This window comes from Mobula hypostoma, chromosome 14, assembly GCF_963921235.1.
Source record: "Mobula hypostoma chromosome 14, sMobHyp1.1, whole genome shotgun sequence".
Taxonomy (NCBI): domain Eukaryota; kingdom Metazoa; phylum Chordata; class Chondrichthyes; order Myliobatiformes; family Myliobatidae; genus Mobula; species Mobula hypostoma.
In genome coordinates this window covers 10,905,126-11,108,717 of record NC_086110.1, presented here as the reverse complement: position 1 = coordinate 11,108,717, position 203,592 = coordinate 10,905,126, and the positions used below count along the sequence as shown (strand labels likewise).

Genomic DNA, 203,592 nt, shown 5'->3' with positions numbered 1-203,592 from the left:
GGGTGTTGAGGTGCTGTGCGTCTAGCCTACCTGGCAAGGTATCTGCAGATAGAAATGAGTTATTAATTGAAATTTTTGGCTTAAGAAGTAGAGTTTCTTTCTCCTCCGCCGTTAAATTAGCGAGCTGTTAAGTTTAAATTTGTAGTTGAAAGCCCTGTAACGAGAGAATAGTGTTCGAAAAGGCCTAGGTCTCTAGTCAGAGCGCTGAAAGGGCGGATGGTTCCGATCTTTCAACCTCTGGCAAGTTTTACTGTACAGACTATGTTCATGATTGGGGATTTAGGATTGTTTCAAGCCACCAGATGCAGTGAATTGCCAACATACTTTAGTTATAAGAACAGCATACCCTTCAACTGGGAGGAATTGTCCAACTGGCCTTTAACACCCGAAGGTCCTGTTTCAAATGAGTGGATGAGAGATTCAGTTAGATGACAGGGCTATTACCATTGTACTTCAAGTTGTCAATTTGACCTAATTTGGAACAATTCGGACTGAAAAAATTATTATCATTTAGTATTTATATTGTTTACATTATTTTGGCAATAACTTATTAAAATGAATAAAATTTCTGTTGCTATTTTAAGGAAATGAGTGTGAAACTGGGGGAGTGACCATAGAAATCCAGTCTTCACTTTAGAGCAGGAGTTCCCAACTTGGGGTCCACTGACTTCTTGCTTAATGGCATTGGTAATGGCATAAAGAGGATATTGGTAATATGCTTTGCTGCAGGATTTCAAAGAAAGAATTTCAGAAAAAGTATTTGTGATCCAATTGTTGGAACTAGGTCCTAATGGACATAATTTCAGGGTCTCATGGGTAGTGGCCAGTGAGATGGTTGGTGAATTGGCTTAAGGTTTCCAAAACTGCCTGGATTTGGGGAAGATTCCATTTGATTGCCAACTAGCAGGGGTAACTTCATTGTTCAAAAATGGAGGGAGACAGAAGAAATTACTGGAAATATTAGAAATTCTATTTAAAATATTACGGTAGGGTGCTTAAGAATTCAATGAAATCATGCAAAGCCAACATTGCATTCTGAAAGAGAAGTCGTGTCTGACCTGTTTGACCAGTTTATTGTATTTGCATGAGAAATGCCATCTACTGGGGACCAGCTGATGTACTATAAATAGATTTCAAGAAGGCATTTGATAGAGAGGCACATCAAATGTTATATGGCAAAAATGTAGAAATAGAGTTAAACATAGAGAAATGTGAAAATTGCCACTTTGGCAGGATTTCTTTCTAACAATGTAGGTTAACTATATAGTAGAGATTGCAGACCCTAGTGCATTGTTTGCAAACGACTTGTATTCAGATACAGAAGGTAATTAAGAAGGCTAACAGAATGTTTAGTGCTGGAGAATTAAATGCAAAAGTAGGCAGATTATGCTTCAGTTATATGTGGGATTTTTGAGGCCACACCTAGAATACCATGTGTAAATTGGTCTCCTTCAGGGAAGGACGTAAATGCTTTGGAAGTGGTCAGATTAGGTTGGCTAGACCAATACCTAGAATGGAGTGTTGTGAAGAAAGGCTTGCTGATAACTGTGGTGCCTTGGCAGGGTTGATGGAAAGAATGTTTCCTTTTATGGAAGAATATAAAACTTGGAGTTACTGTTTAAAAATAAGTGTATGCCCATTTAAGCACAAGATGAGGTGATACCTTTGCTGTAGAGCAGGGGTTCCTAACCTTTTATTGCCATGGACCCCTATCATTAACTGAGGGGTTCAAGGACCCAGCTTGAGAAACCTTGCTCTAGAGTGGTGTGACTTTCCAGAACTCCCTCAAAATAAAACCAGAGTCTTTGACTATTTTTAAGGAAGAAATAAGTAGGTACCTGATAGACAAGTGGGTGAGAGATTATCTGACATTGACACAGAGTTAGTATAACAATCAGATCAGCTGTGATTTTTCTAAATGGTATAACATTTTTGAAGAGTAAGTGGGTTATTTCTATCTAAATTTATACGTTTATGTGTTTTGTAGAATAATCAATTGTGGATAGCATACAACTGATCAAGCCTCAATTTTTTTTTCTTAAGTTATGGATTGATTATGATACAATACACAGCTGTTGCAGCATTCAGTATCCACAAATAGCATTTTGTGAATGTTGGTGCATTATTCCATTTTAAATATCACAGTATAATATGTTGTCGCATGAATGAAGTCACGGGAGAGAAGTACTGGTAGATATGAAACATTCTCTTTATTCAACAAAATGAGACAAAGCAAGCTTCATATTGAGACCCCTTTCAGAGGAAGGTAGCTTGCCTAACCCAAGGCTACACGACATTTTATATACTACAGACCAAAAGACAATTCAGACTAAAGATCAAAGCACAATTCCATATTTACAATGCTTCCTTTGACTGCACACCACCCTCATACCTCTTTCTTTGCACGCACACGACAGACACCCAAATAACAAATTTAATCAGCATTGTCTAGTCTTCCAATTCTGTGGTTCAGTCTTAGAAGCCCATTGTTCAGAGCTGCATTTTAGATTTAATCCACAGTTTATATTTTTATCTGAAAACTGGTGGCTGAAGTTATTTGAAGTTGTTGAAGTTATTTGCTATATGTGCTAACCCCCAAAAGCACTCTAATAGTCCCTCCTTTTGGCCCTCCTGGACAAAAATATATTTGTACCAGGAAAGGCCAACTTTGAGGAGGATCTACTCAAATAAGGCAGCAGAAATGCCCTGCCTCAGAGGTCCCCCCAATTACTTTATGTGCACCTACAGCTACCCTATCATCCCTAAAGGCTTCCTACAAAACACCAAGCAGAGAGATTGTTCTAGAGATTTGAACAACAGTCTTTAAAGAATGCAGCTTCATTCATATGCCTTCCCGGATGGCCAGTGGCAGTTTAATCGCATTCCTTGTCTTCACCCTTTCATTCTCTGATAGCTGAAACTTCTGCTTTCCAGGGGTATCAGCAAGGTAAAAGTATTAGGCTCAGAAGCCCTCTCATTGATATACAGAAAGGGGTTGAGGTAGTCTCTATTTGAGTGACTGCAAGGATCTCTCCCCAGAGGCACCCCTTTCTGAATCGTCCAGTCAATCACTGGCCCAGCTGCTGAAAAGGCCTAGCTCATTTGTATTCGCTCTGCATTCAGGCTGTGGTGACTGACTTCAGATGCCGTGTGCAATTTCTTCTTTTTCTCGGTCTGCCGTGCCATTGAAGTTACAGAACCTGATGACTCTGCTATAACTTAAATCCCTTCCTATCTATTTCCCCAGTATCTTTTCTATTCTATGCTATACAACTAATCAGCAATCAGCCTTCATTACAGAGTACCATTACCATTGCACTTTAACATTCTATTCTCAGCTTTCTGTTGCACACTCTGGATATCCTCTGCCTTCGCATTAGCTGTGGGTCTGCTTCCATCACCTATGGTCAGGTCTAGTGTGGCTGGCTGGTGTTCATCTCTTAGGTTTTCTGTAATTACACAGTTACTGGGTACGCTTGATCTCCTGCTCTGTCTGTGGGGGCAACAAGAAGGTGAGTCGTACAGTTTAACCTGAGTCCAGTGTTTCCACTGGCTGCCTCGCCGAGTCTACACACAGATATGAGTGTCATATGTTAAAAATACCATCTGTGATCCTATCCAGCTGAGAGCAAACCCTGCCCTTTCAGGAAGTACCCTCACCATGACTTGGTCATCCGCCTATGGGACAACCATCTCCTTTCCCTCCGGCTCTCTCTGATTAGCAATATGCTGTTGATGTTTTGCTCAGTGCTTTGGTTACAGTTGTCCCTCACATCTCCATGTAATCTTGTTAAATTGGCAATTGTAGTTTCTTTCTGTACACTTATAATTTCTGTTGCTGCTTGTTCTTCCACTGCCTTCCTCACACTGATTCCCTTTCTGCCCCCTTCTGGTGAGCCTTTACTGTAATCACCTCAGGCTGCTGCACTACTTTGAGCAGCTCCTGACTGTGCTTGGCCCCTCCCTTTGGGACCACCTGACATGACTCCTGCACATCACCCTGTCTCTCCTCACTGTTTGGGGCTGCAGTCTCTCTGTGGGCCATGTTAGCTGCTTTGTGACTCACATATGACCACTGTCCATGTCCAGTCCTTGTTATTTCTCCTTTTCCTGAGTCTCAGTCTTGTCTTATTTACTCAGTGTGTGTATTTCCAGGATAGTACCTTCATTGTTTGAGCACACCCAGAAATCAACAGGAAGCTGCACTCCCTCAGTCTGAAGTATCTGGGGTTGACTTCTCTATGCCCTCATTGTTTCACCTCCTGCTCTGGTAATGTAAATCACCTCTCTGGTCGTGGGCAAGGGTGGATCAGTTAGCGATACTGATGATCATGTGTCCATGAATGTTTTGCATTGCTAGACCCCTAATAAACTTCTTGTGTACATCTGTGGATGACCACCACTGACAACAGAGGCTGCCATTTGTCGTTTGTCCAACCTCTCCAGCTCTATAATTTGGTCAGTAGCCAAATTGGAAAAAGAAGGTGCTCCTGTGGATTCTGCTTGCTTTGGTAGGTGATATTTACATTTTGCTTGTTTTTCAGAGCACTGCCTCCAAACATCGCCTGAGAAACCACAGCTGTAACAAATCATCTTTACACTCCCATGTCTATTCCAGCAGGTCCTTGCTTTGTGCCCCAGCTGCCAGCACACAAAGTAAGTCCTCTGTGACATCACAGTAGCTCCGTTCACTGCAGCCACTGTACAACTTCTCTTGCCTTTCCTCTGTCTATCTCACTGGCCCATGAAACTATTGCAGAGTAGGTCAAATCCCACCACTATTCCCAAATCTAAAACTTTGTAGTGGGCTAAGCTCAGGCCTTCCTTCAGCATTTTCAGGAAGTCCTTTCCTGGATTATCCAACCTGATTACTCATAATATGTTCAATATTTACGTTCTGAGTATTCCATGGCTGGCTTACTGGCTCTTTGAATCACTGGCATTCTCATTATCCAATTGCTCTCACCTCCCCCGAGTCGCTACCTCATTTTCCCTTTAAAGAAGTGATATCTCTCTTCATTGCTGGTGTTCCCAGTAGTTGCTTGCCCATGTACCATCCTGCACCCCATGGGCCATACTATCCTACATGTTCCTTGGGCACTTTTCTAACGTGTATATCTTTAAGGTGCATCTCGTGAATTTCAACCATTTCCTCAAGCTTGCACCCAATTCTGAATTCCCACATGTAACTTTAAGTGAGGGCAATTCCGACAAAATGTTCTGTTTTTCCCCAGGGCTTATGAATAGTTGCATTCAGGGTCAAGGGCTGACTTGGATCTTCAGGGTTTATCAGTCTGACGTTGCCTGAATTAAACAGGTGCCATCCTGACAGATGTATGTGGGGAAAGCCTCTCCCGAAATATCCACAGCATATGCAAAATATAAATGATAGGGACCAGTTGAACAGTACCATACTTAAATCTGCAGAGTATGTACTCTGCAATCTGCTACTTATGTGCGTCTAAACACATGATGACTGACGTGTTCCTTTGCATATGACTGTTACACCAAGGCACACACTCACATAAGTGCTTGCTAAAGTACAGTTCCTGGATTGAGTTTACACTGGTTTCTTGAACCTTCAGTTGGTTCAGTTGCTTCGCACATTCGTGATACCTAGCGATCCCATGGCCACTGACCCAAACAGATCCAAGTGTGGGTGCTAATTTTGAAAATATGCACCCATTTAGACTGCTGAGATCGCCAGCCACAAAATAGGTCACAAAGGCATCCCAGACGAACCCTCAAATGTTGTCGCGTGAATGAAGTTACTGGAGAGAAGTACTGGTAGATATGAAGCAGTTTCTTTATTCGACAAAATGAGACAGAGTAGGTTTCATATTGAGACCCCTTTCAGGGGAAAAAGACCTGCCTGCCCCAACAATGCACAATATTTTATATGCTAAAATTAAAGTACAATTCAGGCTAAAGATCAAAGGACAATTCCATATTTACAATGCTTCCTTTGAACTTCACACCTCCCTCGTTGCACCCACATGACAGACACCCAAATAACGAATTTATCAGCATTGTCTAGTCTTCCAATTAACTGTAGTTCACGGTCCTAGGGGCCCATTGTTCAGAGCTGCATTTAATCTACAGTTCATATTCAAGCTTGAGGACTGGTGGCTGAAGTCAGTTGCTGAAGTTATTTGCTATGTGTGCTAACCCCCCCCCGCCAAAAAAAGCTCTAACATAATGTATCATATGTATTGAGCATTGACATTTTGGAGAGCAATCCCCAGTTATCTCCTTAGCCTTAAGATGTTGACCAATTGAACCATCTTAATCAAGTGAGATTCAGCTAATACAACACATAATGACCAAGGATATTTTCTGGTCTGTGCTTGACCAGTGCTCAGGTATGACACACTATTATGGTGGGACAAAGAATTCTTCTGTATTCCAAGCAGTTGGGATAGTGTAAAGTTTAGGAAAATATTTATAGGAGTGTTTTTGATGTTTCTTTCTCTAGGTTTCACTGTCCCTTCATTTGAAATTGTATTTACCTTTGTATGATTAGAAAATAATCAGAAAGAACTTTGTTTTTACACAATTCAGATTTACTTTAAATTTAAAAAGGATTACAGATATGAAAGAACATGGAACTAGCCAGTCTTCAGCTAAAACATAATGAAGTCAGGGATATACCACTCTTTTATCAATCTACTATCTCTCCCGTTTTCCTGGGTACTCAAGTTTCCTCACACAGTCCAAAGATCTGTAGCTTAAATGTAGAGGATACTGCCCCGTCCATCATGGGAAAAGCCCTCTCCACCACTGAACACATCTAAAAGGAGTGCTGCCACAAGACACCTGTGAATTGCTTCTTGTAGATAGGTGAATGTGGAACCTATAGGTGAGTTGATGGGAATATTGGGAGAATAAAATAGAATAGGTGTGGGATTAGTGGAAATGGTTGATGTCCAGTTTGGACATAGCTGGCCAAAGGGCCAATTTCTGCTCTGTATCTATCAATGAGTCTATGACTTATTTGGTGCCTTTCATGACTCAGTTCATTATATCCATTCACTGTGTCATATTTATCACATTCCCATTATTGTCATGAATTCATTATTGGATGTGTGAGTGGTTATCTTGGAGGATCATGTTAAGAACATACAGTTACATGCAATGAGAAATAAATGGGTTATAGTGGGATTAGTTTAAATGGGTCAGCAAGACTCTGGGGTTGAATGGCCTGTTTCTGTACTGTATCTCTCTATGATGCTCAAATGGTCTGAATTTTACCCATATAACAAAGATATATATCAAAGATTGTGTGTCAGGGTAGAAGATACAATCATTAATTCTTGATAGGAAAATTACTCGTTGCTGTACTTATGAGTAACAATCAACCAGTTTTTAAAGTGACAAGTAGTCATGAACACTAAAATTCAGGCCACTATGGGAATGAAGTCCACATTAAAACTCTAATCCAACATTCTATCATCTGGGATCTCACATAGCCTAGCATTTTAACTGTATAGCTGCTTTCAATACACATCAATTCAAGACTGTTTTGATCCGTATATCTTCATAGTTGAACATCCATTTTGTTTCTAAATAAATCCAAATGTGATTAAGAACAAAGTCTTAAGATTATTTTTCAACCTTAAAAATCTAAGCTATTAAAGAATGGTGCAAAAGCATGCACAAAACAATATATAATAATCAAAAATACTCCAGTTGTTTTTTTTCTGTCTTTTTAGGTAGCTGCTTCCCAAGTAACAATTCATACTTCAATATGGACAAGCAACATGTTGGTTTTCAGCCAGTTACAGACAACAGTTTTATCCCAGGCTCCGATTCACCTCACACTCCCAATCGCAAGCTTAGAGTACAAACTGGCCACGTTCTCAAAAATGTGTTAGTAAAACTAAAAGCAGAGATTTCCTTAAGGAATAGTGTCTCTCTTATAGTTGGAAGCATGATTGGATCGGGGATTTTTGTTTCTCCAGGCAGAGCCTTACTGCAAAATGGCTCCTATGGTCTATCCCTGATTATTTGGGCTTTGGGGGGTATTTTTTCAATTATTGGAGGCCTCTGCTATGCTGAATTGGGTACAACCATTAGAAAATCTGGTGCAAATTATGCCTATATTTTGGAAGTATATGGAGGATTTGTTGCTTTTCTTGATCTCTGGATGTCAATACTTATTATTAGGCCTTCTGCACAAGCTGTTGTTGCCATAACATTTGGCAACTACCTGGTGCAGCCTATCTTTGGAAACTGTCCTACACCATATTTAGCACAACAACTAATTGGAGCTGCTTGCATCAGTAAGTGTCACAATATACTATCCATTGACTGTTTTGTATTTAGATAAATAACAATTTAAATAGTAATAAGCACCAAGAATGTTTCTTGTTATTCACTTTAATTAAAATTAAATTAATTTATTTTTGAGTAATTACATTGAGCAACGAAAAATTGGTAGGATAATTGGAAATTGGATTAAAAAATGTATTTACAGTAATATGTTTAAAATATGGGTTATATTCAGCAGAAATGTCACCAGTTCAGATATGATGCATCATAGATTATTGAAGAAAGTAAATACTGTATGCAGGTAAAAATGTTTCAGTCACAATCTTGCAAACTTCTTTGGGTTTGACAATAATGCCAAAAGACTGGAAGACAGCATATTTTTAAATCTCTGGTCATAAAAATAAATAGAGGTAAATTTTGATTGTGGTTCTGCCAAAGGACTGTGAATCATGGAAAACATTTAAGGACAATAATCGAAGAAAAAAATAATTTTCACTTGAAAATCCAGTAGTTTAAATAGAACTAGCATAGATTTTTAAAAAAGATAATCTGGTGTATGTTATTTGCTAGAATGAATAGGATTGATGAAAGCAGGGATGCATTTTTTGGACTTTTAAAAGGTGCTTGCAATATATTGCATTATAGACATGGTAATATGAATATAGTAAATTAGTAGTGAGTAATTGTTTTCCTGATGAGAGGGAAAAAATGTTTGCCTGAGGTCAATACAGTGGTGAAGGCATGAACATTGAACAGTGGTGCTAATTTATTGGTATGATCTGAGCTTGGGTATCCAGACCCTTTACCAACCTTTAAATAAACTTTACAAAGACGATAATGGATTTCAGGAGAATTGCTGCTGTTGTGGTGTGGTGAACTGACCTTTACCTGGCTGAAGCCAGGCAGCCATTCTCAGACACCTCCACTTACAAAGGACCCCACTCCTGACCATCAGAAAATTGTTTCCAACACCATCACTAATTTCATTAACTCTGGAGAACTCCCATCCATTGCCACAAACTCATAGTTGCCTTGTCCCACACTACTCATTTTTACCCTTTATCCAAGATCCACAAACCTGACTGTCTAAGTAGACCCACTGTCACTGCCTGTTCCTTGCCCTCTGAACTCATGTCCACATACCTTGTCTTACCCGCCCCCCCCCCCTTGGTTCAGTACCGTCCCATCTACATCTGCAACACTTCACACACTCTCGATCTCTTCAACAAATTTCAATTCCCGCCCTGACTGCCCCATTTTCCAGTCCCTATACACTTGTGTCCCCCATCAAGAAGGCCTTAAAGCTCTCCGCTTCTTTCACAACAAAAGACCCAAACAGTTCCCCTTCACTACCACCTTCCTCCACCTGGCAGAACCTGTCCTTGCCATCAACAATTTCTTCTCGGCTCCTCCCATTTTCTCCAAACTCAAGGGGCAGCCAAGAGCCCCAGCTATGCCTGCCTTTTTGTTGGCTGCATACAATAGTTCATGTTCCGAGCCATCCCTGGTAATGATCCTCAACTCTTCCTATGCTACATTGACGACTACAGTTCAGCGAATTTATCAACTTTGCCTCCAACTTCTACCCTGCTTTTAAATTCATTATGTCTATTTATAACACCTCTCTCTTCTTTCTCAATATCTGTCTCCATTTCTGGAGACAAACTGTCTACCGATGTCTTTTATAAACCTACCAATTCCCACAGCTATCTTCACAATACTTCTTCCCACCGTGCCATGTCTCCTTACTATTACTTTTTGTCATTTCTTTCATCTCCACAATATCTGTTCTGAGGAAGAGGCTTTCCTTTCCAGGACATCAGAGATACCTCTTTCTTCAAAGAATAAGGTTTCCCCTCCTCCACCACCATTTCCCTGATATCCACGCTCACAACATCTTCCCACTGCCTTAACAGGGGTAGAGTTCCTCTTGTCCTCACTTACCATCCCATAAGCCTCTGCATCCAAGACATCATCATTCTCTGCAACTTCTGCCAGCTTCAATAGGATCCTGTCACCAAACACATCTTTCACTCCGCTTTCCACAGCAGCCACTCCCTCTGATTCCCTTGTCTATTCATCCCTCCTCACTAATCTCCCTCCTGGCAAATATCCCTGCAAGCAACAGAAATGCTACAACTGCCTATTCACCTCCTCCATTCAGGGTCCCAAACTGTCCTTGCAGGTGAGGCAGCACTAAAACTGTGAATCTGCTGGGGCCATCTTTTGTATCCGGTGTTCCTAATGTGGCCTCCTGTACATTGGTGAGACCTTATATATAGGGAGACTGGTTTGTCGAACACTTCTGCTCTATCTGCCACCAAAAGTGGAATTTCCCAATGTCCAACCATTTTAATACATTTTCCCATTCCTGTTTTGACATATTGGTCCATGGCCTCCTCTTTTGATGAGGCCGCTCTCCGGGTGGAGGAGCAACACCTCATATTCCATCGAGGTAAACTTCAACCTGAAGGCATGAACATTGATTTTTCCTTCAGGTAATTTTACTTCCCCTTCCCTCTTTTTCTATTCCTCTCTCTGGCCTCTTACCTCTTCTCCTCACATGTCCCTGGTTCTCCTCCTCCTTTCCTTTCTCCCATTCTCCACATTCCTCTCCTATCAGACTCCTTCTCATCCAGCCCTTTACCTTTCCTACACACCTGGCTTCACCTATCACCTTCTAGTTAATCTTCCCTCCACTTTTTTATTCTGGCATCTTCCCCCTTCCTTTCCAGTCTTGAAGAAGGATCTCGGCTCAAAACATCAACTGATAATTCATTTCTAGAGATGTCTCCTAACCTGCTGAATTCCTCCCATATTTTGTGTATGTTTTTCAGGATAATATGAATGAATAAAAGGTAGATTAGGTTAACATTCATAGAACACAAAATAGTACAGCACAGCACAGGCCCTTCGGCCCACAATGTTGTGCCAACCTTCAAACCCTGCCTCCCATATAACCCCCACCTTAAATTCCTCCATATACCTGTCTAGTAGTCTCTTAAACTTCACTAGTGTATCTGCCTCCACCACTGACTCAGGCAGTGCATTCCACGCATCAACCACTCTCTGAGTGAAAAACCTTCCTCTAATATCCCCCTTGAACTTCCCACCCCTTACCTTAAAGCCATGTCCTCTTTTATTGAGCAGTGGTGCCCTGGCTATCCACTCTATCTATTCCTCTTAATATCTTGTACACCTCTATCATGTCTCCTCTCATCATCCTCCTCTCCAAAGAGTAAAGCCTGAATCTCTGATCATAATCCATACTCTCTAAACCAGGCAGCATCCTGGTAAATCTCCTCTGTACCCTTTCCAATGCTTCCACATCCTTCCTATAGTGAAGCGACCAGAACTGGGCACAGTACTCCAAGTGTGGCCCAACCGGAGTTTTATAAAGCTGCATCATTACATCGCGACTCTTAAACTCTATCCCTCGACTTATGAAAGCTAACACCCCATAAGCTTTCTTAACTACCCTATCTACCTGTGAGGTAACTTTCAGGGATCTGTGGACATGTACCCCCAGATCCCTCTGCTTCTCCACACTACCAAATATCCTGCCATTTACTTTGTACTCTGCCTTGGAGTTTGTCCTTCCAAAGTGTACCACCTCACACTTCTCCAGGTTGAACTCCATCTGCCACTTCTCAACCCACTTCTGCATCCTATCAATGTCTCTGCAATCTTCTACAGTCCTCTACACTATCTACAACACCACCAACCTTTTGTGTCGCCTGCAAACTTTCCAACCCACCCTTCTACCACCACATCTAGGTCATTAATAAAAATCACAAAAAGTAGAGGTCCCAGAGCAGATCCTTGTGGGACACCAATAGTCACAACCCTCCAATCCGAATGTACTCCCTCCACCACGACCCCCTGCTTTCTTCAGGCAAGCCAATTCTGAATCCACCTGGCCAAAGTTCCCTGAATCTCGTGCTTTCTGACTTTCTGAATAAGCCCACCATGTGGAACCTTGTCAAATGCCTTACTAAAATCCATGTAGATCACATCCACTACACTACCCTCATCTATATGCCTGGTCACCTCCTCAAAGAACTCTATCAGGTTTGTTAGACATGATCTGCCCTTCACAAAGCCATGCTGACTGTCCCTGATCAGACCATGATTCTCTAAATGCCCATAGATCCTATCTCTAAGAATCTTTTCCAACAGCTTTCCCACCACAGACGTAAGGCTCACTGGTCTATATTTACCCGGACTATCCCTACTACTTTTTTTGAATGAGGAGACAACATTCACCTCCCTCCAATCCTCCGGTACCATTCCCGTGGACAACGAGGACATAAAGATCCTAGCCAGAGGCTCAGCAATTTCTTCCCTCGCCTCGTGGAGTAGCCTGGGGAATATTTTGTCAGGCCCCAGGGAATTATCCGTTCTAATGTATTTTAAGAACTCCAACACCTTCTCTCCGTTAATATCAACATGCTCCAGAACATCAACCTCACTCATATTGTCCTCACCATCTTCAAGTTGGTGAATACCGAAGAGAAGTATTCATTGAGGACCTCACTCACTTCCAAGGCCTCCAGGCAGATTTTCTCACCTTTATCTCTAATCGGTTCTACCTTCACTCCTGTCGTCCTTTTATTCTTCACATAATTGAAGAATGCCTTGGGGTTTTCTCAGCCCCTTCTTAAACTCCTTTCCTGCTACCCTATATTCCTCAATAGACCCAGCTGATCCTTGCTTCAGAATCCTCATGTATGTTGCCTTCTTCCACCTGGCTAGATTTTCCACCTTACTTGTCACCCATGGTTTCTTCACCCTACCATTCTTTATCTTTCTCACCGGGACTAATTTATCCCTAACATCCTGCAAGAGATCCCTAAATATCAACCACATGGTCATTGTACATTCCCCTGCAAAAACATCATCCCAATTCACACCCGCAAGTTCTAGCCTTATAGCCTCATAATTTGCCCTTCCCTAATTAAAAATGTTCCTGTCCTCTCTGATTCTGTCCTTTTCCATGATAATGCTAAAGGCCAGGGAGTGGTGGTCACTGTCCCCCAGATGCTCACCCACTGAGAGATCTGTGACCTGCCCTGGTTCGTTACCTAATACTAGATCTAATATGGCATTCCCCCTCGTCAGCCTGTCAACATACTGTGACAGAAATCCGTCCTGGACACACTTAACAAACTCTGCCCCGTCTAAACCCTTGGAACTAATCAGGTGCCAATCAATATTAGGGAATTTAAAGTCACCCATGATAACAACCCTGTTACTTTTACACCTTTCCAAAATCTGCCTCCCAATCTGCTCCTCGGTATCTCTGCTGCTACCAAGGGGCCAATAGAATACTCCCAATAGAGTAACTACTCCCTTCCTGTTCCTGACTTCTATCCATACTGACTCAAAGGCAGATCCTGCTACATTACCCACCCTTCCTGTAGCTGTAATAGTATCCCTGACCAGTAATGCCACCCCTCCTCCCCTTCCTGCCCCCCCCACTCTATCCCTTTTAAAGCACTGAAATCCAGGAATATCGAGAATCCATTCCTGCCCTGGTGCCAGCCAAGTCTCTGTAATGGCCACTACATCATAATTCTATGTATGTAACCAAGCTCTCAGTTCATCACCTTTGTTCCTGATGCTTCTTGCATTGAAGTACACACACTTTAGCCCTTCTACCTTACTACCTTTACACCCTTTATTCTGCTTCTCTTTCCTCAAAGCCTCTCTATATGTTAGATCTGGCTTTACTCCATGCACTTCTTTCACTGCTCTATCGCTCTGGGTCCCATCCCCCTTGCAAATTAGTTTAAACCCTCCCGAACCATGCTAGCAAACCTACCTGCAAGGATATTGCTCCCCCTCGAGTTCAGGTGCAACCCATCCAATCTGTACAGGTCCCACCTTCCCCAGAAGAGATCCCAATGATCCAAAAATCTAAAACCCTGCCCCTTGCACCAACTCCTCAGCCACGCATTCAACTGCCATGTCCTCCAATTCTTACCATCACTATCACGTAGCACTGGCAGCAATCCTGAGAACGCCACCCTTGAGATCCTGTTCTTCAGCCTTCTGCCTGGTTCCAGAAACTCACACTTCAGGACCTCATCCCTCTTCCTGCCTATGTCGTTAGTACCAACATGGATCACGACTTCTGGTTGCTTTCCCTCTCGTACCAGGATGTTCTGCACCCGGTCAGAGACATCCCGGACCCTGGCACCCGTGCAAAATGTTGGTAGGAGGAATACTGTACAAATTTAAAGGAGTTCAGGAACATTGACTTGTAAACGTGCATACATAAATCTTTGAAGATAAGATATAATCATTTGGTATCCTTGTAGATTTGTATTCTCACAAATAGAGAAAGCTTGGAGATAGTGTGTGAGGGAGGATAGGCAGGTGATAGAGAAGGGACACACTCAGACCGACGGTTTGAGATGTGTTTATTTTAATGCAAGGAGTATTGTAAACAAAGTGGATGAGCTTAGAGTGTGGATCAGTACTTGGAGCTATGATGTGGTGGCCATTACAGAGACTTGCATGGCTCAGGGACAGGAATGGTTACTTCATGTGCCGGGTTTTAGATGTTTCAGAAAGGACAGGGAGGGAGGCAAAAGAGGTGGGGGCGTGGCACTGTTCATCAGAGATAGTGTCACGGCTGCAGAAAAGGTGGACGCCATGGAGGGATTGTCTGCGGAGTCACTGTGGGTGGAGGTTAGGAACAGGAAGGGGTCAATAACTCTTCTGGGTGTTTTTTATAGGCCGCCCAATAGTAACAGGGATATCGAGGAACACACATCAAAGTTACTGGTGAACGCAGCAGGCCAGGCAGCGTCTCTAGGAAGAGGTACAGTCGACGTTTCGGGCCGAGACCCTTCGTCAGGACTAACTGAAGGAAGAGCTAGTAAGGGATTTGAAAGGGGGAGGGGGAGATCCAAAATGATAGGAGAAGACGGGAGGGGGAGGGATGGAGCCAAGAGCTGGACAGGTGATTGGCAAAGGGGTACGAGAGGATCATGGGACAGGAGGCCCAGGGAGAAGGAAAAGGGGGGGGGGGGAAAACCCGGAGGATGGGCAAGGGGTATAGTGAGAGGGACAGAGGGAGAAAAAGGGGAGAGAGAGAGATGTTATTTATTTATATACACACATTCTTTCTCTCTCTCCTTTTTCTCCCTCTGTCCCTCTCACTATACCCCTTGCCCATCCTCTGGGTTTTTCCCCCCCTCCCCCTTTTCCTTCTCCCTGGGCCTCCTGTCCCATGATCCTCTCGTACCCCTTTGCCAATCACCTGTCCAGCTCTTGGCTCCATCCCTCCCCCTCCCGTCTTCTCCTATCATTTTGGATCTCCCCCTCCCCCTCCCACTTTCAAATCCCTTACTAGCTCTTCCTTCAGTTAGTCCTGACGAAGGGTCTCGGCCCGAAACGTCGACTGTACCTCTTCCTAGAGACGCTGCCTGGCCTGCTGCGTTCACCAGCAACTTTGATGTGTGTTGCTTGAATTTCCAGCATCTGCAGAATTCCTCGTGTTTAGGGATATTGAGGAGCAGATAGGGGAACATCCTGGAAAGGTGTAATAATAACAGAGTTGTCATGATGGGAGATTTAATTTCCAAAATATCGATTGGCATCTCCCTGGTTTAGATGGGGTGGAGTTTGTTAGGTGTGTTCAGGAAGGTTTCTTGACACAATATGTAGATAAGCCTACAAGAGGAGAGACTGTACTTGATTTGGTATTGGGGAGTTAACCTGGTCAGGTGTCAGATCTGACAGTGGGAGAGCATTTTGGAGATCGTGATCATAATTCTATCTCCTTTACAATAGCATTGGAGAGAGATAGGAACAGACAAGTTAGATAAGCGTTTAATTGGAGTAAGGGGAATTATGAGGCTATCAGGCAGGAAATTGGATGCTTTTAAGTTGGGAACAGATGTTCTCAGGGAAAAGTACAGAAGAAATGTGATAAACGTTCAGGGGATATTTGTGTGGAGTTCTACATAGGTACGTTCCAATGAGACAGGAAAGTTATGGTAGGGTACAGGAACCGTGGTGTACAAAGGCTGTGATAAATCTAGTCAAGAAGAAAAGAAAAGCTTACAAAAGGTTCAGAGAGTTAGGTAATATTAGGGATCTAGAAGGTTATAAGGCTAACAGGAAGGAGATTAAAAAGGAAATTAGGAGAGCCAGAAGGGGCCATGAGAAGGAAACCCCCAAGGCATTCTACAAGTATGTGAAGAGCAAGAGGATAAAACGTGAAAGAATAGGACCTATCAAGTGTGACAGTGGGAAAGTGTGTATGGAACCGGAGGAAATAGCAGGGGTATTTAATGAATACTTTACTTCAGTATTCACTATGGAAAAGGATCTTGGTAATTGTAGTGCAGACTTGCAGCAGACTGAAAAGTTTGAGCATGTAGATATTAAGAAAGAGGATGTGCTGGAGCTTTTGGAAAGCATCAAGTTGGATAAGTCGCCGGGACCAGATGAGATGTACCCCAGGCTACTGTGGGAGGTGAGAGAGGAGATTGCTGAACCTCTGGCGATGATCTTTGAATAATCAATGGGGACGGGAGAGGTTCCGGAGGATTGGAGGGTTGCGGATGTTGTTCCTTTATTCAAGAAAGGGAGTAGAGATCGCCAAGGAAATTATAGACCAGTGAGTCATACTTCAGTGGTTGGTAAGCTGATGGAGAAGATCCTGAGAGGCAGGACTTATGAACATTTGGAGAGGTAAAATATGATTAGGAATAGTCAGCATGGCTTTGTCAAGGGCAGGTCGTGCCTTATGAGCCTAATTGAATTTTTTTAGGATGTGACTAAACACATTGATGAAGGAAGAACAGTAGATGTAGTGGATATGGATTTCAGCAAGGCATTTGATAAGGTACCCCATGCAAGGCTTATTGAGAAAAGAAGGAGGCATGGGATCCAAGGGGACATTGCTTTGTGGATCCAAAACTGGCTTGCCCACAGAAGTGGTTGTAGACGGGTCATATTCTGCATGGAGGTTGGTGACCAGTGGTGTGCCTCAGGGATTTGTTTTGGGACCCTTACTCTTCATGATTTTTATAAATGACTTGGATGAGGACATGGAGGGATGGGTTAGTAAGTTTGCTGATGATAGAAAGGTTGGAGGTGTTGTGGATAGTGTGGAGGGCTCTTAGAGGTTCCAGCAGGACATTGATAGGATGCAAAACTGGGCTGAGAAGTGGCAGATGGAGTTCAACCCAGATAAGTGTGAAGTGGTTCATTTTGGTAAGTCAAATATGATGGCAGAATATAGTATTAATGGTAAGACTCTTGGCAGTGTGGAGGATCAGAAGGATCTTGGGGTCCAAGTCCATAGGACGCTCGAAGCAGCTGCGCAGGTTGACGCTGTGGTAAAGAAGGCATACGGTGTATTGGCCTTCATTAATCGTGGAATTGAATTTAGGAGCCGAGAGGTAATGTTGCAGCTATATAGGACCCTGGTCAGACCCCACTTGGAGTACTGTGCTTAGTTTTGGTCGCCTCACCACAGGAAGGATGTAGAAGCTATAGAAAGGGTGCAGAGGAGATTTACAATGATGTTGCCTGGATTGGGGAGCATGCCTTATGAAAACAGGTTGAGTGAACTCGGCCTTTTTCTCCTTGGAGCGACAGAGGATGAGAGGTGACCTGATAGAGGTGTATAAGATGATGAGAGGCATTGATTGTGTGGATAGTCAGAGGCTTTTTCCCACGGCTGAAATAGTTGCCACAAGAGGACACAGGTTTAAGATGCTGGGGAGCAGGTACAGAGGTGATGTCAGGGGTGAGTTTTTTAAGCAGAGAGTGGTGAGTGCGTGGAATGGGCTGCCGGTAATGGTGGTGGAGGCGGATATGATAGTGTCTTTTAAGACACTTTTGGATAAGTATTTGGAGCTTAAAAAAATGGAGGGCTATGGGGAAGTCATATGAGGTCTAGTAATTTCTAAGGTAGGGACATGTTCAGCACAACTTTGTGGGCCGAAGGTCCTGTATTGTGCTGCAGGTTTTCTATGTTTCTAAGTAGACATCAAATATATTATGTTAATTCTTTGTAAACCAGCTTTGACCCCAGGTAGATAATTTGTTTTTAATATTGGAGTTCTGGATACTACATTTCACAAAGCAAGTCAAAGCTTGTGGCTTAGAGTAAATTTACTGGAATGGTAACAGAGATGTAAGATTTTAGTTATGGAAAAAGACTGAGCAGAAACTGGGATTCTGCTCCTTAATGCAGAGAAAATTTAAGGCAGTTTCGGCAGAAATGTTCAAAACTGTGGAGATTTTAATAGGGTTTGAAAAATAATAAGCTGCTTCCATTATTAGTAAGTTTGGCAACCAGAGAGCACAAATTCAAAAGATTTAACAAAATCAAAGATGAAGTGTATCCATTTAAACTGGATAGTTTGTTCAAAGAGCTAGCACAAGAACAATGGATGAAATGGTACCACTTATTTTATAGCATGCTATGTTTTAGACTAACCCAATGAATGGTTCATTGAATTATTATACCATGACTGTGTAGTCAATGCTTAATGTAATAACTATTGAGCCAGAATGCAATTCAAATAAGGAGGTAAAAGTGTATATCAGGGTTAGGCAACCTACCTGGCCCACGGGCCAGATCTGGCCTGTGAGGGTATTTTGATTGGCCCGCGAGCAAATATTGAGATACTATGCTTATCCAGCCCATGAGCGATTTTCCTTATTCTGAGTGCTTCACGCAACCACACTGATGGACATGCATGGCGTCTTGTTACACTGGCCCCAGGTTCCGTTTTGTTTCAAACCAAACACTGGTATATATGAATGACGGGAAAGAGACTACCTTATTAATATGTATTAGATACTGTCTGTGCACGCGCAGGTTTTCAGATGGGATCATTCAAATTTGTAAACAGAAGCAGAGTCACTGTGTTTTAACAAGAAATCCATGCTAAATATCCAGATATTTACATGTGCTATGATACTTGTTGAATAACTCGTGTTTCTAAATAAAACCGAAGAAAAAAATTCCAATGGCAATGAATGCAAAACGCAGGAAGGTAGACACTGAGTGCCGAAATTTCCAAGATACTTGGACACTAGATTACTACTCCATCGAGCAAGCTAGGAAACAAGTTTGTCTCATTTGCCTAGAAAATGTTGCTGTGAAGAAGGTGGCAAATGTCAGGCGACATTATGAGACCCTAACTTAGTGGACCATACAAAAAAGATGTTTGGCAGCACTTATCTGTGTGAGCAATTATTTCAAAAATGAAGCACACCAAGAACCATTTGAGAAAAAGATTGACTGATGCCCATCTGGATAATGTCTTGCTCTTGGCATCAACAAGTCTGACACCCAAAATTGAGAAGCTTTCAAGCAACAAGCAGCATCAAGTTTCACATTGATTTATCGACTGTTTGCATTAAAATTTTCTTTTTTAATATACTTAATTTACCACCATTGAATGCATCATGTTCATACGTTTTATGTTTAAAGAATCTTTGCGTCCTTTTAATAGATTCAAAAATGCCTTGATTGAAACAAATTGCAACTAAACTGAGTTCTTTGATTACTAATTGGCATCCTCGGTTAAGCACAAATGATCTAGTATGCATTATTCATTTTGTGGTAAAACATAACCAAATGTACTTAAATGGGTAATTCCCATATTTCAAGTTTCTTATGGCATTTATCGGGCCACCATCCGCTCATTAATACGTGAACCAGCCCACAGAGGTAAAAAGGTTGCCAACCCCTGGTGTATATTAAAAAAGCAGTTGTTCTATTGTTATCTGCTTGTACTTTTTCATATACAGGCACGCTTACTTTTATAAACTGTGCCAGCGTAAAATGGGGAACCAGAGTCCAGGATGTGTTCACATTTGCCAAAATTGTCGGTCTAGTCATTATTATTATTACAGGGATTGTTAGACTAGCCCAAGGTAAGAGAACTGTGTACTATAATGCAGATATTTAAGCCATTTATCCCATTTTCTCCATGTCAGCTAATGTTCTGCAAATCTCTTCCCATCCCTCTTTATTTAACCTTATTGATATATAACTGTTATTCCTTTCTGCTTCGTATACAGCGAATTCTGGTTAATTGTGGCACATCGTGCTCACTTCTGTCCCCTGACACTCTCAAAGTTTTGGCATACTGCTTGCGTCTTCCACAATGAAGACTGATGCAAGATACTTATTAAGTTCATCTGCCATTTCTTTGTCCCTCATTGCTACCTCTCCAGCATAATGATATCCACTCTTACCTCTCTTTTTACTCTTTATATATCTGAAAAAAATACGTTTGGTAAACTGTTTTATATTATGGCTAGTTTACTGTATTATTTAATCTTTTCTCTCCTTATGGCTTTAATTTTTGTTTCCTTCTGTTGGTTTTTAAAAATGTCACAATCTTCTAATTTACACTATTATATGCCCTCTCTGTTCTTTTTCTTTGTGAATGTAATGCTGGCCTCAGTGACTGCTGGTCCAAAGGCATGAAGACTGTACTTGCAATCCAAGGATGTTAAAGAAGATTGAATTCATTCAGGATGATATAATAATCTCCAGTGCCAGTCTAATCTCGCAACTTCAAAATTTGTTGCTGTTCCCTTTGAAAGATTGACCACAGTGTGCACTACCTAATAGATTCAAGGAATTTATTAAGGGTTCATTGGCAGCAGATGCAAAGTTTCAAGTTTTACTACGAACCGGGTCAGGTCACAGATCTCTCAGGGGGTGAGCATGTGGGGGACAGTGACCACCGCTCCTTGGCCTTTAGCATTATCATGGAAAAGGATAGAATCAGAGAGGACAGGAAAATTTTTAATTGGGGAAGGGCAAATTATGAGGCTATAAGGCTAGAACTTGCGGGTGTGAATTGGGATGATGTTTTTGCAGGGAAATGTACTATGGACATGTGGTCTATGTTTAGGGATCTCTTGCAGGATGTTAGGGATAAATTAGTCCCGGTGAGGAAGATAAAGAATGGTAGGGTGAATGAACCATGGGTGACAAGTGAGGTGGAAAATCTAGTCAGGTGGAAGAAGGCAGCATACATGAGGTTTAGGAAGCAAGGATCAGATGGATCTATTGAGGAACATAGGGTAGCAAGAAAGGAGCTTAAGAAGGGGCTGAGGAGAGCAAGAAGGGTGCATGAGAAGGCCTTGGCGAGTAGGGTAAAGGAAAACCCCAAGGCATTCTTCAATTATGTGAAGAAAAAAAGGATGACAGGAGTGAAGGTAGGACCGATTAGTGATAAAGGTGGGAAGATGTGCCTGGAGGCTGTGGAAGTGAGCGAGATCCTAAATGAATACTTCTCTTCGGTATTCATCAATGAGAGGGAACTTGATGACGGTGAGGAGAATATGAGTGAGGTTGATGTTCTGGAGCATGTTGATATTAAGGGAGAGAAGGTGTTGGAGTTGTTAAAATACATTAGGACGGATAAGTCCCCGGGGCCTGACGGAATATTCCCCAGTCTGCTCCACGAGGCAAAGGAAGAGATTGCTGAGCCTCTGGCTAGGATCTTTATGTCTTTGTTGTCTACGGGAATGGTACCGGAGGCTGGAGGGAGGCGAATGTTGTCTTCTTGTTCAAAAAAGGTAGTAGGGATAGTCCGGGTAATTATAGACTAGTGAGTGGGAAAGCTGTTGGAAAAGACTCTTAGAGATAGGATCTCTGGGCATTTAGAGAATCATGGTCTGATCAGGGACAGTCAGCATGGCTTTGTGAAGGGCAAATCATGTCTAACAAGCCTGATAGAGTTCTTTGAGGAGGTGACCAGGCATATAGATGAGGGTAGTGCAGTGGATGTGATCTACATGGATTTGACAAGGTTCCACACGGTGGGCTTATTCAGAAAGTCAGAAGGCATGGGATCCAGGGAAATTTGGCCAGATGGATTCAGAATTGGCTTGCCTGCAGAAAGCAGAGGGTCATGGTGGAGGGAGTATATTTGGATTGGAGGGTTGTAACTACTGGTGTCTCACAAGGATCGGTTCTGGGACCTCTACTTTTCATGATTTTTATTAATGACCTGGATGTGGGGGTAGAAGGGTGGGTTGGCAAGTTTGCAGACGACACAAAGGTTTTGTGGTGTTGTGGATGGTGTAGAGAATTGTCGAAGATTGCAGAGAGACATTGATAGGATGCAGAAGTGGGCTGAGAAGTGGCAGATGGAGTTCAACCCGGACAAGTGTGAGGTGGTACACTTTGGAAGGACAAATTCTAAGGCAGAGTACAAAGCAAATGGCAGGATACTTGGTGGTGTGGAGGAGCAGAGGGATCTGGGGGTACATGTCCATAGATCCCTGAAAGTTGCCTCACAGGTAGATAGGGTAGTTAAGAAAGCTTATGGGGTGTTAGTTTTCATAAATCGATGGATAGAGTTTGAGAGTCGCGATGTAATGATGCAGCTCTATAAAACTCTGGTTAGGCCACACTTGGAGTACTGTGCCCAGTTCTGATCACCTCACTATAGGAAGGATGTGGAAGCATTGGAAAGGGTACAGAGGAGATTTACCAGAATGCTGCCTGGTTTAGAGAGTGTGGATTATGATCAGAGATTCAGGGAGCTAGGGCTTTACTCTTTGGAGAGAAGGAGGATGAGAGGAGACATGATAGAAGTGTACAAGATATTAAGAGGAATAGATAGAGTGGACAGCCAGCGCCTCTTCCCCAGGGTACCACTGCTCAATACAGGAGGACATGGCTTTAAGGTAAGGGGTGGGAAGTTCAAGGGGGATATTAGAGGAAGGTTTTTCACTCAGAGTGGTTGGTGCGTGGAATGCACTGCCTGAGTCAGTGGTGGAGGCAGATACACTAGTGAAGTTTAAAAGACTACTAGACAGGTATATGGAGGAATTTATGGTGGGGGGGGGTATATGGGAGGCAGGGTTGAGGGGTCAGCACAATATTGTGGGCTGAGGGGCCTGTACTGTGCTGTACTATATTCTATGAAAGGGCTAGAAATGTTTCAACAGGGGTATTGTAACACCTGCAATGTGTTCTCAAAAGTCACACGTTATCCTTGAAAATATTTGATTATGAATAAAGGGAATCCACAAATGTTACCATTTACTTTGTTGTTAAGTATTGCAGTGACTGCTTAAACGGAAGCTATCAATTGGGCAAACACTTTTTTGTGCCTTAACAAATCAGAAATATACTTATTAGTCAAGTTATAATAACTGCAGTCAAACTGGCACTCCTTGCCTTGGGGGAGGCTTCAAGTGGAATACATACTTAATGTTACAAAAATAGTAGATTTTTCCATACTCTTTCATGGCGTGTTAAACGAAATATGTGATTTTCTTCTCCCATGTTCCTCCTTCCTTTCTTTCAGATCGAAGTCATTTCAGTTCTGCATTCAGTGGCTCATTGTGGGATCCTGGGAAGATCATTCTATCATTTTATTTGGTACTATTCTCCTACTCTGGTTGGGACACACTTAACTTTGTAACAGAGGAAGTTAGAAATTCTGAAAGGTAGGACTGTATATACCTTATCTGTTTTACATGTGGAACTACATTGTTATGCATATTGTTGAACCATACTGATCGACTACACCCTGAAGACTGAATTATCTCTGATGATTTACGAAACAACAAATTTTAAAGCATATTTCTACATCAGCTTATTGGGAGAATATCAATGTAGTGCCTTTTTCTCATTATGTTCAATAGATCCCTCTGTACCACACATATTGCCAGGTTTTTGACAATCTAGTTATAAAATATGTAACAGCATCTGTCACTTCCACAACTCCGGGATTCCCTCTCTGCCGCCTGTAATGGACCTGTACGCTTCTTTGTCCATCGCCGGATCCACGGTTTCAATCACCGGTTCTTTGACTGTCTCATGTCTTGCAGGAGTTGGAAGATCGCCCATCTACAGACCACCGAACTTGCTGATTCTAAAGCCGGCAGGCCTTGATGTCTCCAGACTGCGATCCCTGCTGCTGACCTCAACGGCTCTAACGATCCTGACCAGACTCACAATCAGAGTGCTGATTGTGCAACCTCCAACTCTGACCTTGACCTACAAACTGGTCTTCATGCGCAGCTGCTGGAACCCCCGTCTCCCCTTTCCCTCTCTGAGGTCCCACTGCCAGCCCTTGGACACTCGGAGACTCCATCTTCCTTTCATCCCACCATCCCTGAACACTCCAAACCTCCTTTCCCCCAAACACTACCAACCCCCTTCCTCCCTCCGATCCTAGCTCTTATCCATGCCGAGTCTTCACCATTTTCTCTAACCTTCCCCTCTCTGAGGCAGAAGGTTCAGTCGTCAGTAAGGGCCTCATCACCAGACCTAACCAGTTTCCCTCCACCACCACTTTCCTCCGCCTAGTGGAACTTGTTCTCACTCTCGATAATTTCTCCATTGGCTCTTCCTACTTCCTTTAAACAAAAGGGCTAGCAATGGGCATTCGCATGGGCTCCCAGCTATACTGTTTGTTGGTTATTTGGAATAGTCTATGTTCCATGCCTACACTGGTGACCACCCTGCACTTTTCCAACGCTACATTGACAACTGCATTGTTGCTGCTTCCTGCACCTGCTGAACTCGTCGACTTCATCCACTTTGCCTCCAACTTCCACTCTGCCCTCAAATTCACCTGGTCCATTTCCGACACCTCTCTCCCCTTTCTCGATCTCACTGTCTCTATCTCCGGAGACAGCTTATCCACCGATGTCTATTACAAACCCACGGACTCTCACAGCTACCTGGACTACACCTTGTCCCACTCTGTTACTTGTAAAAACACCATCCCCTTCTCTCAATTCTTCTGTCTCTGCCACATTTGCTCTCAGGATGAGACTTCTCATTCTAGAACGCAGGAGATGTCCTTTTTCAAAGAAAGGGGCTTCCCTTCCTACACCCGCGTCTGCTCTTACCCCATCTTCCTGCCACCCTACGATAGATACGGTTCCTCATCCTCACCTACCCCCCACCAGCTTCCGCGTCCAGCACATAATTCTCTGAAACTTCCACCACCTCCAACGGAATCCCACCACCAAGCCTGAAACATCAACTGTACTTTTTTCCATAGACGCTGCCTGGCCTGCTGAGTTCCTCCTGCATTTTGAGCGTGTTGCCCTAAATGGTCCTGCCAGGTGAGGCGACACTTCACCTGTGAGTCTGTTGGGGTCATTTACTGTTGTTGGTGCTCCTGGTGTAGCCTCCTGTACATCGGTGAGACCTGATGTAGATTGGGAGACTGCTTCTCCAAGCTCCATCCACCAAAACAAATGGGATTTCCCAGTGCCCACTTATTTTAATTCCACTTTTCATTCCCATGCCGATATGTCCATCCATGGCCTCCTCCACTGTTGTGATGAAGCCACACTTAGGTTGGAGAACAACACCTTTAATTCCTCCATCAGGTTGGTTAGCCTCCAACCTGATGGCGTTACCATCGATTTCTCAAACTTCGGATAATCCCCCCCACTCTCCATTTCCCATCCCCTTTTCCCTCTCTTACCTTATCTCTTTGCCTGCCCATTGCGTCTCTCTGATGCTCCTCCCCCTCACCCTTTTTCTTTTTTCCATGGCCTTCCACCTCTTTCACCAATCAACTCTTTACTTCACCCCTCCAAGTTTTGCCTATCACACGGTGGATCTCTGTCCCCTCCTCACCTTTTAAATCTACTCCTCAGTTTTTTTTTCTCCAGTTCAGCTGAAGGGTTTTGGCCTGAAATGGCAACTGTACTTTTTTTCCATAGAAGCTGCCTGGCTTACTGAGTCCCTCCAGCATTTTGTGTGTGTTGCTTGGATTTCCAGCAAATGTAGATTTTCCCTTGTTAAGAGCATCTGTATCTACTTGTTTTTTTTTCTATTCCACTTTTCAGGAACCTTTTCCTTTTTTTGGTTTAGCAACATACACGAAATGTGCGTGTTGCTTTGGATTTCCAGTATCTGCAGATTTTCTCATGCTTGTGTTTTTTGGTTTAGCCTATTTATAGTTTTTCTTGTTCTCTTACAGATGTTTAATTACTACATCTGGTAAATGTTCAGCATAATTCATAGCTTCAAAGTATAAACTACTGTGACTTTGACAAGTTATTCACTAGTCTTGAACATACCTGTTTAAAATGTTGCAATACTAAGCTACCTATACCAAATTAACATGGCATTTGTATAAAATGCGGTGTTATCTCCAATGTCACAGATTTGACAGTCTTGCTAGCATTCTACAAAAACTAACTCAAGAATTCTGAGTGTTCTTTCACCTATTAAATAGTATGTTTTAGTTTTTAAAAAACCTAATTTACATTCATCTCCTAACGCTTCATGTCTTAATTCAGGCTTACACACCACTAAAACTCCCAGCAATGACGATTGTTAACCATGCTCTTTTGTCATGAAGCAATGAAATTAAAGCCCTTACATGTGTCCTGGTGGTTCCAATATAGAGAATGTTAAAGATTCAAGGATATTATTTACAGAGTGGTAAGATTCTGTGAAATTTTTGTTTTCCCTCAACTACATGGACAAAAGCTTTGATGGAATGGATGTGGAGAGGATGTTTCCTATGGTGAGAGAGTCTACGACCAGAGGGGACACACTCAAAATAGAGGAGTGTCTTTTTAGAATGGAAATGAAGAGGGATTTCTTTAGCCAGAGAATGTTATTTTTTTGCTGATTATTTTTATCAAACTCTATAACCTAGAACATAAAGCATGATCATATCAACCATTTTGCTGTGGATAAAGAGCCAGGTTTGTACCAATAAATATGGTAGCTTTCTGTACCTACAGGATATTAATGAACTGGATGGCTTTTACAACAAACCAATTATATCAAGGTTACCTTAAGTGATGCTAGCCCTTTATGTGAAATCTATATAATTAATTGAAATTACATTCCCCATGGTGAGACTTAAATCAGCCTCCTAATAGCTATTTTACATAAATGTGATGATATAACTTTGAATCATTGATGCTTTTCCACATTTAAAAATGAAATATTGGCAATGCTAAGAAACAGGAGTACACAAAGTGGTCTTTCAAGTCTGCTTTGGTATTCAAGATTCAAGCTCTATCACGTGTGCTTCAGGGTGGTGGGGTGGAGATACGATTCTACCAAAGGTGGTGTTAGACACTTCTTCCCTCCGCTAGCCTGCAGGTTACCATTGGGCAAGGTGTAGCACCTGCTTAGTGCCCCCCCCCCCCGCCCTGCCACTGATCAGGGTCATGTGAAACTATATGAGCAGATAGTGTTTGGTTGTATGAGCAATTGGTGCGTATTATAAGTCCTGGTTATGTGACCACTGATGCCAGACAGACAATCTCTGAAATGTGTTGATAATGGCTGGGTCACCCGTCTTGTAAAGACACTCCCCAGAAGAAGGCAATAGTAAACCACTTCTTTAGAGAAAGTTGCCAAGAACAATCATGGTTATGGAAAGAACCAGTGTAAAATCACCTGAGGTACAGTATTTCAGGTAAATAACATAATTTCAGGTAAATATTTATTTTAATTTAATCATTAGTGGCGTGTCTCTTGCATTTTCTTAATTGTTTCCTTTAATTACATATCTTACATCATAAAATAAGCATTGACTTTGTGTGATTGTGTTTAAAAAGGAACAGGGATTTACCAGCCTGCTTTTATCTTTCTTAATTTCTATTTACATTGGTTTCATACATTTCTGATGCAAGATCAAATAAATCTGCCCTAAAGCAGGAAATAATGAATGGACAATATGCAACATAAAATATTATAACAGTTATACTTTTCTGATACATTTATTTGCTGATGTGTTGAGTAAACAGCATTATTTATGCATCTTACAACACAACTGTTCTACCTCTGAAGTTAATGAGCTATTGCACATACATTTCATAGTAAATAGATATTTATGAAAACAAACACAGCACAAACATGCCTTATTAACACTTGTGGCTGATGTTAAACACAATTTACAAATGATTGATTCATGAATAGATTTGGTGGCATATTTTACAAAATTAATTTGACACTGAATTGTATTGAGGGAATGATCATTGCTCACTATTATCTTTCCTTGTTCTTCAGGAATCTACCCCTAGCTATTCTTATTTCAGTGCCACTGGTCACCATCTTATATGTACTGACAATTCTGAGTTATTACATAGTGTTGGAACCAGGTATCATCATCTCTAGCAAAACTGTAGCTATGGTAAGTACATTCATCATAATGCTCTGAGCTGCTTTAAGTATTTTTTTTCAGACTATATATTCTTTGGTTACTTGAGTTTAATGTGGATGTTGAATTTCAAATTAAGATGGCTGCGTGGAGAAGTATTTTTTGCTGGGTTAAGATGATAAAATATAAAGTGTAAATGGTTAACAAGTACTGTGGGTATTTAATGTAATTAAATTAGATTAGCTTTATTTGTCACACGTACATTCAAATATACAGTGAAATGCGTTGTTTGCATCAATGACCAACACATCTGAGATGTGTTGGAGACAGCCAGCAGGTGTCGACATACTTCTAGTACCAACATAACATTACCACAACTTACTTAACCCTAAGTTGTATGTCTTTGAAATGCGGTGAGAGGAAACTGGAGCACCAGAAGTACACGCGGCCACGGGGAGAAAGTACAAAGTCCCTACAGACAAATGCAGAAACTGAACTCTGATCTTACAGCTGGGACTTAAAGCATTGCACCAGCCGCTACACTACTGTGTCACCTAATGGAAGTAGGGACAGTGATAATGAGTCAGAGTATAGGAAGAATATAGATAGCCAGGTGACGTGGTGTCAGGACAACAATCTTTCTCACAATGTCAGAAAAACTAACGAGCTGGTCATTGACCTAAGGAAGGAGATGATACACATGTCCCTCTTTACATCAACATACAAAGGTTGAGAGCTTCAAGTTCCTAGGAGTAAACATCACTAATAGCTGTCCCGTCCAACAACATTGACACCATCGCCAAGAAAGCTCACCAGTGCTTCTACTTCCTCAGAAGGCAAAATAAATTTAGCATATCCCCTTTGATCCTCATCAATTTTATCCATCACAATTTGGATAAAAAAATGGTATAACTACAGAGGGTTGTGGACACAGCTCAGCACATCACGGAAACCAGCTTCTCCACCATGGACTCTGTCTACACTTCTCACTGCTGTGGTAAAGCAGCCAGCATAATCAAAGACCCCACCCACCCTGACAATCTCTCTTTTCTCCCCTCCCATTAGGCAGAAGGGACAAAGGCCTGAGTACATGTATCATCATGCTCAATGGAAACTTTTATCCAGCTGTTATAAGACTATTGAATAGTTCCCTAGTATGCTAAAATGCACTCTTAACCTCACAGTCTATCTCTTCATGATCTTGCTGCCTGAACTGCACATTTTCTGTACATTAAAAGGTCAGCCGTAAAAACTGAATCTTAACTAACATCTATGGGAATAGATTATTGCAGTAATTAAAATATACCTTTATTGCTTTTTTGTTTGTTCTGTCTTTCTGCCTTTGGTTTCACATACGACCATGCATCCTGACCTTCTCTTTGCTCCTGATTTCCTCTGTTTTAAAACAAATTTTAGCAGTGATGTGAATCAACTAGTTTGAGTAGAATGACAGAAATGGAGAAATAAAAAAGTAGAGTACATATAACTCAAAGATCAAGCTAAGGGTTCCAGAATAATAACTATCAGGCAACATGAAGGTAGAAGATTTGAGAAGATTTTTAAATTGCATCTTTTAAAATGGTATATTTCTAGAAATGAGACCCAAGCAAAAACCGACAGTGGACAGTCAAGTAGAGTCAAATTTCTTTCACACATAATGAATTTCATATAATTAATTAGACTTTATAAAAAGAAAATTATGGAATCAGTTTGCTACTCTAAATATACAGTGTGGAATGTAATATTTCTATCCCTTTCAGGCATTTGCAGAAGATACACTAGGAATAATGGACTGGGCTATCTCAATAGCAGTAGCTCTGTCTTGTTATAGTGCCCTTAATGCATCAATTATATTAAGCTCAAGGTAGGTTTTTAGCCAAAGACTTATTTCATGCTAAAATAATATTCATTAGTCTTGTTATATTTAATGTTATCCATTAAAACCTATTTGCCTTTGAAGCAATTGGCAACTTCCAACTGTAATAATGTACTTATACTAGTTGGTTAATTTAACAATTGGTAAGATTACTGTGGTATTGAAATTATTTTACTTCATATGATGTATACATTTGCATAGCTTTGGTTCATCTTACAGTTCTACAGGATTACTGTACACAGAAACTGTACTTTTTTTAACATATCTGTATATACTTTTAATAGTTGTGTTATTCAAAGTTTTAAGGTTTAAGTAAAGAGAAAAATCATCTCCATATAATCAAACCAGAAATATTCACAACATTGCATCCCATTGAGGTACCAACAGCGATCTTTGCCATCAGTTGTTAACTGTTAATTCCCTCTTGTCAATTAGAAACCATAGAAAAAAACTACAGCACAGAATCAGGCCTTTTGGCCCTTCTTGGCTGTGCCAAACCATTTTCTGCCTAGTCCCACTGACCTGCACAGGGACCATATCGCTCCATACACCTCCCATCCATGTATCTGTCCAATTTATTCTCATATGTTAAAAAAGAAACCGCATTTACCACCTCGTCTGGCAGCTCATTCCACACTCCCACCGTTCTCTGTGTGAAGAAGGCCCCCCCCCATGTTCCCTTTAAACTTTTCCCCCCTCACCCTTAACCCATGTCCTCTGGTTTTTTTCTCCCCCCCCCAGTGGAAAAAGCCTGCTTACATTCACTCTGTCTATACCCAACATAATTTTATATACCTCTAGCAAATCTCCCCTCATTCTTCTACGCTCCAGGGAATAAAGTCCTAACCTATTCAACCTTTCTCTGTAACTGAGTTTCTCAAATCCCGGCAACATCCTTGTAAACCTTCCCTGCACCCTTTCAACGTTATTAATATCCTTCCTCTAATTTGGTGACCAAAACTGAACACAATATTCCAGATTCGGCCTCACCAATGCCTTATACAATCTCATCATAACATTCCAACTATTATACTCAATACTTTGATTAATAAAGGCCAATGTACCAAAAGCTCTCTTTACCACCCTATCTACCTGTGACGCCACTTTTAGGGAATTTTGTATCTGTATTCCCAGATCCCTCTGTTCTACTGCACTCCTCAGTGCCTTACCATTTGCCTTGTATGTTCTACCTTGGTTTGTCCTTCCAAAGTGCAATACCTCACACTTGTCTGTATTAAACTCCATTTGCCATTTTCAACCCATTTTTCCAGCTGGTCCAAGTCCCTCTGCAAGCTTTGAAAACCATCTTTACTGTCCACTACACCTCCAATCTTTGTATCATCAGCAAATTTGCTGATCCAATTTGCCACATTATCATCCAGATCATTGATATAGATGATAAATAACAATGGGCCCAGCACTGATCCCTGTGGCACACCACTATTCACAGGCCTCCACTCTGAGAAGCAATTCTCTACTACCACTCTTTGGCTTCTTCCATTGAGCCAATGTCTAATCCAATTTATCACCTCTCCATGTATACCTAGCGACTGAATTTTCCTAACTAACCTCCCATGCGGAACCTTGTCAAAGGCCTTACTGAAGTCCATGTAGACAACATCCACTGCCTTTCCTTCATCCACTTTCCTGGTAACCTCCTCAAAAAACTCCAATAGATTGGTCAAACATGACCTACCATGCACAAAACCATGTTGACTCTCCCTAATAAGTCCCTGCCTATCCAAATGCTTGTAAATTCTGTCTCTTAGTACTCCCTCCAATAACTTACCCACGACTGACATCAAACTTACCGGCCTATAATTTCCCAGATTACTTTTCAATCCTTTTTTAAACAACGGAACAACATGAGCCATTCTCCAGTCCTCCGGCACCTCACCCGTAGACACCGACATTTTAAATATATCTGCCAGGGCCCTTGCAGTTTCAACACTAGTCTCCTTCAAGGTTCGAGGGAATACCCTGTCAGGTCCTGGGGATTTATCCACTTTATTTTGCCTCAAGATTGCAAGCACCTCCTCCTTTTCAATCTGTACAGTTTCCATGATCTCACTACTTGTTTCCCTAAATTCCATAGACTTCATGCAAGTTTCCTTAGTAAATACAGACGCAAAAAACTCATTTAAGATCTCCCCCATTTCTTTTGGTTCCGCGCATAGCCGACCACTCTAAATCCTCAAGAGGACCAATTTTATCCCTTACAATCCTTTTACTCTTAATATAACTGTAAAATCTCTTTGGATTATCCTTCACTTTGACTGCCAAGGCAACCTCATGTCTTCTTTTAGCCCTCCTGATTTCCTTCTTAAGTATTTTCTTGCACTTTTTATATTCCTCAAGCACCTTATTTACTCCCTGTTTCCTATACATGTCATACAACTCTCTCTTCTTTTTTATCAGAGTTGCAGTATCCCTTGAGAACCAAGGTTCTTTATTCCTATTCATTTTGCCTTTAATCCTGACAGGAACATACAAGCTCTGCACTCTCAAAATTTCTCCTTTGAAGGCTTCCCACTTACTGATCACATCCTTGCCAGAGGACAACCTGTCCCAATCCATGCTTTTTAGATCTTTCTCATTTCTTCAAATTTGGCCTTCCTCCAGTTCAGAACCTCAACCTAGGACCAGATCTATCCTTGTCCATGATCAAGTTGAAATTAATAGTGTTATGATTATTGGAACCAAAGTGCTTCACACACACTTCCGTCACTTGTCCTAGCTCGTTTCCTAACAGGAGATCCAATATTGCATCCCCTCTAGTTGGTACCTCTATATATTGATTTAGAAAACTTTCCTGAACACATTTTACAAACTCTAACCCATCTAGACCCCTAACAGTATGGGAGTCCCAATCAATATGTGGAAAATTAAAATCCCCTACCACCACAACTTTGTTTCCTACAGTTGCCTGCTATCTCTCTGCAGATTTGCTCCTCCAATTCTCGCTGACTATTGGGTGGTCTATAATACAACCCCACTACTGTGGCCATACCTTTCCTGTTTCTCAGCTCCACCCATAAGGACACAGTTGACAAGCCTTCTAATCTGTCCTGCCTGAGCACTGCTGTAATATTTTCCCTGACAAGCAACGCTACCACCCCCCCCGCCCCACTTTTCATTCCTCTGCCTCTATCACATCTGAAACATCGGAACCCTGGAATATTAAGCTGCCAGTCCTGCCCCTCCTGTAGCCAAGTTTCACTAATTGCTATAATGTCATAATTCCACGTGTCAATCTGCACCCTCAACTCATCTGCCTTCCCCGCAATACTCCTAGCATTGAAATATATACACCTCAGAAGATTTTTACCACCACTCACAACCTTTCTATTTGCACCAATCAATCTTGCATTCCAAAACCTAGCAAAAATTAAATCAGTTGGCAACCTCAATAGTATATCTTTCCAGTTTCTGTGTCATTTTAATCTCTTTGCTATTCTGGATTGGTAATAACATTTCCTCTTTGCTGACAATCAACATAGATGCACCTCAATGATGCATGCTTAGCCCATTGCTCTAGTCTTTCTATGCTCATAAGCATGCGGGATTCTGCAGTAGTACACACAAAATATTGGAGGAACACAGCAAGTCACGCAACATTCATGGAGAAGAGTAGATAGTCGATGTTTTGGGCCAAGGCCATTCATCATGTCTGTGTGGTTAGGCACAGTTGAAATGCCATCTGTCAATTTACCAATGTCACTAGTGCTGTTGGAATCTCAGTTGGCAATGAGGAGGCATACAACAGTGACATAGATTGGCTGGTTGACTGGTGTTACAACAACCTTGGACTCCACGCCAGCAAGGTCAAGGAACTGATTGTGGACTTCAGGAAGGGTAAGCCTGGAGAACGCACACCACTCTTCATTAAGGGGTCGGCAGTGGAAAGGGTAAGCAGCTTCAAGTTCCTGGGACATCAACATCTTAAAGGATCAGTCCTGGGCTTAACACATTGATGTAATCACAAAGAAGGTATGCTAGCAGCTATACTTCATTCGGATTATGAGGAAATTTGGTTGGTAATCAAAGACTCCTGCAAATTTCTACGGATGTACAGTGCAGAGTATTCTTACTGGTTGCATCACAGCCTGGTATGGTATCCAACACACAGGATTGCAAAAGGCTGAAGGAAGTTGTAGATACGGCCATTTCTATCACAGGCACAACCTTTCCACAACTGAGAATTTCTTCAAGAGGTGATGCCCCAAAAAGACCCTCACCATCTTCAAATTACTATCGTTGGGGAGGAAGTACAGAAGCATAAAGACCCACACTCAATGGTCTAAGATTCGCTTCTTTCCCTTCGCCATCCAATTTCTGAATCATCCATAACCGTTGTTATTTGTCTTTTATACTATTTATTTACTTTTGTAACTCACAGTAATTTTTATGTCTGGTATTGTACTGCTGCCACGGAGCAATAAATTGCATGATGTTTGTCAGTGACAGTAAACCTGATAGGCTTGTACGTCTTTGCCATGGAACTTAAAAGTATCTCCTGAGAACTCAAAAGATCAAGTTCTTTTGGTGGACTACTTTAAAGGATATTAAACGTAGAATCGCAGATACTATTTAATGTATTGTTGGCCAACCAACTAGTCTAACCAATATAAACAATTGGTTATTTTCATTTGTTTAATTCCATTGCATTGTATCCCATGTTTATATTTCACTGGATTTTCTTTTTTGACTTTCTACATCCTGCAGTTTGTTTCAAGACAGCAGTCAAATAATCTGCAATAAAATATTTAAAACTAGTACTAGTGACCATGCCTCTATGCCCTAATCATTTCTGACCACACAATCCCATTTTCCTGCCTTCCTCCCTATAACCTTTGACATCCTTTCTAATCAAGAACATATCAACCTCTGCTTCAAATATACACAATGACCTGGCCTTGACAACCTTCAGTGGCAATGAATTCTACAGATTCACCACCCTTTGGTTATTGAATTTCCTCCTCAACTCTGTTCTAAAGGGACATCCTTCTATTCTGAGGCACTGCCTTCTAGTCTTCACACAATAGGAAACATCCTCTCCACATCCACTCTATCTTTTGATATTTGGCAGGTTTCAGTGAGATTCAACATCCACCCCCCCCCACCCCATTCTTCTGAACTCCAGCAAATACAGACCCAGAGCCATCAAAAATTCCACATACATTAATGCTTTCATTCCCAAGATCAATCTCATGAAGTTACTCTGGACCCACTCCAATGCCAGCGCATCCTTCTTAGATTAGAGACCCAAAAGTACTTACAATATTCTAAATGTGGCCTGACCAATACCATATAAAGCCTTAGCAGTAGCCTTAGCCTCTCTTCCTTCAGTTAGTCCTGACGAAGGGTCTCGGCCTGAAACGTCGACTGCGCCTCTTCCTACAGATGCTGCCTGGCCTGCTGCGTTCACCAGCAACTTTGATGTGTGTTGCTTGAATTTCCAGCATCTGCAGAATTCCTGTTCTTAGCAGTATATTGTTGTTTTTATAAGACCATAAGACATAGGAGCAGAATTGGGCCATTTATCTCATCGAGTCTGCTCCGCCATTCCATCATGGCTGATCCTAGATCCCACTCAACCCCATACACCTGCGTTGTCACCATATCCTTTGATGCCTTGACCGATCAGAAACTATCAGCTTCCACCTTAAATATACCCACGGACTTGGCCTCCACTGCGGACTGTGGTCGAGTATTCCACATATTCTTACCTTTCTTCCTTACCTTTGTTCTAAAAGGTTGCCCCTCTAGTTCTGGATACCCCTACCATAGGAAACACCCTCCCATATCCACCCTATCTAGTCCTTTCAACATTCGGTAGCTTTCAATGAGATCACCCCACATTCTTCTAAATTCCAGAGAGTACAGGCCCAAAGCTGCTAAACACTCCTCATATGTCAACCCCTTCACTCCTGGACTCTCTCCAATCACAACAAATCTTTTCTGAGATATGGGGCGCAAATCAGTGGCAGCCTGACTAGTGTCTTATAAAGCCTCAACATTAACTCCTTGGTTTTATATTCTGTTTCCCTTGAAATAAATGCCAATATTGCATTTGCCTTCTTCCCCACAGACTCAACCTGTAAATTAACCAAGTCCGTCTGCACCTCTGATGTTTGAACATTCTCCCCATTTAGATAATAGTCTGCACTATCAGTCCTTTTACCAAAATTCATTATCATACATTGCCCAACACTGTATTCCATCTGCCACATTTTTGCATATTCTTCCAACTAATCTTAAATCCTGCTGCAATCGCATTGCTTCCTCAGCTCTACCTTCCACTCCATCCTTCTTTGCAACAAAGGCATAAATCCCATTATCTAAATCGTTGACTAACAATGTGAAAAATAGTGGTCCCAGTACTGAGCCCTGAGGAACACCACTAGTCACTAGGAGCCAACCAGAAAAGGTCCCCTTTATTCCCACTCAGTGCCTCCTGGCTGTCAACTATTCCTCTATCCATGCCAGTATCTTTCCTGTAAACCCATAGGATTTTATCTTGTTAAGCAGCTCCTTGTGTGGCACCTTATCAAATGCCTTCTGAAAATCTAAGTAAACAACATTCACTGCCTCTCCTTTGTCCATCCTGCTTGTTACTTCCACAAAGAACTCTTAACAGATTGTCAGCCACGGTTGCCTCATTCTTCCTTTACCATTCCTCTTCATCTTTGGGATGTATTTATCCTGTGCTTTCTGAATTGCTCCCTGAAACTCCAGTCATTGCTGTCCTGCTGTCATTCCTGCTAATGTCCTTGTCCAATCAACTTTGGTCAGCTCCTCTCTCATGCCTCTAGGATAGGGGAGAACCAGTGGATGTGGTATATTTGGATTTTCAAAAGGCTTTTGACAAGGTCCCACACAGGAGATTAGTGTGCAAACTTAAAGCACACTTATTGGGGGTAAGGTATTGATGTGGATAGAGAATTGGTTGGCAGACAGGAAGCAAAGAGTGGGAATAAACGGGGCCTTTTCAGAATGGCAGCCAGTGACTAGTGGGGTACTGCAAGGCTCAGTGCTGGGACCCCAGCTGTTTACAAACTATATATTAATGATCTTAGATGAGGGAATTAAATGCAGCATCTCCAAGTTTGCTGATGACACGAAGCTGGGCGGCAGTGTTAGCTGTGAGGAGGATGCTAAGAGGATGCAGGGTGACTTGGATAGGTTAGGTGAGTGGGCAAATTCATGACAGATGCAATTTAATGCGGATAAATGTGAGGTTATCCACTTCGGTGGCAAAAACAGGAAAACATTATTATCTGAATGGTGGCAGATTAGGAAAAGGGGAGGTGCAACGAGACCTGGGTGTCATTATACACCAGTCATTGAAAGTGGGCGTGCAGGTACAGCAGGCGGTGAAAGAGGCGAATGGTATGCTGGCATTCATAGCAAGAGGATTCGAGTACAGGAGCAGGGAGATACTACTGCAGTTGTACAAGGCCTTGGTGAGACCACATCTGGAGTATTGTGTGCAATTTTGGTCCCCTAATCTGAGGAAAGACATTCTTGCCATAGAGGGAGTACAAAGAAGGTTCACCAGATTGATTCCTGGGATGGCTGGACTTTCATATGATGAAAGACTGGATCAACTAGGCTTATACTCGTTGGAATTTAGAAGATTGATGGGGGGATCTTATTGAAACATATAAAATCCTAAAGGGATTGGACAGGCTAGATGCAGGAAGATTGTTCCCGATGTTGGGGAAGTCCAGAACGAGGGGTCACAGTTTGAGGATAAAGGGGAAGCCTTTTAGGACCGAGATTAGGAAAAACTTCTTCACACAGCGAGTGGTGAATCTGTGGAATTCTCTGCCACAGGAAACAGTTGAGGCCAGTTCATTGGCTATATTTAAGAGAGAGTTAGATATGACCCTTGTGGCTAAAGGGATCGGGGGTATGGGGGGAAGGCTGGTACAGGGTTCTGATTTGGATGATCAGCCATGATCGTACTGAATGGCGGTGCAGGCTCGAAGGGCCTACTCCTGCACCTATTTTCTATGTTTCTATGTTTCTATCATGCCCTTTAACTCCATTGTAAAATGATACATCTGAATTTACTTTCTCTCTCTCTCAAGTGGTTTGAATTCGATCAGATTATGATTACTGTCTTCGAAGGGTTCCTTTACCTTAAACTCCCTATAGTCAAATCTGGTTCATTACATACGAGGGGTGATTGATAAGTCCGTGGCCTAAGGTAGAAGGAGTCGGTTCTAGAAAACCTAGCACATTTATTTTTCAACATAGTCCCTTCCTACATTTACACACTTCGTCCAGCGGTCTTGGAGCATACGGATCTTGGACTTCCAGAAAGTGTCCACAGCAGGAGTGTTTGACAAGTTCGTGGCTTAAGGTAGAAGGAGATGAGTTATACAGCTCTTGTTACATGCACATGCAGTTCAACTCTTTCAGTGATTATACAGAAAGTTTGAAATTAATAACATCTCCTTCTACCTTAGGCCATGAACTTGTCAATCACCCCTGATGAGTTATTAACTATTAATCTATATAGGTTAACTATATTAACCTATATAGGAGGAGACTATATAGAAAAATAAATGTAACACACATCAAAGTTGCTGGTGAACGCAGCAGGCCAAGCAGCATCTGTAGGAAGAGGTGCAGTCGATGTTTCAGGCCGAGACCCTTCGTCAGGACTAACTGAAGGAAGAGTGAGTAAGGGATTTGAAAGTTGGAGGGGGAGGGGGAGATCCAAAATGATAGGAGAAGACAGGAGGGGGAGGGATAGAGCCAAGAGCTGGACAGGTGATAGGCAAAAGGGGATATGAGAGGATCATGGGACAGGAGGTCCGGGAGGAAAGACAAGGGGGCGGGGGACCCAGAGGATGGGCAAGAGGTATATTCAGAGGGACAGAGGGAGAAAAAGGAGAGTGAGAGAAAGAATGTGCGCATAAAAATAAGTAACAGATGGGGTACGAGGGGGAGGTGGGGCCTAGCGGAAGTTAGAGAAGTCGATGTTCATGTCATCAGGTTGGAGGCTACCCAGATGGAATATAAGGTGTTGTTCCTCCAACCTGAGTGTGGCCTCATCTTTACAGTAGAGGAGGCCGTGGATAGACATGTCAGAACGGGAATGGGATGTGGAATTAAAATGTGTGGCCACTGGGAGATCCTGCTTTCTCTGGCGGACAGAGCGTAGATGTTCAGCAAAGCGGTCTCCCAGTCTGCGTCGGGTCTCGCCAATATATAAAAGGCCACATCGGGAGCACCGGACGCAGTATATCACCCCAGTCGACTCGCAGGTGAAGTGTTGCCTCACCTGGAAGGACTGTTTGGGGCCCATCTCGCATCTCCCCCATTTCACGTACATCTGCTCTCACTCCATACTCCTGCCACTCCACTAGGAATAGGGTTCCCCTGATCCTCACCTACCACCCCACCAGCCTCCGGGTCCAACATATTATTCTCCGTAACTTCTGCCACCTCCAACGGGATCCCACCACTAAGCACATCTTTCCCTCACCCCCTCTCTCTGCATTCCGCAGGGATCGCTCCCTACACAACTCCCTTGTCCATTCGTCACCCCCATCCCTCCCCACTGATCTCCCTCCTGGCACTTATCCGTGTAAGCGGAACAAGTGCTACACACGCCCTTACACTTCCTCCCTTAACCACCATTCAGGGCCCCAAACAGTCCTTCCAGGTGAGGCAACACTTCACCTGTGAGTCGACTGGGGTGATATACTGCGTCCGGTGCTCCCGATGTGGCCTTTTATATATTGGCGAGACCCGATGCAGACTGGGAGACCGCTTTGCTGAACATCTACGCTCTGTCCGCCAGAGAAAGCAGGATCTCCCAGTGGCCACACATTTTAATTCCACATCCCATTCCCATTCTGACATGTCTATCCACGGCCTCTTCTACTGTAAAGATGAAGCCACATTCAGGTTGGAGGAACAACACCTTATATTCCGTCTGGGTAGCCTCCAACCTGATGGCATGAACATCGACTTCTCTAACTTCCGCTAGGCCCCACCTCCCCCCCCCCCGTACCCCATCTGTTACTTATTTTCATGCACATATTCTTTCTCTCACTCTCCTTTTTCTCCCTCTGTCCCTCCGAATATACCTCTTGCCCAGCCTCTGGGTCCCCCCTTGTCTTTCCTCCCGGACCTCCTGTCCCATGATCCTCTCATATCCCCTTTTGCCTATCACCTGTCCAGCTCTTGGCTCTATCCCTCCTCCTCCTGTCTTCTATCATTTTGGATCTCCCCCTCCCCCTCCAACTTTCAAATCCCTTACTCACTCTTCCTTCAGTTAGTCCTGATGAAGGGTCTCGGCCTGAAACGTCGACTGCACCTCTTCCTACAGATGCTGCTTGGCCTGCTGCGTTCACCAGCAACTTTGATGTGTGTTGCTTGAATTTCCAGCATCTGCAGAATTCCTGTTGTTTGCAGAAAAATAAATGTGCTTGGTTTTTAAAAATTGACTCCTTCTACCTTAGGCCACGAACTTATCAATCACTCCTTGTAACACCCAATCCAGAATTGCTTTTTCCCTCATGGGCTCAACCACAAGCTGCTCTAAAAATCCATCTTGACAAATTCCTTCTCTTGAGATCCAGCACCAACCTGATTTTTCCAAACTACCTTCATATTGAAATCCCCCATGACTACTGTAACATTGTCCTTTTTACATGCCTTTTCTATCACCCATTGTAATTTGTAGTCCACATCCAGGCTACTGTTCGGAAACTGTACGTAACCACCATCAGGGTATTTTTACCTTTGCAGTTTCTTAACTTTATCCAAAAGAATTCTACACTTTCCAATCTTATGTCACCTCCTTCTCAGGATTTGATTTCACCACACACCCTCTGCCTACCTGCCTGTCCTTTTGATTTAATGTGCATCCTTGGATGTTAATTTCTCAACTATGACCTTTCAGCTACAATTCAGTGATGCTCACAATGTCATACCTGACAACTTCTAACTGTGCTATAAGATCATCTACTTTATTGCATGCATTCAAATATAACACCTTCAGTCCTGTATTCATCACCTTTTTCAATTTTGCCCCCATGTTACTGTAAGTTTAATTCCTATCCATTTTAACTTTTGTATTTTAATTTATTCTGGAGATTTTGTCATCTCCCCACACTCTCTTTCCCTTTTACTGCATCTTCACTTTTGAAAACTGTTGAACTATTGAACATACTATTTAGTTTAAAGACATACTTCAACCCATCCCACTAACTGCAATCTTGCCCTATCACCTGCCTGTCCTTCTTCAGAGTCTCACGACACACTGCATCTACTTGTTTACTAATTGCCCCATCCTCTGCCCTATTACTCCAGTTCCCATTTTCCTGCCAAATTAGTTTTAACCTTCCCCATCAATTCCAGCTAACCTACCCACAAGGATATTGATCACCCTCAGGTTCAGGTGTAACCTGTCCTTCTTGTACAGGTCATACCTTCTCCAGAAGAGATCCCAATTATCCAGACATCTAAAATCCTGCCCACTGTACCAATTCCTTAGCCACACATTCATCTGACACATCATACCAATTCTACCTTTACTGGCACATGGCACAAACAGCAATCCAGAGATTACTATCCTTGAGGTCCAGCTTTACAGCTTTCTACCTAACTCCCTATACTCTTTCTTCAGGACCTCATCCCTTTTCCTATGTTCTTTGTACCAATATGCACCGTGACTTCTGGATGTTCACCTTCCCCCTTTAGAATGTGGTGGACTCAATCCAAGAAGTCCCTGACCATGGCACTTTCATGTCCATGGGATTTCTTGTCTGTTCCTCTAACTATGGAATCCCCTAACACTAGTGAACTTCTGTTCTCTCCTTTCCCTCCTGAGTCACCGAGCCAAACTCAGTGCCAGAAACCTGGTCGCTGTGGCTTTCCCTTGGTAGGTCACTCCCTCCATCTAAACTGGTATACTTATTATTGAGGGGAACAGCAACAGCAGTATTCTGTATTACTTGCTTATTCCCTTTCCCTCTGTTGACAGTCACCTAGCTACCCGCCTCCTGCAGTTTATCATTCCTGAAATCAACTTGGTGAATGTCTGTCACAAGTATAATCCTTTTTACACAATATTCCAGGTGCAGTCAACATATTCAAGACATCTTGCAGTAAAGGCTAACATACTATTTGCCCTCCTAATTTATTGCTATACCTATGTGTTATCTTTTAGAACTTGTGCACAATCGCATCCAGATGCCTGTGAATTCTTGCACATTTCAATCTCTATTTTAAAATACTCACATACTTTTCTACCAAAACAATGATTTAAGATTTTCCATACTATTTCTTCTTTGCCATATCCCTCATTGTCCTCGCTGAAGCTTCTCTGCATCCTTCACGCAACCCACACTGCCACACATCTTTGTAATATCAGCACACATAGATACATTACAGCTCCTTTAAACTTTCTCTCCCTCACCTGAAAGCTAGGCTCCCCTGTATTTGATCCCTATGATCCAACATGAAAATTCAGACTAACTACAGTAGGACAGACTGGGGCAGCTCCCTGTCCAGTGCCATTTTAGTGTAGCTTACACTACTGGCAATATATAAATCACTGTTTCATTCTTTCTTACTCACTTGAGAGTCCTCTCAAATCTATTTTTGACAGCCATGCTTTTTTTCTGTTACTTTTTCTATCCATTTTCGAAATATTTATTAAAACAAAGATACAATAAACTTTATTGCCTGGATTTCTCTAGGAAATGCCAACTTTTGAAAAGTAGCTGTTTTGTACAAATATGAAAGTTCCAAACCTCCCAAAGGTTCTTTGCTGCCAATTTACCTATTGTAGTCTGTCGTAAATTCCTCATGAAGGTCAAAAGCATCTTCGCCTCACTGGGTATCAACTTAAGGTAAAAGTAGATTTATCTTACAAGCAGCAGCTCACAGACCTCATGAAGTTCTGGGCTGTTGTATATATTAACTGAAAATAATGTAATTTATTCACATATCAAAGATAAATTATCTTGTAGTTGACTTTCGATATGAAATTCCCTCCAATAAGTTTTGCTTAATTAAATTAATTGGATAATTCCAATTACTTAGTGTGGCATCAACTCTATCAGTAAGTCACTTTTTGAAGGAAGTCATTACCCTAGTAGATTCCTTAGCTTAACTATGTTTTCTGCTTCGTTATGGCAGGTTATATTTCGTTGCAGCCCATGAAGGATACCTGCCTCAAATACTGGCAATGATCCATGTAACACGATTCACACCAATCCCAGCACTACTCATAAATGTAAGAATTATTTTTGCTGTTGTCACCACATATTCTTTTTCTCCAACTACAATCGTAATAAAGTTGTGGATGTTTAGGTAGTTATAGAATGTAAATCCATACAGGGCAATATAATGTATAATTATATTGCCTCAGGATCAATAAAGTATGACTATGATGGCAAATTTCTATTTTATGTATAATAACACAGGGCATAAGTTTAATTCCATTATGGTTGGGCAGCATAAAAATATGTCAGTCATAAACCTGACATTGCAGGAGGAAAATTTCTTCATGTAAAGGACTGAAATTTGTGAGTGGTATGAAAAATTGATCTGAACAATCAAATTTTGGATATATTTGTTCGAAGTCTTGGACAAAATATGAAAATGGCATAACTATAAGGTAGGAATGGTGACTAAATAATTTTTTTGTGATTTCACATGCCTGACAGTAAAAGCTGTTCTCCGCAGTGTTTAATCTTCACTGAGTACTAAACAATTTAGACAGTCTTCAGAAAGGAAAGTGGATAACTTCCATGACCCTTAGTACCTGGCAAAATACTTTTGGAGTTTAGTTAATGTTGTAATGTAAAGTATTGTTTAAAAGAAGATAGTATTGAAAATAAATAGTAGAAGAAGGTCATATGGAATATCAAACCTGTTTAATTTTCAGTAAGATCCTGCCTGATTCACAAATTCATTTTCACTTTTCTACCAGATTCCAACACAGAATCTTAGAGTCCCTTGAATATACTCTGTTACTGAACATCCACAGCACTCTGACATTCTAAAAATTCACAATCCTCTGAGTGGAAACGATCTCTTCATCTCAGTCACCCAAGACATGCTGCTCTCTTCTCAATGTTACCATCAGGAAGGAGTTACAGGAGCCTGAAGGCACACATTCAGCGATTCAGGAACAGCTTCTTCCCCTCTGCTATCCGATTCCTAAATGGACATTGAACCCATGAACGCTACCTCACTACTTTTTAAATTTCCTTTTTTTGCTCAACGGATCTTAATTAAACTATTTAATATACATACTCTAATTCAGATTTTTTATTTATCATGTATTGCATTGTACTACTGCCGCAAAGTTAACAAATTTCAGGACATATGCTGTTGATATTAAACCTGATTCTGATGATCATACACTTATCCCTCATTCTTGACTCTCCGCCTAGAAAAAACGCTTCTCATTATTATGTATCTCATACATTTCAGTGAGTTTACCTTTCCTTCTACACTCCATGTACCGATGAGCCATTATAATCAATCCATCCTGACACGATACCCTTACCCAATATCAGAGTTCAATATAGAAACTACTTCTTGTAGTCCCTCTAAATATATTCTTCCACAGATACACTCCAAAACTATGCACATTCTTTAGTCAGATTCAAGAAAGATACTTATGCTGGAATGGAACAAGACACAAAAAGTGCCAGAGGAAGGTGACAGGTTGGGCAGTGTCTATGTTGGAAAATTAGCAGTCAATATGTCACACAGTACTGATGGAGAGGGAGAGATCAAGAAAGAGAAAAGAAGTGTCAGAGATCAATTAAATGAATCTGAGGGCAGGGTGGGAATTGGTAACAAAGTTGATAAAATTGGTGAGATCCATGTGGGTGCATGAAGCACCACCAATGCAGTGGGTAGTGTAGCTGATAAAGAGTTTGGGAGCATTACTGGTGTAGGATTGGAATGCAAAGGCAGATCAGTTGGGTCTTTTAAAGGGAGAGAAGGAGGGTATTCTTCATGATTAACTCATCATGGTGCACTGGCTTGACGGTTCTGTCTCAGTCCTGCTCACCCAACCTGGAACACCTAGTGGTCAAGTGTCATTCATTTTATTTGCTGAGAGAGTTTTTCACCATTATCCTGGTAGCAGTGTGCATTCCACCTTAGGCCAATGTTAGGCTGGCACTGGAGGAGCTGAGCACTGTAATCAGCAGACACAAAACAGTGCACCCTGATGCCTTCCCTATCATTGTGGGGGAATTCAAGCAAGTCAGCTTGAAGAAGTCTCTGAACAACAACATGAGCATATCAGAGGAGCCAACACACTTGAGCACTATTATACCACAATCAAAAGCACTTACCATGCCATCCCACATCTGTATCAAGTCCAATCACTTGGCTGTACTTTTAATCTCAGTGTAGAGGCAGAGACTAAAGACCACAGCGCCAGTGGTGAGAACCAAAAATTATGCTCAGGGGAGGCAGAGGAATGTTTACTGGACTGCTTTGAGTTGGTGGATTGGACAATATTCATGTACTCATCTTCTAACCTGAATGAATATGCCACAGTTGACATCGACTTCATCAAAACCTGTACGGGTGTACCTTTGAGAACGTACTAAATTTACCCATACCAAAAGCCATAGATAAAAGTATAAAGTATAGGGGAAACAGGAGATTTAAATTCTACTGAGGGGTAGATCAGTGGCAATTAAGACCAGTCATCCGGAACTATTCAAAAAGTCCAGGTATGATCTACAGAAGGATATCTTAAGAGTGAGAAAACAATTCTGATTGAGGTTAGAGATAAAATCAGATTCATTTCAGCTCTGGCAAGGTTTGCAGGCCATTACTTCCTTCAAAGTGAAAACTAGCATCATTAATGGCTGTGATGCTTCACTCCCAGATCAGCTCAACGCCTTTTATGCATACTTTGAAAGGGAGACTAAAACTACACCTGTGCAAATCCCTGCAGCATCTCATGACCCTATGATCTCTGTATCATAGGCTGATGTCAGAACATTTTTCAAGAGGGTGAACCCTCACGAGACAGCAGATCCTGATGGTGTACTTGGTAGGGCTCTGAAAACCTGTGCCAAACAATTGGCGGGAGTGTTCATGGATACAGTATCTTCAATCTCTCACTTCTGTAGTTGGCTCCCACCTGTTTCAAAAGGGCAACAAATATACTAGTGTCCAAGAAGTGCAGGGTGAGCTGCCTCAATGACTATCTTCTAGTGGCACTCACATATACAAGTGATTAAGTACTTTTAGAGGTTGGTCATGGCCAAAATAAACTCCTGCCTAAGCAAGGACTGGAACCTATTGCATTTGCCTATTGCCACAATTTCCAAGTGCTCCTGCCACGTTTTGTCACTCTGCAACCTGATCCTTCAATCTCTTTGAATTATGTAGGACAGCATGTGTATAAATGTCTCTCTCCAGCAAACTTCATCTTGATCATCATGACTGCAGTATTTCTACTATTTTTTAATGTTTCTTAAGTGTACATGATTTTTTTGTGTTCTACTGCTGAGCAGCAGTGAACCATCTGATTGGCCTATCAGAGTTCTCTTTGGGAACTAGTTGACTTGATCAGCATTTCTGATCTGGCTATTGTTCACGATTGCAATTAATAAAAAAAACAAGTCTACAGTGAATGCAATCTCACGGGCTCTCCACTCGGCCTTGGATCACCTGGACAATAGTATTACGTACATCAGACTGCTGTTTATTGATTACACCTCAGCGTTCAACACAATCATAACCTCAGTTCAAACCCTGGGCCTCTGTACATCCCTCTGTAACTGGATCCTTGACATCCTCACTGGGGGACCACAGTCTGTGTGGATTGGTGATAACATCTACTCCTTGTTGACAATCAACACTGGCACACACAAGGATGCATGCTTAGCGCATTGCACTACTGTCTCTACACCCTCGATTGTGTGGCTAGGCACAGCTCAAATGCCTTCTATAAAATTGCCAACAACACAACTATTGTTGGCAGAATTTCAAATGATAACAAGGAAGTATACAGGAGTAAGATAGATCAGCTGGTTGAGAGAGGTCCCAACAACAACCTTGCACTCAATATCAGTAAGACCAAGGAAGTAACTGGACTTCAGGAAGGGGAAGTCGAAGGAACACACACCAGTCCTCATCGAGGGATCGGCAGTGGAAAAGATGAGCAGTTTCAAGTTCCTGGGTTGTCAATGTCTCTGGAGATCTATCCTGGGCCCAACATATTGATGCAATTACAAAGAAGTCACTGGTATTTTTGCTAACTCCAAAACATAAAACTAACTGGACGGAGGTGCAGAGCAAGGCACATACGCAAGACGTAGTGATGTGTTGAGGTATACCATTCATATTCATTTACATTATTTAAAAATGCTTAATCAAGCAATATATTTACAATATTTTTCAAATATTACTGAAGTATTAAATACATGACACTCTTCATGCTTAGCTACGTACTCCAACTCAATATAGAATGCATATCAACAGTATAATACAACTACTATATACACATCCTCAACACAGTAAGTTTTAAATTGTTCTTTTTAGGCCTAAATAGAACAATTTTTTCTTTGAATCTAGATGAGTATACTACAGTTGTTATCGACTTCATTAACACCTCTGTGGATGAGTATGTGCCTACAAAGACTTACTGCACATTCCCAAACCAAAAGCTGTGGATGAACCAGGAGGTACGTCGTCTGCTGAAGGCTGAATCTGTGGCATTCAAATCTGGTGACCCAGGCCTGTACTAGAAAACCAGGTATGATTTGCGGAGGGCTATTTCAAGGGTGAAGAGATAATTTTGAACGAGGTTGGAGGTGACATCAGATGCACGACAACTCTGGCAGGGCTTTCAAGACATTACTTTCTACAAAGCAAAACCCAATAGCTTGAATGGCAGTGATGGTTCATTACCAGATGAACTCAATGCCTTCTATGCCGGCTTTGAAAGGGAGAATACAGATGCAGCTGTGAATATCCGTGATTTCTGTCTCAGAGGCCAAAGTTAGTTGTCTTTAAAGAGAGTGAACCCTCACAAGGCAGAGGGTCCCAATGGAGTACCTGGTAAGGCTCTGAAAGCCTGTGCCAACTAACTGGCGGGAGCATTCAAGGACATTTTCAACCTCTCACTGCTACAGGCGGAAGTTCCCACTTGCTTCAAAAAGGCAACAATTACACTAGTGCCTAAGAAGAATAATGTGAGCTGCCTTAATGACGATTGCCCGCCAGCACTCACATCTACAGTGATGAAATACTTTGAGAGGTTGGTCATGACTGGACTGAACACCTGCCTCAGCAACGGCCTGGGCCTGTTGCAATTTGCCTATCGCCACAATAGGTCAATGACAGATGCAATCTCAATGGCTCTCCACACAGCTTTAGACCACCTGGACAACACAAACATCAGAATGCTGTTCATTGACTATTGCTCAGCATTTAATACTATCATTCTCACAATCCTGATTGAGAAGTTGCAGAATGTGGGCCTCTGTAACTCCCTCTGCAATTGGATCCTTGATTTCCTAACCGGAAGATCACAGTCTGTAGGGGTTGGTGATAACATCTCCTCCTTGCTGACGATCAATACTGGTGCACCGCAGAGGTGTGTGCTTAGCCCACTGCTCTACTCTATATATACCCATGACTGTGTGGCTAGGCATAGTTCAAATACTATCAATAAATTTGCTGATGACACAACCATTGTTGGTAGAATCTCAGGTGGTGATGAGAGGGCGTACAGGAGTAAGATATTGCATTTAGTAGAGTGGTGCTGCAGCAACAACCTGGCACTCAATGTCAAGGAAGTCAAAAGAGCTGATTCTGGACTTCAGAAAGGGTACTATGAAGGAACACATACCAATCTTCATAGAGGGATCAGAAGTGGAAAGAGTGAGCAGTTTCAAGTTCCTGGGTGTGAAGATCTCTGAGGATCTCACCTGGTCCCAACCATATTGATGCAGTTATAAAGAAGACAAGACGGTGGCTGCACTGTACTTTATTAGGAGTTTGAAGAGATTTGGTATCTCAACAAATACAATCAAAAACTTCTATAGTTGTACCTTGGAGAGCATTCTGACAGGCTGCATCACCGTCTGGTATGGGGGGGGGGGGTGGGTGGCTACTGCACAGGACTGAAAGAAGCTCCAGAGGGTTGTAAATTTAGTTGGCTCCATCTTGGATACTAGCCTAAAAAAAAGTACCCAGGACATCTTCAAGGAGTGGTGTCTCAGAAAGGCAGCGTCCATTAAGGACCTCCAGCACCCAGGGTATGCCCTTTTCTTACTGTTACCATCAGGTATGAGGTACTGAAGCCTGAAGGCACACACTCAGCGATTCAGGAACAGCTCCTTCCTCTCTGGCATCTGATTCCTAAATGGATATTGAAGCCTTGGACACTACCTCACTTTTTTTTAATATATAGTATTTCTGTTTTTTGCACAATTTTAATCTATTTGATATATGTATACTGTATAAGTGTACTGAATAAGATTTACTTATTATTATTAATTTTTTCTTCTATATTATATATTGCATTGAACTGCTGCTGCTGAGTTAACAAATTTCACGTCACATGCGGGTGATAATAAACCTGATTCTGATAAAGATGTAATCACTGTGGAGGATTTCTTACTCTTGTGGGATAGCGTCTTTCCTGACAGGGATGTCGGGGTGGTGTCACTCTGCTTGGCAGTTGAGACTCGTGGCTGTGAAACAATTTTGGGTTCTGGGGCCTCCTCCATGATTGTAGGAGTTGACTCTGGTACTGCAGGAAGTGGTTCTGACAGCTCTGGACACCTTTCTTCTGGACATGTTGGCATCCCTAACAGTGCATGGCAAGCTTCACTGGACAATGTATTTCATAATATGTGAGTACAGAGTCTGAAGTCACTATTTCTTTTACCTTTTTGAAAGCCACTTCTCACTGCTTTGTCCATTGCCATTTCTTCCTGATCTGTAGTAATGAGTTCAAGGAGTGGAGAACAGTAGCCAGGTTTAGCAGGAATCTACATAGTAGTTCACTGATCCTAAAAAAGGACTGCAGCTGTGACATGTTCTTAGGTCTCAGGGTAACCACCACTTCTTGAATATTCTCAGCACACTTGTGTAATGCTTGTGCATCGATGGTGTGACCACAGTAAGTGATGCTTGGTTTAATGAATTCACAGTTGTTACGTTGTGCTCTGATCTTCTATCCTATTTAACAGTCTTGAGATTTTGGAGATGTTCCTTGTCATCCTGACTGGTTACAATGATGTCATCCAAGTAACACTGAATGCCTGGACAGCCATGCAGCACCTGGTCCATAGCTTTCTGCCAGAGTGTGGGTGTAGATACTACTCTAAAAATAACCCTATAATAATGATAAAGCTTTTTATTAGTGTTTATGATGAGAAACACTTTGGACTCTTCCACATTGCTTAAATGTTTTTCTCCAGAAAGGTTCGCAAAGATATCCTCTATCCTGGGCAGAGGGTATTGATCTACTTTCAGTACTGGGTTGATGGTGACCTTAAAACCACCATAGATCCTGATGGACCCATTCTTCTTGGCTACTGAGACCATGGGTTCCACTCAACATTGGAAAGAATTCCTTCAGCCTCCATGTGATCTAGTTCACTGATAATTTTATCACCAATAGTATAAGGAACCAGAAATGTTTTGTAAAACTTGGCTATGGCATTTTCATTTATATGATTTTATCCTTGATATGTTTCAGTTTTCCAATTCAATTCTTAAATACCGTTGTGGCCTTATCCAGTATCTTGCTTAATTTGCTTTCGGTTGACCCTATTGTAGCAGGATGTGGCATGCAAGTGGTGGATGGATCACCAATCAAATTGTAATCTCTGCCAGTCACAACCCCACAATGCTGGCCCATTTTGTTTTTACCACATTAAAGCTGAATGTGGCTTGTTGGTTGTTGTATTTCACTGTTACAAATGTTATTCCACGGGAAATATCTTTTCTCCATTGTAAGTTCTTAGCCAGAGACCTGCAGGCTTCAGTTCAGTACCTTTGAAATGCAGTTCAAACTCATTTCACGGAATGACTGAAACAGTTGAGCTAGTGTCCAATTCCATCTTAATTAATTTGCTGTTCACTTCTGGTGTAAGCCATAATGTTTGTCTACTGTTAGTTTTCACATGCTAAATGTACAGTGCCTATATAAAGTATTCACTCCCCTTGGAAGTTTTCATGTTCTATTGTTTTACAACATTGAGTCACAGTGGATTTAGTTTGGCTTTTTTGACACTGATTAACAGAAAAAGGCTCATTCGTATAAAAGAGAAGACAGATCTCCTCAACTGATCTAAATTAATTACAAATATTAAACACAAAATAATTGCATAAGTGTTCTCTCCCCCCACCCCCTTTAATATGGCAGATCAAATCATCACTGGTTTTAGAAGTCACAGAATTAGTTAAATGGAGATCTGTTTTTGGAGACCTGTGTGCAGTCAAGGTGGTTCAATTGATTGTAGTAAAATTATACCTGCATCTGGAAGGTCCAACTGCTGGTGAGTCAGTATCCTGGCAAAAACTACTCAATGAAGAAAAAGAAAAAAAGACTGCTCGGGGAGAAGGGTCTGCACTGCGCAGGCATGTGACGTAGCGCGCCAAGGTTTAAAAAGAGAAAATTTCAACGGTTCTTGTTTCAGTCGAAGCAAGCAGCTGAAGAAGGGAGTGGAAGAATTTGGGTAGAAAAAGTAATTTTTTTTTCTTAAACACTGCTCGGGGAGAAGGGTCTGCACTGCCAAGGTTTAAAAGCAGACCACCATATACAGCGGCTATCGTAGCGGCCATCGTCGGAGTGGACTGAGGCAGAATGGGACGGCTTTGGCTCAACAGGCTTCGGTGAGAACAGTCAGAGGCCAGGGTAGGTTCCGGTAAGTTTTTTATTCAGATTGTCTAGCGTAGAGAGAATGCCAGGCAGGATGTTGGAATGCTCCTCTTGCAGGATGTGGGAAGTCAGGGAGCCCTCCGGTGTCCCTGACAACGACACCTGCAAGAAGTACATCCAGCTGCAGCTCCTAACAAACTGCATTAGGGAACTGGAGCAGGAGCTGGATGACCTGCGGATCATTCGGGAGAATGAAGAGATTATAGATAGTAGCTACAGGGAGGTAGTTACGCCAAAGGAGCAGAGGACAGGAAATTGGGTTACTGTCAGGCGAGGGAAGAGGAAAGGGCAGGCAGAGCAGGGTCCCCTGTGGCCACTCCCCTCAACAACAAGTATACCGCATTGGATACTGTTGGGGGGGATGACTTACCTGGGACAAGCTGCAGTAGCTGGATCTCTGGCACTGAGTCTGGCTCTGCAGTGCAGAAGGGAGGGGGGGAGAAAGAGGAGAGCGGTAGTGATAGGGACTCAATAGTTAGAGGTGCAGATAGGAGGTTCTGTGGTTGTGACAGAGAATCCAGGATGGTTTGTTGCCTCCCGGGTGCCAGGGTCAAGGATGTCTCCAATCGATTGCATGACATTCTTAAGTGGGAAGGTGACCAGCCAGATGTCGTGGTGCACATCGGTACCAATGACATAGCAAGGAAGAGTGAGGAGGTCCTGGAGAGTGAGTATAGAGAGCTTGATAGGAAGTTGAAAAGCAGGACCTCGAGGGTGGTAATCTCAGGATTGCTACCTGTGCTACATGCCAGTGAGGGTAGGAATAGGATGCTCTGGAGGATGAACAAGTGACTGAGGAACTGGTGTAGGGGGCAGGGTTTCAGATTTCAGGATAATTGGGGCCTCTTCTGGGGCAGGTGGGACCTGTACAAGAGAGACGGGTTACACTTGAACTACAGGGGGACCAATATCCTTTCAGGGAGGTTTGTTAATGCTATTGGGGAGGCTTTAAACTACATTTGCAGGGGGATGGGAACCAGAGTGCCAGAGCTGACAGTGTGGCTGGGGTGAAAATAAATGATGTTAAAAGTTCAAGCAAATCTGCTAATAGAAAGGTTGTGAGTGGTGGTAAAAATCTTCTGAGGTGTATATATTTCAATGCTAGGAGTATTGTGGGGAAGGCGGATGAGTTGAGGGCGTGGATTGACACGTGGAATTATGACGTTATAGCAATTAGTGAAACTTGGCTACAGGAAGGGCAGGACTGGCAGCTTAATATTCCAGGGTTCCGATGTTTCAGATGTGATCGAGGCAGAGGAATGAAAGGTGGGGGAGTAGCATTGCTTGTTAGGGAAAATATTACAGCAGTGCTCAGGCAGGACAGATTAGATCCTGACGAAGGGTCTCGGCCTGAAACGTCGACTGCACCTCTTCCTAGAGATGCTGCCTGGCCTGCTGCGTTCACCAGCAACTTTTATGTGTGTTGCTTGAATTTCCAGCATCTGCAGAATTCCTGTTGTTTACAGATTAGAGGGCTTGTCTACTGAGTCCTTATGGGTGGAGCTGAGAAACAGGAAAGGTATGGCCACATTAGTGGGATTGTATTACAGACCACCCAATAGTCAACGAGAATTGGAAGAGCAAATCTGCAGAGAGATAGCAGGCAACTGCAGGAAACATAAAGTTGTGGTGGTAGGGGATTTTAATTTTCCATATATTGATTGGGACTCCTATACTGTTACGGGTCTAGGTGGTTGAGAGTTTGTAAAATGTGTTCAGGAAAGTTTTCTAAATCAATATATAGAGGGACCAACTAGAGGGGATGCAATATTGGATCTCCTGTTAGGAAACGAGTTAGGACAAGTGACGGAAGTCTGTGTAGGGGAGCACTTTGGTTCCAGTGATCATAGTTTCAGCTTGATCATGGACAAGGATAGATCTGGTCCTAGGGTTGAGGTTCTTAACTGGAAGAAGGCCAAATTTGAAGAAATGAGAAAGGATCTAAAAAGCGTGGATTGGGACAGGTTGCTCTCTGGCATGGATGTGGTCGGTAGGTGGGAAGCCTTCAAAGGAGAAATTTTGAGAGTGCAGAATTTGTATGTTCCTGTCAGGATTAAAGGCAAAGTGAATAGGAATAAGGAACCTTGGTTCTCAAGGGATATTGCAACTCTGATAAAGAAGAAGAGGGAGTTGTATGACATGTATAGGAAGCAGGGAGTAAGTAAGGTGCTTGAGGAATATAAGAAGTGCAAGAAAATACTTAAGAAAGAAATCAGGAGGGCTAAAAGAAAACATGAGGTTGCTTTGGCAGTCAAAGTGAAGGATAATCCAAAGAGCTTTTACAGGTATATTAAGAGCAAAAGGATTGTAAGGGATAAAATTGGTCCTCTTGAAGATCAGAGTGGTCGGCTGTGTGCGGAACCAAAGGAAATGGGGGAGATCTTAAATAGGTTTTTTGCGTCTGTATTTACTAAGGAAACTGGCATGAAGTCTATGGAATTAGGGGAAACAAGTAGTGAGATCATGGAAACTGTACAGATCGAAAAGGAGGAGGTCCTTGCTGTCTTGAGGCAAATTAAAGTGGATAAATCCCCGGGACCTGACAGGGTGTTCCCTCGGACCTTGAAAGAGACTAGTGTTGAAATTGCAGGGGCCCTGGCAGAAATATTTAAAATGTCGCTGTCTACAGGTGAGGTGCCGGAGGATTGGAGAGTGGCTCATGTTGTTCCGTTGTTTAAAAAAGGATCGAAAAGTAATCCAGGAAATTATAGGCCAGTAAATTTAACGTTGGTAGTAGGGAAGTTATTGGAGGGAGTACTAAGAGACAGAATCTACAAGCATTTGGATAGACTGGGACTTATTAGGGAGAGTCAACATGGCTTTGTGCGTGGTAGGTCATATTTGACCAATCTATTGGAGTTTTTCGAGGAGGTTACCAGGAAAGTGGATGAAGGGAAGGCAGTGGATATTGTCTACATGGACTTCAGTAAGGCCATTGACAAGGTCCTGCATGGGAGGTTAGTTAGGAAAATTCAGTTGCTAGGTATACATGGAGAGGTGGTAAATTGGATTAGACATTGGCTCAATGGAAGAAGCCAAAGAGTGGTAGTAGAGAATTGCTTCTCCGAGTGGAGGCCTGTGACTAGTGGTGTGCCACAGGGATCAGTGCTGGGTCCATTGTTATTTGTCATCTATATCAATCATCTGGATGATAATGTGGTAAATTGGATCAGCAAATTTGCTGATGATATAAAGATTGGAGGTGTAGTAGATGGTGAGGAAGGTTTTCAGAGCCTGCAGAGGGACTTGGACCAGCTGGAAAAATGGGCTGAAAAATGGCAGATGGAGTTTAATACAGAGTGTCAGGTATTGCACGTTGGAAGGACAAACCAAGGTAGAACATACAGGATTAATGGTAAGGCACTGAGGAGTGCAGTGGAACAGAGGGATCTGAGAATACAGATACAAAATTCCCTAAAAGTGGCGTCACAGGTAGATAGGGTCATAAAGACAGCTTTTGGTACATTGGCCTTCATTAATCAAAGTATTGAGTATAAGAGCTGGAATGTTATGATGATGTTGTATAAGGCATTGGTGAGTCTGAATCTGGAGTATTGTGTTCAGTTTTGGTCGCCAAATTACAGGAAGGATATAAATAAGGTTGTAAGAGTGCAGAGAAGGTTTACAAGGATGTTGCCGGGATTTGAGAAACTCAGTTACAGAGAAAGGTTGAATAGGTTAGGACTTTATTCCCTGGAGCATAGAAGAATGAGGGGAGATTTGATAGAGGTATATAAAATTATGATGGGTATAGATAGAGTGAATGCAAGCAGGCTTTTTCCACTGAGCCAAGGGGAGAAAAAAAACAGAGCACATGGGTTAAGGGTGAGGGGGAAGAGTTTAAAGGGAACATTAGGAGGGGCTTCTTCACACAGAGAGTGGTGGGAGTATGGAATGAGCTGCCAGACGAGGTGTTAAATGTGGGTTCTTTTTTAACATTTCAGAATAAATTGGACAGATACATGTATGGGAGGTGTATGGAGGGATATGGTCCATGTGCAGGTCAGTGGGACTAGGCAGAAAATGGTTCGGCACAGCCAAGAAGGGCCAGAAGGCCTGTTTCTGTACCGTAGTTTCTATGCTTCTATGGTTCTATGGTAAGAATACTTCAAGCAACTCGGCAAAAAGGTTATTGAAAAGTGCAAGTCAGGAGATGGATACGAGAAAACTTCCTAGTCACTGAATATCCCTTGGAGTAGTTAAGTCAATCATCAAGAAATGAAAAGAATATGGCACAGCTGTAAATCTGCCTAGAGCAGGCCATCCACAAAAACTGAGTGACTGTGCAAGAAGGGGACTAGTGAGGGAGGCCATCAAGAGACCTATGACAACTCCGTAGGAGCTACAAGCTTCAGTGGCTGAGATGGGAGAGACTGCACATACAACTGATGCCCAGGTGCTTCACCAGTTGCAGTTTTATGGGAGAGTGGCAAAGAGGAAGCCGCTGTTGAAAGAAACTCACATTAAGTCTTGGCTAGAGTGTGCCAGAAGGCATGTGGGAGACTCTGAAGTTCACTGGAAGAAGGTTCTATGGTCTAATAAAACCAAAATTAAGCTTTTTGGCCATCAGACTACATAATATGTTTGGCGTAAGCAAAACACCGCATATCATCAACAACACACCATCCCTACCGTGAAGCATGGTGGTGACTGCATCATACTGTGGGGATGCTTCACTGCTACAGGCTTGTGAAGGTAGAGGTAACGTGAATGCAGGAAAATACAAGGAAATCCTGGAGGAAAACTCGATGCAGTCTGCAAGAGAACTGCAACTTGGGAGAAGATCTGTTTTCCAGCAAGACAATGACCCCAAGCATAAAGCTAAAGCTGCAGAAAAATAACTTAAAAACAAACTTAATGTCCTGGAGTGGGCAAGTCAAAGTCCAGACCGCAATCCAATTGAGAATTTGTGACTGGACCCTCGTAAGGCGGGAGTATTGCCCCGGGCAATATGACAGAACTTGAGCAGTTTTGTAAAGAATGGGAAAAAAATTCCAGTGTCCAGTTGTGCAAAGCTGATAGAATCCTATCCACACAGACTCAAGGCTGTAATTGCTGCCAAAGGGGCATCTACTAAATACTGACTTGAAGGGGGAGAGTACTTATGCAATCAATTATTTTGTGTTTTATATTTGTAATTAATCTAGATCACTTTGTAGAGATCTGTTTTCACTTTGACACGGAAAAGTTTTTTTCTGTTGATTAGTGTCTAAAAAGCTGAATTAAATCCACTGTGATTCAATATTGTAAAACAATAAAACATGAAAACTTCCAAGCCGGGGTTGGGGTGGGGGTGTATATTCTTTATAGGCACTGTTAAGTAGTGCTTCATTTAAGTGCTGTTTTTGAATGCTTTCTTGTCAGATTCCACAATCTGAACTATCTCTCAATGCATCATTAAACCCATTGCCAAACTGAGAATGCCATATACATTGAAATGGATGGCCCTTTTGAGTCCGCTTATGAAACCTAAAGCATTCTGCAATCATCAATGGCTTCGGTTTTAAATGTTCCTACATTACTTTCACAATATTAACAAAGATCATTTTGGCTGGTTTTGTTAGAGCAGCTGGACTTCTAAGCAAACTGTATGACTTTAAATCCAATACACTCAGGAAAATTGGCACCATTTCTCATCGCCGATTTCATTGGCTTTAAAATACTGCCCAATCAATTTAGTATACAAAATCCAGTTATCCCTTGAGCAATTCAACACATCTATCTTTCTGATGTAGCCAGGCATTTCTGCTTCTTTTAATTTCTGCCTTTTTTTAACTTGACATTTTTGTCCCCTTATAAAGAAGCACTTGCTTTGCTGCTTTTTTAAAACTTGGACATCTTGCTGTGTTTTTTTTTATAACTGGAACATCTTGCTGCACTTCAACAGGTTGGGAGTCGACTCAGGTTCATTTAAAACTTACTCCTCACTATTGTTATGTTTTGTAACTCCAAAACATAAAACTAATTGGATGAAGATACAGAACTGGGTTAACTCATGTGCATTAGTTTTTTTTATTTGAAGCGAGGCATCCATGTATGATATAGTGGCATGATGATATAGGCCATTCACATACTTCTACATAATGAATTATTTAAAATTTTAAAAAGGCAGCATCCATCATTAAGGACCCTCCTCACCCAGGACATGTCCTGTTCTCATTGCTATCAAAGAGGAGGTACAGGAGCCTGAAAACACACACCTGATATTTCAGGAACAGCTTCTTCACCTCAGCCATAGATTTCAGAAAGAACATTTTGACCTGCAATTATATTTCTCAATACCTTATCTGTTTATTCAGAAGTATGAAATATTATTTTGAATGTTTTGTTTGTACTGTAGATTGTCATATCTTTTAATCTGATTCCCCATCAATCACACTTGATATAAACTTGCTCTGTACATAGATTATAAATTAATCAACACACTTATCCTGATTACTTCACTGTAAAAATGTGCAAATTTATAAAATAGGTATTTTTGATTGGGAAATCAGGTTAAAACATGCTAGGAAAGTTTAGGAGAATAATTTTAATTTCATATTATTATAAACTAAAAAGAACAATTAAATGCCCTGAAATTTTTATTAGGCCAAACATAACATGATAACAGTATTTCAAAATAATTTCTTTCTTCAGGTATTCTGATGTCATGAAAAATGCCAAATAAAAAGTAAATCTTCCTTTTAGGCCAACCTTTTACATTCCATGCGTCAATTTTTTCACGCACGAGTTCAGATGCGCCATACAACTCTTGTACCCCCATTCAATTCTTGTAAAAATATGTTAATATAGACATATTTAGCATTTTTATATGATATATTGATTTAATATAAAAACAAGATAAACATTACTTACCTTAATGAGACTTTTAACGAATATATTTAGTCTTCTTTTGATTTCTTCCTTTTTCTTAATCACATATTCTTTCCGTAACTCAGACCCAAGCACTAGCTTCAGCTTTCCTTCTATTTCAGTCTGATGTTATGTTTTATAGTGTCTACTAAAATCATGTCTTCTATTATGTGAGAAAGTGTTTTCACAAACAATGCACAATGGTTTTCCTGATGGACCCGCTATAAATAAGAACTCATTTCCCACTGTCCATTGAATTCACGCTTACTATCACTTTCTGTTTTTCTATTGCTCATTTTCTTTTGCACTGTGATGGGTAAATGAATGTAAAAACAAGGCTTAATTTTTGAAAAAGTACAAAACTGCAAATGTTCACAAGGATGAACAAAGCACAACTCCGTAGCGCACGAGTATCAATTGAAAACTGACTGGCAAAAACCTGCGACGCACTGCTGGCGCAGATGTCCGGCACCTCACGATCAAACAAGTATCAAACGTGTATTGAACAGTTATGGAACAACTGCAGAACAAAAGTCCTTCTTTCCTACTTTGACTCATTGAACATTTTTTAAAATTGAAGACAGATTAATGTGAAAGAAGATAACATTAGCCAAAAGATGTGCACGAAATAATAAAATCGCTAAGTTTTAGATTTATTCTCAGTAAAACCCATTTCTAGCTCTAAGCTACTTGAATTCCTGTTATAGATTTTTTTTCTACAAATCGGTTTTTGGTTAATACTTTTTGCATGAGTAGGCTTACTTTTTTATTATTATCACCGGGGTGCAATGTGCCACTTCTAATTATCCAATGTGCCATTTTTGGCGCATGCACCATAGATTGGCTATCCCTGTTTTGGAGACATGAGTAAATACATTAGATAGTACTTTAAAATAAAACCTCAGTATCCATTCAGACTTCTGCAGGCACCATTCAAACTTTATGCTACTGGCTCATTAATATAATTAAAATGTTTAGCCAGTGTTAAGTTAATTAGGTCTTCACAAGGGAGTCTAAAGTTTAGGAGCAGCTAATTCAGTTGACCTTAGCCTTAAAGGAAATGCACATCTCTTAAAAGGTTAATGCTTTGTGGCTTATGAACTGTTGGGTCTAAGTATAATGATGAATGTGACTTGTTGAAACAGACATGGTACAACAAACTTGAGTATGATAGCTATGCTTTTCCAATGCTGTACTCGATCGCTTTATTATTTCCATTTTATTTTCCTTCGCAATTGTTTTCCTTTTCTTTGATGCATCACCAGCACTTGCATTGGATTTAGGCTTTGGAGGCATGGTTACAAGGGTAAATAAGAGAAAAATTTAAGCCAAATACAAAGTTACACACTCAACACAGTGTTAATGGCAACGTGATCGGACTTATTTTTAACACAGTATATTAGGCTTTATGGCAGTCCATTCATAAGTACAAGTTGTCTGTAAGTCAGACGTTCGTAACCTGGGGGCTGCCTGTAGTGCAACGAAGGGAATAACAAGGAGGCATTCGTGGACAATTCAGAAATCTGATGGTGGAGGGGGGAAAGCTGTTCCTAGTTGTTCAGTAATAATTCAGGCTCTTGTACTTCCTTCCTATTGGTATTAGTGAGAAGAGGGCATATGCCAAATGGTGAGAGTCCTTGATGATGGATGCTGCCTTTTTGAGGCACTGCCTCTTAAAGGTAGCCTTGATGGTGGGATGGGTTATGCAATAATGGACCTGCTGAGTCTACAACATTTTGCAGCCTCTTGCAATCCCTTGCATTGGAGGTTCCATACCAGGCTACGATACAACCAGCAGAATGCTCTCCACTGTATATCTACAGAAATTTGTAAGATCCTTTCTTGACATACAGCCAGGTAATTAGATTTGCCAAAGCATAGGCATGGGATAGCATGCTAAGTGTTCTTGATGGTGGTGTAACAGTGATAGAGTTTTTTTGCTCCTCTGATTCTGCGACTAACGTTTTGGTGGTAGTTGATCAGGGACTTCTTCAAGCTAGCAGACCTGAAGCCCCCCGAGATGATTGGGAAGGCATTAAGGTGTATTGTTTCATGACTGTTGATCATGGTGCTCAGCTCCTCCAGTGCCAGCTTTATGTCTGCCAGGATGGAATTACACTACAAACAGGATGATGGCAGAGAAGTACCATGATGGATGGAGTAGACAGTATTTGATCACCAGATGTTCCAGATCAAGAGAACAGAACTGAGACAGAAGCACTCTGTGTGCAACATGAAGAGTTAATCATAAAGCAGACACCTCTGCCTTCACCTGATGCCACCACCATCAGGTCTATGTGGGGACGGTGAAACCCTCAGACTGGAGTATTCTATCCAGAATGCTGGGGGTGATCCACGTCTTTATGAAGCAGAACACACAGCATAATGTACTATTTTAATACAGTACCATCCATTTACAGTGCAGAATCAAACAAAACTCTTCCATCCTTTTTAATAATGTAATATTCTGATTTCTATAATTGATGATGATGTTCAATGTTGACAGGGTCTATTAGCAATTATCTATCTAAGTGTTGAGGACATATATAGACTCATTTACTACTTCAGCTTCAGTCATTGGTTCTTTATTGGATTGACCATTACTGGGCAATTATACCTACGCTGGAAGGAGCCAAATCGACCCAGGCCTTTCAAGGTAAGATGTAGTACTAAAGGCTTAAGTAAAAACCAAGAGTCAACATTTTAAGGCAGGCAGACAATGTTCTTGAACTGTTGTCTGCCACAATCACAGCAAATGCATTTATTCTGAAGATTGAGGGAGGAAAGAAGTCAGCTGGTGTTCCTGACATCATTCTAACCTATTAAGATCTGCTGCAAAGTACATGTGTAAATATGAGATGAGAACAGCATCAGCCATGACCATAATGACTTGGTGGTATCACACATGGATCTTCAATGCCGAGTTCACATTCCCGTAGTCAGTTCTACTACAGCAAAAGAAATACAGATGCTGGAAATATGAAATAGAAAAAAAACTCAGGAAAAAGTGGAAAAAGAAAAAGAGTTCATGATTAACTCATCTCAGGCTTCCAGCCAGGTACAATTATCAATTTTAACTGACGTTTCAATGACAAACTCTGCCAGCCATCTTCATCAGGGATGATGCCTGGGCATGTCCAGTCTGGTAGTGTATATGCTTCCGTCATCTGTCCCTCCTGATTGATTAGACTTTGTTTACAATCAAATGCCAGTTCACACTTGAGCGAGAGCTTCATCCTTCTTAAAATTCTTTTTCTCTAGTTTTATTTCAATGGTTTTTTTCACCAGGCAGTCCCATAAGCTGTTGGCATGGCACAGCAGTTTTGTGCCATCAAAGTCAAATGCTTTGAATGCTTACACCCCAAATGCTCCTTAAGATATGTTGATGACACCTTCGTGGTGTGGCCTCATGGACTCCTGGCACTCCAACAAATCCACGACCATCTGAACAGCATACATCCGAACATTAAATTTACAATGGGGATGAAGAAGGGTTGCCTCCCATTCCTGGACATTCTAATACAACAGAAACTGGACAGTAGCCTCAGGCATGTCGTCTTTTGGAAACTTATTCAGATGGACCTGTAGCTCAACAATCACAGTCACCATCACACCTCCAAACATAGAGCGGTTCTTTCTACTTTGATTAACTGTGCAAAAACTATCTTGGATCTGGAGAGTCTTCCCAAGGAAATAAGATGATTACACATGACATTTCTACAGAATGACAACAAGGTGAAGGAAATCAATTGGAGCCCTTAAAAGGGCCGACAGAAAAACCAGGAAACCTACAATGAGGATACCGCCTGTCTCTCCTATACTTCCATGGTTTTTGGAAGGATCATCAGGATCCTGAAGAAGTACTAAATTAAAACTATTCACAAACCTGTAAGGAGGCTCAAATCACAGCTTATGCAGGTCAAAGATGACCTGGGATTCAGGACAGCTGGTGTTTACAGGATTCCCTGTGAATGCAGAGCAGAGTATATCAGCCAGATGGGGAAACCTGCATCGAGAAGCACAAGAGGTGTATCCATTTGGGTTACCTAGAGAAATTGGCAGTAGCAGAACATTGCATTCGCAATGGCTATAGGATTGACTTCAACTGCACAAAACTACTGTGCCACGTCAATGGTTTTTGGGACTACCTGGTTAAGGAAGCCATTGAAATAAATCTAGAGAAAAAGAATCTTAACAAAGATGAAGGTCTGGCTCTAAGAAAGAACTGGAATTGAATTGTAAACAAGGCGAGAAGAAACCTGATTGGATGAGGGCTAACCAATCAGGAGGGACAGTTGATAGGGTATATATACCACTAAACTAGACATGCCTAGGCATCATCCCTGATGAAGATGGTAGAATTTGTCATTGAAGCATTGGTTAAAATCAACATCTCTACTCGGCTAGAAGCCCAAGAAGATTTTATTCGTCATACAGTACCTACAAAAAGTATTCACTCCCCCCTTGGAATTTTTCATGTTTTATTGTTTACAGCATTGAATCACATTGGATTTAATTTGGCTTTTTTTAAAAACACTAATCAACAAAAAAGGACTCTTTCATGTCAAAGTGAAAACATCTCTACAAAGTAACGTAAATTAATTACAAATATAAAACACAAAATAATTGATTGCATAAGTATTCACCCCCTTCAGGTCAGTATTTAGTAGATGCACATTTGGCAGCAATTACAGTCTTGAGTCTGTGTGGATAGGTCTCTATCAGCTTTGCACATCTGGACACTGCAATTTTTCCCCAGTCTTCTTTACAAAACTGATCAAGCTCTGTTCAATTGCATGGGGATCGTGAGGCCCTTTTCAAATCCAGCCACAAATTCTCAATTGGATTAACGTTTGAACTCTGATTTGGCTACTCCAGGACATTAGCTTTGTTGTTTTTAAGTTATGCCTGTGTAACTTTGGCTTTATGCATGGGGTTATTGTCATTGTCAGAGTCATAGTTATACTTTATTGATCCCGGGGGAAATTGGTCTTCATTACAGTTGCACCATAAACATAAATAGTAATAAAACTATAAATAGTTAAATAGTAATATGTAAATTATGCCAGGAAATAAGTCCAGGACCAGCCTATTGGCTCAGGGTGTCTGACCCTCCAAGGGAGGAGTTGTAAAGTTTGATGGCCACAGGCAGGAATGACTTCCTATGACACTCTGTGTTGCATCTCGGTGGAATAAGTCTCTGGCTGAATGTACTCCTGTACCCAACCAGTACATTATGTAGTGGATGGGAGACATTGTCCAAGATGGCATGCAACTTGGATAGCATCCTCTTTTCAGACACCACGGTCAGAGAGTCCAGTTCCATCCCCACAACATCACTGGCCTTACGAATGAGTTTGTTGATTCTGTTGGTGTCTGCTACCCTCAGCCTGCTGCCCCAGCACACAACAGCAAACATGATAGCACTGACCACCACAGACTCGTAGAACATCCTCAGCATCGTCCGACAGATGTTAAAGGACCTCGGTCTCCTCAGGAAATAGAGACGGCTCTGACCCTTCTTGTAGACAGCCTCAGTGTTCTTTGACCAGTCCAGTTTATTGTCAATTCGTATCCCCAGGTATTTGTAATCCTCCACCATGTCCACACTGACCCCCTGGATGGAAACAGGGGTTACCGGTACCTTAGCTCTCCTCAGGTCTACCACCAGCTCCTTAGTCTTTTTCACATTAAGCTGCAGTTAATTCTGCTCACCCCATGTGACAAAGTTTCCTACCGTAGCCCTGTACTCAGCCTCATCTCCCTTGCTGATGCATCCAACTATGGCGGAGTCATCTGTAAACTTCTGAAGATGACTCGACTCTGTGCAGTAGTTGAAGTCCGAGGTGTAAATGGTGAAGAGAAAGGGAGACAAGACAGTCCCCTGTGGAGCCCCAGTGCTGCTGATCACTCTGTTGGACACACAGTGTTGCAAGCACACGTATTGTGGTCTGCCAGTCAGGTAATCAAGAATCCATGACACCAGGAAGGCATCCACCTGCATCGCTGTCAGCTTCTCCCCCAGCAGAGCAGGACGGATGGTGTTGAACGCACTGGAGAAGTCAAAAAACATGACCCTCACAGTGCTCGCTGGCTTGTCCACGTGGGCGTAGACATGGTTCAGCAGGTAGACGATGGCATCCTCAACTCCTAGTCTTGCTGGAAAACAAATCATCTAAGTCGCAGTTCCCTTGCAGACTCGGGGTTTCCTCCTGGATTTCCCTGTATTGTGCTGCATTCATTTTACCCTCTATCTTCACAAGCCTTCTAGGGCCTGCTGCAGTGAAGCATTCCCACAACATGATGCAGCCGCCACCATGTTTCACAGTAGGAATGGTGTGATTTTGATGTTGCGTGGTGTTTGGTTTACGCCAAAGATAGCGTTTAGTCTGATGGCCAAAAAACTCAATTTTGGTTTCATCAGACCATAGAACCTTCTTCCAGTTGACTTCAGAGTCTCCCACATGCCTTCTTGTAAACTCTAGCCAAGATTTAATGTGAGTTTTTTTCAACAGTGGCTTTTTCTTTGCCACTCTCCCAGCTATGACTGGAAAGCACCCAGGCAAAAGTTATGCGCACTCTCTCCCTCACTAGTCCCCTTCTTGCATGGTCAATCAGTTTTTGAGGATGGCCTGCTCTAGGCAGATTTACAGCTGTGCCATATTTTTTCTATTTCTTGATGATTGACTTAACTGTACTTAGACTTAGAAATTTTCTTGTATCCATCTCCTGACTTGTGCCCCCTCCAGCTTTCAAATCCCTTACTCACTCTTCCTTCAGTTCGTCCTGACGAAGGGTCTCGGCCTGAAATGTCGACTGCGCCTCTTCCTATAGATGCTGCTTGGCCTGCTGTGTTCACCAGTAACTTTGATGTATGTTGCTTGAATTTCCAGCATCTGCAGAATTCCTGTTGTTTGCGTTTAAATTCACTACTGCGAAGCCTCTTCCGGTGATGCCTACACCGAAGAAGTTTAGATCCTCTCTTCGACGGGAGTTCAGTGAAACCATCTCTCACTGCTCCCCATCTGTAATTTCTTCGGCTCTTCAACTTTTCGACCACACTTTGACTCAAACTCGCTATCACAGCCATATATCCTTTCTTGGAACGTGCCTCCGTCGCCAACTTACTCCAGTTGGCTTTAGGATTCGTTTCCAAGCCTCTCAATTTGGACCTTCTGAGGATCCCAGGTACTCACATTTTATTGACTCTGCCTCTCGCCGCTTCTCCCGTCAAGCTCTGAAGGCGACGTTCTCCGCCATGAGGAGGTACTTGGTGTCCCTATCCCAGACCCTTCCACACCTTCGGGACACTTTCTTCGCCGTCTGTAATGGTCCTACCCGTTATTTCATCCCCCCTCCAGCTTTCAAATCCCTTACTCACTCTTCCTTCAGTTAGTCCTGACGAAAGGTCTCGGCCTGAAATGTCGACTGCGCCTCTTCCTATAGATGCTGCTTGGCCTGCTGCGTTCACCAGCAACTTTGATGTATGTTGCTTGAATTTCCAGCATCTGCAGAATTCCTGTTGTTTGCTTTTCAATAACCTCTTTGCAGAGTTGCTTGGAATGTTCTTTTGTCATTGTGGTGTATTTTTTGCCAGGATACTGACTCACCAGCAATTTGACCTTCCAGATACAATTGTATCTCCAAAAACAGATCTCCACTTAATTAATTATGTGACTTCTAAAACCAATTGGCTGCACCAGTGATGAACTGGTATGTCATATTAAAGAAGGGTGAATACTTATGCAATCAGTTATTTTGTGTTTAATACTTGTAATTAATTTTGATCACTTTGTAGAGATCTGTTTTCACTTTTACACAAAGAATTTTTTTTTCTGTTGATCAGTGTCAACAAAGCCAAATTAAATCCACCTTGATGCAATGTTACAAGACAATAAAACATGAAAACTTTTTATAGGCACTGTATATGTCATGAAAGCACAAGATCCTTTTTCAAACAGGGTTTATGTTTAAATGGTCTTGTGTCCATAGGCCATAAACCAGAGATACAAGTTAAAATTGTAGATTGCAGGTGATTAATTTAGGTAATAACATGCAGTAAATCTGAAATAAATGGTTAACTTAATTGTGATCATAAAAGCTATCAGAATATCCTAATAACTCATCTGGTGTATTAATGTTTTCAGGAAATTAGTCTTTCATGCCCAATTTGATCTATTCACCTTATTAACTCCTCACTGCCTTCTGGAATACCATTTCATTCAGGGGACATTTAAAAATAATCTGATTGTAGTTTATGCCATCTACAAAAGGTAACACAACTTGCTTGACCTTTGGTCCCACCTCCCAAACTCACAACTTTTTCTGTCTATTAAATGGTAAAGTTAGTCATAGAGTCTATGCTAATCCCATCTTCCTGCATTTGGCCCACAATCCTGTATTCCTTTCCTATCTATCTACCTGTCCAAATGTTTTTGAAACACTTAAATGTATCCACCTCTTTTGACAGCTTGTTCTATAACTCAGCACCACCCATATGGAAAAGCTTGCCCTCTCAGATCTCCTTTAAACATTTTCCCTCGTAGCTTAAACTTATGTCCTCTGGGTTTAGACTTGCCTTCTCCTCAGTCTCCTGCACTCCAGTAAGCACAATCCCAACCTATCCAATCTCTCTTTCTAATTAAAGCCTTCCACTCCAAATTAAATAATGAGCATGTTACATTTTTCTGTGCTAGAGAAGTCAAGGCATTCATAGATTGGAAAATATGAATTCCCAGTTCTACCATTACCTTTCGGAACTGTGGGCAATGAACTATGAACATAGGGCAAACTCTTTTTGTAACCTGATCTTATTTGTTTTTGTATGTCAGTGCTCAGAATATTTCATTGTGAATAATTTACATACTGTAACTTCTCCAACTAATTTCATCTAGTCTGTCCCCCAGGGTCCTTCAAAGAATGCAGATGTTGTAATGCACAAATTATTGAAATTGGCTGGGCAGATTGAAGGTACATTTTATAGCTTCAACAAATAATCTGCTGGAAGAACACAGAGGACCAAGTAGCATCTATGGGAGGAAATGAATTGTCAGAAACCCTAAAACAGGGTTTCAACCTGAAACAACAACTGTGCCTTTGATAGCTGGATGTGATAGTAAGAATGTAAGGGTTTTTGAATCTGGAAGAATTAATAAGAATGGTTCCTGGAATTCTTGACTACAGTTACAAGTTAGTGAGGCTGGAGCTGTTTACTTTAGAGCAGAGAAGTCTGAGATGAATTTTGATATTATTATATAAAATGATAAAATGAATCATGACAAGCTGTTGTATTTGATGCAGGGATCAAAGACTAAAGGACAGAAGTATAAAATAATGGGAAGAGAAATAGGAGAAACTTGAGGAAAAACTAGCCAGAATACAGAATACACTATCTGCAAATATGAAGGAAGCAGATTCCATTGTGGCTATAAAGTGTGAATTGAATAAATACAGTGGATTCTGGTTAATTGGGTCATTGGTTAATGGGGCAGATGCTTATTTGGGACAACTCTAAAAGAACAAAATCTAATTGAAAAAATAGCCGGGATTCTCTTTGTTTATTTGGGACACTATCCTGCTTAATTGGACAGGAGAGATTGTTGTCAAACAGTTTCTAACTAGAGCCAGTCGTGTTCGCTTGTGTAGCTGTTAGACACAATGTGCTTGCAGCAAACAGTTTTTAAATAGTGTCAGTTGCATGTGTTTGTGTTCAAAAAACAGTGATTTTTGTCACTGATAGTTCCTGACAAATTAGTAGTAAGACAATTCAGAACTGTGTTCCTCACTGCAATTTCAAGCATTCATATTTGGAAATATTAGAAACCGCCCAGAATGAAAATGAAACAATCTCACTACTTCAACAAGTTAGGAACTATGAAGATTTTGAAGATATTGACTATCATTTTGAATGTTACCTTTGGTTCCTCACCAGACACTCATCTCTCACCTCTGGCTCCAAGTAGCTGTTTGCATGTGACAGTGGTCACACCCTAGTACACCACTTCGACAGGCAGGATACACCCAGTGAAAATAGCCATCAGGTCTCATACCTTGGCGAGATAGGGACATGTCTCTCCTAACTTACGAAGTCAGCTCTGTGGTGGTCTGGGCAGATGAGATCTACAGTCAGATCCAACGGTGATTCTGCAACATTACATGAAGACTGAAGGGCATGACGAGGTCCTAATCATCCACTGAAACCAGAGAATGGTACCACTGGACACAGACTTTCGAAGTTGAGAGAGTGGAACTGCCCCAGTGTAATGCCTTTTTCCACTTTAAAGACTCTCCTGCACAGGCTTTCTGTCATCATCAGATAAGATGGACTTATAAGATCTTATTGGAAATATTATAATTAGTTTTGTATTTTATTTAAATACATTTGTTACTCAATTAAATAGTAGGTTGTCTTTTTTTTTTATAACCCTTTTACCATTTCCATGAAACTTCAGCTAAATGGAACAGCCATTTAATTGGGCCAATATGTCCCAATTTGAATCAATTAACTGGAATCCATTTATACGACGGGCAAAAGTTTTCAAAACTACAGAGAAGATAAGTAGGTGAACTGAATTTGTTCTGGTAGAGAGCTATCGTAGATACAGTGTGCTTCTTTTTGAGTTGAATCCATTCTTTAATAACATCAGGTCTGCCAATGTAAGTTTCTGAAGTAATGTATATTTGAGAGTAGTAAAATGGGCTGTTCAAACTCCGTGTACTGCTCTGCCATTCTAGTAGGCTGCGGTTGTATATTAACAACTTTTCCTCACTTTGGTTTCATATGCTTTAATATCCTTGCCTAACAAAAAATTGCATATTTGATGTCCAAACATCAATTATTTTTGAAGTAGAAATTCCAGATTTTTGCTATACATTTGTAAAAAAAAAATGCTTCCTAACAGCCCCTGAATGATTGGTTTTAATATTTAGGTTATTTCTCCTCTGTTGGACTCTCCCCACCGGCAGTGAATGGCATATCCTTTATTCTTAAGCTCTTCAAACAGATGATCCTTAATTTTCTACAGGAAGTGAATTCCTTGATTCATATTTAAACTTTAAATATGTACATTCTTCTGTCTGGGTGGTCTATGGCCAACCAATCCTTCTGGGGTGTGTAGCCTAGAACTTGATACTTTTTACCAGCAGCTTGAAATTGCCTTGATTTATCCTTGTTTAGGAATTTGATCACTTTTCTCATTCTTAATTTCAGATCCACATAATTTTTCCAGCCTTCTTCTGTGTATGCATAGTGGGCTTAATAGCAGTGCCTGCATACACCGACACTATTAATTCCCTAATTGGGGTTGCAATTGGACTGACAGGAGTCCCCGTGTATATTGTAGGACGAATGGCGTCAAAGCTGAGATACCCTGCTTTCTTACAGATAATTTCAGGTAAGATGCTTAATAAATAATAAGTACATAAAAGCCTCATTATATTTTTTTCTTTAAATTTGTGCACAACATAAAATTTGCTACCTCCATACTATTAAAAATATATTAAATATTTCTGGAATAGTGAATTTGAAGTGAAACAGAATTTGCATTCTAGTTTTGTGACTAGTCTCTCATTTCTGCCATGAGAAAAGTAATTAGGTGATGAACTGAAGAGCAGTTCCCTAATCCCCAACCCTGCCATACTACTGTCCTCTTCCTGCCCAAAGATCCATGCCAACTTACGGAGACAATGTCTTTTTCTAAACATAAAGGGCAAACTATCAAACAAAAAAGATTAACTGTTGTCAATTGATATGGTGGTAAATATGTCTTTCAGTGAAATGTAATTCATCAATTGAACCAAAACAAAAAGAAAATGTAATTGCAATGAAATCCTTAACTAATTCGCTACTGCTTGATAAAAGGTAGAATTAGGCCTTGAAGTAGTGTTTTCTTTAAAAACAGAAAGGGTGTATTTCCTGAATAAAGAGAGGTTTAGTATCACCTATGCAAATTCTGCAAATGCACACTTAGCATTTGCTTTAGGCTCCCTTTCTTGCCACTATTTTATATTTCCCCTTTATTTTAGGGCATTTGCTCTGTACTGGGCTAGAATTTCACAAGAATCATATACACTCCTGGTGTCAATCAAGATCATTGCAACAGAAGGTTTTGTTCTGTTTTGCTGTGCATAGAAGTATAACAACTTGTATCCATATAGAATGGTTTAAAGAACACTCGTTAAGATCCTTATGTCTGGAAAGAAAAAAAGAAAAGCAATATTAGGAGGTGATCCTAAGCAAAATCAGAAGACAAGACCTGGAGGAAGTATATTTTAATTCATTGGCTAGATTATCTAAAGGTCACTAATGGCAGGGGATGGAGGAGAAAAAGAATATTTTAAATGGAGATGAAAGATTGGGGGAAGTGAAGCTATGAATTGAACTGAATTGACTGTATTACTTACATCCTTCATATACATGAGTAAAAATCTTTACGTTCTGTCTCCATCTAAATGTGCAATGTACAATTTATAGTAACATAATAAATAGTATGTACAACAGGATTGTCAATATAACATAGAAATACAGTTTCATCAGCATGAGTTAAGTAGTCTGATGGCCTGCTGGAAGGAGCTGTCCCAGAGCCTGTTGGTCTTGGCTTTTATGTTGCAGTACCATTTCCCGGATGGTAACAGCTAGAACAGTTTGTGGTTGGGGTGACTTGGGTCCCCTATGATCCTTCAGGCCCTTTTTACACACTTGGCTTTGTAAATGTCCTGAATAGTGGGATGTTCACATCTACAAATGCGCTGGACTGTCTGCACCACTCTCTGCAGAGCAGAACAAGGAAGCTGAACAGCCCATATTACACTCTGAAATGTACATTACTTCAGAAATTTACAATAGCAGACCTGATATTATCAAAAAATGGATTCATCTCACAAAGAGACACACTGCATCTACAATGGCTCTCTACCAGAACAAAGTCAGTTCACCTACTCATCCTCTCTCTCTAGTTTTGAGGGAAGTATGGTTCCCATCTCAGGCAGTGATGCAAACGGTCAGGATGCTCCCAATTGTGCCCCTATAGAAAGTTATTAGGATTTGGGGACCCATACCAAACTTCTTAAAACCATATAAGGTGAAAGAGGCGCTGTTACGCCTTTTTCACCACACAGACAGTATGTACAGACCACGTGAGATCCTGAGATCCTTGGTGATGTGTATGCCGAGGGACTTAACGCTGTTCACCCTCCCAACCTCAGATCCATTGGTGTGGTGTCAATAGGGGCTAGCTTGTCTCTATTCCTCCTGTAGTCCACAAACAGCTCCTTTGTTAAGAGGAGAGAATTTTTAAATTTTAGTAAGTCATTTTTGTCTTTTCCCATTTTTGAGTCCTAAATTGCTCTATTTTTCTCCACAGCTAAATTCATTAGATGCACCCAGCTGCTCTTTTTCAGTGTGCTGATTGAGAAAGATATCACAGAACAGGAAAATGAAACTAATAAGAAACAAATAACTGAAAATCAATAAAACCATCTCATAAAAACACCTGCGCTCAATAATGTCCAGAGCTCAATAATGTCAAACTGAATGAATTTCTACTCTGCCATTTAGTCTTCACTTCAAGTTAAATCTTAATTTTAAGTAATTTATTCAACATTGAAAAAACAAGAATTCAATATTCTGTAAAACCTAATGTTAAAGTTTGTGAGGCTTATCTGCTGCAGGATTAATTGGGGAGGCAGAGAGCAATGTAGACAATGGATAATGGTATTTAGCTTTATTGTTCTAGGAGTCAGTAGCTTATCCAAAACACCTATAAAGGAATGAGTTAATTTTAAAAAAAATTGCCTCCAGCAGAGGATATTATTGAGCCCTATAAACTGAAATTTGGATTAAAATATTTTAATCTGCAGTTTTGTTGTAATTGCCCTATTCTAAATTTTATTCTTTCATTATTTGTATGTACAGTAATTTTTCTGGGTTCTCTTTGCTCAGTAATGTTGCATTTACCATACGACTGACAATGGTACGTGAGAGGAAATACCTGCTGTATAAGTACAAGTGCAATAAAGAAACTATTGCTGAAATATTTCTTTTTATCCTCAAATTCCAAAGAATTGATTTGCAGCTTGCTAGTCAAGTTAGGTCTTTCCGAGTAATTGGTGAAAATGTAGATCCTAAAAAATTAAGCCTCACAACATTAAACATGGGGCTGTGCTTTTCAGGTGAGGTGAGTATATGCGTGTTTTGATATAATCTATTCAGCCTGCATGCTACAAGCACTTATTAACATGAAGAATTGATTCCAGGCAGAAATACCTTGGTACAAGTCAACTACTCAAATGAGTATTTTGGTATGTTTGTTACTTTAGAAATACATTAAATTCACACTTGTAGACTCTTCCAAATTGTATAGCACAAAACTACAAATTGACCATATAAAGGTGTAATTTCCCATACTGATCTTTAATACTAGATAAATTAATTCAAACAAATAGTACATTACAAGTTTAGCAAGGAATATTTGTAATGCTCTTTTTGTTGCATATTAATTTTAGAATTGTGTCTGCATTTCTTTCTAAAACTGTTTTCTTCTGTAATAGAGAAGCAAACAAAATGAAAATTCCATATTTATTCTTTGGGTTTTCCAGCTAAATCAGAAGTACAGACATGTTTCTAAATATACCTTGATTGACTAACTTTATTAAATTGTGCAATAAATACTTTCCAAGATAAACCTCATTAAAAATCTGATTGTCCAAGAGAAATTGTCAATGTAGATGCTGAGAAGTTGTTTCTTACACCTGGATTAGAAATAATAGAGAACTTTACCATCAGGTGGTCATTTAGTCCAACCTGTCAATGCTAGTCCAGAAAGATCTACCTAACCGGAAACAAATCTTCCAGCCATTTGTTTTTAGCCATCCAAGTAAACTCGATGAAGATTTCACCTCTTATCACTTTTTCAGGCAGAGTTCCAGACCTCTATGCATGAAAAATATTATTCTAACCCTTTGCCAATCTATGTCCTCTGGTTTTTGTCCCCTTTAAGAGAAATGAGTCCTTCCTACTTTCTCATTTAAGTCTCACTCCCCTTCAAATCCAGTGGATAGAATTCCTCATAGTTCTTGTTCTCCTATGCTGGACACATCCTCTCACTCTGATCACACCTTTCTGGTAACGTGTCCCAAACCATAGTTTACTTCATAGGATGATTTGTTGTAACTCGAGTTCTATGAATGCTAAGGAGATTATTAGGCCTACAAACATTTGTTGGGTGAGCATGTTGATAGCTGGGAGCTCATGCTTCTTCAATCATTTAGGCCTTACAATGAACGGATGAAATGGTCAATAACATCCCAAATTTTCCTCCAATTTCACCAGCCATTGTCCCTTAGGTCAGTAGGGTTATTACATTTTTATTTTGAAAGAGGCTTTAAGAACATGTTTTCCTTGTAATTTCTTGCTGTCACAGCACTTGCTATCGAATCTATGCAGGACATACAAATAACTAAGATGTCAATGCTGTGAATATTGTTCTGGAAACAAATGCTCATGATAGCTCACTTATCCTGCCGAAGAATCTGGAAGCAGTGTTGGTGATACTCTTCGAAATAATCAGAGGTATACAAATAGCAGGGATCACTGCTGCCTTGCAGATCATGAGCCTTGTACTGGATGAGGTCATAATCTCTTCCTCAGCCATGCAAAGTCATTGCTAGTACACTGAAGGCAAGGGTGAAATTTGTGCCTGCCTTCAGAGGTAGCTTTTAAGATGCAGGAAGTAATTCATGTTTTAAAGAATCTCTTTATGGACCTTTATTTTCAAAACAATGTTGTATAATTGGGAAAATGTTTCTTGGAAAGTAACTGCCCAAAGTCCATGCGTCAAATGGATCAAACAGTTCTCTAAAAGAAGAAACATACATCAAAGTTGCTGGTGAACGCAGCAGGCCAAGCAGCATCTATAGGAAGAGGTGCAGTCGACGTTTCAGGCCGAGAAAAAGCAGTAACTAGTTTAAAAAACCTAAGTGTTCTCTGATTTATAATGAAGAGCTGAACATCTGAAATTGCTTACAGCTCAATGTAAAATGTTCTGAATCTACTATAATGCAGCTGATGTACATGTAATAACTACTAATTTATTAAACAGTCTTCAATTCAAGCAAATTTTGATTTTTATTATGAATCCAAAAGTAATATTTACAGAAACTGCCCTCCAATTTTGATCCAATATCCATTTTTCATTGAGAGAGAACTGATGTCAGAATTTAAATGAATCCTCTTCTTCACTGGAGAAGTGGCCTGGAATATTATTATAAACTTGGTTTCAACATAATTTAGCAATTAGTGGAACAATACATTTTCTATATTTTTTTTAATACTTCAAGTCATAAAGTTAATTCCTAATATGACTCTGCAAATTAGTACAAATAAAATGTAATCATGATATTGACAGAAGCCAGTAAAGTTAGTTCAAGCTACCTACAATGATGAGAGAATGTCATATGGAAGGTGGACACCAGTAACTTGATGGTAAAAGAGAGTGTACAGCAATAAAATATAATGTCACTGTTAGGTTCATTACTTTTCAATATGTAAAGAGTTACTACATGGACAAGATACAGCAGGGCTTTCAGCGTCCCTAGTAATGTATCCCAGCAATTGTTAATACTTTCATTGAGGACAAAAATATTTAGTATTCTCACAGTACACTTACAAGGAATCCTTTGGCAACCTAATCGTTATTTCTGTGGACTAGGTTCACTCAACTTCTAACCAAGCTCCAAAAAAAAAAGCTATAAAATATAAACAGGGTACCACCTTCCACTCCACTCTCCCCCCCCCCGCTTGTAGTTGTTCACAGTACTTTCTCTTTCAAAAGATATATATAAAAAAGCATATACAATTGCTTTAGAACCATTTTCACTTGTAATACACAAGTAATTGAACCAAATGTAGCTTTATGTCAGCTGTATTACAACTAAAATAGTTATACATGTTGCCAAACTTTACCATATTCTCCATCTGTATTCTCTTCTCGATTCCAGTCATCCTCATCAGGATAATCATTCCGCCAATTATTTTCTTCATTCTCATCATCTTCATCCTCATATGTTTCATCCGCGGTCACCTCATCACTAATCTAATAGGAACAGTATCACACTGAGTACCAGAAACAGCTGTGGGTTTATGCCAACATAGCACTGCCAAAATTTTCAGTCTCACAATGTTTTATCATTTTCTGCTGAAGATGTTCTTTACCTTGCTACACCTGGTTGTGTATCATACAAATTTCTAATCCATGTTTACCTGGTACAGATATGTGGGTGGAATTTTGTTGGAATCTTGTCTTTAAGAGACTCTTAGGGAAAAAAAATCTAAAGTGATGTACTTTACAGCTGCAGTGCTGTCGACAAAAAAGCCTTGCAGAGGGTGGTTAGGGGAGCAGAGAAGGTTATTGGGGTCTCCCTACCTTCTGTCCAAGACCTCTTTCAGAGTCAATGCCTCCAGAAGACACGGTACATCATTAAAGACCCCTCACACCCTCTCCATGAACTGTTTGTTCTTCTGCCATCAGGCAAACGTTACAGGAGCATCAAAACTAAAACCACAAAGGCTACTAAACAGCTTCCTCCCACAGGCAGTCAGACTGCTAAATAGCTGCTCTACCTGACTCTGCTTTGGGCACTTCTAACTTGCACTGGACACTTATAACTTGATTTTAACTGGCATGTGGCTGTTGTGTTTTACTATTTATTGTTATGTTTATTATTGTGTTGTGTTTGTTATGCACTGCTCCTGAGAAACGCTGTCTCATTCTGCCCTGCAGAGCTGATGTACGGTTAGAATGACAATAGAGTTTTTTGAATCTTTGAATCTTGAATCTTCTAAAATTAACAAAACAAGGAAAATATTAAACTAAAGTAAATTTAACAGAAAAGTACTATTCCACATGAACGAGTCCCATTGAATATGGCTGCCCATTCTATGCTAGCTTTGGCTTGGCTGAAGAGACTCAACAAGACTTGAGTTCTGAAGAGGATATGGCTAAAGACTGACCACAGACCACAGCCAGTATATCTTGTCCCTGGTCTCCAAGGGCTATCAATTGTAATGGGCAACCAGAAATCACACTACCAGTAACTTCAAAGTCATTGATTCTGGTATCTGTAGGCAAGTGTGACAACCTACAATCTGGCCTCGCTTTGAAACAAATATGCTACTTTACTAAACAAAGAATTAACTTTTACTGAATTTACAGAATTCAACATGCAACAAATTGCTAACTCACCAGTTCATTCTCTTCATAATATGGTACCACTGAGAGAATGTCTTGGATTCCACCTCCGTTAATGCAGCCATCAGTATAATATATGTCATAAACGTACTCCTCCATATTCTCTCGGTGCTCTGCCCCAAGTCCACTCTCTGACACAGCAAGTTTCTCCCGGATCATCTTAACAGAATTACACAGAATTGTCTGTGTCTCATCCTCTCCTGGACCAGAATCCTAAATAGTGAACACCCAACAAATAAAATAGTGGAATAAAAACTAAGAATGCTGGAAAATGTCAGCAAGTTAAGGAGCATCTCTGGGAAGAAAATTTCAGATTGGACGCCCTTTTATTTTTTGGGAAAGAGAAAGGTTTTCAAGTGCCAAAAAGGTGGGAAAGAAATCGAGAATATAAGGGCAATATCTTTGGCAGAGAAATGACCAGGTCAGTGTTACAGTTACTATATGTGTTACAGGTCTATATTTCCTTCCCATTAATCTTATCCCTCAAAAATGAGATCCCCTTTTCTTACCAATCTGGTACAAAACCTATGGTTCTGGCATCACTCTTAAATTCTACTCTTGCTTCCTTGCCATTGACCCTACATCATGTTTAAATGATCGAGTGGAGCAAGTTAAGATTTGATATATTTAGTGACTACTCTGCTTTCTACTTTTATTCCTTCTAGGAGTACATATTGCAGTTATTTTTAAATATATGCCTAATTAATTAATATATTCACTTTTCATGACTTACATATTTGTACTCTCAGGACTCTCCTTCCCTACCCCAATTAGATTCTTACTTTCCAGATTGTGATGATCTTACTTTTCTTACTAATATGTTATACCTCATACATTTTCACACTGAAATTAATTTACAAAGAATTTGATGAAGTTTGTTACAGAACATTCCCTAATTTGTATTTTATACTTTGGTATCTAGTCAAGTTTTTATATTTTCTCAAGTGATTCCACAATTTTCCCTCCCATCAATTTTAAGATGATTCTACACAGGTTCCAGGATTCATTCTATTTTCCTTCCTGAAGACAATTATAACAGCTTTCTGACATTCCCACCTCTTTTAACCAATTACTAAATATATGCAATATACATACCTGCCTTCTTGCTTTGACTGCTTCAATTTTATTTAAATGAAGATACATCAAACCCAGTCAGAGCTGCCTAATCATTCTGCCTGCTACATTTGAAAATAAGATTAATATTCAGTAATTCTGCCAGTGATATTGTACTGCCTATCGCTGAACTATCCTGTTATTAAATTGCCTTTATTTAAATACCTGTAGGATTTTTTTTTACGTAAAATTAAAACAAATTGTTGAAACCACATCAGGCAGCATCTCTGGATAGAAAAAACAGGTGAAGTTTCAGATTGAAAACTTTCTCAAAGCTGGAAAACAAAACTTAGAACATAGAAGAGTACAGCACAGGTACAGGCCCTTTAGCCCATGATGTGTCTGCCAAGCCCATTACTTGAAAAAGTAACTAATACTTTATGTCTGTACATGATCCATATCCCCCAATTCCCCACATACACATGTGTCTAAGAGCCTTTCAACACCACGATTGTATCTGCATGGAAAATTCATGAGGGTTTTAGGAAGAGTATATAGCATTAGATCATGCCAGTGACAGAAGTAGGTTACAAAAGGGCACTGAATGAAAATAATTGTCCTAATAACCAAAGGGGAAGAGATTTCATTTTAATTTGATGGCAATAGTTACTTTCCAAAGGGAACTGAACACAAGTTGAAGACAGACCAGAGGGGATCTAATTGGATAGCTCTTCAGTGAGTGAGTACAGGCAGGATGAACTTCAAGGCCTCTTTCTGTGATGTGCCATCCAAAAATTCTGGGTACATACTGGTCAATTTCATGGGCATCACAGCCTGGTATCGAAAAATAAATGCTCTTGAACCGAAAATCTTGCAAAAAGTAGTGACTATGACCCAAGTCCATCATGGGTAAGGCCCTCCTTATCACTGAGCACATCTATACAGAGCATAGTGATCAGAACCCCCCACCCCCCAAAGCATGCTCTCTTCTTACTGCTGCTATCAGGAAGATGCTACACGAGGCTCAGGATTCACAGCATCAGGTTCCAGAAGAGTTATTACTCCTCAACCATCAGGCCTTTGAACCAGACAGGATAACTTCACTTGCCCCATCACTGAACTGTTCCCATAACCTATTGACTCACTTTCAAGAACTCTTCATCTCATGTTCTCAATATTTATTATTTATTTATTATTACTTTTTTTCTTTCTTTTTGTATTTGCAGAGTTTGTTTGCTTTTGCACACAGATTGTCCACCCTGTTGGTGCGGTCTTTCATTGATTCTATTATGGTTGTTGGATTTATTGAGCATGTATGCCTGCAAGAAAATTAATCTTTGAGTTATATATGGTGACATATATGTACTTTGAACTCTGAATCCTGACCTTACCTCACAAAGTCTGTGCTTTGAGTCAGTTCTGTCCTCTTCATGCTGGACAACGTCAAACACTTCAATTTCCTCTGAAGGCCCATTGATACCTCGGCTTCTTCCAGAAGCTGTATTGCTTTTCTTAAAAAAGTCACCAGAAATATATGATTCAGAAAAACTCAGAACATTGTAAAAAGCAATAGTAGAGTACTTGGCCTGTAAATACTACCCAATCATTTAAAGACATTATAGTCTGTCTGTGCCTCAAGTCATTTATTCTCTGATTTTCTTAATTTCCAGAAATCTATTAACCTCAGTTCCAAGTATACTCAACAATGAGGCAACCACAGGTCTCTGATCTATGATAAGATTATTTATGCCCTGCATAAATATATTGTCTCAGTCCTAAATGACAAAATGGCCCTATTTTAGGCTTTCTATACTGAGTAAATAGCTCTCAAGGCCTCCTTATCAATACCTGAGTTTTGTTCTTTGTCCAGCACATGATATTCTCTGCCCCCCCCCCCCCAGAATTCTACTGAATTAGGCCAGTCTTCCTCATTTTCTCTTTAATGGACAACCCCCCTCAAACCACGAATGAGCTTATCAAACCTGTGTTACAGTGACTCCAAAACAAGTTTATCCTCCTCAGGATGTAGAAACTAAGCTACACAAAGTCTTGAATCATATTTAAAAACAAATGCTATCCGAATCAGGAAGAAGTCCAAGTTCAGTCTGTAACTATTTCTTCAATACAGTCCAGGAACACTCAGCACTACAACACCTATCCGAGTATCTGGACATCAGACTTTATTCGTTTCCTCCCACCTGCGCTCCTAGTAAGCAAACTCTTCCCTCTGATGAGTACAATCATAAGGATCCTCTCATTTCTACTTTATCCAGAAGGGTATTTTACAGACAGGAAACTCTTGTAAGATGACTTTCCCCAAGATCTTTGTCTCATTTTATTAAAATCGCAAATTTTAATCTGATTCAAGTTTATTGGCAAGTTTTAAAAATAATCCCTCATCACTCTTCCTACTTTCACATGATCCCCTCTCAATGATCTCTCCCCAAAGGTGAAGACATGATGCCACACAATCACACACAGGTTAAAAGCCCTGTGTCCCTTCACTGTAACACCAACGTTGCTCAAATATGTTACATCACCTGCTGCAGACTTGGTCAAGACTCCTGACGTTCTGGGGAATGAAGCTTAATGTCAGTGAAGATATTCCAGGACCAACAACAGAAATAGTAAACTATTGTCACAGTTGAAAAGGGATATAGTGCTTAAAAAAGTATTTATTGCCATAGTTATTTTGCTTGTTCAATTAAATCCTGAATAAAAAAGATGTCTCTTAAAAATCCACACTGCTGCAGCTACAACTGTGTTAGAGATATTTTCCCATGGATTAAAGTTTGACTAGGTGGTATAGTGTAGTTTGAGCCCTACTTTCAGTAGTTACAGTGCCTATAAAAAGTATTCACCCCCCTGCCCCCCCCAGAAGTTTCCATGTTTTATTGTTTTACAATGTTGACTCCCAATGGATGCAATTTGGCTTTTTTAAAAATCAACAGAAAAAGACTCCTTCATGTCAAAGTGAAAACAGATCTCTACAAAGTGATCTAAATTAATTACAAATGTACAACACAAAATAATTGATTGTATAAGTATTCATCCCCTTTAATATGACAAAACAAATTGTCACTGGTGCAGCCAATTGATTTTAGAAGTCACATAAATGGAGATCACTGTGTGCAGTCAAGGTATTTCAATTGATTGTTGTAAAAGTACATCGATATCTGGAAGGTCCAACTGCCGTTGAGTCAGTACCCTGGTAAAAACCACACCATGAAGACAAAAGAACAATCCAAGCAACTCTGCAAAAAGGTTATTGAAAAGCACAACTGAGAAATGGAAAGAATATGGCACAGCTGTACATCTGCCTAGAGCAGACTGTCCACAAAAACTGAGTGACCGTGCAAGGGGACTAATAAAGGAGGCCACCAAGAGACCTAGGACAGCTCTGGAGGAGTTGCAAGTTTCAGCAGTAGAGATGGGGAAACTGTGCATACAACTGTCATCTGGGTGCTTCACTAGTCAGAACTTTATGGGATAGTGGCAAAGAGAAAACCACTGTTGAAAAAAAAACCCATGAAATCTCGGCTAGAGTTTGCCAGAAGGCATGTGGGAGACTCTGAAGTCAGCTGTGAAGATGGTTCTTTGGTCTGATTAAATCTAAATTGTGCTTTTCGTCCTTCAGACTAAACGCTATGTTTCGTGTAAACCAAACTTCGCACATCATCAAAAACACACCATCCCTACCATGAAGCATGTTGGTGGCTGCATTATGCTATGGGAATGCTTCACCGCAGCAGGCCCTGGAAGGCTTGTGAAGGGTAAAATGAATGCAGCAAAGTACAGAGAAATCTTGGAGGAAACCTCAATGCAGTCTGCAAGAGAATTGCAACTTGGGAGAAGATTTGTTTTCCAGCAAGACAATAACCCTAAGCATAAAGCCAAAGCTACACAGGAATGGATTAAAAACAACAAAGTTATTGCCCTCACGTGGTCAAGACAGAGTCCAGACCTCAATCCAATTGAGAATTTGTGGCTAGACTTGAAAAGGGCTGTTCACTCATGATCCTCATGTAATCTAACAGAGCTTCAGCAGTTTTGTAAAGAAGAATGGGGAAAAATTGCAGTGTCCAGATGTGTAAAGCTGATAGAGTGTGTGGATAGGACTCTAAGGCTGTAATTGCTGCCAAAGGTGCATCGACTAAATACTGACTTAAAGTGGATGAATACTCATTCAATCAATTATCTTGTGCCTTATATTTGTAATTAATTTAGATCATGTTGTAGAAATCTGTTTCCAATTAGACATGAGAGTCTTTTTTTGTTGATTATGTAAAAAAAAAGCACCAAATTAAATCAACTGTGATTCAGTGTTGTAAAACAATAAAACATGAGAACTTCCAAGGGGGGTGAACGCTGAGGGTAGGGACACAACAGGTTTGATCAAGTCTAGGAATGTGAACATAAAAATAACGTGCATTTCCAATTCTTGGTTTCAGAGTTACTCTCCTGTTATGAAAGGCTTCCTGGCATCTCTAAATACTTTCACTGACAAGTGAAGAAATGCTTATTATTCAGAATTAGGAATGGAAAATGCCTGTTTGTGGAAGGCACAAAAAGCTATTGCCACTCTCATAAAGAAATCTGCTCCTGCAGCTTTAAGTGTAGACTGGTGGAATCATAGTGAGTGCAGCTATCGGGCTCCTGCACGAACTCAACGGTTACGGCGTGCAGCTATCGGGCTCCTGGACCGACTCCACGGTTACAACGTGCAGCTATCGGGCTCCTGGACCGACTCCACGGTTACAACGTGCAGCTATCAGCTCCTGGACCGACTCCACGGTTACAACGTGCAGCTATCAGCTCCTGGACTGGCTGCAAAGCTGAACTTGCTCTGTGGCTGTGGACTCACCTTCAGGACTCAGCAGTTTACGTTCTGTGTTATTTGTTTACTTTTTAAAAAATTGTTTGCACGATTTGCACGTTAGTGTTGGGCACGTGGCCAAGTGGATAAGGTGTTCGTCTAGTGATCTGAAGGTCGCTAGTTTGAGCCTCAGCTGTGGCAGCGTGTTTGTGTCCTTGAGCAAGGCACTAAATCACACATTGCTCTCGTGTCTGTGCGAGCAGTGGCGCCCCACACAGACTTCCAATCTGTGCCTTGTAAGGCGGACGTTCCCCCCCTTGCACGATTTGTTCTTTTTCACTCATGTTTGATGGTCTGTTTCTGTGGATTCTATTGTGTTTCATTGTTTTGTGGCTGCCTGCAAGAAGACAAATCTCATGGTTGTATATGATATCTCAAACACGAGGAAATCTGCAGATGCTGGAAATTCAAGCAACACACACAAAATGCTGGTGAATGCAGCAGGCCAGGCAGCATCTCTAGGAAGAGGTACAGTCGACGTTTCGGGCCAAGACCCTTCGTCAGGACTAACTGAAAGAAGAAATAGTAAGAGATTTGAAAGTGGGAGGGGGAGGGGGAGATCCGAAATGATAGGAGAAGACAGGAGGGGGAGGGATGGAGCCAAGAGCTGGACAGGTGATTGGCAAAAGGGATACAAGGCTGGAGAAGAGAGAGGATCATGGGACGGGAGGCCTAGGGGGAAAGGAAGAGGGAGGGGAGCACCAGAGGAAGATATAGTGAGGGGGACAGAGGGAGAAAAGAAAGGGGAAAAAATAATAAATAAGGGATGGGGTAAGAAGGGGAGGAGGGACATTAACGTAAGTTAGAAAAGTCAATGTTCATGCCGTTAGGTTGGAGGCTACCCAGATGGAATACAAGGTGTTGATCCTCCAACCTGAGTGTGGCTTCATCTTTACAGTAGAGGAGGCCCTGGATAGACATATCAGAATGGGAATGGGGCGTGGAATTAAAATGTCTGGCCACTGGGAGATCCTGCTTTCTCTGGCGGACAGAGCGTAGGTGTTCAGCGAAACGGTCTCCCAGTCTGTGTCGGGTCTCGCCAATATATAGAAGGCCACATCGGGAGCACCGGACACAGTATTTCACCACAGCCAACTCACAGGTGAAATGTGCCTCACTTAGGAGGACTGTCTGGGGCCCTGAATCGGTGGGAAGGGATGGGGGGGGGAGGGGGGGGCGAATGGACAAGGGAGTCGCGTAGGGAGCGACCCCTTCCCTCCCCCTCCTTTCTGCTTTCCGCAGGGATTGCTCCCAACACAACTCCCTTGTTCATTAATTCCCCCCCCTCCCATCCCTTCCCACCGATCTCCCTCCTGGCAGTTATCCTTGTAAGCGGAACAAGTGCTACACATGCCCTTACACTTCCTCCCTTACCACCATTCAGGGCCCCAGACAGTCCTTCCAGGTGAGGTGACACTTCACCTGTGAGTCGGCTGGGGTGATATACTGCGTCCGGTCCTCCCGGTGCGGCCTTCTATATATTGGTGAGACCCGACGCAGACTGGGAGACCGCTTTGCTGAAAACCTACGCTCTGTCCACCAGAGAAAACAGGATCTCCCAGTGGCCACACATTTTAGTTCCACGTCCCATTCCCATTCTGATATGTCCATCCATGGCCTCCTCTATTGTCAAGATGAAGCCACACTCAGGTTGGAGGAACACCACCTTATATTCCGTCTGGGTAGCCTCCAACCTGACGGCATGAACACTGACTTCCCTAACTTCCGTTAGTGCCCCTCCTCCCCTTCTTACCCCATCACTCATTTATTTATCATTATTTTTTCCCCTTTCTTTGTCTTTTTTCCTCGCTCCGTCCCTTTCACTATATAGAACATAGAATAGTACAGCACGGTACAGCCCTTCAGCCCACAATGTTGTGCCAACCCTTAAACCCTGCCTCCCATTCCTCCATATACCTGTCCAGTAGTCTCTTAAATTTCACGAGTGTATCTGCCTCCACCACTGACTCAGGCAGTGCATTCCACACACCAACCACTCTCTGAGTAAAAACCTTCCTCTAATACCCCCCTTGAACTTCCCACCCCTTACCTTAAAGCCATATCCCCCTGTACTGAGCAGTGGTGCCCTGGGGAAGAGACACTGGCTGTCCACTCTATCTATTCCTCTTAATATCTTGTATACCTCTATCATGTCTCCTCTCATCCTCCTTCTCTCCAAAGAGTAAAGCCCCAACTCCCTTGATCTCGGATCATAATCCATACTCTCTAAGCATCCTGGCAAATCTCCTCTGTACCCTTTCCAATGCTTCCACATCCTTCCTATAATGAGGCGACCAGAACTGGACACAGTATTCCAAGTGTGGCCTAACCAGAGTTTTATAGAGCTGCATCATTACTTTGCATTAAACTCATCATTAAACTCTATCCCTCGACTTATGAAAGCTAACACCCCATAAGCTTTCTTAACTACCCTATCCACCTGTGAGGCAACTTTCAGGGATCTGTGGACATGTACCCCGAGATCCACACTACCAAGTATCCTGCCATTTACTTTGTACTCTGCCTTGGAGTTTGTCCTTCCAAAGTGTACCACCACACACTTGTCCGGGTTGAACTCCATCTACCACTTCTCAGCCCACTTCTGCATCCTATCAATGTCTCTCTGCAATCTTTGACAATCTTCTACACTATCCACAACACCACCAATGTCGTCTGCAAACTTCCAACCCACCCTTCTACCCCCACATCCAGGTCATTAATAAAAATCACAAAAAGTAGAGGTCCCATAACAGATCCTTGTAGGACACCACTAGTTACAACCCTCCAATCCGAATGTACTCCCTCCACCATGACCCTCTGCTTTCTGCTGGCAAGCCAATTCTGAATCCACCTGGCCAAATTTCCCTGGATCCCATGCCTTCTGACTTTCTAAATAAGCCTACTGTGTAGACCCTTGTCAAATGCCTTACTAAAATCCATGTACATCACATCCACTGCACTACCCTCATCTATATACCTGGTCACCTCCTCAAAGAACTCTATCAGACACGATCTGCCCTTCACAAAGCCATGCTGACTGTCCCTGATCAGACCATGATTCTCTTAATGCCCAAGGATCCCATCTCTAAGAATCTTTTCCAACAGCTTTCCCACCACAGACATAAGGCTCACTGGTCTATAATTACCCAGACTATCCCTACTATCTTTTTTTGAACAAGGGGACAATATTTGTCTCCCTCCAATCCTCCGGTACCATTCCTGTAGACAACGAGGACATAAAGATCCTAGCCAGAGGCTCAGCAATTTCTTCCCTCGCCTCGTGTAGTAGACTGAGGAATATTTTGTCAGGCCCCGGGGACTTATCCGTCCTAATGTATTTTAAGAACTCCAACACCTTCTCTCCCTTAATATCAACATGCTCCAGAACATCAACCTCACTCATATTGTCCTCACCATCTTCAAGTTGGTGAATACCGAAGAGAAGTATTCATTGAAGACCTCACTCACTTCCAAGGCCTCCAGGCAGATTTTCTCACCTTTATCTCTAATCGGTCCTACCTTCACTCCTGTCGTCCTTTTATTCTTCACATAATTGAAGAATGCCTTGGGGTTTTCTCAGCCCCTTCTTAAACTCCTTTCTTGCTACCCTATATTCCTCAATAGACCCATCTGATCCTTGCTTCGGAATCCTTATGTATGTTGCCTTCTTCCACCTGGATAGATTTTCCACCTCACTTGTTACCCATGGTTTCTTCACCCTACCATTCTTTATCTTTCTCACCGGGACTAATTTATCCCTAACATCCTGCAAGAGATCCCTAAATATCAACCACATGGTCATTGTACATTCCCCTGCAAAAACATCATCTCAATTCACACCCGCAAGTTCTAGCCTTATAGCCTCATAATTTGCCCTTCCCTAATTAAAAATGTTCCTGTCCTCTCTGATTCTGTCCTTTTCCATGATAATGCTAAAGGCCAGGGAATGGTGGTCACTGTCCCCCAGATGCTCACCCACTGAGAGATCTGTGACCTGCCCCGGTTCGTTACCTAATACTAGATCTAATATGGCATTCCCCCTCGTCAGCCTGTCAACATACTGTGACAGAAATCCGTCCTGGACACACTTAAACTCTGCCCCGTCTAAACCCTTGGAACTAATCAGGTGCCAATCAATATTAGGGAATTTAAAGTCACCCATGATAACAACCCTGTTACTTTTGCACCTTTCCAAAGTCTGCCTCCCAATCTGCTCCTTGGTATCGCTGCTGCTGCCAAGGGGCCAATAGAATACTCCCAATAGAGTAACTACTCCCTTCCTGTTCCTGACTTCTATCCATACTGACTCAAAGGCAGATCCTGCTACATTACCCACCCTTCCTGTAGCTGCAATAGTATCCCTGACCAGTAATGCCACCCCTCCTCCCCTTCCCACCGCCCCCCCACTCTATCCCTTTTAAAGCACTGAAATCCAGGAATATCGAGAATCCATTCCTGCCCTGGTGCCAGCCAAGTCTCTGTAATGGCCACTACATCATAATTCTATGTATGTAACCAAGCTCTCAGTTTATCACCTTTGTTCCTGATGCTTCTTGCATTGAAATACATGCATTTTAGCCCTTCTAACTGACTACCTTTACACCCTTTATTCTGCTTCTCTTTCCTCAAAGCCTCTCTGTGTGTTAGATCTGGCTTTACTCCATGCACTATACTTGCAGTTCTTCTCTATATCTTCCTCTGGTGCTCCCCTCCCCCCTTCTTTCCCTCAGGCCTCCCATCCCATGATCCTCTCTCCCTTCTCCAGCCTTTTATCCCTTTTGCCAATCAACTTTCCAGCTCTTAGCTCCATCCCTTCCACTCCTGTCTTCTTCTATCATTTCGGATCTCCCCCTCCCCCTTTCAAATCTCTTACCATTTCTTCTTTCAGTTAGTCCTGACGAAGGGCCTCAGCCTGAATCGTCGACTGTACCTCTTTCTATAGATGCTGCCTGGCCTTCTGCGTTCCACCTGCATTTTGTGTGTGTTGTATATGATATACATACTTGGATAATAAACCTACTTTGAACATCGATAAATAAATCCTGTCCTGTATTGAGCTATGGTCACCATGTCCACATCACTTCCTCAAAACCTCACTTGAGAAACATCAACGTTTAACAGTAATTTGCCTTTGGCACAGGTCTTTACATCACCTATACAGATAACCAAAACTTAAAACAGATGCATCTTTAGTAGAGACAGTCAGTTACCTTCTGGTTATCTCTTTCTTCAACCTGACCTCCAAAGGTTTCTGTTCCAGATTCATGATCAGTCTCATCGCCCAGATGAGATTTCAAAATATTTCTTCTATGGCTGGCAACGACTTTGTAGCGGCCCACTTGGCTGGCCGCCTGACAAGAGGCTCGCACGCTGCGCTGGACACGCTGGGCACTCGTTTTAGTGGGGTGAAAAGCCAACAGTGCCTTGTCCTTGGCGATAGCTTCTTTGAAATGCCTCTGTACAGTGTCATCCTACAGACAGTGCCACAGTAAATTTCCATGGTAACAGTGTACAGCTTGTCAATTTGCTTGTGTGTACAGTATTCACTTTGTAAGGGTAAGTTAATAACTATTCTTAAGAGACCTCTCTTCCCACATTTCAGTCAGAATAACAAGAATGTTGATTTCACATTAAAGAAATGAAAAAAAATCACTGAAAATATTGCAGCATAGCAAATTAAAAGAATAGTGCTGAAAATATGTATTACAACAGATTGTTTTCCAGTCAGACTTGCTCCAAAGCTGACACAAAGCTTTCTTAGCTGAGAAACAACACGAGGAAATTCATGTCATCAACTCTTTTTTAAAAAACTCGGGCAGGTAGACGGTCTCAGGAAGTCATTATAGGCACAAAGTCAGATGCGCCTGAGATGGGTGAGGACGGTTCCGCAGAACGGCTATGTGCAGTTGGGCTGGCGAACAAGGGTGAGCACTAGCGCGGTGGACGGGCACCGGCTGAGAGGGGGTCCCACCACCTGTTCGAGACGCTGTGGCAGTGGCCACCAGGCTCGGTCCACTGAGCCGCAGGGATCCGGCAAACGGGCCCGGCCCAGCGGAACAAAACGCCAGCCGGCTCCAGCGTACAACTCTTACCTGGGAGCCGACAGTAGCTGCGAGCCTGAAGAGGGTCCGCACGACGTGCTCTCCCGGGGCGGGCTCACCACCAGCCCGGGGTCGCTTACAGGCCAGAAGCAGGGCCTCCGCAGCCTCGGCGCCGCGCTTCCGCTTCACCCGTAGCACGACGGCCGCCATGGCCGGGGAGGCACGCCGATTGCGGCAGGATTCGACAACAGCAACGCCTTCCACGCTCCTGCCGACAGGCGACCCCAAACCGCTGTTCCTTGCTCCGGTTAAATGGACTCGATCCTTGCCCCTCCCACACAGCGAATCCTGAGCATCAGCTGGCCGGATAACGCCTCCCTTCTACTCAACCCCCGCCCCACATAAACTCGACACTGGATCCGTACCTGCACCTCAATTCTAGATACACTGCTTCAACCTCTCCTACGTATTCTATTGGACGCAGAGTACTCTGCCACTCCCGGCACCGGATCCATAACATCAACTGCACCCCAACCCCTCACCTACACCTTGCACTCCATCTCCACAGGTCATTCACCGCACCGAATCTAGTCTTACCCATAACCTGCATTAGATCCATTGACCCCCCCCCCCCACACACACACACACACACACACACACTGTACAGGATCCAGAGCATCCTTCCATCTGCCACAACTTCCCCACACTACACTGGATCCAGAGCATCAATTTACTCCCTGAATATGTACTTTGCATTGGTTCCAGGTTTTGCCCTGAAGTAAGCACTACACTCAAAGCCAGCTCCTCTCCCCTTTCCCCTCCTCCCCCCACAACATATGCACAATTTGCGCTGATCTAGAGCATCATCAAGAGGACACCTTATGCTCCTTATGGACTACCCTAACATTCTGCTAGGAGCACATAAAGAGCCTGCAAACGGATATAGATAGGTTAAGTGGCAGATGGAGAGTAATGAGGGAAAATATGAAGTCATCCACTTTGGAAGGAAGAATGAAAAGGAAGACATTTTTCTAATGTCTTGAGCCTACATAACATTGCTACTCAAAGAGATGGGGGGGGGGGGTAACGAGAAGAATCCTAAAGCACAGAGGGTTCACATGCTGGTCAAAGTACTGTAATAGAATTTGGTATTAATTACAAGAGATATGGACTATAAAAGTGGATAGGTTTTGTCAAGACTGCGGGACACTGGTGGGGCCACACCTAGAGCTCTGAGAGAGAACAGCCCCGTTTACAGTATTAAAGATTGGACATACCTGCACTGAAGGCAATGCAGAAAAAGCTCACTAAGTTGATTCTCGGCACAAAGGAGTTGGTTTATGAAGGGAGGCTCTGAGAAGGTGACTGGAGATTGGACAGATGAGTGGGAATTGTATTAAAACATACAAGCCTGAAGGTACTTACAAAGTGAGTGCTGAGATGGTGCCTAGATACAGTTGATTCAGGTTAATTGGGATCAATACATTTTGGCCCAATTAAGCAGCTGCCCTAAAGTATTAAAAAGACAAAACTTCAATTTAACTGAGTAACAAATTATGTATTTAAATGAAATACAAAATGAATTATACACTACCAATGCTACTACAGTACTATAAAATTATGTATTAGTTCCTAATAGTTATCAACAGAGGAATTTATCCAGTGTACATTTCAATGTATGGGGTATCCAGAAAGGGGTAGCACCTCTGGTGAAGGAGATTGTCATGTCCACTTTGAGGCAGCTCACTCACCTTTGGTCCCCACCGAACACTAAGTTCTCATTTGTGGCTCTAAGTAGCTGTTTGCATACGACAGCAGCCACAACCCAGTACACCATTTTGACAGGCAGCTAAACCAGGTGAAGGTAGCCAGCAAGCCTCACACCCCAGTGAAATAGGAACATGTCTGTCCACACATGTGAAGTCAGCTCCAGCGGACTGTGTGGATGAGATCAATGGCAAAGAAGGCGATTCGGCAACGCTCTGTGGAGAGCAAAGGGCATGATAAGGGACAGAAGTCATAGTATTCACTGCAATCAAGTTTGTCACAACTACTTGTACCACTGGACCCAGGCTTCTGAGGTTGAGAGTGGCAATGTCCCAGTGCAATGGCTTGTCTACTATAAAACTTTCCCTCGCGTGCTTCACTGTCATTGTCAGATATGATAGAAACTAACATGCTGCCATGTTCTTCTGATTGACTAAATGAACAAAATTAGCACAGACACCAAGTGCCTTCATACAATGCTTTTGATGATTACATCCTCCAAATCTTTATTTTCATTGTAACATTCAAGATGATTGCCAATACCTTCAAATTCTTTGTGTTGCCTAAACTAGTTGAAGTAGTGAAATCATTTCATTTTCACTCCTGGGCATTTCTGGCATCTCCAAGCCTGAATGCTTATTTCTTACTGCTTATTTTTCACTAACTATCAGTGACAAAAATCATTGCCTTCTTGAACACAAACATATGTAACTGACACTGTTTAAAAACTGTTTGTTCCAAGCACGGTATAGTCTCTAACGGCCAAACAAGTTCATGTGACTGACACTAATTAGAAACTGTTCGACAACTGTCTCCTGTCCCAAATAGGTGGCATATTGTCCCAAGTAAGCAAAGGGAAACCTGGCTATTTTCTTGATTAGTTTTTGTTCTTTAAGACTTGTCCCAAATAAGCATCTGCCCCAATTAACCAATGAACTGGAATCCACTGTATGTGGAACATTGAAACATAGCTTCACAATACTACTACTACTTCACAATACTACTACTACTTCACAATAAATGGCTGCATATTAATACAGATTAGGATGACAGATCACAGAGGGTCATAAATCTTTGGAATACTCTGCCTCAAGGAGTTGTGAAGCTGAATCATTGGCATTCTTTTCCCAAAAAGGTCAACGTGGCTCAGTCATTTGAGCATATTTAGGGCAGTGGCCAACTGGATTTTAGATATTAAGCTTAGTAAAAGTTAAAAAAAATCAGTTATGATCTAACTGAGCCTGGAGCAGACATAAAAGGTTGAATGGGAACTCTTGCTTTGAGTTGCTGCATTCTTATGTCACCTTTTACATCCTGCCCTCTGCTTGCAGTAGATCCAGTGATTTACCATCAAACTAATTTAAAAGCCACTGTTTGTGCTGGATCCTGAGCATCCTGCCCCCCTCCAGCACAAGATCCAGGAGTTTTATTCCACCCTTCCCACCACTACCTGCAATTCCAAATCTTACCTCTTGCCCATCTAGCAGAACCCTCTAACCTCACTTTTAATTCCATTCCACCATGCGAATTGGATCTGGAGATTCACCTAACACTCCACTAATTTATTCACCTCCATGCTCTACCATGAATCCAGAGCTTCACCCTGCACGATAACCGCATTAGCTCTGGACTCCACTGCCCATGACTGGTATATTGACTGTCTTCTTCTATCTTGGAATTGTGGGGAACTTACAAGTTCCTAAACTTGTTGATGCCCACAGATTATCCAAGAATGAAGTATTGTGAGAATCCGTTAAGTCATTTATTCCCGATATAGAACTCAGAATGAAGTGTCTGGTGTATAGTATAGCTTTTCTGAGTGTAACTAAAGCCTTAAAACTAGACTTGTTGGTAAAGGAGAGAATACCGACTTTTGTGGCCGGTCTGAGTTTTTGATCATCAAATACTGTTTTCCTCAATAGACCAATCATGACATTCACTTTGTATTTGATCTCTTCTTTTCTCATCTAAATGAATCAGACGTTTTCAGTTCATAATTCTTGACAGGTCCAAGTTAATACATAGCTTTTTTTTGAAGCAGAACCCTTTCTGGATGGGAGACAGAAGGGCAGTTGACAACAAATCATAGCAGAGTCATTTATTTTCAACAATACTGTATTTACAGTGTCTACTTTGTACATAATTTACATCTTAGTTACAAAATTTGGTAACTTAGCACAAATTTTGCACCAGAAATGGAGCAATATTAACAGTTAAACAGTAGACTAGTTAATGATGTTATCATGATGAGGATTTGCACTAACTGACACACAGCCCAATACATTGAATGGGAATCAACCTTGACTGTGAATGTAATCCTCAGGTGCACTCAGGTCTACAAATAAAACATTGCAGATAAATAATCAAAGTTGCATAGCTTTTATGGTTTCTAATTCTTCACAGCTGCCCTAGAATCTGAAAAGATTAATCTCTAGTTGCAGCACAATGGGAAATCATATCAAAATGGATCGTTTTATTTTGCTTAAGTGCTTTTATTAACTATCAAAATATTAGTGATGGGGAAATGGCTGTTTGACTGATGGACAAGAATCATTGAACAGGGAGAGGATGAATCAGGGTTCCATTTCATGGAGGGACAGTATTATGTCAGTGACCATCAAGTACTGTATTGAAACCTCTAGAGCTACATAGACCCAGACCGGCCAACTATAACAATTACGGAATGACCAACATATGACGAAAGTAGAACCCTCATCCTCAAAACTTCACCGGATGATAACTCACCTTTCCTAGAGATAAAACTAGTCAACAGTGTTGTAAACTTATTTACGACCAACAAATTGACTGGTTATTGAAGAAACTGTCCTTATAGACTATGTTCTCCTCTCCAGTTCCTTTACCAGCCTTTAGAATCAGAGTGGGCAATCAGAATTGCCTTGATGGGTAAATGATAAGGGAAAAAAAAACAAGCTTTGTAAGGTCAAACTAATTAAGTATTCTTAATACTAAATATTTCCATTCCAACTAAGATGGATTTCTTCCTTCTCTTTCTTCCCAAAGGGCTCTTCCCTTTATAATAGTCAGTGCAAAACCAGCATGGCCTTCATTTCTCAGTTGTTAATTGAAGGATTATGCATAAGCAACTTCCTAAAGACACAACTGTTAACACTTCTACAGAACTATCCTCTCTGTGTCATGGATTTTTCTGAACTTGCACTATCTGCAGCCTGGTCAGTGTTTACCATCTGGATCCCTATATGGTTAAAATGGGTAACTTTAGTAACAGCACAACGTGCAATTCCCTTCATACAATACAATACATATTGGGTTTCAATTCTGGGCTGCAGCTGACTCGACCACAAGGTACTAAAACAGGAAGCAGGTCATCAATTGTTCAGAAAACGAACTAATTGACCCACATAAATAAAAAGCCATCATGGCCATGCAGCAGTGATATTAGGCTACTACATACATTGCTTTCAGCTGATGACTTGTGCTTTGAACTTAAGCATTATTGAAAAAGCTGGGGGGGGGAGGGATATTTTAGCGAATATAAATTATAAGAAAACTTATTGATTTTACAATAAATGGAGTTTAGTTCCAGTATCTCTCAAACTTTCGACACAGCTGGAAATCTGTTGACCTGCTCAGTTAAAGGCTCAGCACTTCCTAGAAATACAAGAACTTGAGTCTATATAGAGGATGACCACATTAAACTGCAACTGAGGGTAAAGTGCGTGCTGCATCTTCCCCAAGATTCACTGCTTCTGTGGACAAAATGCTCTGATTGGAGTCCCACATTCTTGATTTTAAAGTGCCCAGTGAAAATGATAGCAATGGAGCTCTGCCTTGCTTGCACAAATCAGCAGCTCCTGTCCCACTAACAATGGCAATTAATTGCCTGCCAGCACAGCATTTAATCTGTTCAAGAACTGCCCTTCTACACTTCATAATTGCTGGAAATAGTCCGTCAAGTGTCAGACCCAAGTATTGCACAATTAGAAAAAGCCACCTCTATCCTGGCACATTCCGTACCTGAATATTTCCATAATGAAGTTGTTTTGCCAATTTCCCACATATTGAATGACATTTTCAAATTAGTGCCAAGTTCAAGGAAGCTGTAACCTGGTCTCATGCTCAATGGACAATCAACACTGCACATTCTCTGGTCTGATATTTTGAATAAGTGGATGGAGTGCCAATTTGTGCTGGACTTTTATCTTGCTTCTAGAAATGAAGTCAGCACCTCTGCCCAATTTAATATGCCTCTTCAACTTGTGAAAATTGTCAAACACTGCACCAACAGCATGAAAATAAATCCACAGCAAGGATGTGAGAGATTATCTACATGAGCCACTTTTGTTGAAATGGGTCTCTCCAAATGTGATCATTTCAGTTCTGCACATTTTTCATGGTCAGTGTACATAAATAATTGTACATTAACCATTACCAGCAAGGAAACAAATACCCACATTAGTTCATGTTTCTTACAAAATATTGCTTCTATAAATAAGTTTTGCTTTTAAATTTGGCCATTTGTTGTTGCAAGACACTGTGCAATCAATGTCACCTCATCCACTGAAAGCAGACCAGATGATTTGAAATGCTGAAGACTTTGTCTTCAAAGTTCAAAACCTCGATCAAGAAAACTCCAATCTAGGTCTCCCACTGGTTTGCGTCTCCATATCTTGGTTCAACTGCCTGACACAGCTTCAGTGAAGAGCAAAAGATGGAATACTTTGGAATGCCATTCAAGGTCACCTACTACCAATAGTGGCAGCAGACAATTTTCAAAATGTGCTTTCAAGCAAACAATGGCAGCCACAGCCTGTGGGGCACACTTCCTGGGTCCGAAACCAGTCCATCATGTGACTTGTATGGCCACCATGCCCACAGGTGAGACAGAAGTTTGCAGATCCTCGGACAGCAACGTGGCAGATGGCACATTGAAAGGTGAAGCCTTTGCAAATGTCACACTGTGTTCCTCGTCCCTCACTGCGGCAGTGACTGCAGTACACTCCAAATTCTGAAAGAGAAAGTAGGGAAAAGTTAAACTGAATCAAAAGAGTTTAATGCAATGCCAAAAGGTCCAGTAATGTCCAAATATCTCTGTGATTAATGCTCTTTGTCCAGCATCACTCTATTTTAAGAAGCATCCTCCTTACTCTGGCACATCCTTGTGCAAACTTTCCCCAATGTCTTTGCCCCAAGCACAACATTGACAACTTCCTCCGTGTGTATCCCAGTGGGAAACCATCCCTCTCATCAGCACCAACAATTGTTCTCAATTACAACAGTAACAGGCAGAAACCATCGAGGACTTCCACCACCTTTCCTATAAATATCACAAGATCAGACCATTCTTCTCTGACCACACTTAGTACAGTTGCAAGAAACAGTTTGTGAACCCTTTGCAATTACCTGGTTTTCTGCGTTAATTATACATAAAATGTGGTCTGATCTTCATCTAAGTCACCATAATAGACAAACGCAAGTTGCCTAAACTAATAAAACACACAACAATTGCACTTCTTGTCAATTCTGAGTACACCATTTAAACAATCATAGTCTAGGTTCAAAAAAGTATTTGAACCTCAGGGGTAATGCCTTCTACAAAATCTGTTTGGAGTCTAATGTTCCAATCAATGAGATGAGATTGAAGATGTGGATTGTAGAGGTGCCCTGCCCTATAAAAAGACACACAAAGTCAGGTTCCTGACAGGGCCTATTCTTCTCAAGAAAGATTTGTTTATGTGCACCAAGCCTTGACCAAAACAACTTCTAGAGGCCCCAAGAATTGTAGACTTGCATGAAGCTGGAAAAGGCTACAAAAGCATTTCTAAAGACCTGAGTGTTCATCAGTCCACAGTAAGAGAAACTGTCTACAACTGGAGGAAATTCAGTACTGTTGCTACTCTCCCTAGGAGTGGATGTCTTGCAAAGATCACACCAAGAGCACAACGTGCAATGCTGAAGGAAATGAAAAAGAATCCTAGGGTAACAGCAAAAGATCTGCAGAAATTCCCAGAACTTGCTAAAGACTCCGTTCATGTGTTCACTATAAGAAAAAAACCCTGAACAAGAAAAGTGTTCATAGAAGGACACCAGTGCTGTCCAAAAATAAAATTGCTCCATGTCTCAAGTTCGCAAAAGACCATCTGGACATGCCACCAAACTTCTGGGACAATGTTCTGTGGACAAATGAGACAAAAGTTGAACTTTTTGGAGAAATACAAACCGCTATATTTGAAGGAAAAAGGGTACTGCACACCAACACCAAAATTTCATCCCAACTGTGAAGCATGGTGGAAGGAGCATCATGGTTTGGGGCTGTTTTGCAGCCTCAAGTTCTGGACAGCATGCAATCATTGAGAAAACAATGAATTCAAATTGTATCAAGGCATTTTACAGGAGAATGTCAGAGTAGCGGTCTGTCACCTGAAGCTTAAAACAAGTTGGATGATGCAACAAGACGATGATCTGAAACATAAGAATAAATCAACAACAGAATGTTTTAAAAAGAAGAAAATTTGTGTTTTGGAATGACCAAGTCAGAGTCCAGACTTTAACCTAACTGAGATGCTGTTGCATGACCTGAAGAGGGCTGTTCATGCAAGGTATCCCAGAAACATTTATGAACTGAAACAATTTTGTATGGAGGAATGGTCTAAAATTTCTCCTCACCGTTGTGCAAGTCTGATCAGCAGCTACAGCAGCAGTTATTAAATACAAGGGTTCACATACTTTTTCCAGCATGGACTGTGAATGATTAAACAATGTGTTTAATAAAGACATGAAAAGTACAATTGTTTGTATGTTATTAGTTTAGGCAGATTTTGTTTGTCTATTATTGTGCCTCAGATGGAGATCAGACCACATTTTATGAGTAATTAATGCAGAATGCCAGGTAATTGCAAAAAGTTCAAAAACCTTTTCTTGCAACTGTACATTTAGTATACTTGCTTGTAAGTTAAGATAATCGCACAGATAGTATAAAACAAAATACATAATGATTGATATACAATACATAAACCTTTTCAAAACAAAACTGAAGCTTGAACTTTACTATTTTCACCACCTTTGAACCAAGTTTCTAAGAGGTGTTGAAGAGAACAAGTATTCTGCAAGCTTTGAGCAATGTAATTATTTCTGACACTTAAACATAGTCGTGTGAGCTGCCAGCTCTCTGATGATATATTTATTTTTGATTTCACTTTGAAGAAAGCTCCAGTGATAGTTCCAAGTTCAAGATATTAATAAGAAAGTTTGAGATGATTCTTTTTCTCTACGCCTCACCCTCCAGGCCCTGACTTTGTTTCAAATGGAAGAGAGAATGACCCTGCCACCATCATAGTTTAATCACATTCCTCATGAGTATAGGAAGTGACGATGAGAGCTAAACCTGTCAGATTGTTACTGAAATTTACTGTTATTACCTCTAAAGTGAGATATTAAATCTTCCCTGTTTGAAGAAACTTGAAAACTCATCTCACTAAACTCATATATTTGATGTTCTTAGTAAAAGAGCATTTACCCAAAATGGTGAATATTAAACTCAACTCTCCAAATCACTGCCATAATCTGGAGATGTAGCACACAATAAAAAACCTTTGTTTACAGACTTTACATGTAAGGAGGAGTAATTTATTCATGTTCTTAGCTGCTTCCTCCATGACTATCTGTATCTGAGAGGATATCTGTGTCTCAGTACTACTTAACAGCCTTTGCTTTCTGTCCCGAGCAGCCCTAATCTTTAAGGGTCTAGCTAATTAGGAATTACTTTTGGGGGTGCAAATCAAATGCTTAGACTCAAAAAAAGTTTCATTCCCATGCTCAGATCTGTCATATCCTGTTTAAATTTCTGATTGAAGTATGAACAAATGCCCATCATTTAGCATATAAAATTGAGGAGGGACAAACACACCCCATATACCTTTTTTGTGTAATAAATTTCATGGACATTAAACAAAATAGAATAGAAATTTGTTAATGCAGATCATAATTTTAATGCAGCCATGTCCCCATTTACAGTGCCTATAAAAAGTATTCACCCTCCCTCTTGGAAGTTTTCATGTTCTATTATTTTACAACATTGAATCACAGTGGATTTAATTTGGGTTTTTTGACACTGATCAACAGAAAAAGAGTCATCCATGTCAAAGTGAAAACAGATCTCTACAAAGTGATCTAAATTAATTGCAAATATAAAACACGAAATAATTGATTGCATAAGTATTCACCCCCCCCCCCTCCCTTTAACAGGACACACCAAATCATCACTGATGCAGCCAATTGGTTTTAGAAGTCACATAATTAGCTAAATGTTGAGATCTGTTTCTGGAGACCTGTGTGCAGTCAAGGTGTTTCAATTGATTGTAGTAAAAATACACCTGTATCTGGAAGGTCCAACTGCTGGTGAGTCAGTATTCTAGCAAAAACTACAAGATAAAGACAAAAGTACGTTCCAAGCAACTCCGCAAAAAGGTTATTGAGAAGCAGAAGTTAGGAGATGGATACAAGAAAATTTCCTAGACACTGAATATCCCTTAGAGTACAGTTAAGTCAATCATCAAGAAATGGAAAGAATATGGCACAGCTGTAAATTTGCCTAGAGCAGGCCGTCCTCAAAAACTGAGTGACCGTGTAAGAAGGGGATTAAAGAAGGAGGCCACCAAGAAACCAATGACAACTCTGGAGGAGTTACAAGCTTCAGTGGCTGAGATGGAAGAGAACCAGTCACAGTCACAGCTTTATGAGAAAGTGGCAAAGAAAAAGCCACTGTTGGGAAAAAACCCACATGAAATCTCGGCTAGTTTGCCAGAAGCATGTGAGAGACTCTGAAGTCAGCTGGAAGAAGGTTCTATGGTCTGATTAAATGAAATTTGAGCTTTTTGGCCATCAGACTAAATGTTACGCAGATCATCAAAAACACCATCCCTACCGTGAAGCATGCTGGTGGCTGCCTCATGCTGTGAGAACACTTCACTGCAGCAGGCTTGTGAAGGTAGAGGATAAAATGAATGCAGCACAATACAGGAAATTCCCGGAGGAAAACCTTATGCGGTCCGCAAGAGAACCGCGACTTAGCAGAAGATTTGTTTTCCACCAAGACAATGACACCAAGCATAAAGCCAAAAGCTACACAGGAATGACTTAAAAACAACAAAGTTAATGTCCTGGAGTGGCCAAGTCTGAGTCCAGACCTCAATTCAATTGAGAATTTGTAGCTGGACTTGGAAAAAGGCTGTTCACTCACAATTCCCATGCAATCTGATAGAACTTGAGCAATTCGGTAAAGAAAAATGGGGAAAAATTGCAGTGTCCAGATGTGCAAAGCTGATATAGAGGCCTATCTGCACAGACTCAAGGCTGTAAATGCTGCCAAAGGTGCATTGATTAAAAACTAACTTGAAGAGGGTGATACTTATGCAATCGATTATTTTATATTTGTAATTAATTTAGATCACTTTGTAGAGATCTGTTAACACTTTAACACAAGTCTTTTTCTGTTAATCAGTGTCAAAACAGTCAAATTAAATCCACTGTGATTCAATGTTGTAAAACAATAAAACATGAAATCTTCCAAGGGAAGGTGAATACTTCATACAGGCACTAAATGTCGATTTCCAAATGTAGTTTGTGATGCATCATTAATGTAAAATTTGCAAACTTATGACGTTGACTAGTAGGGTTTCATGCTGAAGAATGAAGTTACTCCTTGTACGACACTCATTGAATGCCTGCACTGCCACCTTGATTCACACTTTATGTACACAATTCAATGCAGGAGATGCATGGTAAGCAGGTCTGCCTAACAATCTCAGTGAGCTTGCAGAGCACATGGAAGGCATGTTTTCAATACTTTTAATGATAGATATTAACACACTCTCAGCTCCCAGTAATGCCCACCAGCAGTTTGAGATTAAATGGCCGAAGTTTCAGCTTCCATGAAATGCTAGATTTCTATCTGTATTATCACAGAAGCTGACATGGGGATGACCTTGATTCCGAGCTGAAACAGGAATATTTCCAGCTTCACGGAAACCCGTGAGCAAAGTTAAAGCTGTAATTGCCCCATGCTCAAAGGCATTTTGTGCAGATCTGAATGGCCTGAGCATTTCTATACGCACACACAAAAATCTTTGGCTGAGTCATCATGGTCCTTGTTGTAGGACCAGAGAACAGAGTCTCAGAATATAAGGATGTTCTTTTAGAACACAAATAAGGAGGAATCTCTTTAGCCAGAGGGTGGTGAATCTGTGGAATTTATTGCCATAGATGACTGTGGGGGCCACGTCATTGAGTATATTTAGAGCAGTTCTTGATTAGTAAAGGCATCAAAGGTTACACGGAGAAGGCAGGAGAATAGAATTGAGAGGGATAATAAAGTACGCATGATCAAATGGCATAACAGATTCAACCGAATTCTGCTCCTATGTCTTATGGTTAAACTGCTTTTTCAGATTTGTACTTACCAATTCCCTTATGAGAATCTGGAGGGCAAGAGACAAACTTTAAGACCTCTGCTCGTTTCTCTCGCAGACCCCAGCGGTACAGAATCTCGCCATAACATTTCTTGAAATCATCATATTGTAACATGTTGGCCGGATCGAGTAGCCTGAAAATTGAGGGAAGGCAGGGTGAATCTCTGGTTCAGAAACTACGGAAGCAATGTAGAAAAGATATGTACATATTTTACATCTGCAAAGCTGTTTTGTTAAGTTTCCTCAGTTATTCTTTTCTCTACAAACAAATCTCCCAAAGTCTCAGGATATTGAATAGAAAGGAGGGACTAAGAGTCGGGTTAATTTTCACTGGAGCAGAGGAAGCCAAGACGACACCTAATCAATATCATGAGGGGGAATAATTGGGTAGATAGTCATTCCATAATGTCGCATATTTTTACTAGCACTAAAATGATACTCCATTTCAAAGACCACTGGTTCACTCTTATCATTAAGTTGATATAGTCAATGCAAATTTTTGTATGTTACTAACATTGTATCCACAGAGGAAGCCCAATTTTCTCTTTGGCTGAGAAATGGCAAAAGTGGTATCTTTGTTCAAGAAAGGTTGCAAGGATATTTACACTATTTCCTGCAGTTGATCAGATTAACATCAGAGATGGGTCTGTCCTAAGTCACTGATTGGATACAATGTTAGTATCACTGAAATCAATGAACACTTAAAAGTTTGCATCAATTAAGGAACGTTCGTAAAAATCAGACTGCATTTGGCACATGTAACTACAATTTCAGATTACGCATCAAAGAAGTACAATAAAGGGAATGCAGTGGACATTGTTTAGGCAGGAAATATTGAGATTGCTCTCTGAAAGAAACTTTTACTGCAAGGATCATGAAATGTTTCGAGAGGCTCATCATGAGGCACATAAAGTCCCTGCTGCCCCCCTCACTGGACCCCCTGCAGTTCGTGTATCGTCCCAACCGTTCAACAGACGACACCATCGCCACCACCCTCCACCTGGCCCTCACCCACCTAGACAAAAAAGACACATACATTTGAATGCTGTTTATAGACTTCAGTTCAGCATTCAACACAATCATTTCTCAGCACCTGGATTGGAAAGCTGAAACTGCTGGGCCTGAACACCTCCCTCTGCAACTGGTTCCTAGACTTCCTGACTGGGAGACCTCAGTCAGTCCGGATCGGGAGCAGCACCTCCAACACCATCACACTGAGCACGGGGGCCCCCCAGGGCTGTGTGCTCAGTCCACTGCTGTTCACTCTGCTACTCTGCTGACCCACGACTGTGCAGCAACACACAGCTCGAATCACATCGTCAAGTTTGCCGATGACACGACCGTGCACGTCTCATCAGCAAGAACGACGAGTCAGCATACAGAGAGGAGGTGCAGCGGCTAACAAACTGGTGCAGAGCCAACAACCTGTCTCTGAATGTGAACAAAACAAAAGACATGGTTGTTGACTTCAGGAGAGCACGGAGCGACCACTCTCCGCTGAACATTGACGGCTCCTCCATTGAGATCGTTAAGAGCACCAAATTTCTTGGTGTTCGCCTGGCGGAGAATCTCACCTGGTCCCTCAACACCAGCTCCATAACCAAGAAAGCCCAGCAGCGTCTCTACTTTCTGCGAAGGCTGAGGAAAGTCCATCTCCCACCCCTCATCCTCACCACATTCTACAGAGGATGTATCGAGAGCATCCTGAGCAGCTGCATCACTGCCTGGTTCAGGAATTGCACCGTCTCGGATCGCAAGACCCTGCAGTGGATAGTGAGGTCAGCTGAGAAGATTATCGGGGTCTCTCTTTCCGCTATTACAGACATTTACACCACACACTGCACCCGCAAAGGATCCCACGCACCCCTCACACAAACTCTTCTCCCTCCCGCCATCTGGCAAAAGGTACCGAAACATCTGGGCTCTCATGACCAGACTGTGCAACGGTTTCTTCCCCCAAGCCATCAGACTCCTCAATACTCAGTCTAGATTGACATCTACATCATTTATTATTATATTGTAATTTGTCCTGTACTGTGCCTATTGTCTTATTAATTACTGTACTGCCCTGCACTGTTTTGTGCACTTTATGTAGTCCTGTGCAGTTCTGTAGTCTAGTGCAGTTTTTATGTTGTTTTACGCAGTCTAGTGTAGCCTTGTGCTGTCTCACATAGTCTAATGTAGTTTTGTGTTGTTTCATGTAGCACCATGGTCCTGGAGGAACGTTCTTTTGTTTTTACTGTGAACTGTACCAGCAGCTTATGGTCGAAATGACAATAAACTTGACTTGACTTGATGGGGGGGGGGGGGCGAGTTGGAGGAGGAATACAAGATTTGATGCTCAGACTCCAGCTCATGAACTCTGAGCTGAACACAATTTCCGAAGCCGTAGGTTCTCAGCTATTTAGCTGGCCTCCAGCAAAGTTCATGTGCTCCAGCAAAAAAACCCATTGCTTAAAATACATTTTCATTTTACATTATTAGTTTTAAAGTTTTGAAATTTTATTTGCAGCTTTTTTTAATATTCGTTTGTTATTAAACTTTTAGCTCTAGCTCTACAGCAATTAAGCCCATAGCCCAAAATAAACAAAAAATCCTAAATATACATGAGCTAATGACCTACATTTTTAAACACTGGCCCGCTCTAATATTGCTTTGAAAACTTTAACCACTTTCCCTCGGCTCACAGCAACTCCTATTGAAAGCACATCTATAAACGTAGCTATGAGGGAGGGAATGGGCATTCCTAGCATGTCTTGAAAGGCAAAATAATTTGCATTCAAAACTGAAATATAAACAATAACCACTTGGATGCGATACTGAGTGATAATGCTAGTGCTACTGAAACAATTCTAATAATTAAAAAAGTCTGAAACAAATCTTAATTGATTGGTTATCAGTTTTCCTGACTTGTTTCTACATTGTAACAGGTAATGTGTGCACAACCATGGAGCAGGTAGTGCTGTTGCCTCAGCTGCAGAGACCCAGGTTCAATCTGGAGCTGTTTGCAGTTTATGTGTTCTTTTAGATACCGTATGGATTTTCCCAGTGCTCTGGTTTCCTCTCACACCCCAAAACTGGATTGGAAGGCAGATTAGCTACTGTAAATTAAACCCTGTGTAGGTGGGTGTCAAGATAAATAGTTAATGGTGAAGTAAAAGTGAATAGGTTACAAGGAAAGGAGAAGTGGGATGAGATTGCTTAGAGACCTGAAGAGAAAACCCCTATCCCCTCCCTGCTTCCCCTCCCCCACCCCTTTATCTTTCCCCTTACTGGTTTTTCACCTGGTACCTACCAGCCTTCTCCTTCCCACCCTCCCTCTACCTTCTTTATAGGGCCTCTGCCCCTTCCCTCTCCAGTCCTGACAAAGGGTTCCAGCCTGAAACGTTGACTGATATTTTCCACAGATGCTGCCCGACCTGCTGAGTTCCTCCAGTGTGTTGTGAGTGTTGAAGAGAAAACTTACTTTTTGTTCTTTTCATGTTGCTCCTTCTCCCGCTCTTTCGGATCAGCATAGATGTGGTTTCCATAACGGTAGTCATCCGGTGATTCATAGCACCAAGAGCTGAACTGTTCTGGTTCCCGACCCACTGAAATACAGTGTTAGCATTATTGAAAATAAGATCATAAGATAAAGAGCAGAATTAGGCCATTTAGCCCACCAAGACTGCTGCTCCATTTGATCTTAGCTGATTTATTTTGCCTTTCAATCCCAACTCCTGCCTTCTCCAAATAACCTTGGACACCCTTACTGATCAAAAACCCTTCAACCTTTACTTTAAATATACCTAATGACTTGGCCTCCACAACCATCTGTGCCAATGAATTCCACAGATTCACCACCCTCTAGCTAAAGAAATTCCTCCTCATCTTTGTTCTATTTTAAGGCTGTGCACTCTGGTTCTAGACTCTTGCATAATTGGAAACATTCTCTCCATGTCCACTCAATCGTCACCTTTCAATATTCAGTATGTTTCAATAAGATCCCCCTTCATTCTTCTACAATCCAGTGAGAATAGGCCCAGAGCCAATGATCGCAGGATCATTCTCATAAACTTCCTTTCGACGCTCTCCAATGCTAAAACATCCTTTCTTAGATATGGGGCTCAAAACATCTCACAAAACTTCACATGCAGTATTCATTACATTACATCCTTGTTTTAATATTCTCTTGAAATGAATGCTAACGCTGCATTTGCCTTCCTACGACTGACTCAATCTGCAAGTTAACCTTGAGGGAATCCTACACTAGAAATACCAAGTCCTTTACACCTCTGATTTCTGAATTTATCCCATTTAGAAAATAGTCTAGGCCTTTATTCCTTCTATTAAAATGCATGGCTATCCACTTCCCTAAATGTATTCCATCTGCAACTTATTTTCCCAATCACTTAATCATTACCTGCTTCCTCAACACTACCTGCCCTTCTGCCTATCTTTATGCAGTCAACAAACTTCGTCGCAAATCCATCAATTCTGTCATCCAGGTCATTAACATGAAAAGTAATGGGCCCAATACTGACCCTATGAAACACCACTAGTCACTGATAGGCAACTGGAGAAAGCTCCCTTTATTCTCACTTTTGCCTCCTGCCAGTTATCCAATTTTCTGTCCATGTTAATATCTTTCTTGTAATACCATGGACTCTGGTATTACAATTAATAGATTAACTGGAGGAAACTGATCAATCACTAACTGGTTAATATTTTAATATCTAATATCATTGCCTGAACATCTAATATATCTCACTGACGTAGAAAAACAAGGTCTTCAGGATCATACTGTGGTCTTTCATGACACTATTTTGTTGTGCTTAGACATTCAGATTCAGCTCAGAAAGAAGATGAAACTGACATCGAGTTAGAAGAATAACCTCTGACCTAAGACACAAATGTGAAATGCTGGAATAGACTGCACAATCACAAATGATTTGCTCATGGCATTTGAGACCTATTCAGTTGTTGCTGAAGCAGATGATGACATTCGGACAGCACTTCCCGTATAGCCCAATGGCTTGTCTGTTCATTCTTTTGTTAAGAACTGCAAAATAGTGTAGTGACTGCAAATGACAACTCACGAACAACAACAATGAGCTTTATAACAATTTGAAGTCATTCAGATAATGAAGAATTGTCAAATAAATCTTATTCCAGCAATCGTGAGATTATAGCCTGGGCTTCCAACAGCCTTTATCTTTAATTTTCTATATCCCACTTCCACTGGCCTTTACTTTTTGTACTTCCTCCTCAAGAGGTTCAATAGTTCTCATCCTCCTCCGGACATATCAGCTGTAATTCACAAGCCTTTAGTACCCTCTCTCAACCACTTGTGCTACTTAGTCCCTCATGGCCTTCATCCTATTCGAAGATTCAAAGTACATTTATTATCAAAGTGTATAAATTATACAACCTTGAAACTAGTCTGCTTACAGGCAGATGAAAAGCAAGAAACGTGAAAGAACCCAATTTTAAAAATTAAGACCAGTTCCCAATGTGCACAGAAAGGGAAAAGAAAAACACAAATAACACAAACATTAAAAGCAAGCAGCAACAACAGCACTCTGACCTAAATCGAGTCCTTAGGTCCAAGTCCCCAGCGCAGCCCAGGGTACACCCAAAACCTCAGTTCATCATATTAGTGGGGCAAATTGTCGCAAAGTTCACAGACATGAAGCACAGCAGCCGGGACAGTCTCACAGCCTCAATGTCGCGCCATATTAAACCAAAAGGATATTTCCTCTGCCCCATGCCTTCTCTGCAACTGAAAACCTATTTGTTTTCTAACTTTTCCCAGTTCTGAAGAAACCTCAGTGACCTGAAATGTTAACTGTTTCTTAACCCATAATGAATTATGTAATGTTACGAGAATACACATAAAATTAAGATGTTTGCTGGCCTGGGCTAGCATCAGTGGCATCAGCAGTTGGTCTGCCACCTGCCCTCAGGGGAAGGAGAGATAAGGAACAATGGAGCAGCGTCTGGAGATGTGTAATGAAGGGATGTGGGAGGGAGAGCTGTCTGGAGCGGCTCCCCCCTTTGAACCCTGAACTGTTTGAAGTGATGGACAGGCGATACCCCAGCAGGGGGATAAAAAGGGACAGGTTCGCTAAGACAGACACACGCCACCCGAGGTAACGAGACCCTGGAAGCGGTGCGTTTCTCACGAGTGGGTGAGAAGTACCAGACAACGACAAGGGTGGAAAGGTACGATCAGCGGGAACCCGGTGTGTGTCCGCCCTTGCCTGGGTGCCGGGTTCACTGCAGAGGATCGACCGCATCTGGAGGAGGGGTCACCGTCGGTGACCTCAGGTGACATCACCAAGGACCCGCCCAAAAGTTGCTCGTGAGCAATCTCGCTGGTCTGTGAGTGAAGCTGTGCTGAATGATGAGTTGTTCTCTCTGTCTCTCTTCCCCCACCTTGTCCATCGCCATGGCAACGATTACTGCGAACTGAACTTTGAGTCATTTTGAAATTGGTCATTTACCCCTAGACAACGATAGAGCTTGATTGATGCTGTTATCTTAATTCTGTGCACATGTGTGGTTATCATTGTTGAATTGTTGCATTTATTATCCTTTCGATTACTGTGTTGCTTGTTTCTTTAATAAAACTTTCTTAGTTCTAGTACTCCAGACTCCAACTGAGTGATCCATTTCTGCTGGTTTGGCAACCCAGTTACGGGGTACGTAACAGTAAATAAACCCATAATGAATTGGAGGGTGGCTAATGTAACCCCACTTTTTAAAAAAGGAGGGAGAGAGAAACCGGGGAATTATACATCGGTTAGCCTAATGTCGGTGGTGGGGAAACTGCTGGAGTCAGTTATCAAAGATGTGATAACAGCACATTTGGAAAGCGGTGAAATCATCGGACAAAGTCAGCATGGATTTGTGAAAGGAAAATCATGTCTGACAAATCTCATAGCATTTTTTGAGGATGTAACTAGTAGAGTGGATAGGGGAGAACCAGTGGATGTGGTATATTTGGATTTTCAAAAGGCTTTTGACAAGGTCCCACACAGGAGATTAGTGTGCAAACTTAAAGCACACAGTATTGGGGGTAAGGTATTGATGTGGATGGAGAATTGGTTAGCAGACAGGAAGGAAAGAGTGGGAATAAACGGAACCTTTTCAGAATGGCAGGCGGTGACTAGTGGGGTACCGCAAGGCTCAGTGCTGGGACCCCAGTTGTTTACAATATATATTAATGACTTGGATGAGGGAATTAAATGCAGCATCTCCAAGTTTGCGGATCACACGAAGCTGGGTGGCAGTGTTAGCTGTGAGGAGGATGCTAAGAGGATGCAGAGTGACTTGGATAGGTTGGGTAAGTGGGCAAATTCATGGCAGATGCAATTTAATGTGGATAAATGTGAAGTTATTCACTTTGGTGGCAAAAATAGGAAAACAGATTATTATCTGAATGGTGGCCGATTAGGAAAAGGGAAGGTGCAACGAGACCTAGGTGTCATTATACACCAGTCTTTGAAAGTGGGCATGCAGGTACAGCAGGCGGTGAAAAAGGCAAATGGTATGCTGGCATTTATAGCGAGAGGATTCGAGTACAGGAGCAGGGAGGTACTACTGCAGTTGTACAAGGCCTTGGTGAGACCACACCTGGAGTATTGTGTGCAGTTTTGGTCCCCTAATCTGAGGAAAGACATCCTTGCCATAGAGGGAGTACAAAGAAGGTTCACCAGATTGATTCCTGGGATGGCAGGACTTTCATATGAAGAAAGACTGGATGAACTGGGCTTGTACTCGTTGGAATTTAGAAGATTGAGGGGGGATCTGATTGAAAGGTGTAAAATCCTAAAGGGATTGGACAGGCTAGATGCAGGAAGATTGTCTCCGATGTTGGGGAAGTCCAGAACAAGGGGTCACAGTTTGAGGATAAAGGGGAAGCCTTTTAGGACCAAGATTAGGAAAAACTTCTTCACACAAAGAGTGGTGAATCTGTGGAATTCTCTGCCACAGGAAACCGTTGAGGCCAGTTCATTGGCTATATTTAAGAGGGAGTTAGATAAGGCCCTTGTGGCTACGGGGATCAGGGGGTATGGAGGGAAGGCTGGGGCGGGGTTCTGAGTTGGATGATCAGCCATGATCATAATAAATAGCGGTGCAGGCTTGAAGGGCCGACTGGCCTACTCTTGCACCTATTTTCTATGTTTCTAAGTAAACAAAGAATGCTTAATCAAACAATATATTTATAATTTTACCCAAATATTAGTGAAATATTAAACACACTGCACTCCTCCCTGCTTAGCTATAAACTCCAACTCAATAAAGAATGCATCTGAACTCAAATATGTAGCGGATCGCTCTCTGGTCATCTTGTAGACACAGTATACTACATAATACAATTATTACATAGACATCCACAGCCAGTAAAATTTTAAATTATCCCATTCAGGCCTAAAGATTTAATCACTATGGAGGATTTCTTATTCTTGTAGGATAACATCTTTTCTGACGGGCAGGTTAAGATTTATGGCTGTAAAACACTTCCAGTTCTGGGGCCTCCTCTGTGGTGGTTGTAGTTGACTCTGGGACAGTAAGTGGTGCTGACAGCTCTGGACACCTTTCTTCCCTAACAATTGATTCTGCTCTCCTCAACTGATCAATGTGATATCACACGCAATCCGTACTGTGTTGGTGAGTGGTCCAGTTCTGTCCTTAATCTTTCCTAGTACCCACTTATGATCACCACTGTAGTCCCTTGCAAGGACTACTGCTCTAGCAGTGAACCATCAAACCTCCTTGTTTGAGAAACCCTGAATTTGTCTCAGCTGTTTGTTCTGCATACTCCTTTTGACATTATGTTTGAGGAGATCCAAGCGTGAGAGCAAGGGACAACCCAGCAACAGCAAAGCTGGTAATTTGTTAGTTGTGAAGTGTGCGGCATTGCGATGTGCAAGGAGGAAGTTGGTGAGCTTCTGATTCAGTGTCAGTGTAGTGTGTTCTACTAACATTGCTCTAGCGCATCCTTTAGACTCTGGACAAACCTTTCTCCCAAGACATTTGTAGCTGGGTGGTACAGTGCAGATGTTATAGGTCTTATTCCATTCCTTTTCAGGAATAACTAAAACTGTTCCGTAACAAACTGTGGTCTATTGTCACCAACTAAGTGTTCTAGAACAGCTGTCCTTGAGAAGAGACATTAACAGTGTGCGAGGCTGTAGTAGAGGCTATTGGGACCACTTCTGGCCACTTTGTACCAGTATCAACCATTACCGAGAAATTTGTGCCCATGAATGGTCCAGCAAAATTCACATGAATCCTCTGCCAGGGCAATGAAGGCCATTCCCAGGCATGCTTTTGGCATCTTCTGAATGTGCTGGCATCCTGAACAGTGCATGGCGAGGTGTTCGATTTGCTGATCTATCTGAGGCCACCAGGCAAAGCTTCAAGCCAACACATTCACTTTGACCACACCTAGACGACCGGCATGAAGCTCCTCCAACACTTTAGCTCTCAGCTTGGATGATATAACAACTTAACAACTTTCAATCCCCATATAAGGCAACCACCATCAAGGGCAAATTTATCCCAGCACTGGTAAAAATGGGGAAGCTGGACCTACTGCTAAATGTTCCAGCCATTGTGGGTTGCCATGTACACCCAAAGTATAGTGTAGGGTCTTTAGTGGCTTCCCTTTGGAACATCTCTGCTGTAATAGTGAGACTTCGATTTGCATTGGGGAGAACACATTATAAGGAGTGTCCTCTTTTGTAAATTTTTCAGGGATTTCCTTTTCCAAGGGTTAATGCAACAATCTATCAGCATTTCCATGATTAGGTATCCTCTTAAATTTGATCTTATAATTATGTCCTCCAAGAAACAGTCCATTTCTGGATTTGTGCTGCTGCTGTTAGTGAAACACTCTTCTGTAGATTGGAAATGGACACTATAGGTTGATAATCAGTAATGAGGGTAAACTCTCTCCCATACAGGTACTGATTGAACTGTTTTACGCGCCAATCCAGACTTAAGGCTTCTCTGTCAATCTATGCATAAATTTTCTCGGCAGCGGTAAAGGAATATCATGCAAAGGCTATGGGATCACTCATATCATATCACGTGTCATTTAAGGTTAAATTGGATAGATATATGGACAGGAAAGGAATGGAGGGTTATGGGCTGGGTGCAGGTCGGTGGGACTAGGTGAGAGTAAGAGTTCGGCACGGACTAGAAGGGCCGAGATGGCCTGTTTCCGTGCTGTAATTGTTATATGGTTATATATCTGTACTTATACGATAAGATGAGACATCACAGGCAAGCTTCAATGAACGACATGTGTGAGTACAGTGTCGGGCGTCACCATTCCCTTTGCATTTAGGAAAGCCACCTCACACTGCTTTATCCATTGCCATTTCCTCCCAATCAACAGTAATCAGTTTAAGGGACGGAGCACTGTACCCAGGTTTGGCAGGAACCTGTTAGAGTAATTGACAAATTGTGTGACATGTTCTTTGGCCTTGAGGCATCCACCACTGCTTGATTTTTTTCAGCAGACCTGTGTAATGCTTGTGCATCAATGATGTGACCACCATTTGCACTGGCCACATCATGCTCTGAGCCCATAATCTTCTAATCTTTTTAATTCTGCCTTGAGATTTTGGAGATGTTCTTTGTCATCCCGACTGGTAACAATGATACCGTGCAGTAACAGAGTGCTTTGGTAGCCTCACAGCACCTGGTCCACAGCTTTCTGCCAGAGTGCAGGTGCAGGTGCTACTCTGAAAATAAGCCTATTATGGCAATAAAGCCCTTTGTGAGTGAACTCTTCTTTCACCTCCATCTGTAAGTAGACCTCAGCTAAGTCCACTTTGCTGAAGTGTTTCTCTCCAGAAAGTTTGCAAAGATATCCTCTATCCTAGCAGAGAGCATTGATCTACTTCCAGTACTGGGTTGGTGACTTTAAACGAAAACCAAATTTCCCCCGGGATCTATAAAGTATGACTACGACTATGACTAAAATCACCACAGATACTGTCAGACACATCCACCTTGGCTACTGGGACCACTAGTGTTGCCCACAGGCTCTGCTTGACCTTGGAACGATTTCCTTCAGCCTGTGGCTTTTCTGTTAAGAAATCCAGGATCCTGTCGCAGAGGGAGATGTTGACGCCCAGCAAGGACAGTTTCCCCACTATTTCTGGCGTATGATGGTGTTAAACACCGAACTGAAGTCTATAAACAGCTCCATTTTCCAGGTGGGACAGGACAGAGTGGAGGGCCAAGGCTATTGCATCGCAAGTGGATCGATTTGAGAAAATAAGAAAACTGGGAAGAGTCCAATGTAGCTGGAAGTAAGACTTTAATGTGGTCCATGACCAGCTGCTCAAAGCATAACAATGGTTGATGTTATTTGAGGAGGAGAAGATGGTGGCACGACGCAGCTTGCAGTGGCCACTCCAGTGAATGATATCTGTTATCTGTCAAGTAGGGTGCCGTGCACAATCCTGATTCGATGGAGACAGACGTGAGAGCATGGAGGAACATCTGGTGAAACTTCTGAAATGCCTGTTTCACTGCCGCTGCTACTGTGTGATCCAGAATCTCCGGAGGGGAAGGTCCCGAGTCCTCGGCTTTGCTTGTTGCTCGGCGGCCGGGGCGGGGTTGAAGCACTTGGCAGAGATGGTGCTCGGTGCTCGGTATCAGAGGCTTGAAGTTTTCGGATGGACTCAGAGTCGGCTGCAGTTGGGTGCTTCTAATGCATTGGCAAGTTTGCGGCGCTTGGGGGTTCATGGCAGGGAGAACTCCCTTCTACCGTCTGCGTGAGATGATGGGACTATCGGGACTCGAGACTTTTTTTTTACCGTGCCCATGGTCTGCTCTTTATCAAATTACTGTATTGCTTTGCACTGTTGTAACTATATGTTATAATTATGTGGTTCTGTCAGTTTTAGTCTTGGTTTGTCCTGTGTTTCTGTGATATCTTTCTGGAGGAACAATGCATCATTTTTTAATGCATGCATTTCTAAACAACAATAAATGAGGACTGAGTGTCCTCATAATCTAATCTAATCTAGTGTTAATGCCACTGGACGATAGTCATTTAGGCAGGTTATTGTCGCACCCTTTGGTACTGAAATAATGGAAAACTGAGGGGGCAATGAACTGCCCAGAGAGATGTTGAATATATCTGTCAGCACCTCAGTTAGCTGGGCTGCGTAGTCTTTCAGAACTCGACCTGGTATATTATTGGGCCTCACAGCTTAGCATGGGTTGACTCTGGCCAGGGTCTTCTTCACCTTGGCTTCAGCCTGATGGAGTATCTGCTCTCCCGGGGGGAGCGATGCCTTCCTTACCAGCACTTTGTTCTGCGCATCAAACCAGCCATAAAAGACATTCAGCCTGTCGGGAAGTGAGGAATCCTGGTCACTGATACGCAGAGTAGACTTGTAGCGTGTAATCCTCTGAATTCCCGGCCATATGTGCCTTGTGTCTCTGGTATCGTAGAAGTGGCTGTATATTCTCTGATAATGCTCCTGTTTTTGCCTTCCTGATGGAGTGAGAAAAGCATAGTTCTTGCTTCCCTGAAAGCTGTCACATCCCCCAATCTATAGTCAGCATCACGATCCCTCAGCTGAGTACGGACCTCTACAGTAAGCCACAGCTTCTCATTTGGCCCTCACCCACATGTGCTTCGTGAAGGTAACATCCTCAGTACATTTCTTTATGTAACTGGTCACAGAATCCACATATTCCTCGACGTTAATTTGGTTGCCATAGGTAGCAGCCACCCTGAGTATTCTCCACTTTGTGTTTTCAAAGCAGTCCTGTAGTACTGATATTGCCCCTCACGCCAGGTTATCACCACCTTTCGAACTACCCCAGCAGTGAGCTACTCATTGATTGCAGTAGCTGGATTAGTGCCAATCGTGGAGCTGGCTGGCCTGTTGCAGAGGAAGCCAGTCGCGGATGATGGAGGAGCCGGACTGGGTTCAGAGGAGCTGACCCGGGTGCGGGCCATGTTGTTGCCTGCTACTCGAAGGCATCGGAGTGCCCTACTTGGTGGCAGGACAGATGATGTGAAAGCTGTGTAGCCTTGGTTTTAACAAGGTCTAGGCCTCAAACCATGGGCTTGCCTGCGCTGAACTTCAGGTGAGGAAACGCTGGAATGACAGTCTGAGCACCGCTGGGAGACTTGCGGGACATGTTGCTTAGGGTCTTGGACTATATATGTTTTTTTCATGAATATGTTTTGTTTTTGCTCGTTATTTTGAACATGCTTTGTACGTTTTGCACCTTGGCCCCAGAGGAACGCTGTTTCATTTGGCTGTATCTATGTATGATTGCATAAGTAAATTTGATTTGATATTTCGGGAAATTAAATGGATATACTGTACCTAGAATGGGGTGTAGTACAAATTATTCAATTGTATGCTAGAGTATAGGATAGTATGTTGTAAAATGTTACTGATACTCTACAAGACAGAAATAGATTTGTAGATATTACACTGTGATATACAATTGGATAGAGGGGCATTTCTGGAGAATATACAGTGATAGAAATACTGAGTGAAGTGCTTTAATTTATTTAATTATTAATATCACTGCAGAAAATTCTTAATATTGATTCAATCTTGTTCCTAATGGCTTCCTGAGCACCCTTTTCCAATTACTAAGGAACCTCTCAGGTGGACAATCTTTACAAATACGCCAACTGCTGTTCCATTCCTTCTCAAATATCTTACAGAAAAATCTTACCTATGTTCCATCCGGTGGACCCAACAATAGTTTCAGATGTGCTTGAATAGGAACCTGAAGAAGCATAGCCTGACTGAGGTAAAAAAAAAGATTCTTAGAACAGTCTATAGAGCAGGGTAAAGAAACACTGACACTATCAGCTTATAAAATGCTCACCAAAAATTTGCAATTGAGAACCAGAATTCAAGCCACAGATAACATTCAGAAAACATGAAATTGTGTTTAACACGTGTTGCAGATGAACACAGAAGTAATTTACTCAATGCTACAAGTAAACAGATTTTGTATCTTTAAGCTCCTTTTATCATTAATCGAAAAATCAGTTGTTTAGTGCTCCCAGTCTAACCCAAAGAGTTCTATGCCTATCATGCCCCAGGCACGTACAAACTTAACACCAACCCAATTCTGCTCTAGTGAACGGGATTGGTGATCACACAAATAGGATCCTTAGTGTGGGAGGAACTGCTCAATGTAGAGCAATCTGTTATCACTTCAACGGCCAAGTGTCTGCTTATACAAATTGATCAGGCTCCAGGCAATTTTATTAAAAGCAGTTCAGTAACCAAAGGAAGGACAATGCACAACACATCAGAATCTTGTTCTTGCCATCAGCACATGCAGTTTTCATGAGAATTTCATCTCGAAGTATTCTTGCCTACAATACTGTGACTACTAGCAAGACCGACCTCAATTTTAACTAATTATATCTGTACAGTATGACTAAAAGTCAAAGCTTTAAGTGGAACAGATTCCGGACATGAACACAGTAAATATATGCTTACACAATGTAGAAAGGGAGTGGAGATAGAATTGCGTTGGTACAGTTGTGTGCCCATACTGCCATAGCAGTCCGGAGGCCTGGACTGGGCCTCAAATACACAGCATAGCATCGCTAGAGTCTGAACGTCGTGTATCATGCTGTAGTGGGTCAGGCTGTGGAAAAAAAACACATCAATAAATGACGGCAAGAAGGAAAACTATACTTAAAAATTACTTAGTACTGATAAACAGCTACTGCTTAATGCTTCCCTGACCGGTTGGATAAGTTCTATGATTAAGTACAATGAAGACGTGCACTTACCACATTTAGCTCACCCTACCATTTAAAACTTGAGATATACTCAGTCACTTTACAGGTTTCCCACGCCATCCGAAGGTAGAGCGTTCCTATGAAACGGTTCGGCACTGTTTTCCGTAGCGAAAATCTCACGCAAGCACTCTCGGCAGAAAATCTCACGCAAGCGCCATTGGCAAAAGCTCTCTCTCCAGTAACCCTTAAGTTATGAAGCTGCCAAACCATACCAAATAACATGTAAAAATACATCGTCTATATAAAGTAGAAATAATGTCTGTACAGTGTAGTATCACTTACAGGAATTGGGCACACCAATGATAGTGTGTTAGACTGAGTCATCGGAGATTGGGTGGTGGAGTGGCCCCCACCCTCCAGGCCGCCGACTGATACCGATCCGCGAAGCATGTAGGCGTACAGTGGTGGCCGGGAGGCACACAGCACATATTTAAGAAAAAAGCCGAAGTAAACAAGCTAATTAGTGTAACTAGGTGCCGCCTGGCATGTAAATGTTGGCCCAGATCAGAGGCGACGCAATAGTCAATCGGCTCTGATCTGGACCAACAATTATGTGCCGGGCAGCACCTAATTAATTAGCACGTTTATTTTGGCTTTTTTCTTAAAGATGTGCTGTGTGCCTCCAGGCTACCGTTGCATTCTCCGCGAATCGGTATATGTCCGCGGCCTGGGGGTTGGGTGGTGGGACACCGAGGTGTCATTTCATCGTCATCTGTTTCCATTAGGGCAGGCAGCTCATCTTCTCCTATGACTGCCCGCCTCGATGTCGAAGGTCGAGGTTTGTCGTCTGCTGTGGCTGATGTGGAAGGCTTGCTTGACTGCTTAGCCTCGCGCATTTTTCTATCATACAGTTCTTCGTAAGCACTCAAACCATCTTGCAAATAGTGTATGCCCTAAACCCACATACCCTTTCAAAATTAAAGTTGTAATTGCAGCGAAAATCTCACACAGTTGTTTCACGTTCAGTTCCTGGACAACTTCACTTTCGCTACTGAATTCGGTTTCGACTGTTATCCTTCCCTCTTCCAATTGCATCAGCTCTTCATCTATCAGTTCTTGGTCATGGGATGCCAAAACCTCTTCCAACATCATGTTCGTCAACTTCCACAAGCCAAACTCACTTTGTCCTTACTTTGTTCACCACGATCGAAACGCTTAATTATGTCTAGTTTTACGCTAAGTGTAACACCCTTACGAGCTCTTTTAGGCTTTTCCGATACCTTAGAACTTATCTTGCAAATGGCTGCTCACGTGTTTAAGCAATGCCGGCTAGAATGCCATTCCGAATCCGGGGGAGGAGCGGCTGCTTGGGGCACGCGCTGCCTTTCTTCGTAATAGTGTAAACACCTTCTGTTAGTGAAAATAGGTAACTAATGTAGGTCTTTCGTAACACTGAGGTTTCGTAAAGCGAACGTTCGGAAAGTGGGGGACACCTGTACACTATTAAAGCATTTACCTGACCAAGCCTGACGTACACATGTTGAATTTGATTGTTTTAAATCACCAGACTTTGACACAAATTAAACATTATAATAATTAGGATGATTTTAAATAGGAAGTTAAAATTTCATCTTCCTTTTCTATCCCGCTCTTTTCAAATTGCTCAAGGAGCAAATGCACTACATGGTACCAAGCTAAACATACCAGGAGGTATCAGATTTAATGCTAAAGGTGCTAGGTTCACCAGTGGATCAATGATATATCTGACTATAAATAAAAGGCAACATCCACTGCCCCTTCTGCGCACTGCAGAGATGCAGACATCAGTTACGGTCTTCGTGGATTCACATCCGTGTTCAAGAAACAATCATAATCTAGATTCACAGAGCTTCTTCAACTGAGGAAATGGCACCCCATTCCAAGTCACCAGCTTCTGAAGGAAGGGGTGCAGTGAAAACCAAAGCAAAAATATATTTCAGTTTGCTGGAAGCTATTTCACCAGCTTGTGATAATACTATGGGTGCCTGCAATCAGTAACTTGATAATGCACAGATTATACTTTCTCATTGACAATAATGATAAAGCTGCAGAAGCACTGAATTAGTAACAAATCTTCTTATGATGTCCTGTGAATGCAAAAGGGTCTGTATAAGTACAGGTTTTCTTTCTGTGAATCAGGACAAGAGACTAAAAAGCACTGCACAAGCACTCAGATCTATGTATTCAGTACATCTTAAATTACCTGAAACCAGCTTCATTAAACAGTAAGGATGCGTGAGCTACCTATAGGACAATACTAAATGCAGGTCAATTAAAACCTAATTTTCAAAGAGCTTTATGAATTAAGGCAATAATATGCTGTCTTCCTGCATAACTGCAGCTCCTCACCACTGAGACTGCATCTGTTCCAGAAAGCCACTCTGTTCTTGAGAGAAATAAGGGATGGACAATAATCCTGGCTTTGCCAAAGATATCTAATTTTTAGATGCAAATGAATAAATAGTTGAAAAATTACACAGAAGCAGTATGCTTTATTCATAATGTTCCTGAAAAATATGAAGTTTTTGATTTTTCCTGCATTTATTATAGTTTCAAAAGCATTTCTCACATAGCCTTCCTGCTTAGTGACTGAATGCAATCATGCTTCAGGTGATTTTAAGTCTCTGAACACTTGCCAATTTTGCCATTACTTTATTAGATACCAAACTCATTCTCACAGCGACTCAAGGAGCTGCCTGCCAAATGGATGCCGTGCCCATGGTGTCTCTACATCAGGATCTGGATGTGGACTAAGGAAGGAGTCTGTGGCAACAGCAGCTAAAGACCATACCTAGAATACAAGAAAATGAAGAATGAAATTAGGAAGCTAGTAAGGGATCAGGAAATAGCAGTTACATACTGGCATCTACTGCATAGTTTAACCAAGATTAGTTGGCTCATCAGCTGGTTGAACTGAATTTAAAAATTAACCATTTTCTCTGACAGGAACCTTATGTCAATCGTTTGTAGATTATAGACCTTACACTGTTGTGCCTGTAGTTTAAAAAAATGAAAAACTAGAATGAAAATCACAGATCAAAACAAAGACTGAGATTACCCAACAGTCTGATGAATTTTAAAAAACCCAGGATGCAGGATGAAACCTCAAGGCAACTCTACAAATAGAAATCCAGAACAGAATAAGTCAAGGTAAAAGTCCGTGCCACGGATTTTAGTTTCGGAGAGTAAACTTCAACCTTGGCTCAACTTGAATATAAGAACATAACCGACAGCAATGGATGCTAACCATTCAAGTGTATGTTTGCTCCACCATTAGAACGATCAACTTTTACCTTATTGCCACTTCCCTTCGCTAACACCACTATTGACTCTGTGAATGTTCAACAATCTATTGACGTTGCTTGCTTCCACCAGAAAATCACAAGTTCAAATCCCATCCTAGAAACGAATGCATTAAACATTAAGAGGTACTGTACTATTCCTTTCTCTATTTCACCTCTTCTCTGCACCACAGGGAGTTTGCTAGCTTTTCCCAGTTTTATTGAAAATGTCATGAACCTGAACTATATCTATTTCTCCACAAGTGTAAAAAAAACCCTGATGGAAGTTGTATACAGACCCCCAAAACAGTGGTAAGGATGTGGTCTACAAATTACAACAAGAGATTGAAAATGCATGCCAAAAGGGGAATGTTACAACAGACAGGGAAGATTTCAATATGCAGGTAGATGAGGAAAATCTGGTTGGTGCTGCATTCCAAGAGAGGGAATTTCTAGTGTGCCTATGAGATGGCTTTTTAGAGCAGATCGTGGCTGAACCTACTAGGGGATCAGCTATTCTGGAATGGGTGTTGTGCAATGAACCAGAATTGATTAGACAGCTTAAGGTAAAAGAACGCTTAGGGGAAAGTGTTCATAACATGATCAAATTCACCCTGAAATTTGAGAAGGAGAAGCTAAAGTCAGATGTATCAGTATTACAGTGGAACAGAGGGAATTACAGAGACATGAGAGAGGAGATGGCCAGAATTTACAGGAAAAGAACACTGGCAAGGATGACGACCGAGAAGCAATGGCTGGAAGCAATTCAGAAGGCACAGGATATATACATCCCAAAGAGGAAGAAGTATTCTAAAGGAAAGATAACACAACTGTGGTAACAAGAGAAGTCAAAGCCAAAGAAAGAGCATATAATACAGAAAAAAATAATAGGAAGTTAAGATGATTGGGAAGCCTTTAAAAACCAACAGAAGGCAACTAAAAAAGTCATCAAGAAGGTAAAGATGGAGTATGAAAGTGTTAGCCAACAATATTAAAGAGGATACCAAAAATTTCTTCAGATACATTAAACGTAAAAGTAAGATGAGAGTGGATATCAGTCCGCTGGAAAACAATGCTGGAGAGGTAGTAATGGGGCTAAGGAAATGGCAGACAATCTGAATAAGTATTTCACATCAGTCTTCACTGTGTAAGACACTAGCAGTATGGTGGAAGTTCCAGGTATCAGGTGTCAGGGGTCATGAAGTGTGAGGTTACCATTACTAGAGAGAAGGTTCTTGGGAAACTGAAAGGTTTGAAGGCAGATAAGTCACCTGGACCAGATGGTGTACATCCCAAGGTTATGAAAGAGGTGGGTGAAGAGATTCTGAGACATTAGAAATGACCTTTCAAGAATCACTCGATCCTGGAATGGTTTTAGAATAGTCATAGTCATACTTTATTGATCCCGGGGGAAATTAGAAGACTGGAGAATTGCAAATGTCACTCCACTCTTCTAGAAGAAAGAGAAGTAGAAGAAAGGAAACTATAGGCCAGTTAGTCTGACCTCAGTGGTTCGAAAAATGTTGGAGTTGATCATTAAGGATTAAGTCTCAGGGTACTTGTAGGCACACGATAAAATAGGCCGTAGTCAGCATTGTTTCCTCAAGGAAAACTTTTGCCTGACAAATCTGTTGGAATTGTTTGAAGAACTAACAAACAGGATAGACAAAGGAGAATCGGTTGATGTTATGTTCTGGAATTTTCAGAAGGCCTTTGACACATGAGGCTGCTTAACAAGCTACAAGCACATAGTATTACAGGAAAGATTCTAGCATGGATAAAGCAGTGGCTGATTGGCAGGAGGAAAAGAATGGAAATAAAGGGAGCCTTTTCTAGTTGCTGCCAGTGACTAGTGGTGCTCCACAGTGGTCTGTGTTGGGACCGATTCTTTTTATGTTATATGTCAATGATTTGGATGATGGAATTGATGGCAATGTTGCAAAGTTTGCAGGATATGAAGATAGGTGGAGAGACAGGTAGTTTTGAGGAAGTAGAGAGGCTACAAAAAGACTTACGACAGATTAGGAGAATGGGCAAAGAAGTAATAGATGGAAAACGGTGACGGGAAGTATATGGTCATGCACTTTGGTAGAAGAAATGAAAGAGCTGACTATTTTCCAACTGGAGAGAAAATACAAAAACTGAGGTGCAAGGGGACTTGGGGTTGCCTGTGTTGGATTCCCTAAAGGTTAATTTACAGGTTGAGTCTGTGGTGAGAAAGGCAAATGCGATGTTAGCATTCATTTCAAGAGGACTGGAATATATAAGCAAGGATGTAATGTTGAGACTTTATAAAGCACTGATACGGCGTATTGTGAGCAATTTTTGGCCCCTTATCTTAAGACCATAAGACAAAAGAGCAGAAGTCGGCCATTCAGCACATCGAGTCTGCTCCACCATTTTATCATGAGCTGATCCATTTAGTCCCACTCCCCTGCCTTCTCACCATAACCTTTGATGCCCTAGCTACTTAGATACCCATCAATCTCTGCCTTAAATATATCCAATGACTTGACCTCCACTGCCGCCCGTGGCAACAAATTCCACAGATTCACCATCCTCTTACAACCTCATCCAATTACTGCTATTTTTGGGTTACCAAAGATAGAATCAAATCATTTAACCTCTTTCAGCTCGTTGGATGATTGCATTTCTTACTTTAATGGCTAGAAGATCCATTTTGCTGAATTGGAAAGAGATTAATCCTCCTACCATATTTCATTGGTTTTCACAAACTATGTTGTGTTTAAATCTGGAAAAAATTAGAAGTGTTATTTATGACCCCTCCATTAAATTCGAAAAGACTTGGAGGCCATTTATTCAGCATTTCATATGATGTAATTTGACCATTTCCAAACTTACTTTACTTCTCCGTAATGTTGGTTGAGAGGAACGGGGTCGTCGACACTAAGGTTTTTAAAATTTGCTTGTTAAGCAGCCTCATGTGGCACCTTGTCAAAGGCCTTCTGAAAATTCCAGAACATAACATCAACCGATTTTTAAAAAATTTTAAAAAACTTTTCTCCCATTTTTTACAATGTTAAAACAGCCCAGGTCTTTTTTTTTCAGTTTAGTTGATTAATTCTGTTTAGATTAGTTTTTTTTGGGGGGGGGGGTTATTTTTTTTTTCCTTTTTCATGATTTTTAAAATTTTTTTAGATATTTTTCTTTGTTTGATATTATTCATTTGTATCCTATATGATTGGAAGTTTTATCATTTAAATGTCATCTGGCTTTATAATCACTCATGTTAATTATAACAATGTATTCCCAATATCTTTGTACTACTAACATGTTATGTTTATATTTTTATGAAACTAATAAAAAGATTGAAAAAGAAAAGAAGTCACCACCCTCTGGCTAAAAAAATTTCTTCGCATCTCCGTTCTGAATGGGCGCCCTTCAATCCTTAAGTCACACCCTCTCGTACTGGACTCCCCCACCATGGGAAACAACTTTGCCACATCCACTCTGTCCATGCCTTTCAACATTCGAAAGGTTTCTATGAGGTCCCCCCTCATTCTTCTAAACTCCAAGGAGTACAGTACAAGAGCGGTCAAACGTTCCTCATATGTTAACCCTCTCATTCCCGGAATCATTCTAGCGAATCCACTCTGAACCCTCTCCAACGTCAGCACATGCTTTCTTAAATAAAACTGCACACAGTACTCCACGTGAGGTCTTACCAGTGCCTTATAGAGCCTCAACATCACATCCCTGCTCATATATTCTATTCCTCTAGGAATGAATGCCAACATTGCATTTGCCATCTTCACCACTGACTCAACCTGGAGGTTAACCTTAGTATCCTGCACAAGGACTCCCAAGTCCCGTTACATCTCAGAACTTTGAATTCTCTCCCCTTTTAAATAATGGTCTGCCCGTTTATTTCTTCTACCAATGTGCATAACCATACTTTCCAACATTGTATTTCATTTGCCACTTCTTTGCCCATTCTCCCAATCTATCCATGCCTCTCTGCAGACTCTCTGTTTCCTCAGCACTGCCGGCCCCTCCACCTATCTTTGTATCATCAGCAAACTTAGCCACAAAGCCATCTATTCCATAATCCAAATCGTTGATGTACAACGTAAAAAGAAGTGGCCCCAACACGGGCCCTTGCGGAACACCACTGGTAACCGGCAGCTAAACAGAATGGGATCCCTTTATTCCCACTCTCTGTTTCCTGCCAATCAGCCAACGCTCTAACCACATATGTAACTTTTCCGTAATTCCATGGGCTCTTATCTTGTTTAGCAGCCTCATGTGTGGCACCTTGTCAAAGGCCTTCTGAAAATCCAAATATACAACATCCACTGCATCTCCCTTGTCTAGCCTACTTGTAATTTCCTCAAAAAATTGCAATAAGTTTGTCAGGCAGGATTTTCCTTTGAGGAAACCATGCTGAGTTCTGCCTATCTTGTCATATGCCTCCAGGTACTCCGTAACCTCATCCTTGACAATCGACTCCAACAACTTCCCGACCACCGATGTTAAGCTAACAGGTCTATAATTTCCTTTTTGCTTCTTTGCCCCCTTCTTAAATAGCGGAGTGACATTTGCAATCTTCCAGTCCTCCGGAACCATGCCAGAATCTATTGACTTTTGAAAGATCATTGCTAATGCCTCCGCAATCTCCACAGCTACTTCCTTCAGAACACACGGGTGCATTCCATCTGGCCCGGGAGATTTATCTACCCTTAGACTATTTAACTTCCTGAGTACTTTCTCTGTCATAATTTTGACTGTGTACACTTCTCTTCCCTGACACCCTTGAGTGCTGATGTCTTCCTCGGTGAAGACTGATGCAAAATACTCGTTCAGTTCCTCCACCATCTCCTTATCTCCCATTACAATTTCTCCAGCATCATTTTCTATCGGTCCTATATCTACTCTCAGCTGTCTTTTACTCTTTATATACTTGAAAAAGCTTTCAGTATCCTCTTTGATATTATTTGCTAGCTTCCTTTCATAGTTCATCTTTTCCCTCTTAATGACCTTCTTAGCTTTCTTAATGACCTTTTGTAAGCTTTTAAAAACTTCCCAATCCTCTGTCTTCCCACTAAGTTTTGCTTCCTTGAATGCCCTCTCGTTTGCTTTAACTTTGGCTTTGACTTCTCTTGTCAGCCACGGTTGCATCCTTTTTCCCTTCAAAAATTTCTTCTCTTTTGGAATATATCTGTCTTGCACCTTCCTCACTTCTCGCATAAACTCCAGCCACTGCTGCTCTGCCGTCCTTCCCGCTAGTGTCTCTTTCCAGTCAACTTTGGCCAGTTCCTCTCTCATGCCACTGTGATTTCCTTTACTCCACTGAAATACCGACACATTGGATTTTGGCTTCTCTTTCTCAAATTTCACAGTGAACTCAATCATGTTATGATCACTGCTTCCTCAGGGTTCCTTCACCTCAATCTCTCTAATCAACTCTGGTTCATTACACAAACTCAATCCAGTACAGTCGATCCCCTAGTGGGCTCAACAACAAGCTGTTCTAAAAAGCCATCTCATAAACATTCTACAAATTCTCTCTCTTGAGATCCAGTGCCGACCTGATTTTCCCAATCCACTCACATGTTAAAAGATGTGCTGAAACTGGAGAGGGTTCAAAGGAGATTCATGAAAATGATTACAGGATTGAATGGCTCTGGGCCTGTATTCACTATTCAGACGTATGAAAGGTGACCCAACTGAAACCTATTGAATGGTGTAAAGCCTTGACAGGGTGGATGTGGAGAAGATGTTTCCTATGGTGGGTAAGTCTAAGACCAGAGGACACAGCCACAGAATAGAGGGCGTCCTTTTAGAGCAGAGATGAGGAAGAATTTCTTCTGTCAGACAGTAGTGAATCTGTGGAATTGTTTGCCACAGGCAGTTTTGGAGGCCACATCTTCATGTATATTTAGGGCAGAGGTTGACAGATTCTTGACTGGTCAGGGCATGAAGGGATACGGGGAGAAGACAGGAGATTAGGGCAGAGAGGAATATTTGATCAGACAAGATGAAATGACAGAGCAAACTCGATGGGCCAAATGGCCTAATTTTTCCTCCTATATCTTATGGTATTATGGTCTTAAGTACTCCCTGAACTACCAGTTCCAGTATTTTCTATCTTTAAATTACAGCACTGTAGGGTCAGACAGATTAGAGATGAGGAGGAGAGTGTCCATAAGGTAGTTTAGAAATATGCATGTTTGAATGAGAAGTGGTACACAGGAAATTTACAGCTACACATGTAGATGACATCAACTATACAATCTTCATTGATCTTCCTTGAATCTCTTCAAACATTTCAACCCAAGATCTTTCCTTAAGAAATCCATGATGACTGTCCTTGATTAAACTGTGCTTTTCTAAATGGGAATTTATTTTATTACTCAGACATCATTCCAGTCATTTGAACATTACCATTACATGGTCTGTGATTACTTGATGTAGCCCTTCCTCCCTTTTAAAACAAGGATTTGCGGTCAGTAATCTTCCAGTGCTACAGCACTATACCTATCCCCCAAAAAGCATTCAAAAATAATCAGGGCATCTTCTGTTTCAAGAATCTGGAATATACTTCAAGTTAGCCTGACAATTTATCCATTTTAAGAAATTTTAGGCTGTTTAATATCTTCCTTACTTATCACTCTTCATCCTTAAAGGCAATGTTTATTGCTCCCTACATGTGTAAAAGTAGACCTGTACTCTTCCTTGATTACTCTTTTGGTTCCAACTCTTTCCATTACAGCCCTGTTTCAGCTTATATTTTAATAAAAAGTTTTCAGGTTTCCCTTAATCTTACCAACACCCTCTTTCCCCTGCTAAATTTAATTTCACTCCTATATTCCTCTAGGCTCTCTGCGATGCTGGGATTTCAGCATCAGTGATAAATTTCCTTTCCTTTGGCTAATTTAAGAATTTTAGGTTCCTTTCCTCATATTTCTGGAATCTAAACCCTCACATCCCCTTGACGAATATCTCCCATTGCTCTGCCCTTCAAAGTATGCCTGAGAGCACAGGGAGGGTAGAAATTTCTCTGAGAAGTAGTTAAAGCTAGGATGGCAAAAGTGTATGAAGCTTGAAGAGACTGAATTTAGGCAGCCAAATACCTGAGAGAGGTCAAAACATCATAAAATGATTTAGGCAACACACACAAAATGCTGGAGGAACTCAGCAGGAATTGCTGAAGGGTCTTGACTCGGAACGTCGACTGTACTCTTTTCCATAGATGCCATCTGGCCTGCTGAGTTCCTCCAGCATTTTGTGTGTGTTGCTTGGATTTCCATCATCTGCAGATTTTCTCTTGTTTGTAAAATGATTTAGAACGGGTCTAGTTTGAGTAAAGAAAAAAAAGAGGAAAAATTGGATAAAGAATTGATGACTCAGGTCTCAATGCGAACCTAATTGGTCATGAGACAAAAAATGGAACAATTACATTCATTGTATATAAATTATTGTTACACAAATTTCCTAAGAATGAAAAGTTCAAAGTACAAAGTAAATTTTATTATCAGAGTACATATATGTCACCACATACAACCCTGAGATTCATTTTTTCTGCCGGCATACTCAGCAAACCTATAGAGTACTAACTATGGTAGGATCAAAGAAAGATCAACCAGAAAACAACAACGTGCAAACGCAAATATAAATAGAAAGCAATAAATAACAAGAACATGAAATAACAAGATGAAGAATCCTTAAAGTGAGATCATTGGTGGGAACATCTCAATGGGTGGGCAAATGAGTATAGTTAGCCTCTTTTGTTCAAGAGCCTGATGGATGAGGGGCAGTAACTGTTCCTGAACCTGGTGGTGCAAGTCCTGAGGCACTTGTACTTCTACCTGATGGTAGCAGTGAGAAAAGAGCATGGCCTGGGTGGCGAGGATCTCTGATGATGAAAGCTATTTTCCTACGACAGCAAATCCACTACCTTTTGTAGGATTTTCCATTCAAAGGCATTGGTGTTTCCATACCAGGCCATGATGCAGCCAATCAATACACTCTCCCTACACATCTATAGAAGGTTGTAAAAGTTTTTGATGACATACCACATCTCCACAGACTCCTAAGGAACTAGAGGTGCTGTCGTGCTTTCTTCGCAATTGCATTTACATGCTGGGTCCAGGACAGGTCTTCTGTAACAGCAACACCAAGGAATTTAAAGTTGCTAACCTTCTCTAGCTCTGATCCTCCGATGAATACTGACTCATAGACCTCTGGTTTCTCTCTCCTGAAGTCTACAATCAGTTTCTTAGTCTTGTTGGCATTGAGTGAGAGGTTATTGTTCTAGACACCACTCAGCCAAGTTTTTAATCTCCTTCCTGTATGCTGTTTCATCACCACATTTGATATGCCCACAACAGTTGTGTTATCAGCAAACTTGAATATGGTGTTGGAGCTGTACTTAGCCACAGAGTCACAGATGTAAAGCAAGTAGAGCAAGGGGCTATGCACACAACCCTGTAGTACACCGGTGCTGATGGTGACTGTGGAGGTGTTTTTGCCAATCTGAACTAACTGGGGTCTACAAGTGAGGAAATTCAGAATCCAATTGCACAAAGAGGTATTGAGGCCAAGGTCTCAGAGCTACAGGCACTTGAACATAGCCAGATTAAAAACAGAACAATTCAGTGACAAGCTGTACAAAATCACAGGCAGTGATAGTGAAATGGCAGAGTGTTTCTACTTCAGACTGAAGGCAGATACATTGCATATATTTAGTTACTGGTTAAAAGAGGTGTCAGTGCGTTGGTCAATCACTAATGTTACATATTAATGGATGCTCCACAGCTGTGCAGGGCTTGCCCAATACTCACAGTCCCCTGGGAAGACAACATTGATGAAGCCCATGAACGCAAGTTAACCAAGTATGCAGAATTAAGATCAGAGTGCAGAGACAGAGGGTAGAAGGTCTCATGCTATCCATTCAAAGTAGGCTACCGTGGGTTTATTGCGTTCACTTTCCAGAAGTGGTTGCGTGACCTTGGCTTCACTTGAAGAGAGATCAAGTCAACCAGCAGGGCTGTAGCTGAGGCAGCAGAGAAAGGATCAGCGTGGGTGTGGACCAAGTATGTCCAGAGGGGCAGATAGTCAGGCAGTGACTTGCAAACCCTTCGGTAGTTGCATAGACACCTGAAGAGCAGACTATCTGTTGGATGGAAGTGACCAACAACTCTGATAAAGGCAGATGCCAAGTTTTTCAGCTCACCAGTGGGAGGTGGTGCTTTAGCACTGCTGGCCCACCACCTCGAGGGAGTCTTGATCATAAGCGGGCCGAAACTCCTGAAGACAGGTGGCAGATCAACTGATGATCCCACTGGTGATAGCACAGGACAGTTAACATCTTAGTCCACGTGTATTTTTTAACTCTTACTTCCTTCAAGGCAAGATTGCGTAGCGTAAGCACAAATGACCGATCACTCATAGATGAACTCAATGCCTTTTTGACACGTTTTGATAGGAAGAACTGTGACACATCCACACAAGTCGGCACATGTCCAGATGAAAATACTCCAACACTAATTTCAGTCTCTGAGGCAGACACCTGGGCATCCTTCAAGAGGATTAATCCAAGAAAGGTACCTGGTCCAGACTGGTCGAGTACTAAAGATTTGTGTGGACCAACTGGCTGAAGTACTTTCAAACATATTCAACCTCTCACTTCCCACCTGCTTCAAAAAGACATCCATTGTACCGGTGCTCAAGAACGTGTGAATTGCCTCAGTGACTATCGTCCAGTGGCACTTACATCAACCATGATCAAGTTCACGTTCAAGTTTGTACATAAATATCCATGAATACAGCCAAACAGCATTATTCCAGGGCCAAGTTACAAAACACAGTACCAACAGTCTTACAGAGCACAAGGGATATATAGGACATACAAGATAGCAAGTATATATAACAGTAAAGTACAGTCACACAAAAAATATATAGTTCAAGTCTCTGAGTCCATGACTGTTGCCGCAGTCTGCAGTCAAGCACAATACAGCTTGCCTTCTGCTGAGCGAACACTTGGAAACAGCACCAACTCCAGCATGGATGCCAGGCCACACTGCCTCCAGTGCTCCGGAGGAGCCCCGACTCCAACTCACAATGAAATGACTTGAGGGATTTGTTATGGCATGAATCATCTGCCTCAGAGATGACCTGGATCTGCTCCTATTTGCTACCACCACAATAAATCAACAGCAGGTGCAACTTCTCTGGCTCTTCACTCTTCCCTGCACTATTTGAGGAACAGAAACATGTATGTCAGACTGCTGTTCATCAACTGCACCTCCACGGGCAACATAATCATCCCACCCAAGCTCATCAAGCTTCAAGATCTAGTTCTCTGTACCTCCCATTGCAACTAGATACTCAACTTCCTCATCAGAAGACTTCAATCAGTAGGAATGGTAATAAACTCTCCTCCTTGCTGACCATCAACACATGTGCACCCTAAAGCTGCGTGCTTAGCCCCTGCTCTGTTCTCTATATGAACCATACCACCCAGTTGGACCCATGTGGCCAATTGACCCACTGACCTACACACCTTTGTAATGTGGGAGGAAACCAGAGCACCCGGAGGAAACCCACGTGGTCACGGGGAGAGCGTGCAAGCTCCTTACAGACAGTGGCAGCACATGAACCTGGGTCGCTGGCTCTTTAACAGCACCAGGCCAGTTGCTACGCTACGTAGTTGTGATATTCTGAAAGGAACCAGATCGAAGTGTCTTGTGGGTGGGAAAAGCAATCCTGCTGTCAGCCTCCAGAAGCAGCTCTGGTGATTTTGATGAATGTTGATTTGATCTCCCCCACGCCTTAAGTACTGTATTACCGTTCTACTTTAGGACGGAGATGAGGAGGAACTGCTTTTCCCAGAGGGCGGTGAATCTGTGGAATTCTCTGCCCAATGAAGCACTCAGTAAATATATTTAAGACAACCTTGGATAAATTTTTGCATAGTAGGGGAATTAAGGGTTATGGGAAAATGGCTTGACAGGCCAGATGGCCTACTCCTGCTCCTGTTTCTTATGTTCTTATACACATGACTGTGCGGCTAAGCACAGTTTCAATGACATCTTCAAATTTGCTGACAAATTCAGACGAATCACAGGTGGTGAAGAGTCAACGTATCGGATGGAGCAAGATTGGTCACCTAATTGAGTGGTGCCTCAAAAACAGTATAAGCAAAACTAAAGAAATGATTGCTGACTTCAGGAAGGGGGAAAGTGAACATGCTCCAGTCTACATTGAGGGATTAGTGGTGGAGAGGGTCAGCAGCTATAATTCCTGGGCAATGCCACATTGGATAATCTGTCCTGATGCGATCATAAGGAAAGAATGCCAGCATCTTTCCTTTCCTAGGACATTAAGGAGGTTCAGTGTGTCATCAAACACTCTAACAGACTTCTACAGATATACTGTTGAAGGTATCCCAGCTAGTTTCATCATAGTCTGTACGGCAATTCAAATGTACAGGATGTAAGAAGCTACAAAGGACAGTGACTCTGTCAAATTCATCATGGGCACATACCTCTCCACCCATGGTACTATCTATAAGAGGCACTGCCTCAAGAAGGCAACATACACCAGTGGCCAAATTGGCCTTTTGTCAGCTTGAACCTGTCTGGCAATTCTCCTCGGATCTCTCTCATTAACAAGGGCATTACAGAATGTTCTTTGCACCATTTTCTATAAATTCTAGAAAGGGTTATGTGTAAAAATCCCAGGAGATCAATGGTTTTTGAGATCCTCAAAACACCCTGTCTGGCACCAACAATCATTCCATGGTTAAAGTCACATTTCTTTGGTCAGAACAACAACTGAATCTCTTACAAACAACAGGAATTCTGCAGATGCTGGAAACTCAAGCAACACACATCAAAGTTGCTGGTGAACGCAGCAGGCCAGGCAGCATCTCTAGGAAGAGGTACAGTCGACGTTTCAGGCCGAGACCGAGTCCTGACAAAGGGTCTCAGCCTGAAACGTCGACTGTACCTCTTCCTAGAGATGCTGCCTGGCCTGCTGCGTTCACCAGCAACTTTGATGTGTGTTGTTAATTGAATCTCTTGACCATGTCTACATGTTTTTATGCAGTGAGTTACTGTCACACAATTGGCTGATTAGATATTTGTATTAATGATCATGTTTACAAATGTACCTAATAAAGTGGCCAAGATCCCCACCACCTGGGCCATGCTATCTTTTCACAGCTGCCATCAGACAGGAGGTACAGAATCCTCAAATCCCACAGCACCACTTTCTAATATAGATACTTCATTTGGATCTTGAACCAACTGGCACAACCCAAATCACTACAGTTTACAACACTATGACTACTTTGCACTAAAAGGACACCTTTTTTTGTTCTAATCCAGTTTTCTTGTAAAAGGTTTGCAAGATTTGTGATGATTCTATGCTTTTCTTGTGAATACTGCTTCTGTGATGCAAGATACCTGTGATGCTGCTGTAGGTAAGGTTTTCATTACACCTGCACATACATGTGCAATTGACAATAATCTTGACTTCGACAATTGTATTTCGGAAAGAAAATAGAATGAATCTGGGAAACAGCAGATGACTCACCTTAAAATTGATAGATGGAAATTATGTAGAAATTCTTTTGTAGAAACACATTTATTAGGTGGAATATTTTTACAGGTTCAGTACCTGAACAAGGTCTCTGCGCCCAACTGACAAAGCTGCAGCAGCATTCTTCTGACAAGTATCTTGGATGTCATTCACATTCAGTCTACAGAGAAAGGTAAGAATGTGAGAATAATCCAAATAGATGAGCAAATAAAACACTTGTTTGAAAATACTTATCAAAAGCCATTCGTTATAGAGGACACCACTACATGAGAGCCTCTGGAATACATTTCCTCCAGTCAATTCAACAGTTATCCTTCCTCCATTGAAATGATATGATTTAAGTTCTTTGCTGATGTTTTCATTTTCCACCTCCATTAATATCTCAAGTTATAATGAAAAAGTCCAAGCCAGAGTGTAGAAAGGCTTGTATAATATTCAAGTTTGCCTCAGTAAAGTCAGGTATCCGTTCCACACAATGGATTGTACTATAGCCCAAGTAACCGCACTGCATTCACCTCTGTTAATTGGAACTCAGAACTGATAACACCCTGACTCTGCCTAGAGCTTTAAACTATATTTTTATGATGTTCACTATGTTTTCAAAATAGCTTTTTTGAATGTAATTGCTTTCAGACATCCAAAGGTTATAAAATATTAGCGAGAGCTTTACCCCAGTTTCTGTCATCATAAAATCTCAAAATAAAATGGGAAGACCCCTGGTGGAGGAATAACTGAAACGCACTTAGAGTTACTCAAAAGTTCAAAGTAAATTTATTACACTGGAAATAAATTTTTTCAGAAGCGTTGCTTCCTCAGAATTTTTTTTGTTTATGATAGACCACTTGAAGCTGAACACAAATACAATTTCAGACTACTTGTATCACATGGGAATTTGGAGAAAAAAAATTTTTTTACTGAATATAATGCATCTAATTGCGTAACAGTGCTGACGCTTTACAACAGTTCAACTAAGTTAAAAATGTTTTGTTGATGATTTTCGTTTGTACTCAATGTCTGAGGCTTCTCACTTAAGTATCCAACAATAATTAGCCAGCATTGATGGATTCCAGTTGCCCTGATACTGTTTCTCCATTACCGCAATGTTCCTTTCACCATGCTTGTCACTGACAGCGCCAAGGTTTGCAGGGAAGAAGTCTAAATGAGAATGCAGAAAATGAATCTTTAGTGACATGTTGTATTTCATGGTTTTGTATGCTTGAAGCATGTTGTCAACCAGCTGCATGTAGTTTGGTGCTCTGTAGTTGTCAAGAAAATTTTCAAGAACATCCTTGAATGCCTTCCATGCAATTTTCTCTGGTCCCACCAGAAGTTCTTCAAATTGCCCATCATTGATGACCTGTTTGATTTGTGGAACAATGAAAATGCCTTCCTTAATTGTGGCATCCGTTAATCTGGGAAACATCTGTTTCAAACACATAAACTCTTCTTGGGCTTCTAGCTGGATACAAGTGTCAACTCAAAGCAACGAATATTGTGGTGAACAGCCTCCCCGTAGAGGTGAATGAAAAGGGATCTAGTGCTTTCCCAGCATATATGACACAGAAACATAGAAAACCTACAACACAATACAGCTCTTCGGCCCACAATGCTGTGCCGAACATGTACTTACTTTAGAAATTACCTAGGGTTACCCATATCCCTGTATTTTTCTCAGCTCCATGTACCTATACAGGAGCCGCTTAAAAGACCTTATCGTATCTGCCTCCACCACCGTTTCTGGCAACCCACTCCATGTACTCACCACTCTGCGCAATAAAATTACCCTTGACATTTCCTCTGTACCTACTTCCAAGCACCTTAAAACTGTGCCCTCTTGTGTTAGCCATTTCAGCCCTGGGAAAAAGCCTCTGACTATCCACACAATCAATGCCTCTCATCATCTTGTACATCTCTATCAGGTCACCTCTCATCCTCCGACGCTCCAAGGAGAAAAGGCCGCGTTCCCTCAACCTATTCTCATAAGGCATGCTTCCCAATCCAGGCAACATCCTTGTAAATCTCCTCTGCACCCTTTCTATAGTTTCCACATCCTTCCTGTAGTGAGGTGACCAAAACTGAGTGCATTGCTCCAAGTGGGGTCTGACCAGGGTCCAATATAGCTGTAACATTACCTCTCAGCTCATGAACTCAATCCCATGGTTGATGAAGGCCAATGCTCCGTATGCCTTCTTAATCACAGAGTCAACTTGCACAGCAGCTTTGAGTGTCCTATGGACTTGGACCCCAAGATCCCTCTGTTCCTCCACACTGCCAAGAGTCTTACCACTAATACTATATTCTGCCATCATATTTGACCTACCAAAATGAATTACCTCACACTTATCTGGGTTGAACTCCATCTGCCACTTCTCAGCCCAGTTTTGCATCCTATCACTGTCCTGCTGTAACCTCTGACAGCCCTCCACACTATCCACAACACCCCCAACCTTTGTGTCATCAGCAAATTTACTAACCCATCCCTCCACTTCCCCATCCAGGTCATTTATAAAAATCACAAAGAGAAGGGGTTCTAGAACAGATCCCTGAGGCACACCACTGGTCGTCAACCTCCATGCAAAATATGACCCATCTACAATCACTCATAGCCTTCTGAGCGCAAGCCAATTCTGGCTCCACAAAACAAGGTCCATTGATCCCATGCCTCCTTACTTTCTAAATAAGCCTTGCATGGGGTACCTTATCAAATGCCTTGCTCCTCCTTCATCAATGTGTTTAGTCACATCCTCAAAAAATTCAATCAGGCTCGTAAGGTACGACCTGCCTTTCACGAAGTCATGCTAGCTAGTCCTTATCATATTATACTTCTCCAAATGTTCATAAATCCTGCCTCTCAGGATCTTTTCCATCAACTTTCCAACCACTGAAGTAAGACTCACTGATCTATAATTTCTACTCTCTTTTTTGAATAAGGGAACAACATCTGCAACCCTCCAATCCTCCGGAACCTCTCCTGTCCTCATTGATGATGCAACGATCATTGCCAGAGGCTCAGCAATCTCCTCCCTCGCCTCCCACAGTGGCCTGGGGTACATCTCATCCGGTCCGAGAGACTTATCCAACTTGATGCTTTCCAAAAGCTTCGGCACATCCTCTCTTAATGTCTATATGCTCAAGCTTTTCAATCCTCTGTAAGTCATCCCTACAATAGACTGGTCCTGGACTTATTTTCTGAGCCAATAGACTGGTCCTGGACTTACCATCTGGTATAGTTTGCATTTTGTTGTTTGATTGTTTGTGGTTTTTGTATTGCTATATTTATGCTTTATTCTTGGTTGGTGCGGCTGTAACGAAACCCAATTTCCCTCGGGATCAATAAAGTATATCTATCTATCTATCGCCAAGATCCTTTTCCGTAGTGAATACTGAAGCAAAATATTCATTAATTATCTCTGCTAACTCCTCAGGTTCCACACACACTTTTCCACTGTCATACTTGATTGGTCCTATTCTCTCACGTCTTATCCTCTTGCTCTTACGCATAAACTCTTTTCGGGCTTCCAGCAAGGTACAGATGTTGATTTTAACATACGCAATGATTCAAAGTGACGAATACCTCTACAGGGAAGAATTTCACCTCAATATTTGCCACTTTGAATCATTGAGTAGATTAAAATCAACACCTGTACCCGGCTAGAAGCCCGAGAAGAGTTTGTGTGTCATACACGCCAGGAAAGCACTAAATCCTTTTTCATCCGTCTCAAATATTGAAATCCTTCACGGAAATTTACAGCCTTTCTAAAACCTGTTCTGCATTGCAGCATCCACCTTGCTTAAGCATACGTGGACAGAAAGTTTTCATGACACTGAGACACAGAAGAAAATCCAAGGAAATGGAACAGGAAAATATTAATATTGTCACTGAGGTAATACATCTGCGTGCAATGTTCAACCTCGAAATCAGAGTTTGGGTCATGAAAGATGGAAGAAAAATTGTGGCTGAAATTATTAGGATGGTAAACACTGTGCCTCGTGAAGGAAGAAACACGCAATTGGAATATCTATTCACAATTCTTTTTTGAAATTCAATCTCAGGATGTAGATGTTGCTGGCAAAGCCAGCAGTTAATGCCATCGCCAGCTGCTCGAAAAAGTGATGGAAAGTCCAGAAGTACATGTAAGTTGTTCTAGCCGGAAGGTTTATATGTTAATGCAATGATAAATGTCTTTGACACTTACATGTACAGTTCCCCCAATGACTTGTGTACTGGAAGAAGACAGGAGATGTCTTGGATGATAACTTTCCCTGCAGCCTTAATTGGTCGGTTGTTTGTATCAGTCCCTTCTCGCTTTCCTTTCCATCGACGTGATTTCTGTGAACAGAAAAAGTTTATCAACATTAACTGCAAAATTAGTTCGAAGAAGAAGGTGCATCTTTATCCCAGTACACTCATTAAAATTAAATTTTGAGAAATTAATGCTAAAGTCATTGAAAATTAAACACACCCCTGGGCTTTGTGAGTTCTGAGAGCTAAAACAATTTTCTGAATCTCAATTAGCCCCATGTATTTTATTCTGTGTATTCTTTTGTTGACTACAGGGAAACCTTTAATAAAGTTTGCAATCCTGCCTCTAATCTAAATGGAATATCCACTGGAGAAACCCCTAGAACTTTCAGTACTCATTCTTGGATTGGCAACTGCAGACTGAATGCTGGAAATTCCATGAACTAAATTGTCCACAATGAGAGCCCCACAGAATTACCCGATCAAATGCGGAAGTCAGCTATGCTCCTTTTGAGACTCACAGGCCCAATGTCCATCTGCCAAAAGGAATCACTTTGTTCTTGATAGAATTTAGGTAAAGTCCATGACAAACTAAGGAAATATTTTATTTGTTTTTACTCACAAAGCTTGAGAAGGAAATCATTGCTGAAGCCTGAAGTGCAATTAACAGCTTTTTATTAGTGCAACATTTGTAGTTATTTGAACCAGATAGTTATTTAAACCCAGTGATTCAAACTGATTGTACCCAAATGAAAATAAGAGGTAACTAACGTAGCATTATAAAGCATGAAGCTATGTACACAAATAAAATGCTGATTTTCATCAGTAGGGATTGTCTGATTAACTTAAAGAGTCAGGAACTTGGAGGTTTTATGTATGTATTCCACAGTGGTGGTTCTACAGTGTACATGGACTGTAATCATGGTCCTTGTATCTAAGTTGTTGTTTTATCATTCAGTGGTCATTAAAAAAAGTGCATATGAGCCTTGCTATGCAAGCTGAGCCTGAAATTCCAATTATTCTAAGGTCTCATTCCAAATTCCTCATTTGACTGATCCTGAATCTATCTTCACAACTATACTGTGGCACTAAATGCTTGCTTCTACAGTATTAGCCTTCAGTGTACCTCATATTTTCACCCTATCACATGTGTGTGGAATAAATTTAGAATGCAAGATGGATCAAAAATAGACAAGATTAAACATTTAATATCCCAGAACAGATAAAGAGAGGAAATTATAAAAATATGCAAAAAAATTAGGAAGTGATATGGGGACCCAACCCCGCCCCCCGCCGCCCCCCCCCCCGGCCCGGTAATGGTAGGAGCCCATGGCATGAAAAGGTTGGGAACCCCTGTTCTAGAGAGTGAGGTGTAAATTAATAATAGAGTTAGGAGAGAGGAGAGAGAGAAAGAGAGAGAAGGAAAAATATGAAGTGCATCTTGGAAGGAGAATAATGAAGAAGAATGTGAAGATATCTGATCAGGATAAAGTAGAGCTAAATATAAACAGGTAAATTATTCAGGTATAATCTTTAAAGAAGTAAAGTTTCAGGTACAGGTTTTATTATTTAATTATTCAGCCTGTCAAATAGCTATACTTGCAGAATCATTAAAAACTGATTTGGAAACTCAAGAGTCTGCGGTGTGGAAAGAGGAGAGCCAATACCTTCAGAGGAAATGAGATTGACAGGATCCCTGAAAAATGTCAATACATATCTGATAACATGACCCCCGGTATCTGAAGTCCAATACAGGTCTGGAGCCATGGAAACTGATCTATTAATGATTCCTAGCCTAGTACACTTAATCTGTATGAAATGCAGGAATCACGCCACAAACTAAGATACTAATTATTCTGCTTCAGTAATTCCAGTCAGTCTCAACAGGAATATAAAGTAATATCTTGACAACCTTTTTCAGATGTGAGCACATTTTATACACAGATATTCAAACAGTCATCACTAGCCTCCACACCTAGCGTATTATCATTTGCCATTTCTGCCAGCTCCAACAAGATCCCACCATCAGTCCCAACTTCCTCCTACCCGCACCCTCTTCCACAGGGAACACTCTCTGTGACTCCCTGGTCTGCTCAATCTTTCCCCTTTCATCATCCCTGGTCACTTTCCTGTGCAAATGTAAGAGGTGCAACATTTGTCCCTTCACCTCCTCTCTCACCACAATCCAGGGATCTAAACAACCCTGGAGAGATCTATATGCACCTCCCTTATTATATGATTTCGTCTACAAGACTCTGTCTCTACCCTCTCCCTCTCCCAGTTCCATTTGCCTAATTCCACCACCCCCATCCTTCCTTTGTTTCCACTTATCACCTACCAGCCTCTATCTCTACCCTCCTCCTCACCTCTATATATTGGCTAACTTCCTTCTACACCCTCAGTTGTGATGTAGGGTCTTGACCCAAAATATCAACCACCTCTTTTCCTCTACAGATGCTGCTTGACCACAGAGTTCTTCCAGCAGTTTGTTTCTTGTTCTTCAGACATCAAATTGAACATAAGAACCAAAGTGGTAGGTTTGAGTGAAAAACAAATTAAGATTTTGTTTCTTTACAGCAATAGCAATAAATGATTTGGATTCAATACAGCCAAGTAATTTCCTAGTGAATCAAAGCTTTAAAAGCATTTGTGGAACACTTTTGTGAACTCTTCACAATATACACAACAAGAAGGATGAATTTTCCCCATTGGTCTTGGTTTGTCATCAGTTGATAGCAAGTACTAACATGGTGAATATGCAGCTTCACACACATACTAATGCCTTGAACTTCCATCACTGCTCAGGTTCACTAAAATGCATGTAAAAGGCTCATATGAACACTTACACGGGTAAAGAATGAATGAATGATTTCAAGTACAAATTTAATTTTGGCAGGTATCAAAAGAAAACTCGGTCCCTGATATAGCAGAGCTATGAAATGTTCCTAGAGCACATGGAACAAAGTATTCTTTAAACAAATGTACTTATAATAAAAGCCCAGCTCAGTCAGCAGCATGCATATCATGCAGTTACTTACTCATAGTAACTACCTAGTGGAATTAAATTCATACAAAAGGAAAAACATTAGTGTGAAAAGCAGGGGTTGTTTCGAACTGCCCAAGAGTGGGATGGCCAGCTGCACCTTATCTCATTCCATTCAGGAGAACAACTAAGAATTTTCAATCATATTGAAATAAGTGATCTTTAACTTGAAGCTAAAATGTTACAATTGTCCTTCACATCCTTGGGATTGAGAAGGAAAAAAAAATAAAATCACATCCGAGGCTTCCTATGTACTTGTTATTAAGGAACTCATAACTGTAGATCTCAGTTAAGTATATTAGCTCAGCTCTGGAACCTATTACAACTGGATAGTCCTTTCTGTCTGGATTCATTCAAATGTAAGGAGTCTCTATATGGTCCTTTAGGCTAGCGTACATTGTTAACTTGCAACCATCCAGCAGGAGATTGCAGCTTTTGGTGGCTGAACAAAAAATATCCAATCCTAGTCCTTCTGCAGAAAGAGCTGGCTGTTGGTGAATTGTTACTCGATAGAGGGCAACTGGCCATCCCAGAGTCACAAAGGTGCAAATGCAGGATGGTAATGTGCACAGTACCGGGAACTCATTAGTGGCTTGAATGGACCAGCGCCGCCAGTTGGAGAGAGGAGACATCTGCAAGTATGAACATCGCCAAAACATAAAGGAGAAACACCAAGAAAATAAAAAAAATAACTCAACAGGAAGGAAAACACACACACACAGACACACAAAATAAATGAAACATATGGAAAAGATAAACTTCAAAGTGTCACTCAGGGAGAAGGTAGCTATAAAAAACAACATAGGTCAGTTTCTAATCTATAGAAAATCAAGACCCATGCTGTACCACTAAGACTATGAAGCAGCATGAAGGTAAGTTCATCAGTCAACTGATGTTTCCAGAATTGAAGTTTCTCTTGCACAACAAGCTTGAAGCAGCCACACTCTATCTTCCATTAAAATGTTCCCAGGAGAGATGGATGAACTTAGAGCAGACCAGACTTCAAAGACATTGTGTGAAATTCACTAACCACTGACACCTGTACTAAATGCTCACACCCCACAACTTCACTCACCTGAGACACTACATGTTCTTGTTAACAAGAATAAAAATGAAGGGACCATTCCACACCATCAATTGTGCCAAGATAAAGGCATATTCAGACTAGCAAACCTTATAAACATCTCCCCTGCACCTGGGGACTTCTACCAAAATTGTGATTACTGCGGAAAGAGAGCCTGGTCAACTACGCAACAGAGAGATATTCACAGAATCATTATTTTCAGCCAACTTTCTTGGTATTTCCATCATCATACCAGCACAAAGCGTGCCTCAGGAGAAGAGATTTACCAAATTGGTGGCAAAGAATTGTACAATCTGATACAAGTTGGGATTTCTTGTGGACTCCAGACCCTACAGCGTTTCAAGCTTCAGCAAAGGAAACCAGGTTATTACCGTATTACCACCCATTGTTCTCTATCAATTGTTGAATCACTGTCCCTTTATACTGTAATCAACTTGGAAGAATAATGCAAGTACCAGGGCTTAAAATATACCACAGGTGTTTTTTTTAATGTCCAGCATCAAGGACAGAATTGACAGATTGGACTCACAACAAACAAGTGAGTGAACGAACAAAAATAATAAATATCTACTCTAATCTACCAATCATTGATGTACCATATATCTGTCAAATGTAACTGCTTTACAGTCCTTATGGAGACTGTCTAACAATGACCCTACGCTCCCCAGTGTATAGCATATCACCACCAGTGTAACAAACAGAATAGACTGACAAATGAATCAGCAGTTCAAAATGAGGTATCCACTGACACTGAGCTATCAACAACAACAGTATTACACCACACCTTGTAATTGCACGGCCCAGTATATCCATCAGTCTACAACTATGATCAAATTCGGGGGGGCAGGGGGCAATATTGATTCAATGTGTAGCATAGAAATTTATGCCATGAGCAGCATCAGACATAGATAAAATTAAGTGCTAACCTGATGAGGCTAATCAGTGGAAGCTGCAAGGTACAGATGGAGATAAATGATTTCATTATACACAGCTTAGATCAAAGCACTTTGGTCCTATTATATCCATTATGAAAAACATAGATTAAGAAAATTGCATAAACATTCCCATCCTTAACAATGGCAGGGCCAAGCAAAAGAGAACAGATGGCTGGTGCTTATAAAAATCTTAAGCCAAAAGGACAAAGTTAATGGCCCATCTGTGACTCTTACCAAGGTCCCACATCACAGGTTTCAGTCTCTGATAAACTTGATTCACTATATGCACAGGATTCAGCAAAACCTCCGAGCCTTTACAGCAATCTATTTCTAATGCCCATGGCTTACTTCTAGCCACATCATTCCACGAAAATCAGAGACTGGCATTTACTTGATGATAGAAAGTTGGCCATCAATGCTCCAAATCCTAAATGTTGGGCAAATATGAACCCCATCAGTTTGCTTTCACTCATGAAAATTTCTGCAACAGTGCTAACAGATCCTTAGTTTGCTCCAGACCGCAGTGTAGTGTTGTTCCAAATAAAAGAAGCTGATTTCCTGAGACAAAGTAAAAGTAACTGTTCTTCATACAACTGCAGAATCTGACTCAGTGTGACATGAAGATGCCAACAGAGATCAAAAGGAAAGTTCTTCACTGGCTGAAGGCATTCCTGTTTCTAAACAAGATGGCTGCAATATTTTGGGATTAATCATCTTAGTCCCACAACATTAATGGTGGAGCAGTCTCCTTGGACTAACCATCTTCAGCTGCATCATCAACCATCTTCTCTCAATTGCAAGATCAGCACCGAAGAATGCAGTACTCAATTCCGCTCACAATTTCTCAGATAATGAAGCAACTGATTTCCACCTTGAGCTCATAAATGTCAAGCTAACATTCAGACAGAAACTCTGAATGCTTCTCTTGATATTTATTGGCAATGTCATCATCAAATCCCCCACTATTAATATTTTTGGGATCATATCTGAACAGAAACTTAACTGGGCTAGCAACGTAAATAATGTGGCTATCATCGAACTACCTAAAGCCATAAGACACAGAAAGTGCGATGAGATTTTACTCAGATATAATGCAAGGAGATCAAAAATTTGCAGGTAAGTGCCGAAGTTTCTAAATAAACTCCCATGCCAATATCTTAAGGCCACAACTGTCTGGCAATGCCACTAATTCCAAGTTCCTCTCCAAGTCACTCATCATCTTGACTTGGAAATACAAGATTAATTCTTCACCATCACCTGTATTCCTGGAGTTCAACACTACAATTCACCACAGAGCAGGGTGCAAAGCTGTCCAAGATGGAAGATCACAGCTACCCCTCAGGGAAATCAGAAATGGGCATAAAATCCTGGTCCTGCCAATGACAGACATATCCCATGCATGAATACAAACATCTCCTTTACTCACTTTGCACCCTGAATGGTTAATTGTTTTCCTACATTGGAATATTGGAGGTTTAGTTTATAAACTCCATGTGATACTGCCAGTCAGATTTGTAATATGTCAGCTCACCAAAACATTTCCTGCGTAAGCACTTTGGGATTTTTTTAGATGTCATTCAACATATACACAAGCAGGAAGTGGAGGTCAAATGAGTAGCAGTGAGGCTGTAAATGAAAGCATCCAAACAAGTATGAGTATCCAGGTTAAGGATTAAAAGAGGGTTAAGGGGAAGTCAACCTAGTTCACAGAATACTAAAGCAGGCAATGGATAACAGCACAACAAGTGCTACAACGGGAAGAGAAACAATATTTGTTTAACACACTGTGCAAGTATAAACAAAGTATAACTACCATGCATCTGCAATCAATAATCTCTCCTGTTGTCACATCCAAGATGTAGCATTAGACCAGGAACTCACAATCACAACATTAATGCAGAGCTAACACCAAATGAATTGTTCATACCAGTCAAGTAATTGAAAACCACTAGTCCTATGAGAGAGGTTTAGAAAAGCAAAGTTGACCTGAGTGTAATTATCAAAGACAAGAAAGTTCTCACACAGAACATCTAATTTAGGGAGTTGCCTAGAGTGCCTCTGATTCAAATCAAAAGCCACAAAAATAATAAGCCCTCATTTGTGCTGGCATGCCACTGACCAAAGCAGCAGTTCAATCTTCAATCTGTTAAAAATAAAGAACATTGACATGTATCAAATAATAGACCATGGTCTGGTTATTAACTGAGGGCATAACTTTAAAACACAATTTGCCATTTTTATCTGATTTTGACTAATTATCTTTTTCAGGATATATAATGGTTTTAAATCAAAAAAATTCCATTACATCACTTTTCTTTTCTTAAACATGGCTTGTTACTCATCTAAATGCATTTATAGTATAGCAACTGGCTTGCTGAGACTTCAGAACTGGAGAGTCAAACATAAAAGAATGAGTCACTAACTGGGAGATGATTATAAAACCAATCTAGCAAGGAAACTCTGAGAAGCAGAACAGCCAGCTACAGCAGCACACAGCTCAGTCATGTGACACTGAAGTATCATCACACAGTGCACATTAAGTTCCACATTGTGTGAAACTCTTGCTCTACAAGGCCTTAGCAGAGAATGGTTGAAATAAAGGCAGTAAGTAATAAATTGTGTGACTGGTCACAGATAGTTATTTACTCACTCGCTCCTTGTAATAGAAGGAGCTAATGGACACCAGCTCCTTTTCACTGCGGGTTGGACTTCCACTATATAATCTCAAGTTACTCTGTGACTCTGTACGGATCTTCATTGGGGTGATTCCTCCACTGTGATATGCAGAGAGTGCTGAGAGTGACCTAAACATAAAATACGAAATTCTGTAATGAGCAGCATTTAAATCAATAAATTGCATCTTGAAAGAGATCTTGGCTGTTGGCACAGGTACAAGATTGAAGAAATAAGCACTTTTGGCCTGAAGAACAGCCATAGGATTAGCTGATAAAAGTGTAACGTCCAGAAAGAAATGCCCTGTTCTCCCAGCTTTATCTCAACAATAACAATATCCCCCATACTACTTCAAAAAGCTCCACTACAAAAAAAATCATAAAATCTATGAAATCTACTCCAAAACAGCAATAGCAACCTTTCACATGTAAAGCTTTTGTCTTTCAGAGTCAGGCATTAACAGGTCAAATTTCATAATTGTGGAGCACTTTCCTCACAGTTCTGACCTTAGAAGGAAGTCCTTAATGTATTACAAACAAAGCAACCAACACTCTTTTAGCTAAAGGACAGTGTTGGCAAAGAACAAATGCATAAATAAGATGATAGTAGAATGGAGTACCCCTAGGGAGACAGAGGGTCCTGCATAGGCTTCTGAAGAACCTTGCATAGACAAAAGCCTTACTGAACATAGAGCACCGAATACAGCACAGTACAGATCCTTCAGTCCTCAATGTTGTATTGATCCTTTAACCTACTCCAAGATCAATCTAACCCTTCCCTCCCATATAGCCCACCATTTTTCTTTCATCCATGTGCCTATCTAAAGAGTCTCTTAAATGTCTCCAATGTATCTGCCTCTACCACCATCCCTGGCAGCACATTCCACAAAACCACCACTCTCTGTGTATAAAAAAACTACCTGAGATCTCCCTAATTCTTTCCTCCAAACACCTTAAACTTATGCCCCCTTGTTTTAGCCATTTCTGCCCTGTGAAGATGTTTCTGGCTCTCCAATCTAACCCGTATGCCCCTTATCACCTTGTACCCCTCTATCAAGTCACCTCCCATCCTCCTCCGCTCCTAAGAGAAAAGCCCAAGCCCACTCAACCTATCTTCATAAGATATGCCATCTAATCCAGGCAGCATCCTGGTAAATCTCCTCTGCACTCTCTCTAAAGCTTCCACTTCCTTCCTATAATGAAGTGACCAGAGCAAAACACAATATTCCAAGTGTGGTCTAAACCGAATTTTTTAAGAGCTGCAACATTACTTCAGTTCAAACCCTAACAAATAAAGGCCAACACACAATATGCCTTCTTAACCACCCTATCAACTTAAGCTGCAACTCTGAGGGATCTATGTATGTGAACCCCGAGATCCCTCTGTTCCTCCACACTGCTAAGAATCCTGCCTTTAACCCTGCATTCTGCCTACTACTTTGACTTTCCAAAGTAAATCACTTCACACTTTTCCAGAATGATCTTCATCTGCACTTCTCAGCCCAGCTCTGCATCCTATCAAGGTCCCATTGTAAACTACAACAACCTTCGTGTCTTCTGCAAACTTATTAAGCCATCCTTCACTTCCTCATCCATGTCATTTATAAAAATCCCCAAAAGTAAGGGTCCCAGAACACCACAAGTCACTGACCTCCAGACAGAATACCCTCCATCTACTACCACCCTTTGCTTTCTGTGGACAAGTCGATTCTGAATCCACAGTCAAGTTTCCCTGGATCCCATGCTTCCTGACTTCTTGAGTCTACCATCGGGAACCTTGACAACTACCTTACTAAAATCCATATGTACCACATCCACTGCTCTGCCTTTATCAATGGGTTTACTCATATTGAATGAAGCAAATGCATTCACATACAACTCTTAGATATCCTATTGCAGAAAAAAAGCAAGGTAACTATGTGTAAGGACAACAGAACCCTCCATAAATGACTACAGCTTTGGGCATTTTGTCTCTCTTCCAGGGAACGCTAAAGTTATATTCACCAAAAATAGAAAACAATCTATCTTTGCCAGTAGGGCTATTCTTGACTTTTCAATGCAGCAATTAGCAAGGCAGTGTCAAATATAGCATATCAGAAAATATTGTAGGCACTTGCAATCAAACCAAACAGCCTGGATTGAACCCCTAACTGGAAATCAAAATCACAAGCACTCTCAGAAACCTCACCTCAGGATCCCTGCAGGCTGCTTCCGTTCATGTATGCCACAAATAACACTTTATTGCTCACTGCCTTATTGCAGAATTCAAGAGTAATTCTAATAGCAAAATGAGAACCTTTCATTTTTTGCTGGAAATAGTTTATGAATTTCTAACTGGAATAGACATTTAGCTACAGGGCTCCCAACAGTGAGGAATGCACACAGGGCACTCGTTTCTCACTGGCAACTTCCTTTCATGATTATCATCTCCTCTCTCAAGGTACTTCCCTCTGCATCGTTTATTCACTTCTAACTTGATGAACATGAAAAAAATGATTTTTTTTAGGACTCATTCTAGCATTTCTTGTCTAAATCACCCACAGACTGTTTTTGTAGTTTGGGCAGCTTGTTTAGCCTCTCTGTGTCTGACCTTTCAAACACATGTCACTTTGAGGTTCAGTGCTATTAGAAGTTCTTAGAGAAAACAGCACCTCTGGAACAGATCCTATCATTACAACTGACTGATTCTAATCTGCAACAATAAAAGTTCAAGGATTCATTCACTGAAATAAATGACTGAAATTTAAGGTTGCTTCTTTACCTGGGTGTGGGTTCTGTTGGAGACACAGTCCGATGAAGAGTCATTGGTCTCATGAAGTATACAAGATAACCTAAACAACATAAATCCACTTAATTTTGTCAAGATTTGAATTTGGACCAACATGCAGCTAACAACAGACTGAAATTACATTACTCTTATCCTTATTTTGACAAATTTCTCCATACTTATTTGCTCCTCCTTTCCTGACCTGTTCAGCTAGGAGGTCCCACAGAAATCACCAATCATCTGACAGCTTGGGAATTTTTGACAGGCAAGCATTAGTCTATTTTTTGTAAATGTGAAAATAAGTTTCCCCTAACTAATAAAGAGGTTAGATTGCCAAAGAACACTCTTATTATGCAAAAACTGATGTATCAGGAGGTACAGTAAACCCTCGAATTTATGGGGTATACCAGTTGGATAGCAAGATGTTGAAAGCTTATCAATCTCCTCACAGTAAGGCTACAAGTACAACAGATGGAAACTGCACTTCTTTTGATAATCTGAAACATGTCACAGTAGAGAAGTGGGCCCTCTGGCCCACCACATCCATGCAGATCTTTTTCCCCACCCCTACTGTAATCCCATTTGCTCAAAATAGGTCCATAATGCTCCTATGCCTTGCCTATTCTTAAAATATCTATTTAAATACTTCTTAAATATAGTGATTGTACCTAATTCTAGCACCTTCTCTGGGGGCAAATTCCAAATACCAACCATCCTCTGTGTATAAAACTTTCTCTTCAAATCCCATTTAAAATTTCCTTTCATTTTAAATTCATGCTCTATTGAGTTTGAATTCACAGTGCTGCCCTTAAATCCTCACTAACCAGCTCCACAGAAGCGTGCTCCAGAAGTGCGAGGAAAAGGAATGTTTGCATCTTGATAGGAACCATACGTGTTTGTGACTCGTGGGAAAGTTGGCAGTGGCGGAGTCACAGAGTTTCCAATGACAAATGGATTCTGTGAGTTAGCAGAGCCATTGGTGTCCTGATTCTAGGAGTTAAAGAACATAGTTACAATGACAGTCATCTAACAAGAAAACACTACTCTTGCAGTTTCTATTTAGTTCTTATAAATGAACATTTTTATTTCTACAAATACCAAAACAAATAAAATGATATATTTTAGAAATATCATTGTACTCCTGCTGATATTATATGGCAACCAAACTGGAAACTGTTAAGTTTCACAGACAAGATGTTCACAAAGATAATTTTGATGCTATCCACTAAGAGAAAACATTAAGAGAACTCAGTACTCTGGCACAAATGTGATTCTTTTACAACAACAAAAGGCAGAAAACAGGCCCATGATTTAATCATAAACACAAGAGATTCTGCAGATGCTGGAAATCCAGAGCAACACACACAAAAAGCTGAAGGAACTCAGCAGATCAGGCAGCATCTATGAAGTGGAACAAACAGTCAACATATTGGACCCAGACACTTCATTGGGACTGGCAAGGAAGGGGGCAGAGCCAAAATAAGGTGGGGAGAGCAGGAGAAGTAGTACAAGCTGGCAAGTGATAGATGAAACCAAGTGAGGAAGAAGGTGGGGATGGGCGATGAAGTGTGAAGATGGGAGATGATAGGTAGAAGATGTAAAGGGCTGAAGAAGGAATCTGATATGAGAGGTGCGTGGACCATGGGAGAAAGGGAAGAAAAAAGGGCACCAGAGTGGTGACGGGCAGATGAGAAGAGAAGGGGTAAGAGGGAAGCCAGAATAGGGAATGGAAAAAGACAAGGGGAAGGAGAGAGTAATTACCAGAAGTTAGAAAAATCGAAGTTCATGCCGTCAGGTTAGAGGTGACCTAGACTGATATATTGTAAAGGCTCAACCTACAGTAAAGCATCAATGATCTGTCACTGCCAGACTTGATATCCTGATCTTCAAACTCTGGTTTCAGAAGAATTTCATCATATGTTTACCTTCATGAGAAGTTGCCCTGAGATATGAAATAAGAACTATATTTTCCAACATCTCATTTTGGATCATTATTGTTGGAAGATGTTGCTGTATATAGAAGGCAGGTTGATAGATGTTCAGAGCAAAGTCTAATCTCTCATAAGTCCAGTGAGAGAGTCAACAATAACTTGGAACTCAGCATCCAATGGTGCACCAACATCGACATCACCTATATACAATTCGATCATTGAATGCCCTAAGATCAAAACCTCAAATCTAACACTATGCTCATGTCTATTTGGAAGCACTGATCCCTATCCTGCTGTGCACTTCAGAAACATGGACTTCCAAAAGCAAATATTTCAAGGTACTGGAAAAGTCAGATCAACACCATCTCCACAAATTCTTCATATCCATCAGCAGGATAGGCGTCCTCTCCCAAGTCAAACACCACTGAAACTCCATTACATTTGGCAGTTCTGGAAGTGGACTACGCATCTGGATAACTGACACCGGAGTCCTGAAACAGGCACTCCACTCAAGCTTAATCACATAAAGATATTTCCCAAAGGGCAGAAAAAAGACCTCAAGAATGCTCACAAAGCCTCCTCAAAATAAAATCTAACATCCTTATTGTATTGTGGGATTTCCTGGACCTTGACACCTCAAAATGGAGAAGGAGCATCCAGGAACATACTAAGCACCTTGAACCTCTTTGATTGGAGCAAAAAGAGGAAGCAAGAATGTATTTCTCACCAATCAAACCAAAGTTCAAAGTAAATTTATTATCAAAGTACATATAGGTTACCATTCATTTTTGCAGGAATACTCAATAAATCCATTAACCATAACAGAAATCAATGAAAGAATGCACCAGCTGGGCATACAACTAGTGTGCAAAAGACAACAAATTGTGCAAATAAAAAAAATAATAACAACAATAAATAAATAAGCAATAAATATCAAAAAGAGTCCTTGAAAGTGAGTTCTTAAGTTGTGGGAACTTTTCAGTAACAGGGCAAGTGAAGTTGAGTGAAATTATCGCCTCTGGTTCAGGAGCCTGATGGTTGAAGGGTAATAACTGTCCTGAACCTGGTAGTGTGAGTCCTGAGGCTCCTATACCTTCTTCCTGATGGCAACAGCAAGAAAAAAGCAAGACCTGGGTGGTGGGGTCCCTGATGTATGCTGATTTCCTTTGACGTGCTCCATGTAGATGTGCTCAATGGTAGGAAGGGCTTTACCCCCTCCCCCCATTAAGTAACTCCTGACCCACATATGGCATAACATGTAGATCCCACTGATGTCTTAACAAACACATCTCAGCCTACAGAACTGAAGTGGGCAATTCATCCTCAATATTAGAACAGCACTGTGGCTTATCTTCACAGCACCAGAGTCCAACAATCAATCCTGACTTTGTGTCTTATCTGTGTGACACTTGCACATTTCCCTGTGTCCATCTGGGTGCTCAGGTTTCCTCCCAGATGCTGGAAACCTTGAGCAACACACACAAAGTGCTGGAGGAACTCAGCAAGTCAGGCAGCATTTACATTGGGGAATAAACAGTTGATGTTTTGGGCCATGACCCTTTAATATGAGCAGATTGGCAGGTTGATTGGTCACTTTCGGTTGCTCCTAATTTTGGTAAATCCGTTTAGTATTGTCACAAGTGCAGACAGATGTCCCTTTAGAACTGATGTACATGGGTAGGTAATAGTAGGTTTGAAGGTGAGTAGAAGAATCTGGGGAAAGTTGATGAAAATATGTGGGCAACAATGGGAATAATGTAGGATTGGTGCAAATGCTGTATCGTTCTAATTCTGTGAAATTTTTCATTCTGTGACACTATCTCACACACAACTGCATCCAGCTACTTTAAATTTGAAAGCATTAAAGAATTTTATCTACCATACAATAATGAACAATGATATAACACAAAGTGCACTGACCACAATGGCTTCCAGGCTGGACACCAGCTGGCGTAGACAGGGTTCCAAGCAGTTCTGATTTCGCTTTACCTTCTGGAGAGATGTGTCCTTCAGAATCTGTCGCAAAAATTAACATGCTTATAAAATTCACAGTGGAGCACAAGAACTGCGCAGATCATGCCTATGACATACAAGACAACACACAGATACTCACTTACATAGAATAACATACTTTGTTGTGTAGTTCCTCAGAGACACACAAAATACACAACATAATTATCACTAACAGTGACAAAAATAAAGAAAGAAAATGAGAGGTAGAGGCAAATACAATAAACACTACACAGGCAAGATGTATGAAAACACACACACGAAATCAACCATAGATATGCCACTTCAAACACCTACGATGCACGGCCAGTAATGTACACACACTAACAAGTATTTACATAACACATTATTGTCTACTCAAGATGCCAGGCAGGATAGTTGAATGCACCTCATGCGGGATATGAGAAGGCAGGGAGACCTCCAGTCCCTGACGACTACACCCTGTGAGAAGTGCATCCAGCTGTAGCTTCTAACAAACTGCATTAAGGAGTTGGTGCTGGAACTGGATGAACTCCAGATCATTCGGGAGGCTGAGGTGGTGATAAACAGGACACGAAGAGAGGTAGTTACACTCCATGTGTGGGATACAGGAAACTGGAGATCTCGTCTAGTGAGGCAAAAAGATAGGTTTGGTCCACAGATTGAGATTCTAAATTGGAGAAAGGCCAATTTAGATGGTATCAGAAAGGATCTGGCAAGTGTGGATTGGGACAGGCTACATTCTGACAAAGGTGTACTTGGTAAGTGGGAGGTCTTCAAAAGTGAAATTTTGAGAGTACAAAGCTTGTATGTGCCTGTCAGAATAAAAGGCAAAGATAACAGATGTAGGGAACCTTGATTTTCAAGAGGTATTGAGGCCCTGGTTAACATAAAAAAAAGGAGGTACATAGCAGGAATAGGCAGGTGAGAACACATGAGGCGCTTATGAAGTACAAGAAATGCAAGAGAACACTTAATAAAGAAACAAGGAGGCCTAAAAGACATGAGGCTGCTCTAGCAACAAGATAAAAGATAATCTAAAGGGATTCTGCAGATTTGTTAAGAGCACAGTCTACAGAAGTGAGGCAAAGTGCCATCAATATCATGGACCCTATACAGATTTCAGAGGAGAAGGTGTTTCTGTCCTGAGGCAAATTAAGATGGCTAAATCCCAAGGACCTGACAAGGTGCTCAATCGGACCCTGTGGGAGGCAAATGCAGAAATTGCCGGAGCCCCAGCAGAGATATTATCCTTGGCAACAAGTGAGGTACCAGAGGACTGGTAGATTGCCAATGTTGTTCCACTGTCTAAGAAAGGTTCAGAAAATAAACTTGAAGCCTGACATCAGTAGTGGTAAAGTTATTGAAAGGTACTCTGAGACACCGGACATATAAGTATTCGGATAGACATGGACTGATTAAGGATAGTCAGCATGGCTTCATACATGGTAGGCCATATCTATCCAATCTTATAGTTTATCAAGGAAGTTACCAGGAAACTGGGTAAAGACAGGGCAGTGGATGTTGTCTACATGGACTTCAGCATAGCATTTGACAAGGTCCCACATGGGAGGTTGGTCAAGAAGTTCAGCTGCTCGGCATTCAAGATGAGTTAGTAAATTGTACTAGATTGTGGCTTTGTGGAGGAAGTCAGAGTGGTGGTAAATGGCTCCCTCTCTTACTGGAGGCTTGTGACTAGTGGTGTGCCACAGGGATCAGTGCTGGGTCCGTTGATATTTGTCATCTATATCAACAATCTGGATGATAATCTGGTTAACTGGATCAGCAAATTTGCAGATGACAGCAAGATTGGGGGTGTAGTGGACAGTGAGAAAGGCTAACATGGCTTGTAGCGGGATCTAGACCAGCTGGAAAAGTGGCAGATGAAGTTTAATTCAGGCAAGTGTGAGGTATTGCACTTCAGTAGGACCAACCAGGGTAGGTCTTACACAGTGAATGGTAGGGCACTGAGGAGTATGGTAGAACAAAGAGATCTGGGAATACAGGTCCATAATTCAATGAAGGCGGCATCACAGGGTCATAAAGAAACCTTCTGGCACATTGGCCTTCATAAATTAAAGTATTGAGTACAGGAGGCATGTTGTTATGTTGAAGCTGTACAAGACATGAGGGAGGCCTAAATTGGAGCATTGTGTGCAGTTTTGGTCACCTACCCACAGAAAATATGTAAACAAGGTTGAAAGAGTACAGAGAAAATTTACAAGGATGTTGCTATGTTGCTAGGGCTGGAAGATCTGAGTTACAAGGAAAGACTGAATAGGTTAAGACTTTATTCCTTGGAATGTAGAAGATTGAGAGGAGATTTGATAGAGGTATACAAAATAATGGGGGCTCTACATAGAGCAACTGCAAGCAGGTTTTTTCCACTAATGTTGGATGGAACTACGACTAGAGTGTTAAGGGGAAAAGGTGAAAAGGGAAACTTGAGGAGAAACTCCTTCACCCAGAGGGTTGTGAGATTGTGGAATGAGCCGCCAGACAAGTGGTGCATGTGAGCTCAATTTCAATATTTAAAAGAAATTTGGATAGGTAGGAGTCTGGGTAGGTACATGATGGTAGGAGTTTGGATAGGTACATGATGGTAGGAGTTTGGATGGGTACATGATGGTAGGAGTTTGGATGGGTACATGATGGTAGGAGTTTGGATAGGACATGATGGTAGGCGTTTGGGTGGGTACATGATGGTAGGCTTTGTTCCCATTGCAGGTCGAAGGGAGTAGAGTGTTTAAATCATTTGGCATGGACTAGATGGGCTGAAGGGCCTGTTTCTGTGCTGTACTTTTCTTTGACTCTATTTTACTTGCAATGAATTACCTTGATTGCTTATATGCAAAAGCAGCCATTTGGTGATCAGCAAAGCCCTTAAATAATGTGATAAAGTACAGAGATGAAGCTGTTTTGTGATGATAGAATACCAGGAAAGCTCCATACACTTCATCTAATCCATCAGAAATGGATACAGAAACTCAACTTAACTTTGCATTTGAATGGTATTCAAGTTAAAACATGTATTAACAACTGTTTCACAAAATATTCTTCATTTAGAAGTGGGTGGCATGGAATATAGGAACCTACTGGCAGTCCCTATGAGATTGACTAATTTTCACCCTTGATTTACCTTTAGGAGTTTAGTCTTCATGCTGGAACTGATGGTGGTGGGGTTTACAAACTGGAAAGAAGGAGCAGCGTTGTTTGGGTACTGTACTGGAAATATCACAACCATCTTCACTCGTAGATTACCACAATGCACCGAGACTGTGCAATTGCGATTTATAGCATCCATCTGTACCCACAAGAAACATTGTAACACTATTATTTGTCCAACATAAATAAAGATTAAAATTATAACAATCAAAAAATGGTGTTCATGAAAATTTTAATTTTAATACCTAAAATGGAATATGCCTTACACCACTCTTGAAGGAAAATTTTTCATTAAAATTGGAAATTAAAAGTTCATTGTAACTCAGAACTTGAAGAAACCCAAATATGAATATACAGCGGGCACAGCACATTCTGCATCCTTATTTCCAGAAGCCATTTGATTAAAACAACTGCTATCCTTAACAAGAGTCAGGGAATCAGAATGTGAAGGTGAAGAGAAAGGAGAATGTAAACAAACACGAACCTTCCTCTAAACCATGATCTGTCTAAACTTCTAAATTTAAAATCTAATTCTTAAAAAGACTTGTCCACAGATTTATTCTTTAAAATAGTGAGCACTCTGCAGGTATGTCTAATAAGGTGTACTTCCATTAGTGTCTTATTTATTTTGTACTAATAACACATACAATTCAGAATAAAAGGAAAATAATTTTTTTTAACTCTTCAACTTCTTTAAAATAGATATATTCTTGTCATATGAGATTTTAAGAACTATTGCTTGAGATTGAGTCGGGCGTGGGAATATCAGAAGTCAGCCCAATCACTACTGCAATGAATCAATGCTTTCAATCATACCTCATCTACCATCACATTGCGGATTTGCAGATTAACCAATGAGAATTCTTGTTGCAATGTCTGCGGTAGTCCAAGGTAATCTGGTTTAGAACTGATGGTTGCATGATTATGAAAATCTTCCCTCAGCGCTGAAGTAAAGGGATATGCAGAGTTACTATAGTCCAAAACAATGCATATAACTCATTAAAGAAACACAAATGAGTAGGCTGAGAACAAAAATGGTGACCAACAGCATGGAACAGTAATGCCTCACTCATAAAATGCAGTGGAAGAGAAATGTGAGCAAGACTTGTGCCTTAATTCGAAAGGAAGATAAAGAATGAATGCCTATGGTAGACAGCCCATAAACATAAAGTAGAAATTCACTTGGTAAGTTTTATTACTGAAATATTCCTACCTCTCAAATTCACAAGTAAACCCTTATAATCCTTTTTTGATGCTTAAAATGACCACCAAAACCAACTATTAAGTGTAAAATTAATGTTCTAAATACTGGCAAGAGAAACAAGTACCAAATATAGATACAAATCTTCCAAGTGCACAGTGCAAGGGAACGATGCTCAGGACATGATCAAGAAATAAAATGCCTGCAGAAATCCATTTTTAACTTTTCCTTTTCTTAATTTGGCTTTTAAATTTTAAAACATGTAAAATGCACTGATCAAAAAAGGCTGAGAAGACAGTGCACCTAGATCAGCTTTTCCACCCTCTATATGTTAAAACTCCAATATAGATTATAAAATACCAACATGACGATTGCTCATTATCATAGCTGCTACAATGTCAGCTCATTATCCAGAACCTTTAGTAAGCCACTGCAGCCAACCACATTGTAAATTAATCAGTGCAGCAAAGATACATCACTTTTTAAATTCCAAACATGATGCCCCTGCAGGTTGAGACTGATATATGTAGGCATGCTGTGTTTATTGAAAGGCAGACAATGCAGACACATGCACAGTAAAATATCAGATTAAAAATACTCTAATTCAATAGTATTAACTAGTAAGTTAGTTGGTATTTCTTCCTCAGTTTTATATGCCACAGGAAACAGTTGAGGCCAGTTCATTGGCTATATTTAAGAGGGAGTTAGATATGGCCTTTGTGGCTAAAGGGATCAGGGGGTATGGAGGGAAGGCTGGTACAGGGTTCTGAGTTGGATGATCAGCCATGATCATACTGAATGGCAGTGCAGGCTCGAAGGGCCAAATGGCCTACTCCTGCACCTATTTTCTGTTTCTATATTATCACTGGCCAGCAACCAGAACCAGACTCAAGATAGCCAAAAGGCTAGAAGATGACTAAACTACAGCAAAATAAGACAAATATTTAAAAATCTCGCATTCTGCTGTCCTTCCAATACAAAACACATTTGTACTTCCAATTGATAGTATACAAAGGACACATCTGGATAACAATGGCAAATAATTGGAGATCAAGAATGGTTCAGATAGGATCAGGAAATTATACAGACTAGATTCTAATATTCTTAACCAGTTTTAGTGTTAACTTTTAGTTTTCATCTTTCCATTTTCCAATTTGTGAGGCTGTGGTTGACAGAAACAGGCATAGAATTGAGAAGTCCAATTAGAAGATAGCGACTACTTTACCTTCATCCTCCTCGCTCACATGATTTATTGTTGGATGAGGATCTGTATCCTGTGAATGAAAGGATTTGTCTGTCTCTGGGAGCAGGGAAACACCATCAATTAATTCTTCCCCATCCGACATGTCATTTGCACAGAGCTGGAACAAAATAGCTGATCAAGACCTCCTTCTGTGGAAGTTGCATTGAAAACTCAACCAGTAAAACATATAACTATAGACTCTACATTACAAATGCCACATAATCAAAGCCTGCTAACCCACCACCTACTCATTTCAATTGCTAAATAAGGCAATCCCCTATGAACAACTATCTAATAATAGCCAGATATTTTTTATCGAATAAATTTTGGCCAAGACATCTGGAATAATTCCCTTAACTCTTATTCGAAGTAGTGTTATGTGATGTTTTATGTCTACTTAAGGAAACACTTAGAGCTACGATTTATCAACTCATTCAGAGATTGCACCTCCAAAAAGGTAGAATTGTGTCAGTACTGAACTGTAGTGTCTGCCTCAATTGTGCTCAAGTCCTTGAAGTGGGACATGAACTTACCAGCAACTAGCAGAGGCATCGGCGATACCATTAAAGACACAGATGATACTTCATAGCTATATGTTACTCCACCATTATGTTTATGTGGAAAGCTTTAATAGGCATAATCACTTAGGATTTCCTTTATAGAGTACTGACATCACTTAAACTTGTCATTACATTCCAACTATTAAATAAGCCATACAATATGTTCAATATAACCTAATGAATAAGCATTGGGTGATAACTTAGCTTACTATGTACAACCAATTTCAATTTCAGTCTGTGGCTTCATGTCTCGTTAGTAATGAACTGATAAAACATTCATAGAGAAGTGACACTGACATCAAACTTGTATTCAAACAACTGAACCTAAGATGGAATTTGCTTGCCTACTATCACCTATGATTTTTTTTCCCCTCCAGTGAAGCAAAGAAATGCAATATAAAGTCAAGACCCTAATGTCAATCTTGCCAATAGAGAAACCTGGTATGACCCTTCAACATTTGTAAAACTACTTTCTGAACACTTTCTACACCAAGGGAGCTGCCATTTATTGTTAAGTTAAAGGGATGGTTGACAGTGGTGATTGTGTCAATTTACCCTATCTGAAGAAGTGCAACACCACTTACCTTGTGTAACTGCGTATCAATCCGCCACATCCGCAGTGTTTGGTCACGTGACCAGGTAACTAGCTGATAGTCCTTCATATCTACAGCAGATCAGAGAATAGAGTTTGGTCCAAATCCATCAAAGATCCATCATGTATCTATAACTATCATGAATAAAATAGCCAAATATTCCCATATAGACAGAAGATGAATTGCACAAACACATAGAATAGAACATCACAAACGTAAGATTTGCTGATGACATTGCAGGAAAAGAGGACGAACTGGCCAACCTGGTCAGCCATCTTGAAAGAGCCTCCACAAAGTTTGGAACGGAAATAAGTGCTGAGAAAACCAAGCTCATGGCAAATGCCAACGGTGCCATCACAACAGACATCTCAGTCCATGGTCAGAAACTTGAGACAGTGCAGCAGTTCAAATACCTGGGGGCAATCATCAGTGATGAAGGATCAAGACCAAAAGTCCTGGCAAGAACCGCAAAGACAATGACTGCACTATCCAAACTCAAGACAATATGGAGGGACAGCAAGATCACCATGAAGTACAAGATCAGACTCCTGCGTGCATTGGTATTCTCCATCTTCCTGTACGCATGTGAGACATGGACCCTCACAGCAGAGCTACAGAGGAAGATACAGGCATTGGAAATGAGATGCTATCGCAACATCTTGGGCATCTCATACTTGGACCACATCACAAACAAGCAGGTCCGCAAGACCATCCAGCACCACACTGGCCCCCATGAAGACCTTCTCACAACGGTGAAGAAAAGAAAGCTGAGATGGTACGGCCACATAACAAGATCCAGTGGCCTTGCAAAGACCGTTCTACGAGGAACTGTGGAGGGGAAAAGAAGGAGAGGTAGACAGAGGAAAAGATGGAGGGACAACATTAAAGAATGGACAGGGAGAACATTTGCTCTGGCACACAACCACGACAGATGGAACAGACTGGTGCAAAGCTTGTCATGACAGCGCCCCAACGAGTCCACCAGGAGTTAAGGGCACAAGGAAGGAAGGAAGGATAGAATAGTGTTTGCATATAGGCAGTACAATGCTCAAACTGTAAACCTTTAAAATTGCACAAAGACATTACATGACCCCAAATGAAAGTTCAGATTGCTAGAACATATATTCATGGATTTGTCCTAAAGTTTCTTTTTCTAAGACAATGAGTTAGAGAATCATTTTGCTTTCATGTTGTTCATTGAGATTGTATTTTATAGGACTCTCAAATCCTATTGTTCTCTCTAATGATCACCCAATTATACCCAAATTAAAACCTTAATGGTAAATTTAACGGTAAATTCATTAAAGGTAAATAATCCTAACAAGTACTTTTGATAACGACTACAGTTGTTCTCAAGTAAAGCGAGAATATAGCAAATTGGTATACAAGAATCAAAAGTTACACAACATGAACAATCTTACTCATAAACTTCAATGATAAATGAGGAGGGAAATGGAGAAATAAGAGTTCTTCTGGATTAAGGTTATATCATAAATAAAGTCATTTGTTCCTGCTATATCTAGCCTAGGAGTATTTAATATTTATTAAAGTACATGAAGTGGGAAAAAAAGACTCGTCTTAAGTAAAACGACACTCGTCTAATTGAGCCCCAAACATAAAACTATTTTTATTTTAATTGTTGACAAGCAACTCACTAGCTGTAGAAATACATAAACCTAGGAAAACTAAACCAGTTTGCATTTATCTAGTAAATATTTCTACATCGTTGGTATTTTTCAAAAGTATACGGATAAAAGGACAGTAAGCAGAAGAGCGATAGTTCATTGTTGTAATTCTTGCATAATGGCCCTTGAAATAGAAGTGGTGGTTCAAGAGTCAAAAGAAAGACAGCTGATGAGCAAGCTGATTACTAAAATAGTGTGCACACTTAGAACAAAAAGGAAATAGTAAACCTGAAGCGTTTACTGAGAAAGTTTAGAGTGAATATGACTTGGGGTAGAATAGGAAGTGGGCATCTGATTTTTAAACAAATGAGATAACAAGGTGGCCAGAACGTCACAGGAATAAGCAAGTCTTTTGCATCGGTGCAGTTCTATGGCAGATTGAGGATTAGGCAATAACAACAGAGAACAGTCAGTGAGATCCACAGGTCACAAATAGCCTGGGTGTAGAATGGGCCTTTTTTGGTGATGGCATTACTGAATAAAGAGCACAAAAAGCGAAATAACGTATGAGATCATGGAAAGGCAACATAACCTCATTGGACATGTGATTGGGAAAGAGGAGTTAGAATGCACAGTAGTTATGGGGAAGATTGAAGGGAAGAAAGCAAAAGGAAGGCAAAGACAAATGATGATGGGGACAGCAGCCAAAGAACTGGAAATGAATACCAATGAATTGATCCACTTGACCCGAAACAGGAGTGTGTGGGCCATGGCAGTCAAAGCTCAATCTGGGCATGGCACCTGATGATGATGATGATGATGATGATTACTGTATAAAGGTTAATCATGAGAAACATTTGATTCTTTTTACTGCTGAACAAATACCACCATACTTGCTAAGTATTTCCGGTATTTAGAGCAGGTTTCCAGAATCGGCAGTATTTTGCTTTTTGGGTGAAGGCTGTAGGTTTGTGGCAAGCTAGAGGAACTACTCCTCATTGAATACTCAGCAATAGAGAAGTAAATGTAATTGCATGACAGCAGTAGATGAATCAAAAGAGAGCAATGTCTTCAGTATACACATAAGTGCTAACAGGCTTGATGCAGATTATTTTGCTGGATTGAATTGTAAGCTTCCACCAAGCTCAACAATAAAAGAGACATAAAGCAAAAAAGATCGTAGGGGAAACAGTTAAATGATTAATAAACAAAATATCAAAGGTATCTTACAAATTAAATGACCAAATCTCCTCTGAGGATTCAAGAACCACTTGTTTTTGCCTTGGAGCTCTTACCTTCCATCTGTTTACGCCACTGAAATTCAAGTACCACATCATCATGTCCAACAAAGGTATGGACTGGAACATTTAAATCTAATATGTTCCAGAGGAGAAGGCTGTTCTCACCACGACGTAATTGTGGGACCATCACTGTCACTAAGCCATTGGTGAAAGGCTGTCAAGGATAGAAAGCAATTCTAATGAAAATTTTATTAGCTATAAACTACAGTTAATTCTAAAAGGAAAATGGCATTCTTAAGATTAACACACAGAAATCTCTTCAGTACTACCATGTCATTTGGCAGCAATGAACGTTCTGTAATTAATCAAGTTTATTCTTTTCAGTGATTCCTATTAAGACTTAAGTAAAATATCTCCAGGAAACTTGGCAAGTTGTGCTTTCTGTTGTGTTATGAAAGGGAAGTATTAATTAGTAACTTGTTCTCAACAGAGAGAAGGCAAGAGGAATTAAAAGCTACCCACAGCTGCTCTTGAATAAAAAGAGTTCTCCAAACAGCTGCCATCACAGTAAGCTATTATCTAAATTAGATAGATAAAAAACAGGTACAAAAAGAGCAACAAACCAAAAATCCCAATTGAATTTTTCAATGAATTTATATTCCACCAATGCTTGTTACCCATGACTGAAATTATCTTTTTATATCTTACAACTTAGCACTGACTGCTAAAATCTAACGCAAATTCATTAACATTCTAAATACACAATTAAACTTAGTATAATTAATATCAAAATTAATAGGGAAGAGATCTACAGGTAACCACCTTTCAACCACTGACATCAAATTGGGAAAATTCCTTACTGTGTAACGAGCCTTCCACACTGGCACTTGGCATGAGAGGATGTTTAGGTATTTCCGTGGCTGGCGATAATCCCAGAACTGCAGACCAGAAGAAGAGAAAATGACATGTACCTCTGTGTTAACATATGGAATAAAAACCAAGAATTTATAGGATTCAGTACTTACCCTAACTGAGTTGTCTTGGCTTGAGGTAGCAAAGATGTGCTCATTCTCTGGGTGCCAGTCCAGCCCGTGGATTTTTGACAAGTGAGCAGCTATATATTCTACCGCTGTGTTAGGTTTCTAGGGAAAAGCAATAAAGGTGGTCCTGTATAAATTTTGCTTGAAGTAACTGATACAGCTTGTGTCTCAGACAGAAATCTTCAAAAGGTTTTACATAACCTTTTGTCCAGCTTTGGATCCTTCCCTTAGCATTCTCTATGCACTCTCTCTGTTCTGGAGAAGCAGATTGATCAGCACAGATCATATTTTCCAGTACAAAAAGTAATAGGCAACATTCATCCCCTGCTGTATACCTGCACATTTCTTCCCCTCGATCAGTATTATTAACGATATTTGCTTCTGGTTATCTTTTCAATGATTAATGTGGTTGATGCAGTCCCAATCAAGCATCCTGCTTTCTTCTGCATAATGTGGAGCTTCTTATTAATTGTTGGCACTGCAATCATCAAGACAACTGAGTCATGGTCCTGACTTGTACCTTGTAGATGGCAGAACAGTGCTGGTGAATCAGACAAATCACTCAGTGTAGGAGATCCAACTTCTGAGCATCTCTTGTAGCAAAGGTATTTATATGCTTGGTCCATAGGATTTCTAATTAAAGGCGATCCCCACAATATTGATGAAGGTATCTTAGCAATGGTAATGAATGTTAAAAAGTGACTGGACACTTTCAGCTGAGAAACTTACTGCCTTGCACTTCTGTGATACAAATGTCACTTGTCATTTATCAGTCCATGTCTGGATACTTACTGTATGCAGACACTTGTTGAAGACTTAAAAAAGGGATTTAATATGGTGCAGTCATCAGTGAACATCTCTACTTCTGATCTTATTATCAAAGGAAGGTAATTTGAGAAAACAGTGAAGTTCTTTGGGCCACACATATCTGACATATCAACAAGAGCTATTTTCCAATTACACCAATGCAAAAGTTACAACTGTACTGGAGTTCATCGAGAGCAGGGGTTCCCAACCATTTTTTACGCCATAGACCCCTACCATTAACCGAGGGGTCCATGGACCCGAGGCTGGGAACCCCCTCGTTTAGAGATACAAATAGTCCTGGAATGCAACTCTTCAATAGCACAGCTGTAATGTTGTCTGGTTCTATAAGTCTCTACTGTATCTGGTCCTTTAAGCAATTTTATGATATCCATAAGATATAGGAATAGAATTAGGCCATTTGGCCCATTGAGTCTGCTCCACCATTTCATCATGGCTGATCCATTTTCTCTTTCAGCCCTAATCTCCTGCTTTGTCCTTCTATCCTTTCATACCCCGACCAATCAAGAACCTATCAACCTCTGCCTTAAATATTCCCAATGGCTTGGAATCGGCAGCCGCCTGTGACAACGAGTTCCATAGATTCACCACTCTCTGGCTGAAGAAATTTCTCCTCATCTTCGTTCTAACAGGACACAGCTCAATTCGAGACTGTGTCCTCTGGTCTTAGACTCCACCACTATAGGAAACATCCTCTCTATTAAGGCCTTTCACTATTCGATAGGTTTCAATGAGGTCACCCCTCATACTTACGAATTCCAGTGAGTAGAGACCCAGAGCCATCAAACACTCTTCAAATGACAAGCCTTTCAATCACAGAATCATTTTTGTGAACCTCCTTTGAACCCTCTTCAATGTCAGCATATCTTTTCTTAGATAAGGGGCCAAAACTGATCACAATACTCCAAGTAAGGCCTCACTAGTGCTTTATAAAGCCTCAACATTACGTCCTTGCTTTTATACTCTAATCCTCTCGAAATGATTACTAACGTCACATTCATGTTCCTCACCATCAATTCAACCTGCAAATTAACCTAAATGGGAATCCCGCACGAGGACTCCCAAATCCCTTTGCACCTCAGATTTTTCAACTTTCTCTCCATTTAGAAAATAGTCTACCCTTTTATTTCTTCTACCAAAGTGCATGACCATACACTTCCTGACACTGTATTCCATCTGCCACTTCTTTGCACATTTTCCTAATCTGTCTAATCCTTCTATAGCTTCTCTACTTTCTCAAAACTACCTGCACTCCACCTATCTTCATATCATCCGCAAAATCAGCCACAATCGATTCCATCACCCAAGTCATTGACATATAAATGTAAAAAGAATCAGTCCCAACACAGAACCTTGTGAAACACCACTAGCAACCAGCAGCCAGCCAGAAAAGGCTCCCTCCATTTCCATTCTTTGCCTCCTGCCAATCAGCCTATGCTTTATCAATGCTAGTACCTTTACTGTGAAACCATGGGCTCTTAACTTGTTAAGCAAACTCATGTGTGGCACCTTCTCAAAGGCTTCCTGAAAATCCAAGTACACAACATCCTCCTTTGTCTATCCTGCTTGTTATTTCTTCAAAGGATTCCAACAGATTTGTCAGGCAAGATTTTCCTTTGAGGAAACCATGCTGACTTTGGCCTATTTTATCATGTGCCTTTAATTATCCCGAAACTACATCCTTAACCATCGACTCCAACATCTTCCAAACCACTGAGGTCTGATTAACTGGACTATAATTTCCTTTTTTCTGCCTCCTCCCCTTCACGAAGAGTAGAGTAAAACTTGCAATTTTCCATTCTTCAGGAACCATGCCAGAATCAATTGATTCTTGAAAGATAATTACTAATGCCTCCACAATCTCTTCAGCCACCTCCTTCAGAACCCTTGGGTGCTTACTATCTGGTCCAGGTGGCTTATCTACCTTCAGACCACCTTCTCCATAGTAATGGCAACTTCAAACGCTTCTGGCCCCTGACACTCTCGAACTTCTGGCATACTGCTGGTGTCTTCCACCGTGAAGACTGATGAAAAATACTTATACAGTTCATCTGCCATTTCCTTATGCATCATTACTACCATTCCAGCATCATTTTCCAGGGATCTGATATCTACTCTTACCTCTCTTTTACACATATGCTTCTGAAGAAACTTCTGGTATCCTCTTTAATATTACTGGCTAGTTTACCTTCGTAATCCGTCTTTTCCTTTGTTGTGACTTTTTTAGTTCCCTTCTGTTGGTTTTTAAAAACTTCCCAATCCCCTAACATCCCACTAATGTTTGCTTTATTTTGCTCTCTTTGGCTTTTATGTTCGCTTTAATTTCTCGTCAGCCACAGTTATATCTTCCTGACTTTAGAATATTTCTTCCTCTTTGGGATGTATATATCCTGCGCTTTCCGAATTGCTCCCAGAAATTCCAACCATTGCTGCTCTGCCATCACCCCTGCCAGTGTTTGTTTCCAATCAATTTTGGCATGTTCCTATATCAATACTCTGCAATTCCCTATACTCCACTGTAACACTGATATGTCTGACTTCAGCTTCTCCTTCTCATATTGCAAGGTGATTTCTATCATATCATGATCGCTTTACCCTAAGGGATCCTTTACCTTAAGCTCTCTTAATCAATTTCAGCTCATTGCACAACACCCAATCCAGAATTGCTGATCCCCTAGAGATGAACCATGAGCTGCTCTAAACAACCATCTCATAAGCTTTCCACAAATTCCCCTTGTTGGGATCCAGCATCAACCTGATTTTCCCAATCTACCCGCTTACTGAAATCACCCATGACTATCGTAGCATTGTCCCTTTGGCATGCATTTTATATCCCCCATTGTAATTTGTACACCACATCCTTACTCCTGTTTGGAGGTCTGTATATAACTTCCTTGGGGTGTATGGGGTGTCAGGGAAGTGTAGCACCTCTGGTGGGGGAACATGTCGCGTCCTTTTCAAGGCGGTTAGACCACCTTTGGTCCCCACCTGGTACTCAGCTCTCACCTGTGGCTCCCTGTAGCTGTTTGCATGCAACAGCAGCCACACCCTGGGCAACGGCGTCGACAAGCTGGCTGAACCAGGTGAGGGTAGCCGATGGGTCTCAAACCCTCGGTGAGATAGGGAGTTGTCTATCCCAGCATGTGAAGACAGACTCTGGCAGATTGCGCAGAAGATCCAACAGTCAAGAAGGCGGTCTCTGCAAGCGTCGTGGAACGTGTAGAGCAGGACAAGACACAGAAGACGTCCTGGTCATCCGCTGAGCCTAGTCCCATCTCCAGCCATCTCGACTCTGTCTTGCCACTGGATCCAGATGGGAATTGGGAAGAGAGAGCGAGGCTGACGCTGTGCAACTCTCCCTCACTTAAATCCAAATCACGCTCTAGTCTTGACACCATCTGGTGTCGAGGTCCTCATCAACGAGCAATGAGCAACAATATAACTCCCTCCAGAGTCTTTTTTACCCTTGCAGTTTCTTAGTTCTATCCACAATGACTCAATACCTTGACCCTACCATCACCTCTTTCTAATGAGTTGATTTCATGTTTTACCAACACAGCCACGCCTCCTCCCACCTACCTGCCTGTCCTTTTGATACAATGTGCATCCTTAACCTTTAATCTCCCTAATATTTCAGCCATGCTTCAGTGATTCCCACATCATCATACACGCCTATCTGTAACTGTGCTACAAGTTCATCTACCTTATTCCATATACTGCGTGCATTAGTCACCTTCAGTCCTGTATTCCCCCTTTTCAATTTTGTCTGCCTTTTACTTTGCAACTCATCCTGTTGATTGCAATTTTGTGCTATCATCAGCCTCCCTTGCTAGCAGTCTCACTACACACTGCCTCTGTTTGTAAACTAACTACCTCGTCCTCAGCACTATCACTCCGGTTCCCATCCCCCTGCCAAATTAGTTTAAACCCTCCAGAACAGCTCTAGCAAACCTGCCCACAAGGATATTGATCCCTCTTGGGTTCAGGTCTAATGCGTCCCTTTTGTACAGGTCTTATCTTCTCCAGAAGAGATCTCAATGATCGAGAATTCTGCACCCCTTTCCCCCGCACCAGACCCTCAGCCATGCGTTCATCTGCCAAATTATACTATTCTTACCCTCACTGGCACATGGCACAGGCAGCAATCAAGATTACTACCCTGGAGGTCCTGTTTTTCAGCTTTCTACCTAGCACCCTAAATATGATCTTCAGGACCTCCTCACCTTTCATATCTTTGGCATTGCCGCCGATATGTAACAAGAATTTTGGCTGTTTCCCCTTCCCTCCCATAGGATGCCATGGATCCAATCTGAGAAATCCCTGATGTGGCACCTGAGAGGCAACATATCATCTGGGTGTCTCTATCCTGTCCACAAAATCTTGCTTCTGGCTATAGAATTTCCTACCACCACTACAATCCTCTTTAAAAACGCAAACATGAGGAAATCTGCAGCTGCTGGAAATTCAAGCGACACACATCGAAGTTGCTGGTGAACGCAGCAGGCCAGGCAGCATCTCTAGGAAGAGGTACAGTCGATGAACATACTGACGACTTAGTCCTGACAAAGGGTCTCGGCCTGAAACGTCGACTGTACCTCTTCCTAGAGATGCTGCCTGGCCTGCTGAAATTTGATTCAATTACTTTGGCTGATTATGGTTGGGAATACTTCGTCTTGTTCTTCAGCACTGGTTTATGATGGGAATTTTAGTAGAGCCTCCTCCTCTTAAAGCTGCATAACTGTCACTACAATTCATAACTAAGTATGGTAGAAATGATCTACTGGTTTTTAGTCTCCTTAGTTTTATCTGTTGCTTGCTGTTTTTGCTATTCAGCACACAGGTAGTCCTTTGTTGCAGCTTCACTTTATCGTTTTCAGCTTTGCCTGGTGTTGCTCCCAGAATGCCATACTCATTGAACCACACTGAACCCCTGGCTTAAGAGTAAAGGCAAGTGAGCCATGAGTTTCAGATGATGGTGATCTATATTTATACAGCTGCTGATGGTCCTCAACACTTCACTTTTGAGTTGCTACCTATACTATGACTACATGCTATTTAACATGTCTGCACTGCCGCATGGCTTGACAGAGAGCATCACTGTTATGAATACAGGACTTTGTCCCCACAAAGATTGTGCCGCGGTCACTTCCACCAACAATATCACAAATGGAAGATTTTGCCACGTGTATACTCCTGATGAAAAGATTTTTCCCTCTTTTTCCTTTGAAATCAGGCAATTATTAGTTTTCCTTAAAGTTTGCTGAAGTCCTCGAGAATCATAATCTTACCTGCAGGTAAAGTCATTCGTTGTTTTCTTCTGCACTATTTAGCTGCTCCAATCAAATCATCAACATAAAAAGCACATAATATAATTGTGACAAGTTAGAAACATTTCCCCCAATGGTTAAAACTTCAGAAGTAAAGTCCACCGAAACCCTACATTCTCAACAAGCTAGGTCTATTTCTAAAGTAGCTATTTCTTTGTTTTGAACTTTGGACCTCTTTTCAGTTCACATATTCACCAATAGGAGACTGGAAACGTCTGAGAATATGCATCAAAATTTTAGTCATGATATCAATCATGACATTGCTTTCTCTGAGGATGAATCATATATACCATAGAGGCCATGCAGTGCAGTGCTCTAATATGTATTTCTAATCCTAAGAAATGCCCTTAAACATGTTGAAAGTTCTCAGGCTGCAAGTTCTAGATTAATTAAGACCAATCAATCTTGTGCTGTGGACTTTTTCCTCCATTGACAAATGGGCTATACCAGAACAAAGTCACTGCACTTGTGAACTCTTTCAATCATACAAAGGGGTTATCAAGAAATGTAATTCAAACAGCCCAAGTGGTTTTCTACAATAAATCTACTGATGCACACAAGATCAATGTCTCTCAAATTTAACAGCACCAGAACAGGACTTTTACCTTTCACATCACTCACCCGTTTGTCCCAGATTCGGACATCCCCATCATGGCTCGTTGCCAAGCAGCAGGAGTTTTTTTTGTTCCATTTCACCTGAGAGGCTCCAGCTGTATAATATGGAAAAGACAAAGGAGACCTAAATAGTCAATTACACAACCAAATTACAAACAATTCTTCTTCACCTATATCATTTAACCCAACACACAAGAATGTTCTTCCTTCTCACAATGCAACAGCCATTGCATCAACCTTGCACTGACCACCACTGGTAAAGTGAGACCCGTATTGCCGATAAAAACACCTTGAAGGATTTAACCGCACTACCTTATCTAATGGAGAAATCTCTACTGCACTAATCACTTGTGGAAAACAAACATCGTTTCTGGTTCACAGAATTAACAATGATTGAAGATTACTTTGTCCAAAGATTCAACTAAATTTTGGTGACCAAATTCTCTTCATAAATAATCAGTTTACCTACACTTTGAAAGAATAGTTACAGAACAATAATAAGATGAGTATAATAAGATCAGAGGTGACACAATCGGCAATCGCCTCTGATCTGGGCCAACATTTACGTGCCGGGCGGCACATAATTAATTAGCTTGTTTATTTCGGCTTTTTTCTTAAAGGTGTTGGATGCGTCCCGGCTACCGCTGCATTCTCCGCGGCAATGTATCGGTCCACAGCCCGGGGGTTGGGGTGGTGGAACACTGGGGTGTCATCTCATCATCGGCTGTTTCCATCAGGGCAGGCAGGTCATCTTCTTCACGTTCAGTTCCTGGACGACTTCACTTTCGGTCTGTTCACTACTGCATTCGGTTTTGATTGTTATTCTTTCCTTTTCCAATTGTATCAGCCCTTCATCTATCAGTTCTTGGTCATGGGATGCCAAAACCTCTTCAACATCATCTTCGTCAACTTCCACAAGCCAAACTCCAAACTCACTTTGTCCTTACTTCATTTACCATGGTCGAAACGCTTAATTATGTCTAGTTTTACGAGCTCTTTCAGGCTTTTCCGATACCGTAGAGTTCAGCTTGCTAACGGCTGCTCACAGGCACATGTTTAAGCAATGGTGCATAGAATGCCGTTCCGAAACCGGGGGAGGAGCTTGGCTGCTGCCTTTTTTCGTAACAGTGAAAACACCTTCTGTTAGCGAAAACAGGTAACTAATGTACGTCTTTCGTAACACCAAGGTTCCGTAAAGCGAACGTTCGAAAAGCAGGGGACACCTGTATACATGGCAGTTTGTGATAGGTTAGGACTAAGCTGAAGTACTGTATCCAATTTTCAACACAGCTCCTCCTTCAGACCATAGAAACCATAGAAACTACAGCACAGAAACAGGCCTTTTGGCCTTTCTTGGCTGTGCCGAACCATTTTCTGCCTAGTCCCACTGACCTGCACACGGACCATATCCCTCCATACACCTCCCATCCATGTATCTGTCCAATTTATTCTGAAATGTTAAAAAAGAACCCGCATTTACCACCTCGTCTGGCAGCTCATTCCATACTCCCACCACTCTCTGTGTGAAGAAGCCCCCCCTAATGTTCCCTTTAAACTTTTCCCCCCTCACCCTAAACCCATGTCCTCTGGTTTTTTTCTCCCCTTGCCTCAGTGGAAAAAGCCTGCTTGCATTCACTCTATCTATACCCATCATAATTTTATATACCTCTATCAAATCTCCCCTCATTCTTCTACGCTCCAGGGAATAAAGTCCTAACCTATTCAACCTTTCTCTGTAACTGAGTTTCTCAAGTCCCGGCAACATCCTTGTAAACCTTCTCTGCACTCTTTCAACCTTATTTATATCCTTCCTGTAATTTGGTGACCAAAACTGAACACAATACTCCAGATTCGGCCTCACCAATGCCTTATACAACCTCATCATAACATTCCAGCTCTTATACTCAATACTTTGATTAATAAAGGCCAATGTACCAAAAGCTCTCTTTACGACCCTATCTACCTGTGACACCACTTTTAGGGAATTTTGTATCTGTATTCCCAGATCCCTCTGTTCCACTGCACTCCTCAGTGCCTTACCATTAACCCTGTATGTTCTACGTTGGTTTGTCCTTCCAACGTGCAATACCTCACAATTGTCAGTATTAAACTACATCTGCCATTTTTTAGCCCATTTTTCCAGCTGGTCCGAGTCCCTCTGCAGGCTCTGAAAACCTTCCTCATTGTCTACTACACCTCCAATCTTTGTATCATCAGCAAACTTGCTGATCCAATTTACCACATTATCATCCAGATCATTGATATAGATGACAAATAACAATGGACCCAGCACTGATCCCTGGGGCACACCACTAGTCACAGGCCTCCACTCACAGAAGCAATTCTCTACCACCACTCTCTGGCTTCTTCCATCGAGCCAATGTCTAATCCAATTTACCACCTCTCCATGTATACCTAGCAACTGAATTTTCCTAACTAACCTCCCATGCGGGACCTTGTCAAAGGCCTTACTGAAGTCTATGTAGACAATATCCACTGCCTTCCCTTCATCCACTTTCCTGTTAACCTCCTCAAAAAACTCCAATAGATTGGTCAAACATGACCTACCACACACAAAGCCATGTTGACTCTCCCTAATAAGTCCCAGTCTATACAAATGCTTGTAGATTCTGTCTCTTAGTACTCCCTCCAATAACTTACCTACTACCGACGTTAAACTGCCTATAATTTCCCGGGTTACTTTTCGATCCTTTTTTAAACAACGGAACAACATGAGCCACTCTCCAATCCTCCGGCACTTCACCTGTAGACAGCGGCATTTTAAATATTTCAGCCAGGGCCCCTGCAATTTCAACACTAGTCTCCTTCAGGGTCCGAGGGAACACCCTGTCAGGTCCCGGGGATTTATCCACTTTAATTTTCCTCAAGACAGCAAGGACCTCTTCCGTTTTGATCTGTACAGTTTCCATGATCTCACTACTTGTGTCCCTTAATTCCATAGACTTCATGCCAGTTTCCTTAGTAAACACAGACGCAAAAAACCTATTTAAGATCTCTCCTATTTCCTTTGGTTCCGCACATAGCCGACCACTCTGATCTTCAAGAGGACCAATTTTATCCCTTACAATCCTTTTGCTCTTAATATACCTGTAAAAGCTCTTTGGATTATCCTTCACTTTGACTGCCAAGGCAACCTCATGTATTCTTTTAGCCCTCCTGATTTCTTTCTTAAGTATTTTCTTGCACTTCTTATACTCCTCAAGCACCTTATTTACTCCCTGCTTCCTATACACGTCATACAACTCCCTCTTCTTCTTTATCAGAGTTGCAATATCCCTTGAGAACCAAGGTTCCTTATTCCTACTCACCTTGCCTTTAATCCTGACAGGAACATACAAATTCTGCACTCTCAAAATTTCTGCTTTGAAGGCTTCCCACCTACCGATCACATCCATGCCAGAGAACAACCTGTCCCAATCCACGCTTTTTAGATCCTTTCTCATTTCTTCAAATTTGGCCTTCTTCCAGTTAAGAACCTCAACCCTAGGACCAGATCTATCCTTGTCTATGATCAAGTTGAAACTATGATCACTGGAACCAAAGTGCTGCCCTACACAGACTTCTGTCACTTGTCCTAACTCATTTCCTAACAGGAGATACAATATTGCATCCCCTCTAGTTGGTCCCTCTATATATTGATTTAGAAAACTTTCCTGAACACATTTTACAAACTCTAAACCATCTAGACCCCTAACAGTATGGGAGACCCAATCAATATATGGAAAATTAAAATCCCCTACCACCACAACTTTATGTTTCCTGCAGTTGCCTGCTATCTCTCTGCAGATTTGCACTTCCAATTCTCTTTGACTATTGGGTGGTCTGTAATACAATCCCACTAATGTGGCCATACCTTTCCTGTTTCTCAGCTCCACCCACAAGAACTCAGTAGACAAGCCCTCTAATCTGTCCTGCCTGAGCACTGCTGTAATATTTTCCCTAACAAGCAATGCCACTCCCCCACCTTTCATTCCTCTGCCTCGATCACATCTGAAACATCGGAACCCTGGAATATTAAGCTGCCAGTCCTGCCCCTCCTGTAGCCAAGTTTCACTAATTGCTACAACGTCATAATTCCACGTGTCAATCCACGCCCTCAACTCATCCGCCTTCCCTGCAATACTCCTAGCACTGAAATATATACACCTCAGAAGATTTTTACCACCACTCACAATCTTTCTATTAGTGGATTTACTTGAACTTTTAACATCATTTATTTTCACCCCAGCCACACTGTCAGCTGTGGTTCCATTTTTCAGTTATATTAAAAACTAAATCAGCTGATATTATTTTCCCACACAGCACAGAAGGTACAAGAGATTTAATAGAAATATTAAAAATCATGCAGAATATGATAGCCCAAATTAAGAGAAACTCTCTTCCAGCTGCAGGGGAATTATGAGAGACAGGTAGTCAATTAATATTAAATTATTTTTAAACCTTTTTTTTTGCACTTGAACATGCCATTCGATTATTTCATGGCTATAACGAATAGATATTAAACACAAGAGCTTGTGCAGATGTAGTAGACCCAGAGCAATAAACAGAAAATGCAGGAGGAACTCAACAGGTCAGGCAGCATTGATGGTAAGGAATAACAGTCAATGCTTTGGTAAAGGTTCTCAGCCCAAAACACCAACTGTTTATTCCTCCCTATAAATGCTGCCTGACATGCTGTGTTCCTCCAGCATGCTATATGAATTGATATTGACCTATTTTGTTCTAGTTGATCATTTAACCCATATTCAAATACAAATGTTCCTGTTTAACCATTTGTCTCTTTCCTCTTATTTTATGCTCCTCTGCATCATATGATAAATCCATCTTCCCAGCATGCACCTGTGTTCGGTGCTCTGGGCGTGGCCTTCTCTACATCACTGACAAGCACAGACTCAGCCACTGGTTCACATGTTCTGTTCACAATGGCCACATGCCACTGCAACTTCCCTTCATATTCCCACACTGACCTGTCCATGCTTGACTTTCTCCACCTGGCACGGGTAAGGCCAAAGGCACAACTGAAGAAAATGTCATATTCTGAAAATCTCATATTCCATGAACATGGAATTATCCAATTATATTTAACCCTTACCCATTGCCCCCTACATTTCTTTCCCTTTCCAACCAACCAATTTTGATCCTACGCCCTTCATTTTTCTATACCTTACTCTCACCTCCTATCACCCAGTTTTATCCCCCTTCTCCATATGACTCCAACTGGGCTAATGGAGGCTCTCAATCTGAAATATCAAGCATTACATTCCCTCCACAGATATTCCCTGATTCTTTAGAGTTCCTCCAGCAACTTATTTTCCTTGTTTCAGATCCCAGCATCTGCAATCTCCCGTGTCTCCACCTTGTTGGTGCATCAGTGGAGAAAACTCACCTACAGCTGACAATGACACCGATGGCTTTCGTGTATCTCTAAAGAGAGAAAAAAGCATTCGGTCATAAGAATCAACCATGACGACAAAAATGATTGTTTAACATTCAGATGAATGAATACAAATCTTAACTTTACAATTTGAAACTACGTTATGTTTAGGCCTGGCAGTCTGCCTGTGAATGAGAAGTATGAATACCAACATCTTGATAATAATGTAACAATTTGTACTTATATAGTAAGTATAATTTTGTATATTTTGTACTATACAAAATATACTATATAGTATAGTACAATTTGTACTTGTATAGTATATTTCGCTATGACCTTCATCATAGCAAAAGGTCTCAAGAAGCTTCACAGAAGCACAATCAAACAAAGTTACATCAGATGGTTGAGTAAGTGACCACAACTTTAGATATTAAGGCAGATTTTAAGGAATATTTTGAAGACAGGTAAAAAGATATAGGGATAGATTTCCTGTGGTACGAATTTCAAATCCCTCACATCAATCCCATAATTAGACAGGATTATAGTTGTTATCATTAGCCTCTGCCATCAAGGCCATAAGACCATGAGACACAGGAGCAGAACTAGTCCATTTGGCCCATCAAGTCTGCTCCGCCATTCAATCATGGCTGATCTTTCTCCCCCTCCTCAGCCCCACTCCCCAGCCTTCTTCTCGTAACCTTTGATGCTGTGTCCAGTCAAGAACCTTTCAAGCTCTGCCTTAAATTCACCCAGTGACCTGGCCTCCACAGCTGCCTGTGGTAACAAATTCTACAACTTCATCATCCTCTGCCAAAAGAAATTTCTCCACATCTCTGTTTTAAATGGATGCCCCTCTTTCCAGAGTCTGTGCCCTCTTTTCCTTGACTCCCCCACCATGGGAAACATCTACTCTGTCTAGGCCTTTCAACATTCGAAAGGTTTCAATGAGATCTCCCCCCATCCTTCTAAATTCTAGTGAGTACAGACCCAGACCTATCAAACGTTTCTAATATATCCTTTCCATTCCCAGAATTATCCTTGTGAACCTCCTCTGAACCCTCTCCAATGCTAGCACATCTTTTCGTAGATGAGGCGCCCAAAACTGCTCACAATACTCAAGGCCTCATCAGTGCCTTAAAAAGCCTCAGCATCACATCCCTGCTCTAAAATCCTAGACTTCTTGAAATGAATGCTAACACTGCATTTGCCTTCCTCACCACTGACTCTAGCTGCAAGTTAACTTTTAGGGTGTTCTGCACAAGGACTCCTAAGTCTCTTTGCATCTCAGATGGTATTTCATCTGCCACTTTCTTGCCCATTCTCCTAATCTGTCCAAGTCCTTCTGCATCCTACCTGTTTCCTCAACACCACCTGCCCCCCACCAATCTTCATATCATCTGCAAACTTGGCAACAAAGCCATCTATTCCATCATCTAAATAATTGATATACAGCATAAAAAGCAGTCCCAACACCAACCACAGCTGAACACCACTAGACATTGGCAGCCAAACAGTAAAGGATCCTTTTCTTCCCACTCGCTGCCTCCTACCGATCAGCCAATGCCCTAACCAGGCCAGTAACTTTCCTGTAATACCATGGGCTCTTAACTTGGTAAGCAACCTCATGTGTGGCACCTTGTCAAAGGCCTTCTGAAAGTCCAAATATACAACATCCACTGCATCCGCTTTATCCTACTTGTAATCTCCTCAAAGAATTCCAACAGGTTCATCAGGCAGGATTTTCCCTTAAGGAAACCATGGTGACTTTGTCCTATCTTGTCCTATGTCACCAAGTATTCCATAACCTCATCATTAACAATTGACTCCAATATCTTCCCAACCACTGAGTTCAGGCTAACTGGTCTATAATTTCCTTTTTGCTGCCTTCCTCCTTTCTTAAAGAGTGGAATGACATTTGCAATTTTCCAGTCCTCTGGGCCATACCAGAGTCTAATGATTTTTGAAAGATCATTACTAATGTCTCCACAATCTCTACCACTACCTCTTTCAGAACCCTAGGGTGCAGTTCATCTGGTCCAGGTAACTTGTGTACCCTTAGGTCTTTCAGCTTTTTGAGCACCTTCTTTCTTGTAATAGTAACTGCACTTCTCTTCCCTCACCGCAAGCAGGCTAAAAATCCCCAGTACATACTTTACACAGTAGAGTTCAAGCAATCTCTCAGATTTATTCCAAATTACTTTCTAACAAAAATACATTACTTAGAATTCTAATTATTATCATGTTGTGAGTAAGCAAGTATACCCAAAACTTTACTGAACAGAACAAATTTCCCAAATTTGCTCATAATTTGGAACAAGAAAATCAGTTTCCTTTTTTCTGTTAACAGGAACAAAGCCGTGAACTTACTTGACGTCCCAAATGTAGATGTAGGTGTCAACAGAACTTGTAACAAGTAGCTCCGGTTCAAACCATGACCACTCCAAATCACTGCAAACAAAATGAATTAGAAGTGAAACTAAAATCCCATGCTGACTTATTTTTATGTGGATTTCCAAGGCTCTAGAAAAGTGATCGGTTTTAGAGAAAAAAGAATTTCTACATGCTTATAACCAGGTTCCACAGCAAGGCAGAATAAAATTTAAATAGAATTGCAATGGGGTATCTTTTTCCAATAAGGAGATCATCTCTTCCACAGCTCACTACTTTTAATGTTGCAAACCAAGTAGATCCCATAGTAGGAGAATAGATCATTTTCTGTACACATGGTTCATGTGCCATATATTACAATCTGTCAAAAAACATTCTCATCTTCACACCAAATCATACACATTTTCCTACACAAAGTCATATACTGACAGGGGCTATAGCCTCAGACTCCCAAAAACAATTTTTAATTCCTTTGTCAGTGTTTGCTCAAGGCCAGAGAACTTCTTGTTGGGAGATAAAAGATTAGCAGAAGAAAAATGCTGGGAAATACTAATGATGTGATTTTGGTTACTCAAGAAGCCAAAATAAAAGCATAAGACAATTGAACCAAGCAACCAGCCGCTGACAGTATCTGGAAAGAAAGCCAACATAGTATACCTACACTACTTATGCAGTGGACATTATTTTTATTAAGATACCTTATAACCCGGGTATGACCTTGCAGTGAAGTGTGGATCTCACCATTTCCATCAAGCCATTTGTAAAGGTCCACCCGTTGATTACACTGAAACAAACATTCAAATGTCATTTCACAGTAACTACAAGACAAATATACATCAAAACTCTCTCTCTACCAAAGAAGTTAGTTTTGGAACCAGTTTTTAACTGGCAGTGTACAACAGAGAACAGCCAGCCATAAGATATCTTCCAATAATTTTACTTTGTCAAATGAACAGTATCTTTTTACACACGTTATGACTGATGAATTTGAAATTAGAGTATGTTTAGTTTTGCTGCACATACTGATAGGATCTTCTGAATGTTTTTCCCAGCTGTGATGACAGATATGAAGGGAGAAAATGAACTTTAGACTTGATATGATATATTATTCAAACAAAGTATGCTCTTCACTATGCCAGTATCTATGTGTTTTTTTCAAATTGTGTACAAAACTCTTGCAAATCTGTTGTTGGTACAGATAAGCTCAGACCACATCATTTGTACAAAGACAATGAATAAGCCTCAGCTACCAAAAATATGAGCTGGGAGGGGGCAGAGGGAAGACAGTGAAGGCAAGCAAGACTTAAACTGAACCATAAGTGCAACCCAACCAAGGACAAGAGTTATAACATTCAAACAATAATGCACACCTCAGATTTTAGCAACATGTGGGGCCAAATTTAAAAGGATCAGAAAACTCAGTACTCAAAATGAAGCAGCAAGTGATATTCAATTTCATAAAACCTCTGGGTCACAGGGGACAACTACCCAACTCCTCACATCATCCTTATTCCTCTCCAAACTTCAGCCTCCAGTCCCCTGATCAAACTTCAGAAATTTATTCTTTTATCCTTCCCTCCCATGTGATTTACACATCCTTCGCCTCTTCAAAATTTACCCCAATCTCCTTGTGATTTATCCCTCCCACTTCCCCATTCTCTTGCTTAGTTTCGAACACCAGCTTTTGCAAGACAGCTCTCAACCTGCTTTCCTATCAGTTAAAAAATTAAGTGTAAAAATGACTAGGCTCCTGACTTGCATTCCCCATTCACACAAGCCCAGAATCCATCAATCCAGTGCACTGTAGTAACATTTACAGAGATTCTTGCATCTTTCCTTGGACTTCCACTAGCCCAACAAGACCACAATTAGTGAAACTTTTAGAAAAAATACTTAAAGCAAATATTCCCTCTCTATTACAGGGTTTGGAAGTAGTAGAAAGATCATTACAAGAGCTGAATGAAAAATGGAGGGCTATGTGGGAAGAAAGAGTTAGTCGGTTAAAGGGTCGGCACAGCATTGTGTGCCTGTTGTGTGCTGTGTTTATGCTCTACTTGTTCTGTTTGGGGGTAGTTGAAAGTACATTTGGATTACCTGGCCAATAAGCTTGCAAAAAAAAATTTTTAACTCTAATTCATTTAAGTATCAAAATAGATGAAAAGTCACATTTTGATTATGGAAACTATGGGTCTTCCCCACTCTCTCTTTGAAAGACAGGTGTGCATAGTTCCAGAATGTTCACTTTACAGTAACCCTGCAAGCTCCTCATCATTAAGTACTTCTTCAAACCATTGAATATTGTTTATGAAATCAATTTCCACCATATTTCCATATGAAGTCTTTAACATCTTCGCACCATTACTTTTTTTAAATTGTCCCATTTTCCCCTTATATATTTTTGAATAACCTCTATTTTAACAATCCACTCATCAAAAGTAGCTATTTTCAGCATAAATCTCTTGTTGCCTTATAATTTTTATTAAATCACCTCTTACACCTCACTAATCCAATACAATCATAATATTTTTAGGCTCAAATGAGAAAGAAACCCCAAACAATGTAACATTCTAGAAGTTCTAATCTGTACATTTTGTAAACCCTTATATGTTCCATGAATTATATTCCCAAAAATATCCACAACATTCCAGCTGAGAATTAAGCACTGATATGTTATTCTTCTTCAGATATCTAATTGACTATTTGTTTCTGCCCATTTTGCCATCCAGCCTTAATCCCATCACTATCCGTGAGACAGCCAGAAGTACCAGGTACAGGTTAAGCACTCTTATCCAAAATGTTTGGGGCAGGAAGTGTTTTGGATCTTGGATTTTTTTTTTGAATTTTGGAACATATAATGATAACTTGGGATCACCACCATTTCCAACTGTGAATTTATGTGCTACCGGTAAGCAGTCTTTGCCTTACATTGTTCATATAAAAGTTAGTACAGACCATTAATATAATGAAAATATAACATGTGCAGGGTAACAAAAGCAGCATGACAGCATTGGGAGAATACCTGAATCAGCTGTTGAACAACAACAAACAACAGCAGGCTTTCAGTCTCCATTTATGATGCCAAGTTTTGATTAAAAGGTCACAGTACACAGTATTTGTATTTTACCTTTTTTTAGGTTTTATGTAAGTTATATAAACAATCAACATTATAGACTAGTTCTGGTGTTAGATTTTCATCAGCAACACTTTAAAAATCTAATGTTGTGCCTTTTCTTAAATTTCTGTAACCAGCCGCTGAATATTCATAATTACCTTCAATTTTTAGTTCATTGTGATAGATCTTTGCCTGTTTCAAGATCAGTATACCATTAAGCAGTATATGTTCTCTCTGACAATACACAACTGAGATCTTAATTTTTCACTTTTCACAGTGTTTTTCTATTTTTCAGTAACTTCTGTTCATTACATATGTGCGGTCACTTCTCAGAACTGTCTGTGGTGCTTGTCACCTGGGAACTTTCCCAGTGTCTAGTGGAATTTTCTGTTAGTGGCGTCACGTCAGTGTTCAAAAAAATTTGCATTTTGGAATTCAGTTAAAGGGTACTCAGCCTGTATTTTCAGATCTGTTTAGCATTTAAAGGATTTTCTATAAAACGCCATCATTTAGTTTTATTTTTAATTTTGTAACAAAGATGAAGATTGATCTGTTTAATTTACTATTTTACATTCCAGCATTTCCAAAGAGTTAAATGTAATTTGCTACTTACTGAAGCTGCGAAATAGTGAGAGGAGGTCTCATGTGGATTCCACTGCACGGCTCCAATGTCCCACTTACTCTGCCTTGCAATCTTTTTTGGTACTTCTGAAGGAGCATCTAAATTTATAACATACAAGAAGCGGCGCCTACAAAGAAATCAACATTTCTACAGATTAACCAATATGCTTCATCCACAAAAAGGAAACCCTCTCCACATCACCAATGCCAACCTCTCACCCATCACCGTAAATAGTAACAGACCTCAACATACTATGGTTAGCATAGCAGCACAAAGACGGTATAAGAATACACGTAAACCATACTGCCACTGTTCTGGGAAACTTTGATTCACATCAATTAATATTCCTAAAACAGTAAGTCATGCGCTGTTTTAGTGGAATTGTGGTTTTAACTTCCTCAAACATTTCTGTATTATCCCATATAGAACTGCTCACCAAATATCAAGTATTTACAATCAGCAGAAAAAATGAAATACACCTCCTTACAGATGCTTTTGAGTGGTAGTGGTAGCAAGGACTGCGTGGATTACTCACTGGGAAGAAACTCCTGTACAACATAAACCCAGGCCATACGGCTCCCCAAAATTCAACACAATTTGGCCAAAAACATTTTAATCATAATCAAGCAATGATTCTAGTTCAATCCTAACCTCCTGTTCGTCTGTATAGACATTCACCATAAGACCACGTGAGGTTACCCTATGTACGGGGTTTTTTTTGTGTATGTTAAATTTTAAATGGCTTCTTTGTTATGTTAATCTTCTAAATTGCTGCGTATGTGGATTAAAATGGCTTCTATGTTATGTTAAATGCTGAGAAAGTCTCTAGCTAGACATTTGCTTGGGTGAATACAGATATCAGGGTGCTATCAGCAAATGGGTATTCATGTTATCGTTTCTGCAGGTGATAATGCTGTCTCATACGACTGGGAACGGGGGTTTTTGGCGGGGAGTCGGAGGAGAGACGGAGAGGCCAGCGGACGTGCGAAAAGGAAGAGGATGGTCCCGAGCCGTGAGTCAACAGGGCTCAGGGCTGGTCGCCAGGAATTTCTGAGCTCCAACTTGTGCACGAAGAACTTGGACTTTGATAAGTCTGGCGCCTTTATTTTCCATTACTTCCTTTTCTGTATCGAACTTATATTAATTTCATAGACTTAGTGATATGTATAAAGTGTACTGGGTAAAAAGTACTGTGTGTGCTGGCTGGTGATTGATGTTTGGGATTGATTCGGGTGGCAGTGGTGCACCAACTGGCTCAGTGGGAAGCGTTCAGGCAGGTGCTGGGCGGGATTTCCCCAAGACATATACCAGCCAATATAGCTGAGTGTTACACCTAAATCATACCTCCCACGTTATGTTGTTTGTTCAGTTAATTTAGAGGCATATATTGCTCCTAGTGTAGGTGGGTGGAGAATCATGTGAGTGATAACCGTCATGTATAAGAGAATGTATTACTACGGGTCTTGCTGTACAAATTCCAAATAGAATCCTTCTTGTCATAAGCACTCCCTATACTCTCATACCACTAAACACCACATACTTGTTTTACGGTTTGGAGGAAAATTACCTGTTGTTCTGCTGTCCATTTTGTAGTTATATGTAATACAACTTTAGTTTGAAATAATACTCAAGAACATCAACAGAACTACAAAGAACAAAACAATTCCATTATCCTTTGCTGTATATGCCCAATGATACAAAGTTGCCTGGTGGTCATTCCAAATCCCTGAGGACATGCAGAAGGATGGAACAAAGGTATTTACATTCAGATGCTACCTATTCCTGCTGGTCTGCTTACCCAGAGAGCACTGCAAGTTGGCCATGGCAGTTCACAGACATCGCAGTTGCCTGATGTGTGTAAAAAAACAAATTAACATTTTAAACAAAAGTGCAATTTTAAAAAATCCAAACGTACAGCACTTACAAAGCATCAATTCTCAATATTATGCCAATTTTGGGCTCTATTGCTTTGCACAATCCCAATTCACAAATGAACCTGGTCTGCTAATTTTAAAAAAGACTTGCATCTATTTAGATCCATTCACTAATTTAAGACTTCTCAAAGTATATCTAAACTACAAATGCAAAACACCTTGGATTTCTGGCATCTGCAATAGAACAATAAATGTTGAAATTAATCAGTAGGTCAGAACAGCAGCAAATGAAAGTTTATCAACCCAAAATATTAATTCTGCTTTTCGCTACCGTGGTTGCTTGAGCTGCTGGGTGTTAATTTCTTTGAAGTTGCCTTTCAATAACAGGGACTGTGGAATATTGGAAAAGGATCATTTGTGCGTAACAATGTCCCAAATATAGCAATGTGATAATCATCAGATAACCTCTAAAGAATGACGCTCAATAGGAGATAAATATTTGACAGGTTCCTACTCCTCAAAGTGCCATAGGTCCATTAGTCTCCATTGAAAAGAATAGATAACCCCTTGGTTTATCATCAAACCTGGAAGATGGAAACCCCAAAAGTGCAGCATTCTTTTGAAAAAGTACATTTAAAGAATCAGAAACACTGCTCAAGTCCACGTTCACATTTTTCCCTGATCAATTAACGTCCCCTCTTTTGTCATTCCAAATGCAAGAATTACCCCCTTGCCCCAACTCTTTAAACAGTGAATCTCTTTAACATTGCCATCTAAAGTTGCCAGGGATTAATGCAGACCTGATTTTTTTTTTAAATTTACACAATATATGAACTGGTTTAACCACTGATACCTCTGATTAAATCTCCCTTTGTTAATATGAACTGACTTTATAGTCACCTCTGAACATTCCCTTGCATTGACATACTGTGCAAAGGTGTGAGCAAGGAGAAAACAGGTGTTCTGTGTAGCTGGGAAGTCTAGCAGAATGCTCACTTCTAATTCAAGTGGACTTCGGTAAAAAGAAGGGAAGTCTTACCACATTGACATTCGGACCATATTTAGAGTACTATGTAGTTTTTGCTTTCCATTCAAGGCAAGATTATTATTGGAAGCAATTTAGATAGAAGATTCACTCAGATAATTGCAGGCCTATGTTACAGGAAAAGGTTAGCCTTTATTGAAGGGTGACCTTATGGAAGTGTTCAAAATGAGAGGCATAGACAAGGTGGATGGCAACAGTCTTTACCCCGGGGTAGGGAGCCAAGGTTTAGTGCGAGAGGGGCAAAAATTTAAAAGGGACCTAATGGGCAAGTTTTTCATGCAAAGGATGGAGAGTACATGGAAGTATCTGCCAAAGAAAGTGAATGAGGCAGGCACAACAATATAATTTAAGAAAGTACATGGAGAACACGTACTTAAGAGTGACAAGAGCCAAATGCAGGAAATAGGGACTGGCTGGGTCAGCATGGTCTTTTGGAGCCAAAGGGCCTGCATTCATGCTGTAGTGTTCTATGACGCCATTAGGAATTGTTAGATTACCTTATGAGGAAAGTTAGGTCTGAATTAATTGGAGACCCTTAGTTCAGCTCAAAAAGGTACTAGCTGGTTAACGAATTTCATGACATACTGTATGTGGGTGATATTAAACCTATTCTAAGTAATAAGTTTTGAAGAAACAGCCAAAAGACTGCAACAATTCTGTAAAAAGAAAATAATTATTTACTTTCGATACTTTGATCTATCAGCTATATGGAGGGAAAACACTCACTCTTTTGTATTGTGCAAAAATGGTTCCCAGAAAGACTACAAGAATATTTAATTCCCACTGAAATGCTTAAAGGTGGCTAAAGATGCTATCTAAATATGTCTCTCTCCACTTAATCAGGATCATTCTAATCCAATTAGAACTCAACACATAAATCTCTGCATTGAAAAACTTTATACCTAATACTTTGTCGCCAAACAATTGGTACTAGAACGTACAATCATCACAGCGATATTTGATTCTGCGCTTTCACACTCCCTGGATTACAAATATTAAATATTAAAAATATTAAAAATAATTAAAACACACGTGGATTGTTGAGAACATGCCAGATTAATATGAACTACACTGTAGAATCGTAACTGATTTTGCTTCCAGAGTCACACAAGTCCAATTACAGTGAAAATGAAAAACCGGAAACCCACAACATGGTAACTGCGTAACAATCAGTTTAGCAGCTCAGGTTTAAAATACACTCATAATTTTAATCAGTCTCAATGACAGATTTAAGACAATACTGATGATGTTTAGCACTGAATCAAAGAAAGCAGCTAAATACTTTGCTATTCACACTTTCTCTGGTAAACGATCACTGCAAACAGTGGCCTGTGGCTTCCCTGTTGAAGTTAAGCTGAATCACCTGTATGACCTGGCATTTTTGTGATGTGGGTTGTCAGAGAGGAAGGACTGTTGCTGCATGTCCAGACTAGAGTTGCTGGACCAGACTTAGAGGCAATTCGATGCAGCAGAGCCAGGGTGAGGTGAAGTCGAGGAAAAATCTGAGGCTTGATCGATTTAAAAGCCGAGCCAAATTGGAAGGTCGGGTACTGGGCCGAATCGAAGTGGTGGTGCCTAAGCCCGAGGGCATATTGAAGTGGCAGAGAGCAAGGAATGGCCCGAGGTTTGGACAATTTAAGCGCTGGCCCAGACTGAAATCACCAGGGTGCCGGGGTCAGACGATCCGATTTGGCTCACTGCTCCGAGGCGTCCGCTTGTCTCTATGCTGGACTGTGGCCTGCAACTGGTGAATTTCTAGATCGGCTACCTGGCTTTGTGAGCTTCTGTTCTGAATACCCTCAGCTTGTTTTTGTCGTTTACACAATTTGCTTTTCTCTCTCTCTGTGCCCACTGGGTGTTTGACGGTCTTGTTTTATTTTTAATGGGTTCTATTTGGTTTCTTTGTTTCATGGCTGCCTGTAAGGAGATGAATCTCAGGGATGTATAAAATATGATGTACTTTGAACTTTAATAGCAGCTCAGTGTTTATTGCAGGGATCACATATCCCAAAACAGGAGCTGGAGCACTAACACACTATTCACCATGTGGTCATCACCCCTCCCAAGTTAGCAGCATATGCCTTACAGCACTGAACAACACCCAAAATGCTGGAGGAAATCAAGAACACCTATGGAGGGGAATAAACAGTCCAAACCAGGAATCACTATTTATTCCTCTCCATAGAAGTTGCCTGACTTCCTGAGTTCCTCCAACAGTTTGTGTGGCATCTACAAGATCTCCTGGACCTTAAACCACAGTTCAGCTTTACTGCATTTCCCCCAAGGCAACCCATCAGTTCTTAAATACACTTCACTTTTTGCATGATAAAACTGCTCAGGTTTATTTGAAATTACTCTCTTGTATCAGGTCATCAAAGCAGTACAGTGTTTAAAACCATAGTCACTTTAACATATCATCAACCCCTAGTATACAGTAGCTTAGGTTTACAAACAGTGTCATGCAGGCCTTTTTAATCAGGTGTGAACTAAAAGGAGGGAGGTTAACTTCTCAAGGTAACTGTATCACCCAAGCTGTTTCAACTTGTGAAAAATACAAAAATAATCTTCTATTTCTCAAGCCGAGGTCTGCAGTGAAAATGAAAAGTGTGTTTGCCCTCCCTGCTCATGTTTTCTAGAGAGTGTGTCACCAAGATTCCTGTAACCTGCTGGTTACTGCCTTGACCTAGAAGTTCTGAGGAGTGCCGGTTATTATTTTCTGAAAGGCGGCGACAGGAATAAGAAGGATCCCAAATGCAGCAGAGTTTATATATCACGGCCAAACTAGTCCAGTTTCAAGTTAAAACAAAGCCAATCTGTAAATTAAATCCACCTTGCCAATAAGTGAATTGCCCATTTAAGGGAAGGCAGGCGGGCACCGCTGCCAGCGCATGCGCTCTTTCAGCCGGCCCAAACAGTAGAGATCACCGGACCTGCAACTCTTTAGGCGTCATGGACTCCCACAGCCAGTCAGCCACAGCGCCCGCAGACGCAATCTTCCCAAATCAGCCCCCAGGGCGCCCGCGGCTGCTGGACGAAGAGTTACCTGCGAGTCCCTAACCTCCACCACCACATTCTCGCTGCTCCAGCGAGCCGCCATTGTCGCGGAGCCGGAGACCCACAATAACACGGCGTAATTGCGTCACAGGCGTCGCCGTTACCCGACGTGCGCCGGGCGCGTGCGGCCGAGAGGCGCTCAAGCGTTGTTGGGACAGCTTCGCTGGTCCATAATTAGGCCATTCAGCCCATCGAGCCACGGCTGATCCCGGATCCCATTCAACCCCAGACACCTGCCCTCTCACCATATCCCTTGGTGCCCCGACCAATCAGGAATCTATCAATTTCTGCCTTACATACAACCACGGACTTGGCCTCCATCGCAGTCTGTGGCAGGAGCATTCCACAGATTCATCACTCTTAGGCTAAAAGGATAAATCCTCTTTACTTCTGTTCTAAAAGGTCACTTCTCCAGGTGGCATCCTCGTGAACCTCCTCTGGACTCTTTAATGACAACACATCCTTTCTGAGATATAGGACCCAAAATTGTTGACAGTACTTAAAGTGTGGCCTGACTAGTGTCTTATAAAGCATTATCTCCTTGTTTTGAAATTCTATTCTCCTTGATATAACTGCCAACTTTGCATTTGCTTTCTTTACCACAGACTCAACCTGTGAATTAACCTTCTGGGAGTCTTGCATGAGGACTCCTAAGTCCCTCTGCATCCCTGATATTTGAACCTTCTCCCCATTTCGATAATAGTCTGCACTATTGTTCCTTTTACCAAAATGCATTATCGTATATTTCCCAACACTGTATTCCATCTGCCACTTTTTTGGCATTCTTCCAATTCATTTAAGTCCTGCTGCAATCGCATTGCTTCCTCAGCACTACCTACCCCTCCACCTATCTTAGTATCTTCCGCAGGCTTGCCACAAGCCCAATTCTACGATCTAAATCATTGACAATGTGAAAAGCACCAGACCCAATACTGACTCCTGAGGAACACCATTAGTCACTGGTAGCGAAACAGAAAAGGTCCCCTTTATTCCCACTCACCGCCTCCTACCCATCAGCCATTCCTTTATCCATGCCAGTATCTTTCCTGTAACACCATAGGATTTTATCTTGTCAAGCAGCCTCATGTGGGGCACTTTATCAAATGCCTTCTGAAAATCCAAGTAAATGACATCCACTACCTCTTCTTTGTCTGCTTCTTACCTCCTCAAAGAATTCTAACAGATTGTCAGACAAGATTTCCCTTAGAAAACTATGCTAACTTTAACTTATCATTAGTCTCCAAGTACGCGGAAACTTCATCCTTAAAAATGGATTCCAACACTTTCCCAACCACAGAAGTTAGGCTAACTGGCCTATAATTTCCTTTCTTTTGTCTTTCTCCATTCTTAAGGAGTGACATTTGTCCTTTTACCTTTTCACTTCTCAGCATCTTGTGAACCAAACGTCATGGTGTGTTGGTCTTCATTATTCAGGCGTTAAGTTCAAGAGCTGTGAGATAATGTCACAGCCCTATAAAACACTGATTAAACCACACTTAAGAGTATTGTGTTCAGTGCTGGTGGCTCATAGGAGGGCTGTGCAAGTTTTAGAGTGGGTGCAGACAAGATTTGCTGGGATGCTGCAGCACAAAATGCTGGAGGAACTCAGTAGGCATCTATGGAAAAGAGTAAATAGTCGACGTTTCGGGCTGAGGCCGCGTCTGCAAATTTTCTCGCTTTTGTGGTTTACCTCGATTCTGCCAGGATTAGAAAGCATGATTTACTGGAGTAATTTAGTGAGCTAAGGTTCTTCTCTTTGGAGTGAAGGAGGATGAGAGGTGACCTGAAAGAGATGTACTTGAAATGAGGCATAGATCAAGTGGATAGCCAGAGACTTATTCCCAGGGCAGAAATGGCCAATACCAGGAGACAAAATGTTAAGGTAATTGGAGGAAAGTATAGGGAGGGATGTCAGAGGTGAGTTTTTTTTACACAGAGGGGTGGTGGAAGAGGCAGATACATTAGGGATATTTAAGAGACTCTTATATAGGCATGTGGAAAGAAAAATGTAGGATTATTGTAGGAGGGAAGGGCTAGGGTGATGTTAGAGAAGGCTAAAAGATGGGCATAACATTGTGGGCCAAAGGGCCTATACTGTGCTGTAATGTTGTTCCATTATTCAATACGGGATATGGGGGTAATCCTGAGCACTATAGACTGGTGAGTCATACGTCAGTGACAGGGAGGATAATAAGTGTTCTTATGAACACTTGGAAAAGCATGGTCTAATTAGGGACAGTCAGCACAGCTTTGGTGCAGCAACTTGTATCTTTATATCATCCGTGAACTTACTAACCCACCCATGCACATTTTCATCCAGTTCATTTTTATATCACAAACAGCAGAGGCTCCACTGTAGACCTCCAGTCAGAATAAGTCCCATTGACCAATACTGCCTTCTGAGAATTGCAAGCCAATTTGGAATCCAAACGGCCAATTCACTATGGACCCCATGCATCTTTTTCAAGGGTGCAGGTGACAAAAGTGACTGAAGGTAAAGTTGGGGATGTTGTCTACATGAACGTTAGAAAAGCATTTGACAAGGTTCATACACAAGACTATAAAACATAGGAGCAGAATTACGTCCTTGTCAAGTTTATTGTCTTAGAGTCAATGATGTGTCATTAAATCCTTTGGCCACGCCAAAACATTCTTGTTAACCTTCAGGATAAACAAATAGTTTATTAGTCTCAAGCGAGAGAAAATCTGCAGATGCTGAAAATCCAAGCAACACACACAGAATGCTGGAGGAACTCAGCAGGCCAGGCAGCATCCACGGAAAAAAGTACAGTCGATGTTTCAGGCCGATACCCTTCGGCAGGACTGGAGAAAAAAAGATGAGGGGAGGGGAGAGAGAAACACAAGGTGATAGGTAGAAACGGGAGGCGGGGGTATGAAGTAAAGAGCTGGGGAGTTAATTGGAGAAAGAGATATAGGGCTGGAGAAGGGGTAGTCTGAAAGGAGAGAACAGAAGGCCATGGAAGAAAGGAAAGGGGGGAGGAGCACCAGAGAGGGGCAATGGGCAGGCAAGGATATACGGTGAGAGAGGGAAAAGGCGATGGGGAATGGTGAGGGGGAGGAGGTTTTAACAGAAGTTTGAGAAATCAATGTTCATGCCATCAGGTTGGAGGCTACCCGGGCGGAATATAAGGTGCTGTTCCTCCAACATGAGTGTGGCCTCATCACGACAGTGGAGGAGGCCATGGAGTAGCGTATGGAAATGGGAATGGGAAGTGGAATTAGAATGGGTGGCTACTGGGAAATCCCGCTTCTTCTGGCGAACAGCGCATAGGTTCTCGGCGAAGCAGTCTCCCAATCTATGTCGGGTCTCACCAATACACGGAAGGTCATACTGGATGGTCAACCATTTTAATTACACTTCTCATTCCCATTCCGATATGTCAATCTATAGCCTCCTACACTGTCCATCTGGACAGCCTCCAACCGGTGGCATGAATGTCAATTTCCCGATCTCTCCAACCACCCCATCCCCTTTTCCCTCTCTCACTTATCTCCTTGCCTGCCTCTGGTGCTCCTCCCCCCTTTTCTTTCTTTCATGGCCTTCTGTACACTTCTATCAGACTTTCCCCTTCTCCAACCCTGTATCTCTTTCACGAATCAACTTCCCAGCTCTTTGCTTCATCCTTTCTCCTCCCGGCTTCACCTATCGCCTTGTGCTTCACTCTCTTCTTTCCCCCAATTTTGAGCCTGGACTTAAAAGAGTCAATGGAGAGGGCTAAGGAAACTGGCATGAAGTCTGTGGAATTAGGGGAAACCAGTAGTGAGATCATGGAAACTGTACAGATCGAAAAGGAGGAGGTCCTTGCTGTCTTGAGGAAAATTAAAGTGGATAAGTCCCCGGGACCTGACAGGGTGTTCCCTCGGACCTTGAAGGAGACTGGTGTTGAAATTGCAGGGGCCCTGGCAGAAATATTTAAAATGTCGCTGTCAACAGGTGAGGTGCCGGAGAATTGGAGAGTGGCTCATGTTGTTCCGTTGTTTAAAAAAGGATCGAAAAGTAATCCGGGAAATTATAGGCCGGTAATTTTAACGTCGGTAGTAGGTAAGTTATTGGAGGGAGTACTAAGAGACAGAATCTACAAGCATTTGGATAGACAGGGACTTATTAGGGAGAGTCAACATGGCTTTGTGCATGGTAGGTCATGTTTGACCAATCTATTGGAGTATTTCGAGGAGGTTACCAGGAAAGTGGATGAAGGGAAGGCAGTGGATATTGTCTACATGGACTTCAGTAAGGCCTTTGACAAGGTCCCACATGGAAGGTTAGTTAGGAAAATCCAGTCGCTAGGTATACATGGAGAGGTGGTAAATTGGATTAGACATTGGCTCAATGGAAGAAGCCAAAGAGTGGTAGTAGAGAATTGCTTCTCTGAGTGGAGGCCTGTGACTAGTGGTGTGCCACAGGGATCAGTGCTGGGTCCATTGTTATTTGTCATCTATATCAATGATCTGGATGATAATGTGGTAAATTGAATCAGCAAATTTGCTGATGATACAAAGATTGGAGGTGTAGTAGATGGTGAGGAAGGTTTTCAGAGCCTGCAGAGGGACTTGGACCAGCTGGAAAAATGGCAAATGGAGTTTAAATGTGAGGTATTGCACGTTGGAAGGACAAACCAACGTAGAACATACAGGGTTAATGGTAAGGCACTGAGGAGTGCAGTGGAACAGAGGGATCTGGGAATACAGATACAAAATTCCCTAAAAGTGGCGTCACAGGTAGATAGGGTCGTAAAGAGAGCTTTTGGTACATTGGCCTTTATCAATCGAAGTATTGAGTATAAGCAAACAACAGGAATTCTGCAGATGCTGGAAATTCAAGCAACACACATCAAAGTTGCTGGTGAACGCAGCAGGCCAGGCAGCATCTATAGGAAGAAGCGCAGTCGACGTTTCAGGCCGAGACCCTTCGTCAGGACTAACTGAAGGAAGAGTGAGTAAGGGATTAGAACTTCAACTGTCGGAGGCAGAACGCTCTGTTCTCAGTAAGGGCCTCACGTTTGTCCCCCTTCGCCCACACCTCAGCGAGTTCCGTGTTCGCCATGATGCGGAACTTTTCTTCCGCCGTCTCCGTCTCCGTCTCCGAGCCTACTTCTTCGGCAAGGACTCTTCCACCCCCACCGATGACCCCTTCTCCCGTCTTCATCCCTCCTCTTCTTCATGGACACCCCGCTCTGGTCTTCTGCCTGCTCTGGATCTCTTTATTGCCAACTGCCGACGGGACATCAACCGTCTCGACTTCACCGCACCTTGTCCCCATTCCAACCTCACTCCTTCGGAACGCTCTGCTCTCCACTCCCTGCGCACTAATCCTAACATTATTATTAAACCCGCTGATAAGGGGGGTGCAGTTGTAGTCTGGTGAACTGACCTCTACCTTGCCGAGGCACAACGACAACTCGCGGATACCTCCTCTTATTTACCCCTCGATCGTGACCCCACTAAGGAGCACCAGGCCATTGTCTCCCACACTATCAACGACTTTATCCGCTCAGGGGATCTCCCATCCACTGCTACCAACCTTATAGTTCCCACACCCCGCACTTCCCGTTTCTACCTCCTACCCAAGATCCACAAACCTGCCTGTCCTGGCCGACCTATTGTCTCAGCTTGCTCCTGCCCCACCGAACTCGTTTCTGCATACCTCGACACTGTTTTATCCCCCCTTGTTCAATCCCTTCCTACCTATGTTCGTGACACTTCTCACGCTCTTAAACTTTTCGATGATTTTAAGTTCCCTGGCCCCCACCGCTTTATTTTCACCTTGGATGTCCAGTCCCTATATACTTCCATCCCCCATCAGGAAGGTCTCAAAGCTCTACGCTTCTTTTTGGATTCCAGACCTAATCAGTTCCCCTCTACCACCACTCTGCTCCGTCTAGCAGAATTAGTCCTTACTCTTAATAATTTCTCCTTTTGCTCCTCCCATTTCCTCCAAACTAAAGGTGTAGCTATGGGCACCCGTATGGGTCCTAGCTATGCCTGCCTTTTTGTTGGGTTTGTGGAACAATCTATGTTCCGTGCCTATTCTGGTATCTGTCCCCCACTTTTCCTTCGCTACATCGACGACTGCATTGGCGCTGCTTCCTGCACGCATGCAGAACTCGTTGACTTTATTAACTTTGCCTCCAACTTTCACCCTGCCCTCAAGTTTACCTGGTCCATTTCTGACACCTCCCTCCCCTTTCTAGATCTTTCTGTCTCTGTCTCTGGAGACAGCTTATCCACTGATGTCTACTATAAGCCTACTGACTCTCACAACTATCTGGACTATTCCTCTTCTCACCCTGTCTCTTGCAAAGACGCCATCCCCTTCTCGCAATTCCTCCGTCTCCGCCGCATCTGCTCTCAGGATGAGGCTTTTCATTCTAGGACGAGGGAGATGTCTTCATTTTTTAAAGAAAGGGGTTTCCCTTCCTCCACTATCAACTCTGCTCTTAAACGCATCTCCCCCATTTCACGTACATCTGCTCTCACTCCATCCTCCCACCACCCCACTAAGAATAGGGTTCCCCTGGTCCTCACCTACCACCCCACCAGCCTCCGGGTCCAACATATTATTCTCCGTAACTTCCGCCACCTCCAACGGGATCCCACCACTAAGCATTTCTTTCCCTCCCCCCTCTCTCTGCATTCCGCAGGGATCGCTCCCTACACAACTCCCTTGTCCATTCGTCCCCCCCATCCCTCCCCACTGATCTCCCTCCTGGCACTTATCCGTGTAAGCGGAACAAGTGCTACACATGCCCTTACACTTCCTCCCTTACCACCATTCAGGGCCCCAAACAGTCCTTCCAGGTGAGGCATCACTTCACCTGTGAGTCGACTGGGGTGATATACTGCGTCCGGTGCTCCCGATGTGGCCTTTTATATATTGGTGAGACCCGACGCAGACTGGGAGACCGCTTTGCTGAACATCTACGCTCTGTCCGCCAGAGAAAGCAGGATCTCCCAGTGGCCACACATTTTAATTCCACATCCCATTCCCATTCTGACATGTCTATCCACGGCCTCCTCTACTGTAAAGATGAAGCCACAGTCAGGTTGGAGGAACAACACCTTATATTCCGTATGGGTAGCCTCCAACCTGATGGCATGAACATTGACTTCTCTAACTTCCGCTAGGCCCCACCTCCCCCTCGTACCCCATCTGTTACTCTTTTTAATGCACACATTCTTTCTCTCACTCTCCTTTTTCTCCCTCTGTCCCTCTGAATATACCTCTTGCCCATCCTCTGGGTCACCCCCCGGTCTTTCTTCCCGGACCTCCTGTCCCATGATCCTCTCGTATCCCCTTCTGCCTATCACCTGTCCAGCTCTCGGCTCTATCCCTCCCCCTCCTGTCTTCTCCTATCATTTTGCATCTCCCCCTCCCCCTCCAGCTTTCAAATCCCTTACTCACTCTTCCTTCAGTTAGTCCTGACGAAGGGTCTCGGCCTGAAACGTCGACTGCGCTTCTTCCTATAGATGCTGCCTGGCCTGCTGCGTTCACCAGCAACTTTGATGTGTGTTATTGAGTATAAGAGCTGGAATGTTATGATGAGGTTGTATAAGGCATTGGTGAGGCCGAATCTGGAGTATTGTGTTCAGTTTTGGTCACCAAATTACAGGAAGGATATAAATAAGGTTGAAAGAGTGCAGAGAAGGTTTACAAGGTTGTTGCCGGGACTTGAGAAACTCAGTTACAGAGAAAGGTTGAATAGGTTAGGACTTTATTCCCTGGAGCGTAGAAAAATGAGGGGAGATTTGATAGAAGTATATAAAATTATGACGGGTATAGATAGAGTGAATGCAAGCAGGCTTTTTCTGCTGAGGCAGGGGAGAAAAAAACCAGAGGACATGGGTTAAGGGTGAGGGGGGAAAGTTTAAAGGGAACATTAGGGGGGGCTTCTTCACACAGAGAGTGGTGGGAGTATGGAATGAGCTGCCAGACAAGGTGGTAAATGCGGGTTCTTTTTTAACACTTAAGAATAAATTGGACAGATACATGAATGGGAGGTGTATGGAGGGATATGGTCCATGTGCAGGTCAGTGGGACTAGGCAGAAAATGGTTCGGCACAGCCAAGAAGGGCCAAAAGGCCTGTTTCTGTGCTGTAGTTTCTATGGTTCTATGGTTCTATGGCAGATGTGATAGGGAGGGGAATGCTGTTCCACAGTCTAGGGGCTACAACAGCAAAGGCGCGATCACCTCTGAACTTAAATTTAGATCGCAGGACAGCCAGGAGCCCCAAGTCAGCTGACCTGAGGGACCTGGAAGTAGAATAAGGGGTTGGAAGGTCTGCGATATAGGAGGGGGTCAGCCCATTTAGGGCTTTATAAACAAACAGGAGAACTTTAAAATCAATTCTAAACCGTACTGGTAGCCAGTGGAGAGAGGCCAGGATGGAAGTAATAAGGTCCCTCTTCCGGGCACCTGTCAGGAGCCTGGCTGCTGTGTTCTGGACCAGTTGCAGGCGGGACAGGGACAACTGACTAATCCCAGTATACAGGGAGTTGGAGTTGTCCAAGCAAGAGTTTGATTAATAGGACTGGATGTTACAATCCCTAAAGTTTCTGCACTGCTCTTGACTTGAGTGGAAGTACTTCTTAAAGATGACCACTAGATAATATTACTACCATTACAACACATCTTCAGTTGTGTACCTCGACATCACTGGGTGTTTCGGCCTTTTATCTCAAGACACCCTCAGCCGAGGCAGGCCCACCACAGGTTGATCAGACCTGGGTGTGTGTCACATGGTTAGTCTCTAGATGGTCACTTGGCAGCCCAGACAGCATCCCTTCTTTTCAGCCACACCAGTGACTGCTCATTTCGGCGGCATTAGCAAGTGCTTTGATTGCCTTCCTATGGGCCTGACCTCTGACCCCTGACCCCTACTTCCCTCAGCAGCCGTACGGTGGAACTGGCTATGAAGCCCCTGCACCCCACCTCAACTGGGCACACTTTTACGTTCCAACCTCGCTCCTCTGCTTCAACAGCGAGGTTGGCATATCACAGCCTTTTCCGTTCGTAAGCCTTATCCACAGCATCCTCCCAGGGGACCGTCAGCTCAATGATAAAGATGCGCCGACAGGAGTTGTACCAAAGGAACAGGTCAGGCCGCAGGTTGGTCATCACAATTTCAGATGGGAAGGTAAGTTTCTGGCTTAAATCAACACACACATTTCCCAGTCCCTGGCAGCACTCAGTGGGCATGAGTCGTGAGGCAACCAGTTAGCCCCTGGTTTCTCTCCTTCCCAGTTGAAGGATGGTAGTTGTGAGGCATTGAGAGGCCTGGAGTTGGTGGTTACTCTCTTACACTCAAGTTCAGCTGCCAAACACCTCAGCTCTTGGTTGTGTGGCCAGGTGTATTTGCCTTGTATTATGCTGGTCTTGCAACTAACCAAGATGTGCTTGAGGGATGCCGGAACTGCGCACAGAGGACAGGTTGGATCCTCTCCCAGCCAAAGATTTAGGTTTGTAGGAGAGGGCAGGACATCATATGTTGCTCTGATGATGAAGCTCAATCTGTTTGACTCCATGCTCCACAGCTCACTCAATGTGATTTTCCTCCTCTCAACACCCTCCCACCTCATCCAGCAGCCTTGCTTGGCTTGGGGTTTTGCTTTGGTACATCTGGCTGCTGCTTCTTGGTGGCACACCTCCTCCACCACCAGGTGCCAGCGTTCAGTTCTGGTTGCCTTTTGCCAGGTAGGTTTCATCAGTCCAAGGCCAAAGCCTCCTCTGCCCTGTTGGACATAGCCCACTATGCCCCGGTGTCAGAGGGCGGCTTCTGCGTCCAGTACTGCTGCCGCTGGGGTCCATTTCTTCCCTGTTGCTAGAGCAGGAGCAACGCCTCTTACAATTGGGTCCCGAGGTTTTTTGAGTGTCCTTTCCAGCCTTGCTTTGGTGCATTTGTATTCCTCCACCAAGCTAGAAATTGGCAGAGAAAGGGCTTTGTTGCCATAAAGTCCTATGCTGCTAAGGCATCTTGGTAGCCCAAGCCACTTCCTCACATGTGAGTTCACCAGCCTCTCCAGCCAATTTGCATGAGACATAGTGACCTCATAGATGGTAATTGGCCACATAAGTCGGGGCAGCAGTCCAAACTGAAAGCACCAAAGCTTCAACCTCCCTGGGAGAGCCGTGTTGTTGATTAGCTTGAGGCCACTGATTGTATCCTGCCTTAGTTGTTCCACCTGCTCTGTGTCTCTGAGGTCTGAGTTGTACCAACGTCCGAGGCTTTTGATGGGCAGTTGGTATTGGCTCAGCATTGATACAAAACCTTATGTTAGTGAGCCGGCCTTTGACAATTGAGATACCATGAGACTTACTGGGTTTGATCTCCATTCGTACCCATTTGATGTTTCCCTGGAGTTTATCCGGCAGGCATTTGGTGCATGCTTTTGTTGTTGTTTACGTGGTCATGTCATCCATGTGTGCCCTGATTGGAGGAAGATGCAGCCCATTCTTCAAGCGTTTCCCTCTGACCACTCATTGTGATGCTCGGATAATGAGCTCCATTGCCATGATAAATGCCAGAGGAGAGATGGTACAGCCCGCCATTATGCCTGTCTCAAGGTGGTGGTATCTTGTGTTGTGACACAGAACTGCAGATCCTGGTAGTACGCTTTGACCAGCTTTGTGATGCCCTCTGGAACCCAGAAAAAGTTGAAAGCTGTCCACAGAGTCTCGTGAGGCACCGACCCAAAAGCATTGGCAAGATCTAGGATGACCACATGCAGGTCTTTCTTTTCTTTCTTGGCAGTTTGTATCTGGTGCCGGACGACATTTGCGTGTTCCAGACGTATTCCTGCTTTCTGCACTGATGTGTCGACGAAGTTGTTGCTCTGCAAAAGGGCTGAGAGTCTTTGAGCCACAACACCAAAGAAGATCTTTCCTTCCACATTCAGGAGACATAAGGGCGTGGATGACTTTCTCGAGATCTTTGAAAGAGGTGCAACAACTTGATTTTGGCAATAGTACGAAGCTGGAAAAAACTGGCTTTTACTACTACATTAACTTGCTTGTCAAACTTAAAGGCGGAATCAAATATCACGCCGAATAGGACAACTTCAGACTTGCCTTCATTCAGCTGTAAGTTTTGTGCCATCCAACACTTTATGTCCTCAAGGCAGTTCATGAGGCTGACTAGATTTGACTGGTCGTATGGTTTCAAGGGGAGGTAAAGCTGTGTGTCGTCAGCAAAATGATGGAAGGAAATGCCGTGTTTTTGAATGATTTGGCTGAGAGGAAGCATGTATATAGCGAAAAGAATGGGACCTAGGATGGAACCTTGTGGGACCCCACAGGAGAAACTAGCTGGAGAAGAGGAAAATATGCCTATGTTGACGGAGAAGCTTCTAGTTTTGAGGTAGGATGTGAACCAGTTGAAGGCAGTGCCATCACACCAACCCCGCACTGGAGACTGTCTATTAAAATGGCATGATCTACAGTATCAAATGCTGCGCTGAGGTCAAGAAGGATTAGGATGGCAGAGTCACCTGAGTTGGTAGAGAGGAGGAGATCATTGTACACTTTCAGCGGGGCAAACTCTATGCTATGATAAGCCTTAAAACCTGACTGAAATCTTTCCAAGATGTTGTTTTGGTGTAGGTAGGGCAGTAATTGACTGAGAATAACCTTTCTGAGTACTTTTGACAGGAATGGAAGTTTAGAAATAGGTCTGCAGTTACTAGGTAAGGTAGGGTCTAAGTTGAGTTTTTTCAGGAGGGGCTGGACCACGGCGTGCTTGAAGCAAGTTGGAACGGTCCAAGTGGCCAGGGAGCTGTTAATAATAGAGAGGATGCTGGGACTGGCTATGTCAAAGACATCCTTCAGGAGGGCAGTGGGGACAATGTCAAGGGGGCAGATTGTAGGTTTCATGGTGGAAACAATCTTTGTAAGGGAGGGTAGCGTGATGGGTTGGAAACAATCCAGTTTAGATGAACAGACCAGTGAGACAGTTAGGTCATGGGCAGGGAGGGAAATGTTCATTCTAATGTCTTCAACTTTGCTAATGAAGAATTTTAAAAATTCTTTGCACTTAGCAGGGGACACATCTAAACTAATATTGGGGGCAGGACAAATGACAGAATTTATGGTACTGAATAAGATCTTGGGATTATGAGAGTTGTTAGAAAAGTATTTTGCTCTTGCAGCTTTAACTGCATCCTGATATTTGTGAAGATTGTATCTCAAAATTTCAAAAGAAATTTGAAGGTTATCACACTTCCGCTTTCATTCGAATATTCTGCACTTCCTCCTCAGGGCTCTGGTGGTGTCATTAAGCCAAGGCAGACCTTTAGGCTTAGGCTTTTTGAATTTAAGGGGAGCAACAGTATTCAGAGTAGAAGAGCAGGTGGTATTAAATAAGGAAGTAAATTCCTCGGTGCTGAGATAGGGAGGAGAAGCCTCAATAGGGCAGGTATTAGGAGCAGCTATGACAGCCTCAGAGAACTTATTGGCATTCAAAGAGTTAATGTAACGAAAGCAACATACAGGAAGATGAAATTTAGTAGGGGAAAAAGGCAGAGAAGCATCAAACATAACAGCACTATGATCCGACAGACACGCATTAATTATTTCCACATTGCAGATTGGAAAATTAGACGATAAGACCAGGTCAAGTGTATGGCCTAGCATGTGAGTGGGTCCGGTGATAAGCAAAGCAAGATTAAAAGACTCAAGCAGATACATAAAATCACTTATGAGAGGCTTAGCGGGACAGCAAACATGAATGTTAAAGTCACCAAGAATCAGAACTGGATCAAAGTTGGGCATAGTATTTGTCTCAATATTGGGGATTCTCCATGACCCAGCATTCAGATAACCCCAGTAATACACACAGAATGCTGGAGGAACTCAGCAAGCCAGGCAGCATCTATGGAAAGGAGTAAACAGTAACTTTACAGGCTGAGACCCTTCTCCAGTCCTGATGAAGGGTCCCGGATTGAAACATCTAATGTTTCCTCTTTTCCATAGATACTGCCTGACCTGCTGAGTTCCTCCAGCATTTTGTGTGTGTTGCTTCGATTTCCAGCATATGCAGATTTTCTCTTCTTTGTGATTTCACATAACCCCAAGCAGGTCAGGTCAGCGCTAACTAAAGATGGGACCGTGCTTGTCCCCGATTCCTGACATAACACATCCCTTTGGAAAGGAAGAGACAAAAAGCTACGGGAATTGGGGGCCCTGCCAGTGGGAGTGGGGCTCTCCAGCTGACTGCACCGGAGAGCTAATTCTAACATTTTTACCTTTGGGGAGAGATGAGTTGGTAGATTTAGACAGGGTGGAATGTTGAAGATTATTGAGAGGAGAAAAGAGTGATGAGATGGGGCGGGATTTTTAAAGGGTGTTGGGAGAGTTGAATTCTGAAGGGTGGTGGGAGTGAGGGAAACTTGGGATAAAACTAGGAATAACATGACATATAATGTAGGAGCGGAAAGGAAACCGTTCAGAATCAGGTTCAATATCACCAGCATATGTCATGAAATTTTGTTAACTTTGCGGCAGCAGTACAAGATAATATATTTTTTAAACTGTACGTTGTGGTATGTATACATATGTACATTAAATAGTCACATTTAATAAGTAGTGCAGGAACAGAAATAGAAAAGTAATATTTGTGGGTTCAATGTTCATTCAGAAATCGGATGGTAGAGGGGAAGAAGCTGTTCCTGAATCACTGAGTGTTTGCCCCCTTCCTGATGGTAACAATGAGAAGAGGGCATGTCCTGGGTGGTGGGGATCCTAAATGATGGACGCCGCCTTTCTGAGGCACTGCTCCTTGTAGATGTCTTGGATACCACAGAGGCTAGTGCCCATGATGGCGTGTTGATTTCTCTGGTACTACAAGTGATTTGTTGGTAATAATTATTCAGAGACCTTTTCAAGCTGGCCTGGTTAAAATTCCCCAGAATTATGGGAAAGGCTTCAGGATGTGCTGTTTCATGCCTGTTGATAACATCACTGATTTTGTTTAGAGCCTAGTTGACACTGGTCTGAGGTGAAATGTACCAAAATGATGGCTGAAATCCCCCACAGCTGGTAAAATGGACGACACTTGATCAGGAGGTGTTCCAGGTCTGGTGAACAGGACTGGGATAACACAGGCATGTTTCTACACTATATATTCTTGTATCGGCCATTTCCACCCTGGGTAAATGGCGCTGGCTGTCCACTCTTTCTGTGCCTCTGAGCATCTTGCACATCTCTAACTAGTAACCTGTCATCCTCCTTTGCTCCAAACAGAAAAGCCCTATCTTGCTCAACCTCTCCTCATGAGACATGTTCTCTAATCCAGGCAGCACCCTGGTCACCCTCTGCATCCTCACAAAAGATTCCACATCCTTCCTACAATCAGACAACCAGAACCGAACACGATACTCCAAGTGTGGTCTAACCAGAGTTTCACAGATCTGTAAAATTACCTTGTGGCTCTTGAAATAAATTCCACAAATAATGAAGACCAGCACATCATACATCTTCTTAATTACCCTATCAACTTGCGTGGTAACTCTGAGGGATCCATGGACGTGAACCTAAGATCCCTTTGTTCCGACACACGGCTAAGAATCCTGCCATAAACCCTGTATTCTGCCTTCAAGTTTGACCTTTCAGAGTGAATCACTTCACAACTTTCCAGAATGAACTCCATCTGCCCCGTCAGTCCAGCTCTGTAACCTATATGGATGTCCCATTGCAAGCTACATTAAACCTCCACACTGTCCACAGCTCCACCAAACTTCGTATCATCTACACAAGAAAATTTGCAGATGCTGGAAATCCAAGCAACACAGACAAAATGCTGGAGGAACTCAGCAGGCCAGGCAGCATCTATGGAAAAGAGTACAGTCAATGATTCCTGCTGAGACCCTTTGGTAGTTTGTATCATCTGCAAACTTAATAACCCTCCATTCCACTTCCTCATCTAAGTTATTTATAAAAAATCACAAAGAGCAGGGGATCAGAGTAGATCCCTGTGAAGCTCCACTGGCTACTGACACTCCATTGACTAGCACCCTTTGCCTGCTGTGGGCAAACCGATTCTGAATCCCCACAGTCAAGTTTCCCTGGATCCCATGCCTCCTGGCTTTCTGAATGAGCCTACCATGGGGAACCTTGTCAAATACTTGATTAAAATCCATATACACCACATTCGCTCTACTTTCATCAATTTATTTTGTCACTTCCTCAAAGAATTTAATCAGGGTTGTCAAGCACAAAGCCATGCTGGTTATTCCTAATCAGACTATTCTTCTACAAATGCTTGTAAATCCTGACTCTAAGAATATTTTGCCTACCACCGGTCTATAATTTCCAGAATTATTTCTGCTACCTTGAAAAAGGAATAACATTTGCTACTCTCCATTCTTATGGTCCTACTCCTGTGGCCAAAAGGTGAAAAGATTGTTGCCAAAGGTATAACAGTCTCTTCCCTCGCTTCCTGTAGTAACCTAGGGTATATCCCATCTGACCTCAGGGACTTATCTATCCTAATGACTTGGTTTCCACAGCTAGCTTTACAGATTCACCACTTTCTGGCTAAAGAAATTCCTGCTCATCAATGTTCTAAAGGGACGTCCTTCTGTTCTGAGGTTTTGCCTTCTATTCCCAGACTCTCCTACATTACTCCAACAACTCTATTTACGCCTTTCAATATTCAGCATGCTTTAATGAGATAACCCCCCCCCGCCCCATCACCTCCCATTCCTCTGAACTCCAGTGAGTACTGTACAAGCTCAGAGCCAACAAACACTCCTTATATATAAACCCTTTCATTCCTGGGATCGTTCTCTTGAGCCTCCTCAGGACCATCTCCCATGTTAACAGATACTTTCCTAGATATGGGGCCCAAAGCTGCTCAAAGTTCTCCAAATGTGGACAATGAATCCATGCACACTAACTCACATTTTTTGCTGTCTTTTTGCACTATTTGTTTTATTTTTTAATATATATTTCTCACTGTAATTTATAGTTTTTTTATTACTACTGCAGTAAAGCTAATTTCACAGCATATACCAGTGATACTAAATCTGATTCTGACAAATGCCTTAAGTCTCAGCATTGCATCCTTGTTTTTACATTCTAGTTCACTCAAAATGAATGCTAACATTGCATTTGCCATCCTTACTATCGTCTCAACCTGCAAGATAACTTTTAAGGAAGCCTGAAAGTCCTTTTGTGCCTCTGATTTCTGAATATTCTCCCCATTTAGAAAATAGTCTATGTCTGTATGACCAGCGGTCCCCAACCACTACCGCTACCGAGCCACGAGGAAACGATATGATTTGGCGATAGGAGTCAGCTGCACCTTTCCTCATTCCCTGTCAAGCCCACTGTTGAGCCATTATGCATGCGAGGTCGTTACCCGCGCGTCATCCGTCCAGGGTGGGAAGAAGATCAACTCCTCGAGCTTGCAAATGATGGCGGGCTGAAAAGTATGTTTGACGTAACATCTCTGCCAGCATTCTGGATCTCAAAGTCAAGGCTAAATATCCTGAGACAGCCATGAAAGCACTGAAAACGAATACCAAATTGCGTAGTAGACTGGACATAAGGAACCCCGTTCGAGTATCGCTGTCTCCCATCACCGCTCGATGGGACCACCTTGTTGCAGGGAAACAAGCATTCATCCCGGGGCTCCCACTGATTCAGCGATATTGGTGTGTTGCAATGATTTGATATGTTCATACAGGGAAAATATGTGCTGCGTGTTTAATATCCAAATTTACTTAAAAAGTTATGATGCTATTGACTTACTTATATAACCATATAACAATTACAGCATGGAAACAGGCCATCTCTGCTCTTCTGGTCCGTGCCGAACGCTACTCTCACCTAGTCCCACCGACCTGCACTCAGCCCATAACCCTCCATTCCTTGCCTGTCCATATACCTATCCAATTTTCCTTTAAATGATAATATCGAACCTGCCTCTACCACTTCTACTGGAAGTACGTTCAATACTTACTTCAAGCTCCCCTGTCCTTCACTGATAATTGACATCACTATATTCATGCCAGGAAAATATGCGCTGTGTGTTTAATATTAAATTCGTTAGATAAACCCTTTTTAGAAACGAAATTAGCCACTTATCACCTATATTCCGGTCGTGACTAACATCCGCCCCAGCACCCCCCCCAACAGAATCGTCAAAAACAATTTGTAGAAAACATCGGCACGTACACACATACGCACATCACGCATGCGCACTGGTTCTCGCGCAAGGCTTCATGGTCATTGTAGTCTCTCTTGTAAAATACGTATTTGGCTCTACTCTTGTCCGTTGGCAACCCTACCCGCGCCCCCCCCCACCGCGATCGGCCGATCCGCAAGAATATTGTCAGTATGAAACCGGTCCGCAGTGCAAAAAATGGTTGGGGACTTCTGTGTATGACCATACACTCGTCCACACTGTTTTCCATCTGCCACTTCTTTGCCCATTCTCCTAAACTGTCCTGCAGACTTCCGGCTTTCTCAACACTACCTGCCCTCCACCTATTTTCTTATCTCTCTAAACTTGGCCATAAAACCATTAATGCCATCATCCAGATCACTAATATATATATGCGATCCAATACTGACCCCTGTGAAACACCACTAGTCACCAGCTGCCAACCGGAGAAGGCCTCCTTTATTCCCACTCCTTGCCTCCTGCTAGTTAACGAATTTTCTATCCATGGTAGTATCTTTCTTGTAATATCATGGCCTCTTAACTTGTTTAACAGCTTCATGTGTGGCATCTTATCAAAGGCCTTCTGAAAATCCAAGTAAACATCCACTGATTCTCCTTTGACCATCCTGTTAGTTATTTCTTCAAAGAATTCCAACAGATTTGTCAGGCAAGATTTCCCCTTAAGGAAATCATGCTGACTTTGGCCTATTTTATCATGTACCTGCAAGTACCCCGAAAC

At 41.6% G+C, this 203,592-nt stretch overlaps 3 protein-coding genes across 5 annotated transcripts; 1 reads left to right on the top strand and 2 right to left on the bottom strand.

The window, feature by feature from the left end:
* Positions 1-2,161: 2,161 nt before the first annotated feature.
* On the top strand, positions 2,162-72,991 carry LOC134356579 (Y+L amino acid transporter 2-like). The gene is made up of 9 exons (XM_063067542.1): positions 2,162-2,190; positions 3,464-3,512; positions 4,545-4,656; positions 23,592-23,733; positions 28,289-28,412; positions 30,140-30,243; positions 43,426-43,522; positions 70,233-70,416; positions 72,385-72,991. Exons 1-9 carry the CDS (start codon positions 2,162-2,164, stop codon positions 72,492-72,494), a joined length of 951 nt encoding a protein of 316 aa, XP_062923612.1. The 3' UTR covers positions 72,495-72,991.
* Positions 72,992-73,476: 485 nt separating this feature from the next.
* slc7a6os (solute carrier family 7 member 6 opposite strand) lies at positions 73,477-89,649 on the bottom strand. Its single transcript, XM_063067381.1, has 6 exons — positions 89,290-89,649; positions 88,408-88,668; positions 79,713-79,832; positions 77,263-77,481; positions 75,984-76,113; positions 73,477-75,272 (listed from the first exon to the last, which is right to left on the bottom strand). Exons 1-6 carry the CDS (start codon positions 89,446-89,448, stop codon positions 75,232-75,234), a joined length of 930 nt encoding a protein of 309 aa, XP_062923451.1. The 5' UTR covers positions 89,449-89,649; the 3' UTR covers positions 73,477-75,231.
* Positions 89,650-93,097: 3,448 nt separating this feature from the next.
* wdr59 (WD repeat domain 59) lies at positions 93,098-185,754 on the bottom strand. 3 transcript variants are annotated; one of them, XM_063066666.1, is made up of 27 exons: positions 185,662-185,754; positions 181,498-181,547; positions 179,691-179,826; positions 176,664-176,749; positions 175,945-176,025; positions 173,590-173,627; positions 168,189-168,277; positions 161,401-161,517; positions 161,236-161,313; positions 160,430-160,589; positions 157,501-157,580; positions 156,339-156,474; positions 154,729-154,856; positions 153,887-154,051; positions 150,679-150,774; positions 147,652-147,817; positions 146,822-146,891; positions 144,039-144,192; positions 139,945-140,001; positions 136,280-136,413; positions 132,162-132,243; positions 118,914-119,026; positions 115,949-116,099; positions 115,167-115,239; positions 104,917-105,040; positions 101,442-101,584; positions 93,098-95,992 (listed from the first exon to the last, which is right to left on the bottom strand). In XM_063066666.1, exons 1-27 carry the CDS (start codon positions 185,713-185,715, stop codon positions 95,757-95,759), a joined length of 2,997 nt encoding a protein of 998 aa, XP_062922736.1. In that variant the 5' UTR covers positions 185,716-185,754; the 3' UTR covers positions 93,098-95,756. The 3 variants fall into 3 exon arrangements, 2 of the variants coding, with proteins under 2 accessions (XP_062922736.1, XP_062922738.1); XM_063066668.1 differs by lacking the exon at positions 139,945-140,001; XR_010020279.1 differs by lacking the exons at positions 93,098-95,992; positions 101,442-101,584; positions 104,917-105,040; positions 115,167-115,239 and having other exon boundaries at positions 115,967-116,454; positions 117,901-119,026.
* Between the last annotated feature and the right edge of the window lie 17,838 nt (positions 185,755-203,592).

Excerpts from the sequence above, each read along its gene's own strand:
- slc7a6os (XM_063067381.1), bottom strand. The coding sequence starts at position 89,448 with ATGGCGGCCGTCGTGCTACGGGTGAAGCGGAAGCGCGGCGCCGAGGCT. Across the intron at positions 76,114-77,262 it reads ATTATGAAGAGAATGAACTG|ATTAGTGATGAGGTGACCGC; the intron begins GTGAGTTAGCAA and ends TGTTCCTATTAG. Across the intron at positions 75,273-75,983 it reads GAATACAGATGGAGAATATG|GCCACTTCTCCAGTGAAGAA; the intron begins GTAAAGTTTGGC and ends ATAATATTCCAG.
- LOC134356579 (XM_063067542.1), top strand. The coding sequence starts at position 2,162 with ATGAATGAAGTCACGGGAGAGAAGTACTG. Across the intron at positions 30,244-43,425 it reads TCAATTATATTAAGCTCAAG|GTTATATTTCGTTGCAGCCC; the intron begins GTAGGTTTTTAG and ends TCGTTATGGCAG. Across the intron at positions 43,523-70,232 it reads TCCCAGCACTACTCATAAAT|ATCCACATAATTTTTCCAGC; the intron begins GTAAGAATTATT and ends TCTTAATTTCAG.
- wdr59 (XM_063066666.1), bottom strand. The coding sequence starts at position 185,715 with ATGGCGGCTCGCTGGAGCAGCGAGAATGTGGTGGTGGAGGTTAGGGAC. Across the intron at positions 154,857-156,338 it reads TGTGAGCGAGGAGGATGAAG|CGCTGAGGGAAGATTTTCAT; the intron begins GTAAAGTAGTCG and ends CCTTTACTTCAG. Across the intron at positions 146,892-147,651 it reads AGCACGCTTCTGTGGAGCTG|GTTATCTTGTATACTTCATG; the intron begins GTTAGTGAGGAT and ends TATGTTGTTTAG.